This window comes from Tursiops truncatus, chromosome 19, assembly GCF_011762595.2.
Source record: "Tursiops truncatus isolate mTurTru1 chromosome 19, mTurTru1.mat.Y, whole genome shotgun sequence".
Lineage (NCBI taxonomy): Eukaryota > Metazoa > Chordata > Mammalia > Artiodactyla > Delphinidae > Tursiops > Tursiops truncatus.
Window position 1 is genome coordinate 12,090,628 of NC_047052.1, and position 218,169 is coordinate 12,308,796.

Here is a 218,169-nt window from a genome sequence, read left to right on the forward strand (position 1 = left end):
TCCGCTAGAGAGTGAGTATAAAAATGAAAATACTTATTTTGCGAATAGAGCTAAACACTGAGGAATGAAGATGGTTATTCACCATCTGATAATGAATCAGTGAAGGAGATAGAAATTGGACCGAAGACCCCCTGCTTCCCTTTACAGAGCTGGCCATTGAGTCCTAGTTCAAAGCATGTGTACACCAGCTTGCACCCGGAAGAACTCAGTACACTTCTCAGGGGAGAGATCCGCTGCTCACCAGCTTACAGGCATGTATGTCATCTGATGGTCTCAATGATGTGCAGTGTCTGTCTTCTATCTTTACCTACCTTCTTGATGTCCTTTTCCAGTTCACCATTCTAACTGGTGTCTCTGATCTGCCTTGATGATATGCATCACCTTCTTTACCTATTGGGTCATTATATTTAGCTTACTGAATGTTCTAAGGACACTGGATCTCTTCCTTGAGAGGGTTGTCAGTTGATGAGGTGAGTCAGAAGGAGAAATAGGATAATACATATATGCAATTACACGTTCACCAACTTGTGAAACATGGAGAGTAAATTTCAAAGGTATGTGAACATGGATACTGAGGGATGGCTAGGACAATGGGGGCTGACACAAAGCCAAGTGTGGCTTATCAAGAAGGATTTCACAGAGGGACTTCCCTGGTGGTCCAGTGGATAAGACTCCACGTTGCCAATGTAGGGGGCCTGGGTTCAATCCTCAGTCGGGGAACTAGATCCACATGCATGCTGCAACTAAGGAGTCTGCATGCCGCAACTATGAGCCCACATGCTGCAGCTAAAATCCCACGTGCTGCAACTAAGACCCAATGCAGCCTAAATAAATAAATAAAAATTTTAAAAAAGACTTCACAGAGAATGTGAATTTTATGTTTCAGAAAGAAGGGTGCATTTTCCAAACTGTAAACTTTCCTTAACAGATAGAAACAAAGCCTGGAGTTGGAAGAGGGAACTGGGAAGTCAAAGGTTTGGTGATATAAATGCCAAGGTGAAAGAAATGTTGGAAAATGTTGAAGCAAACATTCAGGAGTTCTAACCTGGTTCAAGACACCCTGAATGGGCGCTTATAGAAAGGAGTAGAATACGATTTTTTAAAATTTAATTTTATTTATTTATTTTTGGTTGCATTGGGTCTTCGTTGCTGTGCGCGGGCTTTCTCTAGTTGCAGCGAGCGGGGGCTACTCTTGGTTGCTGTGCGCGGGCTTGTCATTGCCGTGGCTTCTCTTGCAGAGTACAGGCTCTAGAGTGCAGGCTCAGTAGTTGTGGCGCAGGGGCTTTTTTTCTCTGTGGCGTGTGGGATCTTCCCGGACCAGGACTCGAACCGGTATCCCCTGCATTGGCAGGCAGATTCTTAACCACTGCGCTACCAGGGAAGCCGTAAAATATGATTAAAATGCATAGTTTTTAGAGAACGACTTTCTTTGTCCTTGGAGGTAAATTGCATAAAACACAAGAAAATTATGGAAATGGAAACTGAGACGTCAGTTCTTAGTCAAGAATGTGTGAAAATGACACAATATAGACAAATCTTTAGCATTTAAAAAAAATTTAATATTCTGTCAAGAATTGAAATAAAACCACAAAAAGTAGTTGCCTCAAATCAGGGGAACAAAGAGTAAATATTAGTATCTGTTATTATTAAACACTTTTGCAAAGCTCATGGCATCTCAGAGGAGGCTGAAGCACTTCATACACCCAAATTCTTAGTAGTTACCTCCTTTTCAGCAGTGACTAAGCTGACACCAGCTACAGCATGTGTTTCCTTCTGAAAGAAGGAGCTTTGGAGGCAAACACCTCCTTCCTCACAGCAGAGCCACCCTCAGGAAGCAACATCAGAACCATCTATTCTAAATTTTATTTTAATGAGTTTTTTTTAATATTTATTTTTTTATCTTGGCTGCACTGGGTCTTAGTTGCAGCACTCGGGAGCTTCCTTGTAGCATCTTTAGTTGCGGCATGCAGGATCATTAGTTGCGGCATGTGGACTTCTTGGTTGCGGTGTGTGGGCTTCTTAGTTGCGGCATGTGAACTCTTAGTTGCAGCATGCACACGGGATCTAGTCCCCCGACCAAGGATTGAACCCCAGCCACCGATCTAGTTCCCCGACCAGGGATTGAACCCCAGTCACCAGCATTGGGAGTGCAGTCTTAACCTCTGGACCACTAGGGAAGTCTCCTGGTTATTTAAATAAATGAAAGACATTCACTTAAAGCATAAGTACAGTATAATGGCAGAATCATAACATAGATTTAAGCCTAACAGTTGTTGTATTTAAGAGCTGTGTTGCCACCCCAGAAAAGCTTTAAAGCAAAAATGAGTGGTAATGGACCAGATATGTCAAAAAAATGACATGGCTGATTACATTGTCACCTTGGACTGTGGTAAGGGCCCTGGATAGTTTCCCCTTATGGGACATCTTGACCTCTTTCTGTGTTGTTAGGATCTCGGCTGTTCTCTTCATCTGAAACCCACTTCTAGGTTATGGTGACTAAACTTATCATGGTGATCATTTTGAAATGTATAGAAATATTGAAACACTACGTTGTGTAACAGGAACTTACATAGTGTTGTAGGTCAATTATACTTCAAAAACAAACTCATAAAAAAGAGATCAGATTTGTGGTTATCAGAGGCAAGGTGGAGGGAGGGGGGAATTGGATGAAGGAAGTCAAAAGGTACAAACTTACAGTTATAAGATAAATAAGTACTAGGGATGTAATGTACAACATGATAAATATAATTAGCACTGCTCTATGTTATATATGAAAGAGTAAATCCTAGGAGTTCTTACCAGAAGGAAAAAAATTTTTTCTATTTAATTTTTAATCTATATGAGATAAGCAATATTCACTAAACTTATTGTGGTAACCATTTCATGATGTAACTCAAATCATTATGCTGTACACCATAAACTTATACAGTGCTGTATGTCAATTAAACCTCAACAAAACTAGAAGGAAAAAAATCCTTCTAGCTTGCCTTCAAAATAGGAGCATCTACTACTGGACTCCATTCTGAGCACAAACGTCACACTATCTCTTGGAACTGCAATGTGATCCTTTTGATGAAGAACTTGGCTATTGACCATGTTAAAAAAAATTTCCTTCTGCCATGTTCGAAATACTAGGGGGCGGGTGGAGTCGGGGGAAAGCATTCAATTAAGTGATACTCCAACATTATCTTTGGAGAGGAGCATAGCTTCCCCTAAAACAGGTAGCCAAGCTTGTGCCCAATTAAGGTAACAAAGTATAGCAGAGCTATATAGTAATTATCCTTTCTCTCTCTCGAAGAGCAGGGAGATTTGTGTCCTGTTTCTGTCCGGCTATGGAGTATAATGAAAGCGATAGAAAGTTTGGAGACAAAGAGACATGGTTTGGTCTTGGCGCAGGATCAGGTCCAGGACCACGGCCACATTTATGTTCTCTGTGTTTTCCTCCAATGTAGGGTGTGCTGTGACTGGTTGGACTTAAGTACACAATGAACCATATTGGGGATTAACAGATGACACATATGCAAGTATTTACTTTAAGTCAACACTTACGCAAATCTTATTTTACAAAAATGTTAACACAGGCGATGGCTACGACTTTGGTACACAGAAACAGTCCGCCTTTGGGAAAGCGCAAGTAATGCGTAAAGCGACGACTACACTTCAGTTGCGGGCGCCGCCCCGTTAGCCCCACCCCTACCGAAGCCCGTCTCCTTGCTATTGGTTCCTTTCCCTGCCCCGTCGGTTGCCGTGGAGACCAAGGCTATGGCAACCAGGAGAAGCCAAAGTTTGTCGAATCTCTGGAACCGCCAAGGAATCCCGAGCTCTTGGCCCGACTCACCGCTGCCCTCATGGCGCTCTACGAGCTCTTCTCTCACCCAGTGGAGCGGGGCTACCGCGCGGGGCTCTGCTCTAAGGCCGCGCTGTTCCTGATGCTGTCCGCCGCGCTCACGTACATCCCGCCGCTACTGGTGGCCTTCCGGAGCCACGGTGAGCCTGCCCCCCGGCCGGTGCGCGACGCGGCTCTCCGCGGCGACCGCGCCGGCTTCCCTGACCTCGGCCCCTCCGCCTCCCGCCCTTTTTACCTCAGGGTTTTGGCTGAAACGGAGCAGCTATGAGGAGCAGCCGACCGTGCGCTTCCAGCACCAGGTGCTGCTCGTGGCCTTGCTAGGACCCGAGCACGGTGGTTTCCTAGCCTGGAGCACGTTTCCCGCCTTCAACCGGCTGCAGGGGGATCACCTGCGCGTCCCGCTCGTTTCGGTGCGTGGTTCCCGCCTGGGCCCAGCCGCCCGCCGGTACTGGGCTGCGGTGGGGATGGGGGAAGGGATGGGAGGGCGCGCCGCGGCCGGAGCCCCGGCCCCTGTGTCCGGGGGAGCCCGGCTTGGGTCTGAGGGAGTCACGAACCCACGGGAAGTTCTGTGCACAAGTTCACTGACCCGAGCTTATGTTTAATTTCCTGGGGAGCAAATTTGTTGTTTCATTCGACTTCTCCAAGCCGTCCACCACCCCAATAAAGTTAGCTACAGCTGTCAGCGTCTGTGACCTATACAGAGGCTAGAAACCTGGGGGGCAACCTGTGTCCGACCCCGTCATTTCCGTGGGCCTGCCCCTTCCTAATGGAAGGGTGGTCGCGAAAGTTGCCTTATGAGTCGTGAAGGCCGAGTGGTGGTCTAGTTAATTACCCCGTCGTGCAGCTGCAGTAGTGCATCAGCACTCGGTAGGAACGGAAAGGTCAGGCATTTTTAGGCAGACTGACACGCGGAAGCCAACGTGCTGGTTGGTTAAGCAACCTCCGCAGAATGTGCTGCTGGCCCAGGCCCGCCTCCCTGGGCTCGCCTCCTTAGATGCCGCTCCATCCTGCCGCTGTCTGGGATGAAAATGAAGCATTTTACTGTCTGTAATCTAGTATCTGGTTCAAGATAAGTGAGGGCTTCCTATACAATCACCCCCTTTACACTCATTTTGTGAAAACATTTTCCTTTAGAAGTAGGAAAAATCTGGATTTCCTTCTTCCAAAGTTGAATCTCTTTAGACATCTCTGAGATGATTGGCCTACAGTCAAATTTGTGCAGCGGAAAAAAAAATTGACTTTTTGCCCAGCAACTAAACAAAATGACAAAAATTTTAAAATCTGATTGGTCATATGAATAACCGCAAACAAAATATGATTCCGATTATTTTTATGATTACTTTAAATTTCCTTTTTTTTCCTGACTATAAAAATGCATGCTCATTGTAAAAAATTAAAGAGTTACAGGTACGTATAATGACATAAAATTAAAGGCTCAGTTTGGTACATGTATCAATACTTGTTAATTAACCTTCGTTTTAGGGTCTGCAAAGTATTTCATGATATGGAAAACTGCAGTGGATTTAACAGTTGCCTGTTGGTGGATTTTTGATTTGCTTTTACTTTTTCACTAGTAGAATACTGCAGTGAACAAGATTTTGAATAAGTCATACACCTTTAGACATCAAATTGTGAGGAATTGGAATAGAAGCTGTTTGTTGAAATTGTATAAATACATAGAAAACTAAGCAAGCAAATAAAATAATTATTAACTCCAGAAAAATAAAAGTAAGGAAAAGCAATCAGAGTTATGAATAGGATTTACATATCATAATTTGGTGAACACTGAATGTTAACTAACCAGAATAAGACTTTAACGCTACTGGGGGGATGGGAAGGCGGCAGTGCTGGCTGGAAGGGAGGGGGAAAGAAAACTAAATCATCCCTCCTTGTGGGAAGACAATAGAGGATGCCTGAAATGGAAGTTGAGAAGTGCCAGCCAATGCCAAGGTTGTGTAAAGACATGGAGATACATTTCTAAATAATAAGGTAAATGAGGCAAAATTAGTTGCCCTGTGGGTGGAAGCCTGCAGGTTTTTGTAACAAACATTGTTGAACACTTTGATTCTTTAAATGATCAGGTCTTTTAAATTTATTTAAAAATAGAAGCGGAGTAGAGACAAATTTATTTTCGCAGCTCCTCCCTAATCATGACATATTGCCCATTTTTTCTCAAATCTCATTTGAGATTATAATGCCTCTGGGGAAGGGTGACTGCGGGGGAGAGTCCAGCATCGAGGTACGTTTCCTTTTCCCTGTAAACCCACTGTACTTCTGTTCCACCTGTGTTTCCTTTCCAAAAGTGGAAACAAAGGTTGTTGTTCTTGTTTGTATTATAAACACACAAAAAATTAACTTGTTAGTTTTACTTTAGGTTAGCATTCCTTATCTTTTAAATTTTTGGTAGAAATTTTTTCTTTACCTTTGTTTATTCCTATCTGTCATACTTTCTGGTTACTTGAGTCTAAGAAATAATATGAAAACTTAAAATAATCATGAAAACAAGGATACAGCATTAGGTTTCATTCATGTGTTCTTTTCACTTGTTCATCCACCATGACCTGGGTTGGCTTCCCAGTTGGATTGCTAGTTAGCCTCTTATCTCTGTAACCAGAAACCACTCCCTTGAGAGCACTGCCCACCAACCCCCTACTTCTGGTGTGTGTGTGTTGCGATTTTGTGAAGCCAAGACTACCTCTTGTTTTTATGGTGTCCAGAGCTATCAATCCTCTTTAATACTGGGCAGTTTTACACTGTAAAACATAAAGCCAAAGCTCCTTTTTCTTAGTCTTTTTTTTCTCTCCATTCTAAGCCTCTATAAGTAATTTATGACCTTGTCTACAGTCTTTCTCAGTAAGTTATTTGCTTCCTTGCTGGCTGAGCTCTTAGTTTGAGAACAGTTTGAAATCATGAGATACAAATAAATAGTTAGAAGATATAAAGGAAGTACAGAAAAAAAGTAAGCAAAAATTCTAGGAGAAAAAGGATAATATCAATACAAGGGAAAGAGGTCTACCAGATATTAAAGTATACCTTAAAGCTCTAATAAGTAAAGTAGTGTGGTTTGGGGAATTATATAAAAAGTATGGAAATGGACCCTAATATGACAAAGGTGGCATTTTAAATCAGTGCGTAAAGATGGCGCTAGTCCTCAGAGACTGTACAGCAGAATTAAAGTCCAGATAGATCAAAATTAAATTTAAAATCATAAAAGTACTGAAACAAATGAGTGAAAGCTTTTTTGTTTGTTTTGTTTTTTGTTTTTTTGCGGTACGCGGGCCTCTCACTGTTGTGGCCTCTCCCGTTGCGGAGCACAGGCTCCGGACGCGTAGGCTTAGCGGCCATGGCTCACGGGCCCAGCCGCTCTGCGGCATGTGGAATCTTCCCGGACCGGGGCACGAACCCGTGTCCCCTGCATCAGTAGGCGGACTCTCAACCACTGCCCCACCAGGGAAGCCCCCAAGAGTGAAAGCTTTTAAATCTCTAAGTATGACGTAAAATTTAGAAGGCATAAAAGAAACTTTTTTGATAAATGCAAGTATATAATTTAAAAAATCATTGGCCTGGTGAAAACCATAAGCAAAGCCAAAATACAAATGACAACAAGGAAAAAAGTTTTACTATTTGTATCACTTGTAAAGGGCTAATTTTCCTAACATAAAGTGCCTACAGATCTATAATTAAAAGACCAACTACCTAGTAAAAAAATGGGCAAAGAATATGAACAGTTTATAGAAGACAAAACACACTGTGAACTAAAAAAACATATGCACAGCCTAAAAGTTGAGAGTTATGTTTTATTAGGCAGACATACTGAGGACTTCAAGCCTAGGAGGCAGCATCTCTAGTAACCCTGAGAAAACTGCTCCAAGGAGGTGAGGTAGGATATACAGGAGTTTTGCAACAAAGGGCAGGTAGTAGGAACAAAAGATTACTGTTAGTAAAAGAAAACTAGATCTCAAGTTAAGGAATTTAGCGCTTTGCTATGTATGGGAAGATGCTAGAGTTTGGGCTCACTGAAATCATTCCTTTGATATGCACCTCAGCTGTCTGGGGCCAGTATCCTGTGTTTTCACATCCTGAATTTCCTCAGGGTGCACCATGGGGAGTGGCTGCAGTCTGATGGCTGCTAGATGGCAGGTATTCTTTGTTTCTGTCCTGAGTTCCCTCAGGGCTCGCCAGCTCACCATCAGCGTGGGTGTAATCGCTAATGACTGTGACATCCTTTGTTTACTGATGTGGCAGGCAGTATTCTATTTCTCAACACATAACTCTTAAACATATGAAATCGTGCTCGTAATTAGATGCAAATTAAGAATAATTGAGATATCATTTTTATCTATCAAATAGGCAAAAATTGAAGTTTCGTAGCACGGTGAGCAAGATGTAGGGAATTGTGCATACACTCCTGTATATCTCTGGTGGAAGTGTAGATTGATAAAACCCTTTTAAGGACCATATTTGTTTGTCCATATATGTCAAAATTACCAATTCATGTGCCTGCTTCTACTTCTAGTAAGGTATCCTAAGGTTTGTGCACACATGTGAAATGACATATGTAAAAAGTTGCTCATTGCAGCATTGTCTGTAGCACCACAGGGCTCCCCTGGTGGTGCAGTGGTTAAGCATCTGCCTGCCAATGAAGGGGACACGGGTTCAAGCCCTGGTCTGGGAAGATCCCACATGCCGCGGAGCAACTAAGCCCGTGCGCCACAACTACTGAGCCTGCTCTCTAGAGCCCGCGAGCCACAACTACTGAGCCCGAGTGCCACAGCTACAGAAGCCCACACGCCCAGAGCCCGTGCTCTGCAACAAGAGAAGCCACTGCAATAAGAAGCCCAAGCACCACAGCAAAGAGTAACCCCCGCTCGCCACACCTAGAGAAAAACCCACGCGCAGCAATGAAGACCCAGCGCAGCGAAAAATAAATAAATAAAATAAATAAATTTTTTAAAAAATGGTAAACAACCTATGTAGCAATAGAAGACTCATTTAAAAAGTTGTTACATCTACCTAGTGGAATGTTACGTAGCTTTTTTTTTTAATGAAGTTGGATTTATATCTATTGATGTGGAATTACCTCCAAGAGAAATTGATAAGTGTAAAAAACAAAAATTGTATATAATATGCTTCCATTTGTATAAAAATAGAAAAAAAAACCCCAAAATATACGAATGTGTGTATTTACATACACACACATGCATGCTTCAGCTATCTCTGGAAGAATTCAAAAGAAACTGACAATATTGATTGCTCTGGGGAAGGAACTAGGTGGCTGAGGTTAAGGTGGGAGAGAAATTTTTCACTACATAGCCTTTTGTACCATTATAATTTTGTAACATGGGAATGTAATACATATTCAAAATTTTTAAATTACAATGACAATTTTTAAAGGAAAAATTTAGAAAGCGCCGTGTAAAACAAAAGCAAACCAAAAAACCAGTAAAATTTTAAAAGCAGGTAAGTATATAAAATGCCACAGTTACTTTGGAAAATAGTTGGCAGTTCCTCAAAAAGTTAAGCATAGAGTTATCCTCGCTCTTCTAGTCCCCGCTTCGCCGCGCATTTAAGATTCCTCTGGAAGCCGAAGCTGCACTTTCGGCGTGGCCCCTCCAGCCAGCCGGGCCCCTCAGATGAGAACCGTGCCCAGGCCAGCGCCCGCAGCTCAGCCACCAGCAGCGGCTCCACCGTCTGCTGTTGGCTCCCCTGCTGCTGCTCCCCGGCAGCCAGGTCTGATGGCCCAGATGGCAACCACTGCAGCCAGCGTCCGCCACACTCTGGGTCATGCCCTCCCTGGTGGCTTCAGTAGAGGAAGTAATGCTGAGCCCTCAAGGCCTGACGTCACTTAACGGGAGCCTCAGGGAACCCAGCCGGCACAGCAGCAGCAGAATGGCCCATGCTTTTTTCAGGTGAAATAGTTTTTGGAGTGTGCACTGAACCAGGGTGACCTTAAGCTTTGTGAAGGTTTCAGTGAGGTGCTGAAACAGTGCAAATTGGCGAACGGGTTAGCTTCATCAAGAAGTTCCAACTGAAGACATGAAAAATCATCTCTCATGACCATGTTGATTTAGCATTAAAAATATAATTGATAGTGAAGATATAAAGTGTGAAACCACCAGTTAAGCCTCTCCTCGATCATTAATAGCTTTTGTGCTTCAGAATTGCAGTGGAAGAGGGTATTCTCACCATGTAGAAGCTCATGAGATGGTATTGAGTTTGGGGCTGGGCAGATGTTTGGCCTCTTAAACAAGCTTTTGTTTGTGAATTAATTAGAATAAAGTGATTTTCTTTCCAAAATAAAGAAAAAAACATAGAGTTATCCTGTGTCCCAGCATCCCTACTCCTAGGCATATGTGTACCCCCCAAAATTGAGGACACATGTGTACACAGAAACTTGTGCACAAATGTTCATAGCAGCCTCATTCATAAGAGCAATAACAATTCAAAAAAAAAGTCCAAACAACCCAAACGTCCATCAGTGAGTGAATGGATAACAAAATATGTTATATCCGTACAATAGAATATTACCCAACCACAGAAAGGAATGGAGTCATGCTGTGTGCTACAACATGGATGAACCTTTTTGCTAAGTAAAAGAATTCAGCCACAAAACAGCACATGTTGTATGATTCCATTTAGATGACATGTCCAGAATAGACAAATCTGTAGAGACAGAAGGTGGATTAGGGATTCCGGGAACTTGGGGAATTAATTGGTGGAGAGGAGAGATGGGTAGTGACTGCTAGTGGGGATGGGTATGTGGTTTCTTTGGGGGCTGATGAAAATGTTTTGAAATTGGAATCAGTGGTGATAGTCACACAACTTTGTGAATATACTAAAATCTACTGAATTGTAGCAAAAGGGTGAATTTTATGGTATGTGAATTATGTCTAAATTTTTTTAAAAGCAGGTTGGTGATATCCTGGTGATATGCTTACAAGCCATAGTAATAAAAATTGCTATTGGGAATTTCCAGGTTAGGACTTCGCGCTTTCACTGACTAGATCCCTGGTCTGGGAACTAAGATTCCACAAGCCCCACAGCATGGCCAAATAAATGAATAAAATTGAAATTGCTATTGATTTACCATGCCTCTGGCATGTGCTAAGCATTTCATCATTAGATAATACATTTAAATTCCTGTATGTGATACTTGGCCTTTAACAATCACTTAGTAAAGTGTTAGCCATTGATATTTTACATATATTATCTCTTTAAGCCTCACAGTAACCTTGTGAGGTAGAGGTTATAACCCCCATTTTACAGATGAAGAGAACGAGACTCAGAGCTAAGTGACAGTTTCTAGCTCTCAGCTGAGCAGTCAGGACTACAGCTCAAGGGTTTCTTGGGGGTTTTTTAAGATTTATTTTTATTTATTTAGGCTGCTCCGGGTCTTAGTGGTGACACACAGGATCTTTTTTTTTAGTTGAGGCATTCATGCAGGATCAAGTTCTCCCACCAGGGATCAAACCCTGGCCCCCTGCATTGGGAGCGCAGAGTCTTACCCACTGGACCACCAGGGAAGTCCCCAAGGTTTCTTCTTTTGTGTCTTATACTCTTAACCCTAGTGCAGCAAAATACTCTTCTAACTCTGAACATAAAGCTAGACTGACTACGACCTGTCCAAGAAACTGCCCAGAGAGCCAAGGAAGCAGTGGTTTTAGGTCAAAGTTTGACCAAATGAGGGCCTCGCTGGTGGCACAGTGGTTGGGAGTCTGCCTGCCAATGCAGGGGACACGGGTTCGTGCCCTGGTCCGGGAGGATCCCACGTGCCGCGGAGCAGCTGGGCCCGTGAGCCATGGCCGCTGAGCCTGCGCGTCCGGAGCCTGTGCTCCGCAACGGGAGAGGCCACAACAGTGAGAGGCCCGCGTACCAAAAAAAAAAAAGTTTGACCAAATGCTTGGAGGTGGCTTTGCGGGTGCTAATTTGGGAAAATGCCTTAGAAGTCAGAAACGGCCTTGTTTCTGCTTTAGTCAGCTCACTTTGGACAGCGTCTCTGAAGTCCCTATGCTTTTAATGCTTTAAAAGTCAAGTTTCTTGTTTCTAATGAAAGAAGAAAAAAAGCACAGAGTGACCTTTTTCCTCAATGAGCCTGACTTGGTTCTTTAAGCATGTGTGACCCAGAGAATATGGGGGCTGAAGACTACAAGAGGATGCAAGAAGATGAGTGGAGGGTATTGTGTGTCTGAGACATGTTTTTTCTCCTCTCCGAAATCAGAATGTGTCTGCCTGTCAGTGGTATCTTTTTTGTTTTGTTTTGTTTTACGCGGGCCTCTCACTGCTGTGGCCTCTCCCGCTGCGGAGCACAGGCTCCGGACACACAGGCTCAGAGGCCACGGCTCACGGGCCCAGCTGCTCAGCGGCACGTGGGATCCTCCCGGTCCGGGGCACGACCCGCGTCCCCTGCACCGGCAGGCGGACTCCCAACCACTGCGCCACTATGGAAGCCCTGTCAGTGGTATCTTACGATAGCTGTTGTCCAGAAGACAGGCTTGGCTAGTCCTCATTGACTACATATGAAAACTCAAAAGTACCAGCACCAAAACTTGCAGAAGGGACATCAGCAACTTGAAAGAAAACCCCAGAGACAATAATAAAACATTTTAACCCTAAGAACCAAGTGATAAGCAGGTAAGGGAAGGTTCAAGAGGCACTTAATAGTAGGATAACTCCACAGAATTTTAAAGCCTGCTTATGAACCCAGACCAGTGAATTTTAGTTCCCTTAGTGAATGTTTTTTAAATGCTGTAAAAAAGCAGCAGTGTGCTTCATGGCACAAAGGACAAACTTGCATAGAAAAGTATGGATAATACTGAGTCAAAAAATGATTCAAAGAATCATGATGTAAAGAAGTTTTAAGAATCCCTGGATCAATTTATTTTGCATATATTTTTCTATGTGCATAAATAGGATATCTGATATTAATATGCCTAAATCTAAAAGCTCTTTCAATAAGTATAACATAAATACCCTTAGTGATTAGAAAGCATTGTGTCATAGTTTAATTGGAAATATTTTTTGCTTTCTTACTGGTATATAAAATATTGGTACATTTTATAATTAATGGTATCTTAGGTTAATTGAAATACAGGTAGCAAGGATTTTATATGTCTAGGAGACATGGAGTAGTAGTTCCTACTTTGCTGGAGACCCAAAGACTGGTGTCAAAGAGTACTATCAGCTTAAAAAGAAAAAATGGGAAACCCCAATGATGACAAGTATATGGTAAAGTGGACACTGGTATAAACTAGGAAATTAACCTTCAGTAAAAGAATATGACTCTAGGGAATTCCCTGGTGGTCCAGTGGTTAGGACTCTGTGCTTTCACTGCCAGGAGCTGGGTTTGATTCCTGGTCAGGGAACTAATACCCTGCAAGCCACGTGGCACAGCAAAAAAAAAAAAAAAAAAAGAAAAAAAAGAGTATGACTCTAGAGAATAAAAGATATGAAAACAAACAGGAACCAAATAAAATTCCAGCAAACTATCAAATACTGTAGAATCCCTGATGAGAAAAATGTTGCAAGTCAAGGCACTGTGGAAACAATGGCACTAGTTAAATATACAGCTACTCTTACTGTCAGATGCTGTGCTGGTTATTAGGTCTTGTCTCAGCTCCAAACCTACCCTCCTATACTCTCCTTTGTGATGCTCATGCTGAGATACTGAAAACCACATTTTCCTTTGCCTACTGGCTCCCTGTTAGATTCTGCCAGTAGGAGGCATGGTGAGCCTTGTTCTGGGAGTGGCAGAAAACCAGAAATTGCAACCAGGGTGAAGAACCATTGCTGGGGTGATGCAAACAGCAAGGAGTACATCTTTCCTCCTGCCTTATTGACTCCCTCATGGGTTCTTCATCCTATCTCCAAAGGTACCAGTACCAGCTGACAGCACTCCCTTTTTGAGGTCTAAGTCCTAGCTCCTTGAGGTAACGCCAGCCTCTTCCTTTTCTTCTCCGGCCCTAGGTAGTTATCCTGCAAAAAGTGTTCCCTGTTTGCTTTTTTAGTCCACTAATGCCTGTGTTATTAGTTATCCCCTATACTACATTCCCCTGTTAAAATAACTGTTTATTTTCATTTCTTCCTTCCTGATTGGACCCTGATTGATACAGGTGGACTGATGGGCATTGACTAAATCCAACGATGCCTGTATTTATCCTATCTAGTATGTTAGTATTGATTTCACACATACCTGTAAAGGATTACGTGTTTTAACTCCAGAAATCTTTGAAATTAGGGTTCTTATGGGCTATTATAGAATCAGGAGTCAGTAAACTTAAGTTCTAACCCCAGTTCTGTCATTGGGTTCCATACCCTCTCTTGGCCTCAAAGTAACTATATAAAGAGGATGACAGTACCTACCTCTCTAACTATTGCTAATTATTACTAGTAATAATACTTCTCTCCTGGGGTATACAGAGGGACGAGACAGGATGAACCGTGGATATAAAAATTGCTCCAAATTGCACATATACCTTATAGAAATAAGGTGATGGTGTGATTTATGAATTCTCTTAGCCAGACACACCCATTGGATTTTAGTTACTAATCCTAAACTTGTGTTAAAGAAGTATTAGCTCATTGAGGGGACTTCCCTGGTGGCGCAGTGGATAAGAATCCACCTGCCAATGCAGGGGAAATGGGTTCAAGCACGGGTCCGGGAACATCCCACAGGCCTCGGAGCAACTAAGCCTGTGCGCCACAACTACTGAAGCCTGCACACCTAGAGCCCGTATTCCGCAATGAGAAGCCCATGGACCACAACAAAGAGTAGCCCCTGCTCGCCGCAACTATGTGCAGCAACAAAGACCCAACACAGCCAAAAATAAATAAATAAATATTTTTAAAATGTTTAAAAAAAAGTATTAGCTCATTGAACACCTGCCTTTGTAGCTGTTGCATTTTGTGTTAAGCTTGGTTTGAAGTAAATGGAATTAGCTAATTGATTCCATCAGTGGTCCAAGTGATAGCACAGTGATGTAACTCACCTTGCCAGCCCCAAGGGAGTGAGAGTCTTACTTGGTGACAGGTCCTCTGTGGGAGATGCACCATTTGCACCATCACTCATCCCCATGGGCCTGTCTGGGCCCTCATCTTCCACTGTCTCCAGCTCATGCACTCTGCTTAGCTGCACTGGCCTCATCTCACTCCGTTAAACACTGACCCGCTTTCACCCAGAGTATGTGTGCTTTATTAGCTTGGATCACTCTTCCCCAAGACATTTATATGTCTTATCACCTCACTTCACCTGACTTCTCGGACAGTCAGGTATTCCTGAATACTTTGTATAAAAATTTTTGTTCTGTCCTGGTCATTCTCTAATTTTAGTTTGCTTCATTTTTCTTTGTGACACTTAGCACTACCTGTTAGCACATATCTGTTTGTTGATTTACTTTCTGCCTCCCTGGCTGGGAATGTAAGCTCCATTAGGGTGGGGACTTTGTCCATTTTGTTTGCCATTATATTCCCAGAACCTGAAGCAATGCCTGGCACATAGTAGGCCCTCAGAAAATATTTGACAGGTTGGGACTTCCCTGGTGGTCCAGTGGTTAAGACTCCACGTTCCCAGTGCAGGGGGCCTGGGTTCGATCCCTGGACAGTGAACTAGATCCCGTGTGCCGCAAGTAAAAAAAGATCTCACGTGCCGTAACTAAGACCCAGCACAGCCAAATAAATAAATGTTAAAAAAAAAAAAGGAAAAGAAAATATTTGACAGGTTAATGAATGGATTTAACAAGTAGATACCAGTTATGGTGCTGTGCTGGATCTCTGTCCTCTGTGAACATGGCGTAAAAGTGTGCTGGCTTCTTGCAAAAAGATCTTTCTTAACCGACATCTTCTCCTTGAGTTTAAGTCTGGACATTTTAGTCCTGGAAAGAGGATCAGATTTGAAGTCAAAGATGTGGTTTCATATCCTGTCTTTACCAATAGTAGCCATACTCCATAAATCCCTTAATCTCTCTGAGCCTTGGTTTTCTCATATATACAATGGGGATAGTACTTGCTCTGCTTACCTTCACCTTATTGTAAAGGTCAAATGAAACGTGTTTCTCTCCCTCTCAGACTGTGTTAGAGTCTGGATTCTTCTGGCATTTCCCTCCTGGTCACTCTCCTCTCTTGCAAGTTGTTGATCTTTGTCTTCCTATCCAACCCTAAAGATCCAGAAAAGCCATGGATCCACTGCAGAGAGTTAACCTGATTTGTTTTCCAAATCTTCCCAGATACCAACTGAAAAAAATTCACAGGAAGACAAGCCTGTGAATTCACAGACTCTTTTCCATCCTACTCATAATTGCTAATACATAATTGCCTCGGTAACCTGATCGTCAGCCATGGTAACAGATATCCCTCGCCTACACCGGCAAAGCTGATGTAACAGGACAGAGAAAATAGTATCCAACAGAAAGAGAGGGTAGGTTTCTCTATAACAAGGCCTAGGATAAGGACATTATTGTCTAGAAGGAAAGAAATGATTGAAAGGTTCTGAAAACTGAGATATCTCCATCTCAAACGACCTTACTAGCCTGAAAAAGAACAAAGAATCTCTTCCCCCACATAAAGATATGGTGGAAAACCAAATGAATCAGTACATGGGGAATTCAGATGGGAATGCTGATACCCCATAGCAGAATCCTTCTGGGAACCTACAGTGGAAAAGGATCAGTTGTAGTAACAAGACCCCGAGTTGTGGCAAGGAATCATGTCACCAGTGATCACATTTCAGTGAGTCTTTCCTGCTAGTCATTTTAGGATCATTTTAGGGTCACTATGAGGTGAGACTGGATTCTGATGTTTTTTAAGGATCTGTGATTTGTGTTTTTCCCTCCTTGGATCTCTGTTTTCCCTACTTTTTTTTTTAGTATTTATTTATTTATTTTTGGCTGTGTCAGGTCCTAGTTGCGGCACTGGGGCTTCTCTCTAGTTGTGGTGTGCAGGCTCAGGAGTTGCGGCCTGAGGACTTAGTTGCCCCGTGGCATGTGGGATCTTAGATTCCCAACCAGGGATCAAACCCACGTCCCCTGCATTGGAAGGCGGATTCTTAACCACTGGACCGCCAGGGAGGTCCTTTCCCTACTTTCATGGCCATAATTTATAAAGTACCTGTGTAATTTTCATGCCTCACTGATTTTACTTAGCTTTCTTTTTCATTGTATTCATTGGTACTAAAAGATGCACTAGGCTATAAAGCCCTGACATCAGTCCAACACTGAGAATCTGAATCAAAGCACTGTGGTTAAAGAATATATAAATAGAGCTTGGTGTTTTTCTGCTGAATCTGTTTGGGGAATGCATAATGATTAGGATTCTTTCTTTTCTGTTTTAAAAAGTTGACTTCTAGAGAAGTAGAAGTCTGTTTTGATATGCTATTTAAATGTTCCATACAAACTCAGGCATGTTTCTAAAAAGGAAAGAAAACACCAGCAATAAAACCAAAAAAGCAAATGAGGCAACTGAAAAAGAACAATGCATCCAGATGTTTACACTGTCGTTACTGCCACTTCCAGGTCTTCTTCAGTTTGGCCCTAGAACATTTGAGAAGCCCAAGTATGCAGTTTAGGGGCCATGCATATGTGTCTCTTTCACCACGATTGATCCACTTATACCTATGTATTTTTCTCTTTTCTTTTCTTTCTTTCTTTAAAAAAATAAATTATTTATTTATTGGCTGCGTTGGGTCTTCATTGCTGTGTGCGGGCTTTCTCTAGTTGCGGCGAGCGGGGGCTACTCTTTGTTGTGGTGTGCGGGCTTCTCATTGCGGTGGCTTCTCTTTGTTGCGGAGCACAGGCTCTAGGCACGCGGGCTGCAGTAGTTGCGGCACACGGGCTCAGTAGTTGTGGCTCGCGGGCTCAAGAACGCAGTCTCAGTAGTTGTGGTGCACGGGCTTAGTTGCTCTGCGGCATGTGGAATCTTCCCGGTCCAGGGCTCAAACCCATGTCCCCTGCATCGACAGGTGGATTTTTAACCACTGTGCCACCAGGGAAGTCCCTTTTTCTCTTTTCTTCCGGTGAGGAAGATAATGCCTCTGTGTGGCAGAACTATGAGTCACTGTGTACGTCCAACAGTGAGATGCATTCCTCCCAGGCTTATTAAGGAGCGAGGTCACTGGCCTCTTTTGGCTTTCCTAGACTAGAGAAGAAGACAGGAACCAGGATGGGAAAATGGACATGTTACATTTTAAACTGGAGCTTCCCCTGCAGTCCACGGAGCACGTTCTTGGTGTGCAGCTCATCTTGACTTTCTCCTACCAACTGCACGTGAGTCCTTTCCCTTTTGTCTTTCAATAGAACAGAGCCCCCTTTCTGATTTCTGGGAAAACCCACACTGCAGAAGACTTTTCAGAGGTGTCGTTTGGGATTTCACTGCAGAAGTTAAATTTGAATGTTTTTCATTGAGGTCACATTAATTTACATGAGCTATTAATAGGTCAGAGGGTTCTGGGCAGAGTGCTTCCTGCATGGCTGAGTGAGGCATAGGAGGGATGGCTAGGCTTCAACTACAGACAGGTGACACTTAGAACCCAGAGCCCCTTGGATCTGGCCGAAATTGATACTGTCTCTCCTTCTAATGACTTCAGAGGATGTCGACATTCGTGATGCAGAGCATGGCGTTCTTCCAATCCTCCTTCGCTGTTCCGGGGTCCCAGTTATATGTGAACGGAGACCTGAGGCTGCAGCAGAAGCAGCCCCTAAGCCATCGTGGCCTAGATGTTCGGTACAACGTAAGGATATTGCTTACTGTCCATCTCTTTTCTTTCTGTATGTTACTGGTGTGTGTGTGTGTGTGTGTGTGTGTGTGTGTGTGTTGGGGTTTTTTTTTTGGCCGCACCACGCGACATGTGGGATCTTAGTTCCTGGACCAGGGATTGAGCCCGTGCCCCGTGCATTGGAAGCGTGGCGTCTTAACCACTGGACTGCCAGGGAAGTCCTTGTATGTTACTGTTTGTCAAGTTCTTTGAAGAGGGAGAAAGGAACATTGGAAATAGCATGTCTTTGTGGGTAGCATAGAAAAGGATTTCTGAGGAATTCTTACCATGAGTTATTTTAAAATATGGAGACAGATACCCCTGTATTTACATGTAAAAAGAGAGGAAAAGAATATGTCTTTGTTTTTAAGAATTGAATTGCTTATAGTTTTTGTGTGCGCGCACGCGTGGGCACACACACACGGTGTATTTATTTCAGTTGATCTTTTTCAGTTCATGTAAAATATTTGAAAAAGAATACTGGGACTTCCCTGGTGGGGCAGTGGTTGAGAGTCCGCCTGCCAATGCAGGGGACACGGGTTCGAGCCCTGGTCCAGGAAGATCCCACATGCCGCAAAGCAACTAAGCCCATGCACCACAACTACTGAGCCTGTGCTCTAGAGCCCACGAGCCACAACTACTGAGCCTGAGTGCCACAGCTACTGAAGCCTGCGCTCCACAACAAGAGAAGCCAGCGCAATGAGATGCCTGCACACCGCAACGAAGAGTAGCCCCTGCTCCTGGCAACTAGAGAAAGCCCGCGCGCAACAACAAAGACCCAATGCAGCCTAAATAAATAAATAAATAAATTTATTTTAAAAAAAGAAGAAGAAAAGAAAAAGAATACTAACCACGATTTGTTAAGCATATAACATGCCAGCCTGAGTTAAGAGGTTTAAATGTGTTATCTCATTTAATCATTACAGCAACCTCATGAGATGCCTTCTCTTGCAACTTCCCTGCTCTCCAGCCGCTGGTCCTGTCATTGTCCCCCTATGCTCCTTTCTAGGTTGCTTATCCTGCTGCCCCATTCTGGTCCCTGTTCAAAGCTCCTGAGCACAGTCCTTCCCTGGCACTCCTTCTAAAGAACATTTACCTGTCCCTCCATCATTCCTCACCAGGTTTACTCCCCTTACCTCCACCCGAAATATGAAAGAGAGGTTTTCAGTTTGTTCATTTGCCATCTCCCTCAGTGGTAAAAGCGCTGCCGTCTTCTGTCTTCTCTCACCCCAGCGCTTGAAACAGTGCCTGCTGCATTGTAAGCACTCAGAGTTGATGTGAGAATGAACTCTCATCTCACACATGAGGAAACTGGAGCTTACAGGGGTTGATTAATTTTCCCAAAGTCCCACAGCTTGAAAGTAACGGAGCCATGAATTGTCTCTCTGAGGCCAAAACTCATGCATCTGATCACTTTTTACTAACCTTTACATTATCACGGGGAGGCCCGTATAAGTTGGGCTGGGCTACTTTTTTTTTTTTTTTTTTTAGTATTTATTTATTTGGCTGCGCTGGGTCTTAGTTGCAGCACAAGGGATCTTTGTTGCCACGTGTGGGATCTTTGGTGTGGTATGCGGGATCTTTTTTTTAGTTGCAGCATGCGGGATCTAGTTCCCTGACCTGAACCCAGGTCCCCTGTGTTGGGAGCACGGAGTCTTAACCACTGGACCACCAGGGAAGTCCCTGGCTGGGCTACTTTAGAAAATGAATATGAGATGTTATCATTTGTTATCGGCATAAGCCAGGACTGTTCCAGATAAATTGGGATTCGTGGTCATCTAGCTATAATCAACATACATTTTGTTTTGTTTTAATTATTTTTGGCTGCTTTGGGTCTTTGTTGCTGCACGCGGGCTTTCTCTAGTTGTGGTGAGTGGGGGCTACTCTTCGTTGCGGTACGCAGGCTTCTCATTGCTGTGGCTTCTCTTGTTGTGGAGCACGGGCTCTAGGCACGCGGGCTTCAGTAGTTGTGGCTCGCGGGCTCTAGAGTGCAGGCTCAGTAGTTGTGGCACACAGGCTTAGTTGCTCCACGGTGTGTGGGATCTTCCTGAACCAGGGCTCGAACCTATGTCCCCTGCATTGGCAGGTGGATTCTTAACCACTGCGCCACCAAGGAAGTCCCAACATGCGTATTTTAAAAAGGAGGAGACTGTCGATATAAACTTAATGTAGCGCTTTTTATTTGAAGGTTTGTATATTACATTACATCAACAGGAATATGATATTAGAGGGCAGATCTTTCTTTTCTTCAAAGGATTATGTGCTTACTGTTTGCGCTTTATCCTATTTCCATCTCTGTATTTCAAAGAGATCAATTAGAGAGAATCCAGGCAAGAGCAAGAAAAAGACAAAGGAGTTGAAAATGTGGTCTCTTAAAAAAAATTAATCATTTCTCCCATTGGAATAGAAAGGGGTATTTTATAAATAGCTTTTAACGTGTAGAAGGTGTTAAAGGTGGATATCGACCCCTTGTTTCCATCCCTCCAAAAAGAAAGACTGAGAGTAAATGACTTAAATTGTTGCAAAGGAGTTCATTCATCCTTGAAGAAAAGATTATCAATACTGGAATGGGCCACCAAGCAAAAGAGGGTTGTTTCTGAGGTCAGCCTGGGTGGGCAGGAGGGTAGAAAAACAAGAGGGGAGGGCTTCCCTGGTGGCGCAGTGGTTGAGAGTCCGCCTGCCGATGCAGGGGACATGGGTTCGTGCCCCGGTCCAGGAAGATCCCACATGCCGCGGAGCGGCTGGGCCCGTGAGCCATGGCCGCTGAGCCTGCGTGTCCGGAGCCTGTGCTCCGCAACGGGAGAGGCCACAACAGTGAGAGGCCCACGTACCAAAAAAAAAAAAAAAAAAACACCAGGAAAAACCAGAGGGGAAGCCGCTTGGGTGCTCACATCACATCCTCCTGTCGAATCCCAGGTATCTGTAATCAACGGGACCAGCCCTTTTGCCCATGACTACGACCTCACACACATTGTTGCTGCCTATCAGGAGAGGAACGGTGAGTCATGGGGAGAGTTCATTCAGCTGCTTCTCAAGGACTTTACAGGTTAATGGCGTTATTGGAGAGAAACAGAATTAGAGCCCATGTCATATGAAAGTATCAAAACCAGTGAATGCTTGGGACTTCCCTGGTGACGCAGTGGTTAAGGATCCACCTGCAAATGCAGGGGACACGGGTTTGAGCCCTGATCCGGGAAGATCCCACATGCGGCGGAGCAACTAAGCCCGTGCGCCACAACTACTGAGCCTGCGCTCTAGAGCCTGCAAGCCACAACTACTGAGCCTGCGTGCCACAACTACTGAAGCTCTCGCGCCTAGAGCCCATGCTCCGCAACAAGAGAAGCCACCACAATGAGAAGCCCACACACCACAACGGAGAATATCCCCTGCTCGCTGCAACTAGAGAGAGCCCTTGCACAGCAATGAAGACCCAATACAGCCATAAATAAATAAATACATTTATTTATTAAAAACAAAACAGTGAATGCTCAGTTATGGAAGGTGAACAGGTTGCTCAGGGCTTGTCCTTTTTCGCCTGATCTAAAGACCCACACGCTAACCATCCCCTCCACTGCTCCTATGGTCTGGCAGGTTGGTGCCAGTTAACTGCCATATGTATCCCACCGCTGACTTGATGGGTTTATATGTATAGATATGTGAGTTCCTCCCCACACCACACCTGTAAAAGAAGCCAAAGACAAGTTGCTGTCCACAGTTTTCAGATGGAAATAGGGACTGTGCGTGACTCACCCCATGTCAGCAGCTGCAGTAGGAGAAAGCACCCAAGGTTCTAGCTGGAAGGCCGAGGGTATCCATCCCTTTCAAGAGGTGGGCTCTCAGGCTGTCCCTGAGTGTGTGCTTGACTCAGCACATCTGGCTGGTTGGTGGTCTGAGGTTTTCTCTAAAGGCATCTAAAGCATTACTTGGCAACCAGACATCATAGATACTATACAGAGACATTTAACAAGTGAGGGGACTGCAATTCCAGTATTTCTTTCTGATTTTATGTAATACCCTAGCAGCGTTATTCCAAAAATAAAGAATTTTAGAACACAAAAACGTTTATCTACAAATCAACTTTTCTTTCTTAATTCCTTCCAGTCTTTGTACATGTGTAGATTTTTTTATACAGCTTCTATCATAGTTTATTATTTATTTATTTTGGCTGCACCGGGTCTTAGTTGCTGCATGCAGGATCTTTTTTTTTTTTTTTTTAGTTGCAGCATGCGGACTTCTTAGTTGCGGCATGCATGTGGGATCTAGTTCCCCGACCAGGGATCTAACCCAGGCCCCCTGCATTGGGAGCACAGAGTCCTCCCCACTGGACCACAAGGGAAGTCCCAGCTCCTATCATAGTTTAGAGACACTTTATGATCTGTCTTCTCTTTTGTACTTTGTAATATAAATATTTTCCCACACTGCTACAAAGTTCTAATTGGTTTTCTTTTCAGAGGTAGCATAGTATTCTTTTGCTTAGCCGTTCAACAATTGTAGAACACAGAGACTGTTTCCAAGTTTTTAACTTATTTTAACAAGTATTTTAACAAATAATATGTGAGCAACTTTGAACATTCAGTTTCTCTTTCCTTTTGAATTATTTCTTTGCTATGAGTTCCGAAGTGCAGAATTTGCCTGAGAGGTCAGAGTATTTTTATAGCCCTCAATATTTTATTGCCGAAGAGAGTGTTCATGGATTAACTCCCCATTGTGTTGCAGTAACCACCATCCTGACTGACCCCAACCCCATCTGGCTGGTGGGAAGGGCTGCAGAAGCTCCATTTGTGATTAATGCTGTCATCCGATACCCCATGGAAGTCATCTCATATCCTTTCTGTTAAAGGGCCAACAGTAGCTGGGTTTCAAAAAAGGAAAGGATTCCTCAGTTGTCCCAGGAAGGAACAGATGTGGGAAGCCTCAGACTGGAAATTGCTGCATTTGTAGCCCCCACGCAAATGACTGTCTGTCTGCAGTTCATACAGGAAAAAATATTCATTTCCTGTTCCTATTTCTTCTTGAGTAATTCTTCTAGATCAGAATCATCCATATTTATATCTTAATAATCTTTTATTATCTCTTTTATCTTAAGGGTATTTGAAACATTTTTGCCATTTTCTGTCTAAACTAACCCTTTGGTTTAACATTTCCTTAGAAAATGTCATCTGTGATTCCTTAACTGTTTGTACTTATCTACCAGGATTCTGGGAAATGATAAAGTTTGCTTGGATCCAGTATGTCAGTATCCTACTTATCTTCCTCTGGGTATTTGAAAGAATCAAAAGATTTGTGTTTCAAAATCAGGTGGTGACCACAATCCCTGTAACAGCAGTGCCCCAGGGAGAACTGTATAAGGAGCATTTATCTTAAGAAGACCCTGTCTGAAAACTCTGAGCTACCTCACTGTTGTCTTCTGAGGACTGTCATCTTAGAAATTTCTGAAAAGAGCCTGTGGACACTTGCCCAACTTGCCCACGTGTGTGCTTTTCCTATCAGAGACAAAGAACATTCCTTTCTAATTTCCCTCTACACAAATTCTATATTTTCTACGCGCCTACAAAAATAATCACGGACTAGTTTGTGGAAATGTTTCTGAGGGTTCCTGAAGGCTATAATTTGCTTTTGTTTTTTGTCTCTGACTTGAATTTCAGGAGAAAACTACAGTCAGTTCAGAGAGCTTGGAAAGAGTCCCATCTCTGGTCAAGCAAAGACTTTTCCTCTCTTGAACTGAGAAACATGCTATGTATTTCTTCCCCCTATTGTAAACCACGTTTTACTCTTTTCAGGGCTCTCTGGTGATAGATATGCAAATCATCAGCACTTTCCACTCCTGGGCATCTAAATTTCCCATTCAGAACTGATTTCCAGCACTGAGAGGCCTTTAACTGGAGATCTGGAGAGTGAGAAAGGGAGCGCTCCAGAGCACATGTGTGCACGTGCGGGAGGGTGGGCGACTTGAGGACACTAGGACCATCCATCCACCTGCCCCGAGTCTAACAGACAGTCATCTGTCGGTAGCTCAGCTGAACAGCCCTTTATCCCTGCCCTGCTGTGGCTGGCTCTTTGCCCTCTGTCTGGGCCCCTGGAATAGCAGGCTGCAGTCAGAAGTGCTGTTCCTTTCACAAGCCCCTCAGCAACAGTGGGGGAAGTAAGGAGTGTAACAACAGGTTCTTTCTCTTTGGCCCTCACCCAACACCCTGGACGCTTGCCACTCCTTCTCCTTGACAGCCCTCCCCCTTCTTGAAAAGGACATGGGTGACAGAGGAGCTGTTGTTGGTATTGGCTCCCACTGCCTGACACCACAGAGTTTACTTGGAGGGCTAGCGGGAAGCCCAGCTACTTGTGTTTCCCTCGACTAAGGAACAGGGTGCCCATCAGAGTGGGCCGCTTTGGAGAGGACACACAAGGAGCAGGGAGGGGATAAAGAGGATGCTAGCCCAGGCAGCCCAATCCAGGCCTGGCCTTTAGCAGAATGACACGCAGTCCAGCCAGATTACCCTCATGACTAAGTGAGTGTCTGCCGAAGAGACCGCTGGAATGGGCCTCTGTTGCAGAGAATTCTCCATTCTCGCCCTAAGGACACCTGGACCTGCTTTATGATACCGAGATATCACTGGCACTGGAAGGACACGCCCTCTGTGATCCACGCTTCACTCCCATCCACACACACACTCCTGAGTGCATGCCTCAGTTTACCCTGGAGACTCAGTTTTTATTTCCAAAGCACCTTTTCATTCAGGCTGACCAAAATAAGAGTTTTGGAAACAAACCTGTTTTGAAGTATCTAAGCACAAAAATATCCTAATATCAACCCCTCTGCTTTTTCTTTTAATATTTTGGGCTGTTTATATGCCTAAAGTTTTTTTCTTGAGATTTAAATTAAAAATGGTTTCTGGTTTGAATCACCAAAAGGTAATGAGCATGGAAAGATAGCTGAAGATGTGTATAAACATGGCTTTGCATTTTATTACATTATTTTCATGCAAAATGTGTATAAAGAACCATGATGTTTTGTAACTTTATAATTAAAATGTTCAAACTGGAAGGTTGCATGTGGCTCTTTAGAGGGAGAGTATTTGGAAAGGGGAGGATGGAGAGGGCAGAGGTTGTGCACACTTCTTGGGGTTACTCACCAGCAGCCTTGCTTTGCCAGGGCTCTGCCCAAAAACCTTGGAGCTTTTGTTAGCTCTTCGCAAAACTCTTGTGGCCCTGCCCCAAGTAAATGCGAATTTTTGGTGAAATCCACATGGCATGTGGAAACCACAGGCTGGAAAATTACAACTGCGTCTGGTGAACATTTATTTACAGATCAGATGTTGGTAGCTTTTGAACCTGAATCACACCTTATAGCTGAAAGAGGGGAAAAATGGAAATATACAGGATATTATTAATTGGACTGTAACCCATCACTACATCATGGTTTGAGACAATTAATTTTTGGCAGGGGGGAATCCCTTATTTTGCCAAATGATTTTCCAGTTTCTGTTTGAATCAGGTGAGGTCCCATCATGTAAGATTGATAAAGCAATTAAAGCTTTCTTCCTTTCTCTTCATGTTCATGCTTTGTAAAAGAAGTTTTGGTTCTTTGTGACCACATAAGTTCTAAATGCCTATTGGGGGAAATGTGTAATTACAGAAACCTAAAGAAAATAAGTTGTCTGTAAATTGCTCCCTAGAAGTTATCACTGTTGGCTTTCTGGTACACATCTTTTTAATCTTTTGTTTCTAACATTTTTTTCTATCATAAACAACACGTCTATGAACCTTGCTTATAAATCCTTTTTGCTAGTTTATTTTCTTTAGATCCTAGAAAGAAATTATGAATTCAAAAGCTTATGATGTTCTCAAGGATTTTTTTTAATATATTTACTTTATGTATTTATTTTTGGCTGCGTTAGGTCTTTGTTGCTATGCGGGTCTCCTTGTGGTGAGCGGAGGCTACTCTTCGTTGCAGTGCTCGGGCTTCTCAATGCGGTGGCTTCTCTTGTTGCGGAGCACGGGCTCTAGGTGCGCGGACTTCAGTAGTTGTGGCTTGCCGGCTCTAGAGTACAGGCTCAGTAGTTGTGGCCCAGGGGCTTAGTTGCTCCGCAGCATGTGGGCTCTTCCCTGACCAGGGCTCGAACTCATGTCCCCTGCATTGGCAGGCGGATTCTTAACCACTGCACCACCAGGGAAGCCCGTTCATAAGGATTTTAATTCATCTTGCCAAACCGCATCCTGGAAAGAATGCACTAATTTATACTTCCAGCGGCAGAGATTTCTTTTAGATCCCACAGCGGATTACAAGAGGTCAGAATTCTCTTTCTTTTTCAGGTGCTTGGACTCTGCTCCGTTATTTGTAGGAGGAAATAGCATCTTTATTTATTGAAACATACCCTGTATTTATCGGGACCTGCTATCAAGTTGAGGCTAGAGCAGGGAGGGGACAGAAAGAGGGGCACAGCCAGCTGCAGGCCTAGCTCCTGAGGGCCACCTGGTGTCCCGGCCCCCAGCTCGGCTACTACCCGGGGAGGCCGCGCGGATCCGCCTGGCATCAAGGTGCCTGGGGCTTGGTTTAGGGCTGAGGCTGGGGGCTTGGGAAGCGGTTTGGATTCCAAGTCCTTTAGCTGTGAGGATGCCACCGAGAAGGAGGAGGGGCAAAATTAAGATTCGATTTCCTTCACAAGGGCCTTTTGTGTTCCCAGTAGCCTCCCTTCTCTGGGGATTGGAGGGGGAAGACAACTTTTTGGTCAATTAGTGGGATGAGAGCTGACTCTGCGAGCGCCCTCTGACATCCTTGGCCAAGCCGGGCGCCCCCGGCAGCCCCCCGGGCCCACCTGTGCCCTCCTTCCCCGGGGCTCGCCCGCCCCCGCCGCTGGACGGCCGCCCCTCCCCCGAGGCGTGGCCCCTCCGCCCGAGGTGGGCAGGGTAGCCGGAGCCGGGGGCCAACCGGCTTTTTCCTTCCTTCCCTCCCGCTCCGGCTCCCGCCCGCCGGCTCCGGGACAGCAGCCACGTCTGAAAGCGCCTCATTGTGCGCGCTCCGCTCGGGCCGGCAGCGCAGAGCAGCGCCGCGGGCCTCCGGCGGCCGCCCAGGTAGCGCGGGGCGCGGGGCCGGGCACCCAGGGGGCTCCGGGGCAGGAGGGCCCGAGTCTGTTTCTTGTCCTTGCCCCGGGTCTGCTCCGCCAACATCGCATTCTTACGACACCTCTCTTTTTTCAGGGGGAATCCTGCCCTGTTTGCTGGTTCCCGCCGCCTTGGGTCTCCAGGTGCCTCCAATATCTTAGTATCCGCTTCTCAAGTCCATGCCTCCTGGAGCCCTCTCCCCGGTGTCACTGGGTACCCCTTCATAGCCTTGGGACCCTGCGGAACAAATCAGCCGCAGCGGACTCTCCCGGCGAGGAGACAGCGGCTGTGGAGAGGAGCTTGGAAAAGACGTCCAGGAGCCTTTGCTGAGACTGGGGCCAGAGGCGTCTGCCTCCCGCCGCGCCAGTCGGGCTGGGACGCCTCGCTTGGGGTACGTTGGTTCGTCCTCTCTCCGCTCGGGATGCCCACACCCTGCGCGGCCTGGGCCTAAGCCAGTGTGGCACAACTGGGAAGGCCCTGATCTTGCGGCCGGGTCGGCTGTGCGAGTTGGAGCTGAGGGTGGTGGTTGTGGTTTTATCAGAACGTGAAAAGAGCATCGCCGCCCCGAGTGCGGGTTGGAAAGTGTCTTCCTGGGGCTTCAGCTGCCCAGGAGATCACTGCTTGGGGATCCCTTGTCTCTTGAAATTTGAGTTTCAAAGGGTATGGCTTTAATCTAGAAAATTCTCCGAGGGCTTTTTCCAGGGAACTCTGGAGGAAAAGCAGCTCGGTGAGTGAATTTGGAACCAGATCCAGCTGAATGTGAGTCTGGCGGCCCCTGCTTCTCGCTGCTGGGTCTTGGGCAGCAATAGAGACCTCTCTCGGCCTCAGCATAGGTGCCCAGCAAATGTTAACTCTCTTTCCTCTTCCCTCTTGTACTGGAGGCATGAGGATGGGAAAACTGAGGCCTCAAGAGCAGAAAGGACTTGGCTGAGGTGAAGCCATGAGCGAGTGAGCCAAGTACCAGAGCATAAGAGCTTGCTGCTCAGGGAGCGTTGGCTATGCTAAGGGTTGGATTGTTCCATTTACTCCTCCCGGACCCGTGTGGTAGGCGCTGTTAGAGCCTCCTTTACAAAAGAGCCAACTGAAGCACAGAGAGGTTAGGAGTGACCTGTTCAAAGTCACGCACCTCACTGGTGGTAGAGCGAGATTTTAACCCAATCTGGCTTCAGGAGCCAGGCTTTTAGCCATTATTCACTGTCTTCTGTTTTGTATGTAATGCCCCTGCCTAGGCCTGCCACTTTCTGCGGCTAGGGTGCTAGGGTCACTTGGACCTGGTTAGGCTATTGTCCTTGAGCTTTGCTTATGAAAAGGCTTTCCCTTGGATTCACAGAATATAGTTGTGACCCAGGATTTGGGAGATTCCTGAACAAATACTTATAAGTGTACTATGTGCCAGACATTGTTCTGAGTGCTTTATAAATATTAATTCATTTACTCTTCAAATCAAGCCCATGAGTTATGTTATATTATTTCCCCTATTTATAGATTTTTCTTAAAAAGGCACAGAGAGGTTAAGTCACTTGCCCAAGATCACACAGTAAGTGATCAAGTGGAGTTCACACTCTTAGCACCTGTGCTGCTCCTACGCCCTCTAATGAGATAGGGTCCCACTTCTAGTCTAGTAAGGGGAGTTAGGTACAGAAATGCATGAACAAGAGTATTCTGGGTGGTGATAGTAGCATTAACAATGATTTCCCCATATCACCTAATACTCAGTCCACATTAAAATTTCTCTGATTACCTCACAGATATCTTCTCGCACTGGGTTTGTTCGAATCAGAATCCAAACAAGGTCCACATGTTGTCTTTGGCTGTTTTGTGTTTTGAGTTGTTTTCTTCTAAAACAGTCCCTTCCTTTTTTCATTTTATGTCATTGACTTGTAAGAATGATTTACTTTTTAAAAATAAATGAATCAAAATAAGAGATTAAAAAATAAACCAGAGGACACTCCAGACTATCCCTGTATATATAAGAGAGCTCAGTCCACACCTGGGGGAACACAAAGGAATGTGCAAAACATGCACCCTCTACACCCATTCCCTGTGTGTGTTACTGCAGAGAAGAGGTGGGTGCCCCAGACTTTAGGGTACTTCAGCCATCAGGTGCTGTGATTTAGACCAACTTAGGTGCTGTGTAAGGTGTGCTTTGAGAATCCCCAAAGCTCAGAGCCAGGGAAAAGGGATTTATGTGTTGATATCTGCTCATCTGCTCTGAAATGCCCCCGGGGTGGCTCTGAGCCAAGGAGGCTTGAGGCTCCTTTCCCAGACTAATTTGATTTCATTTCCCAATAGATTCTTGCAGGCAGATCTGTTTTCTCCAGCAGCATCCGGGTGTGCAACTGTAGCCTCCCTGCCTCTGGCTGATGCCACACAGCTGCTCCTCGGGGCAGGCGCAGAGACGGCAGATGTGGCCAGGGCTTAGGGCCAGGCACGTCTCCTGCCACAGCCTGGACCAGCCCACAGCCCTGAGGCTGAGTGTGGGCTGGGGGCCCTTGACCAGCCCCTCAGGTAGTTCCTTCCCATGCCCCTCTCCTCTGGCCACCTGGGTACTCAGGTCTGGTGGGAGATGGTTTGCAGGCACCTCTCTCCCTGCAGTGAAAGCTGAAGCAGGCAAACTCCACCCATGCCTCCTTGAACCAGTGAAATAGAACTGATAATTTATGATTGACAAAGTAATAAAAGTCTCTTGGAGACCACCTGGAAAATGCAGCAAAGCAATAACGAGAAAAAAAATTACCTGTAATCTGGCCATGAAAAGATAGCCACTGATATTCAGCATGCATCCTTCTGGATTTCTTTCTATACATAGTCATGACTTTTGTTTTTTAATAACAGCTTTATTGAGATATAATTCACATAATTTAAAGTTCACCCTTTTAAAGTTTCCAATTCACTGGTTTACAGTAGATTCAGTGTTGTGCGTTAATCACCTCAAGGTTCATCCATGTTGTAGCACGTATCAGTATTCATTTTATTGCCAGATAATATTCAACTATATGGGTACACCCCATTTTGTTTATCCATTCGTCGATTGATGGACACGTAGGATGTTTCCACTTTGGGGCTATTATGATTAATGCTGCTGTGAAAGTTCATGAAGAAGTTTTTGTGTGGATATATGTTTTCAGTTCTCTTGGATTTATGGTATTGTAGAGTGGGATCACTGGATCACATGGTAGCTCTATGATTATCTGAGGGACTACCTGTTTTCCACAGCAACTGCATCATTTTACATTCCCACCAGCAGCATATGAGGGCTCCAGTTCTACCATGTTCTCAGTAACACTTGCTATTATTCGTCTTTTCTCTTATAGTCAACCTAGTGGATGGGTATCTCATTGTAGTTTTTTTTTTTTTTTGCGGAACGCGGGCCTCTCACTGTTGTGGCCTCTCCTGTTGCGGAGCACAGGCTCCGGACGCGCAGGCTCAGCGGCCATGGCTCACGGGCCCAGCCGCTCCATGGCATGTGGGATCTTCCCGGACCGGGACACAAACCCGTGTCCCCTGCGTAGGCAGGCGGACTCTCAAGCACTGCGCCACCAGGGAAGCCCATCCTTTCAGTTTCTTGATGGTGTTCTTTGATGTTCATGTATTTTTAACACAATTGGATGTTTTGTTGTGTTTTTTCCACTTGATATTATATAGTGAAGTGCTCTAAAGTTAGACAGTTGGGGTTCATATTCTGACTTTGCTGCTGTGTGGGTCCTTTAGGCAAGTTCATAAATCTTTCTAAGCCTCAGTTTCCTCTTCTGTAAAATAGGGATGAGCATCAGATGCACTTCATAGGGTTGTTGTGGGGTAATCCTGATTTCATAATCAGAAGATGGGTGGGAAAGGCTTGGCATATAGGAAGCCCTCAACAGGTAGTATTAACTGGTGTTCCATGTTTCCCACTCCACTGTAGACACCCATCTTTCTCCTCCTCTCTCTCCCCTTTTCTCCCTTACTGCTTTTCCCTTGTCTCTTGTTTTTCTTTTCTCTTTCCCTCTTCGTCTCTCCTCCTCTTTCTTGCCCTCCTTGTCAGCCTTCTCCGTAACAGATGCCTTGGCCTCCACTAGAGCTGGTTTGCCTACAGGGATAGCCCTTGACGCCTAGAGTCCACGCATCCCTCATCCGGAATCTCTTTTCTTTAGCCTTTGGGATTCCTGAACAGGGATGGCCTCCAGCTGATGCCAAAATGAGATAGATCTGAGCCAGGGATTTGTACCTAGTATTACCTTTCACTCCCTTAGATTCTGTGCCAGGGCTGGGAGAGGCTGGTGACCAGAGGAGCTGCTGAGTCAAGGGCCGGCAGAGCAGAGCTACAAGTGAGTGCTGCCCGGAGAGCTGGATCCCTGGGCTCCCGCTCGGGCCCTGCTGTGGCAAAGCCTCCCCTGTCCTGTAGCTCAGTGTTCCCATCTGCACATCAGGTAGGACAATAGCACCTTCCTGTGTCTCTCAGGACAAGAATTAGTCAGGGATGGTTAGAAGCTATCAAAACTTTAAGATGCTCAGCAGAAAGAAATACGGGACAAGTGGGGAGTTACTCCCTTTGGATTTGGATAACAGAGGACCTGATATCAATTCAGCAAATATTTATTTTTATTTTGTTTATTTATTTATTTATTTTTGGCTGCGTTGGGTCTTCGTTGCTGCGCATGAGCTTTCTCTAGTTGCGGGGAGCGGGAGCTACTCTTCCGCTGTGGTGCGCGGGCTTCTCATTGTGGTGGCTTCTCTTGTGGCAGAGCACAGGCTCTAGGTGTGCGGGCTCAGTAGTTGTGGCTTGTGGGCTGTAGAGTGCAGACTCAGCAGCTGTGACACACGGGCTTAGTTGCTCCAAGGCATGTGGGATCTTCCTGGACCAGGGCTCAAACCCATGTCCCCTGCGTTGGCAGGCGGATTCTTAACCATTGCGCCACCAGGGAAGCCCCAGCAAATACTTATTAATATCATCGACTCACTCACGCTTTGGGACAATCCCTGACATGACACTTAACTATCTTACCAGATTCTTTTTTTTTTGTTTTTTTTTTTCCAGTACGCAGGCCTCTCACTGTTGTGGCCTCTCCCGTTGTGGAGCACAGGCTCCGGACGTGCAGGCTCAGTGGCCATGGCTCACGGGCCCAGCCGCTCCATGGCATGTGGGATCTTCCCGGACCGGGACACAAACCCGTGTCCCCTGCATCAGCAGGTGGACTCTCAACCACCGCTCCACCAGGGAAGCCCCATCAGGCAGGATTCTTAACTTTTTTTGTAAAGCAATCCAGTGATTTTAGTGTTAGGTTGTTTTTTGTTTGGAAAAAATAAGAGGTTACTTCACAGTCTGCTTCCTGAAATGTGGCGTCAGGGTTAAATAGCTGGGTCATTTTTTTTTAAATTTTTTTTTTTATTTTTGTGGCTACGGTGGGTCTTCATTGCTGCACACAGGCTTTTCTCTAGTTGCGGTGAGCAGGGGCTACTCTTCGTTGCGGTGCGCGGGCTTCTCATTGTGGTGGCTTCTCTTGTTGTGGAGCACAGGCTCTAGGCACGTGGGCTTCAGTAGTTGTGGCGCATGGGTTCAGTTGCTCCGCGGCATGTGGGATCTTCCCGGACCAGGGCTCGAACCCATGTCCCCTGCATTGGCAGGTGGATTCTTAACCACTGCGCCACCAGGGAAGCCCCTGGATCATTTTTTTTTTAATTGATCCCATTCTTTGAAAGCCTTATAGTTTGTAGGCATTGAATTTATGACTATACAGCTAGTGTTTCTGAAAGGACAGGAATTAAAAAGCTGCAGTGACCTCCCACCAGTGCAGGACCAGTTCCATATTCTCCCATGTGCCAATGGGCAACGTGTCTTAGTGGCCTGAATACACAGGATCCCAGCTCTCTACTATGGGAGACCTAATCTTGCTGGTCTTGGATACAAAACAAGGTCTCCAGGCCTTTTGATAAAATTAATTAGCATTTCTCTCTGCCTTATCTTGTTAATTGAGATTTTACAGGCTATCATATTGGCCATTATTATAGAAAGCAGGACAGAGCGCTTTTCCTTCCTCTCAGTCCCTTTTCCTTCCCTCCAAATTACTGTATTTATGGAAACAATATGCTTCAGTAAGTAGGACACTTTCCTCTTTTTTTTTTTTGGCTGCGTGACTTGTGGAATCTTAGTTCCATGACCAGGGGTTGAACCCGGAACCCGGGCCCTCGGTAATGAAAGCACCCAGTCCTAACCACTTCCCTAACCAGGGAAGTCCCGACACTTTCCTCTTCACATACTTCTTACTGAACCAAATCTGTTTCACATTCCTTGAGGCAGGTATTGTTTCTCTAATTATAATTTTACATAAATGATGTTCTATGTATAGTGAGGGCGAGGGAATAAAAGAGGTTTGGGGAAATTCAAGGAGCAGTTCTGGGTAGATTGTATAGAATAGGGCAAGTACAAGTTGAAAATCCTCGGCTGTGGCCCTGTCAGCAGTGTCTAGCTGTGTGAGATCCAGGAAAGCATGTATCACTAGGTTTTGCTTTCTTTAACAGAAAATCTGCAATGAATGGGACTGGGTTCAATGGGATGATTTCTTTCTTTTCTTTTTCTTGAGACACTGTACGTACAGCCCGTTCGGCCTTCCTTCAGACCCTTGAACATGAAATGCTTCTTCTCAGAGCCTTTAGAGATGCTGCTTCATCTGACTACTCCCAAACCCTTCTCTCTGCCTGTTCCTCACACAGCCCTTCCCATGGTTAATCCCTACTCATCCATCAGCAGGTGCTTCCTAAGGAGAGATTTCCCTACTCGCCCTTAGCTATGGGCTCCCATAGCACTGTCCTTCCCCTCCATTACACTTATTATGCTTGTGGTTAAATAATCACTTGTTTCATGGTGACCTTCTCAGCTAGAAATTAAGCTGAAGGCAGTGGCCACATGTCGATATTTAGTTTCATACTTTGCACATAATAGTCATGTAATAAATGTTTACAGAATGAAGTAGTATATGTAAATACACTAAAGAATTTCATATAAAATTTCAGGACATTTACAGATTTTCCAGTATCTATATACTTTACTTTTTCTTTTAGGTCCTATATATATATTTTTTTTCCTTTTTTTTTTAAATTTTGGCCATGCCGGGTCTTAGTTACAGCACGTGGGCTCTTAGTTGCAGCATGCAGACTCTTGGTCGCAGCATGCATGCAGGATCTAGTTCCCCAACCAGGGATCGAACCTGGGCCCCTTGCATTGGGAGCACAGAGTCTTACCCACTGGACCACCAGGGAAGTCCCGTAGGTCCCATGTACTTTAAATTTATTTATTTATTTATTTATTTATTTTTATTAAAGTACAGTTGATTTACAATGTTTCAGGTATACAGCAAAGTGATTCAATTATATATATATTATATATATTCAGTTATATATATATATATAGTAGGTTATTATAAGATATTCCCCGTGCTATACAGTAGGTCCTTGTTATTTATCTATTTTATATATAGTTGTGTATATCTGTTAATCCCAAATTCCTAATTTATCCCCCCCCCTTCCCCCTGGTAACTGTAAGTTTATTTTCTATGTCTGTGAGTCTATTTCTGTTTTGTAAATAAGTTCATTTGTATCATTTTTTTAGATTCCACATATAAGTGATATCATATGGTATTTGTCTTTCTCTGTCTGACTTACTTAGTATGATAATCTCTAGGCCCATCCATGTTGCTGCAAATAGCATTATTTTATTCTTTTTTATAGCTGGGTAATAGTCCATTGCATATATGTACCACATCTTCTGTATCCATTCATCTGTTGATGAGCATTTAGGTTGCTTCCATGTCTTGGCTAATGTAAATTATGCTGCTGTGAACACTGGGGTGGATGTATCTTTTTGAATTAGAGTTGTTGTCTTTTCGGATATATGCTCAGGAGTGGGACTGCTGGATCATATGGTAGCTCTATATTTAGTTTTTTGAGAAACCTCCATACTGTTCTCCATAGTGGCTGTACCAATTTACATTCCCACCAACAGTGTAGAAGCTTCCGAAAAGGAGAAAACTCCACACCCTCTCCAGCATTTATTATTTGTAGACTTTTTGATGATGGCCATTTTGACTGGTGTAAGGTGATACCTCACTGTAGTTTTGAGCTGCATTTCTCTAATAATTAGTAACGTTGAGCATCTTTTCACGGGCCTGTTGGCAATCTGTATGTCTTCTTTGGAGAAATGTCTATTTTAGGTCTTCTGCCCATTTTTTGATTGGGTTGTTTTTTGTTTTGATATTGAGCTGTTTATACATTTTGGAAATTAATCCCTTGTCAATTGCATTGTTTGCAAATATTTTCTCCCATTCTGTAGGTTGTCTTTTCGTTTGTTTTTTTTTTAACATCTTTATTGGAGTATAATTGCTTTACAATGGTGTGTTAGTTTCTGCTTTATAACAAAGTGAATAAGCTATACATATACATATATCCCCATATCTCCTCCCTCTTGCGTCTCCCTCCTGTCTTTTTGTTTTATGATTTCCTTTGCTGAGCAAAAGCTTTTAAATTCAATTAGGTCCCATTTGTTTATTTTTGCTTTTGCTTGCAATACTCTAGGAGACAGATAAAAAAAATTGCTGCAGTTTACATCAGAGTGTTCTGCATATGTTTTTTTCTAGGAGTTTTTTTTTTATAATTTATTTTTTGGCTGCATTGGGTCTTTGTTGCTGCGCACAGGCTTTCTCTAGTTGCAGCGGGCAGGGGCTACTCTCCGTTGTGGTGGACAGGGTTCTCATTGCAATGGCTTTCTTGTGGTGGAGCACGGGCTCTGGGCACGCAGGCTTCAGTAGTTGTGGCTCGTGGCCTCCAGAGTGCAGGCTCAGTAGTTGTGGCGCACGGACTTAGTTGCTCCGCGGCATGTGGGATCTTCCCGAACCAGGTATCAAACCCGTGTCCCCTGCATTGGCAGGAGGATTCTTAACCACTGTGCCACCAGGGAAGTCCTTTTCTAGGAGTTTTATAGTATTCAGTGTGACATTTAGGTCTTTAAAACATTTTGAGTTGATTTTTGTATATGGTGTTAGAGGTTTCTTAACTTTTTATTGAAATATACATGCAGATAAGAGCACAGTTCACATAAAAGTGGCTTTTCACAAGTTGAACATGCTCATGTACTTAGTACCTCCATCAAGAAACAGGGCATAACCAGCCCCTAGAAGCTCTCTCTGCCCATGCTCCCTTACAGTTCTACCCTCAACCCATCCCACCAAGGGGATCCACTATCTAATCAGAACTCTTGGTTGTAAGTGACAGAAACTCAACTCATGCTGGCTTAAGCAAAAATGGAGTATTTACCCCAACTGAAAAGTACATGGGTGAATCTTGGCACTGCTGGATCTGGTGCCGTCAGCTTGCTCATGGGCTCCCAGTCTTTCTTTTCTCTGCTCATTTCTCTCCTATATTGGCTTTATACCTAGGCAATTTCCCTCTTCCCTTCAAACCTGCAAAAATCCTGGGATTAGACTTGGGGCTGATGTCCGTTCCTAAGCCAGTCGCTGTGGCAGGGAGATAGTGTGTGGAATATACAGATGAACCAGGCTTGAGACACAGGACTCCCTAAGAACCAGGGGGTGGTGGATCAGCCCTACCCAAACCACACGTGCTTTATGTGGGTGAGGGGTGGTTCCTCAAAGAAAAATCTAGAGGCTGTTACCAAAAGAAAGGGAAATGGGTTCTGAATGAACACAGACAGCCCTGTCCAATGCACCTGTGCAGTACCAAGCCCACACTAGGTACCTGAGAACAGATGCTCCCTTGCAAAAACCCACCATCCCAACCCTCAAGTTGCTCACAGGCAAGAAGGAGAGGCAAAGTGTCACACAGGGCAGAACGGTGTGTGCCTGGAGAGAGGCAGGGATGAGGTGTCTTCAGAGATGCTGAGATGACTTCTGGTGGGACTCAGGGCTGGATACTCACAGTGGAGGGGTAGGAGAGCATGGAGCTTGCTGGAGGAACAGTAGTGATTCCAGATTATCTGAAATATAAGATGCTGGCTAGGAATAATGGGAAGTGAAGTTGGATAGCTGAAGGTTGCTGAGTAGGAGAATGGCATGATCAAATGTGGGGACTTCCCTGGCGGTCCAGTGGTTAAGACCCCACGCTTCCACTGCAAGGGGCATGGGTTCGATCCCGGGTTGGGGAACTAACTGCATGCCAAGCGGCTGGCTGAAAAAAAAAAAAAAAAAAAAAGGGATTTGTTGTGAAATATCTTTTCCCAGCTATTTCACTCCCCTCCCAGGGGAAGCTAATATGGTCACTGTCTTGTATAAACTTCCAGGGATACCTAATGCTTATTCAAGCTCTGTGTATTATTTTGACAAAAGTAAATTTTTAAAATGCTTTATGACAAAAAATCTTCAGTGACTTGAGAAAGGCAACTCTGTAAGGTGGTCCTGGTTATCAGGGTAGGAAGAGGAATTTTATATTCCTTCAGTGGCCTCTTGCACTTTACTCCTACCCGTCTCCCTTGAAATATATAATTAATTTAAACATCATCATCATCACCGTCAAAGACTTTGCGGAAATTGGAGACAGGGCTGCCTCTGAGGTGGGCTTGGGGGGAGGCAAAGGGGACAGAGAACATCACTTCCTGTTGACTGAATGGCCCTTTGCTCTCTGATGTGGGGCTGTGTCTGCCGGAGGATGGGGCCCCTTTTCTAATTTTGACAAATAAAACCTGAGCCCACGACTCCCTCGCCTGTACCTTTCAAATTTTATGCCACCTCTTTGTATCACCTTTTCCAAAAATTAGACATATAATTAATATAGACCCACAAAAAATTAAAAAGAAAAGAATTCATATCAGAGGCAGATGGCCCTTCCAGGATGGGGGACTTCATTGAGCAAAGGCTTAGGAGAGGGGCCACCCAGAGTCCCACACCTGGGGGTCTGGCACTTGGATTTAAACCCCTGCCCTGCCCATTACCAGCTGTGTATTCATGTCTCTGAGCCCCACTACCTCAATTAAAACAGACAGGGATAGTTTCTACCTCCTAGGGATTTGGGGAGAAGAAAATTCAATCATGAAGATGAAGTACCCATCACAGTGCCTGCCTGACATGTTCTTTGTAACTTGAACCCTGGGGCAGTTGGTGGGTGCGCTGAATATAAGGCATGTTCTCACAAAACTCCCAGCTGAGACCTGGACTTCTCTGGACACTCTGCGTGGGTAGGATGTTTCCATCCCTTTTCTAGTTCTTGAGTTCCAATCACAGGATCAGATAACAGTTCCCGTATTGTGTGAGTCACTTAAGAAGACCCCTGGCATCCCTGGAGTGCATGTAACAAGCACCTTGGCCTGGGATCAAGATCCTCCTTACCCAGGGGAGGGCAGGGCTGGCTTGGGCAGCTGTGTTTGGGCCCAGGAATCAGGGTCCTGTGTTCTGCAGGGATCTCCCAGGGATGGGAGAGGCCAGCAGTCTATGACAGAAAGTGCCAGGAACTTAGAAGTCCTGGGTTGGGGTCCCAGCTTCCCTGCTGTCTCTCCAAGCCTTGGGCCCTTCGTCTAAAAAACTGAGATCATGATGCCCACCTCAGGGGCCGTTGAGTTAAATCACCTAGCACTTGAGGTAATTTATATCAGCAAATATGTGTTCGAGTTTCCTCCCTCTCCTGCACCCTGTTCTCAGGAAGCACACCCTCGAGGAGAGGAGGTGACGTGTGCAGAGCAGGTGGGTGGCTGCTGTCCTCGTCTTCAATGTGATCCAGGAGTGGGCGAGGTATCCAGGAGGCAGTTCTGGACTCAGCAGGTGACAGAGCTGTTGGGCATCCTCCACCCGATCCTGCAGCCTCCTGATAAGGGGAAGAGGTAGATATGGGCTCTGCTCACGGTTTAGATGCCAGCTTCCCTCAGTGGTGAGGTGGACAGTGAAGGTGGCTTGGTGGGGAGCAAAAGGAAAGAGGAAAGAAACTTCCAGGTCCTTTCCTTCCAGATTGGCTCATCCTTGCGATCATTGCAGGAGCAGCAGTGCAAAGAAGAGAAAACTCTGGGGCCTCGGGGTGTGGGGGCTGGGCTCAGTGTTCCTTTCACTCTGTAGGACACTCTGAGGGACACTTTTTTTAATTTTTATTTATTTTAACATCTTTATTAGAGTATAATTGCTTTACAATGGCGTGTCAGTTTCTGCTTTATAACAAAGTGAATCAGTTATACATATATCCCCGTATCTCTTCCCTCTTGTGTCTCCCTCACACCCTCCCTATCCCACCCCTCTAGGTGGTCACAAAGCACCGAGCTGATCTCCCTGTGCTATGCGGCTGCTTCCCACTAGCTATCTATTTTACGTTTGGTAGTGTATATATGTCCGTGCCACTCTCTCACTTCATCCCAGCTTACCTTCCCCCTCCCCGTGTCCTCAAGTCCATTCTCTCATCTGCGTCTTTATTCCTGTCCTGCCCCTAGGTTCTTCTGACCATTTTCTTTTTTTTAGATTCCATATATATGTGTTAGCATATGGTATTTGTTTTTCTCTTTCTGACTTATTTCACTCTGTATGACAGTCTCTAGGTCCTTCCACCTCACTACAAATAACTCAGTTTCGTTCCACACTTTCTTTTTAAATTAATTTTTATTGGAGTATAGTTGGTTTACAATGTTGTGTTAGTTTCTGCTGTACAGCAAAGTGAATCAGTTATACGTATACATATATCCACTCTTTTTTAGATTCGATTTCCATATAGGTCACTACAGAATATTGAGTAGAGTTCCCTGTGCTATACAGTAGGTCCTTGTTAGTTATCTACTTTTTTTTTTTTTTTTTTGCGGTACGCGGGCCTCTCACTGTCGTGGTCTCTCCCGTTGCGGAGCACAGGCTCCAGACTCGCAGGCACAGCGGCCATGGCTCACGGGCCTAGCCGCTCCGCGGCATGTGGGATCTTCCCGGACCAGAGCACGAACCCGTGTCCCCTGCATTGGCAGGCGGACTCTCAACCACTGCGCCACCAGGGAAGCCCTAGTTATCTACTTTATATATAGTGTGTATACGTCAATCCCAATCTCCCAGTTTATCCCTCCCCCCCCCCGGGAGGGTGACATTCTTAAGATCCACTGAAGGACTCAGGGGTGGTTGGGGGCTACAGGGGGCCTGGGAGAAGCTGGGATTCCAAGCGTAGGTGACCTCAGGGGTCTTATCTGGGTGGGGACTTCCCATGGTTCCTCCTCTCCAGACACAGCTGAACGCTACAACAGTAACACGGGGCGTGTATGGCACTTTACCAAGCCCTTTCCTCGTATGTCTTTGTAGCAGCATCTCTCACAAGAACCCTAAGGTCAAATGTTATCATCCCCGTTTTACAGAGGAAGATATTGAGTCTTGGAGTAGTTAAGTCATTTGCCCCAGGGTTCACAGCTTCTGAGTGGCATCAGAGGAACTCAAACCCAGCAGGAGAGACGGTTATTTCACTCCCATCTGGAAAAATGTATCCAGCTGCCTGCTGGTCTGGGCCCAGCTCCAGCCAGGGGCAGGACAGCTACACTCCCACCCGTGGGGAACTTTCTGTCAGTCTGGGAAGGCAGAGCCCTCCCAGTGTGCAGGGCCATCTCCTCCTGTGGGACTCTGACCCAGCTTCCCTCCTGCTTTCCCAGGCCCTGAAAAACCTCCAGGCATCTCCCATGGATCTGTGACCGAGGTGGGCAGCTCTCCCAGCAGCCCTGGACAGCAGTGAGTAACCTCAGCATGGAAAGGGGTCTGACTCTGCCCTCATCTCTCCCTTTCTCTGTCTCCATCCTACCTCTCCCTTAACTCGTTTCTTCTGCAAAATTACACGAATCCAGAAGGATATCCTCCCTTGGGAATCCTGCAGCACTTCACTCTCCATGGGTGAGAGCAACAGTTGCTGTTCTTTGTCTATATGTTTATTTTTAATAACAAAAGTTGTATCTGCTTGTTTAAAAAGTCAATGCAGAAGCACACTACGTAGAAAGTGCAAGTTTTCAGTTATGAGAAATGCCCCGCCCCTCCATGCTCATCCCAATACTCCAGAACCAGAATTAATCCCCTTTTTACAGAGGGATAAACTGAGTCACAGAGAGATGAAGCGTTTGGTCCAAGATCATAGGCTAGGAAGTGGCGGAGCCAGGGAGGGTTCTGCCAAATCACCCATCAAGCTATTTAGCTAAACTACCTACAACTTTTCCCCTAAAAGGAATTTTAAGTGAAAAGCAGGAATTCTGTTTTAAATATATTTCCCCCTCTGGATAGAAAGAAAAGGGGGCGTGGGGAGAGAAAGAGAGAAAAGGGAAAAAACACTGCCCCATAGTATTGTGCAACTGGCCTTTAGCTCTGTAAAGCCTGGATCATGGCTCATGTCTTAAAGTCACATTCCCGGAAGGGCGCCCAACTGAGACGGCCGTGGCCTTGGGAGGCCTCCACAGGTGGGGTGGTCAAGTCCCGGGGCTGCTCCCTGGCAGCACCAGACAGGAGTTGGGGTGTGGGGTGGGTGAGCGGGTCGCGGTCCCTGACGGCTGCACTCTCCCTCCGCAGGCCCCCGGCCGGCGGCATGTGGCTGCGGCGCATCTCCAGCACCGCGGTGACCGCGCTCCTGCTGGCGCAGACTGGCCTCCTGCTCTTCCTAGTCTCCCGGCCCAGGCCGCCGTCCCCGGTGGGTGGCGAGGAGAGGGTGCACGTGCTGGTGCTGTCCTCGTGGCGCTCGGGCTCGTCCTTCGTGGGCCAGCTCTTCAGCCAGCACCCCAATGTCTTCTATCTGATGGAGCCTGCGTGGCACGTGTGGGCCGCTTTGTCGCAGGGCAGCGCGGTGGCGCTACACATGGCGGTGCGCGATCTGGTGCGCTCCGTCTTCCTGTGCGACATGGATGTGTTCGACGCCTACCTGCCGTGGCGGCGCAACCTGTCGGACCTCTTCCAGTGGGCGGAGAGCCGCGCGCTGTGCTCGCCGCCCGCCTGCAGCGCCTTCCCGCGCGGCGCCATCAGCAGCGAGGCAGTGTGCAAGCCGCTGTGCGCGCGACGGCCCTTCGGCCTGGCCCAGGAGGCTTGCCGCACCTACAGCCACGTGGTGCTCAAGGAGGTGCGCTTCTTCAACCTGCAGGTGCTCTACCCGCTGCTCAGCGACCCGGCGCTCAACCTGCGCATCGTGCACCTGGTGCGCGACCCGCGGGCTGTGCTGCGCTCGCGCGAGCAGACGGCCAAGGCACTGGCCCGTGACAACGGCATCGTGTTGGGCACCAACGGCAAGTGGGTGGAGGCCGACCCGGACCTGCGTGTGGTGCGCGAGGTGTGCCGCAGCCACGTGCGCATCGCCGAGGCCGCCATGCGCAAGCCACCGCCCTCCCTGCGCGGCCGCTACCGCCTGGTGCGCTTCGAGGACCTGGCACGGGCGCCTCTGCCCGAGATCCGCGCGCTCTACGCCTTCGCAGGCCTGAGCCTCACGCCGCAGCTCGAGGCCTGGATCCACAACATCACCCACGGGGTCGGGCCAGGCGCCCGCCGTGAGGCCTTCAAGACTACGTCCAGGGATGCGCTCAACGTCTCGCAGGCCTGGCGCCACACGCTGCCCTTTGCCAAGATCCGCCGCGTGCAGGAGCTGTGTGCGGGTGCACTGCAGCTGCTGGGCTACCGGCCAGTGTTCTCTGAGGACGAGCAGCGCGACCTCGCCCTGGACCTCATGCTGCCGCGCGGCCCGGGCAGCTTTAGCTGGGCATCGTCCACTGCCGAGCACTCCGGGCCGTAGCAGAGGCCCCCAGCTGTGGCTGGCGGTTGCCAGGAGACTCACGCGTGGTGGGGAAGGAGCTGGGGCGCACGAGGCCGGGAGTTTGGGAGGTCCCCCACGTAGGAGGAAAGGACCGAGTCCGCAGACTATGTTTCTTTCTCCCCACTTCTTGTTTTTCCTTTGAATCCTCTTTAGGAGCTAGATTCCTGCCACACACACTCTTCATGGAAAGCAGACTCGTGCCCCCACTTCCTCTGGGCGCAGGGAATAAGTTCAGATGACTTGGCTCCTACTCCAGCACTTTCTTTCCCCTTAAGTCTCTGTTGGGATGCCTCATCCTGCAGCTGAGAAGGCTGTCCCGGCCCTGCATGGGAGTGGAGGGACACTGTGGTGAGCTGGTCCCTGAAGTCGGTACATCTCCCCCTACGCACACCCCGTGCCTCTGGCACCACACACCACCAAAGCCAGTGCTTTTATATTCACCTGTATCTTCAGTAAGAAATCAGCCAAGGTGCCTCTATCTTGTGGTCTCCCCTTAGTCTCTCTCTACCCCAATCTCCTGGGAGCCCCCATGCCCCCATCACAGAAATAAACATACCCACAGAAATAAACATAATTCACCTGTATGATACAGATTAGAGTTTACAGCCTGTAAAGTTTGACAAGCAAAACGCAAAAGCGAAGGGACTTGTCCAAGGCCACATGATGAGAAGGAGGACGAAGGGAGGAGGGGGGATTTGCTTCGGGCCCGCAGTGGGGAGGAGAGGGTGAGTCAGGCTTGCAGAGGCCTGTCTCCTGGACGAAGAAGGATCAGGTGTTCCCATCTTATTTGCTCAAGGGATCAGCCAGCAGCCATGGCTAGGGCCGCAGCTGCGAGGTGAGATGTGGGAAGTGGTGAGCTCTGGGTCCAGGGTGCAGAATCTAGGGAGCCTCCTAGATAAGCCTGGAGGGAGGCAGTGAGGGGGAAAAGTGGAGAGAGAGGAGGCTGGGCAGGCCAGGGCAGCAAGCCAGGCAGAGTGTGTGGCAGAGCAAAAGGTTGGCAGCAAGATCAGTGCCTGGAGGGCAAGTCACGGGGTGAATGTAACTAGATAAAGCTTGCCAGGAGCTTGGAAGAAAAAAGGCTCTGGAGTGGTTGTCTTCCTGTGGTCCTTATGTGCCAGGCCCTGGAGAAGAGCAAAGTACGATTCCTAGCTGCGAGCCACAACACCTGGCTCTAGTGGCAAAGCGTCTTATTAAATGGATGCTGGATTTAAAAAAAGGAGGGGTGGGTAGGGGGATGCCGGATGTGTAGAGGGCTAGTCCTGAGCTCAGGAAATGAAAGCCAGCCATGCTTAAAAAATGTTTAAAAGAAAGGTGGAAAAAAGGTCACAGCACCTCTAGGAAGGACAGGGAAGCAGATTTGAGTCCACACAAATAGAATACCCCAAATCAAACTGGGATACAGAGTTGGTCTGGGGACTGACAGTTGCCACCAGAACTCCTGTGCCCATTACCTCTGGAAGTGAGGGAGCTGCCCTCATCATTGCCATCAGTCACTGGAAGGGATCCTGGAGGTCTGGCTTCTGATTCTCAGCCTGGGTGTGGCCTTGGATTGGTGAGACCTGGACCGTAGACCCACATCCTCGCTGCAAAGCAGCAGGTCGAGGGCAATCTGGCACTTTTCATTTCTTTTCTTGCAGGGAGCAGAGGTATACTGACCTTGAAGCTGAAGCTTCAGGATGCCTCAGTTGGGGATCCGTCAAGCTGTAGAAACTTCAGGCCCCATAAAGCCCCCATCTGCCCCTGCTCACAGTAGCATGGAGAAGGTATTTAAAACCCAGAATTTATTAATGGAGACTTCGGCTTAGAAAAACTAAGGTCACATAGCTTAATATATGGGCTGGAACTCAAACTCATATCTTTGACTTCAATACTTATGGTTCTAACAAGGAAACTGAACTGGGGATGCAGCAGAGGACTCCATCACAGGCTTGGAAAGCCAGATCATTACCCAGAGACGTGGGTCTCTGGGTCAGGGAGTGGTCCTGGCATTTTGTTTGTTTGTTTCCAGTTTTATTGAGAAAGAATTAACAAACATCACGGTATAAGTTTAAGGTGTACAACATGATGGTTTGATTTACATGTATTGTGAAATGATTACAACACTAGGTTTAGTTAACATCAGTCATCTCATTTAGGTACAATAAAAAGAAAAGAAAAACACAATTAAAAATTTTTTAGGGCTTCCCTGGTGGCACAGTGGTTGAGAGTCCGCCTGCCGTTGCAGGGGACGCGGGTTCGTGCCCTGGTCCGGGAGGATCCCACGTGCCGCGGAGCGGCTGGGCCTGTAAGCCATGGCCACTGAGCCTACACATCCGGAGCCTGTGCTCTGCAACGGGAGAGGCCACAACAGTGAGAGGCCCGCGTCCGGCAAAAAAAAAAAAAAAAAATTTAAGTTTATAACTGTTATAAGAGATGAAGATTTAATACCTCCATCTCACCTCATCTTCTCTCCAAACTTTTATTATACTTTTAATTATATAATTGACCTACAGTACTGCATTAGTTCCAGGTGCACAACATAGTTACTTGATGTTTCTATATGTTACAAAATGATCACCACCATCCTGGCATTTGTCTGCAGACATCTCAAGGACCAGAATGATGAATGGTGGGCAGTTGGCTGGGACAGTGGGGCCACTGGGGATAAAAGCAGCCTGCTGGCCCTGCCTGGAAGGAACGCATTGTTAAGTGGAGGAGTCGGCTAGGAAGTCTCCAGCAATGTGGTATGTTCAGGCAAAGAAGGTTGAGCAAGAGGTTCATGGAGCCAGAGGTTAAGAACAGGGAGACACTGATCCCTAGTGGGGTTCAGGAAGGCATTTGGGTTGGGGCTTAGAGCCCAGCCTGATAGTAGCATCCCACAAGTTTCATTTGCCCCTGCTTGGGTCACCGATGACACAATTAACGGCCTCTGTTATGTGACTCATCCGTTCTCACCTGTCTCCCAAGGTTCCATGATAGCGATGACTGGCTCTTGGATGTGGCTCCCTGCACATGGGGCCCTCTGGGCAAGCCTCTGCATGAGCTACAGGGCGCAGCAGGTTCCGAGCAAGCCTCTAGGTGAACCCACATCAGGTTTCAGGACAAAGATAGGCAGTGCCAGTCCAGTGTTTCAATGAGTCAGTCCAGGGCTAAGCCCTGGGGACATAGTCACAGCCCTTGCTCTTGTGGGGAGTGCAGATGTTAAATAAATAGTCCTACAGATAAATATGCATAAGTGTCGCTTGTGCTCTAAGAATAAATAAGAATGGGTAGAGGGTGACCTACTTTAGTATGGAGAGTCAGGAAAACATTTTTGAAAAGGAAACCTTTGGTTTGAATAGATAGGGACTTCCCTGGTGGTCCAGTGGGTAAGACTCCGTGCTCCCAATGCAGGGTGTCCGGATTCAATCCCTGGTTGGGTAACTAGATCCCACATGCATACCGTAACTAAGAAGTCCGCATGCCACAATTAAAGATCCTGTGTGCCACAACTAAGACCCGGCACAGCCTAAATAAATAAATAAATAATTTTAAAAATAGGTGGGAGTTAATTGAGCATAGGATGAAGAGGCAGAGAGAGACTGAGGGATTGGTCTCTTTGGAATCAAGGTTCCTTGGCAAAATAAAAGAATCAGTCCTGGGAATCGAAGCTCATGGGATGGGAGAGGCCCCAGGACGTGACTGAGTTTGTGTGTCTATGGTAAACAGTACTAGAAGTAGAACTGATGGATCAAAGGGCATCCATGTTTTAAATATGGAATTGCCAAATGGAGTACTGACTTACGTTCTCTGGAATGGTGTCAGGAAGGCCCTTGTCACCCTTTTCTATTGACCCCCTCCCCATCATCTGTACAGGGTAAATCATTTTCATTTTTACCTACCTGATGGAATATTATGCAGCAGTAAAATGAAATGAACTATCAAACCATGAAAAGACATTCAGGAGGGAACCTGACTGAAAGAAGCCAGTCTGAAGAAGCTACATTTAGTATGATTCCAACTATATGACATTCTGGAAAAGGCAAAGCTATTCAGACAGTAAAAAGATTAGTGGTTGTGAGAAATGGAACATTTCCTGCCATATCAGTAAACAAAGGATGTCACAACCACCAGCGATTGCAACAGAGCTGGTGAGCCCTGAGGGAACTCAGGAAGGAAAGAATACCTGCCATCTAGCAGCCATCAGACTGCAGCCACTCCCCATGGTGCACCGTGAGGAAACCCAGGATGTGAAAATACAGGATACTGGCCCCAGATAGCTGAGGTGCATATCAAAGGAATGATTTCAGTGAGCCCAGGCTCTTGCATCTTCCCATATATAGAAAAGCTCTAAATTCCTTAACTTGACATATCTGGTTTCCCAATTAACAGTAATCTTTTGATGTTCCCGACTACCTGCCCCTTGTTGCAAAACTCCTATGTATTCTAGCTCCACTCACCTCCTCGGAACAGTTTCTCAGAGCTATCTGAAATGCTGTCTCCTGGGTTGCAGTCCTCATTTTGCCCCAAATAAAACTTAACTTGCAGCTCTCACGTTGTGCTTTTTTTTTTTTTTTTTTTTTGAGGTACGCGGGCCCCTCACTGTTGTGGCCTCTCCCGTTGCGGAGCACAGGCTCCGGACGCGCAGGCCCAGCGGCCATGGCTCACGGGCCCAGCCGCTCCGTGGCACATGGGAGCCTCCTGGACCGGGGCACGAACCCGTGTCCCCTGCATCGGCAGGCGGACTCTCAACACTGAGCCACCAGGGAAGCCCTGTGCATTTTTTTAAGTCAACAGTTGCCAGGGGTTGTGGGTGAAGGGGAGGGATAAATAGATGGAGCATAGAGGATTTTTAGGGCAGTGAAAATGCACTGTATGGTGCTCTAATGATGGATATATGCCATGGATGACATGTACATAGAATGATGGATATACATTTGTCCAAACCCATGGAATGTGCAACACCAAAACTGAACTCTAAGGTAAACTATGGACTTTGGCCGATTATGATGTGTCATTATAGGTTCATCCTTGGTAACAAATGTACCATTCTGGTGGGAGATGTTAATGGACGATGCTGTGAACTGTGTGAGTGCAGAAGGTATATGAGAAATCTCTGTAGTTCCCTCTCAATTTTGTTGTAAACCCAAAGCTTCTCTAAAAAATAAAGTCTTTAAAAAACAAAACAAAACTAGAGCAAAAGCCTTAGTAGCCTCAGGAGGGTATAGGAATGCTGCTGAAATGAGAGGAGTTGGCCAAGAACACAGAGCCCACCACAACCCAGACTTTGAATTTTCCCGGGGTGGCAAGCCCTTAGAGCCAGCTGAGTATTTTCTCTCTTGGGGTTAAATCTGGAGAACCTGGTTGGCCATGCAAATCTGGTGCTGTCCTGATCCCAGTCTTCAGATCCTCCACATCTCCATTCATTCATTCAACACACATTATGGATTGAGCCCCAGCCAGTTGTGTTTTTTTTTACTTTTTTTTTTGCGGTACGCGGGCCTCTCACTGTTGTGGCCTCTCCTGTTGCAGAGCACAGGCTCCGGACGCGCAGGCCCAGCGGCCATGGCTCACGGGCCCAGCCGCTCCACGGCACGTGGGATCCTCCCGGCTCGGGGCACGAACCCGTGTCCCCTGCATCGGCAGGCAGACTCTCAACCACTGCGCACCAGGAAAGCCCCAACCAGTTTTAAAGGGAAGGATCATGGGGATTAGGAATGTCTGCGTGCAGGGGTGTGAGTTGCAATTTTTAATGGCGTGATCAGTGTAGGTCTCATTGTGAAAGTGACATTTGAGCAAAGTCTTGAAGGAGGTAAAGCAGTTAATTTAGGGATGACTATGGGTAAATTGTACTGTAGAAAGAAATAGGTAATACAAAAATCCTAAGGAGGGAACACATCTGGAATATTGGAAGAACAGCAAGGGGCTACTGAGTCTGGTGTAGTAGGCCAGAGGAAGAATTCTAGGAAATGGGGAGAGCCGGGGTCAGATTATGTACGACCTTGCAGGCCTTGTGAGGACTTTGGCCTTTATTTGGAGTGAGATGAAGGGTGTCCAAAGCCACTTTTGTGCTATGGCCCTCCTTAGTTGAATAAATAAATATAAATATAATGTTATATATATGTGACATAATATATAATATTTATAATGTCATAGATATTAAAAAAAATAGAACAAGTACCCAAAATATTTCATTATCATTTTACTGCCTTTGTTAATATCCTGAATTAGTATATTGTTAGTTTTGCAAGTTTTTGAACTGGATTTAAATTGAATCACAGTGTGGGCTTCTTTTTTCTGCAACTTAGATTTTCCCCTCAAGTTTACATTCCTGGGATTCATCATGTTGTTGCTTGCAGCTTTACGTCATTTCTTTCCACTACTCGGTAGTATTTTATTGAAAATAATACAATTTTATTTATCCATCTCAATGAATACTTGGCTTGTTTTTAGTTATGTACTGTTACAGTGCTACTAGGAACAATCTGGTCTGTATCTCCTCGTATGAATGCTATAGGATATTTACCTGGGAGTGAAATTGCCAGATCATGAACATCTTCATTCAACATTATTCCAGATGGTTATATCTGTTTACACCTCCAGAGTTCCAGCTGCCGTGCAACCTCAGTAACAATCGGATTCTCAGACTTTTAAATATTTGGCTGTTGTGTGGTTGATAAATGATACCTCATTGTGATTCATTTTGTGTTTCACTGATTAATGAGGTTAAGCATGTTTTCCTGGGTTTTTTGGCCATTTGTATTTCTCTTTGATGAAGTACCTCTTCAGGTCTTTTGTCTCTTCATCATTTGCTTATTGATTTTTAGGAGTGCTAAATGCTATTCCTATGTCAGTTATACGTATTGCAAATATCTTCTTCCAGTTTGTGGCTTGTCTTTATACTTTCTTTGTGGTAACTCTTGAATAATACAAGGTCTTAATTTAAAGTAATTAAATTTATCCATCCTTTCCTTCATGGTCTTTGCTTTTTGTATCTAGTTTAAGAACTCTTTCACCATCATGAGACATAAGGATATTCAACATTGCCGTCTAAAAGTTTTATAGTTCTGCATCTCACTATAAGTGAAACAAGGAGGGTGTGGATGTCTAAAAAACAAACAAAAACACCTAGTTTTTTTTGCTTTATATTTGCTTCATAATTTTCTTGCAGGTTTGTGTCTTTCCTGGAGTTTGTATTGTTTTTCAGTGTTTTCCCATTGAGAGAAGAAACAGGTACCTTCTTCACCGTGTCCCTAAAATTTTGAGATTAACGATTTTGTCTATAGCTGAAATCAATTCCATTATTTTTCCTGAGGATACTCTTTCTTCTGTTCTAATCTGGTTAGGTGGCTGCTAAGACTTGCACAGAAGTCAATCTAACATTCCTGGTTAAATCCACCATTCCTTATACTGCGCATCTTTTTCTTTCTTAGTCATCACTCTTTTACTTCGCTGGAGTACATACTCAGCTTCCTTAGGAAGGGCACATGTGGGACTTCCCTGGTGGCACAGTGGATAAGACTCCACGTTCCCAATGCAGGAGGCCCGGGTTTGATCCCTGGTCAGGGAACTAGATCCCACATGCACACCGCAACTAAGAGTTCACATGCCGCAACTAAGGAGCCAGCAAGCTGCAACTAAGGAGCCCACCTGCTGCAACTAAGATTCAGCACAACTGAATAAATAAATAAATATATATATTTTTTTAAAAAAAAGGGCACATGAAACAAACATACATTCTGAGTCCTGCAAGTCTAAATGGCTTTTCAGAAATTTCTCAATTCACAATCGGACTGAGGATAGAATTCTAAATTAAAAATAATGTTTCCTAATGTGATACATTATTGATGGTTATATAAGCTTAAAATAATTGGGTTTTCCACTTCTTATACACTCTGCTAGTCTGGGAAATGTACCAAAAGACAGCATTGTTAAATATTTCATGACTTTTTGAAATACTTACTATTTTTGTTTTAGAAAAGTTTCTTGGTTGATGCAAAATCCCAGTTGTAGGGTTAGAGAACTGGCATTAGAAAGCTTCCAAAACAAAGGCTTTCAAAAGGGAACTCTAATAAACAATGTTGCTAATGTTCTTGAATTAAAAGGAAATATTACATATTTTGTGCATGATGCTTTTCTTAAAAAAATAAATTTATTTATTTATTTATGGCTGTATTGGGTCTTCGTTGCTGCGTGGGGGGCGTTTTCTAGTTGCAGCGAGCGGGGGCTACTCCTGCGGTGCATGGACTTCTCATTAAGGTGGTTTCTCTTGTTGCAGAGCACGGGCTATAGGTGTGAGGGCTTCAGTAGTTGACACGTGGGCTTAGTAGTTGTGGCTCGCGGGCTCTAGAGTGCAGGCTCAGTAGTTGTGGCACACAGGCTTAGTTGCTCTGCGGCATGTGGGATCTTCCCCGACCAGGGCACGAACCTGTGTCCCCTGCACTGGCAGGCAGATTCTTAACCACTGCACCACCAGGGAAGTCCCAGGATGCTTTTTTTTTTTGCGGTACGCGGGCCTCTCACTGTTGTGGCCTCTCCCGTTGCGGAGCACAGGCTCCAGACGCGCAGGCTCAGTGGCCATGGCTCACGGGCCCAGCCACTCCGCGGCATGTGGGATCTTCCCGAACCGGGGCACGAACCCGTGTCCCCTGCATCGTCAGGCGGACTCGCAACCACTGCGCCACCAGGGAAGCCCCCACGATGCTTTTTAATTAATTATTTTTTAATTGAAACATAGTTGACCTACAATATTATGTCAGTTTCAGGTGTACTACATAGTTATTTGACATTTGCTTACGTTACAAAATGATCACCACTGTAAGTCTAGTAACCATCTGTCCCCAGTTATTACAATATTATTGACCATATTCCTTATGTCGTATACAACGTTTTTAAATTTTAAGTGAAGTTTTCCCCCAAAATCATTTCCTTCCAAATATTTAAGGTATTGCTGCATTGTCTTCCAGCTTCTTTCACCTGACTGCTGAACCATCTGATTCTCATTACCAGATGCATATGTATGTACGTATTTATCTTCCTACCTACTACCTACCTACCTACCTGTCTACCTGCATACCTACCGCTGTCTACCTATCTACCCACCCACCCACTCACCCACCCGTCTCTCTCTTCCTCCCTATCTATACCTAATTTCCTTTACTTTCCTATAGGTGGCGCTGCAGAGGAGGGCAGAGCAGAGCGCTCCGCACTGTAGCAGGAGAGACTTCCCCAGTAGGGGGCGTAGGCCATAGGCGCTGGATCTCGGAAAGCCGTACGCAACGTCAGGGGCGGGAACAACTCTCGCCCCGCCCCTGCCATCTGAGGCGCCCTATGATTGGAGGGAGGAGCCATCACTTGGCAGTGCCGTTGGGGTGGAGGAAGAGGGCTTCGGCCGAAGGTGACGCTGAGGCGACGGAGGTGCGGAGAGCAGAGTGGGCCGTGAGTGAGAGTGAGCCACGGCAGCACTTCAGGCGCTCTCCCCCACCTCTCTGCGGTGAATGGCGGCGGGATGGAGCACGAGGGGAGCGGCGACAGCGGGGGGTCGGCTGGGCTCCTGCAGCAGATCCTCAGCCTGAAGCTCGTGCCGCGCGTGGGCAACGGGACCTTGTGCCCTAACTCCACTTCTCTCTGCTCCTTCCCAGGTACCGGCCCCGCCCCGCGCCTGCGCACTGCGTGCCACGCCGCGGCCCCCCGGCTGCGCGGCGGCGCCCCTTCCGTAGCGAGCCGACTGGCACCCCGCCGTCCCGCCCGCTGGGGGCTGTTTTCCTCTTGGGAGAAGGTTCCCTCTCCCACGGCCGAGAGCTGGGGGCCTTAACCCCTCCCCCCGTCGCTTCCTTGCCGGCTCCTCGGGCCAGGCCACCCCGAGCCCGCGCTGGGGACCCGTCAGTGAAGGGAGCTCAGTCACCGCCCGAACTGATCTTGCTCTTAGGAGTTTCCAGACGCCCCAGGTTCAGACATGAACTCGACGGCAGAGCCCTGTAGGCGGCCGTCCCTTGTTTGGGGCACTGGAGGCGGTCATCCCCGCCCAGCCCTTTTCGTCCGCGCGGGCCTCTCGGCTTTCCCAGCTCGGACAGCGCAGGGTCCCGGCCGGGCTGAGGGCCGTCAGTCAGAACTCACACACTCTTTGTTTCTAGCGTAGCCCAACCCCTTTACGCGGGGAGGTGGTCTGCCGATCGCTACCGCCCAAGTTCAAATCCACCCCCTCCACCAGCGTCTCTTTCTAGGAATCATTTTCTGAGACCTGTTGCCGAGCCTCCCACTCATGCGTTCGAGGTCTTTGATGCAGCTTCTTTCTGACTCTTACCCACACTGGCGATTCTGCTGGGCCTGAGAGCAGAGTTTTTAAAAATTAGAAATCGAGATAGAAAGCTGTCGTGCTCAGAAAACTGAGAGGAGGAGAAAGTACTTGGGAAGGCCGGAAATAAAGCCTTTGACGGGAGAGCACGGTTGTGTGTTGGCCCTTTAAAGGCAAGAAGGCTGAGATAGGGGTGATTGAAGGGTGAGGTTGGGCTCTCCCGCAAAGCTGGCAGATACTTTGACTCAGTAAACAATGAGAGAACCGGCCTGAGACCTGCAAAGGAAGGAGGGTTGGATTACTGACTGCAGTTGTAAACAAGGCACCTGTGATTTCTCTTTCGCTGGGCAGCGACTGCCAGGCGCCATTCAGCAGACACCAGGGACTTGATATGTATTACCTTCCTAGTATTTTCCCGGACAGGTTTGTGAAATAGTTAATAAGATAACCGTGTTGGGGCAGATGCAGATGTTAGCTTGAAATCATGCCTAAAACGATAATCTGGCAAAAGGTATCAAAAGTTACTAAGATCACATTTGACAGTGACAACAGAAATATATGGCATTCTGGAGACTGTCCAAAAAATGAAATGTTCATGCAGTCTGGAGGCAGTACTGAACTGGATCAGTCTGTTTTCATTGTTTCCTTACTTTTCCCACAATTCTTTATTAGGAAAATTTTCAAACCTACTGAAAAATTGAAATGATAGTATAACCAATATCTATATGCCCTTTACTTAGATTCATTATTAACATTTTGATTCTTTCGCTTCCTCTCTAAATATATATATGCATACACATAACATTTTTACTTTCTGCGAGCCTTTTGAAAGGAAGTTACAGAAGTGACGATGCTTGACGCCTAATATTTCAGCACGTATCATTTAAAATGAAGACATTTTTTGCCACAACAAAAAAAAAACACATCACACCCAAGAAATTTAACATTGATAGAATATTATCTAATGTATTGGCCTTATTTAGATTTTCCCAATTTTCCCAGTTGTTCAAATAATGCCATTTTTAGCTTTTTTCCTTTATTTATTTATTTTTAAATTTTGGTTGCGCCGGATCTTCATTGCAGTATGTGGGACTTCTTAGTTGCGGCATACGAACTCTTAGTTGTGGTATGCATGTGGGATCTAGTTCCCTGACCAGGGATCAAACCTGGGCCCTCTCCATTAAGAGCATGGAGTCTTACCCACTGGACCACCAGAGAAGTCCCTCCTTTGTTTTTTTAAAAATTCCAGGATCTAATCAAGGGTCCCACATTGCATTAAGTTGTCATGTCTCTTTAATCTTGTTGAATCTAGAACAGTTCCTCCATCCTTGTTTCAGTTTCTTGAGACAGACATTTTTTTTTAAGTCCAGGCTAATTGTTTCATAGAATGTTTCATAATCTAAATTATCTCATTTTTTCTTCATGATTAGATTCAGATCAAATATTTTTGTTCAGAACGCTGCCTACACAGGTGATGTTGCCCACTTCCCAGGGCACCTCATCAGGAGACATTTAGTGTCAGTTTGTACCTTTCTTGATAACACTAGGTTTAATCATTTGGTGAAGATGGTGTTTATCAGATCTGTCCACTGTAAGGGTACCTTAATCCTTTTGTAATAAATCATGTGAGGTGATACTTTGAAACTGAATATTCTGTTCAATATGTTTTGCTTTTAGTTGCCTTTTCCTTCTCTAAGAAAAGATTGAGATAAGTGGATTTGGAACAATAGTTTTAACATGTCATAGTAGAGAATCTGTAGCTAAGTGAATTGTTTTGCTTTCAGCAATTGTTCTGAAATATTCAACTGCAGTATGTATTTGAGTTTATGGGAACTTCTTTGAATATATAACTTGGGGGTGGTGATCACCGGGGATCATTCATTTAGCAGGTATATGTTGGTCAAGTGCAGGCTCTGGGCTGGGGGTATAAACATGCATGAGATAAAGCCCTTGACTGCAGCAAGCTGATCAGAATGGGATGGGTAAACACAGTGGGTAAACACACAACCTCCCTGCTGTATCTCTTCTTTAGCTGGAATGGACAGTAAGTACATGAACTGTAATCCCTTTGGAGGCACCAAAGCCTGCTGACAGTGAATGTCGTTCACTGTCCTGATTCCGGAATTGTTTCTGTTTTGGCCCCACAGAAAAGGTTCCTTGCATTTTATGCCAACAGAATCATTGCTCTGAAATAGTCTGTGGTTTATCACTGTCAGGAAGCTTTGAATTGATTTTTTTTTAAACCTGCATTTGCAATTTAGCTATTTAGGTTTCTGCCTAACCCTCCTTATTGCAAGTTGTTCAGATTTCTTTTGTTGTTGTTGTCATTTTTAACAAATCTGAGTGCTATGAAAGGCAGAATTTTTTTTTTCCTGTATCAGGAATAACATTTACTTTCTGAAGGTATGAATTTCATTATACCTTCAGTGTCAAAGTGTATCTTCTGATAAACTAAAACCCACTAATGTTTTGGTTGTGCCGTTGCTGGAATCAAGAATAGGTCACACTTGGATCAGTCATTTACTCATTCAATCAACAAGTATTTACTCAGTGTCTATTGTGTGTTTGTTGTTTTCTAGGCACCAAGTAAAGGTGTGTTAGTAAACAAAAGAACTTTCATTCTAAAGGGGAGAGAGAAAACAAAATTTAAAAGTATGGAAAAGACTAACATAACATTGTGAAGCAACTATACTCCAATAAATTTTTTTTTTTAAAGTATGGAAAGGAACAGATGGTGGTGAGTGTAAGACAGGGTAGGGGGATAGTAAGTGGCAGGTGTTGTGTGTCAAGTGGAATGCTGTTTTACTTAAGGTCACAAGGAAGCCCTCTATGATGGTGCCATTGGAGAAGAAATCTGAAGGGAATGAGGAACAAGCCATGCAGCTGTTGGGAGGAGAGCCTCGTGGGCGAGGGGCAGCAGGTTCAGAGGCCCTGGGACCAGAGCTTGTTAAGCAACATGAAGGAGGCCAGTGCAGTGGGTGGAATGGGGTGGGCAAGGCAGGGAGAGGAAGTGAGATCAGATCCCAGAAAGCCATATTAGAGGGTTTTGAGCAGAGGAAGGATGATCTGACTTACTTTTTTTTTTTTTTAAGTATACAATTTAATGAATTTTTGCAGTTTGCAACCATCACAAAAAGCAACTTTAGAATATTTTCATCACCCCAACAAGAAACCTTGTTCCCATTAGCACTGACTTTCTGGCTTTGTGTCGAGAATAGGTGGAAGGCCAGATCAGGACAGATAAGATCTAGCCAGGCTAGGCCCAAGAGACCATTGGGATTGAGACAGGCCAGAGGGGCACACAGAAACAAGGGATGAGTGGGCAGTTAGGCAGTGGCCTCAGGAGAGAGGTGGCAGACCACTGCTGGTAGTCCTGGTGGGCAAGTTATCATTGTTAGGAGAGGAAGGGTGTCTAGGAAAAACTCGCTGTTTTCCTTTACTCTTACACTGCTGCTACACTCACAGCACTTCTGGCGCCAGATTTGTGGTTTTTCCGTGCATCAAGCAATTCTGGGACACCAGTTGGGTGTCCTACAATTCAACTCAGTTCTGACACTGTCTACCTGGAGTTAGCATCCAGTCCCACAGGTTAAAGGCTCAGTTCCACAAGCCTGCCCCAACCCCCAACTTCAGATGCCAGTCAGAAGTCCAGGTTGTCACATGTGCTTCTGACCAACTGAGCTTCCCGTGTCCTCCTCGTTCAGTTATTTTGCTAGAGCAGCTCATAGAATTCAGGCTCCGGATGCGCAGGCTCAGCAGCCACGGCTCACGGGCCCAGCCGCTACGTGCGGGCTTTCTCTGGTTGCTACGTGCGGGCTTTCTCTAGTTGCAGCAAGGGGGGACTGCTTTTCATTGCGGTGCGTGGGCTTCTCATCGCGGTGGCTTCTCTTGTGCGCTCTAGGTGCATGGGCTCAGTAGTTGTGGCACACGGGCTTAGTTGCTCCGTGGCATGTGTGATCTTCCCAGACCAGGGCTGGAACCTGTGTCCCCTGCATTGGCAGGCAGATTCTTTTTTTTTTGCTGTACGTGGGCCTTTCACTGTTGTGGCCTCTGCCGTTGCGGAGCACAGGCTCCGGACGCGCAGGCTCAGCAGCCACGGCTCACGGGCCCAGCCGCTCCGCCCCATGTGGGATCTTCCCAGACCCGGGCACGAACCCGTGTCCCCTGCATCGGCAGGCGGACTCTCAACCACTGTGCCACTAGGGAAGTCGCTCTCCTTATAATCTTTTATTTCAGATTAATAACCTGATTTATTCTTCAGCATAAGGAAATGATGTGACTTTAGCTGCCAGAGTAAACAAAGCTGAAGATAATGCACTTTATTTGAAACAGTGAACAAGGAAATACTGTAAGATATGTAGACAAAGATTTTTGACCGTGTGTTGACCCAGGGGAATGAAAAGTACTATATGATAATCAATAAATAGCTATTAAATAGATGGCAAATTAAGGTGCAGTAGATTAAAGGGAAATCACTTAGTTTTTTTTAAATGTTTTATTAATTGAGGTTTGCCTTAGCTGTTACAGTCCTGTAATAATCCCATCCATCTGAAAAGTGTTTTATAAATTGTACTACTCACCTAATGTAATACAGCCTTTTTTTCCTACTTTGAGTGACTTAAGTGATGCGATATAACATATGTAGGCACCGCGCTAGCTGGTGGATGTAGCTCAGGGTTATAGGAAGGTGCATACTGCTTCTCCTTCTCAGAGACTCAGGGAGGAGCTGGCCTGCTGTGCCAGATCTTGTTTGCAAACAGATTCCTTTCAGCTTTCAGGACAATTGAGATGTGAGTTGATAGCCCAGCAGGCCTCCTTGGGCAGGTGCTGTGCTCCAGAGGAGTGGGAACAAGTGAGCGTTGATATCTGCTAGGGCTGCTAGAACAAAATACCACAGACTGAGCAGCTTAAACAACAGAAGTGTATTTTCTCACAGTTCTGGAGACTGGAAGTCCAAGATGAGGGTGCCGGCATGGTCAGGTTGTGGTGAGGGCCCTCTTGGGCCACCTTCTTGATATGTCCTCACATGATGGGGAGAGAAAGAGAACAAGAGAGAGAGAGACATCTCTCTTCCTCTTATAAGGCCACAGTCCTGTTGGATTAGGGCTGCCGCACATGAATTCAGTCCATAGCAGTTGAGTAGAACACCCGAGTGTCCAGACCTACATTTACTGAAGTTACCAACTTAGTGTGTCTCTGGCAGATCAAGGCCTCACCTGCCAGTTCACTGCCCCAATGGTTTTGTGGCAGCCAGTAAGAAGCCAAGCTCCAGCAGTGCCTTGAGTTGCTGCGGAAAGCAGTGCTTGTCTCTTAAATTTGGGGCGCTCCAGCAGAAGCCCCGTGACGGCAAGGCCCAGGAGTGGTCTCATGTCATTGGTGGCAGACAGCAGCCAGGACGGCAGCTGCTCTGGGGTCTTGGAGGCAGGTTTGTATCCTGTTTGTCCACCCCTAGGTAGTGGCATTCCTGGTGTTCTTATAGAGTTCTGTGCACAGTGGGTGGTGTAATGGAGTTCAGAGTCTCTTAAGTGATTTGGGGAGGAGCTGGGAAGGACTGTGGGATTGAAGACGGGGTTACTGCTTTAGCAGGGAACTGCATGACGCTGTCCTGTGGCTTGGGGATGAGCTGGCAGTGGGTGGTACACAAGGGGGCCTTGTGGGGGGGAGGCCAGGGTTCAACAGCAGCAGCCCAGGCAGGAGGGATTTATCAGGGAGGGGCAGTACCTGAACACCAGACTCTGCAACCTCTGGAGCTGCTGCCAAGAAGAGAGGACAAATCTCCTGGGCCATGGAAGCAAGAAGGGCTGGTGCCCGAGGCTGGAAAGGAGCCTGCAGTGGTATCTGGTAGAGTAAGTCCCTTATGTACGAACGAGTTCTGTTCCGAGAGCACATTCTTCTTAAGTCTAATTTGTTCATAAGTCCAACAAAGTTAGCCTAGGTACCCAACTAACACAATCGGCTATGTAGTACTGTACTGTAATAGGTTTATAATACTTTTCACACAAATAATACATAAAAAATAAAGACAACATTTTTTATCTTACAGTATAGTACCTTGAAAAGTACAGTAGTACAGTACAACAGCTGGCATACAGGGGCTGGCATCGAGGGAACAGGCAAGAAGAGTTACTGACTGGAGGAGGGAGAGGAGGTGGGAGATGGTAGAGCTGAAGGATCGCCAACAATAGGAGACGGAGGGCAAGCTGCAGTTTCACTCACACCTGACGTTGATGGAATGCATGTTCGCATCTTTGAAAGTTCGCAACTTGAAGGTTCTTGTGTAGGGGACTAACTGTACAGGTTTGTTCCTGAAGACGATGGGGACCCAAACCCTGAGGACTGAGAGCCCTGCCCACAATTTCTGATAGACGCTATTGACTGGGAAGGGTTTTTTTGTTTGTGTGATTTTTTTGGTGGAGGAAGAGCAGTAGTTACTATACATACATTTTTTTTACATATTATACATATATGTTTATGTTATAGATATTTAAGCTTGGGACATTACTGTTTAATCACTTTATACTCCATATTGCATGATTTAGACTTGGTTTAACAGTTTGCCAAACACCATCAAACAAAATAGACAAGTTTTGACAGTATTGTAAAATTATTCTGAAGGTGTATCTTGTTCAGCAGAAAGGAAAAGAAAACTTATACCAGTGGTTTGAAACCTTTTGTAGCTATCTGATAATTTGTCACCAGAACAGAAGTACAAAAACACCCTCAGTCATTTGTTATTTTTAATAAGCATTGAGCCCTAGGTGAGGTGTCCCTGATTTTTTTATTGAAAGCCTTCCATCCAAAACAAGAGCGAGGGACTTCCCTGGTGGCCTAGCAATTAAGACTCTGCGCTCCCAATGCAGGGGGCCTGGGTTCGATCCCTGGTCAGGGAACTAGATCCCACATACTGCAACTAAGAGTTTGCATGCCGCAACTAAAGATCCCGCATGCCACAACAAAAATCCCACATGCTGCAACTAAGACCTGGAGCAGCCAAATAAATAAATATTAAAAAAAAAAAAAGGACTTCCCTGGTGGCGGAGTGGTTGAGAATCCGCCTGCCAATGCAGGGGACACAGGTTCGAGCCCTGGTCCGGGAAGATCCCACATGCCGCGGAGCAACTAAGCCCATGCGCCACAACTACTGAGCCTGTGCTCTAGAGCCCAGGAGCCACAACTACTCTAGCCACATGCCTAGAGCCCTTGCTCCGCAACAAGAGAAGCCACCACAATGAGAAGCCCACACACCACAACAAAGAGTAACCCCACTCACCACAACTAAAGAAAGCCCGTGTGCAGCAACAAAGACCCAACACAGCCAAAAAAATTAATTAATTAATTTAAAAAAAAAAACAACAACAACCAAGAGCGAGACATCCTAATCTTGGTATATGTATAATATGGTATTAACTGAAACTTTGACTTAATATGTGCAGAGAATTCAGTCATCAGTGAGAGTGTGGAGGGTGCTTGGTGGGGATTTGGCCCCACATCTAATTACCCCTGGCTCCCTAACCCCTCCTCCCCCTGCTCCCAACAAGAGTAAAAATAAAAAGAAATTGATTCGGGAAAAACCACACACTACAGTGTGCTTACAACTCAAATGCAACTTCAAGAAAAGCCCCTGGCCCTCCCCTTTGCCACTCTCCCCTCTCCCCCAGCTCACTGATGCTCCTCACTGGTCGCTCTTCCCCCCCCACACCGTTTTTTGGCTGTGCCCCATGGCATGTGGGATCTTAGTTCCCTGACCAGGGATTGAATGTGCACCCCCTGCATTGGGAACGTGGAGTCTTATTCACTGCACCACCAGAGAATTCCCAAGCTTTTTAAAATTTTTTTTTAATTTTATTATTTATTTTTGGCCGCATTGGTTCTTTGTTGCTGTGCGCGGGCTTTTTCTAGTCGCGGCGAACAGGGGCTACTCTTCATTGTGGTGTTCAGGTTTCTCTCTCACTGCGGTGGCTTCTCTTGTTGAGGAGCACGGGCTCTAGGCACGAGGGCTTCAGTAGTTGTGGCACACAGGCTCAGTAGTTGTGGCTCGCGGGCTTAGTTGCTCCGCGGGATGTGGGATCTTCCCGGACCAGGGCTTGAACCCGTGTCCCCTGCATTGGCAGGCAGATTCTTAACCACTGCGCCACCAGGGAAGCCCCCGCTTTGTTTGTTTTATCAAAGTAGAAAGTGAATGGTCATAAACCCTATTCCCCAGAAATAACAGTTTTCTATATCTTAATATACATAAGAGGTGGCACAGAGGATGAGGGCATTGCTTCCAGCATGGGTCAACCCAGCCTATCCTATTCCCCAGAAATAACAATTTTCTATATCTTAATATATATAAGAGGTGCACAGAGGATGAGGGCGTTGCTTCCAGCATGGGTCAACCTGGGCTCTGCCTCGTGCTGCAGTGTGGGCTCCAGCAAGTTTCCTCACCTCCCTCTGCTTCTGTTTCCTCAACCAAGAGTCAGAGATATTAATATGTGCTTCATAGAGCTACTTTGAGAATTACATGAGTTAATATTTGTCAAGCATTTAAAACAGTGCCTGTGCATGTTGTAAATATTTATTAAATAAACATATGTCCAGACTCTTCTGAGTAGACAGAAGCATTTACACACATTTGTTTCTTTTGTTTTCTGTTTTCACAAAAACAGGATATTATTCTGCATATTATTCTGAAACTTAAGCTTTTTTACTTCGCACCGTGGGTTGGGCATCTTACCCCATCAGTATTTAAAGAGCTGCTCCTATTTTTATTGATTGTGTAACGTTTCATTATGCGGATGCACCATAACAGGTTTCACAAGTCCTCCATCAACAGACATGCAGTTGGTGTCTAGTTTTTGCCAGTACAGACAGGGCTGCCAGGAACCTCGTGACCTTGTCCTTGCCCTTGTGTATTCCTGGAAGTAAAATCACTGTGGCAAAGGGTATGCACAGTTGACTGTTTTGGAGACACACTTCCAGTTTACCCTCCAGAGATGGCTTTCTAGTTTGTGTTCCTACTGGGAGTGTAAGGTGCCACCTGTGAAGTACTGTGCTGACAACCCTTTACTGCTCAAAAAACCTTTGATGGTACCTTGTAGGGCTTACATGTTGAAGTCCTTAGTTTGGCCTTCAAAGCCCCCTGTAATGTGACCCCATCTATCTTTGCATCCTAACTACTGTTACTCTTATAAACCCTTTGCTTCAGTCAGGTCAGCGGTTTTTAACCAGGGTAATTATGCCCACAGGGGACGTGTGACAATGTCAAGATATTGTGGTTGCCACAACGGGAGAGAGCGCTATCAGCATCCAGAGGGTAGAGGCCAGGGGTGTTGCTCCACATCCTACAGTCGACAGCCTCCCACAACAAAGAGTTAAATGGTCCAGACGTCAATAGTGCTGTGGTGCAGAAACCCCAGTTGAGCTGTTGACTGATCTTTAAAATTGCCTGGTGTTTACCTGCCTCAAGTGCAGGGATGGACAACAGATTTCATCTAGTGTGACACCTTCATTACATCCATATATGGGTAAAGAGCTCTCTTGAGAATTCTGAAGCCACGCCTGGGCCCACTGGGGGAAAATGTTATGTCTGCTAAATCGTAAAGTCATGAGGGCAGGATGGTATCTCCTCCTGTTTTTGTATTTTCCAAGATATCTTATGCATAGGTTTGTATACATAGTTGTTGGACAAATATCTTAATGTTTCCTGAGTTACTGTCATCCTAAGAGGGATAGAGGTTCTCTGAAGGAACCAGCTCCTCTTCTAACCTGCCCTCTCACTTGCCATTTGTCTTTAAGCGAAACATTTACATATTCTGGTATTTATTTCATGTCTTAAAGAGCTTTGATACCCTAATAGGAGGTGAGGGGTTGATATTTACTGCATTGTCTTGAAAATGATTGTTGAATGAATGTAATTGTATATAGAGCTTTTCCATTTGAGATGACTGAATAATCAAGAAGGCAGGGACGGTCATCAGGCATTGACTGCATAGCACCCTGTCAGTGGTACTTACATTTGTCCTTATGGGAGGGAAATCATTTAAGTGAATTTTCAAATCTGGGTGAACCTTTTCTTCAGTGTTTGGGAGTACAGGTAGCTTGTCAGGGGTTGGCCAACCTTTTCTGTAAAGGGCCAGATTGTAAATATTTTAGGCTTTGCAGGTCATATGGTCTCTGTCACTGTTTCAGCCCTGCTCTTGTAGCTTGAAAACATCCATAGGCAAGACTTAAATGAATGGGCATGGCTGTGTTCCAGTAAGAGTTTATGTACACAAACAGGTGGTGGCCATAGTTTACTTATCCCTCGCAAACCATCAATGTTTGCATATTTGACTGATGAACCCCCATTGCAACTGAATGGTTTTGAAAATGAAATAACTGGGCATAGTGACTACCCCTTTGTAATGATTGCACTGGGAAAGGCAGTGATGTACGACCTTTCTTTGCTTTCCCTTGTAGAGATGTGGTATGGTGTGTTCCTGTGGGCACTGGTGTCCTCTCTCTTCTTTCATGTCCCTGCTGGATTACTGGCCCTCTTCACCCTCAGACATCACAAATATGGTAGGTTCATGTCTGTAAGCATCCTGTTGATGGGCATCGTGGGACCAATTACTGCTGGAATCTTGACAAGTATGTTAGACATTAAAATACAGTCAAAATGTTTCATTTGACTAGTTAGTTAATTTTAGGAACCATTTTAGAAACATGTCTCAATGAGATGAAGAAGAAAGAGTGATCTTTAACCACAGATCCTGTTTTTTTTCTCACCCCAGTCCCCCCTTATTTGGCTAACATCTTTGACTTACTGAGTCAGATTTTGTCTCGCTGGCTTCAGGGAAGTCACGTTAAGCTTTGTGAGATAGATCTTGTGAAATAGGTCACTAGCAAAAGAAGATATTTGTCTTTTTGGAAGCTACTGCTCCTTTCTCTTCAGCTGTCACTTCACTGATTTGTGACCTTGCAAGCTGGTTAACAAATCACTTCCACTCATCCAGGTGTAGTTATTTTAAGGATGGAAGAAGAATTCTAATGACAAGAATTATTGTTTAGAAAAGTACCTGGTTGTTTTTTCCTCTCAGGACTTTCTGAATAAGAATTGGAGTAACATTCATAATTATAAATTATTTTTACCTGTCTGGTGTTTTTTTGGGGGGAAGGGTGGCTTTTGCTCATGTCAAAGGGATGAGAATAAGTTTAAATCATTTTTAAGCTCATAATGAAATATAAATAACATGTATATTCTATATAAATTAAAAATTATAAGAAAGCAAAATTAAAAATCCTCCAGTACTGCATTCCTAAGTGGTATCACAGTTTGCATTTTGGTATATGCTTTCAGACTTTTTTCTAGGTATACATGTAAACATAACTTTTTTTCACTGTGAATTTAAACCTTGAGCTTCAAGCAGAAATCTCCCTCTCTCTTTGACTTGAGGGATTTTTTTGGGGACAGGGTGGCCTAGTTTCTCTGTGTTCCACAGATGATGAAACCTTTGTGATAACACGGGGGAGGAGGCCAGTTTTCTCCTGTTTGCATTAAGGAGTTTCCATAACGGGCCTTAAAAAATATTTTTAACTGTATCACCTACTGCTATCTTTAGAGACCCTCTGCTCCAGTTTCCTTGCTGGATTACTGGCCCCCAGGACCTGTTTCAGATTTCTCTTCAGTAAAATAGGGATGCTGTGTGATGACTAAATGAAAAAATGTGAATATAAAATACTTAACCAGAATATCTACCATATAGTAATTGTGCAGTAAATGTCGTGTTCATGTCCTTCTTTGACTCTAGTGCATACAATCTGTTCCCTTCCCATTCTGCTGCTCCTTCTGGTTTGCTTTTTCCTGTCTTCCCTTAATCATCCAAATCCCACTTTGGGACCCAGTTCAACTTCTTTAAGCTTCTTCCGACTCAACCCACTTTTTTTGGAGACAAATTACAAAGAGGCCCAATGGAACATGTGCCTTTCAGATGTTAGTAGCACAGTGTTTGTGCATTGCCTCTGGCGGTGGGCATTTCAAAGTCACAAATGTTCCTGGCAACCAACACAGATATTGATTAGTATTGTTCTTTCTTCTCCTTAAAATATGTCAATATACCATCACATCACATTTGTAAAAGGTGTAGACACTTGATTGAAACACTATATTTCATCTTGCATTATTCAAAATCTACTTCATGTTTGTGTTTCTGTCTTGTGTCTCCAGCTAGCTTCTGTGACCAAGGAGAATTCTGTTTGGAGCATTTTGAGGTGGGGTGGGGGGCGGCAGGGCGGTCATCTGAGATGTTTGGATCTGTTATTTTCAAACTCTTGAAATCTTGACTTTCTTTGTACAATGCTGAGTCCCTGTGAGCAAATCAGGGTACCTGGGTAGAGAGAGATGTTTGTTTTGTTTTGTTTACTCAATTTCTAGGAAGTTACAGTGACTAACATAATAAAAAAGATTAATGATTTGGGTAACAGAAAGGACTCCCCAAGTATCCCTCGCCTCTTGCCCTTTGAATGAATAGCAACTTGATAGGCTTAGGGTCCCCCTCTTTTCCTTTTCCCACCCCTTTCTCCATCCATTTCTTGAGGGGAGCTCTGAGTATAGTACACAGTAGAGTGGGGTTTCCCTGTGGCTGCTCCTGAAATATTTCTTGCTCAGTCCCACAGGGAAGATTCTTTGTCATTTATTGCCAAGAGTTTGTTAGGTACCTGTTAAATGCATGCGGAATAAGAGATGTTTTTCAGTTTGTAATCAGGTTATGTGGAAATCACCGTCTTTGTGATTTCAGCTATGACTTCCAGGTGGTTTTATTCAATAAATCTAGGAGACTCAGTTTAAAGGAGTCACTTTTCAACACCTAAAAACACTTGTCAGTGATTTGCAAACCATATAAGGAATACTTAAAACCTAGTCAGCAAAAAGAATAGACAGAACAAAACATTTCTGTAATGTCTAAATTTTAATGTAAAAAATTTAGAACATTCTACTGGTAGAATTTTAAGTGCTGTATTTTCCTGATTATATTAACCTTTTTTTAAAAAATATTCTTGCATTTTTGAACAGGTGCAGCAATTGCTGGAGTGTACCGAGCAGCAGGAAAGGAAATGATTCCATTTGAAGCCCTCACCTTGGGCACCGGACAGACATTTTGTGTAGTGGTGGTCTCCTTTTTACGGATTTTAGCTACTCTATAGCACATACCCTTGTGCTATGATGGTGAACCTAAGTTTCATAGAATCCTCAAAAAGAATACAGTATGGAATGTGTTTTCTTAGTTCTTCAAACGGGAAGCAACTTGGATGAAAAGGTATATGAAGAACAACATTTCAGTCCTTTCTTCAATTTGAAGCTCCAGGAATTAAAGATCTTTTTGGACTCATTGTTCTCAACCAAAACAAATCAACTTTCTTTTCTTTCTTTCTTTTTTTTACATATTTAATTCAGGCAGTTTTACGGGTGTACCTTTACGCAAGCCAGGTCAGCAGTGCTTCTGGGTTGGCATCCTTCACACTGAAATTTATAATGTTCTGTGAGAAAATGCAACGTTGCATATTTCAGAGAAATTATGGATCATATTAGTTTATTTCTGAGCAGAGTATACTGTACTAAAATCTAACGATCTAATCTTGAGTAAAATTTGGCAAACTCATCTCTTGCTACATCTTCATGACAGTAAGTGCCAAGTAGGTTTTGGTTGAATGTCGTGTTGAGAACAAATTTGGTGAAATCTGTTGTACACAAAAAAATCTGTAACTCAAGTAGTGGCTTCGATTCCTTTGTTTAAAGACAAAGGAGCTAACTACTGAATGATGTGACATTTTTATGGATAACTATCTTGACTTCTGATTATTTAATATATTTTAAGAGATGTGAATTTGTTTTTTGGTACATTTTATCAAAATAAGCTAGGTAATTGAGACTTTTTCCCCTAAAGCTCCTGTACCACCTCTTCCTATTACTTTTATTCTATTGTTTTTATTTAGTTTAATTGGAAACATACCCTATTAAAGAGTTGGGAGTTGAAAATTTTCACCCACGTTGTTTAGGACACTCTTTGAACATTGAGGCACACGCACAAAAAGATAACTTTAAACGTTCTGTTACTGTTTTTCTTAGTGACTTTGCTTTACTCATGGCTCTTGAAAAATTGTGTAAGTGCAGCTTAAACTAGAGTTAGTGTTTATGGATTTCCTAGTCTTAATGTGGTTACCTAGTGGTGGGTCTTCAGCTCACTTTCACAGTATTGGGTATCACTCCCAGAAAGTGCCTAAAGTTTAATTTTCAGATATGCCTTCCACTGTGCCCTTTACATTTTCCTTCAAGAGAATTTATATCCTTAAAGAGAATTAAATATCAGAGTTTTTTAAAACCCAATTTTGGCTATTTTAATTTTTCTTCTAATGCCTAACTTACTTTTTCATTTAAAGGCCTGAAGACTTTTTCTTTCTTCAAAAGAAAAAGGATTGCAAAAATTATCTAACTTTATCCTTACCACCTAAACTGTTCTGTATGAAATACAATCGATGTTATCTGTTTTCAAAATAGTTTCTGGTAATTAAATCTGACATTTTTAAAGGAAAGTTTTCATTGTGAGTGTAAGGCTAACTGCCCATGAGGTCGTGTGCAATTCTATTTGATTTAAAGCAATATGCACTCTGGCTTCTGATTAAAAACAGCCAGGAGGACCAATTTACCAGGGATAGTCAAAGGGAAAAATTACAAAGGATCACAAAAAGTAACTGGACATTTTCTTTTAACTAATCGGCCATTAGACCACTTATCAAAATTATAGTGTTATATACACATAGACTAGGTGGAAAATTACAGGAGTTGGAATGTAGGCAAATGTCTTTACAAATTCCCCAACAAGATTACTCTCCAATGCTCAAATCTTTCTTTCAAGCAAATTTTTAAGTCTTTAGTTGAAGACTCCATTTTTCAGTTCAGTGAGCTGGATTTGGAAAAGTAGCCCTTCAGTTTAAGAAATTTGTTGTAGGAAATGATTTTAATTATCTCTATTGAAGGATGCCTCTTAGCATTCTCACCTAAAACATTCCTTTGGATAGAATTTCACAAATTGAACACGGGCCAGTGGTCAGTGGGCTCCTCCCCCTAAATGCTAATTTTTGAACATACTGATCCATGATTTATTTGGTTTATTTTTCTTTTAGAGCCAAGACACAAAAATTAATGCATTTCGAAAGTTGTGTTTGTTTTCATCTGTTTCTTGTTTTATTATCCACTCTTTTTAAAAACTTCAAATGTAAAATGTATCTTCAAATTATTGAATGTTTCATTCATCCCAGTATGTGAACATTCTCCTGTGAATAAGTGTATATAGACTTTACATAGCTTGAGCTTTGTGGCTTGAAATGTTTTCAGGGAGAAACTATTTGAATGATAAGGAATGTCTATTCCTCCTTAGAGTTTATTTTTCTTTTTAATTTCTCATCTCAAATACACAATTAGTTGGGGGTGGTTGCCCAGATGAAAAAATATTGGCATTTGTGTTGAACATTTTATCTTATCACATACAGCTTCTGAGAAGTTTTGCCAACTACTGACTTTCCTAGAGACAGGTGCAACCACCCCTCCCTTAGCTGTGCATCCACTTTTCCTTTTTTTTATGAGTGGGAAGGAGGCAGCCCCAACCATAAAAAGCTGATTTCTGGATTCTTTAATATTGAGGTTTTAGGGTAAAGGTGTTTCATGTAAACTTAAATCCATATACAAATGAGTAATGAATATTCCAAGATAAAGATGTCTCTTTGTGCTGTTAACTCATTTTTTTTTCAGCAAAACATTACCTAGGAAATGTCTAAACTAGGTGAGAAAAAGCTCATGCAAATAATTATCTTTAAGCCCTTATGTTTTCTAAGTCTTTAAATTGTATGTTAGCTTTTGATTCCAAAAGCTGCTCTGGTTTGAATTAAGTTCTTATTACAACTGCAGTGCATACCAACCTTCCCTAGGAGACCATTTCCTGGAATGTGAAGTCCTGGTGCCATTAGCTGTCCACATGCAGAAGGTTCTGTGTACGTGCATTTCTTTTTTGTGCACTCTGTCAGGCTGGTTGTGGCTAAAATCAGCTCAGCTTTTTGTATTAGATTATTTCACCAAATGCTACAGTCAAAATGATCTAATCTTTGTACCATAGAAAATTATTTAAATTTTATTTTTCTACTGACATTTCTAATTCTGGTATATATGTTTATCAATAAAGAGTTACTTTTAATTCTGTGAACTAGAACTGTTATTTCTTTTTCAGTGGCCAATGAGTTTAATCTTTTGTAATAAGGTTTTCCAACTTGATTTTTTTTTTAGTACATAACATATATGCTTAACTGTATTTCTTTTATGTTCAACTCACTAGTTTATGGTAAAATTTTTGTCCAAAGATCTGATTAAACTGTACTTACATGTGAACTTGAGTCTTACTAACTCCACTTTGTGAGCTATATATTACCATCAAGAAGCTTTTGTATGATTACGCACTGGGATGGCTGAAAGCTGATATAGTTTGTGAAAAACATGTATTATTTCAGTAGTAAGTCCACATGAAGAGAGGCTCCGAGGTTGGTTTAGTATTCTGTGACATCATAAATCTTTTTCTGCTTTGCCATTTTCAGTAAATTGGATTGTCTGATTTGGGTAGCTTACCCCCTGTTCACAAGATAACTGCTGCAGTTCCAGGCATTGCAGACAGACATACAATGTCTGGTAGGAAACTACCCATCCATTCTCTCTCTAATTTTTTTTTAAATTGAGGTGTAACGTACAGTAAAGTGCACAAATCTTAAATGTATAGCTTGATGAATTTTATGTATTTATACACTTAATGCGAAGTGGTAGCACTTCGATCAAGATACAGAATGTTTCTAGCACCCCTGAAGGATACATGCAGAGTTCAGCCAGAAGCCCCCAAGATACGTATCCAGGACCAAACAGAGGAGGATCTTTTCAAAAAGGTGATAACCCAAGACAGTGTAAAGAGACTATGGTGGATGAGGGGCTAAAGATGCTGAGTTTGGCAGGAAGGACCCCATAAATTATTACCAAGACAACACGGTAATAGTGAACCAGGAAACTTGTAGGGAGTTGGGATTTGTACTGTGGCCAGCTGGAGAGATTTGTCTAAAGGAATTGCTCAGTTCCAGCCTATTTCTATTGATATTTTGTGGGATTATGTGCCCAGTGTTGCCAGATTCTCCAGTTTTTCAAAGGAAATTGGAAATTAGATTATTTGAAATCTCTTAATTTTTAAGTGCTGGTATATTGGGAGTTCCCCAAACCAACAAACAATTCTTGGACACCAGCAGTGTGTCCAACAATTCAACTCAATTCTGACACTACCCAGAGATAGCACCAGATTCTACAGGTTAAGGGCTCAATCCTACAAGACCGACTCCCACTGCACCCCCTGATTCGAGATGCCAGTTGCAAGTCCAGGCTGTTACCTGTGCTTCTCACCGACTGGCTATAAATTGGGTTCAATTAATTTGTTAAAGTGGCTTACAGAACTCAAACATTTTACATACTAGATCACTGGTTTATCATGAGGATGTAACTCAGGAACAGCCGGATGGAAGAGATGCACAGGGCAAGGTACGAGGAAGGTGAGTGGAGCTTCCATGCCCCCTCCAAGGGTGCCACTCTCCCCGAATTTCCACGTGTTCACTAACTGGGAAGCTCTCAACCCTGTCCTTTTGGGGTTTTATGGAGACTTCATCACATATGCATGATTCACTGGCCATTGGGAACTGATTCAACTTGTTGCCCCTCCCCCCTCTCCCCAGAGGTGGGGCAGGGGAGGGCTGTGTGGGGATGTGGGGACTGAAAGTTCCAATCCTCTAATCACACGGTAAGTTGTCCTGGCAACCAGCCCCATCCTTAGTTGCTTCTAAAAGTCATTCATACAACACAAGACACCTTTACCACTCTCAACACTTAGGAAATTCCAGGGGTTTTGGGAGCTGTGAGCCAGGAACTGTGGATGAAGGCCAAATATATATGAGAAACACATTTTGGTCACCTGAATGACCAAAATGTATATGAAATGTATATTTCTGCGAAATCATAATATCACAGCTGGCCGCTAATTTAACTTCATGTAAAATGCTTTTCAGATCGAACAATGCATGTCTTTATGCTGGATTTGGCCTGCTAACCAATTTTTTGACCTCTTTACTAAACTATTTGACACAACAGAAAATAGTTCCCTGGTTACCCATAAAGTGGTCAGAAACTTTGTAAATTTGAACAAATGTATGGAGTGCTAGTAATCTGTAAAGAGGAGAGTAGGAGAAGTAGGGTAATGGAGGAGAAAGTCTGCTGAAGAACTCTGGGGTATCCTTTTCCCCAGACTCAGACCCCAGGGATGGGGCAAAAGGCGACATCCCAGTTGGTCACTGTAGGGTTTATTTATGCTGTCCAAGGAAAACGAGGCTGAGAATGGTGAAGTCCCAAATACTGGGTCCTAATTTCACATCTATTTTTCTGTTATTCTCACATAAGAAAGATTTACTGAAATGGGTCATAGACCTAAATGTAAGAACTAAAACTATAAAACTCTTAGAAGAACACAGTAGTAAATTTTGTGATCTTGGGTTAGGCAAAGCCTTCTTAGATACAACCCCCAAAGCAAGAGGGACATTAGAGTAAAACTAGATAAACTGGACTTCATCAAAATTAAAAATTTTTATGCTTCAAATGATGCCATCAAGAAAGTGAAAAGACACCCACAGGAGGAAATATTTTCAAATCATACACTTTATAAGAGACTTGCGTTTATAATATATAAAGAACTCTCTCTTACAACTCATTAATAGAAAGACAACCCAATTTAAAAATGGGCAGAGGGGGACTTCCTTGGTGATCCAGTGGCTAAGATTCTGCACTTCCAATGCAGTGGGCGCGGGTTCAATCCCTGGTCGGGGAGCTAAGATCCCACATGCCTCGCTGCCAAAAAACCAAAACATAAAACAGAAGCAATATTGTAACAAAGTCAATAAAGACTTTAAAAATGGTCCACATCAAAAAAGTCTTTTAAAAAATGGGCAAAGGATTTGAGTAGACATTTTTCCAAAACAACATATACCATGACCAATAAAGACATGAATAGATGCTTAACATCATTAGTCATCAGGGACGTGCAAATCAAAACTATAATGAAATGTCATTTCACACCCACTAGTATGGTTATAATCAAAAAGATAGAGTGTTGGCAAGGGTGTGGAGAAATTGGAGACTTCAGAAATTGCTGGTGAGGGTATAAAATGGTTGCTTGGAGAAACAGTTTGACAGTTTCTTGAAAGGTAAAGCACAGAGTTACTATGTGGTCCAGCAGTTCCACAGGTATATACCTAAGACGAATGAACTTTGGAAATGTGCTAAGTGAAAGAAGACAGTCACAAAAGACCACATCTTGTATAATTCCATTTATATGAAATTTCTGGAATAAGAAAATATAGAGAGAAAGATTAGCCTAAAGCTGGGGATTGGGGAGAAATGGGGAGTGACTGCTAATTGGTCAGAGGTTCCTTCTTGGGGTGATGAAAATCTTCCAAAATTGACTGTGGTGATGGTTGCACACGTCTGTGAATATACTAAAATGATTGAACTATGCACTTTAAATAAGCAAATTTTGTGGTGTGGGAACTATGTTGCAATCAGGCTGTTTTAAAAAGCTTGTTGGCATAAAGCCACCATAATGTCCTTTTAATCACAGACATGTTTCATCTATTCCTTGATTTAGATAACACTAGACTGGGTGACACAGACCCTAGTCCAGAGTATCAACAGGGAGCAATTATCAGCTGAAAAAACCCAAACCTGAACAAATAGGATGTTAGTCAATGATATCTCATTTGCATCTGATTACTGCCTCTCAGAGTTGGATTATAATAATAATTTTTTAATCTGACCAAATGACAAGGATTATATATGGTTGTATTTCCATATGGATTAACTTGACTTGAAGGAAGGACTGGTGTGGATGATGTCTGAATTCTAGAATAGAGCTGATCCTTGTCGTTCGCAGTACTTATAACTGTAAGGTCACCGTGCACACTCCATTAGCAGAAATACAGGGTTGAGTTCCTGTGGGTCTCTGGTTGTACCATTTTCGTCAACTGATCAGTACATAACCTTGCTTTATGTGTGTTTCTGTTCAAAGACACTGAATTTAATATCTCTTTCTTACAAATAATGATATGCAGTGTTTATAATGAAACAATTATTTCAATGACAGCATGTTTGTGTAATGTACAAAACAGATTGTACTACTTTAACTTTCCCCCTCAGTCATACACACACACAGACACACACTACACATATAGTACTCATGTACAGTAAATGCATACAGTACTGTAAACACATACTATATAGTGTGCAGTAATGCAAATAAAGTCCTGAAAAAATGAAAGATGAAGCGTTCAAAGTTTTATAAAAACGTTAACTAAAATCTTACTGTTGATAGAGCTGCAGGCTGCGTGATGGCACAGTGCACAGTGTGGTTAAACCTCTCGACCTTGGCTTGCCCCACAAAAAGCAAGGGAGAGGTTGGTGGAACTCATTCTGCAGAAGAGGAAGAGGGTGGCAGGTTGACATCCATCAGTTCAACCTCAGAGGTCTGGCTCTCACCACTTGTTGATGGAGTCGGCAATTTTCCTTCCCAAACTGGCTCCAAAAATTGGGTCAACCCCGTCTGCCTGGCTTTTTGCCTCAAATCTTTAAGCATCTCGGCATAGGGGGCAAATGCACAGGAGGCTAAGCGCTTAAATTTGAGGCTGCGATCAAGCATAGGGTCACACTCTTCCATGTCACTGAAAATTGTTTCCAAGGCAGAGTTCCATTCTGATATTTTGGCCGCTGTAAGAGGAACAATTCCTGGACTCTTAGGCTGACTTTCATCACCATCTTCATCATCACTGACTCCAACGCCTTGTTTTGCCATCTCGTCCAAGTCTTCGTTGGTGGGTTCTACTGCCTTCTCTGCCAAAATTTCCTCCACGTCTTCTTCTCTCATGTCATCAAAGCCTTCTCCACTTATTTGCCATGCGATATGCATTATGTTTTTGACACTGTTCTTTATACTTTCTGTAACACCTTCAAAGCCTTCAAAATTTTCTACGCAGTCCGGCCAAACATTTTTCCAACAATTATTGATAGTAGCCTGCTTGATGTTGTCCCATGCTGTGCCAACATAATCAATAACGTTGCGTATAGTGACTGACTTCCAATAGTCCATCATGGTAGTTTCCTTGTTGGCTTTGAGAGCCTCAAAAGCCTTGCTATAAAGCTCCCTAGTATAGTGCGCCTTGAAGGCTTTTATTATGCCCTGATCCAGGGGTTGGATGAGAGACGTAGTATTTGGGGGCATGAAAAGAACTTCTACGTTGGGGTGGGCATTTTTGAGTTCTTCACAGCAATGGACTGGGGCATTATCCAAAATTAACAAAATCTTGAAGGCAAGGTTTCTGCCCTGGAGATAGTATTCAACTTCTGGTATGAAGCAGCTGTGGAACCAATCAGAAGTCATCCATGCTTTTTTGTTCCACCTCCAATGGACCGGCATATGATTCACGCTTTTCCCTTTAAGTGCTTGTGAACTTGGAGCTCTGTACACCATTAGGGGTTTGCACTTAAAGTCGCCCTTGGCATTGGCGCACAAAAGCAGGGTTGCATAATCCTGGAATGATTTAAAGCTAGGGGCTTTGGAGGCCATTTGCGTTATATAGGTTCTTTTGCCAACGTCTTTGTAAAATAGGCCAGTCTCATCAGCGTTGAAAACCTGCTCTTCCACGTACCCCTTTTCCTGAATAACACTTAGCAGGTATTTTTTAAATTCTTCCGCAGCCTCCTGATCTGCAGAACTTGCCTCACCTGCAAGCTTAACATTACTCACACCATATCGCCTTTTGAAACGTGCAAGCCAGCCAGCGCTAGCCGAGAAGGGTTTCACGTTTTTCTGACCCTGGGTAACGTGACCGTAAATTTCTTTGGCTTTCAGCCTCACAACAATGCTGTCCACCACACCTTTTTTATCGGTTGTCATCTCATGAATCCACAAATTGAGCCGCTTTTCCATCTTTTCCATAGCTTCCTCACGCACTATAGATGTCACTTTAGCACTTTCCGGAGCAGCCTCACGTACAGATCGGCGAATTTCCTTTTCCTTTTTCTTGATGTACCGGATTGTTGACTCATTAACGTTGAACTCACGGCCAACAGCACTACAACTCATGCCTGAACGAAGCTTATCTAACACACGTATTTTCTCCATAAGGCACATCACAGCCTTCTTGCGCCTAGGAACACTAGGCAGCACCGCAGCACTACGCTCAGGGGTCATTTTAAACAGCGAAATCACCAACAAAAAGCACAAAAAATGCAAAAAAAACGCGGCACTAAACAGATTGCGAAGAGGACACTTATTTAGAGTACGAGAGCCGAAGCAAGATAGCGGATCATCTGCCTCCAACGTCGGTACAAGCCACCACTGGTTGACTCAAAACTTTCACTCTCTGCGCATGTCCGCGAATAACCCCAGAAAGCATCGCGAATATTGATTTCTGGGGTGACAGTAAATTTTAACAAGTAAGCGAATACAAAAATACCAACCGGTGAATAACGAAGGTCACCTGTATTCCCGTGGACAAAACAAATTTCATTTAAGCATATTTACTAAATCAAAGCGTCTGGTAGCACTGGGGACTACAAGTTCCAGCATGCACCGCTTCAGCACGGAGCCCGTGTTCCGCCAACTGCCACAGCAGCGTCAAGCCCGGGGCTTTGGCCCGGAAGTGTCGCATTTGGATCACGTAGCACTCTTTGCGCCTGTGCACAAGCTGCGGGGGCCGCCCGAGCTACCGCCGCCCCTGCAGCAGCTCTATGTATGGTCTCTCCCTAGAGCTTTGCCGTTGGGGGTAGCTGCTGCGGCTGTGTTCGCCCCGCGCGGCAGCGACATGGAGGAATTCGACTCCGAAGACTTCTCCACCTCGGAGGAGGACGAAGACTACGTGCCATCTGGTGAGCGATTCCACCTGAGGCGAGGGGCGGTTTGCCCCGCCCCGCGCCTCACGTGAGGCGCGCTTTGCCCGGCGTTCGTGGGCCCGGTGCCTCAGTGGCCGCGTGGCGCGGGTCTCAAGCGTCCCCGCCCCGCGCCCTCGCCCGCCTGCTTGCACCGTGAGGGCCCCGTGGCCCAGGAAGTGTGCACGGGGACGTCTCGCGCAGCTGCTCCTCACGGCCTGGCTTCGGCGGCCACCGCCGCCTCTCGGAGCGCGGGAACCGGCACGTGAACTCCGCTCTGCCTCTGGTGAAGCTGGCGGTGGTCGGTCATCGCGTACTCTTACCAGCCCTGAAATCTTCTGAAAGGCAGTCTTATCGCCAGGCCTTCCGTCCCCAGAGAATTGCTAGCTAGCATCACGTTCCAGATAGGTCTCTTCACTTGCTGTTCTCAAAAGGGATCTGGTTGTTAAAAAGTTCACATAATGATGCCCTTTGCCTCTTTGCAACGTCTATACCCATTGCTCTCTGATCAGACTTTGGATTTTTTGTTTTTGTATAGGCTTCTCAAACCGAACCGGGTCAAAGTAAATGTCACCCAAACCTACCCCTTCCGCCCTCCTGCACCTTCCGCAGGCTTCCCCATCTCATTAGAAGTATCTGCCCGTACAGTAGCTCAGGTTAAAAACAAAACAAAACCTTGGGAGTTGTCCTTATTCTCACTGTTTTGGTCTAACCAATCATTAAGTTCTGTTTGCGTCTGTGTAGGTTAATTTCTGATCAGTTCCTCACCAATCTCGCTCTTACTGAACTACCATTAACACTAAGACTCGCCATAGCTTCCCAGTTGGTTTCCTGGGTTCCATTCTTGTCCACCAACGTTGGTCTTCGGTATCGGCCAGTGTGATCATTTGAAAACTAGTTTTCATTTTAATCAGAGTTATGCATGCGCCTGTTTCAAAATAGTCAAATATTTTTGAAAGGCTTATTTTTGAAACAACCGTTTCCATCACCCCTCATACCTGTCAATCCTCCCCAGAAGAAACTGCTTTTTTTTTTTTTTTAATTTATTTATTATTTAGTTTTGGCTGTGTTCGGTCTTCGATTCTGTGCGAGGGCTTTCTCTGGTTGCGGCAAGCGGGGGCCACTCTTCATCGCGATGCGCGGGCCTCTCACTATCGCGGCCTCTCTTGTTGCGGAGCACAGGCTCCAGACGTGCAGGCTCAGTAGTTGTGGCTGACAGGCCTAGTTGCTCCGCGGCACGTGGGATCTTCCCAGACCTGGGCTCGAACCCGTGTCCCCTGCATTGGCAGGCAGATTCTCAACCACTGCGCCACCAAGGAAGCCCATGACACTGCTTTCTACGTTTAAAATTTGGTACTTCCGTTGTCTGTTGACTTAACCCATCCATGTTAGGTGTTATTTTAACACCCTCTTTAGCCTCACCGTTTCACCTTCAGACCCTCCCCAACTCCCCAGCCTGCCAATGTTCCTATGTGAAATTTGGGTTAGACTGGTATTGTTTCCTTTTTTTGTAATTACTTTGTGGACATCTTGTTCAGGCCTGACCATGTGGTATATACAGTTAGTTATTGCTTTTCCTACACTAGTTTTCTCTGGAGTTAATAATTGCCATTTTGTTGTTGTTGCTTAGTCTATGTACTTACTACTGATTTGATCCGGAACTTTCAAAATTGTCTAAATCATCTCCCAAGATATTTAGATTCATTAGATAATTTTTCACTTTTTGAAGTCCATCTTTGCCGTCTGACCTGCTCCAATTTGTCTTGGTTTTACCACTTTGAAACCTAAGATTTTCCATCATCACCACCACTCTGGATGTTCCTTTTACCTCCATTTTCTCTTGGATTCCCTGTTCCTTGGGTCCCATGATGTCTTCTTTCTTGGTGTGTTTCACCAAAATGAGAATAAATCCTCAAGTAACTTCTTGAGGAAAGATGCATTTTTTTAGAAACATTTTTTTTTTTGAGACCTCGACTATCTAAAAATAGTGAAATATTGACCCTCAGGCATGATTACTAATTTGGTATAGAATTCTGTGTTCTGTAATAGTAATTCTGCATTCTATAATAATAATTTTCTATCTGAATTTTAAAGATATTCCTCCATTATTTTCTAAGTTTTCAGTGTTTTTATTAAAAAGTCTCTTGTCGGTAATTTTTCCTCATTTATATAAAATTTGTCTCTGGAAGTTGATAGAATCGTCTCTTTGTTTCTGATACTTTCTGATATTTCACAGTGATATACTGTACCTTGGTATGAGTCTGTTTTCATCCATTCTGCTGGGGCTTCTGGAACTTCTTTTTTTTTTTTTTTGGCTGCGTTGGGTCTTTGTTGCCTCGCGGGTGCTACTCTTTGTTGCGGAGCACAGGCCCTAGAGCACGCAGGCTTCAGTAGTTGCGGCATATGGGCTCAATAGTTGTGGCTTGAGGGCTCTAGAGCACAGGCTCAGTAGTTGTGGCACCCCGGCGTAGTTGCTCCGCGGCATGTGGGATCTTCCGAGGCCAGGGATCACACCTGTGTCCCCTGCGTTGGCAGGCGGATTCTCAACCACTGCGCCACCAGGGAAGTCACTTCTGGAACTTTTTAAATTTGGGGGGGACAGTTTTCTCCATTTTATTGTTTTGGACTCATCATTATTTATGTGTTGAATCTTATGTTAGACCTTATGGACTGGTTCTATTTTCCTGTACTACTTTTTTTTTTATAAACTTTAAAAAATTTTTTATTTATTTATGTATGTATGAAGTATGTATGTAAGTATGTATTTATTTAGCTGCGCCGGGTCTTAGCTACAGCACATGGGATCTTCGTCTCCGGGTGCGGGATCTTTTAGTTGTGGCACGTGGAATCTTTCAGTTGCAGCATGCGGAGTCTTTAGTTGCGGCATGTGTGATTTAGTTCCCTGACCAGGGATTGAACCCAGGCCCCCTCCATTGGGAGTGGGGAGTCTTAGCCACTGGACCACCAGGGAAGTCCCTTCCTCTATTTTTATTCTCTATTTTCTAACCCTTTGATTTCTTTTTCACTTTATGGGAATATTTCAGTATTTTACCATCCAACTCTTCTGTTGAGTTTTTTTTGTCTTTACATATTTTTCCCAGAGTTTTATGGCTTTTATTAACACAAGTGCAGTGTGTACACGAGCTGTCTATTCATTTTCTTTGCTGTGCAGCCTGGCATTGGGATTGGTGACTCAGATGGCCAGGTGGGCGGCTCTTTCCACAGTGACTTTGGGGTTCTTGGAGGAGATATTGGGAGTAGTCTCAGCACCGTAGGATTTGTTGCCCATCAGCAGCACTTCAAGGTCTTTGACCTAGTGGACCAGGAACTTCCAGAAGTCATTGGGCAGCATGTGCTTTGTTTTCTTGTATCAGTGTTGAATCTGGCCCTTGGATGTTTTTAATTTTGAATAACTTTTTTGTTTTTTCACAAATTTTAAATAGCATCATGTTCTTGTTTCATGTGTGCAGTATCTTATTGCTCTGTGGATATTATTAATGCTTTAAGGCCTCTTCCCTTCTCAGCTGGCCCACACTCTGTGGAGCGTGTTTCTCCCATGACTGCTCTCACTTTCCAAGACGACGCCATGCCCTGGGACCACTCTTGCCTTTAGAGACGGTCCACATTCTTCCTATGGAATGTGTATCTCTCTAAAATCCACTTCTTACCTATCAAATAATAATAATAATGCTTTAAATTTTTTTACTTTTAACTTATGCATGGTAAAATTCATTCTTCATTATACTGTTCTATGAATTTTTGACAAATGCTTAGAGTTATGTAACTGCCGCTAAAATTAACAGTTCCAAGGCCACCTTTACCCTCCCCCCCCCAAATTAGATCATATTGTCTGTGTACAGAAACAGTTTTATTTCCTCTTTTCCAATAGGCATACCTTTTATTTCTTTTGCTTGCCTTATTGTACTTCGTATAGACTTCCAATGTAATATTGAATAGGACAGGTGAGAGTGGATATCCTTTCCTTGTTCCCAGTCTTAAGGAGAAGGCATCACTGTTTCACCATTTGGTATAATGTTAGCTATAGGTTTTTCATAGATGCCTTTTGTGTGTGTTTTAAGCACTTTACATTGTCTAACTCGTTACTAACTCAATCACATAACATTATCAAGTATGTGCTATTGTGCTCTCCATTTCACACATGAAGAAACTGAGGAACCCAAAGTCACTCAGCTAGATAGTAGCTGGGCTGGGATTTGAATCCTGCCAGTCTGCATATACTGCCCCTAATGTGTTTTATTAGGTTAAAGAAATTCCCTCTATTCTTAATCTGCTGAGAGGTGAATTTTGTCAAATGCTTTTTCTCCATCTGTTGATTGTGTGGTTTTTCTTCTTTTATCTGTTAATGTGATGAATTACAGTGATTGATTTAAAATTTTTGAACAGCCTTTTATTTCTGGAATAAAACTTACTTGGTCCTGATGTATTATTCTTCTTCTACATTACTGAATTTTGTTGAGGAGTTTTGCATCTGTTTATGAGGGATGTTGGTCTGTAGTTTTCTTGTAATTTCCTTGCCTGGCTTTGGTATCAAATAATGCTAGCCTGATAGAATGAAGAAACAATCTCTTTCCGCTAAGGTGATTTTTATTCACCCTGTACATTTGTGTTGGGCATTATTATGTTAGACACTTTCTCAGATTTTTTTGGTGATTCTTAGTTGTCTGACTCATATTTAAATTAAGCATGGGGGACTGAAAAGGTGATGGAAGCTCTGAGTCTTTGGAGTTTCAATTTAAAAAAGATTTGTGCTTTTTTTGTCTATAGGGTTGTTACTCTGTTTCTTACTCTTAGAGTAACTGCATGATTTTTGTGGTTGTTTGTGTAATTTAAAATTTGCTTTTTTCTTATCAGTGAGATTGAGCATCTTTTTTCATGTTTAAGATCCAGAGCCATATGCATCTCTTTGTCTGAACTGTCTACAACATTCATCCGTTTTTATGAAGAAAAATAGCTATATATTATTACAAAAGCAGTGCATGAACTTTGTAGAAAATTAGAAAATGCAGGCAATTAAACATAAAAAATCAGAATCATTCCATTCCTACCACCCAGAGATTATCAGTATTGGTCCCTTAGTGAAACCCACTCTGATCTTTTTTCTATACCGGAGTGTAGTTATTTGTATTTTTCCCCAACTAGAAATCATAGTTTTTTCATGTTACTTTGTAACCTGCTCTTTTCAGTGAACATTCTGTCCCTGTCCATTTCAGTAAACTTTCAGCTCATCTAATATACAAACCATATTCAAGTTTTCCTTGTTGACTCAAAAATGGCTTTAGCTTTTTTGTTTAAATCACCATTGAGTTCAGGACTACATGTATCATCCAGCTGTTCTATCCCTTAAATCTGTTTAAATCTAGCACACTCCTGTTTCTGTGACTTAGATTGGCTTAGGAGATCAGGCTGTATGTCCTGCAGAATGTCTCACCTTCTGATTTTGTCTGGTTGCTCCCTAATGGTATTAGGTTGTTCCTTCGTCCCTTGAATTTTCATTAAATTGGAAGTTAGATCTAAATGCTTGGTGGATTCAAATGAAATAATTATAGCTAAAATAAATTATAGATGACTTGAGTGTTTCATAATGCATAACATCAGAAAACACAAAATACCTGGTTAATTCCCATGGTTGTGACTTCTGGATCAGAATGAAGAGAGTTTGGTCCTTCTATTGTGTAATTATTTTTTCTCTTAGAATTGGAAAGTATTCTGTGTGGCAGTATACTTAATAGTTAAAACTTAAATTGTTTTTTAACATTACTTGATAATCCTTGCCTAAATTACTACTATCATTAGAGTGTGAGAGCGATGGTTTTCTAATTTTGTGGTTCTTCTACATTTATTGGTTGATGTTCTTCTGAAAGTGTAGTTCTTCCTCATCAGTGGGGCAGGATAAATGTTTAATTCATTTCCCTTAATTTCCAATTTTCAAAATAGGGAGTATTCTTAATAGTAACCTAAAATGGTGCAAATAATTTTTTAAATTAATTAATTTATTTATTTTTGGCTGTGTTGGGTCTTCGTTGCTGCGCATGGGCTTTCTCTAGTTGCGTCCAGCGGGGGCTATTCTTCACTGACGTGTGCAGGCTTCTCATTGTGGTGGCTTCTCTTGTTGACGAGCACGGGCTCTAGGCGCACGGGCTTCAGTAGTTGTGGCACGTGGGCTCAGTAGTTGTGGCTCGCGGGCTGTAGAGCGCAGGCTCAGTAGTTGTGGTGCACGGGCTTAGTTGCTCCGTGGCATGTGGGATCTTCCTGGTCCAGGGCTCGAACCCGTGTTCCCTGCATTGGCAGGCGGATTCTTAACCACTGCGCCACCAGGGAAGCCCTGGTACAAATAATTTTTTCTGTCTTTTAAAAAAATATATCATAAAGGTGTCACAGTTTTTTATTGATTCAATGTGTTTCAGTCTAACAGTTACTCGTTTTAATGGTCAGGTCATCACTTTTGGCCACTAAAAGTTCTTTCAAGCTGGATCTTATATCCTTTTAATGTGACCCATTATTCTTAAATAACTACCTTGCTTTCTGGCACAGCAAAATGTCCCCATTTCACCTTGTGCTTTCCTTCCCTCAGACCTGAAGTTAGCTGGCCTTTTCAGGGAGCCATTTTTGTTTTGAGTTATATCAAAGAATACAATCTGAACTTTAAAGAAATGCTCGTTGCTACTAGAGTGGCATTGCTTCTATGCCATTTAAGTGAACAGAGCTAGAAAATATTTATCTTAAAAAGAGTTAAGAGTTCTGAATTTTAAGTTCAGTTTTAACATTTGTTTTCACTTAATTTCTTAATTTCTTTGGTTTTATAATTGTGTGTCATTTCTTACTCTGAAGTTCTGGATTCCTAACAAGATTAGTATAACTACTTAACTTTCTTTTACCTATAATAAAAAGAACAGTTTCAAAATACCAACACCAATGTTACTACTAGGAATAGAACTTTTTTGGTCTTTAGAATGCATCTTGCTAAGGATGAACAGTCAAAATACTCTTTCTAAAGTTCTTGGAGGCGCTTCCCTGGTGGCACAGTGGTTGAGAATCTGCCTGCCAATGCAGGGGACACGGGTTCGATCCCTGGTCTGGGAAGATCCCACATGCCACAGAGCAACTAAGCCCATGTGCCACAACTACTGAGCCTGTGCTCTAGAGCCTGTGAGCCACAACTACTGAGCCTGCAAGCTGCAACTCCTGAAGCCTGCGTGGCTAGAGCCCGTGCTGTGCAACAAGAGAAGCCACCGCGATGAGAAGCCTGAGCACCGCAACGAAGCGTAGCCCCCGCTCACTGCAACTAGAGAAAGCCTGCACATAGCAACGAAGACCCAACACAGCCTAAAATAAATAAATAAAATAAATAAATTCATTAAAAATAAATAAATAAATAAAGTCCTTGGAGTAAATCCTTTCTTTGTGGCTTGTGTTATCAGTTTGGTTATGTTTGTTTATTTAAACTTTGCTCAGTTTAAGGGATTTTTAGAATTCTGCGGAGCAATAAACACTGAGAACTCTTGCTTCTGCTGCCCCTGCTTACCCCACTGTCTTCTGCCTTGACCCTTACAGATAGCGATTTTCATTAGTTTTCGTGGTGTGTGGAGCATAGCAGAAATTGCAAGCATTAAATATAAGTGGGGTGCGTTAAGGAGGGAAATATGGACTGCCCTGGAGGCTTAGAATAGGGGAACTTAGCCTGGTCTTCAGGAATAGGGAAGACATCCCTCAGGAAATGATATTTTAGTCTGGAAAGTACTACATTTTTTTCTTAATGAAAATGTCTCATCTTGATGTGAAAACCTTTATTCCTGTCTGTCTGACCAACCCTGTTATGTGATTTCAGGTGGAGAGTATAGTGAAGATGATGTAAATGAATTAGTGAAGGAAGATGAAGTGGATGGTGAAGAGCAGACACAGAAAACCAAAGAGAGAAAAAGAAAATCTCAGAGCATTCCGGCCAGGTGATGCTGCCCTCAAGGCCCTTAGAAGTCAGGGGCTGTTGTCATAACCTTCCAGATTGCTGGGATTGGTCTCATGATAGATTTCTTACTGCCATGGTTTCTAACCTTTTTCTCATTGAGGGAAATATTTGGTGACATTTTAGGATTAAATTCTTATTCTCTGGCAAGCTTTAAAATTTTTTGAGCTTTAATTTAAAAAAGTTAATAGGTAATATGTGCACCTGGTTTAAAATTGAAAACCCGGGAATTCCGTGGCAGTCCAGGGGTTAGAACTCTGCCTTTCCAATGCCAGGGCCTGGGTTCAATCCCTGGTCAGGGAACTAAGATCCCACAAGCTGCGTGGTTCGGCCAAAAGAAAAGAAAAAAGCAATTGCTACAAAAAATATGTACCCCATCTCTAGCCCTTGTTGCTTTGTCTCAGAAGAATTATGTTACCAGAGATAATTCTGTGTATGTACAATCATGTATATATGTATTTCCTACTTTTTCTTTTTTTGGCCATGAGGCTTGCGGGATCTTACTTCCCTGACCAGGGATCGAACCCACGCCCCCTGCAGTGGAAGCATGGGAAGTCCTAACAACTGGACTGCCAGGGAATTCCCTACTCTTAAAAAAAAAAAAAATGAATAGTAGCATACTCTGCATATCATTTCTCACTTTCCTTATTTCACATCTTGGAGATGATACTATGGCAGTATATTTAGCTATACCTTTTTCTTTTCAGCATAGTGTTACATTACTGGACAGACCTTACTTTATTTAAACATTCCTTTATTGAGAGACCTTTAGATTGTCCTCATCTTTACTACATCAAATAAGACTGCAGTGAATATTCTTCTTATGTGTCTTTGTACACATGTATATTTGTAAATTAGATCTGTAGGAGTAGAATTGTTTTACCCAGTGTTATATGTAGTAAAAAAAAAAAAAAAATTTATAGGTATAGACAAATTACCTTCTACAAGCCTGGTACTGAATTGCACTCCCACCAAAAATTATGAAAATTCTGACAAGTTATTTAACTCACAAAGGGAGTCTTTCAATACAAGTCTTTTATTCTCTTTGATTGGTGTTTCTGTCTTCCTGGACATTGAAGCAAAAATCAGATTGTAGAAAGAGAATTTTGAGAATTAGGTGATTCACTTGAAGTCAGAATAGTCTTAAGAAGCAGTTTACTCTTTTAAGTCTTGGACCCAGTTCTTTTATCCTTGGCTTTTGTATATTCCAGCTTTCATATCTTCAGAAGGTGGGAAGAAACATGGATTCCCCACTCCCCACCCCCTCAGAACTCTGGGAAGAAACAGTGCAAATAAATCTGAGGCTCTCTTCAATCTCTGTTCCCCACATGGAGTGACTTTTAAAAAGTCAAAAATGCCAGGAATATGTATGTTATTAGAACCCTCTTTCTGAACAGATTGATTCTGTGAGGTGATTTTGGGTATTTTCTTGGTGAAAACAGCTGGTCCTAACTTAGAAGTAGAACGCTGTATTTTGATTCTAAATGCTTTGGGAAAATCCTAACTGTAAGAGCTCAGTTCTTTTTTTCTTCCACAAAATCTCAGCTTACCTCTCCCACTTCCCCTATCAGGCGTGTTAACCAGTAGTCCCCAGATTTAAAAGTTTTCTGATATTTGCAACATTATGTTTGGAATTCAGGAAGGGATAACTGAAATTATTTTGCCTGTTTGTCTTGTCTTTCCTTTTCCTTGTGACTGTTGGTGATTAGGAAGAGAAAACAAGGTGGCCTCTCATTAGAAGAAGAGGACGAGGAGGATGCCAATGAGGAATCTGGAGGAAGTAGTAGTGAGGAGGAAGATGGAGCTGCAGAGCCAGAAAAAGGCATTGAGTCAGAGGATGCAAAGAAAAAGAAGGAAGATGAACTATGGGCCAGCTTCCTCAATGACGTAGGACCAAAATCAAAAGTGCCTCTGCGTACACAAGTTAAAGTAAGTTAATAGATGAATGGGATGAATGCTTTGCCAGAAATGCCGGAAGTTCCCCAGATAGATTTTTTAAATTTGGAAACTGAGATTTGAGGCTTACAACAGAAATCAGACTAGATGCCTTTTAATAGTAACTCTACTAAGTGAAAAGCAAAGCATTCCCTATGGTAGGAAACAAAAGCCTTTCTAATTAAATAAAATTTCAATAAGCATTTAACTGTTTAGAGATGAAATATTTAAGGATAGCTGGAAACAACATGTTTGGATGGATCTTTTAGTTTTCATCCTTATATGAAACTGATTACACTTCTTTTTTCATAGAGAAGAGAGGAGGCTGAAGAGACAAGTTCAAGTAAATTGTTGGTCAAAGCAGAAGAGCTAGAGAAACCTAAAGAAACAGAAAAAGTTAAAATTACCAAGGTGTTCGATTTTGCTGGTGAAGAAGTCAGGTAAGATGACATTCACAAACTTCAAAACTAGTACTTTTAAAAAGGAGCATCTTTCTAAATGGTGTTAGACATCTGTCTTCATTCCACCCCATCTTAATATTGTGGAAGATTTATATTTGAACTCAAGGAAAATAGTGGTTCCATTGATTATCAGGGAATATGAGAAAGGTCCTGTTACATATGGTAATGTAGTTGGGGGCACTATGAAGTGGTTGGCTGAACAGAAACAAGAAAATGTAAGAGTTAAGTATTTGGTTTCACTTACTCATGCCTTGCTTTGTGACTGGCTATTTCTCCCTTTATTACTTCCCTTAATTTTGATGTATAAGCCCCAGTGAAACCTTTGAAATCAGGTGAGAATTGAAAGTACCTGGAGAGAAATTTGATTCTGATATTATTTCCTCATCTGAATATTATTTTTTAAATTGATTCATAGGTTTGTTACTAGTTTAGAAAAACATTATAGGCTTAATACTCTTGGCCGTTCTAGATGAGAGCCACATGACCGGAATTTCTTTCTCCCCATTTATTTAAAATTTTAATATGAAAACAGCAGATCTGTAATTTAGAGCTGGACAAGAACAGATGAAGTGCCTGCCAATCAGTTTTATAGATGGCCACATTTATTTTCCTTGACAGTAATTAATTAGACTTGATTACTCTCTGTAAGTATAATTTCCCCTAAAATTGATACTCTTAAAAATAATTTCCAGTTTCCAACAATTATTTCATCTAGTGAAAATATATCTAAGAAAAAAGTTCGGCATTATTTGTTTGTTTTTAACATTTATTTATTTATTTATTATTATTATTTTTTACATCTTTATTGGAGTATAATTGCTTTACAATGGTGTGTTAGTTTCTGCTTTATAACAAAGTGAATCAGTTATACATATGTTCCCATATCTCTTCCCTCTTGCGTCTCCCTCCCTCCCACCCTCCCTATCCCACCCCTCCAGGCGGTCACAAAGCACCAAGCTGATCTCCCTGTGCTATTTATTTATTTATTTGGCTGTGCTGGGTTTTAGTTGCGGCATGCGGGATCTTCATTGCAGCATGCGGGATCTTTGGTTGCAGTGTGTGGGAACTTCAGTTGCGGCATGTGGGATCTAGTTCCTTGTCCAGGGATCGAACCTGGGCCCCCTGCACTGGGAGCACGGAGTCTTAACTGCTGGATCACCAGGGAAGTCCTGGCATTATTAGTTTTATAAATGATGTGAAGCAGACTTTTTATTATTGTTATTATTTGTTGTTGTTGTTGTTGGTGGTGGCTTTTTTTATTTTTATTTTTTTATTGGAGTAGAGTTGATTTACAGTGTTGTGTTACTTTCTGCTCTACAGCACAGTGAATCGGTTATAGATACACATATTTCCACTCTTTTAGTCTTTTAGTATTACTTTTTAATCTCCCCCAATTTTTTTTTTTCTGAAAAATTTTACACTTATAAAAATGTTGTGGGCTTCCCTGGTGGCGCAGTGGTTGAGAGTCTGCCTGCCGATGCAGGGGACACGGGTTCATGCCCCAGTCCGGGAGGATCCCACATGCCGCAGAGCGGCTGGGCCCGTGAGCCATGGCCGCTGTGCCTGCGCGTCCGGAGCCTGTGCTCCACAACAGGAGATGCCACAGCAGTGAGAGCCCCGCCTACCGCCAAAAAAAAAAAAAAAAAAAAAAAATGTTGCAAGAATAGTATTACACTGAACACCCATATACCTATCATACTGATTCACCACTTGTAAATGTTTTGCCCCTCTCTCCACCATCTGTTTCCATATTTCTCTCTTTTTGTTTTGGCTGAACCATTTGAGAATTGTAGACATCATGACACTTCACTCTTTTTTTTTTGGGTTCGCGGGCCTCTCACTGCTGTGGCCTCTCTCCCTGCGGAGCACAGGCTTCAGACGTGCAGGCCCAGCGGCCGTGGCCCACGGGCCCAGCCGCTCCGCGGCATGCGGGATCCTCCTGGACCGGGACACGAACCCGTGTCCACTGCTTCAGCAGGCGGACTCTCAACCACTGCGCCACCAGGGAAGCCCGACACTTCACTCTTAAATACTTCATAGCTGTTTCCTAAGAACAAGGATCTTCTCCTTTGTGACACAATATAACTCTCATATTCGGTAGATTACGCATTAATGCAGATTGTTATCTAAATTCTCTGTAGTGAAGGACCCTGATTTTAAATTTTCAACCTGTTGCAGACCAATACTTTTGTAAAACACAATTAATAGGAATTATTAGAAAAGTAAATTAAGAAGAGATACAAAATACAAACGCAAACTTAAAAAAAATATTTATTTAGGCTGTGGCGGCTCATGGGATCTTTGTTGTGGCATGCTGGCTCTTAGTTGTGGCATGCGGACTTCTTAGTTGGCAGTATGCATGTGGGATCTAGTTCCCTGACCAGGGATTGAACCCAGGACTCCTGCATTGGGAGTGTGAAGTCTTACCCACTGGACCACCAGGGAAGTCCCCAAGCTCAAATTTTTAACAATAAGATTTAACAGACAGACGTAGAATTACATTTCAATAAATACAGTCAAAATGAGCACAAAATAAGAAAAGGAAAAGAATTACATAACTATCCTTTTTTGGGGAGGGGGCAGCAGGCACACCCTGCGACTTGCAGGATCTTAATTCCCCAACCAGGGATTGAACCTGAGCCCCGGCACTGAAAGTGCCGAGTCCTAACCATTGGACCGCCAGGGAATTCCCTATAACTATACATGTTGATCACTGAAAGTGTGAGTATAAGTGATTAATAAAAGGAATCACCTTTTAATTCTATAATTGAAGCAAAAAACTAGAAGTATCAATTCCCATTACTTAACATCTAGACACATAATTTGAATAAGTGCTGTTTATATTAATTTTTAAAGTTTTTAATGGGTCAAAATAGCTTATATCTTTCTTGTTAATTAATCTAAGTGGGATTGGTGACAGCCCTACTCCTGGAGGATGATGTATATGTAAATTATTTCTGTGTTGGTGCTCTTCCTCTTTTTAATTTTTTAAAAAATAATACTCATCATAAACCCATCTCAAAGGGCTGTTTTTGTACCTTTTATTTATTTATTTATTTATTTAAATTGATTTGTTTATTTATTTATTGGCTGCATTGGGTCTTCGTTGCTGTGTGTGGGCTTTCTCTAATTGCAGCAAGTGGGGGCTACTCTTCGTTGCAGCGCGCGGGCTTCTCATTGCGGTGGCTTCTCTTGTTGCGGAGCACGGGCTCTAGGCGTGCGGGCTTCAGTAGTTGTGGCATGTGGTCTCAATAGTGGGCTCATGGGCTCTAGAGCACAGGCTCAGTAGTTGTGGCACACGGGCTTAGCTGCTCTGTGGCATGTGGGATCTTCACAGACCTGGGCTCGAACCTGTGTCCCCTCCATTGGCAGGCAGATTCTTAACCACTGCACCACCAGGGAAGTCCTGTACCTCTTTTTAATTTATTTTTCTAATAAATTCTTTCTATTGTGTTTTACAAAAGTATTGGTCTGCACCAGGTTGAAGTTTTAAAATCATGGTCCTTCACTACAGATAATTTAGACACTGATCTGCAATAATGTGAAAGTAATGAGGATGGAAGTGTGGATTTTAAAGCAGTTTCATTAAGTTCAGGATTTTCATTTTTACTTTTTCCAAACAAAGCCAGTACTAACTACATTTTCTTTTTTTTTCCTTCCAGTTTTATTGAGAAATAATTGACATACAGCACTGTATAAGTTTAAGGTGTACAGCAAAATGATTTGACCTAGGTACCTCATGAAATGATTAGTAGTAACTGTATTTTCAGAGTTCATCTTCAGTGCTTCATAAGTAGTCAGTTCCAGTAATTTATCCTGTCGAGTTATAATTAAATTTAAGTTATATTGGGCTTCCCTGGTGGCGCAGTGGTTGAGAGTCTGCCTGCTGATGCAGGGGACACGGGTTCGTGCCCCAGTCTGGGAAGATCCCACATGCCGCGGAGCGGCTGGGCCCATGAGCCATGGCCGCTGAGCCTGTGCGTCCGGAGCCTGTGCTCTGCAATGGGAGAGGCCACAACAGTAAGAGGCCCGCGTACTGCAAAAAAAAAAAAAAATTTAAGTTATATTTCAGTGGGAAAAAGGAATTCTGGATGCATGAATTTCCTATGTGTGGATTTTTTTTTATGGAAAATATAATTCAAAACATTCTGTGAAACATGTTAACCTATAGGAACTGTTCTTCAGGCTTTTAACTTGCATTTTTACTCTTAGAGTTTATTTGTTTCTGAAAAATATGTTGAATTACTTCCTTGTGTGAAAGTACTAAGATTTTTAAAAACACCAAACTGGGAATTCCCTGGCAGTCCAGTGGTTAGGACTCCACAGTTTCACTGCTGGGCCTGGGTTCAATTCCTGGTTGGGGAATTAAGATCCCGCAAGCTGCTCAGCGTGGACAAAAAAATACCAAACAAAGCAGGCAAATAAGCATGTCTTACTTGTCCAATTGAGATCTTTAAAATTGGGGACCATATGGTTATTGTTTTTCTTTTAGAAGTACTAAGTTTATTCTGTAGTTCATCATTCTCAAGGCACTTTCTTCTTCATAACCATTGTACTTCAGCATGCATTATAACATATGCATATTTATGATCAACTTTCAGTTTATCAAAAATAGTCATTTAAATTTAATGCATTAGCTTTACATAATGCACAGTTTTTACTACTGTACTAAGAACAGTGGGGTTTTTTTATGTAGTAAGAGTTTTCTCATTGAAGGAAGCAGTGTATTAATTTATGTTCTAGCACAAACTCCTTAATGTAAACTGTTTCCCTGTTTTGCAGCTGTGCCATTGGAACATATTCTTCCAAACACGTAAACTTCAAATCTCATCTGTTGACATGTGATCCTACTTTTATTACACAGATCAGTGTCAGTTAATGTTTGTCAGCAAAAAACTGATAAAAAAGAATCTTTATATCGCCCTCGTGATTAAATCACATATACTAAAATAATTTTCATATTAGCAATAATCTGTCGTTCTTCAAATTGCATTGAAGAAACACTTTGCTAACTTTGTTAATAGTTTCTGCATCATAAGCCAGATCCTGAATACTTTAAGCCATGGTGTCATTGGAAAGTTGTACTTGAACTACCTTCTTTGTCAAGATTTCCAAGCAGACACCTTTGATATAGTCTTTTACTAATGTCCTGGGAGTGGTATATGTTTTTCTTAGTTAGCAACCAAAAGTACTCCTTTCTCAGAAGGCCACAGTGCTAACGTAGGGAATTTTGTATCTGTTTTTATTGACTTTTTAGTTCAGTACTCTTTCTTTCAAATAATTCTTTTGATTTTGAACTTATTTCTTCATGTTTTATATGTAAATGCTGCAGAAGTTTTGGTGGATTTGTTGCTTTATTAGTTAAAACATCTCTGCAAAGAACTCACTGGTTTTAGCGCTGAGTGATCAAAACCCAAGCCCGGTGTATGAGGGCTCATAGAGTAAAAGCGGTTTGACCTTGGTTGTCCTTCATTTCTTCGGAGTCACTTCCATTATCATCATGTGGTTTACTACTACTGATGCATTCAGGAAACGTGGGTTTTTTTTGCAGAAGCATACAGTGTGGGTTGTTTTGCCATCAGTAAATGAGGATTAAAAAATAATACCAAATTTACTTTCTTAATTTAGTTATTAAACTATAAATTTTAAAAGTCACACTTGGTCAAAAATTAAAATGATTGTAAAAATTTATAAAAAGAAGTGCTTAAATTTTATCACATTTTGGGGTTTTAATTGATAAAATAACCCTAAACTTTCATACACAATGTAATGTGGTCTTACTGCACAAGACTAATATCACGTGTGACCACCTTGCAAGTTTGACAGTACCTGAATTGGTCTATGTTCTGTTTAATGCAATGAGTCCATCATTCATGTCTTGAATATTGTGACATTGTCAAATTGCTAAGCAAGTTTCTAAATACTTATTCAAAATTTTAGTACCTATCTTGTCTTAGACCAATAACAGGTAGTTTCGCAGGCCACATTTTTGGTAGCTACAGTTCTACGCAAATCTTTCCCTAGTTATTCTAAAATGTTCTTTTTTTTTAAATAAATTTTTTAATTTTAATTTTTATTTTTGGCTGCGTTGGGTCTTCGTTGGCTGTGCGTGGGCTTTCTCTGGTTGTAGCGAGTGGGGGCTACACTTCATTGAGGTGCGCGGGCTTCTCATTGCAGTGGCCTCTCCTGTTGCGGAACACGGGCTCTAGATGTGCAGGCCTCGGTAGTTGTGGCACGCAGGCTCAGCAGTTGTGGCATGCGAGCTCTAGAGCGCAGGCTTAGTAGTTGTGACGCACGGGCTTAGTTGCTCCGTGGCATGTGGGATCTTCCCAGACCAGCGCTCAAACCCATGTCCCCTGCATTGGCAGGCAGATTCTTAACTACTGTGCCGCCAGGGAAGTCCCTGCATTTAGTCTTTTTTTAAAATTTTTTTTTATGGCCTTTATTATGTTGAGGTGGTTTCCTCTATGCCCACTTTCTGGAGAGTGTTTATCATAAATAGGTGTTGAATTTTGTCAAAAGCTTTTTCTGCATCTCTTGAGATGACCATATGGTTTTATTCATCAATTTGATAATATGGTGTATCACATTGATTGATTTGCGTATATTGAAGAATCCTTGCATCCCTGGGATAAATCCCACTTGATCATGATGTATGATCCTTTTAATGTGTTGTTGGATTCTGTTTTGCTAGTATTTTGTTGAGGATTTTTGCATCCATATTCATCAGTGATATTGCTCTGTAATTTTCTGTTTTTGTAGTATCTTTGTCTGGTTTTGGTATCAGAGTGATGGCCTCATAGAATGAGTTTGGGAGTGTTCCTTCCTCTGCAGTTTTTTGGAAGAGTTTGAGAAGGATGGGTGTTAACTCTTCTCTAAATGTTTGATAGAATTCACCTGTGAAGCCATCTGGTCCTGGACTTTTGTTTGTTGGAAGAATTTTAATCACAGTTTCAATTTCATTACTTGTGATTGGTCTGTTCATATTTTCTATTTCTTCCTGGTTCAGTCTCGGAAGGTTATACCTTTCTAAGAATTTGGCCATTTTTTCCAGTTGTCCATTTTATTGGCATAGAGTTGCTTGTAGTAGTGTCTTAGGATGCTTTGTATTTCTGCGGTGTCTGTTGTAACTTCTCCTTTTTCATTTCTAATTTTATTGATTTGAGCCCTCTCCCTCTTTTTCTTGATGAGTCTGGCTAAGGGTCTATCAATTTTGTTTATCTTCTCAAAGAACCAGCTTTTAGTTTTATTGATCTTTGCTATGGTTTTCTTTGTTTCTATTTCATTTATTTCTGCTCTGATCTTTATGATTTCTTTCCTTCTGCTAACTTTGGGTTTTGTTTGTTCTTCTTTCTCTAGTTCCTTTAGGTGTAAGGTTAGATTGTTTATTTGAGGTTTTTCTTGTTTCTTGAGGTAGGCTTGTATAGCTATAAACTTCCCTCTTAGAACTGCTTTTGCTGTATCCCATAGGGTTTGGATCGTTGTGTTTTCATTGTCATTTGTCTCTAGGTATTTTTTTATTTCCTCTTTGATTTCTTCAGTGATCTCTTGTTTATTTAGTAACGTATTGTTTAGCCTCCATATGTTTGTGTTTTTTACGTTTTTTCCCCTGTAATTCATTTCTAATCTCATAGTGTTGTGGTCAGAAAAGATGCTTGATATGATTTCAATTTTCTTAAATTTACTGAGGCTTGATTTGTGACCCAAGATGTGATCTGTCCTGGAGAATGTTCCATACGCACTTGAGAAGAAAGTGTAATCTGCTGTTTTTGGATGGAATGTCCTATAAATATCAATTAAATCTATCTGGTCTGTTGTGTCATTTAAAGCTTCTGTTTCCTTATTTATTTTCATTTTGGGTGATCTGTCCATTGGTGTAAGTGATGTGTTAAAGTCCCCCACTATTATTGTGTTACTGTCAATTTCCTCTTTTACAGCTGTTAGCAGTTGCCTTATGTATTGAGGTGCTCCTATGTTGGGTGCATATATATTTATAATTGTTATATCTTCTTCTTGGATTGATCCCTTGATCATTATGTAGTGTCCTTCCTTGTGCCTTGTAACATTCTTTATTTTAAAGTCTATTTTATCTTATATGAGTATTGCTACTCCAGCTTTCTTTTGATTTCCGTTTGCATGGAATATCTTTTTCCATCCCGTCACTTTCAGTCTGTATGTGCCCCTAGGTCTGAAGTGGGTCTCTTGTAGACAACATATAGATGGGCCTTGTTTTTGTATACATTCAGCAAGCCTGTGTCTTTTGGTTGGAGCATTTAATCTATTCACGTTTAAGGTAATTATCGATATGTATGTTCCTATGACCATTTTCTTAATTGTTTTGAGTTTGTTTTTGTAGTTCCTTTTCTTCTCTTGTGTTTCCCAGTTAGAGAAGTTCCTTTAACATTTGTTGTAGAGCTTTGGTGGTGCTGAATTCTCTTAGCTTTTGCTTGTCTCTAAATTTTTTTTTTTTTTTTTTTTTAACATCTTTATTGGAGTATAATTGCTTTACAATGGTATGTTAGTTTCAGCTTCACAACAAAATGAATCAGTTATATATAAAGCTTTTGATTTCTCCATCGAATCCTTACTGGGTAGATTAATCTTGGTTGTAGGTTTTTCTCTTTCATCACTTTAAGTATATCCTGCCACTCCCTTCTGGCTTGTAGAGTTTCTGCTGAGAAATCAGCTGTTAACCTTATGGGAGTTCCCTTATATGTTATTTGTTGTTTTTCCCTTGCTGCTTTCAATAATTTTTCTTTGTCTTTAATTTTTGCCAATTTGATTATTATGTGTCTTGGCATTTTTCTCCTTGGGTTTATCCTGTATGGGACTCGATGCGCTTCCTGGACTTGGGTGACTATTTCCTTTCCCATGTTAGGGAAGTTTTTGACTATAATCTCTTCAAATATTTTCTTGGGTCCTTTCTCTCTTCTCCTTCTGGGACCCCTATAATGCGAATGTTGTTGCGTTTAGTGTTGTCCCAGAGGTCTCTTAGGCTGTCTTCATTTCTTTTCATTCTTTTTTCTTTATTCTGTTCTGTAGCAGTGAATTCCACCATTCTGTCTTCCAGGTCATTTATCCATTCTTCTGCCTCAGTTATTCTGCTATTGATTCCTTCTAGTGTAGTTTTCATTTTAGTTATTGTATTGCTCATCTCTGTTTGTTCTCTCATTCTTCTAGGTCTTTGTTAAACATTTCTTGCATCTTCTCAATCTTTGCCTCCATTCTTTTTCCAAGGTCCTGGATCATCTTCACTATCAGTATTCTGAATTCTTTTTCTAGAAGGTTGCCTATCTCCACTTCATTTAGTTGTTTTTCTGGGGTTTTGTCTTGTTCCTTCATCTGGTACATAGCCCTCTGCCGTTTCATCTTGTCTGTCTTTCTGTGAATGTGGTTTTTGTTCCGCAGGCTGCAGGACTGTAGTTCTGCTTGCTTCTGCTGTCTGCCCTCTGGTGGATGAGGCTATCTAAGAGGCTTGTGTAAGTGTCCTGATGGGAGGGACTGGTGGTGGGTAGAGCTGACTCTGCATTTAGTCATTTAGTCTTAAGAGTCCCTCTGTGTTGTAGAGTGTCTCTCAGTTTGGGTTGTTGCATTGTTTCCTCATGGTTAACTTCATATTAATCACTTTAGACAAAAATACTACATTGATGATGTTTTGTCCTCGTCCGTACATCACATCATTAACACTGATTATTGGTGGCAATAAGTTAGACTACTTAGGCAATATATGTCAGAATTCTCCATTGCAAAGACACCCTTTTCCCATATAATCATTTTAGGGATCCATTAAATAAATCTTGATGATGTGAATTAAGAATGTATTTTGCTGGGCTTCCCTGGTGGCGCAGTGGTTAAGAATCTGCCTGCCAATGCAGGGGACATGGGTTCGAGCCCTGGTCTGGGAAGATCCCACATGCTGCGGAGCATCTAAGCCCGTGCGCCACAACTACTGCGCCTGAGCTCTAGAGCCTTCGAGCCACAGCTACTGAAGCCCACGTGCCTAGAGCCCGTGCTCCGCAACAAGAGAAGCCACCGCAATGAGAAGCCCGCGCACAGCAAGGAAGACCCAATGCAGCCAGAAATTAATTAATTAATTAATTTTAAAAAGTAAAAGGGGGCTTCCCTGGTGGCGCAGTGGTTGAGAGTCCGTGTGCCGATGCAGGGGACTCGGGTTCGTGCCCTGGTTCGGGAAGATCCCACATGCTGCGGAGTGGCTGGGCCTGTGAGCCATGGCCGCTGAGCCTGTGCGTCTGGAGCCTGTGCTCCGCAACGGGAGAGGCCACAACAGTGAGAGGCCCGCGTACCGCAAGAAACAAACAAACAAACAAACAAACAAACAAAAATAAAAGGGAAATCTCTTTAAAAAAAGAAAGAATGTGTTTTGCTGCCAGAAATCATACTGGGAAGTATTGAGCTATCCAACAGAGGTTAGTAGAACACTGATAGTGAAATGAAGTCCTACAAAAATAATACAGAAAGTGTTTAATATACCGTTGGGAATATAGGTTTTAAATTTTTGGAAATTTTTCTTGGCTTGCATTATTTCCCATGTGTCATATAGGATATCTAAGAAAGATTTATTATAACTTTACCATTGACTTTACACAGAGAGTAATAAGAAAAGCTGGTGAATAACTGTTGTTATGATAAATCATTAAATTTCCTGATCAAATTAAATTTTGTGGATTTATTAATATTTATAAATATAGTTGACTGACAAATTTTCTATTTTTAAATTTTTTTCTCTTTCATTTTTTTAAAGCAAATGGGTGATTGTTTTAAATACTGGATGAGTATTCAGAGAACCTGCTGTTTCTATCATTTGTCAGAAGAGGGCAGCACCGTGTCTATCAAAAAACAGCAGTATGAATAAAGAAACTTTTTTTCCATAAATATACACACTCACGCACATATGTTTTATACTCAAAAGTAATATATGCTTATTACTTTAAACACATACGTGCAGAGATGTATAACGTGACAAGTGAAAGTTCTGTGTAACGCCTTCTCCCTAAAAAAAAACAAAAATTCTGTTAATAATTGTCATGTTGCCAGGAATTTTTTAAGAAGTTCAATTATTTATACTTAAATTTAAGTATTATAAGGAGCCCTCATGTAGGAACTTGAAGGGCCTGAATTTTGACAGTAAGATGCAAAGTTGGTAAATGGATTTTGAGCATATCTTTTAATCTCTTGATGTCATTATTCTGCTTTTCCTTTTTGTCTTTGTATCAAGTTAAGAAATGTGAGAAAGAGCTACTGATGACTGGGAGGAGTTTGTAAGTGTAAGCATAAGGTAGTGTTAGCACAGTTAGTCTTTTGGGTTTTTTCTAATTATGTGTTAATTGTTAAATTTAGGATTTTTACCTTTTTGTTTCGGTTTTCTCCCACTTGAAAAATGTGTAGCTTATTAACCTTGGTGAATGAGGAAATACAGTATTTTTTATCCTTCCCTATCATATAACCAGCTGAGCCAGTTAGCTCAGAATTTCCTAAATGATTCACCTTTTGGAAGAGGCCAGTCATGGAAAGTTTCTGCATAAATAAAGACTTTTCAGGAAGTTCTGATTAAGTGAAAATGAAGTTAAGATGGAATTCCTTCTGCTAGCACTTGAATTAACTGTTGCTAATGATGGGCCTTTTCCTGTCAGGGTTCCCTCTCGTACATTAGGAGTGGTCTATAATTTAACTGTTCTCCTACTTGAAGGTATTTTGATAGCGAATCCCCCCCCACCCCCACCCCGTCTGCATCTAGGTCAACGCCTGACTTGCAGGATCTTAGTTGCCTGAACAGGGATTGAACCCAGGCCCCGGCAGTGAAAGCACCGAGTCCTAACCACTGGACCGCCAGGGGATTCCTGCGAATCTGTTTTTATTGCTTGTTAAAAGTGGAGTTCTTCTAGGCGTATTTTCAATATACAGTAATCTGCTTATTTTTACTTTGTGTCATTTATCAAAGTCCCTGAGAGAAATATTCCAGTTTAAAGAACTTGTTTCCTAGTGAATATGAATAAGACTTTTTTTAAAAAAATTAATTAATTTTATTTTTGGCTGCATTGGGTCTTCGTTGCTGCACGTGGGCTTCCTCTGGTCGCAGCGAGCAGGGGCTACTCTTCGTTGTGGCGCGCAGGCTTCTCACTGCGGTGGCTTCTCTTGTTGCGGAGCAGGGCTCTAGGGGCGCGGGCTTCAGTAGTTGGGGCTCGTAGGCTCTAGAGCGCAGGCTCAGTAGTTGTGGCAGATGGGCTTAGTTGCTCCACGGCATGTGGGATCTTCTCGGACCAGGGCTTGAACCCGTGTCCCCTGCATTGGCAGGAGGATTCTTAACCGCTGCGTCACCAGGGAAGTCCATGAATAAGACTTTCGCAGTAAGAAATTAATAGAGATATTCCCACAATTTATACTTTTTTCCATGCTTCCTTTATGCCACTTACTATATATCATGTTTTGTTATGATTTGTTTTCATGGTTGGCTGTCCTGATGGACTGTGAGCCAGTCAGGGCAGAGACAATGTCATATCTTTTTATATGTCTCACGTTCAACACAGTGCCTGCATCTAGGTCGCTTTTCAGAAAATCTCCACTGAATTGTCTTAGGTTGCTGGTAGAAAAGTTTTGTTGGTACTGTGGTAAAACAAGTAAACAAAACATACTTTGCATAAAGTCTTTTTTTACTTTCCCTATGACTTGGGCTACTTGATCTTTATCTTCTCTCATCACCAGCATTCTAAAGTTTCATAATGATATGCCTTTTTGTCGATCCTTTTTTTTTTTTTTTTCGGTGTGTGGGCCTCTCACTGTTGTGGCTTCTTTCGTTAGCGGAGCACAGGCTCCGGACGCACAGGTTCAGTGGCCATAGCTCACGGGCCCAGCCGCTCCGCGGCATGTGGGATCCTCCCGGACCGGGGCACGAACTCTTGTCCCCTGCATTGGCAAGTGAACTCTCAACCACTGCGCCACCAGGGAAGCTCTATAGATCTTTTTAAATTGTTGGGTCGTGGGAGTTCCTCGGTGGCCTAGTGGTTAGGATTCAGCACTGTCACAGCTGTGGCCTGCATTCGATCCCTGGTCGGGGAACTGAGATCCCGCAAGCTGCATGGTACGGCCAAAATATTTTTAAAAATAAATAAATAAAATAAATTGCTGGGTCACATATCCTGTGGAACACTCATTTTGTGGAAACTTCTGGGAAATTTTTCTTTTTGTTCATAACTTCCCATATTTTCTTATTCTGAAATTCCTATTAGTTAAATTGATGTAATAGTAAGGCTCTGCTAGGCTATGCTGGGGTAACAAATAAACCCAGAAAGTCCATAGCATAACACATATTTATTTCTTACTGGTACACAGTCCAACACAGGTTGGGTAGCCCTACATCTTACAACTCAGCCGTCTGAAACACGTAGGAAACACATAGCCCTTGAGATTGCTGTGGCAAAGGAAGAGTGAATAGATACATCTTCATTTAATTTGTCCGTTTTGAGAATGAGACTTCGGCCCTGCCATCTGAGTCTGGAACTTACGTGATTTTCATTTCTCCAACGAGTAATGGGTTCTGGGTTGGGTAGGGGTCAGTAGCCTGTGGTATAAGGTAGAGAAGGGGATCTGGGACCTAGACGCTCCTGATACAAACTTTCAACTAGTTTTAACCCCACTCCTCTCCCCAACCTTCAAAGTTTCCTGGTATCTCCATTTACTGAGCCTTTCTAGGATACTGCTTGCTTGTTGGCCATTTCACATGGCTACCAGCTTGAGAGATTAGAGCAAACAAAGACTTAAGTCAACTTTTACTTGTGTGTTTGCTTTCTACCTTCAAAAAATTTGATTGACCTCTTTCTCCTGTTATACCTGTTCTTATCCTTGTGTAGTTCTGCCTTTGTAAATTTGTTTACCACTGTTTGGCAGGGTTTTGGTAGGGAGTAGAGTTCAAAGCACCTTTTCCAAGTGGAAGTTTCCACTTGTTCTTCACAAGCCATCTCAGTTCTTCTCCAGATTCTACCCAGGGCAAGGAGATTTAAAGCAACTTTCTAGGCCAGTGCTCTGGGACTCTGCATTAAGCCTCAGGTTTGGATGTAGGTTTATGTTGGTTGTCTCTATAGCAGTGTAAGGAATCACCCCAAAATTCAGCAGCTTAAAACAGTTGTTTTATTGTAATTTCTCCTAGTTCTGGGGTGGCTGGACTCAGCTAGATGGTTCTTGTGCAGAGCCTCTCATGCAGTTGTAGTTAGTGGCTGGGTCTGGGGCCATCTTGAAAGTTTATTTACTCCCATGTCTGGTGCCTGGGCCAGGAAGAAACACCTGGGGTCTGGAACGGGCTCCTTAGGTATCTCTCTCTCAGTGGTATTCCCATGTATTCTCTCCAGCATGGCGGCTTCGGGGCAGCCAGACTTCTTGTGTGGTAACTTGGGGTTTCAGAGGTACATTCTTGAGAGAGAGCCACCTGGAAGCTCTATCACCTTTTCTCAGTGAGCCTTATAAGTCATGTAGTGCCCCTTCCACTGAATCTTGTGAGTCGAGGCAGCCGCAAAGGCCCACCCAGTTTCAAGGCGGGTGACATATACTCTCCCTTTCATTGGGGTAGTGTCAGGTTCTGGAAGAGCATGGAGGTTGGGAAATTTGTGGCAACCATCTTTGGGAAATAGAATTTACTGAAGGGCTCTCTGTAGCATTGCTACTTAACTTAACCCCTTAGATAACTTAACCCCTTAGATATCAGTGTTCTCACTCATGAAATGTAAATGTGTTAGCGGCTACTACAGAAATGCTACAGACCATCCCAAAACACAGTGGTGTACACCAATAAGAATTTATTTGTTGAACATGTGTTCCTGGATATCTGGGGTTCAGCTAATCTAGGCTGGTCTCCAAGCTGCTTGTTGGGTTCAGATCTGCAGCATGTGTCTTTCAGCCATCTTAGACCAGCAGCTCCCTGAGGCATACTGTTCTTATGGCTAAAGGGAGGAACTCAAGGGACAAGTGAAACAGCACAAATACATTTAAAGCTTCTTTTCCTGTCAAATCAGCTAACATCTCATTGACTGTTGAAGCAAGTCATGTATCCAAGCTCAGCATCGGTAGGGTAGGGGAGTATCTTCTTGGTCCACAGGGAAGGTGTGAATATTTGCCGAATGGTGGTCTAATCTATCATATAAATTCTTCCTCTTGTTTTTGACTCTTGACTCTTAGTACTGAGAGGTTTACTTAGAATAGAGGGACACACAAATTAAGCCCAATACAGAGTAGGACCAGATTTGGGGGGGACCTTGATTTGGGGGGTTCAGCAGTTTGTATTTGAGCCTCTGAGTAATAGTGAGCCATCATAAGAACTTGAGTAGGGGAGTAACAGAGTATTCGTTTGTTTGTTTGAAGTCATCCTTCAAGATTAAGGTAGTCTTTGCCAGTGAAGATTCTTAATGTAAAACCCTCAACCTCTTATTTTGTGCCACTTGTGTGGGTGACACAGTACTGAGTGCAGGAGTGAGATGGTTCTTAAAGAGAAATTTTGGTTTTGGTCCTAAGAAGCGTAGAAGGAAGAAGAGAAACGATAGAGACTTCTATTCCTGCAAATCTGGAATTTATAGGATTCATCTGTCATTATGCTGAATGACCTGTTTGAACACTCGTGATAACACAGTGACCATAATCTTGGACCCTCCGACAGACAGATTGGCATTTAAACAAAATTCCTCAAATGTTTTTATTGACTTGGCAAACCTAGGCCGGCATTAGGCATTTCCCTTCTTTATCTGAAATTTCAGGCACCATTAATACTTTTATTTGTTGCTTTAGGACTCAGTTTTGTTTTTTTTTTCCCGGAGAATTACGTTTTATTTGACGGACTTGAAGAGGACTTAAGCCTGGAAGACAACCTCTCAGATGACTCTGAGGGACTGCTCTGAAGAGGTCAGGGAGGAGCCAGGATATATAGGAGTTTTTGCAAACCACGTAGTAGGAACATCAAAAGATTATTGTTAACTAAAGAAAAGCAGGGACTTCCCTGGTGAGGACTTAGTTTTATTGAGGGCATTTTTTCCAGTTTTGAAACTGGACAGGATTCTCAGTCGTGTTGCTTTCTTCCACCCTTAAATCACTGCCTATTTGGCGGTTTTAAGGAATTTTGTTTCATGTTTGGGCAGTTAGGTATAGAGCAGGAGCCTTCTTTAGAGTATTCCCAATTGTTTATACTGTTGCTTTTCTCCTTGAAATAATGCCAGTGTTTTTCTCCCAAATACTCCATCTCCCCATTCCAACTTTTACTTAAGTGTGAGCGCTCATCTGCGTGTGAGGTGCAGTGGAAGAGCCCTTTTCAGCCTTCACATCGGTGACCCACGTGGACTGTGTGATTCAGTGGTGACTGTCATGCTGACAGAAGTAACGGAGGGGACTTGAGAGACATCAGACTTACATATGCTGTTGTTTCATTTGTTAAATTAATAAGGGGAAAATGTCTTTATCTAGAACTGTTACAGTACACTTTAATCATAAAGCTCAGCAGCCAGAATTTATAGAAGCCCCGTGTGTTTTTCCTTGTTGTTATTTATGCCCTTTTCTTAGATTTTGTTTCTTTCTTTTTATTCCTCTTGTAAAGTTGGTGTCTCCTTCCTTGGTACAGGGTGACTAAGGAAGTGGATGCTACATCTAAAGAAGCCAAATCCTTCTTCAAGCAAAATGAGAAAGAAAAACCCCAGGCTAATGTCCCTTCAGCTCTGCCATCACTTCCTGCCGGATCAGGGTGAGTAGTCTAGTCTCAGGTCCAGGTGTACCTGGCACGTTGGAGAAGCTGTTTTCAGTACAAGGACACCCTTTACCTGTAGCTCTCGTGACTCCTTTCCTGAGAGAAGGAATTCTGCTGCTGTTGTGCCTTTGCTGAAATATTTGCCAAAACGGGGGAGGCAGAGGAAAATTAGCCACAGGCTTCTTGTTTGATTCTGAAAAAAGTCCTGATATACAGTGTTGGCCACAGAGGTGAACACATAGTAGACTTTACATTTAAAAAATAATTTTTTTAAAAGCATGACATTTATTTATTTATTTTTGGTTGCGTTGGGTCTTTGTTGCTGCGCACAGGCTTTCTCTAGTTGCGGCGAGCGGGGGCTGCTCTTCGTTGCGGTGCTCGGGGCTTCTCATCGCTGTGGCTTCTCTTGTTGCGGAGCATGGGCTCTAGGCACCCGGGCTTCAGTAGTTATGGCACATGGGCTCTGTAGTTGTGGCTCGCGGGCTCTAGAGCTCAGGCTCAGTAGTTGTGGTGCATGGGCTTAGTTGCTCTGCAGCATGTGGGATCCTCCCAGACCAGGGCTTGAACCCGTGTCCCCTGCTTTGGCAGGCGGATTCTTAACCACTGTGCCACCAGGGAAGTCCCTAAAAAATAATTTTTGAATGAAAATATCAGCAGATCATCAGAACTTGTAATAAAGATTTGGGTTGAGTACTTGCTTCCACTCCCAAAGACCTCATAGGAACAGAAAAAGGTCAAAGCTGACTTGCAAATAATTTTGTTAACACATCATCAAGAACTTAATAGTTTTTCTCCCTTTATATTTTCCATACTACATGGGTTATTTTTAGCTGAAGACTAGAATTGTTTCTTTGGAGGAAATAAAAATTCCCTTCTTCTTAACCTGTATGTAAGATGGAAAGCATCACAGTTAGTATGAGGAACCAGGGCACTAGCCTACAGAGAAGTGAACATGGACCACACCCATTGTAACACTGATCACCTGCTGATTCCTGAGGGGGAGCTCTCTGTCCTTGAGGTGTTTGGGGTAGAACAAGTCATCTATAGGGGCTTCGCTGATCCTTAAGTCAGTTTGTTGCTTCATCCTTTCCTCCCAAAACAGTGAAGTTTTGTTTTGTGTTTTTACATTAAAAAAAAAAAAAAGTCATTGGTTTTCCTGTCAGGTTACGAGCTTTTATAGGACAGGCCTTTCTCATCTTTGCAGCCCTGGCTCCAAACGACACTGTGTTACACTGGTGTGCATTTACCCAAAAGCAAACCCTGAGACAAAGGTTTGAATGCAAGTCTTTAGTGTGGGAGGTGATTCCAGGAAGCCTGAGCAGGGAAGTGAAAAGGTGTGGGAAGGTAGCCAGTGCAGGGTGTATTTTCCAGCCGCTGCTGGTGGTGGCTGCTAATCAGTCCTGCTGGTGGACTTGGCAAGGGCAAGGGCAAGGAGGCTGGGATATTTATCCTCCAACTCCCATCTGTGCTGGCTCAGCTGCTTCCACGGCGCTCAGGCCATGAGCTGCAGGTGTTTGCAGTGACGCTGCTCTCAGGGTGTCATGGCAGTGAGTGCAGGGACGTGTGGATGGCCTGTGTCCACATCTGCTCCATACTTTTTTTCTGCTTCTTAATCCATGCATTTCTCTCCCACTGGAGCAACTAGGTGGCAGAAGTCATGTAGTAGTTACACAGGAACCTGAGAAGGAAAAGGTTTTGAGTGCTTGCTACCACCGTGGAAATTAGGTAAACACCGAGGAAGGCATCTGTGAGAGGAACAGAGTAATGTGAACAGAGTTCTCCAGACTGACCCTCTTAATACTCTAGGCCAGTACGTTTCAAGCTGTGGTTTGCAATCATCATTTAAGAGAAATGAAATAGAATACATGTCATAGTACATCATGTGGTAAGAATAAATATTGTTTTCACAAAATTTTTATTTCAGTGTGTGTTTTGTTTGTTTGTTTTCGGTTGTGCCCGCGGCTTGCAACATCTTAGTTCCCTGACCAGGGATCGAACCCGGGCCCCCAGCAGTGAAAGCACCGAGTCCTAACCACTGGACTGCCAGGGAATTCCCTATTTCAGTTATAAAAGTGCTTGTACAGGGTGATGAAATAAACTATATTTTTTATGAGGTCTGAGATAAAAAATATGAGGCTCTTGGCTGAAGGAACATGCTTTTAGCCTTCTAATCATATTGTTTGAAAGGGATTTTCTTCATACCAATGACTTTCAAACTTTATTGACTGCAACTCACAATAAGGAATACATTTTACATCATGACTTAAAATATAGGTATGTTAAAAAGTGAAATAAAAATTTGGTGAAATTATGTTTACCTTTACTATGTATGGTGAACTCTTCTCTTTTATTTCCATTATTATGTAATTATTATGTGTAGTATGTGTCATTTAAAAAAATGTTATGACCCCTTGAATTGATTTCACAGTCTGTTACAACCTGAATTTGACAAATACTGCTCTAGATTACTTACAGAAGTAGCCTTCTGCAGGCTTGTCTTTGGGTTACCAGGCTTGTATCTGGTATTATTAAACAGTGTCTCTTGGCATTTATTGGAAGTGTTACTGTAAATTAAGTACTAGATTAAGTACTAGATAGAAATAAAGGCAGAGTTTCTTCTGCCTTAGGTTTCTAGCATAGTTAGTTTCAACTAGCATAATTTTTACTTCTAGCTTCCTTGGGTGTTTCTTTTTTTTCTTTTTCCTTTTTTTTTTTTTTTTTTTTTTTTGCAGTACGCGGGCCTCTCACTGTTGTGGCCTCTCCCGTTGCGGAGCACAGGCTCCGGACGCGCAGGCCCAGCTGCCATGGCTCACGGGCCCAGCCGGTCCGCGGCACGTGGGATCCTCCCGGACCGGGGCACGAACCCGCGTCCCCTGCATCGGCAGGCGGACTCTCAACCACTGCGCCACCAGGGAAGCCCCTTGGGTGTTTCTTAAAATAATCCCTATTAATGCTTAGAGATTCTACTTGGAAACAATGTGTTTCAGAAAACACTGTTACCGTAGTTATGAAGATAACCAGAGGAGGGAGAAGTGGTAGCTTGGCAAGGTCACCTTGTTTAAGTCACTAAGTCACTCATGGAAATCTCACTGTATTCTGTATTCATGCCTTCTTTTCTTAGAAAGAGCTAATAGCCTTTAGAAGATAAGAAATCTGCTATGATGATATCTGTATTAGGAGAAACCAGCAGGAAACAGATGGCATCCTCAAATTAGGATACCTTGAGGAGAGTTTAATATCTCACAAAATAATGAAAAACCACAGGGAGAGGGACAGTATGGTATCTCTGGGCCTAGTAATAATGCGGCTCCATCACCAACCCTAGGCCCGAAGGGGCAAGACAGGGAGCAGTTTATGGCAGTGAAGATAGGGAGGGCCTCCTGTCAGGAGCTGAGAACTTCACTTGAGTGATGGGCCATCTAGGGGGAAGCCAGGGGAATAAATATCCAAATATTCCATTCCTCCTTCCATCCCATCTCTTGCTAGGGCACTCCATTGGCCATTGAGGCTTATGAAAGAAAAAAAATTATTCTGGTACTTGTTAAAATGGTAAGGAAGACTTATTCAGGATTATTGCAGTAGTTGTTAATGACTATCACAATGGGGGGAAAGGTCAGACTTAACTTTGAATACAGCAAAGACAGCTGGGGATTTATAGCTAGGGAACAGAATTGAGGGTGAGAGGATGATCAGTGGATGGAACAGTGCTAAGGGGAGACACGAGAAGTAGGGAGATTCTTTTTTTTTTTTTTTTTTTTTTTTTTAGCAGTACGCGGGCCTCTCCCGTTGCGGAGCACAGGCTCCGGACTTGCAGGCTCAGCGGCCATGGCTCACAGGCCCAGCCACTCCGCGGCATGTGGGATCCTCCCGGACCGGGGCACGAACCCGTGTCCCCTGCATCGGCAGGCAGACTCTCAGCCACTGCGCCACCAGAGATTCTTGCTGAACTGACCTAACAGGGTTCTTGCTGAAGGCAGGCCAAGGACTTATACATCAGAGGTGGCAAATGAAGAACTTGATCATATGTTGAGAGTGATCAGATATGAGTGGGCAGTTCTGTTTAAACTGATTTAGCAGGATTCTTACTGAAACTGAGCTATGCAAGCCCATCAAGGATGGGGCCAAGATTGAGGCTTAGGCGAGAAGAGGTCTCAAAGGAGCCTGACTAAGGTTGGATAAAGAAGAGAGTCTTTTGTCCGTACAGGACAGCATCTGGGGCAGAGAGAGCAGCGTGGAGGACATAGAGGGAATCTAGAGGGGTCAACCAATGACATACCTTTTAGTAGATTAATGAACTACTGATTCCTTTATAAAGGGGTGAAGTGAAATTTGAGCAAAATCAGTTTCTTTGAAAGCTATAATGGAACATAACAGATTACAAGGATATGTCTGCCTCAGTAAAAAAGTCCTCACAGTTTGTACATGCAAATGGGGACACATTTAGTTGTGATACATGTACCTTGAATTTCTGAATAAATCCAGAAGATGACCTTCAAGGTTGGCATGATCGTTTTTCTGAAATTCATCTCAAAAAGCTTCCACAGTTGTAGTTGTGCTTGGGAAAAGACAGGCTCAAGAGGAATTCATTTGATCTGGGGTGTCTAAGTGCACACATTTTATCAGTGCAGACATTAGTATGTGCTGCAGGCTGCACATGCGTGGTATGCAAAGTTTTCAGGGGAAGAATCTACAGGAAATATCTAACTTATTAAAAGAAAATTATTTTAATGCAGTAAAATATTGTTTCCACAGACTTTTTTCATTTTCATTTTTGGAGTTGCTTCAGTTTATAGAAATTGCTCAGCAGAAACACTTTGTTTATTTTTCTTCTCTCTAAACAGATTTAAGCAATACAGGAAAACCAGAGCAGGAGAGTAAAACATCCTGTCCCATGTCCTTTGCTAGCAAGTAAGAATCACAGGAGGGCTTCCCTGGTGGCGCAGTTGTTGAGAGTCCGCCTGCCGATGCAGGGGACACGGTTCGTGCCCCGGTCTGGGAAGACCCCACATGCCACGGAGTGGCTAGGCCCATGATCCATGGCCACTGAGCCTGCGCGTCCGGAGCCTGTGCTCCACAACGGGAGAGGCCACAACAGTGAGAGGCCCGCGTACCACAAAAAAAAAAAAAAAAAAAAGAATCACAGGAGCAAATGTTTGTAACTGACAGTGCATTTCCTCCACATGTTTAAAATAGCACACTGCTTTGGCTATAAAAAGCCAAAGTTTATGCTTTGGGGATGGAGTAAGCAAAACACCCAATTTCATTGGCGGCCGGAGTCAGAAATGCCAGGAAACTACGATTGGTAGAAAAAAGCACTGTGCTCAGCATAATGTGTCTGAATTCCTGTAGTTCTGTTAGTCTAAGCTCTCGATCCACTTCTCACCCTCCACTCCCCTCCAGCCCTTGCTACCAATACTGTTGGCCACTTGAATCCAGCTTCTACCAGTGTTTGTGGGGGTCTGGCTGGTACATTTACTGCTTGCCTTCAACCCAACATTTATTACTTACTTTATTCCAACAGTGGGTGGCTGTTAGTTCCATTCAAGTTTATAATCCTACCCATAAGCGTTAACTTGTTTAATGAAGGGCTTACTATTTAGTTGCCTCCTTATAGATTGAGAGTGACCTAAAGCAATAAAACCTAAGGGTGAAAAACATCATTTTCCCGTGTAATTTTGTCTTGTCTTCTCGGTCTATTGAGCAAAAAAAAAAGAGGCTTTATTGTTGAGTCTCAGACAACATCTTGGGTGGTGTCAGTTTAGCAATGTTTGCCCCAAAGATAGAAGAGATAGAATTCCTTACAGTGTCACACTGAAGGTAGAAGACCTGTTGGTACTCAGTGTATTTGAGCAGTCGGTCCCCAGGACCTTTAATTTGTACAACAGAGTCTTGCTGTCTGAGCAGTTGATCTGATGTCTCCCAAGCTCCTCGGACATGAGTTAATATGACTTTGTTGGCTTTTGAGTTTCAATATATAGTCTTTTTTATACAGAGATCATTGAGCATTTCACTTGAAGTAACAAAAACCAGGGCTTCCCTGGCAGCACAATGGTTAAGAATCTGCCTGCTAATGCAGGGGACGCGGGTTCGAGTCCTGGGCTGGGAAGATCCCACATGCTGCAGAGCAGCTAAGCCCGTGTGCCACAACTACTGAGCCTGTGCTCTAGAGCCCGCGAGCCATAACTACTGAAGCCCACATGCCTAGGGCCCGTGCTCCGCAACAAGAGGAGCCACCGCAATGAGAAGCCCACGTACCGCAACGAAGAGTAGCCCCCGCTCACCGCAACTAGAGAAAGCCCACACACAGCAATGAAGACCCAAGGCAGCCAAAAATAACTAAATAAATTGATTTAAAAAATAATAATAAAAACACTGACGAGTATTGCATACACAGCAGCCCTTTAAAAAAAAAAAGTAACAAAAACCGATATAGCCACAGTACTGGGTGGAAATGTTTCTTTTGTTTGTTTGTTTGTTTTTTGGGTTCGTGGGCCTCTCACTGTTGTGGCCTCTCCCATTGCGGAGGACAGGCTCTGGACGCGCAGGCTCAGCGGCCATAGCTCACGGACCCAGCCGTCATAATTAATGTTAGAAGTAAGGAGAGGGAGTTAAGCCTTTTGATTTGTTCCCACAGCCAGCTCTAAGTTTTCTACTTTAGTGAGATTTCCTGTTTGATGATAATTTGGGGTTTTAGTTTAGTTGACTCAGGGCTGGCCCTGTCCTTATTTTGTTACTGTTTGTAAGTAGATGTTCATGAGTCTCATTAACTTTTTTTTTTTTAAGAGATACACTTATTTATTTATTTTTTGGCTGCATTGGGTTGGGTCTTCATTGCTGTGCATGGGCTTTTTCCCTAGTTGTGGCGAACGGGGGCTACTCTTCATTGCAGAGCACAGGCTCTAGGTGCACGGGCTCGGTAGTTGTGGCTCACGGGCTTTAGAGCGCTGGCTCAGTAGCTGTGGCGCATGGGCTTAGTTGCTCTGCGGCATGTGGGATCTTCCCGGACCAGGGCTCGAACCCGTGTCCCCTGCATTGGCAGGCGGATTCTTAACCACTGCGCCACCAGGGAAGTCCTCCTCCTTAACTTTTGAATTTAACTTTGTTACTCTTAGCGAATGTGGTGCTGCCAGTAGGAGGTGTTCAGAAACGTGTGGTGAGATATTTTGGTGTCACATGACTTGAGACCATTGGTACTTAGTGGGTGGGTTTCAGGGATACTAAATATCCTGCAGTGCTTAGGACAGTTTGTACAGAGAATTTGCTTTTCCAGAATGCTAGCTTTGTGACATGCTGTTTTAAGGGAGCTGGGGTCCTTCAGTTTCCAGTTTGAGACTCTGCTCCAGGTTAGACATTCACAAACTGGAAGTTGATGGATCAGATCTGTCCTTGGATGTTTTTATTCAGTCAGTATTTAAAAATCAGGAGAGTTGGCATAAACTCTGGATTACTGGTTTTTCTTCAGAAATGAGAAGTTGTGCCACTGCCCTTCCTCTTTCCTTAGAGCATTAAGGAGCTGGAGCAGAGTAGATGGGTTGTGCCTGTTCCTGTCCCTGCTCCTCATTTATGCTACCCACTTGCTTCCTGTAGCCAGGTGTTTCTCACATGCTAGAATGCCATGTTTCCCTCTAATGACCAGGTTAATTTCCTTTTGGAACCAGTTTGTTCTCTAGATTAAGTATGACATACTATCTTCTCATGCTGTAGGTTAAATGTTTCTATATCCGTTTTAAAAGAATAGTTTCTGTTTATTGACAGTTTGCCAAATTTAAGGCACAGTGCTAAGTGTTTTACATGTATTATTTCATTCATTCCACATAAACATTTCAAGAGGTAGGTGCTAACTTTGTGCCCATTTCACAGATCAGGAAACTGAGGCTCAGGGAGGGGCCCTTAATTTGTTAGAATTGTATAGCTGATGGATGGTGGAGCCTGGATTCCAGTCCAGTTCTCTTTGAGACCAAAGTCTGGGCTCTCAGCCCCTGCGCCTTACAACCACTCTTTCTTACCCTCCTAATTGGCCTTTTTTGTTAAAACTATCTCTTCAGCTTTATAACCTATGAAGGACTGTTTGAAAGCTATTTTGTGTTTTGTTATTTTTGAAGGAAGTGAGATGACTATTTACTCCCATTTCCTTTGTAAGCCTTTTCCTCATTAACCATGGCTAGTCTGGGTTTCCTGTACTTTCTTTTTTTTTTCCTTTTTTTTTTTTTTTTTTTTGTGGTACGCAGGCCTCTCACTGCTGTGGCCTCTCTGGTTGCGGAGCACAGGCTCCGGACACGCAGGCTCAGTGGCCATGGCTCACGGGCCCAGCTGCTCCGCAGCATGTGGGATCTTCCCGGACTGGGGCACAAACCCGTGTCCCCTGCATCGGTAGGCGGACTCTCAACCACTGCGCCACCAGGGAAGCCCTCCTGTACTATATTTTAATCTCATCCTTATCTCATGAAATTGAAGGAGCTAGCACATTTAAAAATTTTTTTTTACTTTTTAAGAAATTAATTTATTCGAGTTGAGATAGTTTTGAAATATAAAAATTGGTTGTGTTTTGAAAAGGTATAATTCTTGTAGACATTCTGTGGTTAAAAATTTTTAAAATGCTTTTTAAAAATGGTCGTCTATGTTTTGCACTTGAGATTTGTGAAAAATAAAGTTTCTGTGGGAAGGTGACCTCTGGTTTCCTGATCATGGGAGGGAGGTGCTTGTCTGGCGCTTGGCAGCTCGGGACTAGGTTCCTGGGCCACCTGCCCGCCCCAGGTTGGGGGAAGGGGACCTCGTCTCCCACCTGTCCAGGTGCTGAGAGCGGACTCCCACCGAGCTGGGTGGCACCTGAATAGACGCGTCTCACTTGTCATTCTGATTGAAAGCACAGCAGAAGCACCAGGATGCTCCCTCCTCATTTGTGAAGGTCATAACTGAATCCTCCTTTGGCGCCCACCAGGGAACAGATAGCAACGGGCAGCTCTTCCAAGCTCAAACTTGGGTACTTCTGTCTGCCGCAGCAAGTCGGGGAAGCCCAGGGACTCTTAAGAGCAGAGTAAAATTACTGGCATCCTCCCTGTAGCCCTGCCCTCCACCAGTCTGGATAATTAAGGCTGAATGGCTAAATTGTATTTCATTTTTCCAGAATAACTGTATATGTAGCTGTGAGAAAATGAGGCTCAGATTTAAACTCCTTAATAACTTGTCCCAGAATGACTAACAGGGAGCCTTAAATAAATGTTGATTTGTGAAGAAGGTTAAAAAAGTAGCAAAGTCCAAAAATAGCACATTTTAAAAATGAGTTCGAGGTGTGTTTGTACTTTGATAATCTGCCAGCAGTCAACAGTGAAGCTGTGGACAACATGTGATACTGGGGAGTAATGGCTGTTACCATTTCTATCTGGTAATGGAGTCTTTTTTTTTTTAAGCCCTCTTTTTTTTTTTTTTAACATCTTTATTGGAGTATGGTAATGGACTCTTACTGAGGTCTGAATTCTACGTTGTAGAAAGCTTATGTGAGGGTGTTGCCAGGGGACTCAAATAGGAAATATCCTTGCCCAGCTTGTTTTAAGGTCATTTCTTCTAGCAGCCATTTGTTCCAGAATAGGACTAGCTAGAAATAGCTTTTAAGAGGAAATGATTGATTCTGGCAGCCTCAGTGGTACTGCTGTTACTTTACTTATCAGCTCCAGAATGATGCTGTGTGTTGGGGCAAGAAAACCCTGTACTGACTTTCACCTTCATGTTCTTCAATGGATGCTTATACTCTGCCTCATTTGGTTTTAACTTATTCTTTTTATTTTTTTACTTTTGGCTGTGTTGGTCTTCGTTGCTGTGTGCGGGCTTTCTCTAGTTGCGGCCAGCGGGGGCTACTTTTTGTTGCGGTGCGCAGGCTTCTCATTGCAGTGGCTTCTCTTGTTGCAGAGCATAGGCTCTAGGCACGTGGGCTTCAGTAGTTGGGGCACATGGGCTCAGTAGTTGTGGCTCGTGGGCTCTAGAGCACAGGCTCTGTAGTTACGGTGCATGAGCTTAGTTGCTCCGCGGCATGTGGGATCTTCCTGGACCAGGGCTCGAACCCATGTCCCCTGCATTGGCAGGCAGATTCTTAACCACTGCGCCACCAGGGAAGTCCCTTAAATTATTCTTCAATTGTTTTTTTTTTTTTTTCCTCGGTATGCAGGCCTCTCACTGTTGTGGCCTCTCCTGTTGTGGAGCACAGGCTCCGGACATGCAGGCTTAGCGGCCATGGCTTACGGGCCCAGCCGCCCTGCAGCATGTGGGATCTTCCCGGACCAGGGCACGAACCTGCGTCCCCTGCATCAGCAGGCGGACTCTCAACCACTGCGCCACCAGGGAAGCCCTCAATTGTTTTTTAAGTATACCTCTACAGGTGTTGCAGGTACAGAGTAAGTGGATTTGAAATTGAAATTAAATAATTCTTTAAAGATTTCCCCATGAATACTTGGAATATTTTGAATTTATTAAAGGTAATCTCATCTCATTTATTCTTTTTTAAAAAATTAATTATTTTTGGCTGTGTTGGGTCTTTGTTGCTGTACGGGGGCTTCCTCTAGTTGCAGCGAGTGGGGGCTACTCTTCGTTGCAGTGCACAGGCTTCTCACTGTGGTGGCTTCTCTTGTTGCGGAGCACGGGCTCTAGGTGCACAGGCTTCAGTAGTTGTGGCTGGCGGGCTCAGTAGTTGCGGTGCACGGGCTTTGCTCCGCCGCATGTGGGCTCTTCCCAGACCAGGGCTTGAACCCGTGTCCCCTGCATTGTCAATCGGATTCTTTTTTTTTTTTTTGCGGTACGTGGGCCTCTCACTGCTGTGGCCTCTGCCGTTGCGGAACACAGGCTACGGACGCGCAGGCTCAGCGGCCATGGCTCACGGGCCTAGCCACTCGGCGGCACGTGGGATCTTCCCGGACTGGGGCATGAACCCGTGTCCCCTGCATTGGCAGCAGACTCTCAACCACTGCGCCACCCCTCATTCACATTCTTGATTTGAAGAGATTGTTCCAGGCCGAGCTAGAAAGTGAAAGAATTATGAATGGAGAGATTAGTGATTATTCCCCGCCCCCCCCCCCCGCTTTTTTTGGAGACTCTTTGACATTTGGATCAAGCAATGTAAGCGTCTAAATGAGATCCCAAACATAGAAGAGCTTTCAAAGTAAGAACATTTTTCATTTGCAGTCACCAGGATGGGATTGAATACCTACAGCAAATACTATGAATCTAGGAAATGTCCCTTTTGGTTTTCAGTGTTGCCCAGAGTTGAACAAATTCTAGTCTTTTTAGAAAATCCTATGAGGAGTTGAACTTTATTACACAGAGCAGCCTTCTTTTTTCCTTTGCCCTTACCCCTGAGTTAAAGTGCCAACAAGTTTCAACAATCTATGAGTTTAAGAGCCAGGTGCCTGTATGTGTTATAAAATTTTAAACTTTTATTTTGCTATATTCCTATACCCTTGGTTGTGCCAACTTTTTCTCGGTGTGAAATAGGTGTCAGGAAAGTACTTTGGGTGCTTCTTGGTAGTGTAGGGAAGAATGGAAAGAATAGGTAGCTGAAGCTATGACTTTCATAAAGTTTACTCAGTACGATAATAGGAAATTGATTTGGAAATAAGGATATGGAGACATTCATTTAAGGAGAAGATTGTGATGCTCTAGAAATGAAGTGGAAATATTTTGGTTATAACATGAATTTATTGATTTACTTTGAGTGCTTTAGCTTCTTTTAGTGTACACTAGAGGGCAGAGTCCCCCTGAAAAGATAGCTTGTCTTTGGCAAGATCCCAGGAACACGAAGCGTCCCTAAGATTTGGTATATAAGTGCTATACATTTTTCTCTAATTAGATTATTCTCTTGGTATGAGGTTTCTATGTGTTATACAATTTCTACATCTTTCTTTTATTAGAATTTGTTTTGTTTTAAATTTTACCATTGTGCTTAGAAAGTGGAAGATGATTTTTCTTCTCTCATTTTTTTCCTTGAGATCTAAAAGCTTTTACCATTGTTGTTTGAATTACAAATAAGAAAGTAAAAAATGACCTATAGTCCTACCACTTAAATTTTTTTCAGGAAGAAGGAAGTGAAATTTCCTTGTTACCTGCCTGTTCTTTCATTCCCAGCCCCAGAGGCTAATAATTTCAGCTGGTTATCAGTTATGTTCCAGTCCTTCCCTCACTATGCTAGTATATTGTAATCATATAACATTAAAACAAAAATGGACTCACTCTTCTCCATTAATCTGCAACGTGTATTTTTGCTTAAACAGTCTATCTTGGGCATCTTTCCAGGTCCAGTATAAACATCTACATTTTTTTATGCCTGCATGATATTCTGTTGTGTGAATATTCTATAATTTGAATAACCATTCCCTTATTGGTGAACATTTAGTTTTCCAAATTTTACAGTTATGAATAGTTCCATAATAATCCTTGCACATATATTTTTTTATGTTCTCATGCTGTTATTTCTGGAGGACAGATTCATAGAAGTGGGATTGCTGGCTCATCAAATGTGTGCACCTTAAATCATAATAAATGCTGCCAAATAGACAAGAAAAATTTGAAATCTCTCCAGTGTTACATGAGAGGGAGGGCCCATTTCCGCACGCCATTACTAGTATTCAGGGTTTCTCCACAATCATTATGTTAACTGAGTCTTCATAACCTGCTGGTTTGCATTGTGGCTTAAAATTTCCCCTCCTTTGAAAACCTTTACCAAAAACATTTTTTTTCAAGAATTAATCTAGTGCTACATTTTTGTGCATTTGGCAAATGTTAAAGAATTAATTAAGGTTTGGGTATCACCTATAGGTAGTCTCCATATTGTATCAAATCATGAAAGTTAATTAATTCTCAGTCATTTAAGAGTTCAGGTAAAAATCTGAGTTTTATAAACACACTGAGAGCAATCGTGAGCCAATTTAGAGACTGTATATTATAGATTCTTTAAAACGCTGTGTGTTATTTCTCTCTTTATGTCCATAGTGTTGGAAGTTACTATCCCCCAATTTTTAAATTAAATTAAATTAAATTTAATTTTTTTTTCGCGGTACGCGGGCCTCTCACTGCTGCGGCCTCTCCTGTCGCGGAGCACAGGCTCCGAACACGCAGGCCCAGCGGCCACGGCTCATGGGCCCAGCCGCTCCGCGGCATGTGGGATCCTCCTGGACCGGGGCACGAACCCACGTCCCCTGCATCGGCAGGCAGACTCCCAACCACTGTGCCACCAGGGAAGCCCTATTTTTTAAACATCTTGATTGGAGTATAACTGCTTTACAATTGTGTGTTAGTTTCTGCCTTATAACGAAGTGAATCAGCTATACATATACATATATCCCCATATCCGAAATGTTTTAATGTCAGTAAAACATGTCATTTGTCCTAAGTATAGCAGTCAGTGATTCTTATGTTCTGATCACGTTTTTTTGTGTTTTTTTTTTAACGTCTTTATTGGAGTATAATTGCTTTACAATGGTGTGTTAGTTTCTGCTTTATAAGAAAGTGAATCAGTTATACGTATACATGTTTTCCCATATCTCTTCCCTCTTGCGTCTCCCTCCCTCCCACCCTCCCTCTCCCACCCCTCTAGGTGGTCACAAACCACCTAGCTGATCTCCCTGTGCTATGCGGCTACTTCCCACTAGCTATCTGTTTTACGTTTGGTAGTGTATATATGTCCATGACACTCTCTCACTCACTTTGTCACAGCTTCCCCCTCCCTATATCCTCAAGTCCATGCTCTAGTAGGTCTGTGTCTTTATTCCTGCCTTACCCCTAGGTTCTTCATGACTTTTTTTTCTTAGATTCCATATATATGTGTTAGCATACGGTATTTGTTTTTCTCTTTCTGATTCACTTCACTATGTATGACAGACTCTAGGTCCATCCACCTCACTACAAATAACTCAATTTCGTTTCTTTTTATGGCTGAGTAATATTCCATTGTATATATGTGCCACATCTTCTTTATCCATTCATCTGTTGATGGACACTTAGGTTGCTTCCATGTCCTGGCTATTGTAAATAGAGCTGCAGTGAACATTTTGGTACATGACTCTTTTTGCATTATGGTTTTCTCAGGGTATATGCCCAGTAGTGGGATTGCTGGGTCGTATGGTAGTTCTATTTTTAGTTTATTAAGGAACCTCCATACTGTTCCCCATAGTGGCTGTATCAATTTACATTCTCACCAACAGTGCAGGAGGGTTCCCTTTTTGCCACACCCTCTCCAGCATTTATTGTTTCTAGATTTTTTGATGATGGCCATTCTGACTGGTGTGAGATGATACCTCATTGTAGTTTTTTTTTTTTTTTTTTGCGGTATGCGGGCCTCTCACTGTTGTGGTTTCTCCTGTTGTGGAGCACAGGCTCCAGACGCGCAGGCTCAGCAGCCATGGCTCACGGGCGCAGCTGCTCCGTGGCATGTGGGATCTTCCTGGACTGGGGCACAAACCCGTGTCCACTGCATCGGCAGGTGGACTCTCAACCACTGGGCCACCAGGGAAGCCCTCATTGTAGTTTTGATTTGCATTTCTCTAATGATTAATGATGTTGAGCATTCTTTCATGTGTTTGTTGGCAATCTGTATATCTTCTTTGGAGAAATGTCTATTTAGGTCTTCTGCCCATCTTTGGATTGGGTTGTTTGTTTTTTTGTTATTGAGCTGCATGAGCTGCTTATAAATTTTGGAGATTAATCCTTTGTCAGTTGCTTCATTTGCAAATATTTTCTCCCATTCTGAGGGTTGTCTTTTGGTCTTGTTTATGGTTTCCTTTGCTGTGCAAAAGCTTTGAAGTTTCATTAGGTCCCATTTGTTTATTTTTGGTTTTATTTCCATTTCTCTAGGAGGTGGGTCAAAAAGGATCTTGCTGTGATTTATGTCATAGAGTGTTCTGCCTATGTTTTCCTCTAAGAGTTTGATAGTGTCTGGTCTTACATTTAGGTCTTTAATCCATTTTGAGTTTATTTTTGCATATGGTGTTAGGGAGTGTTCTAATTTCATACTTTTACATGTACCTGTCCAATTTTCCCAGCACCACTTATTGAAGAGGCTGTCTTTTCTCCACTGTATATTCTTGCCTCCTTTATCAAAGATAAGGTGACCATATGTTCGTGGGTTTATCTCTGAGCTTTCTATCCTGTTCCATTGATCTGTATTTCTGTTTTTGTGCCAGTACCATACTGTCTTGATTACTGTAGCTTTGTAGTATAGTCTGAAGTCAGGGAGCCTGACTCCTACAGCTCATTTTTCATTCTCAAGATTGCTTTGGCTGTGCGGGGTCTTTTGTGTTTCCATACAAATTGTGAATTTTTTTGTTCTAGTTCTGTGAAAAATGCCAGTGGTAGTTTGATAGGGATTGCATTGAATCTGTAGATTGCTTTGGGTAGTAGAGTCATTTTCACAATGTTGATTCTTCCAATGCAAGAACATGGTATATCTCTCCATCTATTTGTATCATCTTTAATTTCTTTCATCACTGTCTTATAATTTTCTGCATACAGGTCTTTTGTCTCCTTAGGTAGGTTTATTCCTAGATATTTTATTCTTTTTGTTGCAATGGTAAATGGGAGTGTTTTCTTAATTTCACTTTCAGATTTTTCATCATTAGTGTATAAGAATGCCAGAGATTTCTGTGCCTTAATTTTGTATCCTGCTACTTTACCAAATTCATTGATTAGCTCTAGTAGTTTTCTGGTAGCATCTTTAGGGTTCTCTATGTATAGTATCATGTGATCTGCAAACAGTGACAGTTTTACTTCTTCTTTTCCGATTTGGATTCCTTTTGTTTCTTTTTCTTCTCTGATTGCTGTGGCTAAAACTTCCAAAACTATGTTGAATAAGAGTGGTGAGAGTGGGCAACCTTGTCTTCTTCCTAATCTTAGTGGAAATGGTTTCAGTTTTTCACCGTTGAGGATGATGTTGGCTGTGGTTTTGTCATACATGGCCTTTATTATGTTGAGGAAAGTTCCCTCTATGGCTACTTTCTGCAGGGTTTTTATCATAAATGGATGTTGAATTTTGTCAAAAGCTTTCTCTGCATCTATTGAGTTGATCATATGGTTTTTCTCCTTCAATTTGTTAATATGGTGTATCACGTTGATTGATTTGCATATATTGGAGAATCCTTGCATTCCAGAATAAACCCCACTTGATCATGGTGTATGACCCTTTTAATGTGCTGTTGAATTCTGTTTGCTAGTATTTTGTTGAGGATTTTTACATCTACGTTCATCAGTGATATTGGCCTGTAGTTTTCTTCTTTTGTGACATCTTTGTCTGATTTTGGTATCAGGGTGATGGTGGCCTCGTAGAATGAGTTTGGAAGTGTTCCTCCCTCTGCTATATTTTGGAAGAGTTTGAGAAGGATAGGTGTTAGCTCTTCTCTAAATGTTTGATAGAATTCGCCGGTGAAGCCATCTGGTCCTGGGCTTTTGTTTGTTGGAAGATTTTTAATCACAGTTTCAATTTCAGTGCTTGTGATTGGTCTGTTCATATTTTCTATTTCTTCCTGGTCTGATCACGTTTTGATACAGGCATCTTGCTGCTGTTTGGTGGAAGGTTATGATTATATAGAAAGATACATATTTGATAAATAATTTAATTTGGATTGGGGGATTTTTCTTACGGGAGAGGCTGAGAAGTTGTGTTCTGATTATTTTGGTCAGGGATTGAAAATCAGGCTGATGTGAGGTGCAGCACTTACTATATTCAGTTACTAGCTCTGGATTCTTGCCAAAATCCTGTTATCCAAAGAAACCTGTGATAAATTTCAGCTGAAATAATTTAAAATTTGTAACCTAGGCTAATATTTCTGTATCATTAAGAAAATGGAAGATTCTGAAAATCATTAATCTTTAGATACAGTAATTCTGGATGCTTATGACCATAAAAAGCGGTCACAACCTTTTGAATGTTAGACTTTAGTTGAATTTGCAATATTTACAATTAGTAGCTGCTTATTTAGAATGAGCAGGAAAAACCCACACTTTGCATTGGCTTTTGCTTTAAACCGGGATCATTTAGCCCCAGCTGCGTGCAGAATGGTGAACTATAGGGGGCAGGAACCAAAAGAGAAGAGTGTGACATAACTTATTTGGACCAGAAGTGAGAATTAGAAAGATCTAAGGGATCCCATGTACAAAACATTCTTGATCTTGGGCTCTTGTCTAGAGTAACTAGTTTCAAAGAAAAGATTTGAGGAAGTTCCCTTTAGAGCACAGTAACCACAAGCATCATGTCTGCTTCCCAGCCATGTTTCTGTATGTGCTGTGGGTTAACTAAATCCAAGTTTTTGATAGCCTTTCAGAAAGTTATTCTGATGTAGCTTACGTTGGACCTGTTTGGACCTCAATTTCTCGGTCTTGTTGTGGTGAAGCCAACTTTCCTATTGGGCTAACTTGGTGGATTAGCTATGTGTTTTATAGTATCATACAAGAATGAGCCAGGCAGAATTTCAGCATGAAGCCTTAGATTATGAAGTATCTGTCTTTATAAAACTGGAGTTATATATACATTTTTTTGTTTTTGTTTTTGTGGTACTCGGACCTCTCACTGCTGTGGCCTCTCCTGTTGCCGGAGCACAGGCTCCGGACACGCAGGCCCAGCGGCCATGGCTCACGGGCCCAGCCGCTCCGCGGCATGTGGGATCTTCCTGGACCGGGGCACGAACCCATGTCCCCTGCATCAGCAGGCAGACTCTCAACCACTGTGTCACCAGGGAAGCCCCCGGAGTTATATATTTTTAAAACTCCTTTGAAATAGGACTTTGGTTAGCACCATAATGAAAGCAAAGGATCTGTGCTTCCCAGATAGTAGGGAAAGTTCATGATAAAGGCTTGTATTTTCCTTACATTTTATCAATCCTTGGGGAAATTGATTAGCAATGGAAAATGGCACACAACTTCATTCTCCCAGTATGGTATGTCATCTAATTATGATACACTATCTCAGGACACCCCTTCCTGATAAGACTCTAAGCTACCTTTTCTGCATTTGTGTGGAGTTTTCTCAAGATTCACAGGCCTCTTCTCTTTATGCATTTAAATAATGTCATTCATCTACTCCAACAGCTTTAACCATCTCTTCTATGTTGGTGGTTCTCTGTCCTTTCAGAACTGCCTTTCTCCTGAGCTCCAGACCCTCACTGCATATTTCTCACTGCTTGCTGAAAGTTTATTCTGAATCCCCTTGACACCACAGTGGTCCAGCATTTAATTCATTTTCTCTTAACTTGTTCCATTTTACAGTGCTGGAGAAATGGAGTCTGTGTAGTTAAGTAGCTTGTCAGAGAGAGTACCTAAACTAAAGCTTCTTTGTATTCCAGTGTTCTTTTCTACTGGGTCACACTGCCTGTCTCTGGAGAAAAAATATACCACCACTATTTCCTGACTCACTCAGTCTCAACCTCAGTGCTGTCTTCTTCCCTTTCTTTTTCCTGCCCACCGCCCACCCCACCCCCACCCCTCTGCCCACTGCCCAGTCCTTGAAGTCCTTTTAATTCCACCTTCAAAATGTCTATAAATATTCATTTATATTCTTTCCCTCCCTCTCCTCCCCCTCTTCTCTCTATATTTCATCTTCATTCCCATTGCCTTTTTTCTGGGTCTTTCTGCAGATTCTCTCTCTGGTAATTGGAATATTTTCTAAAGTCTTTTGAAAAGCTTAGACTATTAGAATTGTTTCCTAAGTTTACTTAAAGGCAACAGTCCTTTTTCCTATATGCACCCGGAGTGCTGCTGCTGGGATAAGAGATTTGTGGCAGAAATTCAGTTTAGATCCTATCACTTGCTTAAAAATTTGATCCTTGTTACCTACTATTAAGTTCAAATGCTTTAGCCTAATATTAGTGAACAACATACTACTTTAGTTCCAGCCAACCACACTTTTTTCTGTTACTCTGTTTGGCAGCCAGAAAGAAGTCCTTCCCTTTGCCCCATATTTTCCTCCCTCAGCTTATTCAGATAACCCACTCCCACCCCCAGGTGCCCTCATCTCTCCCCATCTATGGGAATCCTGCCTACTTTTCAAGCCCAGCTCTGCCCTCCCACACTCTTTCCTGATACAGGTCCTCTCTCTCTACTGCTGTTCCACTAATGGCCCTTTAAATATTGGACCATGAAGTATAGTTATTTTATTCTTTCTTACTCATGCCTTAAGAAGCATAAAGCTCTTTTAAGATCTTTTCTTTGACTTTGGATTTCTGCAGTTTCAATACAATGTAGATGGTATGGATTTAGTTTTGTTTCTTAAATCTGAGGCTTCATGCCTTTTGAAAGTTCTGAAAATTTCTTAGGCATTATCTCTTTGAATATTGTCAGTTTGCATTTTATTATCTCCTTTTAGAACTCGTATATGTCAGATCTTTTCATTTAGTCCTCAGTATCACTTCACTTTTCTTTGGTATTTTTCATCTCACTATTTCTCTGAGTTGCCTTCTGGCTGTTTCCTGTGTTCTAGTTTTTTACTTTTTCTTCAGCTGTGTCTAATCTATTTTAACTTGTTCATTGAGTTTCATTTCAGTGACTACGTTTTTTATTTTTAGAATTTTTAGTTGATTTGTTTTCAAATCTGCCTGTTATTTTTTTCATGGTATCTCATTCATATGGTTTTGAGGTTTTCTTTTATATTCATAATCATTTTAAGTATACTTCCTTTATAGTGTCTGTCTGATGGTTCTTTTATTAGAAGTTCTTGGAGTTCTAAAGCTGTCTTTATTTCATTTGTTGTCTCTCTTATAGTGGATTATTTCCTTTTGTGTTTAGTATTCTTTACTCATCTTTAGTAAGGTTTTGTCTTGGAGTGATCTCATGGCCTAGTGAAGCTGTATTTCTCAAAAGTGGAGATGAATTCTCTACTAGATGCCCTGGCTTGGGCTAATATTTATGTTAAGTTTTTTTTGCTTTGAAGTTTCTAGAACACTCAGCTATTATAATTAAAGTAACTGTGAACCCCAACTCCATGTGATTGCAGGCCAAGGGTTCCAGTTCTCAGGGGATACTTTTTTCCCCCTTTTCCCTACTGCCCAAGCAGAGAGATGTTTTCTTGTCTGCTCCATGGGCTGTTAGGTGAATTTTTCCTAGTGTGTCCTTTCCCTGAGGATAAAGTAGCTTCTACTTTATTTGAGGTTTTGGTTCTAGTGTTCCACCTTTTATAAGTCCAAGACCAGTCCTGTTATCATGTGGATAACAAAACCCAGGGCGGAAGTTATTGAAACTTCTTCCCCACCCCATTCACCCCCTTGTAGCCACTATATCAACTTACATGCTACCACTGTGGTTTTCAGTTCCTTCTTTGATCCAGGCACCCTGGGGGTTTCCCTTTCTTTCTTGTGGGTTCAGCTATACATTTAAAATAATTTTTGGTATATTTTAATCTAGCATTTCTAGGTCTTTATCTGGAAAATGTTTAGGTTATATTAAACATTCATCTTGCCTGAACTGAAGTGAGTTCTTTAAGGGCAGATACCCTGTATTGCTCTTTTAAAAGTGTTTCCCTGCAACTAGTACCAAGTTGTTCATTACAAGTGGTGAATTTGAGTAACTCAAAGGAAATATTTCTGATCACTCTGAGCATAGGAAGAAATACCCAGTACTCTTTAAAAATACATTTGATGACTTATCTTTCATATCAGATATGAACTGATGCTTCTCCTAAAACCTGTTGATTTTCACCATTAAAATACTTTGTATCTTGGGGCTTCCCTGGTGGTGCAGTGGTTGAGAGTCCGCCTGCCGATGCAGGGGACACGGGTTTGTGCCCCGGTCCAGGATGATCCCACATGCCGCGGAGCGGCTAGGCCCGTGAGCCATGGCCGCTGAGCCTGCGCGTCCAGAGCCTGTGCTCCGCGACAGGAGAGGCCACAACAGTGAGAGGCCCACGTACCTGAAAAAAAAAACCAAAAAAACCTTTGTATCTTAAATATCTGATGCTTTTCTTTTCTCTTTTGAGCTATTTACTACATTGTTCCCATTGTTGGTTTTCCCTGTTCTGTTCAGAAACAAAATATCTGGGAGTATTTTTTTATATAATTTCTAAAACATCCATGAATTTTCTTATGTGAAATTCCCTCATATCTATATCAGTTTATTTGTAACTCCCTGTTTCAGCTCCATCTTTTTTTTTTTTTTTTTTTTTGGCTGCGTTGGGTCTTTGTTGCTGCACGTGGGCTTTCTCTAGTCGTGGCGAGTGGAGGCTACTCTTTGTTGCGGTGCGTGGGATTCCCATTGCAGTGGCTTCTCTTGCTGTGGAGCATGGGCTCTAGGTGCACGGGCTTCAGTAGTTGCCCCACGTGGGCTCAGTAGTTGTGGCTCACGGGCTCTAGAGTGCAGGCTCAGTAGTTGTGACGCACGGGCTTAGTTGCTCCGCGGCATGTGGGATCTTCCTGGACCAGGGCTCGAACCCATGTCCCCTGCATTGGCAGGCAGATTCTTAACCATTGCACTGCCAGGGAAGACAGTGGACCTTCTTTTTGTCTGTCTGTTCTGACCTCCTCAGAGATCTGCAAGAAATTTCATAAATGCCACCCTTCATGGGAGGCAAGGAGCTGAATATTCACAACCCTTGATTTCCCAGCACCCTTTGTAGCTAGTTTTCAGTCAGGAACCTTGGCTTCATGAATCAGCTATGTGCCCAGCATTTTGAGTCCAGGCCTAGTGAGGCAGAGGCAGGGAACTCCAAAAATCTTCTTGGGCCTACGTAGGGGTGCCAGCTGCAGTATGTGGATGGTGTCCATGACAGCAGCATCCTCATCAGTCTAGGTTTGCAGTGTGATTTGGGGGCATTGTTTCTGGCCTCTGAACTTTGTTCTTGAATCCTCCTGGATTTTGATGAGTAACCCAATACCTTTTTTTTTTAATTAAACTTTGTAATTTGAGAGATTGTAGACTCACATGCAGTTGTATAAAATAACACCGTTTTCTTGACTCTTTGACCCAGATTCCCCTTATGGTAACATCTTGCAGTATCATAAATAAAGTTTTACAAATATTTGTGTACAGGTTTTTGTGTGAATGTAAGTGTGTGAGCTTGTGTGGGGTTTTTTTTGGGGGGCGGGGGTGGGCCTTGTCACGCATCTTGCAGGATCTTAGTTCCCCAACCAGGGATTGAACCCTATCCACAGCAATGAAAGCACTGAGTCCTAACCACTGGACCACCAGGGAATTCCCATAAGTGTGTCATTTTTGTGTGAACAAGTTTTCTATTGCTACTGTAACAAATTACTACAAGTGTAGCTGCTTACATAGCACAAGTTTATTGTCTTACAGTTTTGCAGACTGGAAGTCCAACACTGTGGTCTCACCGTGCTAAAATCAAAGCAGGTCTGTGTTCCTAGTGAGTGTAGGACTAAGGTCCTCATTTTCTTGCTTTCAGCTATGGACCTTCCCAGCTTCTAGAGATCATCCACATTCCTTGGCTCATGGCCCCCTACTGTTTTCAAAGCCAGCAGCAACTGGTTGATTCCCTCTCAAACTGTGAAGGTCTACTCCTTCCTTCATCTCATCTCTAACCCAGCTGAGAAGGGGTTTCCACTTTTAAGGACTCCTTTGATTAGATTGGGCCCAGATTGAGAATCAAGGATAATCTCCCCTATCTCAAGGTCCATACCCTTAATCACATCTGCAAAGTCCTTTTTGCATGTAAGGTGAGATAACTAATTCATAGATTCCAGGAGGGTAGGAAGTAAGTATTTTTTTGGGGGGGTGGTAGTCATTATTCTGCTCACCACAATTAAAATTTCATTTCTCAGAGGTAAATGTTCTGAGAGGGGTCAGTTGCTGGGTCATGTGGTAATTGAATGTATAGTTTTTGTAAGAAACTGCCGAACTTTTCCAAAGGGGCTGTACTATTTTACATTTCCAGCAGCAGTGTGTAAGGGATTTTAGTTTCTCTGCATCCTTGTCAACATTTGGCATGGTCATTATTTTTTAATTTAGCCACTCCAGTAGGTGTGTAGTGATATATATTTCCCTAAGGTGTTAAATACCTTTTCATGTGCTCTTCTGCCATATATATATATCCTCTTTGGTGAAATGACTGTTCATGTCTTTTGCCCATTTTCTAACCGGATTGTTTGGACTTTTGAGTTTTAAGAGTTGTCTGTAAATTCTAGATATTTGTCCTTTATCAGATATGTGGTTTGCAAATCCTTTCTTCCAGTGTGTAGCTTGTCTTATCCTTTTAAGAGGATCTTTCACAGGGCATATATTTTTAATTATGATGAAGTCCAATTTATCAGTTTCTCCTTTTATGGATTTTACTTCCAGTGTCAAGTCTAAGAATTTTTGTATAAGGCATGATTTTTAATTATTTTATTTTATTTATTTTTTCCTATGCTGTCCTACTTCTAGCACCATTTGTTGAAAAGGCTGTCTTTGAATTGCTTTTGCCCTTTTGTCAAAAATCAGTTTGGCTTATGGTTCTGTTTCTGGGTTCTCTGTTCCATTGACATGTGTCTATCCCACAATCTTGATTACTGACCTATAAAATAAATCTTGAAATCTGGTAGGCTGATTTCTCCCACTTTATTATTTCTTTTCAGAAGTATTTTTTTAAACAATTTTAGTTCCTTTGCCTTTTCTTATGAATTTTAGAATAATTTTGTCTGTATCTACAAAAACTCTGGGATTTTGATAGGAATTGCATTAAACCTTATTATGGACTGAATTGTGTCCCCCTCCCCCCCAAAATTTATATTTTGAAGCCTTAACCCCCAATGTGACTGTATTTTGGGATAAGGTATTAAGGAGGTAGCTAAGGTTAAATGAGGTCATAAGGGTGGGTCCTAATCCAGTAGAACCCGTCTCCTTATAGGAAGAGGAAGAGGGACTTTCCTGGTGGTCCAGTGGTTAAGACTCCGGCTCCCAATGCAGGGGGCCTGGGTTCAATCCCTGGTCAGGGAGCTAGATCCCACATGATGCAACTAAGATCCTGTGTGCCATGCAGCTAGGACCTGGTGCAGTCAAATAAATAAATATTTAAAAAAAAAAAAAGAGGAAGAGACACCAGAAACCTCTCTTTCCAAACATTCACAGAGAAGAGGCCATGTGAAGACACAGCAAGAAGGTACCTGTTTGCCAGCCAGGAAGAGAGGTCTTACCTTGATCTTGGATTTGCAGCCTCCAGAACTGTGAGGAAATGCCTTTCTGTTGTTTTAAATCACCTGTCTATGGTATTCTGTTATGGCAGCCCAAGCAGACTAATACAAACCTATACGTCAATCCAGGGGGAATCGATATCTTTACTATACTGAGTCTTCCAATCAGTGAACATTGTATGTATCTCCATTTATTTAGATCTTTGTTTTTTTATCAGCATTTTGCAGTTTTTAGCATTTAAGTTCTGTACGTGTTTTGTTAGATTTGTACCTAATTTTCATTTTCTTTTGATTGATTATAAATGGTATTGTATTTTTTAAATCAATCTTTATCTTCAGTAACATTTTTCTGTTCTACAGTCTATGTTGTCTGATAACAGTATAGCCACTCCAGCTCTCTCTTTTTAATTGACTTTATTTATTATTTTTAAAAATTTGGCTGTGCTGCGCAGCTTACAGGATCTTAATTCCCCAACCAGGGATTGAACCTGTGCCCTCAGTAGTGCAAGTATGGAGTCTTAATCACTGGACTGCCCGGGAATTCCCTGGTATTGTTTTTTTTTTAATATTTATTTATTTTTTTATATCTGGCCGCATCGGGTCTTAGTTACGGCACACGCGATCTTCCATTGAGGCATGCAGGCTCTTCGTTGAGGCTTGTGGGCTTCTCTCTAGTTGTGGCATGCAGGCTCAGTAGTTGTGGTGCAGGGGCTCTCTAGTTGTGGCACTCGGGTTCCAGAACGCGTGGGCTCTGTAGTTGTGGTGCACGGGCTCAGTAATTGTGGTGCGCAGGCTTAGGTGCTCCGTGGCATGTGGGATCCTAGTTCCCCTATCAGGGATCGAACCTGCGTCCCCTGCATTAGAAGGTGGATTCTTAACCACCGGACCACCAGGAAAGTCCACTGGTATTGTGTGGTTTTTTTTTTTTTTTTTGCGGTACGCGGGCCTCTCACTGTTGTGGCTTCTCCCATTGCGGAGCACAAGCTCTGGACGCGCAGGCTCAGCGGCCATGGCTCACGGGCCCAGCCGTTCCACGGCATGTGGGATCCTCCCGGACCGGGGCATGAACTCATGTCCCCTGCATCGGCAGGCGGACTCTCAACCACTACGCCACCAGGGAAGCCCGGTATTGTGTTTTTAATTTCAGTGTCCACATGTTCATTGCTAGTATATAGAAATATAATTGATTTTTGTGTGTTTATCTTATATCCTGCAACCTGTCTGAACTTAAAAATAGACTCCTTGGGGTTTTTAGGTAGTTAATCATTATTGCAAATAGGGACAGTTTTATCCTTTATTCTCTCTGTATGCTTTTTCCTTTTCTTGCCTTATTACTCTGGCTCAAACTTACAGCGCTGTGTTGAATAAGAGCAATGAGAGTAGACATCCTTGTTTTGTTCCCAGTCTTAGGGAGAAACATTCAGTCTTTCACTATAATGTATAAGTTAGCTGTAGGCTTTTTGTAGATGCTTTTAATCAAGTTGAGTAAGTGCCCCTCTGTTTCTGATTTTTTTCAGGATTTTTATCCTTCACTATAGTGTATAAGTTAGCTGTAGGCTTTTTGTAGATGCTTTTAATCAAGTTGAGTAAGTGCCCCTCTGTTTCTGATTTTTTTCAGGATTTTTATCTTTCACTATAGTGTATAAGTTAGCTGTAGGCTTTTTGTAGATGCTTTTAATCAAGTTGAGTAAGTGCCCCTCTGTTTCTGATTTTTTTCAGGGTTTTTATCGTGGGTGGGTGTTAAATTTTGTCAATTGCTTTTTCTGTATATATTGATATAGTCAAGTGATTTGTTTTCCTTTAGCTTGTTAATATGGATAATGTTGATTTTTTTTTTTTATTGAGCCTTGTCATGCAATTCATATACCATACACTTCACCCATTTAAAGTGTACACATCAGTGGTTTTTAGTAGAGTCACAGAGTTTTGCAAACATCACTGTGACCAATGTGAGATAATTTTCATCTCCTCAGAAAGAAATCCTGTACCCGTTAGCTGTCACTTCCCATTTCCTCCCCCCATCCCCCTATTCCTTCCACTTCCAGCTTAGGCAACCACCAGTCTGTTTCTTTCTCTATGGATTTGCCTATTCTGAACATTTCATGTAAGTGGAATGTATAATACATGGTCTTTTGTTTCTGGCTTTTTCACTTAGCATAATATTTTCAAGTTTCATTCATTTTGTAGCATATTTCAGTATTTCATTTCTTTTTATTGCCACATAATAGTCCATTGTATGGATATCCATTCATCAGTTGATGGACATTCACGTCAGTTTCCACTTTTTGGCAATTGTGAATAATGCTATAAACATTTGTGTACAAGTTTTTCTGTGGACGTGTGTTTTCATTTCTCTTGGGTGGGAGTGAGTGGGATCATATGGTAACTGTGTTTAACTATTTGAGGAGCTTCCAGACTGTCTTCCAAAGCAATTGCATTGTTTTACATTTCCACAAAGGTTCTATTTTCTACATCCTCAGCAGCACTGTCTTTTTGATCATAGCCATCTTTGGGGGTGTGAAGTGCTGTCTTATTGTAATTTTGATTTGCAATTCGCAGGTGGCTAGTAATGTTGATCATCTTCATGTGCTTATTAGCCATTTGTATATCTTTTTTTGTGAAGTTTATTCAAATCTGTTCCCCATTTTTAAAAAAAATAAATTTATTTATTTATTAAATAAATTTATTTATTTTATTTTTGGCTGTGTTGGGTCTTCGTTGCTGCGCACGGGCTTTCTCTAGTTGCAGCGAGTGGGGGCTACTCTTGATTGTGGTGTGCAGGCTTCTCATGGCGGTGGCCTCTCTTGTTGCGGAGCATGGGCTCTAGGCGAGCGGGCTTCAGTAGTTGTGGCACATGGGCTCAGTAGTTGTGGCTCTTGGGCTCTACAGCACAGGCTCAGTAGTTGTGGCTCACGGGCTTAGTTGCTCTGCGGCATGTGGGATCTTCCTGGATGAGGGCTTGAACCCGTGTCCCCTGCATTGGCAGGCAGACTCCTAACCACTGCGCCACTAGAGCAGCCCCTAATAAATTTATTTTATTTATTTTATTTTGGGCTGCATTGGGTCTTTGTTGCTGCACGTGAGCTTTCTCTAGTTGCAGTGAGCGGGGGCTACTCTTTGTTGCAGTGTGCTGGCTTCTCATTGCGTTGGCTTCTCTTTTTGCAGAGCATGGGCTCTAGGTGCACAGGCTTCAACAGTTGTGGCTCGTGGGTTCTAGAGTGCAGGCTCAGTAGTTGTGGTGCACGGGCTTAGTTGCTATGTGGCATGTGGGATCTTCCCGGACCAGGGCTCGAACCCACGTCCCCTGCATTGGCAGTCGGATTCTTAACCACTGTGCCACCAGGGAAGCCCCATTCCCCATTTTTAATTGTGTTGTCTTTTTATTATTGAGTTGTAAGAGTTCTTTATATATTCTAAATACAGGCTTCTTATCAGATATATTATTTATAAATACTTTCCCTCATTCTGTGGGTTATCTTTTCATTTTCATGTCCTTCGCAGCATAGTTGTGTGTGTGTGTTTTTTTTTTAATGAAATCCTTAATCTTTGTTATTTTTTTGTCACTTGTGCTTTTGGTGTCTTAGCTAAGAAACTGTTGCCTAACCCAAGATCACAAATATTAATGCTTATGTTTTCTTCCAAAAGTTTTATAGCTTTAGTGCTTACATTTAGGTTTTGCATAATTTTGAGTTAATTTTTGTGTATGGTATGATGTAGGAGTCCAGCTTCCTTCTTTGCCTGTGGATATCTAGTTGTTTCAGTTGTTACCATTTTTGAAAAAAGGTATTTCCCCTTTGAATTGTATTGGTACTTTGGTCAAAAATTAATTAACCTTAATTAGGTTTATCTCTGGGTTCTGTTCTGTTGATGTATATATCTGTCCTTATGCTAGTATACATTGATTAATTTTCAAATGTTGAGCTTTTATCCCTGGAATAAACCCCACTTGGTCATGGTGTATAATTCTTTATATATATATATATGTGTGTGTGTGTATATATATATATATATATATATATATATATATATATAATATAATATAATTGAATTCTATTGGCTAATATTTTGTTAAGGATTTATGAGGGAATGTTGGTGTTTGTTTTCTCTTCTTTACTCTCTTTATCTGGTTTTGGTATCATAAGGTGAATTTGAGAAGTGTTCCCTTCTTTTCTGTTTTCTGGAAGAGATTGTGTAAAACTGATGTTAATTCTTGTTTAAATGTTTGGTAGATTCTCCAGTGAAACCATCTGGGCCTAGAGATTTTCTTTGAAGTTCTATTTCCTTAATATTTACAGGGCTTGTCAAATTATCTCTTTCATAGTGGGTGAGTTGTGGTAGTTTGTGTTTTTAGAGGAATTGGCCCATTTTTGTCTAAGTTGTTAAATTTATGTGGGTAGGGTTCTTTGTGGCATTGTCTTATTATTCCTTTGATGTATGTGGGATTTGTAGTGATAACCGATTTCATTCCCAGTATTGTAATTTGTGTCTTCTATTTTTGTTAATCTTGCTAGAGGTTTGTTGATTTTACGGATCCTTTCAAAGAAGTAGCTCTTTTTTTGTTTCCTTGATTTTTTTTCTCTATTGTCTTTCTGTCTTCAATTTCATTGACTTCTGCTTGTTATTATTTCCTTACTTCTTCTTGCTTTGCATATATATTACTCTTTTTTTTTGGCCACGCTGCACCCCTTGTGGGATCTTAGTTCCGCGACCAGGGATTGAACCCAGGCCCTCAGCAGTGAGAGCGCAGAGTCCTAACCACTGGATCGCCAGGCAAGTCCCTATATTACTCTTCTTTTACTAGATTTTTGAGGTGAGAGCTTTAGATTGATGATTTAGACTTTCCCTCTTTATAATGTATGTATTTAGTACTACAAATTTCCCTCCTGCACTGCTTTAGCTGTACCCCATGAATTTTGTCATGCTGTATTCTGATTTTCATTCAGTTCAATATATTTTTAAATTTCCCTTGAGACCTCCTCTTTGACGCATGCATTATTTAGAAGTGTATTGTTTCGTTTCCATGTGTTTGGAGGTTTTCCTGTTGTCTTTCTGTTGTTGATTCTCATTTGATTGCATTGTTGTTAAGGAACACACTCCTTTTGATTTCACCTCTTTTATTTATTGATTGATTGATTGCTGTTCTGATCTAGCTATGAATCTATCTATCTATGTATTTAAGCCACGTCATGTGGCACACGGGATCTTACCTCCCTGACCAGGGACCTAACCCATGCCCCCTGCAGTGGAAGCACAGAGTCTTAACCACTGGACCGCCAGAGAAGTCCGTCCCCCTCACCTCTTTTAAATTTGTTGACATTAGTTTTATGGCCCTGGATATGGCCTAGCTTGGTATGTGTCCTGTGGACACTTGCAAAGCCTGGTATCTTTTTTTTTTTTTTTTTTTTAATTTATTTTTGGCTGCATTGGGTCTTTGTTGCTGTGTGTGGGCTTTCTCTAGTTGTGGTGAGCTGGGGCTACTCTTTTTTTTTTTTTTTTTTTTTTTTTGCGGTACGCGGACCTCTCACCGTTGTGGCTTCTCCCGTTGTGGAGCACAGGCTCCGGACGTGCAGGCTCAGCGGCCATGGCTCACGGGCCCAGCCGCTCCGCGGCATGTGGGATCCTCCCGGACCGGGGCACGAACCCTTGTCCCCTGCATCGGCAGGCGGACTCTCAACCACTGCGCCACCAGGGAAGCCCTGGGGCTACTCTTTGATGTGGTACGCGGGCTTCTCATTGTGGTGTGTTCTTTTGTTGCGGAACACGGGCTCTAGGTGTGTGGGCTTCAGTAGTTGTGGCACGTGGGCTCAGTAGTTGTGGCACACAGGCTTAGTTGCTCCATGGCATGTGGGATCTTCCCAGACTGGGGCTTGAACCCATGTCCCCTGCATTGGCAGGAGGATTCTTAACCACTGCGCCACCAGGGAAGCCCCTCTCCTCTCAGTCTTAATCTTAAAAGCAGAGTGTTTTTGGTTCCACAAGCTTGTGTTCAGCAAGTAACTGACCCCGGAAACAGACTGTAATGTCTGTTATGTGATTAGAATGACATTTCATTTCAGCTTAATCATGCCATACTTCAAGCATAGACATGTGGGAAGTTCCTTACTCATTACACAAAACTTATTTCACCACTCCTGCTATTTCCTTTATTTGAGGTTGACTTGTCCTCTTGTAGAAGTGTTGTTTCCACAGCAATACATTTCACAATGCACATCTTAAGGGAATATACTTTTTTTTTTTTTTTGGCTGCGTTGGGTCTTTGTTTCTGTATGTGGGCTTTCTCTAGATGTGGCAAGCGGGGGCTACTCTTCACTGCGGTGCGCAGGCTTCTCATTGTGGTGGATTCTTTTGTTGTGGAGCACGGGCTCTAGGCGTGCAGGCTTCAGTAGTTGTGGCACATGAGCTCATTAGTTGTGGCTCACGGGCTCTAGAGCACAGGCTCAGTAGTTGTGGCGCACAGGCTTAGTTGCTCCGCGGCATGTAGGATCTTCACAGACCAGGGATCAAACCCGTATCCCCTGCATTAGCAGGCGGATTCTTAACCACTGCTTCCCCAGGGAAGTCAGCACAATGCACATCTTTGCAGAGTGAGCAAAAGCTCTGATATGTGCCTGGAAGCCTTGTTTTCTAGTCAAGAAGTACATGGTATTCCCTCAGCCTTTCCTGCACTTAACTTTGTGTTTCCTTTTGGATAACTGTTTGGTGGTTTTCTCCATTTAGTATAGGTGCTGGGTTAAAATGTACCTAAGGGATTTTGCTGTATAATATGCACCATTATTAAAGTGTTCAGGCTGTGGCTGGTGACTGCCAGCGAAGTTGCTGTGTGCTGCAGTAAATGGAGTAGATGTAGGAGATGTTATAGAGACATGAGCTAAACATTCTGTCACTTGGCACAATATCCAACTTATTGCTAAGACAATTTGGGGTGACTACCTCTTTGTTGCTTTCAGGGACTTTCTTACAGCTTTTACTGCAAGAAAAAAAAAAAAAAGAACTGAATGAACTGGGGATGGCCAGTGGGGAAAAGACTTTTTGAAAGATTTCCCTGACTTTCAATTATGAGCATATTTAATGGCTTCATGTTTTTCCTTCTTTCGAACTAAATTGACTAGATTGTACTTGAACACAGGAAGTCCTTTCTCTATCTTTTCTCATATTTAGTTTCTTCACTTCTTTGCCATCTTTTTTCTTTTCTTTTTTGTTATTTCAGCTAGATGCTTTATTATATGGATATACATTGAAAATATTCAAGAAAGGGGTGAGATATAAATAAGGCAAGATTGCAGAGAGATAGGATATCATTTTAGTTGTGGTTAGCATCCCTTCATCTCATTTATAAATAATAAAACTAGAAGAAAATACGTTGAAGAGATTCATGTGGACTCACGTGAGGAATTGTAGAGAACATTTTAGTGATAATTCCCCGTATTCCAAGCTTCATTATTTCCTCAGTCTTCATCTATTCTGAAGATGTATTAAACAGCATCTATTGAGTGCTTTTTGGTTCCCCATAACATTTGACTTTTTTGACAGGGAATAGGTTAGTTATCACAGGAGCCTTAGTGTCAGTTCAGTGAGTTTTAATGATTGTATATATCCATGTAGCCACCACCTGAAATAAGGTGTAGTATGATTCCATCACCCCAGAAAGCTTCCTCATGCCTTTTTCTAGTTGGTTCTCGTCCCCAGCCCCCTCACACCCTCTGCCCCAGGCAACCACTCATTTTTATTAATGATAGATTAGTTTTCCTACTCCAGAACTTCATATAAATCAAATATGTTGTGTAACTCTTTTGTGCTTGGCTTCTTTTACTCAGCATAATGTGTTTTAGACTCACCCAAGCTGCTGTGTCATATTCATTCCTTTTTATTTCCATTGTATGAGAATATACCAGGTTATCCAACCTGTTGACGGGTTGTTTCCAAATCTTTTTGAAGACATATGTTTTTATTTCTCTTGGGTAAATAAATACCTAGGAATAGGATTTCTAGGTCATAGGATAGATGTGTGTTTAATGTAAAAACAGACTGCCAAACAGATCTCCAAAATGATTGTATTATTTTATATTCCTGCCAGCAGTGTATGAGAGTTCCACTTGGTACATATCCTGGTACGTGTTTGGTTTTGTCAGTCTTTATTTTAGTGGGTGTGAAATGGTATTTCCTTCAGTTTTCATTTGCATTGCTCTGAAAACTGATAATACTGACGTCTTTCCATGTGCTTATTGGCCATTTGTATATATTCTTTTATGAAATGTCTCCTCCAGTCTCATTTTTTATTCGGTTGTTCGTCAGTTTGTTGTTGAATTGTAGGAGTTCGTTATATATTCTGGATATGTGTGCTTTGTCAGATATAAATGCTATTATTGAGTATTTCTTTTTATGGTATGTTTTGATGAGCAGAAATTTTAAATTTTGTTCAAATTTATCTCTTATTTTTTCTTTTATGGTTAGTGCTTTTTGTGTCCTAAGAAGTCTACCTATCCTGAGGTTGAGGTAATTTCTCCTTTCCTTCTTTCCTTTTTTTTTTTTAAAGAACCCGTATCATTCTGGCTTGTATGTTTAGGTTTTTGATGTCTTGATTATTTTTATATTTAAACAGTTGCTTAAAAAATTCAAACAATGCAGAAAAATATAGAAAACAAAATGAAAGTTAATAGTTTGATGTTTCTCTTTCTAGGCCTCCTCTGTCCAGTACAGTCCTCACTAACCATATGTGGCTGCTGAGCATTAAAATGTGGCTAGTCTAAATTGAGATGTGTTTTAAGTGTAATGTATGCACTAATTTTTGAACAGTTAGTAAGAAAAAAATAAGCAAACTATCTCAATTTTTGTACCAATTTCATTATTGAAATGGTAACATTTTTAATTTATTGGGTTAAATAGAATAAATGATTAAAATTCACTTCACTTTTACATTTTTAATATGGATACTATAAAATTTTAAATTATACATGTGACTCTCATTTGTTGTTTCCATTATATTTCAATTGAATAGCTCTGTTCTAGACTTTTCCCTAAGCATTTAGTAATCTTTGTATCTGTGCTGGGAATTTTTTTTTCACATATAAAAGGTAGTTTTACTTACAAAAATGGAGTCATCCAAGCCTGTTTTCCTGAAATTTGTCATTTTTGCTTAAAAACATAAATACCCACTGACACATATCATGTTAGTGCCTGTATTGATAGATTTATCTGATATTCCTGTTAATGGCTGCATAGTGTTCTGTATTAGATGTTCTGTAATTTATACAACCATTTCCCTATAGGGACATTTAGTTTATTTACCGTTTTGCTTTTTTTTTTTTTTTTTTTTTTTTTTTTTTTTGTGGTACGCGGGCCTCTCACTGTTGTGGCCTCTCCTGTTGCGGAGCACAGGCTCCGGACGGACGCACAGGCTTAGCGGCCATGGCTCACGGGCCCAGCCGCTCCGCGGCACATGGGATCTTCCCAGACTGGGACACGAACCTGTGTCCCCTGCATCGGCAGGTGGACTCTCAACCACTGCACCACCAGGGAAGCCCTACCGTTTTGCTTTTTGGTAAATAGTGTGTTTGTAGACACTGCTTCATATTTAGAAAGGTGATAAAAACTCATTAGCGTTTTCTTCTCAAGTAGAAATGGTTATCGCAGCTAGGATGGGTGAATTGTGTAGAGGAAGTCAGGGTTCCCTTGTAAAGCACAAAATGGCTTCAGACCTCTAATCAGAACAGTCTTAGGGGAGCAGACCCTTTAAATACAGTGTATTTCTCCTGCTGGAGTTCAAACTGCCTCTCTTTTGTTCATGATCAGTTAGTTACACAGCAAGTTTAGGCTGGATGGAGGGTCACAAAGAAAAAGAAGCCAGAATTCTGTGCCTTGGCTTAGGAGAGTTTTTAATGCCCACTGTGTAAAAGTTCTTTTGAAAAGCTCTTCTCTTCTGCAATTATTTTCCTTTTTTTCTGAGCAAAACAACGTTCCTAATATTTATAAAACTTAGTATATGGCCAGTCATTTTGTGGGAAGAAAGTCCCATAAGAGAACCAATTAGTAAGCGTTAGCAAGAACAAGTGAGATGAGATTATTTAAATATACTTTGGTCGGTTTAACATCTGTTTGTGAGTGTTGAAATGGGCCAGCATGTTATTTCCATAAATGTGACCTGGGAAATGTGCCTTCTTTTCAATTAGCACATGTAACTGATAAATCCAGACCTTGAAGTAGCTTTTAGAGGAAGGGAGGGAAGTGGACAGATGGGAGCAGCTGCTCCAGCAGAGGTGTGTCAAGCAATTCATCACCGTTTTATCTCCAGGCCAGAATTGTTTCAGTTCCTAAACTGGGAATTGAGTCTGTGATCTGACTCCATGCCTAGGAATTCCTTTAAAACAGCAAGGTCATGAACTTTATCTTAAGACTGGTAAAGTTAATATCCCTTTTCAGTTAGCAGTTTGCCTTTAGAATTTTGGAACTAAAATGTTTCCTTGCTGAGGCTTTTATTTTCCCCTTCCCTGACAAATGTTCTGGCTTATTTAGGATTCAAAAAGCCTTTTGAAGGGTGTTTGAATGTGTGTGTTCTTTTAAATTTGTGGGGTACAGAGTGCCAGGAATAAAAGTTAGCACTCCTTGTGTTAACATATGATGATTTTATTGTATTTTTCCATGAAACAAAACCTGGAAGGAAGTTTTTGTCTTGTTTTATTTTTTAAATTTCTTGGCTGCTCTGCACAGTGTGTGGGATCGTAGTTCCCTGACCAGGGTTCAGATCTGCACCCGCTGCAGTGGAAGCGTGGAGTCTTAACCACTGGACTGCCAGGGAAGTCCCTGGAAGGAAAAGTTGAATGAACTTTGCAAGCAGTTTAAAAAGTAGAATTATTTCCAGATCTTAAACCCTGGATTGAGGCACAACTAGAGTGCTGCTCTTAGATTTTCTGTTGATTCTTTCATGAAGTTATTTGATGCTCAGAGCCTGGTCTGAGTCTTTTTAAAATTTCTAGTTATGATTGGATTTTGGAACCATTTTGCAGGCAACTATATATTGCTTCCTTAGAGAACTGGAAAGTTCCACTGATCTGGGTCCTTTGGCAGTAAGTTGACACTTTGTTGAGGCTAGTCAGCACTCCTGGCTGGAGGCTTGAAATTGCCGGTGTGTGCCTCCTGCCAGTGTTGAGTTATTCGTGAAAAAATATAAAAACCATATATATCTGAATTTTGTTACCACTAGACTGTGTTCACTTTTCTTTTTATTTATTTGAGGATTCTTAGCTCTTGGTCAGACTCTTCTTATAGCTTTTTTTTTGGCTGTGTTGCACCTTCGTTGCTGCGCGTGGGCTCTCTCTAGTTGTGGTGAGCAGGGGCTACTCTTTGTGGCGGTGTGCAGGCTTCTCATTGTGGTGGCTTCTCTTGTTGCGGAGCATGGGCTCTAGGTACGCGGGCTTCAGTAGTTGTGGCACGTGGGCTCAGTAGTTGGGGCTCGCAGGCTCTAGAGCGCTGGTTCAGTAGTTGTGGTGCACGGGGCTTAGTTGCTCCACAGCTTGTGGGATCTTCCCGGACCAGGGCTCGAACCTGTGTCCCCTGCATTGGCAGGCGGATTCTTAACCACTGTGCCACTGGGGAAGCCCTATAGCTATTATTTTGAGCATCTTGTGTTTATAATAGAGAGAAGAAAATACTGTCATGAATATTCCTGTTGCTGGTTCCTTCTTTGCAAGTAGGTAGAGTGTAATCATGTGCTTTTGACTTGGGCAGTTCTGCCATGAAAATGCAGTTTTCCGCTTGAGTTGTAGCCACTCCATGCCACAGGGACTGGCGCGTGCCCACAGGCAAAGCAATATAACTGGGCTCTCTCAGCCGCCTCCCTTCTTCTGGCATTTGACTCCACTCCAATGTCTGCCTGGTTTTTGTTGCTCTTCAGTGCCTTTAAATACTTGTTTTTCATGTTTTGTCCAGAGTTTATCATTGTTACCTGACTGTGGGAGGGTTAGTCCAAAAAAGACACTCCACTATTACTGTGTTATTTCATTTAAAAATAGCTTCTCTCTTTACTCTCCTACCACAGGTATGTGTTTAACCTTGCCATTCAGCTTCATCTATGACAGGGACTTCCCGGGCGGTCCAGTGGTTAAGGCTGCACGCTTCCAATGCAGGGGGTGCAGGTTCGATCCCTGGTTGGGGAACTAAGATCCCACCTGCCACATGGTATGGCCAAAAAAAACAAAAAAGCAAAAAAAAACCTTCAGCTATGACATATACATTATAATTACTTTCTGAAAATTCTTTATGGGCTTTGAGTAGTACTACATACTAATACATTAAATGTTTAAGGTGCTATAGAAAAACAACTAGCCAGTCACCGTGGTGAAATTTGTGTTGTGTTGATGGCCAAATAACCCACAGCACATTGTAGCCACAAGTAAGTAACTTGGTTTCCATCTCATTGCCAATATACTCAAAACACACTGTAAAACATTTACCAAAATGATAAAAAAAAAAAAAAAAAAAGATGGTATTGATGAACCTAGTGGCAGGGCAAGAATAAAGACGCAGACAGAGAATGGACTTGAGGGCACGGGTGGTGGGGAAGGGGAAGCTGGGGCAAAGGGAGAGTGGCATGGACATATATACACTACGAAATGTAAAATAGCTAGTGGGAAGCAGCTGCATAGCACAGGGAGATCAGCTTGGTGCTTTGTGATCACCTAGAGGGGTGGGATAGGGAAGGTGGGAGGGAGACTCAAGAGAGAGGAGATATGGGGATATATATATATGTATAGCTGATTCACTTTGTAATAAAGCAGAAACTAATGCACCATTGTAAAGCAATTATACTCCAATAAAGATGTATTTAAGAAAAATGATGCAGTAGATGACCAGGGTTTAGTAGGGTTAAAAGTGAACAATTGACGTACATTTATAAATGCCTAGATTAGTGGTTCTCAAACTGTTTGGTCTTAGGACTTCTTTACATTCCTAAAAATTACTGAGAACCCAAAGAGCTTTTGATATCTGTTACTGTATTAGAAATTAAAACTAAGAAATTTAAAACATTTATTTTCAAGTAGTAATTAAACTCATTACATGTTAGTAAAACTAACATTTTTATGGAAAATAAGTATATTTTCCAAAACAAAAAAAAAGAATTCAGAAGAATGGCCTTGTTTTACATTTAGTTTAGTATTATCTCTAGAAAGATACTTAGGCAACTAATAACAGTATTTGTCTCAGGGGAGACAGGATTTGGTAACTGGAAGACAGGAGAGAGAAGGGAGGGAGACATATTTTCAAATACTTTTTGAATGTTGTGCCTTGTACATTGATTACCATTTTTTAAAAAGTAAATTATTAAATAAAGCCCTTATCTTCTGGCAGAAAGGTGCTTAAAATAATAGATTTTTAAAAATTATTTTAGGTACATTTATTTAGAGGGGAGAAGAGCCTCAGGAGACACTTCTTCAATCTAAATTCGGTTCCCACTGTCTTTATCTCTCACAGCCCCTTTTCTAACAAAAGAATCTTACAAAACATTCTTTTCTTTTGTAGCACTTACCTCAATTTGTAATTACATGGATTTTCTTGTATATTTTATTTTTTCACCTCTCTGCTCCCTCACTAGACTGTTAGCTCCCTGAGGGCATGAATCAAATCTGTTCACTATTCTCAATCTAGTACTTGGTTTATAATGGTTTGTCAGTATATATTTATAAAATGAATGAATGAGGATCTGTGGGAAACTCACATCAGTTTCCCATTTGTCAATGCTGAGCAGTTCTGGACAGTTGCCAGAATATAGATATCCTGCCCAAATACCATTTTTGTGTGGGTAAAAAGCTTCCTGCATTTGTTCAGGCTCCTCATAGATTGTATACTAGATGAGCAGTAAGTATTTAGTAAGCATTTTAAAGGTGAGTGTCACAAGAGTGGGCCACAAAAAGTTTTTGTGCTCAGACTTTCATACGTGAAACCATTTTGCTATTTTAAAGATTTTCTTCTCCATCTCATTCTTTGATTTGTTATGTTTTTCTCTAAATAAAATAAACATTAAAAAAAAGACCAAATCTGACTCTAATGCTGGAATAAAGAGCATTACACCAAACATTTCTTCAGGCCTAGATGAAGTTGGCCAAATGTTTCATCTGTTTCCTTGTGGTGGTTCTTATAGTATTCTTAGCTCATTCACCGCTGGGTTGTCAGAGGCAAGCAGCTGGATTTCAAAGCCAGCAGTTTGTTCATACAGCTACAAGACCCTCCATTGCCGCAAGATCTCCCACTGCCATAGTAATAAGAGCTAGTGCTCTTGCTGTAGCCATTGAGGTCCACTCCTGCCCTTGCCTCAGGTTCCATGTAGTTTCATTATTTATAAAAAGAATTATCGCCTCTTCTGTGCAAAACAGTGGAGCAGAAGGTTTATAAGCATTACTAGGAAGATGCACAGTGAAGGGTAGTTTCATAGTAAAGTAATTTGTTTCCCTTTTATAAACAGATCTTTAGCTTAGGTTTGCTTAATAAGTATAGGAATGAAGAGCAGAGTGTACTCTTCTGGAAGGTACCTCAGCTCATAGCTTGTTTTATAGATTGTGCCAAACTTTTTTTTTGAGCTATGGTGAACATATTTTCCAAACCAAAAATCAGCATACCTACTCCGCCATTTTTTTTTAATTGTAGATTTACTTACCAGAAGAGTTGTACAGTGGTATAAAAAATAAGTCAACAACATGGATGAACCTGAAAGGCATTGTGCTACGTGAAATAAGCTTCATGGGTTTTTGTTTTCTTTTTTTTCCTAAATGAACACCTTTGCCCCCCCCCCCAAAGAAAAGTCAAATGTAGTTATATTTTAAGGAGTAAAGTAAAAGTTGGGATGGGATTGTTCAGGAAGATCCAGGACATAGGGATGCCTTTCCTAGAAGGAAGACGGGAGGTTGACTCTTCAAAAGAGTGGAAAGCTGTATTTTAATTTCCACTTTACTGATCTTTCAGCACAATGTTGGCATCAACACTCCTAGAGCTGCAGCCTGGCCCCACCTCTCTACCCAAAGTAGGATGCTACACCACAGACTAAGCAAAAACCATTGGTCCATATAGAGACTTCCTTTTGGTTATGAAGATCATTTTTGCATTGAAGCCTGTACGGCAGAGAAGTAAAAATAGAGTATAGTAGTGACCCAGGACTGTCCCACGACTGTCATCACCTAATTTGTAGAGATCATACACTCTAGGAAATAGCAAGTGTTTGATGGCGGCAAAAGCACCTCTGGGAAAGAAGAACTTCGTTGAATACTTGGGTTTTTCTGAGTTTCTTCATCTAATACAAATAACTTCCTGTAGGTATGGGAATTATTGGTCAAGACAGGCTCTTTTGCTTGTTTTTCTAGGCCTTGCTTCCAGTCCATGCCATAGTTGCACATTGCAGAATAGGAGAAGGAAGAGGGCAACGAAGTAACAAAAGTTCTGAAAACAAATACAAGGAAACTAGGGGAACCAAAGAGGAAACAGACATGAGAAATTCAGAAAGAACCCAGACTAGTAGAGAACATGCCCATGTGTTATTTTCCATGGTATATTTTTGGAGGCTACAGGTGCCTTGGGAGTTCTATTGTGTATTGTAAATGTTTCATTCTCTGAGCTTTTCTAATCGTTATCCCTTTCTAAGTCTTTGTAATATCTGACCTAACATTCTGTTTGAGATGGGATTTTTAGTTCCTGCTGGACCTCTTCTTGTCCCAAAGTAGCAAAGTCTAACACTGATAGCAGTATCACTCTGGGAGCATTTATGGGGACCTGAATCTATGACTTAAACCCAGAATTTCACCTGTGAAAATTCTCATTACTGGGTAGTGGTTGGGTATTTTCATTGTGCAGAGGGCCATGTTTATATGATGAGGTCATAAGCCCCAAGACAGTGGGAACCCAGTCTACTTGGTTGACTCACCTCTGTATCAGCAGCACCCAGAAGAATTTATGTTAGAAATAGGCACTCAATAAATATTTGTTGAATTAATGAATGATTTTAGGAAGGAGATTAGGGAATGGGTGGTAGGATATTTGAAAGGACAGCCAAAAATGAATCTTAACACTAAAGAATTTGGATTAATATTACTGGAGACCATGTGGACAATCAACTGCTATTTCTTACTTTTTAATAAAGAAGTCTTAGGACTTCCCTGGTGGTGCAGTGGTTAAGAATCCGCCTACCAATGCAGGGGACACAGGTTCGAGCCCTAGTCCGGGAAGATCCCACATGCTGCAGAACAACTAAGCCTGTGTGCCACAATTACCGAGCCTGTGCTCTAGAGCCCGTGAGCCACAACTACTGAAGCCCGCACGCCTAGAGCCTGTGCTCTGCAACAAGAGAAGCCACCGCATTGAGAAGCCCACGTACCGCAACGAAGAGTAGCCCCCACTCGACGCAACTAGAGAAAGCCTGTGCACCGCAACGAAGACCCAACACAGCCAAAAATAAATAAATAAATATACTATTTTTTTTAAAAAAAGACTGCCATCTCTAGATCCTCTTAAAAAAAAAAAAAAAGAAGTCTTATATGTGACATTTTAACTATTTTACCTGTAATATTTCTGTGGTTTCATAGTAAATTATTTAATTTCTCTATTGACAATGTTGTTTAAATATTAAACGTTAACTAAAATTTAATGTGGCTTGTTCTTTTAAACACTTTAAACAACTTAACATAAAATATATTATAAATGTGATTATTATAAACTTACTGGGACTTCCCTGGTGACCCAGTGGTAAAGAATCTGCCTTCCAACGCAGGGGACGTGAGTTTGATCCCTGGTTGGGGAACTAAGATTCCTTTTGCTGCAGGGCAACTAAGCCCGCATGCCACAACTACTGAGCTTGACCACCTCAACTAGAGAGCCTGCGTGCCACAAACTACAGAGCCCATGCGCCCTGGAGCCCACACGCCACAAATAGAAGCCCGCGTGCTGCAGCTAAGACCCAACACAGCCAAATAAATAAATAAAAACACCGAGATTTTAAAAAAACAACAACAACTTATAACTATCTGGTTTGGAGTAAACTGCTGGCTAATTTCCAGTTATCTTGATTTTTTGCACTTAATAGAAAACTAAGAAAGGGGGATTTTAATCAGCCACAGAGAAGTTATTGTCGTATCTGCTATTTTTGTCTTTACCTTACACTCCCTATGGGTGTTACTGAGAAGAAGGAAAGGGGTTACTACTATTCCTTTCCACGTACAGAAACCCATTTTAGACCCTCTGGACGTTCCATTTGTAATGCTAAATTATTTTTACAAAATTAGTTTGATTTATGCAGTGTCGCATTCTGGCTAACAACATAGTCTTTAAGCTGACTGTTTAATCCTTTCAGCACAACTCTGACAGACTTAAAAATATCCTTGCTTTCTGTCAATGCTAGAAAGTACCAGAACAGTATTGACTGTTTTCTTGCCCCAGGACATGGAGTCATCTCCCATTCGGTCCTGGTTCTTTTTAGTGGAGAGTAATAGTAGAGATCAAAACCTGGGCTTATGAATGGTGGTGACCAGCAAAAGTACTGCTGTTGCTGTTACACTAATTTTAGTGACAGAGCTTTGTTTTCCTATTCATTGTAAGATATTGCCTGCATACAAAAAACATACGTAATGTATACCTAAGAAATACAAACAAAACAAACATCCATACACTCATTACCCAGCTTAAGAAAGGAAGCATTATTATTATTTTTTTTTTTTTTTTGCGGTACGCGGGCCTCTCACTGTTGTGGCCTCTCCTGTTGCGGAGCACAGGCTCCGGACGCGCAGGCACAGCGGCTATGGCTCACGGGCACAGCTGCTCGGTGGCACATGGGATCTTCCTGGACCGGGACACGAACCCGTGTCGCCTGCATTGGCAGGCGGACTCTCAACCACTGCGCCACCAGGGAAGCCCAGGAAGCATTATTAAACTTTAGAAATTCCCTGTGTATCCTTCTGTTTTGCATCCCCTTTCAACCCCAAAGAGGTAACTACCATCTTAACTTTTATTTTTGTCATTCTCTTACTTTAGTTTTTTTTTGTTACCATGTATGTACCCTGAAACATTTATTATTTAGTTTTGCTCATTTTTGAACTTGAAATATGTTGTCTTACAGTATGTATTCTCCTTTGACTGATTTTTTTTCAGTCAACCTTACTTTGAGATCCACATTGATGTGGTAGCGTTAGTTCAGTCATATTCACTGCTTTATTATATTCCATAGTATGCCACAATTTTTGCATTTTCCTCTATTGTTTCCCATTTATTGCTCTTGGAAAAATATTGCTGTGAACATTCCCATTCACGTTTCCTTATGCACGTGTGTAGGTGTTTCTCCAGGTCATTGTTTTGGGACATGTTTTTAACCATGACCCCATAGTAAGAAATATAATAAGGCAAAATGCACTATTTATGTGTAATGAGGTAAAAATATAACATTTTATTCCATTCACTTTCATTAAAATAAAATACTGGTTGTGACCCACTAAATTGATTCATGATCCATTGGGTTAAAACCAGCAGTTTGAGAACTGCCCTAAGAGTGAATTTGCTGGGTCTAGAATATGTTTAAATGTTAACCTAAGAAGATTATGTCTTTGTTTTTCTAAGTGGTTGAACCCGTCTAGCAGCAAGTGAGAGTTCCTATTGCTCCAATCCTTGGCATTGGCAAACTTTGGAATTGCCAGTTTCATGAGTGTGAAATGGTATGTCCTGTAGCTTTAATTTGCATTTCCCCATTACTGATTGAATTATCTAGTGGGGAGACAATTTTGTTTACTATTAGAGTGCACTTTGATGTTCATCTAAATATAAAGTACGTCTTCACCGTTCTTGGATCTTGAGGCTTTTGAAAATCTGATGAAAGTTAAGGACCTACCTCCTAGAAAAATTACACATATACAATTATCTGTAAATTTGACATACAATACCAGAGAGTTCTTGACCATTTTAGGACCTTTAGAGGAAGAGATAGCTGGTAAAAAGTTCCCAGGGACTCCCAGTAACACAGATGGCTGATTTCTCTGTTCCATCTGAGTCATTTACTGTGCTGGGTTGAGGCTTCCCTCCTCCACACCAACGCCCCCACCTCCATCCTGAGGCTTTCTGGAGAAGTGTGATATGGCCTGCAGCTTTGCATTGATGGCAGAATTTGTTGTTGTCCATCATGGGATACCAGCATGCGTAACACTGTGTGTATAGACAGTGTGTGCTAAAGATGAGTGACAGAGCAGAGGCTGTAAATTCAACACAACCCAAAAAATTGAAGCTGAAAGCAACTAATCATAGACTCTAAGAATATACAGAAGAGAGTGGGCGGGATACATGTTTTTTCTCTGTGAGATGATAGATTGAACCAATTTTATTTAAATCTTAATAGGATAGTCCAGTAGCCTTGAGGCTTTGGTGACGCCTTGGTAACTGATAAGAGTTACATGGACCCCACTTATAGTTAAAATTATTTGTATTATGACACAGTTAATAAGTGGATATAATTCTACATGTATAGATTGATCTTCAGAGAAAAATGGTTTTACTTTCCTTATCTTCCAGTACCATAGATATTTTTCTGCTTGATTTTCCCTAGGGCTTTTCTTACTCATCTAATGCAGGATTTAGAATTTATCCCACTACTTTGGCTCCAAGGAACTTTATTCACTCACTACCCAGCCATGTGCCTCAACACCCAGTCAGTGGTTAAGACTAATTAGATGCATTATGCTCTTCAGAGACACCGCCAGCTCTTCCCTGACTTCCGCTCCAAAGTCCCCAAGTCTGTGAAATAAAGCTGTCTTGTAGTATAAGGACACTTGTGTTTACTTTCAGAAGGGACCTCCTTCCAGAAGACGTTTTTATTTGATTGGATAAGAGGTATGTGTGGGTAAGTCACAAAATGGCTATTCCAAGCTCTATTGGGAGACCAGCATCTGAAAAGGTAGAAAGTACACAAGATTCAGCCAAGTAGAAAACTAGTTCTCTCTCTGGCAGATCGTTTTCAGCTTTCTTTGGAGTGTATCCGTTAGCAATGCAAACGTGGGGTTTGATAGCACAATAAACAAAACATTGAAAATGTTAGATGGTACTTATGAAATTGACCCTAGTCAAGTAGACAGTGAAGCACATCCCTATTAGGCCAGAGGTAGTTATCCCTTTATTCTGAATTCAAAACCAGTTACTTTTAATGGTCCTGAATATGGCTCCAAATTTGCTTAGGACTGTTATCCCCGGAGAAAAGATAGGAGAATCTGATAGAAGGCAAGCCAGTTGCCTTAGTACTAGGTGGAGGTGGTAATGGTCAGGGAAACTGCTAACAGGCTGCAAAGGCATGGAGTCTCAGGAAAGACTGGCTTCATGGTTTGGCAAATCCAAGGCATGAGATTTGGTGGTTCTGTTGTTTTGTCTTACTTTTTTGCTCTTTAAGAGTCTTTGGGCGGGGGCGGGGGGTGGAGGTTACTTCCCTGGTGGCGCAGTGGTTAAGAATCCATCTGCCAGTGCAGGGGACACGGGTTTGAGCCCTGGTCCGGGAAGATCCCACATGCTGCGGAGCAACTAAGCCCGGGTGCCACAACTACTGAGCCTGTGCTCTAGAGCCCACAAGCCACAGTTACGGAGCCCGAGTACCACAAGTATTGAAGCCCATGCGTGTAGAGCCTGTGCTCCACAACAAAGAGAAGCCACCACAATGAGAAGAACGCGCACCACAATGAAGAGCCCCTGCTCGCAGCAACTAGAGAAAGCCCATGCGCAGCAGTGAAGACCCAACTCAGCCAAAAATAAAAATAAAGAAATAAAATTTTTAAAAAAGAGTCTTTGGGGGGAAAAATTAAATGCACGGACTAACTAAAACTTCAACGCTTGATTCACTACACAGCATATCAGCCTCTGCAGAGCTTTGCTATTTTGGAGCCAGTGGTGTGAATGATTCCCTGTTAATAAGAATCTGGCTTTTTTTTTTTTCCCTATTGGAGAAAAGGAGCTTGTATGCATGTTACCCTACCTCAGCAGTTCTCAAGCTTTATGTTCTCAGGACCTCTTAGCACTCTTCAAAATTATTGAGTGCTAGTGGGGGGCGGGGGTTGAATCGGGAGATTGGAATTGACATATAAACACTGATGATACTATGTGTAAAAGAGATAACTAATGAGAACCTGCTGTATAACATAGGGAACTCTACTCAATGCTGTGTGATGACCTAAATGGGAAGGAAATCCAAAAAAGAGGGGATATATGTATACATATAGCTGATTCATTTTGCTGTGCAGTAGAAACTAACACAGCATTGTAAAGCAAAAAAAAAAAAAATTTACTGAGTTGGTTATAACTGCCATTTGTAGTATAAAAGGTTAAAACTGAGAACAATTTTAAATACTTATTAATTCATTTTCAAATAACAATAATGAACTCTGATACATGTTAACATAATATAAACAAGTAACTACATACTACTATTAAAAATTGTTTTTATTGTGGTAAAAGACATAATATATAACATACTATTTTAACCTTATTTAAGTGTACAGTTAAGTGGCACTAAGTACATTCACATTGTTAGGCAGCTCTCACCATCATCCATCTCCTGAATTTTTCACCTTCCTATACTGAAACTCTGTCCCCGTTAAACACTAACTCCCCGTTCCCCTCCCCAGGGGGCACCTACCAATATACTCTCTGACTCTGAATTTGACTATTCTAGGTACCTTGTATAAGTGGAATCAAACAGTATTTGTCTGCACCTAATGTATATGGGAATGCGTTTTTAAGGTTAACTTAATATATGTCTTGCAAACAGATTGTATCTTCTTTTTTTTCCCCCTGTGCTATACAGTAGGCCCTCACCAGCCATCTACTTTGTACACAGTAGTGTACGTACATCAATCCCAATCTCCCAGTCCATCCCACCCACCCCCCTCCTTGGTGATCATACGTTTGTTCTCTACATCTGTGTCTCTATTTCTGCTTTGCAAATAGGTTTGTCTGTACCATTTTTTAAAATTACACATATGTGTTAATATACGATATTTCTTTTTCTCTTTCTGACTTATTTTGCTCTGTATGACAGTCTCTCAGTTCATCCACGTCTCTGCAAATGGCACAATTTCGTTCCTTTTTATGGCTTACTAATATTCCATTGTATATATGTACCACATCTTCTTTATCCATTCCTCTGTTGATGGGCGTTTAGGTTGCTTAATAAGTATATTTACCAACAGATTAGAGTCATGGTGTGATTTTCTCTCTTTAATGTCTGGTTTAATAGAAGATAGCTGGATTCTCAGGTCTGCTGCTCCGTTCAGTCTTTTTTTTTTTTGGACTGTGTTTGGTCTTCATTGCTCTCTGCAGGCTTTCTCTAGTTGCAGCGAGTGGGGGCTACTCTTCGTTGCAGTGTGCTGGCTTCTCATTGCAGTGGCTTCTCTTGTTGCAGAGCACGGGCTCTAGGCACACAGGCTTCAGTCGTTGTGGCACGTGGGCTCAGTAGTTGTGGCTCACGGGCTCTAGAGCGCAGGCTCAGTAGTTGTGACGCATGGGCTTCATTGCTCTGTGGCATGTGGGATCTTCCCGGACCAGGGCTCAAACCCATGTCCCCTGTATTGGCAGGCGGATTCTAAACCACTGTCCCACCAGGGAAGCCCTGTTCAGTCTGTTTTAATATGTTATTTTGGTTGAATGATATGAAGAAAAGCCAGCCTCATACAGATACGTAGTTGGCAAAGGAAGGCGTATTTTAATAGCTGTTTAGATAATTTTGGATATCATTTTGTGGTACTACAGCAAAATATGAATGATGGTAGTTTTTCTTTAAGAAAGTTTATTACAACTTTTTTTTGTTATAGCAAAACTGAAGAGTCTAAATACCAATCAATATGTGACTAATGAAATATAGTATATCTACACAATAGAATATAATGCAGCTATTAAACACTGAGATCAGTATGTACTTATGGGGAAAGCCTCTGAAGTACATCATTTAAAAAAATACAGGAGACTAGAAGTAGCAGTTTAATGAGAGGTTAAGCCAGCAGGAGCCTAGCTTCTTGGCTTCAAAGTCCCAATCTGCTACTTCCTAATTATAGAATACTGAGAAGTGTCTTAATTTCTCTGTGCCTCTCCTACTATGCTTTGGATGAACTCTCTAGCTGAGCCTTATTTTTCTGAGATCTTTAACTCTAAATAATGGTCTCAATTCAGTCATTTAAAATGTCCAGAACTCCCACATTCCCAGTACCTACAACAAAAGGAAGAGGGAGAGAAGGTTCTTTTGCCTTCAGTAACTAGGACATCATTGGCGACCTCCACCAGGTGGTTTCATAGGAGGAGTAAGACAGCCCAAATGGCAGTGGGAGAAGGAAGGAGTGAGGGCTGTGGAAGGGGTAGAGCAAGTGAGGTCAGACTTTTGGAGCAGCTACAGAGGGAAAAGCTAAAATAGAGGAAAGAGGTGTATTTAAACAAGTGACGTTGCTGAGGAGGTGGGAAAAGATGGATGGAATTCTCAGCTCAGGGGCGTGCATTAGTTTTGGAATAGAAGCTACGAGAATACACACTTAGAGCCTCCACGTAGGGAAGTGACCTGGAAGTTAAAAGGGTTCCTGCTTGATAGCTCCTATTTACTCCCTACAGGAAAGAGGAGGTGATGTTAGGGACTCAAAGAGTGTGGTGGTGGTTGGGATGGTCTCTGGGAAATGGGAAAGGGGAGCTTCCTAGACAGTCACTCCCTAGGGTTTCTGAGCGCCTTTAAGAGCAAGCAGGTCTGAGTTTGGAAATGATAGGTTTGTGGGATCTGTGTAGCTCTGTGATTTTCCCTGGAAGCCTTAGAAGCAGGGTTGTAGGCATAGAGCATGCCTTCAGGGACATGCTGCAGGCTGTCTCAGAGGAACTCCAACACCAAAAGGGCCAAAGACAACATCAGCCCTTCCTCCTTATTTTGCTGCAGGCATGCTTCATTAGGCAGCGCAATCCATCAAATAAAGAGAATATTTTATATAACTCCCCTCTTGAAAAAGCAGCACCTTGATTTCCCTGTTTAAAAACGTAATACTAAACATCGACTAGCTTAACAAAACACAGCCACTGTGGGTGGCTTTATGCATTAGCACCTAATTCATCAGCACACCAAATTCAAACACTTGAGTATCTTTATTTAATACATGAAGTTCTCCAGTGGTAGTTATTATTTTTTTCCTAAGGTTGATTTGTTTGTTTTGTTTTCTTAATTTATTTTTTTGGCTGCGCTCGGTCTTCATTGCTGAGCGCAGGCTTTCTCTAGTTGCAGCGAGCAGGGGCTACTCATCGTTGAGGTGCACAAGCATCTCATTGTGGTGACTTCTCTTGTGGAGCATGGGCTCTAGGCGCACGGGCTTCAGTAGTTGCAGCATGCGGGCTCTAGAGTGCGGGCTCAGTAGTTGTGGCGCACGGTCTTAGTTGCTCCGCAGCATGTGGGATCTTCCCAGACCAGGGCTCAAACCCATGTCCCCTGCATTGGCAGGTAGACTCTTTTTTTTTTTTTTAATTTATTTTCGACCGCGTTGGGTCTTCGTTGCTGGGTGCAGACTTTCTCTAGTTGCAGTGAGTGGGGGCTACTCTTCATTGCAGTGCACGGGATTCTCATTGCGGTGGCTTCTCTTGTTGCGGAGCACAGGCTCCAGGCACATGGGCTTCAGTAGTTGTGGCACGCGGGCTCAGTAGTTGTGGCACGCGGGCTCTAGAGCACAGGCTCAGTAGTTTTGGCGCACGGGTTTAGTTGCTCCATGGCACGTGGGATCTTCCCAGACCAGGGCTCAAACCCATGTCCCCTGCATTGGCAGGCAGATTCTTAACCACTGTACCACCAGAGAAGTCCTGGCGGGCGGATTTTTAACCACTGGACCACCAGGGAAGTCCCTCCAATGGTAGTATCTTAAAGTTTAATTGCAATGTGGAATCTGAAAACTGATCACATTTTGTACTGTTACATTAAAATCTTTGGTCTTGCATTTTGAATGAATTTTTTTTTTTTTACCAATATGCATGATTTGTAACACCATGCATTAGTTATTTGGAAAATACTAGTTCACTGGTTTATACAGTTCTAATGTTGACTGATTTCATTAACAAGTTATATTCATTAGTATCACCACCAATCTCATCAGAAAGCCTTTAAGTACCGGGAAGCTGTCCAGCTAACAGTGGTAGATACAAGTTTTCCAGAATTTTAAAGCTCAGAATTATCATTGGCAGCAAATACTGTCAGTTGTTCTCCTTCAAATGACAGACTTCTTTCATTTCTCAGAAATGAGAAGATGTCTGCCAAGTACCCAAGTATGAATAACCATAGTTTATCTGGGAAAGCAGATTTAGCTTGCAACTCAGTTGCACAAATGCTTTTCCTGGAGACCACCACTCTTGGCGGGAGAGCTTTATGCTTACTTCCCATTTCATAAAATAGAATATGAAAAGATATCTATTTAAGAATTAAGATTTAATAAATTAACCTCATTTTTAATACAATTATATTTCATTACAAATACAATTATAAATATGGTATATAGAATATTTACTTCACTTAATTTTTATTTATTTATTTATTTTTGGCTGCGTTGGGTCTTTGTTCCTACACATGGGCTTTCTCTAGTTGCAGCAAGCAGGGGCTACTCTTTGTTGCAGTGCGTGGGCTTCTCATTGCAGTGGCTTCTCGTTGCAGAACACGGGTTCTAGACACGTGAGCTTCAGTAGTTGCAGGACATGGGCTCTGTAGTTGTGGCACGTGGGCCCTAGAGCACACGGGCTTCAGTAGTTGTGGCGCAAGGGCTCTAGGGTGCATGGGCTTCAGTAGTTGTGGCTCGCAGGCTCTAGAGTTCAGGCTCAGTGTTGTGGCACACAGGCTTAGTTGCTCCGTGGATGTGGGATCTGGACCAGGGATCGAACCTGTGTCCCCTGCATTGGCAGGCGGATTCTTAACCACTGCGCCACCAGGGAAGTCCTCACTTAATTTTTTACTGCTTTGGGTTTTTTAATAAAAGCAAGGGTCTAGGGAGGGTGGGAGGGAGGGAGACGCAAGAGGGAAGAGATATGGGAACATATATATATGTATAACTGATTCACTTTGTTATAAAGCAGAAACTAACACACCATTGTAAAGTAATTATACCCCAATAAAGATGTTAAAAAAAAAAAAAAAAAAAAAGCAAGGGTCTTATTTTAGAATAATTTTATAGTGAATAACCTGAATAGTTTATTTCAGACAAGTTGCTAAAATGATAGAGTTCTCATGTATTTTTCATCCAGCTTCCCCTAATTTTAACATCTTACATGACCATGGAACGTTTGTCAAAATTAAGATATCAACAGTGGGACAGAACTCTTAACCAAACTCTAAACTTTATTCCAGTTTTCCCTTGAGTGTCCTTTTGCTATTCCAGGATCCAATCCAGACTATCCCATTGCATTTAGGCAGCAATTTTTTAAATAATACTTTCTCCTTTTCTCTGCCACATTTAAGGAAATAAATAAACGTAAGATTTATGGAAGAGTTGCAGAGATAGAACAGAGAATACCATGTACCCTCCACCCAGGTTCCCCTAATGTGAGCATCTTGCATAATGACAGTGCGTTTGTCCAAAACTAATAGACCAACAAGGCCGCCATGTTTTTATACCATCATGGAGACACCTCCCCTGTAGATATGTCTTAGATATGGGGGGACCTCCACATCTGTGAGCTTCTCACTCTCATGATTTCAAGCTTGGAGTCAGGCAGACCAGGGCTTTGCACCCCACCACAGCCATGTCCTGGAGTGTGACCGCCCTAATTTCAGCTTCCTCCTCCACAAATGGGCAAATGTAGTGCTCGTGGCAGACTCTCAGCAAACTGCTGCTTTGTTCTTAAGTGAAACTGCCTTTTTTTTTTCTTTTGCTTCCTTCCTTCCTTCCTTCCTTTCTTTTCTTCCTTTTCTTTCTTTTTGTTCTTCCTTACTTGCTTTCTTTTTTTTGAATTTTATTTATTTTTTATACAGCAGGTTCTTATTAGTTATCTGTTTTATACATATTAGTGTATATGTGTTGATCCCAATCTCCCAATTCATCCCACCACCACTACCCCCCTCCCGCCGTTTTCCCCCCTTGGTGTCTATACGATTGTTCTCTACATCAGTGTCTCAGTTTCTGCCCTGCAAACCGGTTTATCTGTACCATTTTTCTAGGTTCCACATATATACGTTAATATACGATATTTGTTTTTCTCTTTCTGACTTACTTCACTCTGTATGACAGTCTCTTCTTTATCCATTCATCTCTTGATGGGCATTTAGGTTGCTTCCATGACCTGGCTATTGTAAATAGTGCTGCAATGAACATTGTGGTACATGACTCTTTGAATTATGGTTTTCTCAAGGGTATATGCCCAGTAGTGGGATTGCTGGGTCATATGATAGTTCTATTTTTAGTTTTTTAAGGAAACTCCATACTGTTCTTCATAGTGGCTGTATCAATTTACATTCCCACCAACAGTGCAAGAGGGTTCCCTTTCGCCACACCCTCTCCAGCATTTGTTGTTTGTAGATATTCTGATGATGCCCATTCTAACTGGTGTGAGGTGATATACCTCATTGTAGTTTTGATTAGCATTTCTCTAATAATTAGTGATGTTCAGCAGCTTTTCATGTGCTTCTTGGCCATCTGTATGTCTTTTTTGGAGAAATGTCTATTTAGGTCTTCTGCCCATTTTTGGATTGGGTTTTTTTTTTTTTTTTTGCGGTATGCGGGCCTCTCACTGTTGTGGCCTCTCCCACTGCAGAGCACAGGCTCCGGACGTGGATGCGCACGCTCAGCGGCCATGCCTCATGGGCCCAGCCGCTCTGCGGCATGTGGGATCTTCCCAGACCGGGCCACGAACCCGTGTCCCCTGTATCAGCAGGCGGACTCTCAACCACTGCGCCACCAGGGAAGCCCTGTTTGTTTTTTTAATATTGAGCTGCATGAGCTGTTTATATATTTTGGAGGTTAATCCTTTGTCCGTTGATTCATTTGCAAATATTTTTCCCATTCTGAGCGTTGTCTTTCTGTCTTGTTTATGGTTTCCTTTGCTGTGCAAAAGCTTTGAAGTTTCATTAGGTCCCATTTGTTTATTTTTGTTTTTATTTCCATTTCTCTAGGAGGTGGGTCAAAAAGATCTTGCAGTGATTTATGTCAAAGAGTGTTCTTCCTGTGTTTTTCTCTAAGAGTTTTACAGTGTCCGGTCTTACATTTAGGTCTCTAATCCATTTTGAGTTTATTTTTGTGTATGGTGTTAGGGCGTGTTCTAATTTCATTCTTTTACATGTAGCTGTCCGGTTTTCCCAGCACTACTTATTGAAGAGACTGTCTTTTCTCCATTGTATATCCTTGCCTCCTTTCTCATAGATTAGTTGACCATACATGTGTGGGTTTATCTCTCAGTTTTCTATCCTGTTCCATTGATCTATATTTCTGTTTTTATGCCAGTCCTATATTGTCTTGATTACTGTAGCTTTGTAGTATAGTCTGAAGTCTGGGAGGCTGATTCCAACAGCTCTGTTGTTTTCCTTCAATACTGCTTTGGCTATTCGGGGGTCTTTTGTGTCTCCATACAAATTTTAAGATTTTTTGTTCTGGTTCTGTAAAAAATGCCACTGGTAATTTGATAGGGATTGCATTGAATCTGTAGATTGCTTTGGGTTATATAGTCATCTTTAGAATATTGATTTTTCCAATCCAAGAACATGTTATATCTCTCCATCTTTTTGTGTCAGCTTTGATTTCTTTCATCAGTGTCATATAGTTTTCTGAGTACACGTCTTTTACCTCCTTAGGTAGGTTTATTTCTGGGTATTTTATTCTTTTTGTTGCAATGGTGAATGGGATTGTGTCCTTAATTTCTCTTTCTTATCTTTTGTTGTTAGTGTATAGGAATGCAAGAGATTTCTGTGCATTAATTTTGTATCCTGCAACTTTACCAAATTCACTGATTAACTCTAGTAGTTTCCTGGTGGCATCTTTAGGATTCTCTATGTATAGTATCATGTCATCTGCAAACAGTGACAGTTTTACTTCTTTTCCAATTTGGATTCCTTTTATTTCTTTTTCTTCTCTGATTGCCATGGCTACGACTTACAAAACTATGTTGAATAATAATGGCAAGAGTAGACATCCTTGTTTTGTTCCTGATCTTAGAAGAAATGCTTTCAGTTTTTCACCATTGAGAATGATGTTTGCTGTGGGTTTGTCATATATGGGCTTTATTATGTTCAGGTAGGTTCCCTCTATTACCACTTTCTGGAGAGTTTTTATCATAAATGGGTGTTGAATTTTGTCAGAAGCTTTTTCTGCATATATTGAGATGATCCTGTGGTTTTCTTCTTCAATTTGTTAATATGGTGTATCACATTGATTGATTTGCATATATTGAAGAAACCTTGCATCCTTGGGATAGATCCCACTTGATCATGGTGTATGATCCTTTTAATGTGTTGTTTGATTCTGTATGCTAGTGTTTTGTTGAGCATTTTTGTATCTATATTCATCAGTGATATTGGTCTGTAATTTTCTTTTTTTGTTGTCTCTTTGTCTTGTTTTGGTATCAGGGTGATGGTGGCCTTGTAATATGAGTTTGGGAGTATTCCGTCCTCTGCAATTTTTTGGAAGAGTTTGAGAAGGATGGGTGTTAGCTCTTCGCTAAATGTTTGATAGAATTCACCTGTGAAGCCATCTGGTCCTGGACTTTGGTTTGTTGGAAGATTTTTTTTTTTTTTGCACTAAGTGGGCCTCTCATTGTTGTGGCCTCTCCCGCTGTGGAGCACAGGCTCCGGATGCACAGCCTCAGTGGCCAGGGCTCATGGGCCCAGCCGCTCTGTGGCATGTGGGATCCTCCTGGACCGGGGCACGAACCCGTGTCCCCTGCATCGGCAGGCGGACTCTGAACCACTGCGCCACCAGGGAAGCCCTGTTGGAAGATTTTTAATCACAGTTTCAATTTCATTACTTGTGATTGGTCTGTTCATATTTTCTATTTCTTCCTGGTTCAGTCTTGGAAGGTTATACCTGTCTAAGAATTTGTATGTTTCTTCCAGGTTGTCCATTTTAGTGGCATAGAGTTGCTTGTAGTAGTCTCTTAACGATGCTTTGTATTTCTGCGGTGTCTGTTGTAACTTCTCCTTTTTCATTTCTAATTTTATCGATTTGAGTCCTCTCACTCTTTTTCTTGGTGAGTCTGGATAAAGGTTTATCAATTTTGTTTATCTTCTCAAAGAACCAGCTTTTAGTTTTATTGATCTTTGCTGTTATTTCCTTTGTTCCTTTTTCATTTATTTCTGATCTGATCTTTATGATTTCTTTCCTTCTGCTAACTTTGGGTTTTGTTTGTTCTTCTTTCTCTAGTTCCTTTAGGTGTAAGGTTAGATTGTTTATTTGAGATTTTTCTTGTTTCTTGAGGTAGGCTTGTATAGCTATAAACTTCCCTCTTAGAACTGCTTTTGCACATCCCATAGGTTTGGGATCGTCATGTTTTCATTGTCATTTGTCTCTAGGTTTTTTTTATTTCCTCTTTGATTTCTTCAGTGATCTCTTGATTATTTAGTAATGTATTGTTTAGCCTCATGTGTTTGCGTTTTTTACGTTTTTTCCTCTGTAATTGATTTCTAATCTCATAGTGTTGTGGTCGGAAAAGATGCTTGATATGATTTCAGTTTTCTTAAATTTACTGATGCTTGATTTGTGACCCAAGATGTAATGTATCCTGGAGAATGTTCTGTGTGCAGCTGAGAAAGTGTAATTTGCTGTTTTTGGATGGAATGTCCTATAAATATCAATTAAATCTTATCTGGTCTATTGTGTCATTTAAAGCTTGTGTTTCCTTATTAATTTTCTGTCTGGATGATCTGTCCATTGGTGTAAGTGAGGTGTTAAAATCCCCCACTATTACTGTGTTACTGTCAATTTCCTGTTTTATAGTTGTTAGCAGTTGTTGTATGTATTACTGAGGTGCTCCCGTGTTGGGTGCATATAAATTTAAAATTGTTATATCTTCTTTTTGGATTGATTCCTTGATCATTATGTAGCATCTTTCCTTGTCTCTTGTAACATTCTTTATTTTAAAGTCTATTTCATCTGATATGAGTATTGCTACTCCAGCTTTCTTTTGATTTCCGTTTGCATGGAATATCTTTTTCCATCCCGTCACTTTCAGTCTGTATGTGTCCCTAGGTCTGAAGTGGGTCTCTTGTAGACAGCATATAGATGGATCTTGTTTCTGTATCCATTCAGGGAGCTTGTGTCTTTTGTTTGGAGCATTTAATCCATTCACATTGAAGGTAATTATCAATGTGTATGTTCCTATTCCCATTTTCTTAATTGTTATGGGTTTGTTTTTGTAGGCCCTTTTCTTCTCTTGTTTTTCCCAGTTAGAGAAGTTCCTTTAGCATTTGTTGTAGAGCTGGTTTGGTGATGGTGAATTCTCTTAGCTTTTGCTTGTCTATAAAGCTTTTGATTTCTCCATTGAATCTGAATGAGATCCTTGCCGGGTAGAGTAATCTTGGTTGTAGTTTCTTCCCTTTCATCATTTTAAGTATATCATGCCACTCCCTTCTGGCTTGTAGACTTTCTGCTGAGAAATCAGCTGTTAACCTTATGGGAGTTCCCTTGTATGCTATTTGTCGTTTTTCCCTTGCTGCTTTCAATAATTTTTCTTTGTCTTTAATTTTTGCCAGTTTGATTTCTTTGTGTCTCAGTGTGTTTCTCCTTGGGTTTATCCTGTATGGGCCTCTCTGTGCTTCTTGTACTTGGGTGGCTATTTCCTTTCCCATGTTAGGGGAGTTTTTGCCTATAATCTTTTCAGATATTTTCTCAGGTCCTTTCTCTCTCTTTTCTCCTTCTGGGACCCCTATAATGTGAATGTTGTTGCATTTAATGTTGTCCCAGAGGTCTCTTAGGCTGTCTTCATTTCTTTTCATTCTTTTTTCTTTATTCTGTTCCGCAGCAGTGAATTCCACCATTCTGTCTTCCAGGTCACTTATCCATTCTTCTGCCTCAGTTATTCTGCTATTGATTCCTTCTAGTGTAATTTTCATTTCAGGTATTGTATTGTTCATCTCTGTTTGTTTGTTCTTTAATTCTTGTAGATCTTTGTTAAACATTTCTTGCATCTTCTCGATCTTTGCCTCCATTCTTTTTCCGAGGTCCTGGATCATCTTCACTATCATTATTCTGAATTCTTTTTCTGGAAGGTTGCCTATCTCCACTTCATTTAGTTGTTTTTCTGGGGTTTTATCTTGTTCCTTCATCTGGCACATAGCCCTCTGCCTTTTCATCTTGTCTGTTTTTCTGTGAATGTGGTTTTCCTTCCACAGGCTGCAGGATTGTAGTTCTTTTTGCTTCTGCTGTCTGCCCTCTGGTGGATGAGGCTATCTAAGAGGCTTGTGCAAGCTTCCTGATGGGAGGGACTGGTGGTGGGTAGAGTTGGCTGTTGCTCTGGTGGGCAGAGCTCAGTAAAACTTTATCCACTTGTCTGCTGATGGGTGGGGCTGGGTTACCTCCCTGTTGGTTGTTTGGCCTGAGGCGACCCAACACTGGACCCAACCGGCTCTTTGGTGGAACCAATGCGGACTCTAGGAGGGCTCACGCCAAGGAGTACTTCCCAGAACTTCTGCTGCCAGCCAGTGTCCTTGTACCCACGGTGAGCTGCAGCCACCCCCTACCTCTGCAGGAGACCCTCCAGCACTAGCAGGTAGGTCTGGTTCAGTCTCCTGTGGGGTCACTGCTCCTTTCCCTGGGTCCCGATCCCTCCAAGAGTGGAGTCTGTTTCCCCCAGTCCTCTCGAAGTCCTGCAATCAAATCCCGCTAGCCTTCAAAGTCTGATTCTCTAGGAATTCCTCCTCCCATTGCCTGACCCCCAGGCTGGGAAGCCTGACATGGGGCCCAGAACCTTCACTCCAGTGGGTGGACTTCTGTGGTAAAAGTGTTCTCCAGTTTGTGAGTCACCCACCCAGTGGTCATGGGATTTGATTTTATTGTGATTGCGCCCCCTGTACTGTCTCATTGCGGCTTCTCCTTTGTCTTTGGATGTGGGGTATCATTTTTGGTGAGTTCCATTGTCTTCCTGTTGATGATTGTTCAGCAGTTAGTTGTGATTCCGGTCCTCTTGCAACAGGGCGTGAGCACACATCCTTCTACTCCACCATCTTGAACCAGTCAGTGTCAAGATTCCCTTTCCTTCCTTCCTTCCATCCATCCATCCTTCCTGCCTCCCTCCCTCCCTTCCTCCCTTTCTTTCTCACTCTCTCTCTCTTTCTCTCTTTCCCTTTTAACTGCCTGGCAGTGAAGAATATTTTTGGCAAAGTGTTGTGCTAGGGATACAGAGAAGGAAGAAAAGGGTATCTGTCCTCAAAGGACTGAAATCCTAGTGGGGAAAGAGAAGTGCCCCTACAACTAACTCTGTAACAAGTTTTTCTTAGTTGTTAATCTGGAGCAGTCATCTCTAGCCCAGTTAAAGAGTGACTTGGCTTGTGTACACCCCTATCTGCTCTTTCATCACAGGTCACCACAGTTCACAGCAGACCTTCCCCATATTACTCCTCCGTAGGACTGCCTCTTAAAGGCAATAGTTTACTGTTTCTTTGTGGGCCAGTATGCCTTTCCCCAGCTCTAGTAGACATTCTGCCACCCCTCAGGTAGTGGAAGCAGTAACGGCTTTATATCCTGTGTTCCTTCAGCAAGCCTCAGGAGAGGGTGGTAATGATAGTTATCGTTTGGTGAACCCCCACCATGGCTGCTTCATGTATATCGTCTCTAATCCTAGGGAATTGTTTTATTTTACAGATAAAGAAACAGGTTTAGATAGGTTTGTTCATTTGCCCAAAGTAATAAGAGGCAGAAACCAGATTCCCACCCAGGTTTATCTGAGTCCAAAGTCTGAGCTCCTTCCACTCTATCATGATGCTTTTCCAAGGAGATGGAAGTGAAGAAGGAAAGATAAACAAGGGTGGCAAATAGGTTTCCTGACACCTAATAATACTAATCTGGTTATCATATTGCCATGAAGCTCTGTGGAGATTCAGAAGGAAAGAAGGAAAGAAGTGATTGATTACTGATGTCTGCTGTGGTTGCGGGAGGAGGGACCATGGACATGTTGTGAGGTGCCTGTTGTTCCCACAATAGGCAGGAATTTTCCCTTTGTATATTTGCTCTGGCAGTTTTCTAAATGGAGGCTTTCGTTCTGTCTGGACTTTAAATATTCTTTGAGAAACAGGAATTACATGAAGGCTAAGATCCACATTTAACTCTTATACAGTTGGCTCTCCGTATCCACAGGTTCGAAAATATGCAGAAAAAAGATTCCAGAAAGTTCCAATAAACAAAACTTGAATTTGCTTAGGGCCAGCAACTATTTACATAGCATTTACATTGTATTAGGTATTAAGTAATCTCGAGATGATTTAAAGTATTCAGGAGGATGTGTATAGGTTATATACATATACTCTGCCATTTTATATAAAGGACTTGATCATCCACGGATTTTGGTATCCAAAGAAGGTCCTGGAACCATTCCCTTATACTGAAGGACAACTGTATATTTAAACAGTTAACGTTTTATATTACTTCATTGGAGACATGATTGGCATAATTAAGATTCTTTAGAGTGGGTTTTTATGGTAGTTTCTGTGGAAATTCTTCTTTTAGACATAAAAATTAGTTATAGTAGAGGGTATAAGCATTCTACTTCAATTAAAATAGTCTATTCTGTTCCCAGAAAGAGGCATAGGACAGAGATTCAGTAAAATGATAAAAATCTTCAAAACTGAAAAAAGAAAGAAAGAAAGGTTTAAGAACTTTGTTGGTAAGGAATTTTTAAATTATTATCTCTCTAATAGCATGGTCCATTTTTTTTCTTTTTTTAGCCCAGCTTCAATAATTAACCATTAGTACCCAGTCTTACTTCGTCTGTACCCCTGTCTAGGCTCATCATATTATTTTGAAGCATATCTCAGATATGTGAGTTTACTCATAAATATTATTTTATATATATCTCTAAAATAAAAATATTTACCGATAAATATTTCAATATGTTTCTCTTCTTTTTAAACAGAATCATAATACCATGTCACACCTGAAAAAAGTAAGTGTTTTCATAATATTACCAAATATTCGATCATTGTTTAAATATCCAGTTTGTCTCATATGTTCTAGTTTGTTTGAATCAGGATTCAGTAAGGTTCAGGCATGATAATTGGTTGATATATCTCTTAGTCCCTTTTATTTTATTTTATTTTTAAAATAAATTTATTTATTTGTTTTTAATTTGTGGCTGCGTTGGGTCTTCATTGCTGTGTGTGGGCTTTCTCTAGTTGCGGCAAGCGGGGGCTGCTTTTTGTTACGGTGCACGGGCTTCTCATTGTGGTGGCTTCTCTTGTTGTGGAGCACAGGCTCTAGGCGTGTGGGCTTCAGTAGTTGTGGCACACGGGCTCAGTAGTTACAGCATGCGGGCTCTAGAGCGCAGACTCAGTAGTTATGGCGCACAGGCTTAGTGGCTCCACGGCATGTGGGATCTTCCCGGACCAGGGCTCAAACCCATGTCCCCTGCATTGGCAGGCAGATTCTTAACCACTGCTCTTCTTAGTCCCTTTTAATCTTTAGGTCTCCATTCCATCTATTTTTCTTATGTTTTTGTTGAAGAAACTAGTTTGTCCTGTAGAGTTTCCCACATCCTGTTTTATATTCAAAACTGTATCAGAGTGATGTTGTATTAGGAGACACATAATGTCTGGCTTTCTCTTTTTATGGTGTTATGATCCTAGATCCTAGATCCATCCACGATTGCAAACTGGAGACTGTTTTAGTCCATTCAGGCTGCTGTGACAGATTACTATACACTGGGTGGCTTATAAACATTTCTGGAGGCTGGGAATCCTAAGACGAAGACTCGGGCAGGTTCAATATCTGGTGAGAACCCGCTTCCTGGCTCATGGACAGATGTCTTCTCACTGTCCTCTCACAATGGAAGAGGTAAGGGAGTTCCCTAGGGCCTCCTTTTTTAAGTATACTAATAATCCCATTTGTGAGGGCTTCACCCTCATGACCTAATCATCTCCCAAAAGCCCCACCTCCAAATACCAACACACTGGGATTGTTTCAGTGTGCATTGGAGAGAGCAGGGAGACAAAGTCAACCTATAGCAGTGACGGTGTCATTCTCTCTTCATTTATTAGCTGTAATACTCATATACATATCAACTCTTCCTCATCTGTTTGGTCCCAATTCATATAGGAAAGACAGGATAAATGCTTGTTTCTTTTTTATGTACCCATTTTCAGTATGAGTTGATTCACTAACATCCTCCAGTTAAATACAAATTAGTATTTTTTATTGTGAACTCATGAATTTAAACATTTGATATTATTTCAAATCAATCAAGGGTATTACAGTCATTACCCTTATTGATTCCCACATTGTTTCATCTGGTCAGTGAGTACTTCTTCAAGTAAGGTCACAAGTCCTTTTGACAATAACCCTAATACTCTTTGATAGCTTCCGGGTTATCTGGTATGACAAAATATCCCAAGCTCATTTTGTACATTTGCCACAGACCTGGTGTAGGTTATCTAACCTAGGACCCCTGTTGCCTTTTAGTGGGAAGCATTATTTCAAGACACTAGGGATAAGGAATGTTAGTTGCTAGTGTTACAAAACAAAATTCAGCAGAGTAAATTTGAAGATCTTAATGACTTTATTAAGCAATTCATGAATCAAGCAGCATCCCATCTACCAAATATTGATAGAAAGGTGCTCCTTACAAAATGGAAAGTTTTTATAAGCAGAAAGAGGGTGGAACAAGGAAATTTAAAAACTGGATTTTTTCAGGTAAGGTATACCTTCCTTTAGGGGAAGGCAGGGCATTTTAGGTAGATTACCTCTCTAGTGCTGACTAAGAAATTTCAGACTGGTTGGTTTATAATTCCACTCCTGGGAGAGGTGAAACTGCAGTTACGTTAGTAGTTTTAAGTTTTTATGGGGCTTAGCATAAGTGACTCCATTTTGGGTCTGTTGTTTCTTTTTAGCACTACTGAGTTGGTCGTTGTCCCAAGGACTTTTCAGTACACAAAGAGTTTTGTTTTGTTTTATTTTTATTTCCTTTCTGTAAAGGCAGTACTGCTCCGTCTGAAACAAATTTAGGACTCTCGGGTTATCTTAAATCTGAAACTTTTATCTTCTTAAACTGAGAACAAACAGCAGGATTGATAGAATATCACACAAATACCCATTTGCTTTATTTCACAATGTACACATAATAGTCTTAGTACCACCACCAAGTGGGATTAGTACAAATAGTGTAAGTTAGGTTTTTTGTTTTGTTTTTGCAGTTTTTTTTGTCCTTAGGGTATATTTCACTTGAAATGTATAGCTAAATTACTGTGATGTAAAGTCACCTGGAATAGTATTTCTTTTTGTGATGCTACCAAGTAGATACATATTAAGTTCATTTGTTTTATTTCATTTTTAGTTTTTAGAGATTGCTTTTGTTTCTACTTAAATTTTATTTTGTACTTAATGCAAAATCTATAAAAGCAAATTTTCAAATAAGTTCAATTTCTGTCTCTATTCCCTCTACCTATTCTCTCTTTATAGTATAAGTAATCTTTTTTTAATGATTTATCCTTCCATTGACAAAAAAAGATACATTTATTTCTCTTTACTTAGATTAACACACACATAGTATCCTATATACAGTTTTCTCTGCCTTGCATTTTTACTGTACATTCTGGAGATCACTTGATAGTAGTACTTAGAGAGTTTCCTCTTTCATTTTTTTCAGATGCAAGGTATTTCATCGTATGAATGTACCAGAGTTTATTCAGTTAATTTTGTTCATTAAACATTTGGGTTGTTTCTAGTCTTCTGGGTTTTTTGTTTGTTTGTTTTAATCTTTTTATTTAGCTTCATTGGGTCTCCATTGGGGCACGGAGGCTTCTCTGTAGTTGTGATGAGAAGGTTCTAGAATGTGCAGGCTTAGTTGCCCTGTGGCATGTGGGATCCTAGTTCCCCGACTAGGGATTGAACACACGTCCCCTGCACTGGAAGGTGGACTCTTAACCACTGGGCCACCAGGGAAGTCCCTCTAGTCTTCTGTTATTATAAAAGAGTCCCACAATGAATAGTTTTATGCATATGTGTTTTCGTGGTTTCTGGCAAGGATTTCTACATGATTTAAGGCTATCCTTGCTTAAGTTGCATCCAATTAAATGTCTGCAATAATTTTAAAATAACATTTAGTTAAAAACTTGCAGTGCATAATTATTCATTAGGGACATGGAAATCAAACCACAGTGAGATACCACTTCACACCTATTAGTATGGCTATAATCAAAAAGATGGAAATAAATGTTGGTGAGGGTGTGGAGAAACTGAAACCCTTGTATGTTACTGGTGGGATACAGCATGCTATAATTGCTTTGGAAAAGATTTTGACAGTTCCTCAAAAAGTTAAACATAAACTTACCATTTAAACCTACAGTTCTATTCCAAAATATATACTCAAGAAAGCTGAAAACAATATGTCCACACAAAAACGTACACAAATGTTCATAGCAGCATTATCATGGTACCCAAAAAGTGGAAACAACCCAATGTCCATCAACTGATGAACAGATAAACAAAACGTACATCCATTCTGGGGTGTTTTCCAACACCAACCAATACTGTGATTCTCCAGACACCACCTAAGTGTTCATCAGTTTAATTCAGTTCTGCCACTGCCCGGAGTTAATGTACACCTCACAGCATAAGGGCTCAGTCCCATAAGAATAGCCCCCCTTGAGATACCAAGTGCAAAACCCGGGCTATCCATGCTTCTGACTAAATAATTATAAATCAGGGACTTCCCTGGTGGCACAGTGGTTAAGAATCCGTCTGCCAGTGCAGGGGACACGAGTTCGAGCCCTGGTCCAGAAAGATCCCACATGCCACAGAGCAACTAAGCCCGTGCGCCACTACTACTGAGCTTACGCTCTAGAGCCTGCGAGCCACAACTGCTGAAGCCCGAGTGCCTAGAACCCGTGCTCTGCAGCAAGAGAAGCCACCACAGTGAGAAGCCCGCGCACCGCAACAAAGAGTAGCCCTCACTCACCGCAACTAGAGAAAGCCCATGCGCAGCAACGAAGACCCAACTCAGCCAAAAATAAATAAATTTATTTTTTTAAAACGATTTTTAAAAAAAATTATAAATCAGGGGTTACATGACCCCCTCCTAAAGTTTAGTAATTGGCTAGGATGGCTCACAGAACTCAGGAAAGCATTTTACTTATGTTGACCAGTTTAGTATTAAGAGTACAACTCAGAAACAGCCAAATGGAAGAGATGCATAGGGTAAGGTATTGGGAGCACTCGCCCAACACCTCAGTGTGTTTACTAACCCAGAAGCTCATCACATTTTGCTCTTTAGAGGTTTTTATAGAGCTTCATCTCTGTCCCTCCTCCCCTTCCCAGAGGTCGATGGCCTCTAACCATTTGGTCTTTCTTGTGACCAGCTCAGTCCTGAAGCTATCTGTGGGCACTATCCTAAGTCACCTCGTTTAGCATAAACTCCAGTGTGAACATAAGGAGCTCTTGCTGTGAATAACAAAAGATGCTGTTAGCACTCAGGAAATCCCAAGGGGTTTGGGAGCTGTGTTCCAGGAAACTTGGGCCAAATACATTTCTTATTATACTGTATCCATACAGTGGAATATTAATCACTTGTGAAAAACAATAAAGGAGTGAAGTATACTCAACAAACTAAGAACAGAAGGGAACTTCCTCAACCCAATAAAAGGGCATCTATGAAAAACGAAACCACAGCTAACATCATACTTAATCATGAAAGACTGGCTGTTTTCCCCCTAAGATAGGAAGAAGTCAAGGATGTCCCCTCATGCTATTTCTATTTGGCATTGTGTTGGAGGTTCTAGCCAGGGCACTTAGACAAGAAAATGAAGTAAGAGGCAACCAAATTGGAAAGAAAGAAGTTAAATCTCTATTCACAAATGACATGATCTTTTATATAGAAAATCCTCATTAATCATCTAAAAACTATGAGAAGTAGTAGACAGATTCATCAAGGTTGCAGGATACAAATCAGTATACTACAAAAATCAATTGTATTTCAATAAATTAGAAATGGACAACCCAAAAACAAAATGAAGAAGACAATTCTACTTACAAAAGCATCTAAAAGAGTAAAATACTTAGGAGTAAATTTAACAAAAGATGTTTAAGACTTGTACACTGAAATCTATAAAATATTATTGAAAGAAATTAAAGATCTAAATAAATGGAAAGACATCCGTTTTCATTGATTGGGAGACTTCATATTGTTAAGGTGGCTGTACTCCCAAAATTGATCTACAGATTCAGTGCAACTCCTATCAGAATCCCAGCTGGCTTCTTTATAGAAATTGATAAGCTGATTCTAAAAATCATATGGAAACTTAAGGGACCTACAATAGCCAAAACAGTTTTGAAAAAGAACAGCAAAGTTGAAGGACTCGCATTTCCCAACTTCAAAACTTAGTACGGGGGCTTCCCTGGTGGCGCAGTGGTTGAGAATCTGCCTGCCAATGCAGGGGACACGGGTTCAAGCCCTGGTCTGGGAAGATCCCACATGCCGCAGAGCAACTAGGCCCGTGAGCCACAATTACTGAGCCTGCGCGTCTGGAGCCTGTGCTCCGCAACAAGAGAGGCCGCGATAGTGAGTGGCCCCCGCTTGCCGCAACTAGAGAAAGCCCTCGCACAGAAACGAAGACCCAACACAGCCATAAATAAATAAATAAAAATTTTAAAAAAAATTTATAAAAAAAAACACAACTTAGTACAGGGACTTCCCTGGTGGTCCAGTGGTTAAGAATCCTCCTTCCAATGCAGGGTACATGGGTTTGATCCCTGGTCAGGGAACTAGGATCCCACATGCCACGGGGCAACTAAGCCTGTGTGCCACAGCTACTGAGCCCGCATGCTCTGGGGCCTGTGAGCCGCAGCTACTGAGCCTGTGCACACTGGAGCTCGTGCGCCACAACTACTGAGTCCTGCGCACCCTAGAGCCCGAGTGCCACAACTAGAGAGAAGCCCACATGCTGCAACAAAAGATTCCGCATGCTGCAGTGAACATCCTGTATGCCGCAACTAAGATCCAACACAGTCAAATAAATAAATACATAAATAAATAAATTTTTTTAAAAACTTACTACAAAGCTACAGTAGTCAAGACATTGTGGTACTGGCATAAGGACAGATGTATAGATCAGTGGAATTGAATTGAGAGTTCAGAAATACACCCTCACATTTATAGTCAATTGATTTTTGGCCAGAATGCCAAGACAGCTACATGGGGAAGGTGTAATCACTTTGACAGATGGTACCGGGACAATTGGATATCTCTTGTCCATACAAGTACATATTCATAGCAGCCAAAGGGTGGAAACAATCCAAATGTCTATCAACTGATGAATGGATAAATAAAATGTGTAAAACCCATACAATGGAATATTATTTGGCCTTGAAAATGAGTACAGTACTGATTTGGGCTACAACGTAGATGAACCTTGAAAACTTTGTGGTAAATGAAAGAAGCCAAATACAAAAGACCACATATTGTATGGTTCTACTTATATGAAATGTCCAGAATAAGCAGTTATAGAAACAAAGTAGGTTAAAGGTTGTCTGCGGCTGGACAGGATAAGGAAGGACGGGTGACTGCTAATGGGTACAGGGTTTCGTTTGGGTTTCTTTTTTGGCAGGGGGAGGGTCAATGGAAATGTTGTAGAATTAGATAGTGATGGTTATACAGCTTTGTGTCTTTACTAATAACCACGGAAAGGTACACTTTAAAAGAGTACATCTTTTGACATGCACATTATATCTCAATATCAAAAAAAGAGCTTGCAGTAAATTATTACCTCGGTAAAGGTTTTTTGTTTGTTTTTTTTGTTTGTTTGTTTGTTTTTGGCTGCGTTGGGTCTTCATTGCTGCGCACAGGCTTTTTCTCTAGTTGCAGTGAGCGGGAGCTGCTCTTTGTTGCGGTTTGCGGGCTTCTCACTGCAGTGGCTTCTCGTTGCAGAACATGAGCTCTAGGCTCACGGGCTTCAGTAGTTGCAGCACGCGGGCTCAGCAGTTATGGCTTGCGGGCTCTAGAGCACAAGTTCAGTAGTTGTGGCACATCGGCTTAGTTTGCTCCGCGGCACGTGGGATCTTCCCGGACCAGGGCTCAAACCCGTGTCCCCTGCATTGGCAGACAGATTCTTAACTACTGTGCCACCAGGGAAGTCCCCTCAGTAAAGCTTTTTTTAATATATAAATTTATTTATTTTATTTATGGCTGTATTGGGTCCTCATTGCTGCGTGCAGGCTCTCTCTAGTTGCAGCAAGCGGGGGCTATTCTTTGTTGTGGTGTGCAGGCTTCTCATTGTGGTGGCTTCTCTTGCTGCAGAGCATGGGCTCTAGGCATGTGGGCTTCAGTAGTTGCAGCACATGGGCTCAGTAGCTGTGGCTCGTGGGCTCTAGAGGCTCAGTTGTTGTGCCGCACAGGCTTAGTTGCTCTGCGGCATGTGGGATCTTCCAGGATCAGGGCTCAAACTTGTGTCCTCTGCATTGGCAGGCGGATTCTTAACTGCTGTGCCACCAGGGAAGTCCCACGCTCAGTAAAGTTTTAATGAAGGTAAGCCAAAAAGGAAAAAACAATGTACAGTTTACTCCAGTCTTCCACTTGTTCATGTTAGATGAGCATTTCTTTCCCACTTAAGACAAGACAGTGACCACCAAAGCAGAGTTGAAGAAATTTTAGGCTTTGGGCTTAAATTGTTGTTGTTATTTAATTTTTATTTTGAAATAATCTTAGATTTACAGAAGAGTTGTAAAGACAGTACAGAGTTTCCCTGAACCCTTCATCCAGCTTCCTGTAATATTAAAACATCTTACATAACCCTGATTCATTTATCAAAATTAAGAAATTAATCAAAAGTGAATGCTAATGAGTCAAAACATATCTGGAAGGATAAACAATAATAACAGATCATAAACTCAGTGTCATGTGAGTTTAGGGAAGTGGGAGAGTGAAGGAGAAAAGAATCATTTGTGTATGTCCATATGTATCTGTTCAAATATTACTTAGGAAAAAAATAGAAGGGTTTATAATACCAATTGAAAAATTTAGGAAATCACTGGTAGAATTTAAAACATAGGGACTTCTCTGGTGGTGCAGTGTTTAAGACTCCGCACTCCCAATGCAGGGGGCCTGGGTTCAATCCCTGGTTAGGGAGCTAGATATCACATGCGTGCTGCAACTAAGAGTTCGCATGCCACAACTAAGGAGCCCTCAGGCCACAACTGAGGTACCAGTGAGCTGCAACTAAGACCCGGCATAACCAAATAAATAAATAAATAAATTTAAAACACACACACACACACACACACACGTTAGAAATTGATTAACAAATACAAATAAGAGAAAGAAATATGAGGATTGCCCATGAATTAAAAAAAAAAAAAGAAAGAAAACTTTAAGAAATTAACATTGGGGGCTTCCCTGGTGTCTCAGTGGTTGAGAATCCGCCTGCTAATGCAGGGGACACGGGTTGGAGCCCTGGTCCAGGAAGATCTCACATGCCACGGAGCAACCAAACCGATGTGCCACAACTACTGAGCCCGCATGCCACAACTACTGAAGCCTGCACTCCTAGAGTCCATGCTCCACAACAAGAGAAACCACCTAAGTGAGAAGACCACACACCGCGACAAAGAGTAGCCCCCGCTCGCTGCAACTAGAGGAAGCCCGCAAACAGCAACAAAGACCCAATGCAGCCAATAAATAAATAAATAAATAAATTTATAGAGGAAAAAGGAAAGACGTTAACATTGGTATACGATTAACTAAGAAACAGACATTATTTGGATTTCACCAGTTTTCCCACTAATGTCCCTTCTTTGTTCCAGAATCCAAACCTTGATTCTACCTTGCAGTTAGTTGCCATCTCTACACAGTCTCCTCTAATCTGTGACAGCTTCTAAGTCTTTATTTTTCTTGAGCTTGACACTTCTGAAGAGTATTGATCAGGTATTTTGTAGAGTGTCCCTCCATTTGAGTTCTCTTCATGATGAGACTGGGATTATGGATGTTTGGAAAGACTGCCAGAGAGGAAACGTGCCCTTCTTATCACACGTGGTATCAACTTGTTGCTAGTGATGTTAACTTTGATCATTCGGTTAAAGGAGAGTCTGCCAGGTTTCTCTACTGTAAAGTTGCTATTTTTTTCTCTTTCTCTTTTTTTTTTTTTTGCGGTACACAGGCCTCTCACTGTTGTGGCCTCTCCCGTTGCGGAGCATAGGCTCCAGATGCACAGGCTCAGCGGCCATGGCTCATGGACCCAGCCGCTCCGCGGCATGTGGGATCTTCCCGGACTGGGACACGAACCCGTGTCCCCTGCATCGGCAGGCGGACTCTCAACCGCTGCGCTACCAGGGAAGCCCTCTTTATCTTTTTTATTTTATTTTATTTTTATTGCTTTGTTCTTTTCAGTTTTTCCAAGTCACTTTGGATTTGTGTTCTATTGATTAACAAAGGAATACTGACACCTGTTACTGAACTTGAGCTCCCAAAATGCATTGTGGCACCAACTACTTGCTGTTTACTCAGGAAGGATAGATGAGACCATCCGCATTTTTCCAAGAAAAGCTCAGTCACTTTTTGGGGGTGGGGTGGGGAAGTCCTGATGACTGACTGGATTTTCAAGTCTTTATTAGGCAGCAAAATACTACCTCAGAAGAGAGGAATGGAGCAGGGTTATTTCCAGAGTTTGGATGGCATACCAATCTCTTTCATAGGGAGTGTTGACTCTTTTTTTTGAGTGGAAGTTTTTAGAGTTATCTTGGAACATCAAAGTATGCACCGTGTAGAATATCTAGAAATCTTGTAGTTTATTCTTACTTCCTTCATCCTATCTGTACATTTGCTACTATGTGCAGTAGGGCATGTACTCCAAGAGAACTTTGGCAAATTAAAATTCCTGGTCCTTGGGCTACTTAATTTACATTTCACCAGGAGCTTTCATGTCAGAATCCAGGGCATAATCTCACTACCATTCTGTTCTTAACACTAGACAGGTACTAGTAAGCACTGTGTACAGCGGAATTTAAGCAAGGCGAGTCCTCATGGGAGATGCATTGTGAACACTGAACCTTTACATTTGAGCTATCATTCAGTGTTGCTCACACTATCATCCATTTCTGTTATTTTTCTCTTAATGGACATTTCCGCTTTCTTCTTGGGTGGAAACCCGGAAGCCTCCAGACCTCATCGCAAGAAGGCCTTGATTATTCCCTGGTGCAGCTTCAGTGCAGTCACTGATTACTTGACCAGGTCTTGTGGCAGCTGGACACCAACTTAGGACCAAATAACGTGTGTCTTAAAGAGATCTAACAGTTCCCAAGATTTTAAAGTTCACTCTGTCACATTCCTTATATTCCTACTTCCACATTAGTCTACCTCAAACCAGTCACAAGAGGGACAAATGATTTTAATCTCCTATTACCAAACTCTCTCACAGCTTTTAGGGATATTCTTTGTAAATTATATTGCTCCTGGGCTCTTCTTAAAGATCATTATTTTCATTCAGAGATTTACTTTGAGTAGTCTTTCATTCAGCTTTCCTTCTTTTTTTGCTATTCTTCTCATGTGAATATATGTCTACTATAAAACATCATCTGTACATGAGCTATAATATGATTGTTTGGTTCTGAATTGTATCATTAATGTTATAGGTATTTTTCTAATAGGCATTCTCTCCATGATTTTGTTTTCTAAAGTAATTAAAGTGGTTTAAGTCCTGATTCCTCTGTTTACTTATTGAGGTGAAATTCATGTAACATAAAATGAGACATCTTAAAGCATACAATTCAGTGGTATTTAGTACATTCTCATTTTTGTGCAGTCATCACCCTGATTCCTTTTTATGTTTGTGTATAGCAATGAAAAACCTTATATAGGCCCCAAAAGCCTTGTATATACTGACAGGGCAAGCTTTTCATTGGCTTCAAAATTTGTGCGCCCCTGCTGGAGGTTAGTTAGTTTCCTCCAACAGCGAAGCAGTGGTCCATTGGGTTTTGTTTGTTTTTTGCGGTACGCAGCCCTCTCACTATTGTGGCCTCTCCCGTTCCGGAGCACAGGCTCCGGACGCGCAGGCTCAGCGGCCATGGCTCACGGGCCTAGCCACTCCGCGGCATGTGGGATCTTCCTGGACCGGGGCACAAACCTGTGTCCCCTGCGTTGTCAGGCGGATTCTTAAGCACTGTGCCAGCAGGGAAGCCCCCTTACTGAGATTCTTGAAATGTCCTTATAATTAAACAAATGCTTTTTTAAAATTCTGCAGAAAATGTCGCACACTCATCTGTTGCCCAGTCTACACAAATATCAAATCATCCACCGAATTATTCCCTTTTCTTTGCCTTCTTAGGAAATTAACCTTGCATGAGCTGATCTTTCATTGATTAACGATTTAAAGTGATATAGCAGGAAGTAGTAGGGTTAGACAATATTAGGATATTGATGATTTTTAGCTCATCAGGCCACCTTTGAGAATTCTACTTAGCGTATGTACTAGCTAAGGCAGTTCCAAAGCTTATTGCTTAGTGTCTATTTGGAAGCTTTTAAAATAATTGAACTAGTGATGAAGTCATGAACTCCCTCCCAGGCTTTCCTCATGTGCTCTGGGGCCTCATTCTTCCTTCAAGACTGTGGGAATTGCCCCAGCTGTTTTGTCATATACATATATTTTCTCTAAAATTCCTTTCCTTCTTGGAACAGTTCCATTAGCATTTGCTTCCCATCTACATGATGCGGATCGGCGCCTTTTTTGCTGGAGAAAAATGGAGTCAACACATTAGTGTGAAGGAATTGTAGCCAGGCTGTACCCAGGCCACTTGAGGACTGCTCAAAGGTAGAATCCTCAACAAAGGAACTGTCATGAAACAAGAGAGAACATGTGCACACAGAGAAAACTGGCTATCTAGTGCCACCCTTGTTTTGTTCTCTAACCAGCTAAAATGTGAAAGGGTTTTGCTGAATGTTATTTAGAAATGTTTAGTATCATGCAGTAGATTCTAAATTCAGTCTAGAGACTTTTTTGTTCTCTCAAGCGAGTCTCCATCTTCCCAAGAACAACCAGAAGTTAGAGCTCATAGGGAATGTTCACTGATGGACCAGATGTTAAATCTTGTATGTTTCCAAGGAGCTCAGTGCGCTGTGTCAGGGAGACTGCTGTCGTCGTTGCAGCAGAGCTGCTTCCTGGGATGGAAGGAGTGCTGTTTCACCTCTGGCAGGGCTTCTCAGCCCCTGCTCCCCTCACACTTGGGCTGGATAGTCCTTTGTTGTGGAGAACTGTCCTGTACATTGCAGGCTGTTAAGCAGCATCCCCAGCCTCTGCCCCCTAGGTGCCAGTCATACCTCTTCCTCTCTCCCCAAGTTATGACTACCCCGATGTCTCCACACATTGCTAAGTGTTCCCTGGGGGCAAAATTGCCCATGATTGAGAGTCACTGATCTTAGGTTTCTTCCAAAGGCAAGATGAGGTTCCTGACTCTTAACCAAACCACCTAACCGCAAAGTGTTTTTTCTTCTTCTCCCAAGTAAGAGCCTAGAGAAAGAATTCTTCTGCTTTCATGTGCAGATAGAGAAACAGGCACTCTGATACCATAGGAATCGGTCAGAACCTGAACTGCATTTGGCGTTGGCAGCCACTCGGGATGGCAACTGATGAGCCAGCAGTGACCTCCTTACTACCTGCCCCTCTTGTTCTAATTAAACAAACTTTTACTGTCTTTCTGTTAATGAGTCAGCTGGTAAAGAAAACACTCTTCTTTTGCCAAAGCTTTTAGGAAGCAGAGACATAGCAGAGTTTTGTACACATAAGTTCCTGTTGTACTGACTTTTTCCTCCTGGGGAGTGGGGAAGGATATCAGTGAAAATAGAAGTGCCAGCATGGATGTGTAGCTATAGTGAGTAATGTTTTTCCAAAATCCAAGATTTTCTTCCCAAAAATAACAATTAGAAAGCACCACTATTCTCTACATTTTATAATAAAAAGTAAATTCTGATGTCAATAGAGGATTATAAAACCTCTAGTGCAGCAAACTCCACAAATTGGTCCTGGCAGTGGATTTTGTAGCAGCGTGCTAGCAACTGGGAACATCCTTGGCATGGCCTGTGATATTCAGGCACCTGAAGTGCGTATTTGAAGTGTTTAGCGTGGAATTTGTGTGCTGTACAAGTATTAGCAATTAAGAAAACGCCAGTAGAGTTTTAGAAATTAAAAAGACCGTGGGATAGGGAGTTCAGAGAGGCTAAGGACCAGAGCAAAGTCCGAAGACCTAGAGCTTTTGATGCTTCCAGCCCGGTCTTTTCAGTTGTACCATACTGCCTTCCAGACTAGCTGCTGGAGAAGAGCAGTAGAACGAACACAGACGGGGAGCCTTAGAAATGGTGGCAGATGCAAAACGCTAGAGGTGGAGAGAAAGCACAACAGCTTTAACTCCTCCAGAAATGCTGTGGCTGCCTTTTCTTGGAGCTGTGGAAGGTATGTCAGCATTGCTGGTTCAGGGCTATGAGGGGAGGGTGAGAAATCAGGTCTTTTTTTCTTCCCCCTCTTCCCTGCTGCAACCTGCAGTTTGCAGCAAGCCTTCCCAAAGCTTAATTGCCAGAGCAGTGCCAAGTGCACAGAAGCTCTACTTACAGTTCCCCCACTGAGAGATTTTAGTTTGGAGTTTTGCTTTAAGCTCTCTGCTAATCCAACCAGTCACGTATTTTGGAGAGAAACTACCAGTCTTCTTTTGAGAGCACAATGATTGCTCAGTTTTTCATGGTTTTCTTCCTCAAAGTAGATGCCAACCTCAACGTTACAGAAGAAAGCCTTTCTGAACATTATAGCAAAACTAGTTGGGTTTTCATAGGGTTATTAATAGCTTTGAATCCATTGTGGGCTATGAACAGTAGTTCACAGTCAAGAACAGTAGCCACCGAAGAGAACTGTAGCTGATGGTATATGTGGTTCAGGTGGATGGGCAGGCAGTTACTGCTACAGCTTGCCTAATTTACAGATATTAACACTTACATAAAAATTCATTTAAAAACTAGTGCCTCGTTGGTGAAACCCAGTGAGGTTATACATAGCATCATTACAACGTAATTAACTGGGAACAAAAAAGCATTAGAAAGTGCTGTGGGAGTAGAAGCCCCACGCTTGCCCATTGTGCCTTTGAGCCAAATGTAACACCAGCCTGAGAAAAGAATAGTCATCATGAAAATATTTTCTTTCCTTCCAAGTCAGGAAACAGACTCACAATGGAGTCTACTTCTCCATTCTGAATTTTGAGATGTGCAGGAAACAACCAGCCATTACCAGCTGAGGTTTTCCTGCTGATAAATGAACCCTGAGGCCACAGTGACCTGTCTTGTTAATGAGTTAATGAAGAATCTGGTCCTTGCATTGACCCTCTCCTTAAAAGCTTTCTTTGGAGCTGAAATAACATTCCTCTAATTTATGAGTTAACTCTTTCTTACTTAGCAAATGAGAAAGAGAAGGGGAGGAAAGAACCACGTGGCAGAGAAGTGGAGAATCCACCAGGGGGCTTTGATTTCTGAAATTTTAAAATTTGAACATTAACTTCACTTGCAGATAGAAATATCATTTAAAGAAATATTTTCCTCTTATTGAAGAACCTTAATAGAAGTGGTCTTGTATTTTTTATGTTGCATTTTACCCCAAGGCAATGACATTTTATTGAAGGATTTCCCACCCATTACTCTGACAAGAAACTGCTTTGAATTGAGCAATGGAAGTATTTGATTTTTGTGTAAACATTTCAGTATAGGGAAAAGCAAAGGAACGTTTACTTCTGTAAGTAAATGTTATGAACCCAGCATTTATTAACGGAGGCAGATCCTGTCTTCAACTTATTGGAGAAAGAATAGTCTCCTTTAAATTAGGTTATCTTTAAGAGCCAGACATTATTTCTTCCTCCAAATTATTTTTTCTTTTAGTGATTGATTGTGATGTTCTATGATTTGAAGGTTGTTGTAGATACCTCTGTTACAGGGTCATTTCTCAGCTTTGCAATTCTAGAAATGTGATTTTACTAGTTGATTAGATTCTGATGAACTGATTCATGACTCATTAGGCTAGTGTTACATTTGGTTTAGAAAACCAAAGTGCTTGTTGATTAACTTACAGTTATTATTTCATTAACCAGAAGAGTTTGTCCTATTGAGGCATCCCCAAACCAGTACCTGGAAAATCATAGAAAGTGATAGGAGGCTTTGTAAGGAGGTAAGCAAAGAAAAGAAAAGAGATCAATCGTCTTCTCCATATGCCACTTAGAGACTTCTAAGGAATCTCTCTTCTACTGTAAGGCATTTATCTGTCGGGTACTTGGTATTGGTGGTTCGTATTTAAACACTCTCTACCTGGTCAGTGCTAAATGGCCACTGCTAAGACGGCTCAGGGTGGTAAATTGAACACATGCTGCCACACATTTGCCCCAAATTCCTAAATATATCAGAAAGATACATGTTTTTAACAATGTTGGAAAAAAAGAATGTTCTGGATAATCTGGAAGTTTGAGGAATTCCTGAAGGACAGAAGGCAGATGGAATCATATTAAAGGTAGAAACCGGAATCCAGAAGTCCTGAATGTCCCACCCCTCCCATGTAATTACTGGACACGGCTGTGGTGAATGGTTGCAGCATTTACACACTGGGGAGCTAGAACATCACTTGAACTAGCACAAATCAAGCCACAAAAAAACCAGAGTCATGAGAGAAGCTCCAGACTCAAGAAATTGAAAAGCTAACATTGGAGGCTCCAACTACTGTAAATAGAATGTAAAGGAGACTTAAAGGGAAGTATGTTTATACCCTGAAAGGAATAAAAAGAAAATATTTCGGGCTTCCCTGGTGGCTCAGTGGTTGAGAGTCCGCCTGCCGATGCAGGGGACGCGGGTTCGTGCCCCGGTCCGGGAGGATCCCACATGCTGCGGAGCGGCTGGGCCCGTGAGCCATGGCCGCTGAGCCTGCGCGTCCGGAGCCTGTGCTCCGTGATGGGAGAGGCCACATCAGTGAGAGGCCCGCGTACCGCAAAAAAAAAAAAAAAATTCATTCATGAAACGAGAACAGACTCTTATAGGAAAGAATGAATTTTATCTCCTAGATCTTGGAAATAAAACATGATTGTTTAGCTAGAACCTCATTAAAGGGACTCCATAGTCTAATAGATACAGCTAAAGAGAATTACTAGTGAGCAGAGGAAAGAGCCAAAGAATTTTCCTAGGTTATAAAATCATAAAGAGATAGGCTGACAGAAAAGTAACCATAACAAAGGGAGTCATTTCAGAAGTTTTGGGGTTCATAGAATATGAGTTCTGGGGGTAAGAGAGAAGAAATGGAGGGGGGAACAAATACCCAAAGAAATAACAGAAGAAAATTTCCCAAACAGAAGAAAATAAGACCCTTAGAATGAAAGGGCCCACTGTGAATATATCAAGTTAAGAGGGCTTACTTATATGTTTTACACATATAATTGAAGTCTCAGAAGACTAGGATAAGGAAAAATCCTAAAAGCTTCCAGATAGAGAAAACAGTCCAGCCTATAAAGAAGCAAGAATCGTGTTGGTATCAGAGTCTTATTGGCAACTCTGGATGCAAGAGGATGATGAAACAACATATTCATAGTTCTGAGAGAAAATACTGTAGAACCTAAGAGCCCATACCCAGGGAAGCTATCCCTCAGGTATTAAGGGCCAGTGAAGGCATTTTTCACGTGTGCAAGAACTCAGTTTCCTGCTCATGATTCCTATTTTATAGAATTACCAGAGGGATGTTGTCCAGAAAAATTAAAGGGGGAAACAAAAGAAGCATTGATAAAGGGGGAGAAAACTCAGCAGAAAATGCCTTAGGTCAGTAATCCGGAACTTGAGCAGCTGTATGCTCCTGACAGCAGTGACATCTGTAGACACAGGCGAAAGCAGCCGCCCAGAGCCCTCGGTCACGGTCTACTCTGACATCCACTGTGGATGCCACCACAAGTCCAGGCCTCCAGATTGCGCTCATCTTTAAGATTCTTATCCCCACCACGTCCCTCCCTATCCTTTCATACCTGCATGTAGTTTGAGCTCAGTGACCTCCCTTCAGTTTTGTAGGAGTGGAAAAACTCTCCCTTCTTCCCTCCTAGATCCTTTGGCTAGTCTAATAATTAAATTGACATAAGACTGATTAACAGGAGAAAAACAAATCTAATTTTGTATGTACCAGTGCCCCACAAAAATATGAGACTCAAAGAAGTGACCAAAACAGGAAGCTTTTATACCTTTTAGATAAAGAAACAATAAATTTGTGAAGAACTGACAAGACAAAGGGGTTTGGGCTTGGGGTAGTAAATTGGTGAAGAAGTAACAAGGTTGGTTTATTCAGCATTCTTGGCCCTGGATTCCCTATATCTGGTGAGAAGGATGCCCTCTACCCCTCTGGTACCTTTCCCGTGGGAGGTTATCTCCTGCTGATTACCGGGACAAAGTAGGATCAGTGTCCTTCTTTTACTGGCTATTTCTCAAGTACCTTTAATTCAAAATATCAATAGGCCAAAGTGGCATATTTTGGGGTGATACATTCCGAGCCCCTGCTGATTCAGCTTCCTTGATGAATAATCCCTTTACCTTATGCCTTCACTGAAACTGGGCCAAGTGGTCCCCTGGAAACACTGCTTCCCCTACAGCAACCTCAGGGGGCTGCTGTTTTTTCTCCTACACTTTTCATTTCCCAAAACCTGGAGTTGAAATAAATATCTTCCTTGTACCCCATCACTGCTTCCAAATTCTCTTTCCTCCTCCTTCCTGGATTTGCCATTGAAGTTAGTGGAAGTACTAAAGCATTTGAGCCAAGAACGGTAAGAGGAAATGATCAGAGAGTAGAACCTTTGAAGTAAAGGTTGTGGAGGTTTGTTGGATTGTCAGAGAAAGCCTATGCAAATAGGTGGCTGAGTTGGACTAAAGAGAAAGTTACCTGACTCTGAGAAATTTGAAAAATTGAGAGAACAAGTTTGGATCATCTGTGGATATTGAAATCATCTGATAGAGGCTAAGAACAAACAAGCTGTCAGTGACAAGGGAGTGACTGGAGAAGGCCGTAGCTGGTGACAATAAGGAGGGACAAGGGGCAGTAAAGCCTCAGGACCTGTGCTTCAAAGTAGGACAGTTTGCCCCCCCACCCAAAAAAAAAAAGGAGAAAGTTTAGAAGCAGCAGCTCCGCCATCTGTCCAGCGCCTGTACCTGTGGATCCTGCCCTTCCTAGTACCGTATTCGTCCCCCATCCACTGCGTGCCCTGCTCCTCTCAGTGACCTTGCCTGTTCCTGTGTTTATCCCCTTAATCCCGCACCGTCATCTTCTCACTTCAGCTGGATCATTCCCCTCTGCAAACAGACCATTCTGATGTCACCTGCCTTAGTAGGGAAGTCCATTTTAACTAAGACACAGCACAGTTGAAGTCTTTTTATTTTATTTTATTTTTATTGAGGTATAGTTGATTTACAATGTTGTGTTAGTTTCATGTGTAGAGCAAAGTGATTCAGTTATACATATATATGTATTCTTTTTCAGATTCTTTTCCCTTATAGGTTATTACAAAATATTGAGTATAGTTCCCTGTGCTTGTTGCTTATCTGTCTTATATATAGTAGTGTGTATCTCCTGATCCCAAACTCCTTATTTATCCCTCCCTCCCTTTCCCCTTTGGTAGCTGTAAGTTTGTTTTCTATGTCTGTGGGTCTGTTTCTGTTTTGTATATAAGTTCATTCGTGTCATATTTTAGATTCTATATATAAGCCATACCATATGATAGTTGTCTTTCTCTGTCTGTCTTACTCCACTTAGTATGATAATCTCTAGGTCCATCCATGTTGCTGCAAATAGCATTATTTCATTCTTTTTTATGGCTGAGTAATATTCTACTATACACATATACACACACACCATATCTTTATCCATTCATCTGTCGATGGACATTTAGTTTGATTGAAGCCTTTTTAAAAGAATGCTGATACATTCCTAAAAAAAAAAAAGCCAAGAAAAACCCATGGCAAAGACCACCATAAACAAGGACAAAGAACAAACTAGGAGAAAGCCATTTGCAACTAAATCCAAACAAGGTACAAATTTCCCTAGTAAGAGCCTCTACAAATCAATAAGAAACATATCAACCACCCAGTTTTTAAAAGGGCAAAGAAAACTCACCAGAACGGAAATATAAATGGCTCTTACACATTAGAAAAGACGCTGAGTTTCCCTAATAAAAAGAGAAACAAATTTAAATGACAAGGAGATGCTATTTTTCACAAGATTGGCAGAGATCCCAAAGTTAGATAATAGTGCTTTGACAAGGATGTGGCTCTCCGTGTTTGTAATGGTAAAAGATTGTCATTGAAGTCCATAGTAGTGCCTGCCTGATAAATTATGGTTCTTCCATACAATAGAACAACACGCCGCTTGGAAAAGAGAAAGTGCTCTATGTACTGATACACAGTGATCCCTGGAATACATAAATAAGTTAAAAAAGCCAGGAGCAGGATAGTGTAGAGGTATACAATCATTTATGTGCAGGATGGGGAGAGAATATATACAAATGTACACTGCTTGGATATGCATGAAATAGCTCTGGCAGGAAGAAGCAGATTTTAAAATTCTGACTTGCAGAGCTTTATTTCCAGACCCCAATAAAAACTAAATATACGGAGATTTAAGTGTTCAGATAGGAAATTAGGTCCTACCTACAGCTCTAGGAAATCAGCTTCTGGAGGAGATAGCCTGTGGACTGTCAGTGATTGCATATGCAGAGAACACTGCACAAGGACACCAGGAACTGGTAAACAGTTGTTGCTTCAGAGAAAAAGAATCGGTGGCTAGGGGATTATTTTGGTCATTTTGTATTTTGACCATATGCATAAACTAAATTAAGGTTTTTTCCCCCCAAACGGCAAAGAGTCACTGACAAGACTTATGGCAAATACATACTTCATGTTCTGATAGTCAACGTTTCATTGTAAATCAAGAGAGCTAGGAGTATTTGAAACCTGACTAGGGGGTAGGTTACAGCATTTATAAGATGTGAGGCCAACATGAAATAGATGGCTGGCTCCAGAAGGATCACTGAATTAGTTGAGTCCATGGAATGTATTCACAGGGAGACTGATTTTAGGGGCAGCTGCGCCATTTCTCATCCTCCATACGCATTCCCTTAGCCCATCAACTGACCTGCTGAATAGGAGGTCTTCTTTTCTCCAGACTTTTTTCAGTTTGGTGGGGTTTAGATTGTGCTGGGAGTGTTCCACCTTTTGTTTTTGTTTTTTAGCCTTATTTTTAACAGTTTAGTGAGAGTAATTAAAAAGTGGGTCAAGAAGCTTCTTACTGTGCTTTACCTGGCCTTTTCTCCCTCTCTCTCCTTCGTTCTGGTGGAAACCTCCTCCACCCACTGCACCACTTCCAGCCAATGGTTTCTCCTATACAACACCAGGCTAGGTCTGCTGGCCAGCAAGCAGCCTTTTCCTGGTATCTACATCCCAGGGAAATACAGATAGATGTTTTTCAGAGCATTTCAGGCTTGGCAAGATTGGCTGGACGGGTGGGATTGTTGCAACAGTTTGTCCTTATTATTACCCTCTTTCCTGTTTCTTTTCACATGTTTCTGTTGTTTTAAAGGGTTTTGTTTGGATTAATTAATTACAGGAGGAGAAAAAGCAAACCTTTCCACAGCTATGGTGGGCCAGGTGCTTTAAGAGGAGGCAAGTCATGGATGATTGTTGGCCTTTGCAGATGATCATGAGTAACTGATGCTGCAGTACCTCTCTCCACAGAGGCTCTTGCAGAGTATTAATGATTAACAATGTTCACGGCCTCTCACAGAGTTAAATTGGTCTACGTCTCAGTCACTGAAGTAAAAAATGTGACGGAGTGATTTATCCAGGGTGGGGCAAGCCCACACAGCAGGTGAATTAGGAGTGCAGCCCAGAAGTCAGACCATCTTATTAATGCCCTGCTCTAACCACCATAACTTCCTTTCTTATTTTTTTAATCAGCTTGTAGAGAGAGCAAAAGAAGGAATGGGCTGTATTAATAATGGCTATATTCTACCAGAATATAGAATGAAAGGCTTTAAAGACTTCCTTTCATCGCCTTTTTTACTTCCCTCCCCCTATTTAAAACAAACTTTCTGGCTTGATGACAATCTCAGTGACATTTCAGACTTCCCTTCCTAATTCTCATTTGACAGAGGCATGTCCCTTTTTAGCCATTTCCCCTGATTTTCTTTGACTCTGCAGCACAGCATATATCTGAAGGGGCAGGCATCTAAGATTTTTGTCTTTCTAAAATTTAACAGTGTACAAACCCTACTGAGAAATAAATATGATCCTGCAAAACCTTTTCTATTAAGTGCGGGAAGAGTATTCTAGCTTTCATCTCTTTCATCATTTCAGCAGTGCACTCACTGGGGGACAGATCATTTCACCAGCTTTTCCAATGGAGAAATAGCCAGACTGATGACTCCTCAGAAAAATTCCTTTCTTTTCTTTTTCTGCTAAAAGGCACATTAAGATTTATTAACCCAGGTTGGTTATCAGTTCAAAGTCATACAGATGCATAGTGTGAAAAGTCAAAATATATTAGGGCTTCCCTGGTGGCCCAGTGGTTAAGAATCTGCCTGCCAATGCGGGGGAACACAGGTTCGAGCCCTGGTCCGGGAAGATCCCACATGCTGTGGAGCAACTAAGCCTGTGCGCCACAACTACTGAGCCTGTGCTCTAGAGCCTGCGAGCCACAACTACTGAGCCCTTGCGCCTAGAGCCCGTGTTCTGCAACAAGAGAAGCCACCCCATTGAGAAGCCCGCGCACCGCAACAAAGAGTAGCCCCTGCTCGCTGCAACTAGAGAAAGCCCACGTGCAGCAACGAAGACCCAAGACAGCCAAAGATAAAATAAATAAAATAAAATTTTAAAAATCTATAAAAAAAAATGTATTATGCAGTCTCCTGACCCAGGCCTGGGTCCTGCTTTCCAGAGGCAACCACTTTAAACTCTTTTAGCTAGTTCTTCTGGTATTATTTTGTTTGTGATTTAAACTACTGTGTTTAGTATATGGTTATTTATTGTTTTTTCAATATTAGACATTTTTAAAAAGACATCATTTATTAACTTCCTGTTAATTCTAGTCTTTAAGAAGCACCAACTCCTGTTTTGGAAGAGGAGGAATTAACACTCTTGTACTGCCCCTCCCCTGAGCCCAGGTGTGGACTACCCTTGTATTTCCTTTTATGTATGTATGTTATTTGTTAGTTTGCTTCATTTTCTGTGTCCCTATCACGTTTTCCCCAAACTCTCCAACAAGGCTGTGAAATCCATCTCAGTATTTTTCTCCACTATGTCAGATAATCTGTCATTTACATCCCATCCCCAGTCCCTTCTGGAGCCTTCCATCCTCCTGCTCAGGTCTGGGCTCCTTGTTCTCTCGGCTTCCTGTGCAGCTGTTGTTCTGGGCCTGCCTTTCATCCCTCTTTGTGTGGCTCCCCTGTTTCTTGGATCCTTTTTCTTACTCTTTCTAGGTTTATTCCCTCGTTTTGATAGAGCTCATCCTCCAGTTACATCCTGAAGAAATGATTTATGGGAGATAAATTTTTGAAACTTGGAGTGTCTGAAAATGACTTTGTTCTGTCTTCACATTTTACTAGTGGTTTTGCTGGTATAACATTATAGGTGGAAAATGATTTTCCTTCAGAATTGTGAGGACATTGCTCCATGGTCAGAAGCCATTTGGAAGTCTTGAATCTTCGTATATGACCTCATCCTCCCCACCCCCCTCTGCCCCCCTGCCTTGGAAGTTTTTAGGATCTTCTCACCAGGCAGCCAGACCCCCAGCAGTGAGAAGAACCCACTCCTTTTTGCATCTTTTTCTAGGTGCTCTTCACCATCTGATCCCTTCCACTGGGTACACCAACTCAGTTGCCCACTGAACAAGCGAGAAAGTCGTATCTGCATGATTTTCTTACCTTGACATAGTTGGTTGTGACAGCTGGAGGGAGTGGTCATCTTTGCTGCAGCTCAGTTTGCTGCCTGTAGCAAATCTGTACACCTGAATAATTCTTTCTGGCAGCTTCTGACAAGAAGTTGTTCAGTTGGCTGATTATTGAGTTAGCTAATTGCTCCAATTACATCCATCCAGTATTGGTTTTAGCTTCAAGGCTGGACTCAGGCATTGCTTCTGGCTCATAACGTAGTAGAGTGTATGACTTTAAAACTAGCCCCCAAGAGCAAACAGACAAAAGTAGCCTGGCTGTGAGGTAGCCAGTGACAAGAGAAAAAGACTCATTTGCCACCCTCAGCTAAGTCCATCCTTAGGTCTCTTGACCTGCTTGTTCCAGGGCTTCATTATCACAAAATATGAATGCAAATATCACTTTTTAAAATTTTTATTTGTTTTATTTATTTATTTTTGGCTGCGTTGGGTCTTCGTTGCTGCGTGCGGGGTTTCTCTAGTTGCTGCGAGCAGGGGGCTGTTCTTCGTTGCGGTGCGTGGACTTCTCATTGCATTGGCTTCTCTTGTTGTGGAGCATGGGCTCTAGGTGTGCGGGCTTCAGTAGTTGTGGCTTGAGGGCTCTAGAGAGCAGGCTCAGTAGTTGTGGCGCACGGACTTAGTTGCTCCGCGGCACGTGGGATCTTCCCGGACCAGGCTTGAACCTGTGCCCCCTGCCTTGGCAGGCGGATTCTTAACCACTTCACCACCAGGGAAGCCCCATTTTTTTTTTCTTGCAAATTCTATTGTCATAGACCAAAAAAAAGCAAAGATTCATCCAGCATTCCCCTTAATTCTGTCCCTTATTTGCGTTTCAATTAGGACTTGCTTAGCCTGTGTACCCCAGATTACAGTTTACGGCAAGGATGTTGAGCATTCTGCAGGCTCTCATCCAGTGGTGCCGAGGCCAGCCTAAGACAAATTCCAGGCTCCTGACAGCCGTTCAAGGAGGGGTCTGCCATCTGTTGCAATGAACAAATGCTTTTCCTGTCCCTGCTCTGAAGTACTTACGTCTCCTGTAGAAGAAAACCCAGTGAAGGATGGACAGCAGCTATGAGATGAGCCAACATCGAGAGTTGTTATTTTAGTAGATATCATTATTGGAATCTATTTATAATATACGAAGTTGATACGTTTTCCCAATATTCATACATTCTTTTAACAAATGTTTACTGAGTACCTAACAAGTGCCAGGCACTGTGCCGGGTGTTTGAGTTATATCAGTGATCAAAACAGACGTTGGCTCAAGCCTTTGTGGAGTTTCCATTCCAGCAGGGAGATAGACGTTAAACGTAATAAATAAATTATGTGGTGTGTTAGAAAATGCTGAATGTTACGAAGAAAAGGAAATCCGAGGAGGGTAGGGAAATCAGGACTGTGGGGTGAGAGTTAAGTTTAGAGTATTGAATAGGTTAGTAAGCGTTAAGTATCAGTGAGAAGTTTGAGATTTGAGCACAGACTTGAGGGAGGTAAGGAAGTTAACAAGATGTTATGTGGGAAGAGAGTATTTCAGGTGGAAGGAATGGCTTGCAAAGGTGTTGCACGCCTGAAGCGGAATGAGTCGGGCGGTTAGTTATGAGAGGAGATCGGAGAGGTAAGTACCTGGCGGGTGCTGTTGCCCTCTACTAAGGTGTGGAAAGCGGCTGCAGGCGAGGTCTACTGGGCATCCAAGTGGAGAGGCCCACTGGGCAGTTGAGTGAAATTCTGGAGTTAGGGAGAGAGGTCTGGGCTGAAAATAGGACATTTGGAGGTCAGAGGCAAATAAATGGTATTTAAGCTTTGGGACTGGGTGAAATCACTCAGGCAGTGAGTGTACGTGGAGAAAAGCAGTCCAGGGATCGAGTGCCAGAAGACTCCCAGATACCCTCAAAGAAGCCAACATTAACGATCAGATAAGTCCAAATAGTGGGCCATTCTGTAGGCAAGGGGAGTGTTCTAGACAAGGGAGATCAACTTTTCTTGGTTTGAAACTTTTCAAAATTGGAAGTTTGTGGAAGGAAAATGTCAAATTTTCAAATATACTTTGCTGCCAGAGGTGAATTAGCCTCAGGAAAAGATAGAACAAGCAACTCCTAAAGTCTCAGATCAATCATTTTTCTGTAGCAGCAGCAAGATTTTAATTTCTTTCTGTATTCTAGAGAAGCATCTTTTCAAGGACATGAGAGGGTAAGAGCAGGAACAACAGGAAGTGTTGACTTTCTGCTGTGTGCCAGGTATTATGCTGCTCAGTGCGCTCACATACGTTGAGCATGTAATTATCTCTTTCTGGACTTCCTATCCCACGTTGTCCCCTTGGCAAATTCTTTCTCATCCTTCACGTTTCAGACACCTCCCCCTCCCTTTCTACAGCCTTCCGCAATTCACACTCTTAGGCTCCTACTGCAGTTGCTGTGTAGCGCTTTTCTCATAATCTAATTCTTGTTTGCATATCTGTCTCAAGCAAGTGAATTAAATGAGGATAAGAAATTTGTGTTTCTATCTTCAGTGGCCAACAGAGTTCTGGCACACTGAAGGCACTCAATGAATAAAGGCTGAGTTGATGAATATCTCATTTAATCATCATGCTTCAAGGTAGTTATTATTATCCTCATTTTATTAATTGGTTACTTGAGGCTCAGATGAATTTACTCACCCAGGGTTTTAAAAGAAAAAAAACCTTAAGTGGCAGGGGCAGGTTTCTGCACTGAATGCTAAGCCACTATGTCTCACTGCTTTAAAAACACAGTTCCAAAGTAGTACTGTTGATATGCGGGACTTAGCTATATAAGCAGTGCTCAGATATTCCAGTATTCCTGTCTGAAGTCTAGATTTCTGATTTTCCTCACCCTTAGGAAACTTTATATGACTATCAACATAGGGGACAAGTTGAAAGTTTAAATGTATTTCTCATAGGAAGCTACAACAGATACCAACTGTATAATCTTAAACTTAAGATTTAAAAATATTAGCTGTCTGGGACTTCCCTGGCAGTCCAGTGGTTAAGACTCTGTGCTTCCACTGAAGGGGTCACACGTTCGATCCCTGGTCTGGGAACTAAGATCGTGCATGCCACGCCGAGTGGCCAAAAAAATAAAAATAATAGTAAATAAAACTATTAATATTAGAATAGGCAGATCTGTAGAGACAGAAAATAGATTAGTGGTTGCTTGGAGCTAGAGGAATGGTGGTGACTGCTAATGGGTATGAGGGGTTTTTTTTTTGAGAGGGTGATAAAAATGTTCCAAAATTAGATTGTGGTAATGGCTGTACAACTGAATATACTAAAAACCATTGACTTGCATGCTTTAAATGAGTGAATAGTATATGAACTATATCTCAGTAAAGCTGGTTTTAAAAGTATTAACTGAGAATAAAAAATGATGTGTCATCAGATTTTCCAGCATTCTTTTAGAATACAAATCATTTCAGTAGCTTATATATTTGGGTTATCGTCTCTATTATCTTCACTCTTAGAGAAAAGCTCTTCCTCCTTACAACTAGGTAAATTTTCGTTTTGTGTGTTTTTGCGTGGGTGCCCTTTTAGTTTTAGTTGTATCATTCACATGAGACCATCAGTGTCGACACCCCTAGCTCCGAACCTCCTTCCTTCGTCTGGGCAGTGAGAATGGTGAACATGCTCACTCAGTCTTTGCTGAATTACCAGCTGGGCCTCACAGTGATGGGAGCAGCATCGTGAAGCCACTTGCCCCCAAGGAGAGGGCCACAGACTCTCCCAGGCTGCTCCTGGCTTCTGGGCAAGGAGCCACAGGTCAGAGGCCTTGCTCTCACAGCAGGGAGAGAGTGATGCCAAGTTTCCCAGGACAAATGGTTAATATACAAGGATGAATCAGAGAACTGAACAGTCTACTCTTCACATCTTTAGTTGGTGGAATTTGCTTTGATTTGTTTTCATTTTCTTGAACCATCTGTGCGTGGCAGCATTGGCCAACTTTCTTTCACCACACCTTCATCTCCCAGCCAGTAGTCACTAAAGCTCCTTTTTCAGACTTATTGATTGTGACCCATAGTCATACATTTACGTTGTGACCCATTGTGGATCATGGTCATAAAGGCTCTGAGGGGATCCCAGCGTGCAAAGAAGCTGGATTTGTTCAAGGTTCCTCCACCACTCAGCAGTAGGGTTGGATGACAGGAACCTCGTAGAACAATCTACATTTCTGAATGAAAAAGCTACTTTAGCAACCCCTAGCTGGCAGATTAAGGAAAGGGACTCTACTTATCCTTATCATTTTTTTCTTGCCTTAGAGATGGAGGGTGGGAATTCTTTTTGGTAGTCAGTGATGCAGTGGGTAAAAATCTTCCACTTATTAAAGAGAAACTATGTTGTGGTTATACAGATTACCCAGCTGCGGTTAACATCTATGAAAACCATTTCCTGAGTGCAGTAAAAAGAAAGTTTTCTGCTTTCTGTACCAGACTCCGTGGGAACAGATATTTTTCTTTGTTGAAATCCATTGCATTGCTTTAGCAAAGTGACACCTAGGGCTCAGGCTTGAAACAGCCCCCTTCTTTTGATCATGCTTGTGCAGGTAATTGCTTCCCAGGGACTCTTTAAATCCTAGATTGTAAAGGGGTCCTGTGACAATGGGAAAACTGTGGATAATGGTGTGTCCTGGCTTTTTGAGGATAGATGGGAGCTGCCCTGGAGTGGGGCAGGTTGGGGTCTGGGCCTCGTTGAGTTGCCCACTGAGTTACCAGGATAGTGGCTTCTGGGAAGCCAGAGAAGATGCCCTGGCAAGCGGGCGAGCGACTGACAGTGCAGATGCCGCCCTGAGAGGGATTCGGAGTCAGGGCCCCAGCAGGAGTGTCAAGTGCTGGAAATTACCTTTCTTACTATTCAGCCCCATCTAATGAAAGGACCATAAAGTGCACATGCACACACACACACACACACACACACACACGCATGCACGCACGCACGGCAGAACTGTGAGGTGTCGGGAATCACTGCATGCTTATTTAGTAGTGGTAAGAAGTTGAGGCATGGAGGGGAGTAATTTTGCAAAATGTGTGCTAGCTAACTCCTGTGTGTTCAAAGCCTTGTGGCTAATGTGCCTACCCATTTCTAGAAAGGAGCGCAGGCATGACTCGTCTGGTCTGACTGAGGACACCCCCCACATCCTGAAACTTCGAACTGATCTCAGCCTGGGAGGTGGCCAAGAATTTAAAAATGTATTTTATGTTGACATCCTCAGACATTTTCATGAGGAGATGGAGACCTGCCTGAGAAAAAGCAAGCCGGGAGTCAAACAACAGAATGAGGTTTGAGAAAACATGCCAACTCCTGAATCAGCAATTAGCCAAAACAAGCCAGTCGGAGCACATGTATCTTCTGGGCTTTGCTTCTCATGTTGGCTGGTGTCTCTGACAGATGTGCTCTTTTCCTGATGGGATCGATCAGGGTGAGTGTGGCTCCTGCCCTCAGACCAGGCAGGTCGTCCGCAGAGCCGCCCTGGCCTGGTGCAGTCACAGGACGAAACCAACAGAGCTCTCCTTCGGAAGGGCCTTGATGTGTTAGCTGCCAGATCCTGATTCTGCCTCATCTCTCCTTTGCCTCTATGGCTGTGATTGGTTGGAGCCCATATGGAAGCAGTATCAGGAAAAACAAGCTGTGCCTTCCTCAGTTGAGCTCCCAGGGTTCTGCATAAAGAAAAATGTCATTATGGGCTTTGTTAGAAGCTGTATTTAATAATTCCTTTAAAATTCGGTCTCAGAAATGTAAATGGCCTGTTTGTGTTGGTCAATACATTATTCTCCCCAACTCTGCCTGATCATACAAATTAAAGCAACAGCAGTTTGCACCTCAAGGGGAAAGTGTCCCTCCCCTCCCCAGGCATAACCCTCATTCCCAATAAACTAGACATTTCCTCCTTGGAGAGCCCCCAGGCCTCCTTCACTCCCCAACTGCTGTGAAATGGTGGAGGCCCTTCCCTGCTTTGCCCTGAGCCCCCATCATAGGAATGGTGTGAGGAAGGAAGTTGCTGGAGCAGAGGCAGGAAGGGATGTGGCATTATCTCTTCCCCAGGGAATGAGATACAACCACAGGGGAGTGGGACAAAGGAGAAGGGAAATTCAGTAGTATTTCCTACAGGTCTGGTGGGTAGGCCAGAGGGTTTTGCTTTGCCACTGACTTCATGTCACTTAACCCTACGCATACCAGGCCTCCAGCCCTTGAGAAGAGTATCCAGGTATCGAGGTGAATGCTTCCGTGTTGGCCAGAGACCTCTGTGCTCACCATTGGCAGATCTAGTCTAGGGCTCTGCTGATGATCTCATAACCATTGGCCTTTCTCCAGTTACTGCTTTCTCCCTTTTTAGAGACTTTCTTACAGCCAGAGCTTTATGATCCCTTTGGGATTTTCTGCATATTTATCCTTCAAATAGGGTCCTTCACTATTCATTCACCCCAGTCTGTCCTTAGACATGGCCAAGGCATTATAGGTGAGGCATGAAATAAGCAGTCAGAACTTCCTGAAGGTATTATTCTACATATTACACATTAATTACAAATTAATCACAGAGAAGAGAATGTACGTTTACAAATGAGAGCTCTTGCAGTCACCACATTACCCAAGGGGCCACACTTAGCATCATGAGTCCTGGGCTGACCTGACACTATGTGTCCATTACTATGTGACGGTGCAGTAAGAAGTACCCTACCTCACGTACATGGCATATTTGGTATAGGAAAGAGACAAATCCTAAACGAGCAATATTCTGTAAAACAACCAACCTAGACTCAAAAGACTATCAAAGACCAAAAAACAAACAAAACAAAAGGCAGAAGACTATGCTAGATTAAAGGAGGCTAAGGGAACCCCAGATGTGGTGCCTGATTAGAGGCAATGGGGAACAAATGTGAAGGCCGTTGGGGAGGCATTGAGGGAAATGTGAATATGAACTTTAAGTTAGATGACACCATTCTATCAATGTGAGATTTCTTGGGTATAAGGTGTTGTTTATGTAGAAGAATGTCCTTAGGAGACACACACAAAGTATTTAGAGGTGAAGGAGCATGAATCACCCCCGCAAAAGAAGATAAGCAGATGTGGCAAAATGTTAATAATTGGTTAATCTAAGTGAAGAGTGTTTAGGTAATAGTCGTTCTCTGCTTTCAACTTTTCTGTCAGTTTGACATTTTTCAAACAGGAAAGTTGAGGGAAGTTTCTCAGTAGACCACACTGCTGTTCTTGTGCCATCACATTCCATACCGCAGAAGCAGGAGTGCACTGGATGCTCGCATACCCTAAAGCTCACCCACCCACCTGGGAACGCAAGCCCTTTTGCATCTTCATACAGCATTTTTCTCTGCATTAAGTGTGTGAACCAAGCATTGCAGAGGCCTCACGTGCACCAAGGAATGGTGTGGGAAAGGACCCATTCTTTCCTAATGCTTGTCTAAATTTGACCCTCTCTGAAAGGTCTGAACTAGGCAGATTAATAAAGACAAACAACAATAAAAACAAACAATTGCCTTCTGTGGCAAGGGGCGCAAGCCCACTGAGCTGGTTTCAGCAGAACAATAGACCAGTGGACGACTGTTCTTCACAAAGAGGGGCATTAACTTTCTCTTGGCATATGATGCAAATAAACTACTGCCCAACAGATCAGTTAGTTTGTCCCAGAGAAAAAGTCCATTTCAGTCACTTGAGAGTCCCTAACCCCCAGTTACTTGTCTCAAAAATAAATGACCTTTATTGCAAGAGAGACCAGAAACTGTGCAGTTAGAGGATCCCTACTGCTCTGGGGAGAACTGACTGTAAATGAATGTCTTCTATAGGAAGAGCTGTCCATTTAAACAGAACCAAGTCAGCTAGAATAGTCCTCCCAGCAGCAGCTCAAAGGCCAGAGCAGGCAAAATAGACCTCTGTGCTTAACAGGTAGGGAAGGAAGAGTTGAAAGGGGCTTCTTCTATAATATAGTGTTTTAGAAGCTTAGAATTCAGGGCTTTTGCAACCAGAATCATCAGGTATGTTTCATAGACATGCTATAAAGATGCAGAGCAGTGGAAATCAAATCAGACAAACTTACGTTCCCTTCACTCTTTTTTTTTTAAATTTATTTACTTATTTATTTACATTTGGCTGCGTTGGGTCTTCGTTGCTGCACGTGCGCTTTCTCTAGTTGCGGCGAGTGGGGGCTACTCTTCATTGTGGTACGCGGGCTTCTCATTGTGGTGGTTTCTCTTGTTGTGGAGCACGGGCTCTAGGCACACGGGCTTCAGTAGTTGTGGCACGCAGGCTCAGTAGTTGTGGCTCGCGGGCTCTAGAGCGCAGGCTCAGTATTTGTGGCGCACGGGCTTAGTTGCCGCGTGGCATGTGGGATCTTCGCAGACCAGGGCGTGAACCTGTGTCCCCTGCATTGGCAGGCGGATTCTTAACCACTGCGCCACTAGGGAAGTCCCTCCCTTTACTCTTGGATTGGCATAAGAGCAATAACTGAGTAGCAGATCGTTTTCTATTTGTACAAAAACGGAAGCTGCTGCTGTTTGCCAGCTTTTATTTCACCTTTTGCTGATAGATGCCTTTTTTTTGGCTGGCAGTGTATCAATGTCAATATTTCTGGTTTTCCACTTTCCTGAGTCCCGATGTCCCATAGAATACTGTCAATACAATGTTGGGAAGTGAATGGGATTTAAACTCTTTTCCTAATTTACCACTGGCTTCCAGTCCATTTCCTTGAGTCATCTTGTCTTGGGCTTTGCGGAGATTATTTAGAGACTTACACAGGTGGGGAGTGAAATTGGCCCAGAGACTAGGGCTTTACATTTCATTCTTCGGGATTTCAGCTTAATCCAAAGAAGATCTGAAAGAGAATAGTGGTTTCAGTCAGACAGCTCTCACTGAAGAATTTCATCATAAACTTTCTTCCCATTTCTCAGGAAGTACCATGCCAGTTCCAGACCCTTGATGGCTCTGGAAAATAGTCCATGGGTAAGCTACAAGTAAGTCCACTCCTGCCTTGTAAACAGATGACAGATACTAAGGAAACTGCATATCTTTGCCAAAGAATCTTTGTTCCAAATAATTTGCATGTTAGTGGTTAAACAGGTTGTGAGAGAGAAGGCGTAGGCTTGAGCTGGGCTCTGTATGTTGAAGTTCTAAGTAAAGGTCAGTAGTGCTTCCGTGCACATGTGTTGACCCTATCCTTGCTTGTCCAATTTTGGCGTTTCCTTTTCTTTCCTGTTGGTCCAAGTGCAGTGTTAAATCCTTCTGTTATAAGAGAAGATTCACTTGGATAAGTCCATTATCGAATCATATTAAACATGTAGTGGTCACGTACCATGGCAAGGCTTTGTACTACGCTGGGTGAGCCAAGAATGAGTAAGACATGGACCCTGTGTACAGTAAGCTCCAGGACAACAGGGAAAATAAGAATATCCTCCCCAACCCCAAAATCAGCAGTGAAATTGGTGTGTGGAAGGGATCTCCAAAGGTTATCTGTCCTCAGCTCTGGTATCAGCAAGGTGGAGAAGACAGGCCAGGTGTCAAAAGCACTGAGTACTAGACCCAAGTCTCCCACGGTGAACTTGGGCAGATTTCTTAACCTTCTTAGACTTTAGTTAACTCATCTCTGAAATAAAGAGGTTGCATTAAACAGCCTCTCAGCCGCTCCCTGTTTTGTGTCCTGATAGTATTTGGTCACAGTTTTTTTCGATGATGATCTCCTCTACTAGATTTTCTCCTGGAAGCCAAAGATTATGCTTTATATATTTTTGTATCCCCAGTTCCAAGCACATTGTCTGGTGTACAGTAATTTCTGATTAATCTTTGTTGGATGAGTCCAATGAACAAATGACTCTAAATTTATTCCCAAACCCAAATTCTATTCTGTGAGACAGCTGGGTGCCTGAGGCTGATTTTAAAGATTATGGGAAAGATGTTCCCACCTTTTCTTCACAACCAGTTGTTGTGTCCTCTCATCCTTTCTGTTTCTGTTTAAGAAGTTATTTTCCCAGCTCCTTTCCAGTACCTCTCATAAATAAACAGCAGGATCCAGAGCATCACTGAGCATGGCCAGATAAAGCAGTGCTTTTGCTATGAAACAAATCATTTGAGTGACTCTGTGTCCATGCTCATGGGACTGGAGCAAAGAAAACATGTTACTTTAATATCTTTATAGTAGACTCAACAGGATGGAGTTTATCATTTAGTTGCAGTGAATTTTGTTAAACTTCCATTCTGGGGGCTAAAAGGCAGCATAATTTCTAGCAAATTATCATTGTAAACTTTGAATTCAGCAAGGAAAAAGACAATGGTCATTTTGCCCTCTTTGTCCCTTTTACTCTTCTGAGATTCTGAATATTTTTTTGTGAGGTCTTGGTTGGTGTCTGGTGTTGGGACACGTCATCGGGCTTGGTACAGTGGGAAGGGAATTGGGATAATTGCTGATTGATGGAGAACAGGACAGAAAGCACAAGAAAAAAGGCTTAGTAAGAGGCTCTTTCACAAGTGTGTTGTGCACTCAGCCATACTCTCTGATGGCACGGAAGCCAGCTGCTTAGAGTGAAGGCCGTGCTCCTCAGACAGGATTAGTCCTCACATCGAACTTACGGTCGTAAGATCAGTAGAGTAGGAGGAGGCGGTTGAAATGTCACTGTTACATTGAAAACACCTCGGCAGCAGTAGTCTGGATATGTCTGAGTATAACCTTCTGGATGCAGTCTGTGAGGGAGCAAGTGCAGGGTGCCTTCCTGTGGACTTTGACCTCTAACAGGTGGGTGAAGGTTCTCTTGAATGTGGTTTTTGTGACACAGCTCATCCCACTTTAGAACCAAGACTGGAAAATCTGCAGCTGGGGGAGGGGTTGGGCTGTCAAAGCCGACTTTCTGGTAGTCCCTTGCCATTATGGCTTAGGATCCAGAACAAAGAGAAGTCAGTGTTGCTGTTGCTCTGATGCCTGAAACTGCACTGGTTCCTGCTGACAGCAGAGAGGTCTCCAAGGGAATTCGGACCTTCCCCTTTCCCCTGTTTTCCAGTGTACACACCTGCTAAATGCCTGTGGGATGCCAGTGCTGAAGTTGCTCCCTCCTGGCCTAGCTGCAGTTCTGAGAGGGGGAGCCGTAGGCCGAGGCGCTCTCTGCAGTTTCCTTCACAGCAGAATAGAGACAGCCAGCAGCCACTGCCCAGAATCTGGCTCTTTCCTGCCTGCCTCAGCTTTCCCGAAAGCCTGGTGGATGAACTTTAACAGCAGAGATGGGTCCAAGGTCAGGGTAAATCTGCCTTCCTGACAATTGCAATGGAATGATGCCAGGATTATGCCACTAAAGCCCCATTTCAAGGTGGAGAGCGAGTGTGAGACCCCACATTCCAGGTTCCAGGAACCAAGTGCTGGTCTCTCCGTGAGGATGAACCTCCACATGTTTTGGCTGCTACTATAAATGTGTCGTTCACTTTGATTTAGCCTCAAATACAAGAGGGGTAATTTTGCTTTTGAGGCCCTCAAATTAGGAAATCATACACCGTGTTAATGATCCAATGCAAGCAGACATAGAAGCTTTCTCCTAAAGCCTAATAGCACAGGTGAAATTTTGCTGATATTCATTTAAAGGGGGATAACAACTTCTCCTTTTCTAGAACCTTTTTCACTGCTATGCGGCAAAAATCATTTTCCCATAGACTTCTCGAAGTGACTTGTTGAAAAGATGGTATATTCTGGTAATACTGTCAGAGCTGTAGGCTGTCGGGGAGAGATGGTGTACAGAGCCGTGGTGCTGCCCAGATAAAATGGGGAACCCTGAGTTGCTGAGAGCTGATTGGCAAATATAAGTGGAAATTCCTCCCCTTAGGTGAGTGATGGTGGGACAAGACAGAAGTCAGGGAGACAAGTGAAGAGCCTGCTTAATCATCCAGGTGAGAATATAAAAATGAGAACCAGGACAGTAGCAGTGAAGCAGGTGAGAAGGGGAAAGATTTGAGCCATATTAAGTTTCTGCCTCCCCACTTATGCTCTGTTCCTGGTAAAATATAGTCTGTGTGTGTTGATGGAGAGATTGTTCTGGGACTGTTATCCGGAAAAGAATTAGAAGATATGAATCAAAAGCTCATAAAGAGCTCTTTGGAAAATCCTTAAGCAAATTGGGAATAAAATAGCCGTCAGAAAATCTCTCAAGTAACTTCTCACGTTAGAAGTGAGACAGCACAGTGCACCACACTGAGGGTCAGAAAAGCCTTGTTTTGCCCTGGATCTGCATCTTCTGTTGGTTTGACCTTTGTTGTATCATTTAACCTCTCTGCACTTTATTTGTCCAACTCGAAATGAGGACAGTGATGCCTGTCCAGCCTCTTGTGAGTTGATCTTAAGCTGACAGCCTGTAGTAGGGTATGACCACAACAGGGAAGCTAATGAGAGTGTGGAGGGTAATGGTTCAGCCCCAGGAGTCTCGTGTTCAGTGTGGACACTGGCCTATCGGCTCGTTCCAGGGCAGAGGTAGTGAGCCACCCCTCACTGGCCCTGTGCTGCAGGAAGGTGGGATTTCAGAATGGTTGGTGAGACACAAGATCATCTTGAAGTTCCTCCTCCAACTCTGAGACTCAGTGGTCCTCTTTCACGGCACTAGGGAGAGTAAGATAAGAAATGGCTATGAAACACTTGGGTAATGAGCCTTCTAGGCAAGTGAGAGGTATTAGTATTGATGTTGTCAGCAGTCCTTGTGTTGTTAGCTCAGAGAGGTTTTAAATGTTTTAACCGTCTTGCATATCTCAGTAAAGCAGAAAATGACTTCTAGTTTCCTGTATGCTGGTATATAACTTGTTTTACTTTCTAAAGAGACCAAAAGCCATGTTCATTCCATACTTCCTTCCCCTAATACCACCTTCTTACTAGCTGCATTCTGTCTTGCTTATTTTATCTCATACATTTAACATTGACTAGAAACATTTGACCTGCCAGGACTTGAACTTGGACATATGGGGTTTCTCCCACCATCCACGACAGCATAACCAGCAAGTAGAGCACAGGCTGTACATTCCCTGCTTTCAGGATGAGGAATGTTCTCCACCTCCTGGGAAAAACCAGGGTCCTGACTCACAGGAGTTGAAAGGAAACTGATCTTAGGGTCTTTTTAAGATCCTGTAACTCTTGCTCATCAGTGTTGGGATCTGGTTCTCTTTCTCTTGAAAGGATTCCCTGGGGCTTTAGTGCACAGATGATGACAGTGATTCAGGATGGATAACATTTATTGCCCCTTTGCTGTGTGCCAGCTGCTGTTTTAAGCACTTTATATAGAGGATACACTACAGCCCTGTGAGTAAGCATTCACTTTGTAGATTAGGAAACCGAGGCAGATGTAGTTAAATACCTAGCCTAAAGTCACATGGTTCGCGCTGGAATATGAAGCAAGGCATGTGATTGTAAAACCATGTCTGAATCATGCTGCACTTCTCCCTCCTTGCAAGCAGAGACCTGTCTGTCATACAGAGCAGACAGAGGTCTTCAGGATTTCCTATCCCCAGGTCGTTAGAGTGGTCAGAGGTATTGAGCAGGAAGAGTGCAATTAGGATTCTGGTCTCCTTACTGTGCTCTCCACAGCGACAGGAAGTACCCTGGATGCAAACATGGCTCCCATTAAGATAAATCGCTTGAATCTAGGGAGGCCCGTGCCAATCAGAAAAACCATTAATCAAGAGATTAGAGTTTTTACCTGCTACATGTTTCATGTTTTTGCTTTCCCTAGGTTAAAAAGATCAAGTGGCATGAGCAGCCTTCTGGGGAAAATAGGAGCCAAGAAGCAGAAGATGAGCACCCTAGAGAAGTCCAAGCTGGACTGGGAGAGCTTCAAGGAGGAGGAGGGCATTGGCGAAGAACTAGCCATCCACAATCGGGGGAAGGAGGGGTAAGAAGCAGTGCATTCTATTCTCTGAAAATCCTCCAAACCCTGGGCTAGTTCATTGCACATGCGCCACCCAATTTAAGTAGGCAGGAGCTTTTCACGGTAAAACAAAAAACATGAGCTCTCTGGTTTGTTGTTGAAGCTGTGTTCTAATGTGGGCAGGTCCTGTCGGTGAGGAAAACATTGGGGTGACAGGAAGGGGGTGGGGGGGCACGTGAGCAACACTTCTCTCGGGGAGAGGCACGTCTGCCAAGCTGAATTTGCTGAATTGCAGCTCCCATGAACTGTAAGTCACCTCGTTTGTTCATGTGGTCAGATCTGGCTCACCGTATCAGCCTCAGTCTCATCTGAATTATTTGGCCTTCTGAGAAGCCAGACAAGCTCAGTGCATCAAACGCAGAGTCAACAGAGCGCCTAGATGTTGTCGGGTATTGTGGGATTTTTTTGTCCGTGTCATTGTGGCCCGGGGTGGGGCTTCACCTTTGGCTTCAACCTATGTGACACACCAGCCCTCAGACAGCATCTGGGCCATCACATGTCCCCTCTTCCTCTTCACTTTGGAATACAAAGAGGGTGTCCATAAACTGTGTACAGGAATGTCCTGAGAGAAACGGTGTTCACTGAGTACTTAGGAACCTCAGAAGAACCCAAGAACAAAGTTACGACAGAAGTGGGTCCATGGCTCAAGGTCCACACTCCCCACCCCTAACAGTGAAAGGAAGTGTGCGTGGCCCATCAGACAGCCCTGGTACCCCACATGCCTGCCCCTCTCCAGCAGGGGCTCTCCCTGCAGTCGCTGTGCATCCCTGAGGCTCAGCTCCTTCACCAGTAAAACTGAGATAGTAATACCACCCTTAGGGTGGTTGTGAGGCTCTCATGAGACAAAACATGTGATATATATATCATGCATATATGTATATAGCACAGGCAGACCTCAGAGATATTGCAGGTTCTGTTCCAGACCACTGCAATGAAGCAAATATCGCAATAAAGTGAGTCATGCGAATTTCTTGGTTTCCCAGTGCATATAAAAGTTATGTTTATACGATACTGTAGTCTATTAAGGATGCAAGCATTATATCTAAAACACAATGTACAAGCCTTAATTAAAAAATACTTTATTGCTAAAAAATGCTGACAATCATCTGACAACACAAGATTGCCACAGTCCTTCAATTTGTCAAAAAACTTAGTATCTGCAAAGTGCAATAAAGTGGAGCACGATAAGAAAGGCATAAAGCCCTGTCCACATAAAGCCCTTTGCAGAACTGCCCGTCACTGTCACTTAAAGGTGTGTATTAAGTGGTAGTCATTCAGGTTACTTATAAGCTAAATTATAATAAAGATAGGTGAGGGATTTGTTTGGGGGGTCATTTTTCTAGATTAGGTTTCACGAGTATTTGAATGAACGTAGAAGCTGATCAGTAGATTTAAAAAAAAATGCCTTTAATGACTTTATGAGCTTGTTTAACTACCAGACTTCTAAGTCCATCTGTCAAAGATGGTTTCCCACAGGACAGAGGTAGAAGTACCAGAGCCATCTGGGGAAGGGCCCACAAGAATGCACAAGCAGGAGTCAGTGTTACCTGCAGAAGGCCTCTGATGCATGCCCTGAACCTCCCCACTCTGACTCAGCTCTAGTAACTCAGCCCCGACACTTCTCCATGTTTGCCTGGTGATCTCAGGCAGCAGAGGAACTGCCAGTGCGTGCCACACTTTACTGCTTCTCTGAGGATTGATTATATGGGTTAGACAGTGTTCGTTCTGTTAATAGAGGTCTTATAAAAGTAAGGAGTGGTGCTGTTGAAGATAAGGGAGAGATAAGAAAATGTAGGCTGGAAGAGAAAACAAGATTAAAAAGGACATCTGCCCAATGAGGACTTTTCAGGCAATGGAAAATCACATAACTGGGTTAGGGAGCAGCTAATAGCATACAACTTTTAAGCTCTTTGCTTTTCCCTCTGTCTCTGAGCCTTTTCCGCCTGGCCAGATGATTCCACGGATCTGATTGTATTTTTCCAGTGCAGATATGATGACTTCTGTGCTCTGCCTTTGGCTCTTCTCACCTGCCCTCTCTAGTGCCCACCCCATACCTCCACTCACTGCCTTTCCTAGCTCCTGGCAGATTAAAGGGCCCAACCCCTAGTCCAGGGAGGGAACTATTACTCTGGTTCTTACCTTGGCTAAGCATGAGAACCTTCTGGGGGTTTTTCCAGAGTTACATGACAAGGGCATCCCTGTGCACCACTGAATCAAGAGTCACAGATGTCTGTGTGGTGTGTGTATACACACACACACACACACACACACACACATACACACGATGGAATATTACTCAGCCATAAAAAAGAATGAAATTTTGCCGTTTGCAACAACATGGATGGACTTGGAGAGTATATGCTTAGTGAAATAAGTCAGACAGAGAAAGACAAATGTGGAATCTAAAAAATACAACAAACGAGTGAATAAAACAAAAAAGAACTTACAGATACAGAGAACAAACTTAGTGGTTACCAATGGGGAGAAGGAAGGGAGAAGGGGCAAGACAGGGGTAGAGGATTAAGAGGTACAAACTACTACGTATAAAATAAATAAGCTATATGGGAATATAGCCAGTATTTTATAACTATATGGAGTATAACCTTTAACAATTGTGAATTACTTGGGCATTCTCTGGCAGTCCAGTGGTTAGGAACTCCACGCTTCCATTGCAGGGGGCATGGGTTCAATTCTTGGTCAGGGAACTAAGATCCCACAAGCTTTGCAGCTGCGCCAAAAAAAAAAAAAATTGCGAATTACTACGTTGTACACCTGAAACTGATACAATATTGTACAGCAACTATACCTCAATTTAAAAAAAAAGAGTCACAGATACCGGTATCTTTAAATCACTCCTCAGGTGCTTCTCATGCACAGCCTGGATTGAGACTCACTAGACCACAGCAACTAAATTCTAGAAATGAGAGCAAGACAGTCAGCTGCTGGGTGAGCCTATCCAGCACGTATGTAACTTAGAGAGCTGACTTCAAAACAGGGACTGTCAAGAAGGGCAAGAAGATTTCTACTGAGAAGTGTGCCCAGTGCCACAGTGTCAGAGGGTGGGAAGCACAAGCCAAACCTGAAAGGTCTGTTTGGTCAGGCCCCCAAATTCTCTTACACAGATGCCAACGAGAGCAAAGGCCACCTGGGGAGAGTCTGCTCTGAGGGAATATGTGGAGAATCCCAAGAAGTACTACCATGGAACAAAAGTGCTCTCTGCTGAAACTAAGGGGGAAAGGTCCTATTTGATAACATCTCAAAAAAGCTACTTATGAGTAATGATTGGCCTCTACCATATTTATTATGAGACTGTGACATTTTTACAGACACCATATTTAAATTGTTCTCCTATACAAGAATCCAAATCATGGATAGTGATAAAAAATACTCCTGTAATACAGACCTGACTAAAATAAGATGGAATTGAGGTTAAAAGATGATGTTGTGCTTTTTGTGTTTTGATCGTAATTCTACTTCAGTAAGTGCTATCCCATCTTTCCCCTTGTAAAGCTTTAATAGAATTTGAAGCTACATTGGTCAATATTGGATTATTATTGTCCAATTTTTAAATTTTATTTAGTTTATTTATTTTTGGCTGCATTGGGTCTTCGTTGCTGCGCGCGGGCTTTCTCTAGTTGTGACGAGCGGGGGCTACTCTTCATTGTGGTGCTCGGGGCTTCTCATCGCTGTGGCTTCTCTTGTTGCGGAGCATGAGCTCTAGGCACATGGGCTTCAGTAGTTGCACTACATGGGCTCAGTAGTTGCAGCATGCGGGCCCTAGAGCATGCGGGCTTCAGTAGTTGTGGCACACAGACTCAGTAGTTGTGGCGCACGGGCTTAGTTGCTCTGCGGCATGTGGGATCTTCCTAGACCAGGGCTGCATTAGCAGGCGGATTCTTAACCACTGCGCCACCAGGGAAGCCCTACTGTCCAATTTTTTAAAAGCAGTTTTGCTGTGTGAAAATATTCACATAAAGAAGCAAAGCACCTTAAGAAACAGCAGGCACAGGACCAGATCTGCAAAGAATTTAGACAATGGAAATATCAGAGACAGGTTTTAATACAATTATGCCTACTGTATTTAAAGAAGTAGACAAACTTGAAAATATTTGCAAGAAGAAGAAACTATAAAACGTGGCCTAAAAGACCTAAACAAAATTTCTAGAAATGAAAAATTTAATAACCATAATTAAAAACGAGAGGGATAGATTTAATAGTAGTTAGACCAGCAGAGAAGAGAAATACATGCACTGGAAAAGAGCCAGAAGAAATCATCCAGAATATTGTTCAGAGAGACAAAAAATAAGGAAGAGGGAAGTTAAGCCTCCTGGAGGACAGCGTGGGAAGAGATGAGAGACACCTCTTTACAGACTTTTCAAAACTCAAAAAATCCCAAGATAAATAAAATAGAAATCCACACTGCAGAGTGAAGTTGCAGGAAACCCGTGACAAAGAGAAAAATCTTAAGAGCAGCCAGAAAAAAGAGATTTCTTTGAAAGGAGGGGCAGTTAGACTGACAGGTAGCTTCTCAATTAACAGTACTTTTCATAACATCCCCAAATTGGAAACAACTCCAATGTCTATTTGTAATAGACAAATAAAGTGTGATGTGTTCACACACTGGGATACTCTTTACCAATTGGAATGAACATGGGTAAATTTCAGTAACATAATAACACAAAGAAGTTCATGCAGTATGGTTCCATGTATTTTATTTATTTGTTTTAATTCCATTTATATGAAGGTCAAAAATGGGCAAAAACAATGCGTCCATTAGGTCAATTTGTGAAGAAGCAAGCCACAAAAGAACGCACACAGTGTATGTCTATTTATGTCGAGTTCTCAGGCCGTCACCAGGTCAAGGAGCCGAATGCTGCCAGCCTTCAGGAGGCACGTTCATAACTTTCACCCAACACCCACACCCAACACCCAAGCCCAGCCAGGTGTGAGCCTGCCCACATTTCCACTTCCCTTTCAAGTTTCTGTTCCTCTGACATTACAATCTAGTTGTGCCTAATTGCGAATCATTATAAAGCAAGCTCTCCCAGTACAGCTTGGACTTCTCTAGGGCGCTCATCTTCTGCTTCTTGGCTTGCTATATAATGATTCATCTGCCTTGCCCATTTTATACTCTGTGTGTGTGCGTGTTTGTTATATTTTACAGTAAACTGAAGTGCAGTTGAATTCAAATCCTGGCTCTTCTACCAGCCTGCCATGTGCTCTAGCCCCAGTTTCTTCATCTGTGAAGTAGAAACTCTTCAGTGTACTCCCAGGTTTATAATGGGAATTAAATAAGTAGGGGAAATGTCTGGCATGTTTATAGATAGGATTCCCCCCCACCCCAAGTCTCCGCCCCCTCTTCTTTCTTCTGTCTGCCATTACTGACCACGCCAAGCTTAGGGCCTTACTGGAAGGCTAGGTGGTGCTCTATTCCTCTAAATCCCTTCCTGGTGTATTCCTGCCAAGCCTTCAGGAACACTTCCCACAACCGTGGCCAGTACAGCTTGGGGCATCTCCTCTCTGTCTCCCAGGCTGGCCTCTCTTCCTTCTCTGGGCTTTTAAAGTAGGGAAGTCCCAGGGCTGAGTGATGGGCAGCCGTCGTTCCTCATATTCTCTCCCCCAGGAAAGCTAATTCCATGGCTTAAGTACTATTTTCTGCTGACAACTCGCAAAAAAGCTCTCTCCTGCCTGACCATCCCACTGAGCTGCAGACTCCCGTAGCAGCTGTTTAGTTGACATCTCCATTTGCATGTCCAAGACATTACATCAAACTTAACATCCAAAACCAAATACAGATATCCCCCACTGTTCAAAAGCTTGCTTACACCACTTTGCTTTTGCGAAAGACCTCTACATTTTCTCCCTAACTGGAAGAAATCTGAAGAGGATTTTCGTTTTCACCAAAAGGCAATTGCTTCTTCACTTCACGCCATTTCAGCTAAGAGAGGTGTTATAGGGACGCTCTACTTTCGGATAGCTTGAGATACCTCTGCTTGCTTTCTTTCCATAAACAGACTCCTTCCTCAGACTTCTCAGAAAACGGCACCATCACCATGCACCCAACTGATGAAAGAAAGCCCTCGGAGCATCCTCTTTCCACTCAATCCTGAAAGTCCAATAGACAGTTCTGTCATGAAGTATTTTGGTCCATCCCAGCTGCCTGCAGTCCGGTACAAGCTCTGCTCCCTGCTTCTGTATCTGTACCTTCCCTCCATTCTTCTCTACATCACAGCCAAAATGATTTTTTGAAAGTACAAACCGTTTTTCCTCTCTTCCCTGCTGATTTTAAGTAGCACTTAAACGAGTGTTCACCTCCTTACCCTGGCGTTTGCAGGCCCCCCGAGCCGTCCCCTGCCCACCTCTGACCCTCTCCCCTGCTCCAGGTGGCCCAGCCCCTGCACTGCTCCTCCGGGTCCTCCTCCACGGTGGGCTCTTGTTGTGTCACTCAGATGCCACTCTCACTCTCTGAGTAGCCCCACCTTAGGAACCCTCCATCAAATCACCCTCTTTGACCTTCTTCATCACATTTATTGTCAGTTGATACATGTTATCGTGTTTTGTTTCATGTACGGTAAGCCCCGAAGGGCAGGGTCTGGTTCACCACCCTGCCACCAGCGGGGTGCTAGAAGAGCATCTGTCCCAGAGCAGGCGCTGAGCCATTGCACTGTCTAAATGCACATCCCACTAGCTGTCAGGCAGCCATGGCTTTGTTTTGGAACCTAGTAAGATTGGCATTAACCTCCCAGAAAGGAAGGGTATGACAAGTCAGAATGACATCTCCACCTAGGCATCATTTTCAGACAGCAAAGTTGGTTAAAATGCCTGTTCCAAAGAGGTCAGCTGCACAGCAAAGAATCGCTGCCTTTCCTCTGAGCCATGGACTCCAGGGCACAGTCCAGCATTTCAGGATCAGTGTCACCAGTCGGCACTCAAGGCCTTTAACATTGCTTCCCTCTATTCCTATAACTGATCGCACTAGGTTCCCTGGCAGTGTTCGCCATCAGCAGTGCGTCTCTCCAACACTGCTGAGGTAGAGGCCAGCAGGTTTGGGGGGAGGGAGCAACGCAGAGAAAATGAGAGGAATACGGGCTTGGTCTCGGCTGCTGCTGGCAATCAAATTGAAGGTCATGGAGCTCGATGATTGGAGACCAGGTGTGCTTGTGATTTGGAGAGGCGTGAAGGAGAGAGAAAATAATTTTCTTTCTCCAAAGAATCTATCTCCGTGACTCCCAAGAGTCACTCTTTCAGAACGAGCACAATCTTGAGGTGAGATGGGAGGAAAGCAGTGGACAAGAAAATTAAAATCACCACCCTTTCACTTGGGCCCTCGAGGTGTTTGCGAGTCATCCTCTTGCACAGGGCTTGTGTGATGTTGAGCAGATTGCTTCTTTCACTTGCACTTCTCAGGGCAAAGAAGTGCACCTCCTAGTACTTCCATCACAGAGCTTTATTCCAGCCTCGGCCTGCGCTGCCTGTGGCTTTCTGGTGTTGGTCCACTTTCCTTCTCAGGTTTATGCTGCACAGAACGCCTGCTGGCTCTGCTGGGGGCATAGTGATAACGCAGCCCTGAAACGTCCTCTGTTATGTGCCTGCTTCGGATTTCCCTGCACCTCCCTGTGCTCTTTCTTTTCCTGACCAGTGGGCAGGACACCTCTCATGGGCGGTTGTGACTGTTTGGTGGAGCTTTTGGGGATCAGCTGCCCCACAGAACTCTACCTTCTTGTGGGGATGGATGGGCGTCCTTTCACTTGCAGCCTGGTTTCCCAGAAGTAGGTACTAACGTTCTCTAGAAGCATTTTCTTCCCTTCTCGTCCTCTTCTTCTATTTTTCCTTCCCTCCACATTGGCCTAGATCTCAAGAAAATTGGTGGCAGAAAAGTAATTTGGGTTGCAGGATCAAAAAGATGACCGAGCCTATTGTGTCTAACCTGGTTCTGAAAGGGAAAGCTTAGAAAATCCCTTAGGTTTTGGTGCTATTAGCATATTTTATTAATGACAGTGAAGAGCTGCAGCCTCTTAAATGGGCCACATAAGGCAGTAGTGGTGGGAAGGGATGATCCCCTCTGCCCTTCCCAGTAGACTGGGCTGAATCAGTCTGGGTCCCCAGGAGTGCTGGGCACAGACCAGAAAAGAAGCCTTGCACTTGTCAGCTGGTGGTTCTCTTCTGGGACTGTAACCCGCTTAAGGTGCCTGAAAACTTTCTGAGGCTCAGTTTAAATAGGTCGTCCACTCGGGCCACCTTGGAGGAGGCAGCCTTCCCCACAAGCCCTTCCTCTTTCTGGGGCATTTGGTCTCTTGGTCCCTGTTCCAGCTGTCCCAGTTTCTGAGGCTTTATAGTGATACAGTCAGGTCAGAAATGGGAAGCAAGAACCGCACAACACTCATAGGCATTTTTGGTTTTATTGTTTACAAAGTACTTCTCACAGTTTCATTGTACTGTCAGAGGGGTGTTGTAATTTTTATTCCTGTTTTACAGAGAAGAAAAATAAAGTATCTTGCCCACAGTCACACACATAGTAAATGTCAGAGCCACCCTCATCCTTGGCACCTTTTCTGTCTTGAGGGTGGGAGGAGGATGTCGAGTAGAAGTGTTGTTCCTGGTCAGCTCTTGGCCACAAACCAAAGCCATCACAAGGATCCTGTTAGCAGCTGCAGATGCTGTGAACGGGGGAATGAAGTCGCCAAACCTGCCTTGATGGCCTTTGTCTGGGTTGCCCTTGAGAATTGCATTCTGCATATGTGCCCCTCTTTGCTGCCTGAGGCGTTCCCTAAACCTGAACTCTGCCTGCACCTGCTTGTTTAGCACCCAGCGTGGCTTCGCTCTTGATAGTCTCAAAGTCAGCTGGACCCGGCACCAGCACCGCTTCCGGGAACCTGGAAGGTATTATTCATGCTCAGTGAGCATCTTAATTTAAGTATCACTTCCTCTTCTTTAAAGGAAAGTCAAGAAGACAGACCACAAATGCTCAAAGCCACATACTTCCTCTTCTTTCCGCCCCCAGGCCCGCTCTCTCAGGTATCCCTGGGTAATGGCTCTCTTGAAACATGCCCTAAAGTTGTCTTGAACCATGGCTCCCGCATTTGTTCTTTGGGAACTTCCAGAGAGGCAGTTAAAGCGCAGGCTGTCAGAACACTGATCTCCGTCGTGGTCTTCACCAGGGCCTGTGGGCTGGGGTGGGGAGGGGTGACGGTTGTAGTGTGACAAAGCCCGTCAGTGATCTCGGTTAACAGTCCCCACTGGGGAATCATGGGTCCCTTGGTGGTAGACAGAAGATGAATTTGTTCTGTCATGTGTCTACTTACCGGCCACAGTCTCTCCTGCTTTCACACTTTATCAAAAGGGGTCCACAGTGTCTGTGGCTTCCCCATCTGCCGGGGAATCTGAAATTGAAATTTAACCAGGCATCCTGTATTTCATTTGCGAAATTTGATGACCTGACCTTGAGGGCTTATGTCAAGCCTACAAGCAGGCCCTGCCCTTGTGTTTCCAGCCATTCTGGCCCCTCCTTGGCAATTTTGACACAGCAGCTGAGTTCCTGATCCCAGACCAGGTGGTAGCTAGTAGTTGCTGATAACGTGCGTCAAGAGGGCTGACTGTTCCCCTTGGATTGATTGTCCTCAGAGCCCTGACAGAAGCTGGCTTCCCGAAATGATGGTGACAACTCTGCCACTTTATTGAGCACCTGCTCTGTGCTAGGCATGATATGTACACTATTGCATTTAATCCCCACAACAGCCCTTCAGAGTAGGAATGATTAAGGATGATTACCTTTTTTTGGGGGGCAGGCAAATTAGGAAACAGAATTAGCAAGGTTACGTGGCTTACCCAGAGACACAGCTAGCAAGCCGCAGGGTCGGGATTCAAGCTGAGAGCTACCACCCTGTCCGTAGTGAGGTATAGGGTTAGTGGCCGCAGGCCTGGCTGGAGAGCGGATGGGCTGGACTGGGTTGCTCCTCACAGGGTGCTGTGGGCAGGCAAGCGAGGCTCTGAACTCAGCAAAGGAACACAGGGTCCTGAACCTGCTAACGTTTTCACCCTAAACGTAATGACCTTGTAATGACAGATGCATATTTTCCACAGTGCAACAAAGGAAAGATTAGTGCAGAGATTCAATTCTGCCTCCCGTTTTCAGTGGCAGTTTTGCTCTCTCAACAGATTAATTAGCAGCAGAGATCCCCTCCCCCCAGGCAAGCAGCAGCACAGTTCAGGCCAGAAGGTGCACGAAAATGCAGCTGTGTCTCATTCAGCGGCCAGCCTTCTCCTCGCAGTGCCTGCTGCTTCAGCCCTGTGCTTCCTTCTCACCCTGCCTGGGAGGCCGACGGAAGCCTTGTCTGCTGAGCCTGGCCAAGATGAGGGGCAAACCACCAGCTTTTAGGGGACCCTGTGTGTGAGCCGTGGATGGCAGAGGTGCTTGACCTCGTTCCCTTGGAGGAATTTAAGGAAAGGCCTCTTCTGTCGTCCTCGCAGAAGCACCCTGGCTGCATCTGGGTGGAGGACACAAGGAGAGGTGGTGGGAAGGGTGAGGGGAAGGAAGGAGCTGCAGGTAAATACCTTCGACGGTGAGCGCTCTGCGCACCTCAGCCCACTTCACCTTCCCTGCAGCCCCAGGAGGTAGTTCTTACTGGGTTTCTTCCATTTGTAGAGGCACCTTTTCCCACATTTTGATGCGTGTGTGCAGGGTACATAGCTTTCTCTCCCCACCAACTCAGCGCACCGCCAAGGCCAGGAAATGTGGTGTCACTATTTTGCTGCTGAGAAAAGCGACGCTCCTTGACCAGCATGGTCTGCTAATGTCTAACCAAGCCAGGCTCTGAACCTGGGCTGGAGGGAGCCCCCATTCTTTCCTTAAAACCTGGTTACAAAATTGCAACATTTTCTTGCCTTCAGCCTCTAATGTACTTCCCCTTGATAAGTTGTTGGTTTCTCTTTTTCATTCTATTTTCACTCACATCTGAACCAGAAACGTGCTTGTTTAGACTAAATGGGAGTGGTCTGGATGTTCCTGAAATAGTCGTGTTGTCCACTCTGGGCACCACCTGTGGTCATCCGTTTATGTTTGCTGTAACCCGATAATCCCACAGGCCAAGTGGACCCCTTTACACCGGGGTGAGGGATGCGGGGGACAGGACAGGACAGTGCAGGGGAGGCATTTTCTTTTACTGCATCTGCTGACAGATACCTTCATTTTCTTCCAGGTACATTGAACGGAAAGCTTTTCTAGACCGAGTGGATCACAGGCAGTTTGAAATCGAGCGAGATCTCAGGCTGAGCAAAATGAAACCCTGATGTGATGAGGAACCTACAGCAGCTTAATCCTGTTTACAACGTGAGCTTTTTGTGCGTCTTTGAAATGTTTCCCGTGTTTCCCATTGACTGTTTCCCAGCAAGGTCTTTTTTTCTACATTGAATTTCTGTCTTTGTATCTTGATCTCATGTGATTTCATTCATTTTACTTTTAATAGTTTGTCTTTTAAAAAATAAAAATTAAAAAGTACAGGTTGGTCCTGTGAGAGGCTGGTGAAGATGACAGCACTCACCTTTCCTTTGTTCTGCTACAAAGTCCACCAGGCCAAGCCAGCACCTCCCAGGCCTGTCCTGGCCACCATGGTGGAGAGAGTGACCAGCCTGCACACACGTGAACCCCCAGAGGCTGTAGGGCTCCCTGTGAAGAGGCTCGCCAGTGTTGGTGGAACACCAAGTCCCTGGGCAGCTCTGTTCTCAGTTCCACTCCTGCTTCTCTCCTGATCTCTTTCTCTCTCCTGAATGGGATTCCTATTTGCTGGTATAATGTGAGGCTGAAAATAAGGATACACTATTACTGCATTAGGGATTTTTCTTTTCCTTCAGCCATTTTCATGTTCTCAAAGTCAACTTCATGTGTGCTCTCACCTCAGTAATGCTTTAATTTTTGGTTTGTCAAAGAAGACTCCAAAGGACTTTTTTTTTAACTCTTTAGGAAAATTTAAATTCCAAACTTCATATTAATAAAGCAGTAAACAGCACATCCTGCCCCTGTGGGCTGGTGGTGGGGATGTCCTGAGTAACACGGACAGGTTTGGGGGAGGTAGGGTTCCAAAGACTGGAATTCAGAATCCTGCCTGGACATCTACCAGCTCTGTGACCTTGAGCACAGTTCAGCTTTCTGAACCTTCATTTTCTGGTCTGTAAGTGGCCTGAGTAATACCAGAACCTCACAGGGTCGAGATGAGCCAGTGACATGTGCAGGGAACACGCACAGGTCTCCCCCTCCAGTCCTCTAATATGTGGGCAGAACCTCATGCAGCCAAGACCTGATTGTCAGCCCTGCATGGCCGTGAGGTTATGACCCTCATTACTCACTGAGGCCAGGCTGGGTGGTCGGGCTGATTGAGGTGTGTGCATCTTCAGTTGAGAATCATCTTTTCTGTCAGAGTCTTCTTTGAACCATAGCCCACAGTTTTTAAGAACAGGTGGATAATATTTTATCTAGCTCTTCACATCCACACTTAGTGAAAACTAATCTGCCTGACTCCCAAAGGAAGTGACATCTCTTTATCTAGGAGTCGGGAATTGCCAAGGAAAATGTTTGCAGGAAGTGGGGGCCTGAGTCAGCGCCGGGAGGCAGCTCGGTAGCCGTTTGCCGGGCACCGTGCGCCTCCCTTGTCCGTGGCATGGATGACTGAGGAGGGCAGCCAAGGATACTTCCTGCTGGTCTGTGGAGTCCAGAGAATCCCTGAGAGATGAGTTTCCTGGCCTTGCTCCTGCCATCAGTCTTTGTCTTCTTGTCCCAGATAAACGCATCACATTTCCAGAGCATCTGTTACCTTCCCATTACTGAAAAAAACTGCCCTAAAACAGCATAAGGTCAAAGAATAAAAACAGCCTTCTCTATGTGTTCTGTTCACCTATTTCCCAAGGAACACAGTCCTCTAATTAGGAGCGCTGCATGAGGTCCCTAGGGGAGAAAGGCCGCATTAAGAGCTAAGTCTTGAGTGAGGCGTGCGCCCCTGGGGCTGAGGAGGGGAACAGGACTAGGAGCCCAGGGCCCGATTTCATGAGAACTGACAGGTCCAGCAGGCCAGCTGGTAGCTGCTGCTGCAGGAGGGTGCAGAAAACCTCCCTAGAGAAGAGTGGCGTGATGGTGCTGCTGGTAGCCAGGCAGGGACCAGGAAGGCCAGGTGACAGGGCTCTCCAGGTGCTGTGCTGCCTCTTGGCCTCAGCAGGACAGAGGAGGTGTGTGCGGCGTGGCTCTCTGGAGTGCGTCTTCTTCTGGTATTTGGTATCAGTCTTTAGCCAGAACTGGAATTGCTCAGGCATGTTGGGTAAGAGTCCATGACTCTTTTTTTTTTTTTTTAATTACCAAAAAACCAGTAAACAGATAGGAATTGGTGTAAGATGGTGGACTCCTGGGGAAGGATTCAGAAGCTCTTAGCTTCATCAATAAATGATGCAGTGGTTCCATGTGCCTAGTGCTTCCTCACAAGTTATCTGACCAGAAGAGGAAACTTGCCTGAGGTCAGACTGCGAAACTGCCGGCGGTCACACCTATGTCTTATGCCTAGAGGACAGAAGGCGGGGGGCCCTGCCGGCGAGATGAAACAGCCTCTCATCGCCTTCTGGATCCCAGCTCCTAGTTGAAGGATTCACGTTGGAAAGGAAAGATTTGAGTGCAAGGGGACAGAGCAGCCAAAGATGAAGAGATGCTTCCAGTTGAGAAGAATGGCAGCTGGCACACTCCGGTGCCAGAAGCTTGTGTCAGAAGTACACCAAAGGCTTGGGCACACTGGCTTCAGCTTCCAGTCCTTTGTGCCGCGGGGCGGCATCTGAACCTCTCTTTGGGGAAGAGTGTGCTGCCTCACCTAGACACACTCAGGCCTTGGGCAGACAAGCCGGTGGGGAGGCATAAGCCCTGCCCCAGAACCAAGTTGCTGTGCTACACGGTGTAGGCAGTGTTGCCCTCTCCTCTTTGGGATGCTGCCTGGTTTCAGCAAGTGAGGGGGGGAGGGGCTGGTGCCCAGGTGACAGTACCTCGGAGAGTCGAGGTATCTTAAATGCCATCCCACTGCACCTCCTTCCTTGGGCACACAGGTGTACCCAGGGTTCCTGCTTCAGGCTTTCCTGCAAAGTCTTTCCTTTTTTTCTGCAGCTTTTTTTTCATGCCCTCTTAAGGCAACTTAGATCCAACAGGACCACCAGATGCAATCTTTGTGCACACAAAGTTGACCACAGAGGGAAAGTGGGCTGTGGAAGTCTGGAAGATTCCACCCTGGTTCCCTGCAGCCTGGAATTGCCCAGTCCCCAGAGACTCTCCTTTCCAGAGTCCCTCTCCATGGTCTGCCGGTGAGCTTTCATTGTTGTACCCTCAGAAAGCTGATGGTGTAGACAGATCTCCGCTCAAGTAAGGGAAAAGGTGGCTGTGTCAGGGAGGGAAGGGAGAAATGTAACATGAGGAGAACACTGGCAACATCTTACAGTGGGTTTGGCGTCCTGCCTCTAACCTTAGATTGTAGCCCTGCCATCCGGGTTGAGTCCCTCTCTCTGTGTCTCAGATTCCTTGTCTTCAAAAGGTTTCTGAGAATGCTTAATAATCCTGCTCTGCCTACCTCACAGTATTTTGTTAAATGAAATACATTATCCAAGTGTTAAGTTACTCTAATTAAATTGCACACTAAAAACTCCCAGCTCCCCAAGACAGCCAGGCTTCTGTGAGTATAAATTAGCACCGCCTTGAAGAACACTTTGGCGATGTCTCATGAATCTGGAGCTACACTCGGCCTGTGACACAGCAGCTCTGCTCTTGGCTTGACATCCTAGAGAAGCACCAGCATGTGCACAAGGAGGCAGGCTCATTGGTGATAGTAAAAACCTGGAAACCACCCAGTGCCCATCAGGAGAAGGGGCCATTTGTGAAATAGCCACACAGTGGAGTACAGTGCAGCAGTGAAACGACTGGGCCAGGGCTACATGCCTCAACACAGATGAACCTCTTAAGCAGCATTGATGCAAAACAACTAACGTACAGTCCCAGTTACACAAGTTCAAAAGCATGCGAACGTAGAGGTGATGGTTGCCCAACATTGTGAATGCAGTAAATGCCACTGAATTGTACACTTTAAAATGGTTAATTTTATGTTATGTGAATTTCACCTCAATAAAATTTTTAAAACATGAGAAAGGTATTGTCCTTTGACTCAGAATAATATATATACTATATAATTATATATATTCATATATTCATTCAATATAAATATATATAAACAAATGGGTGATAAACACTAAATTCAGCATAGTGGTTACCTATCATGGGATTGGGAAGCTTATACAATAAAAGAAAGATAACAGAGGAGCTTCGTTTAATGATGTGGGTTTATATCTTCAGTTGGGAGTTGGGGACACAGATATTTCTTATGTTATTCATTATACCTTTCTACTCTATCTGTAATATTTCAAGATAAATTTTTTTTTTTTTTTGTCTGCATTGGGTCTTCGTTGCTGTGTGCGGGCTTTCTCTAGTTATGGCGAGTGGGCGTTGCTCAGCAGTTGTGGCACAGGGGCTTAGCTGCTCCGCAGCATATGGGATCCTCCCGGGCCAGGGCTCGAACCCGTATCCCCTGCATTGCCAGGCAAATTCATAACCACTGAGCCACCAGGGAAGTCCCAAGATAAATTTTTTTGAAAGAAAGACAAGCCCACATTTAAATTTGCATCACCTCAGTCAGTCTCCTTAGGGAGAGAGAGCCAAGGGATGGGGCAGTTCAGGGATGGAGGGTTGCCATGGTGATGAGCTTGCTGGGTGTCAAGGAGCTTTTTCTGCCTCCTCTTCTGGGCCAGCAGGCATTCCAGAATGATCCCTCCAAGCCGCTTTTGAGACATTCTCCAAGAGATGAGTGGTTTACATAGGTGAACTACTACATGCCCAACCCCTCCAGCCCCAGCTCCCCTTTCTCTGAAAAGCAGGTTGGGTGGCTGGGGGAGCTGAGGGGTCTGTACCAGGCCACGTGCCCTGTCCCAGCACAGCTGATGGTGTGATCCCTGCCGATCAGCCTTCCCCTCACCCACAAGGCTGCACAGGTGCACACAGACAGGCCATATGTTAGAAAGATGCTACCGTAGGCCTTGACTTGTTAGATGCAAACAAATGGTTCCTGACCTGGATAAATGAGCTTGAAATTTAAAGACACCAAAATGAATTACAGTCAATGTCTTGAGTTTTCTAGTGGAAGTTATGGAGCTACCTGTTTTCAAACTCTGCCCAGCATCTTGAGCTCACCCCCGGGGCCCTGGGCCACAGCTGTGACATGAGGTTGCTGTGGAGGTGTGGCCATCTCCTCAGGGTGTGGAGGAGTGTTGCTGGGCCTCTGCAGGGAGGGAGGGAACTATCCTCTGACTAACCCCACTAATCTCTGGTAATGATGTAATGCCTTACTTCTTCCAGTTAACACCTCTACATTAATAACCGAAGCCTGCCCGAGTTTGAGGCACCCTGACTGACAAATAAGAGACTTCTTTTTAAAAATAAATTTATTTATTTGCTTATTTATTTTTGGCTGTGGTGGGTCTTCGTTGCTGCGCTTGGGCTTCCTCTACTTGCGGTCCGTGGGCTTCTCACTGCAGTGGCTTCTCTTGTTGCAGAGCACGGGCTCTAGGCGCGCAGGCTTCACTGGTTGTGGCACGCGGGCTCAGTAGTTGTGGCGTGCAGGCACTAGAATGCAGGTTCAGTAGTTGTGGCTCACGGGCTTGGTTGCTCTACGGCATGTGGGATCTTCCTGGACCAGGGCTTGAATCCGTGTACCCTGCACTTGCAGGCGGGTTCTTAACCGCTGCGCCACCAGGGAAGTCCCTGGGAGACATTTTTTAAGTCTGGAAGCTCTTTGGGTGCCTGAGGTTGCATCTGTGGCAGGGTGGACCCTCTCTGTCCCAGACATCTCATCAGATTGCCTCATCTTTGCTGTTGTCTCTAGCTGGACCTCACAGTTCTGTTACAGCCCTGCCACTGAGCTCCATTACAGGGCCTTTGAATTTGAGGTTGGTATCCTGAGACACAGGGAGGGGAGCCTGCCCATCCCCGAGTCACACACACACACCCAGCCCTCCTGCACCAACAGTGTCTGGTGTGACCTGTGTGTGCCCTTGAGACCACTATAGACAACTGGGGGTAGAAATGATGTGAATAAGCATCATTGTAGAGGCCTATTCTGTCTTTGCAGTACAACTGTATTTTTTAAAATATTGCAAATACCCCACGTGGTACAATAAATACATATTTTGTTTTTTGTGCAGTTCCTGGCACAAAACCCTTGGAATTTACTCTCTTTGTGTGCTAATGAGAGGACTCCTGGGGGAGCCCGAGCCCAAGTGTTGGGCTGGCCAAAAAGTTCGTTCGGGTATTTCCATACGATGTTATGGAATAGCTTCCAACTCAGCAGCTTCAGGACGGGATCTGGTCACCAGGAAAACCACACCTTTGACCCCTTAGAACTTCCAGCCCCACTCCACCACCACCCACCACCCGTCCCTCCCTCTGGAGAGGGAGGCCAGAGATCAATCAATCACCAATGGCTAAGGACTTCCCTGGTAGCGCAGTGGTAGGAATCCACCTGCCAATGCAGGGGACACGGGTTCGAGCCCTGGTCCGGGAAGATCCCACATGCCACAGAGCAACTAAGCCTGTGCGCCACAACTACTGAGCCTGCGCTCTAGAGCCCACGTGCCACAACTACTGAAGCCCGCGCATCTAGAGCCCGTGCTCTGCAACAAGAGAAGCCACCGCAATGAGAAGCCCGCTCACCGCAACGAAGAGGAGCCCCTGCTCACCGCAATTAGAGAAAGCCCGTGCACAGCAACAAAGACCCAACGCAGCCAAAAATAAATAATTTAAAAAAAGAATCACCAATGACTAATGATTTAATCAATCATGCCAACACAATGGAACCTAAGTAAAAACCCCGTAAGCAGAGTTTGGGGAGCTTCTAAGTTGCTGACCACCTCCACTTGCTGGGCACAGAGGCTCCTGCTCAGGACCCCTCTGGACCATTTTCATTTGACTGTTCGTAGCCTTTATAACATTTTTCGTAAGGAGAGCATCTTCCTGAGTCGGTGAGTTGTTCTAGCAAATTATCACACGTGATGGGTGGTTGTGAGCTGGGCGGCAGCATGGGCAGCAGCCTCAGCAGCCCGTTCTCAGCTGGCGTCTGAAGCGGGGCGGTGTTGTGTGGCTGATCCCGTACTATGGGGTCTGTGCTAACTCTGGGTAGATAGTGAATGAACTGAACTGAGTTGTTGGACATCTCGTTGGTGAGATTTGGTTGGACCCCACATTTGTCTAACGTTAACGCCAAACATCTGCCACAGGTGACTGAGACGCAGTGCGATATAGTCAAGACACCCTTGCTGGAGAATCAGGACACCCTAATCCCAGCTCTGCTGACCAGCTGGTGCC

General features: G+C 43.0%; 5 protein-coding genes, 1 long non-coding RNA gene and 2 pseudogenes across 17 annotated transcripts; 7 read left to right on the forward strand and 1 right to left on the reverse strand.

The window, feature by feature from the left end:
- The first annotated feature begins 3,747 nt into the window (after nucleotides 1-3,747).
- On the forward strand, nucleotides 3,748-25,626 carry TMEM231 (transmembrane protein 231). The gene is made up of 7 exons (XM_004313464.4): nucleotides 3,748-3,987; nucleotides 4,088-4,257; nucleotides 17,971-18,099; nucleotides 18,420-18,563; nucleotides 21,504-21,585; nucleotides 23,304-23,409; nucleotides 23,771-25,626. The coding sequence occupies exons 1-7, from the start codon at nucleotides 3,849-3,851 to the stop codon at nucleotides 23,949-23,951; spliced, it is 951 nt and encodes a 316-aa protein (XP_004313512.1). The 5' UTR covers nucleotides 3,748-3,848; the 3' UTR covers nucleotides 23,952-25,626.
- On the forward strand, nucleotides 6,986-17,964 carry LOC109550877 (putative coiled-coil-helix-coiled-coil-helix domain-containing protein CHCHD2P9, mitochondrial; annotated as a pseudogene).
- CHST6 (carbohydrate sulfotransferase 6) lies at nucleotides 18,440-48,528 on the forward strand. Of its 4 annotated transcripts, XR_012328282.1 has the most exons (4): nucleotides 28,019-28,074; nucleotides 41,257-41,332; nucleotides 42,155-43,727; nucleotides 45,017-48,528. XR_012328282.1 is itself a non-coding variant. In XM_019940958.3 (3 exons), the coding sequence occupies exon 3, from the start codon at nucleotides 42,171-42,173 to the stop codon at nucleotides 43,356-43,358; it is 1,188 nt and encodes a 395-aa protein (XP_019796517.1). In that variant the 5' UTR covers nucleotides 18,440-18,563; nucleotides 41,257-41,332; nucleotides 42,155-42,170; the 3' UTR covers nucleotides 43,359-48,528. The 4 variants fall into 4 exon arrangements, 3 of the variants coding, with proteins under 3 accessions (XP_019796517.1, XP_019796523.1, XP_019796510.1); XM_019940958.3 differs by lacking the exon at nucleotides 28,019-28,074 and adding an exon at nucleotides 18,440-18,563 and having other exon boundaries at nucleotides 42,155-48,528; XM_019940964.3 differs by having other exon boundaries at nucleotides 42,155-48,528.
- A 4,316-nt stretch (nucleotides 48,529-52,844) lies between these two features.
- Nucleotides 52,845-69,841, forward strand: TMEM170A (transmembrane protein 170A). Of its 2 annotated transcripts, none has more exons than XM_004313462.4 (3): nucleotides 52,845-52,978; nucleotides 64,072-64,242; nucleotides 66,665-69,841. In XM_004313462.4, the coding sequence occupies exons 1-3, from the start codon at nucleotides 52,846-52,848 to the stop codon at nucleotides 66,793-66,795; spliced, it is 435 nt and encodes a 144-aa protein (XP_004313510.1). In that variant the 5' UTR covers nucleotide 52,845; the 3' UTR covers nucleotides 66,796-69,841. The 2 variants fall into 2 exon arrangements, with proteins under 2 accessions (XP_004313510.1, XP_019796541.1); XM_019940982.3 differs by having other exon boundaries at nucleotides 64,072-64,173.
- A 4,330-nt stretch (nucleotides 69,842-74,171) lies between these two features.
- On the reverse strand, nucleotides 74,172-75,845 carry LOC101337958 (tigger transposable element-derived protein 1). Its single transcript, XM_004313469.1, has one exon. It carries the CDS (start codon nucleotides 75,843-75,845, stop codon nucleotides 74,172-74,174), a length of 1,674 nt encoding a protein of 557 aa, XP_004313517.1.
- Nucleotides 75,846-76,435: 590 nt separating this feature from the next.
- On the forward strand, nucleotides 76,436-211,245 carry CFDP1 (craniofacial development protein 1). Of its 6 annotated transcripts, none has more exons than XM_073796794.1 (8): nucleotides 76,436-76,630; nucleotides 84,477-84,594; nucleotides 86,321-86,540; nucleotides 86,859-86,986; nucleotides 103,593-103,736; nucleotides 191,078-191,144; nucleotides 194,763-194,825; nucleotides 199,557-199,671. In XM_073796794.1, exons 1-7 carry the CDS (start codon nucleotides 76,567-76,569, stop codon nucleotides 194,805-194,807), a joined length of 786 nt encoding a protein of 261 aa, XP_073652895.1. In that variant the 5' UTR covers nucleotides 76,436-76,566; the 3' UTR covers nucleotides 194,808-194,825; nucleotides 199,557-199,671. The 6 variants fall into 6 exon arrangements, with proteins under 6 accessions (XP_073652895.1, XP_073652894.1, XP_073652896.1 ...); XM_073796793.1 differs by lacking the exon at nucleotides 194,763-194,825 and adding an exon at nucleotides 210,947-211,245 and having other exon boundaries at nucleotides 76,438-76,630; nucleotides 199,557-199,715; XM_073796792.1 differs by lacking the exons at nucleotides 191,078-191,144; nucleotides 194,763-194,825 and adding an exon at nucleotides 210,947-211,245 and having other exon boundaries at nucleotides 76,443-76,630; nucleotides 199,557-199,715.
- On the forward strand, nucleotides 153,867-191,071 carry LOC117309258 (uncharacterized). Of its 3 annotated transcripts, none has more exons than XR_004523536.2 (3): nucleotides 153,867-160,492; nucleotides 162,851-162,880; nucleotides 176,206-190,945. It is a non-coding gene; the product is annotated as an uncharacterized lncRNA (long non-coding RNA). The 3 variants fall into 3 exon arrangements; XR_004523535.2 differs by lacking the exon at nucleotides 176,206-190,945 and adding an exon at nucleotides 190,952-191,071 and having other exon boundaries at nucleotides 153,868-160,492; XR_012328283.1 differs by lacking the exons at nucleotides 153,867-160,492; nucleotides 176,206-190,945 and adding exons at nucleotides 160,499-162,601; nucleotides 190,952-191,071.
- LOC109550881 (cytochrome c pseudogene) lies at nucleotides 200,131-210,940 on the forward strand (annotated as a pseudogene).
- Nucleotides 211,246-218,169: the final 6,924 nt, after the last annotated feature.

Bases quoted from the DNA above. Each gene is read 5' to 3' on its own strand.
- TMEM231 (XM_004313464.4), top strand. From the start codon at position 3,849: ATGGCGCTCTACGAGCTCTTCTCTCACCCAGTGGAGCGGGGCTACCGC. The intron at 4,258-17,970 runs GTGCGTGGTTCC...TGGCTTTCCTAG, and splicing joins TGCGCGTCCCGCTCGTTTCG to ACTAGAGAAGAAGACAGGAA. The intron at 18,564-21,503 runs GTAAGGATATTG...GTCGAATCCCAG, and splicing joins GCCTAGATGTTCGGTACAAC to GTATCTGTAATCAACGGGAC.
- CHST6 (XM_019940958.3), top strand. From the start codon at position 42,171: ATGTGGCTGCGGCGCATCTCCAGCACCGCGGTGACCGCGCTCCTGCTG.
- TMEM170A (XM_004313462.4), top strand. From the start codon at position 52,846: ATGGAGCACGAGGGGAGCGGCGACAGCGGGGGGTCGGCTGGGCTCCTG. The intron at 52,979-64,071 runs GTACCGGCCCCG...TTTCCCTTGTAG, and splicing joins TTCTCTCTGCTCCTTCCCAG to AGATGTGGTATGGTGTGTTC. The intron at 64,243-66,664 runs GTATGTTAGACA...ATTTTTGAACAG, and splicing joins TACTGCTGGAATCTTGACAA to GTGCAGCAATTGCTGGAGTG.
- LOC101337958 (XM_004313469.1), bottom strand. From the start codon at position 75,845: ATGAGTTGTAGTGCTGTTGGCCGTGAGTTCAACGTTAATGAGTCAACA.
- CFDP1 (XM_073796792.1), top strand. From the start codon at position 76,567: ATGGAGGAATTCGACTCCGAAGACTTCTCCACCTCGGAGGAGGACGAA. The intron at 103,737-199,556 runs GTGAGTAGTCTA...TGCTTTCCCTAG, and splicing joins TCACTTCCTGCCGGATCAGG to GTTAAAAAGATCAAGTGGCA. The intron at 199,716-210,946 runs GTAAGAAGCAGT...ATTTTCTTCCAG, and splicing joins CACAATCGGGGGAAGGAGGG to GTACATTGAACGGAAAGCTT.